Raw genomic sequence first — 288,358 nt, 5'->3', positions numbered from 1 at the left:
CTCCCTACTGCCATCCTTCAATGCTGGGATATATGAGCAGCTTTTCTGCCCATAGACAGGGAATTAGAGGAGAAGAGCTTGTTTCTTTACTCCCTGATACTTTTTCAATGCTCACATTTGGATGTAGAGAGGAAATCTTCCTTCTCTCCTACCTAGCTGCATTAAGAAGTGTAAAATCTTGAAAATTACCAGGAGGTTCTTGATTTCTGTAATGAAAACATAAAAAAACATGTTTAAACTTCACAGTAATTGTCCTAGTGTTGATATTCAGGAAAATATCTGGTTGGATCATTAGACTGCAGCCTGAAATTCTTTCACCATTCAAGAATATCTAAACATATTGCAACTCACCCTACAAGCATTTAAGTTGTTATGTGCTATGTATGTGTAACTACACAGTAGTGAAATATGTTCACTGACTCAGAGACAAAAATTCACAAATATTTTTGACCAATACACTAATCTCCTTTCAGATATAAACAGTATGAGCTGAAGCAAATATAACCAGCTGCTGTGTTTTTCTTAAAATTCTTTAACAAAGATTTCAGATATGTTTCTCTCATTTTCCCCAGGCTGCAAGAAACTGTTTAGTCAATATGGAGCATGTCGTTAAAGTATCTGACTTTGGCATGGCAAGGTACGAGGCCATCAACAAGGGTTTTGTGAGCACCTATTCTCAGAGGGCTGCAGCATAATCTTTAGTTAACCTCTCTGCTTGCTTCACTGGTTTGGGGAATCCCACTGTGGTTAATTTTTGAATTCTGATGAAAATTGTAATGTTGTTTAACCGCTGTACCATGAACGGGATGTCATGTGACATCTCTGTGACATGTGACGTGAGTGCAAGATAGGTAAACAAAGTGCTAGGTAAACTTCAGAGGTGTTTATGGGCAGAGAAGTGCCCAGAGTGCACAGAAGCTTGAAGAAAGAAGTTCCCCAACTTTCCTGAGCAGGATGGAGGACAGAAAGTCACCAGGGACAGAACTGGGAGCTGGTTCTGACCTCTCGAGGCAGCAGTAGCTGAGTAGGTGAGGCAGGATGGAGGGAGGACCGGGAGGGTGGGCAGGAAGTGTGATACATCCTGCCCTGGCAGGGAAGTGGTTTTTCTGCTTAGCAATAGAACCAGCCAAAGTGAGGAAAGAGAGCCCACTCAACTCTGACAAGCACCAGCCTGAGAAACATCGCTCTAGCCTCACGGACTTTCCTCAGAGGACACAGCTGAGCTGACCAAATGACTGAATGCTACCCAAAGGGGATGTCTCCTTCCTTCTTTCCTCTTCCAAGCTCAGCACAAAGCTCTCCACTTTTGTGTTTTACTGGCTGTTTTTTCCGTGGGATTAGCAGACTGAATCAGCTCACTTAGGAGGCAGATGAGATTGAAAGAGTCAGTGGCTCTGAGCAGAAGGTTGTGGTGACATTTACCTTGCAGCTGCAAATCGTTAGATCAGCACGGCTATGCTCCTTTGGTTTTGCCCCATATTTCTAACCTCATGCTTTCAACACCCTAGAAGTTCATAGCTAAGAACTTGTTTTTCAAAGGGCTATCCTGTACCACGGTTGTACTGCTCCCCAAAAGGGTAAGGCCAATATCAGGGCTCTGGACTTATCCAAATGAAACAGGAAACAAGTAAGACCAAGGTGGCTGTCAGCATCTAGCTTAAGAATAATGGATCTGAATGGCTCACTGTGGCCACAAAGTGGAGATTAGTTGTGTGGCTCTAGGACTCACTCTCCTGGGGAGGCTGTGGAAAAGTGATGGGAACACAACCTAATTATTCAGAGCTCACAACTACAACTACAGGTTTATTTTGTACTGCTATTTCATATGTTCCTTATTCAATAAACTCCCATGCTTCTGTGCCTGCACCAAAATGAGAAAGTGAGGCAAAGAGATTATTTATTTCAATGTGACCTCCTTTAAAAGGTGCTTAAAAAAATTAACTTTATGCTTTCCCTGAGAATAAATGTGTACGGCACGTCTGTGATCTGCTCAGGACAGTAGTACTTGGAAAATGTGCCCAGAGTCTCTAAGTATGTAGGGGTCAGCCTAGTAACCATTTAAAGTGTTGCCCTATAAATGCCTGCATTAGGCACATAATTTCATCTTATCTGGGAGGTCAGCTCCTATAAGCTTGGGCAAAAACAATTACTTTAGTGCACCTACAAGAACCGTTGCCTCAAATGTGATGAACATTTCTTTGTGTGTTGCTTTGGTAACAATGTCCCTAATACTGCATCTGTGAAGATGGGCAGCAAGAGTCATATTTTGGTAGAACAAGTGGTTGAAAAGGTGGATCCTTTTAAAAAATGACTTTTTTAGAAAAAGCAATTATTTATTGCCACTGGTTTTCCTGCCCATGGTGGTGTGTCTTATCAATGTACACCCAAGATGACAATAATAACCGTCCTGTCAGTCTTATGATAGTATCAAAATGTTTTATTCTGACATATTTCTGATGAATAGTCCAAATAATTTATTTAAACAGAAATCTCTTTAAGTAAATAGCTTCCAGTATGGGTTTTTTGTTCATTTTATACTAAAATAGTGATATAGTCTTGTTGTTTCCAAATTGACACTATTTTTATGGAATTCTAAACCATTTGTGAAAATGTCACTCATTCAAATACATGTGGTTTCCTCTTATTCTTTAGGTATGTCATTGGTGATGAATATATCAGCTCTTCCGGTGCCAAGTTTCCAGTCAAATGGTCATCTCCTGAAGTCTTTCATTTCAAAAAATATAGCAGCAAATCAGATGTCTGGTCTTTTGGTGAGTTGATTAGGTGAATGTGCAACTACGCTTCCATAAAACTACTGACGTGATTCAGGAAAATGTAACTTTTTACTTGCACTACCTATCTTAAGCTGCAGTCCTTCCCATTTTCCAAATCTTGCTTATATTGGACAAATGGGTTTTTCAGTAGGAAGGTTATGTACCTAAAAAGTAGATTTTGACTGAAATGTGCACTTTTGATAAGTCCTCATTAGCCAAATATATCTTCATCTGAGTTTCGTGGACCACCACCTTAGCCGACTCAAAAGAGAGCAGAATTACATTAGTTGAAAATGGTTTGGGTTGTATCCTTCATTCAGCTCAGGCTGCCCATATTTTCATGTATTTTTCAATACAAAAAAGAATCAGGAGTGTTTTTTATTTTCCTAATATTGTTAAAAGCTTGTGGGTTTGGTGTCTTTTGTTTTGTCCTAAACCTATTTTGGTTCACTTCTAGGTGTACTGATGTGGGAAGTTTTCACAGAAGGCAAAATGCCTTTTGAAACCAAGTCAAATGCTGAAGTTGTCCATGAGATTTCTCAGGGTAACCGACTTTATCGACCACATTTGGCATCGCATCATGTGTACAAAGTCATGTACAGCTGCTGGCATGAGGTTTGTTGCCTTTTCTGTTTCCCTGGGGTATTACTTTATTATTAATTTTTAATGTGGATATAAAAGCAATCTTAAAAGATCAAGACATTAAATCCTTATTTCACATCTATGGCATTCTCAGCATCTTCAACTATGTTTTTCACAAATCACACCTAAGTTTACAAGCTTCTGCTTCTTTTGACTGTTGCAGGTAATAAATATAAAGCACACTATCAGTACAATAGGTCTAGACCATCCCTGGGTTGGAATATGCCACTGTTGTCATGTTTCTCTACTCGGTCCAATGTAGTACGTTTTTCACACCTTTGTATCATGCATAGCTTTCTCTAGATCTGCTCTGAATGATAACTGTAACACATTCGTATACCAAGTGGATATGCCCACTAAATATAGATTTTGAACCCCGTTTTTCAAGTGTATATCAGTATCTCTGTACATCAGTACAGCTCCTAGGCTGTGCCCCTTTCACCCTCCCCAAACTGATTTAGTACTTCATGTTCTTTTGCCATTTGTCCAGCACCTATTACTTCCTAGATTGGTATCAAAACACTGATTTCATCAACTTATCCACCTTATTAATCCCTTGAGCACCCTCCTTCTCTAGTCTCTAGGAAATGAATCTTTTATTTTAGGTTAAAAGTATTTTCAGAAGAGCTTTGTGTGCAATTTTTTCATGTAAATGTGTAGGCGCACACGGTGAGTAGCCAGGGAATCTTGTTGCTCCATTGTCTCCTTTATCTCCCACCTTTTAACTCTGTATGAAATTTTTAAATTCTGAGTAAAAAAAACCCTTAAGATATGGAAATCTAGATTGCATCCAGCTTGCTTGCTTACTGCAAACATCCATTGGAGTGCTAGCCAGCAGAGAGATCATGGGGAAGAAGTTCTCTTTTCTGTCTGCCACCAGACAGGAGTTCGTTCCATACTGAGCTGCAGCACTTCAAATTATACAGCAGTGAAGATTCTTTTTCAACAATCCAGGAAGCATTCCTGAGTATCATGGTTTCCTGACAGGTAGGGCTTTCCATAGACCTACTGCAAGGAGAAATTCCATAGGAATTCTGATCCAGAATTGAAATAAATATAAAGGAATTTCAGGAATTTTTTGACAAGTGCCTGTGCTCATGCTGCTGGTGTCATGAATAGCAGATTATTTTTTTTCTCTCAAATGATAAACTTGATCTTTTCTTCTGTATTAATAAAATAAAATGTAATTTTTAAGTTGTGTCTCATATGTACTTCTATCCAATTTCTGAAGTCTGGTGCTGTAGTTGACCAATCTACTAACATAAGTTTATCCTCTGCTTTTCTTTTCAGAAACCTGAAGGACGTCCTACTTTTGCAGAGTTAATAGTGACCCTCACAGATCTAGCAGAGATGACATAATCACAGATTTTATACCAATATATTTACTGAAAGGTTAGCATTAAGCATGCCACTAATGTAGCTGGTACAGAAAACATCAACCTTTTACAGAAGTCTTTACTTAAATCACAGTACCAGCATTCTGCATACTGAAGTAGCTGTTTGGTCCTGGCCCAGTTTTTACTTATTTGAGAAAGATACTCCAGGAGACTGGTTTGGGACTCTCAAGGCTTTGTTTTCAGGATTAGGGAGGAATATCTTCTGTCTGAAAAGCAGTAACCAAGCCTACTCACCTTATAGACCTTTTTATTCATTCTTTTGTTCAGAGCTACACTAATTCATGCATCGATATTATTAAATTATTTGGTACTTACTATGACTCATGCACTGGGGAATACTGATTAGCAGCAGCAAAAATGATGGAAGAACCTCTGATAAAGCTCTGGCTAGGTCACTTTTAAAGGCAAGTCCTTGTGCACTGCAAAGCATCCAGCCCTGGAGAACCAGAGCACTGTTTCCAAGGGACAGCAAGCCAAGTGAGTGACTGCTGGAGCAGTGCCCACACATGTGCCTGTACCCACTGCTTGGACAAAGGCAGGGAAAGGGAGCAAAGGCAGCAGTCCCCACTTAGCATTTCCCAAGTCACATCTGAGTGACTGGAAAGATTGAGCACCTCTGAAGCCATTTTAAACCTGCATTTCAGGTCAAGGTGTCTTCTATTCCAATTCATTAATAACAGAAAGGGAGCAAGGATTATTTTATTCCAACTTCTCCACAATTTTCCAGTATTTTCTCCCATTCCTCTGCTCTTGCCTACTCAAATGCCCACACGTGCTTTAGTCCTCCCTTGCAAATGCCCAGAATGGTTAAAAGGCGAGTTAAAACTGGAACCTGACAGTAAAGCTCAAATGGATCTCATGATATCTTACATGGACATGTCTGCAACCCTACTTCTTATGTCATTATCCACTTTTAATTTTAAATCTTAACTATGGTCAATATAAATATATTGTAGAGAAGGAAAGGCAGATGGAATTCATAATTATTTAAAACAAAATAGTCGGACCATTACAAATAAATATGTTCTTGAAAATATGTGATTGCATTGTGAATTATAGATAAGTACATCACAATATTTAGTTTTATAGGGATTTGTAGACAAAATATGTAAAACATGCTAGCTAATGAATGACTGAGTTCAGTTTAATTTTTGTCACGAATTGAGTCACAATTTAATTTTTCATTTCCAAATTTAAAAAATAACTGTAACAATAAAATTAAATACAGAAAAACCCACAAAGTTTTGAATTTCCAAAAGATGATGGCATATCTTAGTCAAATATAGTCCTGGCAGTAATCAGTCATCTTTACTGCTGTAGTATTTTGATAGTTACCATCCCTTGGGAAAGGAAATTGTTAGTCCCATTGTTTGAACATTTGGGACTACCTTCAAACACACTTCTATGGCATTTCTGTATCAAATAAAGCTTGATATTCTTATTATTTCAAGTAATTTGCCAGAAGAATTGCCACCAACTGATGTCACTGTTTACTTTCATAATCAATTTATTTATGAGCATTCAGTCCTTTATCAGACCTATGAATGAATGCAGATCCATACAGCTGTTGTGGTTTAACCCCAGCTGGCAACAAAGTACCACGTAGCTGCTCACTCACTGACCTCTGCCCTGGTGGGGTAGAGAATCAGAAAGAAAGTAAAACTTGTGGGTTGAGATAAGAACAGGTTAATAACTGAAACAAAGTAAAATGTAACAATAGCAATAGCAATTAAAAGGAGAAAGAGAGAGGAAAACCCAAGAGAAACAAATGATGCACAGTACCACTGCTCACCACCTGCAGACTGATGCCCAGCCCATCTGCAGGCAGTAATCAGCAGTCCCCCAGCCAACTGCCCCGCAGTTTATACACTGATCACGATGTTCTATGCTATGAAATATCCCCTTGGCCAGGTCAGGTCAGCTGTCCTGGCTCCACTCCCTCTCAGCCAAAATTGAGACAATGAGACAGTACACACGTGGAGCTCACCACAGTTTATGCCCAGGCCACAGAAGTACAAAGCTTTTCACAGATGATGCACTACAAATGTGAAATTCAAACTGTCTCTGCAATAGGAAATACCTGGGGACTTTGAATAATATATAAGGCATCTTTTTTAACAGCTCTTGTAAAACTGGTTTTGCCATATTACTGCAAGTTAGTATGCAATATGCTACAGCACCATGCAGTAAAAATCAGCTCCACTAGGTTTGTGTACTCAAAGCGCCTTGCTCCTGCCTGTCTCACTGAGCTGTCCCATGGTGAATATGCACGCATCCTGGCAACATGCTGGTCTAATACCTGGAGCCAATAATGCTTGCCTACCAGGCCTCCACTTCCCAATATAATCTTTCTATAGGCTGCTTGGGGAAAGATTTGAGGAAGCTGTTATTAACATTCTGACACAGATAAATTTAACAGTTGCTATCATCAAGCTGACAGTAAATAAATGAAAAAGCACTAGAACATGATTCAGAGTCAGTGAAACTGGTGCTTAATTGGCAGCAAGAAATGGTCTACAGTACAAAGGTCAGGTATCTACAGTGTATTTATTTATCAGAACAGCTACACCCTTGAATAAAGACTGAGTAGGCCACCTTAGACCTCATGGTGACTGTGAGCTCAGTTCAAATTCTAACCATATAGGCAAAAATGGGTGAACAGTGAGTGACATCCTTGTCACTGACCATAAAGAGATGTCTGCTGGTTTTTTCAGACTTCCATGTGATAAAAATGAGATCTGGAAAAAGCAATAAAGGAGACACCTCCACACAGGGAACCTCCTGTCAAAGGCTGTAGGAGTGTTCAGCATTTGTAAAAATTTAGCTACTGTTTCCTGATCAAACACCAGAAAACTTGGAACAAGTCTGTATTATGGATAGGAAGAAAAAAGACAGAATTCCAAGCTTTTGTGAGCCAGCCACTTAGGATACATCTCTTTTCTATAAAAAAAGATGCATTGTTGACAAAATGGAATGTAATTTCAGAAAGTGAAATGAATTCACTTGTCAAAAGTACTCCTGAGAAGCAATGCAGACCAATTACTAGTGTGTACAGGGCTAGTAACACTTGTTTCCAGTGCCATTTGGTTTTCGGACCAATTCCCATCCCCTCCTCCCCCCTCCCCCCACAAATTTCACAGATGGGAGGCTCTACAGACACACTAAAGCACACCACCATCAATCCTCCCTCATGCACCACCAGTCTGACTCCTGCTCAGCATCCTAGTCATGTTCTGAACTGTGGCACCATTTAAAAACCTGCCCAAAAGGAGTCAGCTACTGCAGACCTGCCCTGCTGGAAAGATATTTTCTAACACACTTGCCAGTTTTATTTTGCTGGAATTTAAAGAGAGAATGGCGTTTGCTAGAAGGATGCAATTCCCCATATAGCTCCAGGATGCAACCCTAATGAGTAGAGTTTGAAGTTTTGAATATGTACCCTTTGGGATAAAGACTTCTTATAGCATTGTTCTTTCAAGTGTGGATGGAAAACAAAAATGGTAGAACAGATTTCTATAGAAACTAACTGATAGTTAAAAAATCATACAGATTTTTCAACCTACCCAAGTCTTCTTGACCTGCCTACATTTAGTCGGTGCAGCTATGTAATGAACTTAATTGCCCGTTAATTTGTCCTGAGGTATGGCAATAATGAGTAGCTGCCAAGATTTGTTCAGTATCAGCATCTAAAAGCTGTAATTTGGTTACTAATGTATTGCCTCTGAGGTTTGCTTTGTTCTAGTTCTTAACCACTCACCCTACATACCAAAACACATCTAATTACTTTAGAAAAAGCAAAAAAAGAAAACCTGACAACTCACTGAAATACTCTCCATTGAGACTGGCTGTGAGACAGACATGGCTAATACATCAGCTTTTGATTTTCTGCTCTAGTTTAGAAATATGAATGACACTCTTTTTTATCCATTGTTTAAAAAACACAGATCATTTAGTACATAACCGTGAATAATTTATTACAAGAGAAATATTAGCATAATTTCAATTAAAAAATCAGTTATTCCAAACTAGTAACTAAACATTTTTAAAAAATAACATCTCTTACAACAAGTGTTTTTATACAAAAGTTAGCCACTAATTTATTTCTTAACATGATGGGCTTCTTGTGCACCATGAAAATAAGCATTAACTTTGTTTTTTGACATTAACATTCTTTTATTATTAGTTGCTATTTATGTGTAATAGCAGATACACAGGTCCAGTAGAAAATACAGGAATTTTGCTTGGTACAAGTTAATTATTGCCAGCAGTTGGTATGAAAAGAGTCCACACTCTTCTCAGAGAAAGTATTATGACATATCTTTAAAAAAAGACAACACACATCCATCCAAGAATGGGACTGGTTGCTTTTTCTTACAAATAACTCATTTGGTCACACAACAGTGATGACTGTATAAGCAAATAAAGAGGCCACGAACTATGCAAAAGCATTTCTTTCTCCCTTTTTTACAGTCCATATTTTCTTGAGTTATTCTCTGAACTGTGTAATTCAGAGTGAAAAGCAATTCAAGTTTTTGTTAAAAAACAAACTATAAAAGCCCCTCCATCATTAGTCTTTTTATTATTTGTATTACTTGTTTTTAACTATGAAGACTTTGAAGCTTGAATCTGGTCAATAAAACCAAAGTATTCTCCACATTAACTAAGAAGTAATTAAACCCTGTTCTCTGAAGCGTTTTTAACACATGCATTTTAACAGCAAAGAATTGCTGCAAGTCTCATCAGTCAATTGGCTGAAAAATATTCCAAACTGACAATGTATTCAGTGTCATTATATTTTGAAGGCAAGTACATTTTTTGTGAAAATGTTCCTTTTCCTGGGTAACAGTGCTTCCACATAAACATGTGAAATATAAGCAGCAACCCTTTTGTTCTTACAGCTAAATTAGGAGCTTTCTTTGGTGGAACAGTTTTCTATCCAAACTGTCCTCTTCTACTAAACCTTTTGAACATTACAAAACATCTAGCCTGCTCCATGAGGAAGTTCTGCTTGGCATATAAATCTCATCTGATTAAAACCAGTTTTTAACTGCTGAAGTGCTGGCATCCTCTGGAAAACTTTCTGGACTCACACTTAAAAATCCAAAGACTAGAAATACTACTTTCTGGTGAGCTTGTCACCATCCACACATCTGATTGCTGAAGTTACTTACTTACTAACAAAGTGGAAAACAAAGGGGATTGTAATGAGTAAACCATGGACTGTGCAAGCTTTTTTGTGGCATGAAGATCAGTGAGCACAACTGAGGAACATACTGTTGTATAGATACCAATCTTCAAGGCCTCTGGTAGATTAACATATTGTTAAATGTCTAATAGAGGTGAATACTCATTTTTAGAAAAGATGAAAAGGCCAAACTAAAAAAAGAGATGTTTTGATGTTTCTCACTCCTTGCCTACAGCCCATCCTTTACCTAGTATTTTTAGAAGTAGTGCATGGATTGTAAAATGGATTTTGCACTTACAAAAGTATAAAAATTAACAGGACTGCTTTATTATTAATAAAGAACAATACCTTTCCAGAAAATGAGGAAAAAAATTTGAAAAGCTTAAATGGGTTTTAATTAATAGATGGCAGTACTAGGAAGAAGTATAAAAACAAGTAAAGCCCCTTCTTAATCCTCAAAATAATATAGAACAAAATGAAAATTTTTAATTGCATGTTCTGGTTTTCTTCTGCCTTTGAATACTTAATTCTATAAGCTCATGTAACTTTTTAAGCCAGTAGCAGCTTTTTTCAGGCCTCTGGTGAATTTTCTTTTTCTTAAACTTGGTCTTCGTTTTGAAATAAAAAGGTAGACGTACATTCAGAGATTCACAATCCATTTAGGATGCCTTGGGTAGAAAAGATGAGAGTTATTAAGAATTGTATTTGCTAAAATTTTTTTGTGACATTTAATCAATGTTCACTGGCAGGTCATCAAATTGAAAAAGTCTTGCATAAAATTTTATATTAAAAGCTGAGGGTTAAACACTGTTTTCTTCATGTCTCCAATGAATATCCTTCATGTAGAGTATCTACAAGCTTGTTTGGCAATAAATTATAAAAATATAAAGAAAGCCAGAAATATTAAGGCCATCACCAAGATAATAGCGGAGCACCTGTCACTTCAGCAAGGATTGTCTTTTGGCATTAAAAGAAAATTGCATTTTTTAAATGTAGCTTACAAAGACCATTGGTTTTTACTAAAATTTCCCAAGAAGAAATGCTGCATAAAAAACCGACCATGTTTTTCTTTGCCTAACATACAATCACTACCAGGTTTCTGCCTGTCATGCTAATTATTGAACATTTTAATTCATTACGCTAACAACTGGCAAGAGGAGTGGCCCACACTTAACAAAGGCCTCACAGACAAATTTCCAGAGGACTGCAGAAAAGTAGAGCATTCTAGTAGACATGGGTGGGCTGAGTTTGCAATTTGTGATACTTTGATGAGGAACATTCCTTGAGTATTTCATTGACTGAATAAAATGTTGTCCTCCTCATATGCCAAAGCTGGGTCTTCCATGCTTTCCAGCAAAGTGTGACTGGTTTCAAATTCAAGGTGTGGTAGTGATGACTCTTTGGCAACAGTGGACATCAACTGACTCCAGGTGATGTTAGTGTTTTTGAAAGCGTGCAATAGGAAAATACCAATGATGATATTGCAGAATCCACTCAGGGTTCCAATGATATCACCCAGTTCCATACTACTCCACTCCTTGAACAAGATGATGGAGCATATCACCACCGTTGTAGTGAAGCACACGTAATAAATAGGTGTCACCAGGGATGTGTTGAACATGTCCAGTGCTTTGTTGAGATAGTTGATCTGAGTGCTGACTGAGAGCACCAAGATGCCCACTAAAATGTAAACCAATGGATGGCCATAGACTGGCTTCCGCTCCAGCATTTGTTTAATGGCAATGCCCAGGCCTTTCACAGACGAGACAGAGAAGGCACCGATGAGTGAGCAAATTAAAACGTAGATCAATATATTTGTCTGACCTCTCCTTGGAGCCACAACAACAATCAGGACAAGTGCAACCACTGTTAGGAGAACAGCAAATGTAACAAAGGCTGTAAGAAAGAGGAAAGGCAAGAGTAATGCACATGAGATAAAATACCAGACTATGTCCAAGTATATGCTCAGAGTTGTTCAGCGTCCTGAACACTTCCCTATGAACTGTAGCATGTGTTTGGTGCAGTTGCATACAGACCTGGATCTTGCAGTTTTCTTTCCATCTCATCTAGTGAGGTGACCTCCTCCTCCTCTGGGGCATGAATAACCATGACCGTTGACCCCAAAATGCTCAGTATGCAGCCCAGCTTTCCATGAATATTCAGCTTCTCATTTAAAAAATAGGATGACAATATAGCACTGTTCAGGAAAATAGAAATAAAATGTTCAGCTCCACCAGCCACAAAAGACATTCAGAATCTGTGTCGCATGACAGTAATTCAAAACCTCTTTTGAATTTGGATATATGGTAAACCAGCCTGATACAATCAAATTGTAAGGAGTTTTTCCAAGAAAGTTGTTCATGACCAAGAAGGTAAGGTCAGGTTTTAGGGAGTTTAGCAACCCTGCTCACTTTCCTCCAGGTTGTAAAAAAGTCCACTTTGCTAAGGAACTTCTCATTCCTGATTGCCTGGGTCAGGGTATGCACTCTCACTGTACAAGAGCTGCTTTTTCCTTCCAAAAATGGTTCAAAGCACTTCATTTGCCATTATAACCCATGCACATGAGTTTTGGAAACTGTTCCTCATCCCTCCCCAGGCTCTCCCACCCAGGCGCACTGTCTTCCTGGCTTGCCAGGACTCCCCCCAAAAACACAGAGAAGGCATGTCTCCCCCTCCAAAGAGACCAACCCCAGGATCTCCACGGGGTTGATTATTTAACCTAAGGACAATAACACGGCCTGAATGACACCACTCACAGGGCATGATTAGCCTGTTAGAGCACAACCTTGGGCACAGACACAGGCTTAATGGTGTGTGAACATGCTCACAAACAGTTATTCAACCCACTGATCAAAATTCAGACTTTTTTTTCACACAAGGGTAATGAGTTCACTGACATGAAGTTCTAAAAACCTCTCTGTCTCATAAAAATTCGAACAGTTGCTATCCCCATCAAAGGAGAAGGCAATAAAACTCAAGCTGTTTGGCAAAGCAGCAGCCAGTCAGCCAGTTAATCTGCATCTACCCACATGCTGATCCCAGCACAACTGCAGGTGACTGAGTTACAGTAATTTTACTATGACAGAATGGCTGCAGTTTTAGCAGTTAGATTATTGCAAGAAACCTAGGGAGTTTTTTGTTTGTTTGGGGTTTTTTTGGGGAATTTTTGTGTTTGTTTGTTTTTTAATATGTCGCACATGTTGTTTTAAGCACAGCGTTTCATATGGAATACTCAGTTCTTAAAAATCAGAGTTTCACATTTAAAATACAATAATTTCATTTTGCTAAAAAATTATTTCCCGTAACATTTTTGTATGCGTAGTCCATGTCTCTTCTGCTACTATGATAGCCACATTACTGTATGTATTTAAGTACTTGGGAATTATTTGTTTCTTCATACATAGGAAATAATTAGGCTTTAAAGGACATTTATGTTTCAAAAGAACCATAAATTTTAATTGTGGATATTGAAAAAAGCTAGAATTTCCTTTGCCTTCTTTCCAGAAGGATTTCAGAATGACAAAACAAAACCAAAAGGTTTACTAAGTGTGCCTTAATATGAAATTATGCTCCTATAAATAGAAATGTTTTTGAAAACATTTTAGTGAGGGAATACTGTATTCTTATTTAAAGTTTTGTCACATCTGAAGAATAGGATAACAGGTTTTAAAAAAGCTTCAGTTCTCTAGGAAAAGAAAAATTATCTTCCATCAGCAGTGTACCTGGTATATGCTGATAAGAAATACTTTGTAATATAGGTGGAAGGCTACTGGGAAGGCATTCAGTGGCCTTTGGAAGAAGGCTTTGATTCTATCTACCAAGAGAAGTCAGCTCTAAATAAGCAAAATATCTTACCATCAAGCAACAAACAGCATTTTTTGTCCATAAATTGCTTTTCAGTTTTCTTACTTGAAATCTCTACTTCCAACCAAAGACAGTATTTTCCCCTCATGCAGTGAGTGGTTCATTTGCCAAGGCTTGCTCCCAGTTGGTACTGACCTTAAGAGAACACTCAGTGCACCCAAGGGGGTAACTAAGGTTGCAGGTGCAAAGGCATAGGCAGCAAAGTTTGCAGCTTCTCCTAATCCCACTGCAGAAGAAAGAACATTTGGATCAGATTGGAGGGGGATTTAAGAAGGCACACTATTGTAAATATTTTGTATGACAGCTATGATAGCAAATATAAACTGAAATCTTTTTTCCACACTATATATGCACATTTTAATTTCAAAATTAGCTGCACAGCCTCTTCAGGAAATAATAAATGCTGAAGAAAGCTAAATACTTTTCTCCTAAGTACTCCTAGAAGCTGGACAGATGCAATTCCCCTGCATTTGACCAGATAATAAAGGTGGTTATTCTGTAAAGAGCTCTGAAGAGCAAATGCAGTGTTTGAAAGATGGCATATCAGAACAGCTTGTCATGAATGTGACTGCAAGGAAACTTCTTTTAAGTGAAGGGAGTGAAAAATCAGGGAATAAATCTCTTTAAAACCATCTGCTTTTTGTAGATTTACATATAGGCTGAGAGGAAAGAGGTGACTTACTTGATAGCAGTCCAGCCCACCAAAGCCATTCCTTCAAATAAGAATATCCACCATGTCCTGAAAGAGAAAAAGTAACCTCATCTTAGAAGAAACAGATCACCTAATTGTAAGAAACAAAAAGTACAGCTTCACATTTGCACCTCCAAAGAACCAAAAGAGCATGCTATCTGGATGCAACAAGAAGAATATTTAATTTTGACTGACATTTTAATTAACCACTCTACTGCTTTGTGACTTGGACTTCTGAAAAATTCTATTTGACTAAAGGTACACAGAGGGGAAGTTTCAAGCAAAAGTAAAGTATCTATAAAGATTCTTGGTGAGCTTAAGAAATGTCTCAAAATGCTTTTCCAGGCCAGATCCAATATATGCATACAGTCAACTGTAGTTTGACTCTCCTTTTACTTTAGGTTGGAAGAAAATAGAAAGAAAAATGACCTTGTGTACATGAGTTTTTTTTTTAACATAAAACGCAAGTATATGGAATATTCAGTATTGCAGTTTTTTTCAAATAACCAAATTCTCTAGAACAGTATATTGCAATAAACACAACAAACAAAAGAAAAACTGCTAATGCTATGCATTAAATCCACGCAAAGGAAATTATGAGATTAGCTCAATTGTTCTTTTTCTAGCTCTTCATCTGTTGACTTTGATGATAGTTGTACGAACAGTAGAAACTTGTGTAATAAACATCATTTCTACAACTCATTGCACTTACTTTAAAAAAGCAGAGAAAAAACACAAAGCAAAAAGCTAAACCTAGTTACCAGCTTAAGACTTTCTATCTCAGATGAGGGGGAAAAAGATGGAAAAAAGAGAGAGAAAGGCATTTTGAAGGGTAAGATGCATGGAGAATTTTATTTGGTAGTGAATTGCTCTCAGTGAGGAAATAGTACCAACTCACTAGATTTAATACCCACTGCAGCTCCTATAGTCCTATGAGTTCTGAAACCCCAGTCCCTGTAATCACACACAGAGAAATAATACTATGTCTCCATCTCTCACCAAGACAGGACTTGTGATAAGCATTAAAGTACAGTTTTAAACATGTGATCCATGACATGAAGTTTGATTTTGTTGAGTTACAAGAGGTGTTTGTGTCCCCAGCAGGAGCAACGCCATCACCACCACTTACCAGCTCGGGTGACTCCTCTGTCTGCCAGTTTCAAAAGTCCTTTCTTCTTCAGTATGAAACTAGAACCAATAAAGATACTGGAAACTATTGCCAAAGCCAAGCCAATGTAGAGGTGGTATTTGCTTCCAGAAGGCATGGAAATGCTCCAGTTTGTTTCATTGCCAGTCCCCTCCACAGAGGTGATGAAAGCAGAGTGTGATTCAGACACATTGATGATCTGGCACCATGCTTGGCAGGAGTCACAGCAAGAAAAAGAGAGCACAGCACCTGGGAGCAGAAAAAGAAGGACAAATGATTCACAACCCAAGCTCAGCTCTGAAAGAGCCCTGTCCTCATTCTGCTCACTCCTTTTCTTGTCTTTCCAGAGCATTTGTAATTTCTGACTCTGCAAATAACCCACAAAATCTACACAATGTACACAATGCTGCCCTGGGTCATTACCCACCCCTGTAGTTCATGGGTGCATACATTATTTATGTACATATTTTGCAAGCAATAAGGGCAATACCAAGGAATGCAACAAAAATATATTAGCTTCAATGTAAAATTCAACTCAAAATCTTAAAAGCTAACCTGAAACCTCAAGATGAAAGGGCTCTTTTTTGTTGAGCAGAGACCACAAACATATAGCCGAATCCATGATTTTGGACTTCACCTGTTAAAGCAAGCCTGCTGCAATTCAAGGCTTCTGTTTTTACATTGGTAGCTAAGATTGCAAAATCAAATGGAAAAAAAAGGAAGGAAAATCAAACAGGGAGCAAACTCTCACTGCATATGGGCACTAAGACATTTTATTAAAAGTGTTCAGTGAATACTGTGTGAGCCAAGTCTTATTTAACCAATCTTAAAATTTTCAGGTGAAGGTCTCATTACACCTTACAGCAAATTTCACCTAACCTCAGCAAGCCCTGGGTGGAGGTAGAGCACAGGCCACAGGGGACAGTTCCCCCAGCTATCCCTGCAATGCTGCTGGAGAACTGGGTGATCTTGAGTAGAGACCAAAGCTTCACACTCTCAACCAGCCAAGCATTATCAGTATCACTGTGAGGATAGTCTGTGGCAATGACATCATTGTTATCAGCCTAGATGTGTTTTTAAAGGAGAAGAGGGACTGCATTTTTAAAGAGCAAAAGGAGTTGTTATTTTGCATAGGGAAGCATAGGTCAGGCAGCAAAGCTGCAACAGGGTTTAGGCAATCTAGGCTGATGTCTCAGTTTCTCATGGTGGAATGCATCAGGCAATCACTGTGGATCAGAGAATATAGACTGGAATACTTTTAAGAGCAATCTTTTTAGGAAAAAAAAAGTTTTCTTGTGAAGACATGTTAAAATATGAAACAGTTGGTGCAGAAGTACAAAAGCTCAGTCCACTGTGATTCATCTAAATGAGGATGCAACAAATAGTTTTGCTTTCCATGTTTTCCCTGTAATTAAAATAACACATGAACGATTCATCCTGATGAGTGGCAGCATCAGTAATACACTCCCTTTTTTATTTCCCCCCCACCCCCAACTGAAAAACCCCACTTGGGGACTTAGTAGGAAAGGATGTGCCTCTGTGTTCAGATGTAAGCTCTGGAAATAATAATGTTACGTCAAAAGTACTTCACCGAACAATTAACAATAAGCAGGCTTGGATAATTCATTTAATACAGTTTAACAAGGAATAGTTAAAATATGTAAGGTCTTAAAAAACTCATATTTGCAGTTGGAAATGCCGGTATTAACTCTGGGAGACAGCACCCTTTGAAAGTAAGGAACTAGAGTGAGTACCAGCTCCCTGTTTTCCCATTCCATACTGTACAACAAACATACTACAGGAAGTTATAATTTGATTTGCAGGCTGTGCAAACACATTTCCTTGTTTGCCAAGGGTGTTTCCATATTACAGGAATTGTTTTGTATTGCTAAGTCAGACTTAATAAAAATGCTCCCACAAGATGGGTATGTTCATATTCCACAGATGAAGATTAAAATCTTAGAGAACTTAGAACAACATGCAATTACTATTGCATGTATGTGGGATAGATACTATTCTACCCTCTTATCATTACTAGAAATTACTATTGGATAATGTAAACAAATGGAATTTGCATTTGCACCTGAAAGTATTTTAAAATCCTAAACTATTAACATAGCCTTAGAAGAAGAAAAATTTGTATGTACTTGTTTTGACATAATTAGTGAAGAATAAATCACAAAACAAAATTACAGAAAAGTCCTTTAAGCATAAATATATTTTCTCTTAGTAAACACATATCAAAGCAAGACAAAAATGCCCCTGCTCATGGCATGGGGGTTGGTCTAAACCTTTAAAGGTACCTTCCAATCCAAACTATTCTATGATTCTGTGAAAAAAACCAATGCAGAGATGAATGAAATCCCTTCACTCCCAATATCCATACTGATGCTAAACCAGGCTGGTGTGAGAAGCAGTAACATTCCTTGCGTTTAATTGAAAGAAAATATGAAGATAAGTGTACTCTTGATAAGTATAGTCTTTCAGCTACCTGCAATAGTAAGGGCAGCTTCTATCAGTGTGTTGGGTTTTTAAAGTGAAGAAAGTAACACTCTTCTTCCTTTTTTGTGACTGATGTACTTGCATTTAGGTGGAGATGAATGGCAGGCTTATTCCCTTTTACATGACACTACTGCTACTTTTTCTGTGTGTTTTAAAGTTTTTTGTTCCTCAGCATACATTACGACATCGAATAAGGAAAATTTAATCATGCCATTTGTACTAAGTCACCCAGTGACTGCCACAGGTTGTTTCTCTCCTGTCTGAACTACAATCTCTGCTCACATTCACAAAGAAACATTGGATTTGTCACTGAGAAGAGTAATTTTGAATGGTTATGATCTCTGCTTATTGTGCTGAGCAGCTTTTCATAGTTTTAACATGTCATTTGCTCCACTTGCATGAAAAGTGGCATGTCACTGCACTGATCAAAGAACCACCTTAGAGATATGAAGAGGAGGCTGGTCTGGGAATTACTGATATTTTATTACCTCTGTGAACAGTCTGAGGATCACTTCGAAAGGCTGAGGAAGGTTAGAAATTACTCAGGCTGCCTGGCTTGCTCAGCACAGAGTTTCTGTAGCTCAGCTAGTTTCACCTCCCACTTCCAAATGTCAACAAACATGAACCTGTCAGCAGAACACCTCCTTGTAGAAATAATCTCTCCCAGCTCTGACTCAAGGCTGGCAACAACAGGAAACCAGTCTGAGCTAAGGTAGCTGCTGTTGTAACTTCTAAACTTTTTTAATGATTCAGCTAAATCCATTTTTTTTCTCCCCCCTCAAACACCTAAATACTCTCTATCTGAATCGGGTAGATCAGCCAGCCCGTTGCAACACACCTCTTTGTGGCATGTCTAACTTGCTGTCATCCTGCAATCCAGGGCTGACTTGCCCTGGTTAGTGACAGCCAACTTGGCTCTTAACCTGCCACTGAAGATACTGGTCCTAAGTCATCTCGAAAACGAATTGCTTTGATTAGACACATAATGTGACCATTTACATTTGAGCTCACAACTCAGGTCACCCCTGGCAGAAACATGAAACACCTTTCTCGGTCACCCAGGAAATACCAAGCCCACCTTTGCCAAGGCATGGCTCCTGGGACCAAAAGTGGGTGTACTGAGAAGAAGCAAGGAATTCTTCCCTGGCACACCTGGAGTGGAGACTCACACAAAAAAGCACAAAACAAAGGTGAAAAGATGGTTAACCCGAGACAGCCACGGGAGAAGGGCAGGAGCCTCCCAGGCGCCGGCCGCGCGCCACTCGTCGGAAAATGGCTCCGCGACGTCAGGGCCGAGGAAAACCTCACGCGTGCAGGGCTCCGGACACCGCACCCGCGGAGCGGGCGCAGGGGGGCTGCAGGAGCACGCACCTCGCCCTCTTCTCAGCGCACGGCCGCGTCCCGGGCCCCGCGAACCCGCACGCGTCCCGAGCCTCGCGAACCCTTCGCGCAGACCGCGCGCAATCCCCGCGCCCTGCCCCGCCAGCGCCGCGCCCCCGCAGCCCGCCCCGGTGCCCCGGCCCCCGCGGCCGCGCACACTGACCCGCGCGGCAGGACGGGCGGGCGGGCAGCGCCTCTCCGGGACCCATCGCTGCGGGGCTCCGCGGGCTCCGTGCCGGCGGCTCCGCCCGCCCCGGCACCGCCCGGCGCACCTGGGCGCGCCCGCTCTCCGGTGGAGACGGAGGCGGCATCCCCGCCACCCCTCCGGACCCGTCCTAGGGGGGAATGGGCATGCAGGGCTCCAGGTGTGACCCCGAATGGGCTTTCTAGATCCGTATCAAGTCCCAGACCTGGGGAGTTCTGTGGCCCCACCTGAACACTGAATCCAAAGAAAAGACTTCTCTCCTGAACTGCCTTGGCACCATATGCCTCTCCTGGGAGTTTCTGTAGATTTAATTTTCTTCCCCTTTGCACCTGGGAGAAGAGGTGAGCAGTCTTGATGTGCAACCACTTATGTCTGTGACAAGATGCCAGCGCTCGCTTTGGCCAGTGAATCTGCAGGCAGGCAGAGGGATTCCCTGGCCAAACTATGCCAGCGTTGTAGAACAAGGGCAGTGCCTGGTGATGCATACCCTGAGATGACTCCCTGTGGCTTAACAGGCTCCAAATTGTTATAAGAAATAATTATCTTTATTACCCAATCAATAGTTTCAGTACGGAAGTCTAAGGCCTTGGCTTTGGCATGATTAAGTGAAATACATCTACAAAATTTAAGGCTTAATAAAACATTACGTGTTGCCCAGCAAAATTCCTGGGACAATCTGCATATCTTTGACATGCACAAGGATTTCTCAAAGTAGAGGCAACATTGCAAATTTAACACACCTCCACAGAGCACCACAGGGACATGCAGGATTGAGGTTAGAGCTGTAACCATGCTTTGCAGCACAGCACCAAAACTGATCATCACTGGTTTTGAAAAGTTTTACCACTGGGGCATACTGCTGAAATGTGATGACACTATCAGCAAAATAACTTGGTTTTCCTTGTCTTAGGCATTCTTGACTTCGCAGTCCTGTGGTTAAACCAAGAGATCAGTTTCAATGTCTTAGTCTCATATTTTATTTCTGTATTTATTTTTTAGCATAGCCAGCACTCTGTATGTTAGGAGAAAAGGAACATTGCATTTGTTTTTGTGATTCTAATTACCATTCCACTTTACTATGTCTACATTATAACAACTTCTATGGAAGGTGGCTTGGATCCAGTGCAGGCTGCATGATAAAAAGAGTTTGACTTTTCTGCTTTAACATTTCTAAAACAGGTTACTGCTAAAAAACCAGAGCAATAATTTTAAATTGAATTAAATTAAAATTTTAAAGTACAATCTGAAGGTCTGGGAGCAAACCGTGATCTTCTTGTACAACATAAGCATGCCCATAGGATAAAACCACATATACAGAGAGATGCATGTCTGCAGACTGCTCCAAATTAGTATTTTCCTTCTGTGTCTTCTCAGATCTGCCAACTCTGTGTGTTCACACCCCTGTTTCTGCAAAAATGTGTCAATTTTTTGAGCTTGCTGCAATCCTGCAAGTGACTCAGTTGGCAGATCTACTGAGAAGGGAAGTGGTAATATCCACAAGGTCCTGCTGAAACCGCAGAGAAGGTGGGAGAGGGTGACCTGCCAAAGACCACCTCTTCCCCTGGCACAGCTCTTGCTGATCTGCTGCTCAGGGCTTCACTGTGGTGCAGTACCCAGAGCAAGAATACTGAGAAACAATGCAGCTAACACTTCTGTAGATATGCCTCAGTACCAGCCAAGTCCTTTAGCAGACTATGGACATCAAAGTCTAATTAATTAACAAATAAAATATTTTATCTGATTTACACCTTTGTTGACAGCTGGCTGAACATGAAGCAGCAGTGTGCCCAGGTGGCTAAGAAAACCACTGGTATCCTGCCCTGTATCAGGAATAGTGTGCCCAGTAGGATTTTGTCCCACTGAAGTTGGCACTGATGAGGCCGCACTGTGAATCCTGTGTTCAGTTCTGGGCCCCTCACTACAAGAAAGACACTGAGATGCTGGAGCGAGTCCAGAGAAGGGCGATGGAACTGGTGAAGGGTTTGGAGCACAAGTCCCACGAGGAGTGGCTGAAGGAGCTGTGGGTGTTTAGCCTGAAGGAAAGGAGGCTGAGGGTGCACCTTACACCTCTCTACAACTGCATGAAAGGAGGTTGTAGTTAGGAGAGGGTTGGTCTCTTCTCCCAAGTAAAAAGCAACTGGACAAGAAGAGACAGCTTCAAGTTGTTCCAGGGGAGGTTTTTCTTCACCCAAAGAACAGTCCACCTAGGGAAATGGTGGACTTACCATCCCTGGAGGTATTTAAAAGATGTATAGATGCGGTGTTGATGGGTATGGTTTAGTGGTGAACTTAATAGTGTCAGGTTAACTTGTACTCAACGATCTTATTTTCCAACTTAAATGATGCTATATACTTATTGTTTCTTGGCTGAAAATCTTTACATGCTTCATATTTTTATATTATAATAAACTGCAAAAATCACTATGAAACTCTTTTTCTTCTGAGAAAAAATATGAAGTCACAAAAAACTTGTGACTAACAATCCAAGTCAATGGACAGATGCAAAAAACTTGAAATCTATAATAGCGTTACAGAAGAGAGTAGGCATAATTCATTGGTGAATACTTCACTGATGATTAACAGTTTTCATACTCAACTTGTTTTGAAGAACTTCAAGACAATGTCAGGAAGAAACAAATTACATAGAAGTAATTTATCAATATTGATATATTTTTCTTTATTTTGGATGACATGTAAAGGTCAAATGGGAAAGAAAATAAAGTATTGATATACAATCTTAGCAACTGACATAAAGAGGAAAAAGATGCCAGTTTACCATTCAAAATTACACTCTTGACTGATTTAGAGCAATGCCTGGATCATGAGCTAATGCAAATCAGCACAGACCCATTTAATTCCCTGGAGCTACGCCAGACACAGCTAAGCACAGATCAACCTTTTGTGTATGAGGTAAAAATATGCATGTACTAACAGTCAAAGCAATTTTGTGGCAGTTCCCATTTCTCCCAAAGAGGAATAAGTGTCTCGTGAAACCCTGCTATACCTTTCGGTGTTATTGCACTATTTTTCCCCTATTAAATATGTGGAAAATTCAGGAGAAAATTTATGTTAAAGTCCTGCTACTTATGTAGTTACATAACTTCATTAATTATGTAATGTATGAAAGGTTTCATGAAACTTTCCTTATAGTCAGCAAGCACTGACTTTAATTGTTGGTCTTCAATAAAAATGGAAGCACTGACTATCTAGCCAATTTTTATCTTTTACATTTATAAATAAAAAAGGCATTGGAAACCTCATTTTTGTGGCTTAATAAACCCCATCTTTACCTCTGTGTTAGCCATGAATGACTTAATTTCCATAATTTGTGTGACTCCTTGGCGTTGTTATAAATTCTTTAATCTTGTTGAGGATTTTTTTTCTCATATGCATATACATTGACTTCCTTATGCAATATTTAATTATATTATTGTAAATACTGAAGATGATGACAACAAGTTTCACGACAATTAGAAAGCCTGTTCACTGTGCAGCCAGGTACAGACATGAGGCAAGATCTATTTCTTTTAAATTATTATTTAGGAAAATTGCCTGTGGCGTTTTTAAATCCTGTCATTGTTGCTCAGCTGGCCCATTCTACGTTTACTCTGCTGGCAGTTGCTGCTATGTGACAGTGTCAAAACATGAGCTCTGTTCAATACAGAAGCTACAGACAGGTTTCTTACCTGTCCTGGCATGCAGCCACAAAAAAATTACTGAAGTAGATTTGTGAGTGAAGCTCTGACCATAGGAACTCCATCTACCCCACTACTTGGTGAATTAGTGCAGACCTGCAGGAGCAATATGTGAAGAAATTAACTTCAACTGAGAAAAAAAAGTCTCTAGACTGAAGTTCAAAATTATTAGATTGCTGTACTTGCTGTACAGAGATTATTTGTAGACATCCCTTATAAATGCCCAGATAGTGCCACCTTAACTCCTTCTACACTACAAAGAAGGAATAACATGCAAGGTTAGATTTATTAAACCTTTTTTATCTACAGTGCATTTTCTATCACTCTTATCAGTGGCAATATCATATATTGATGATTTTTGTTTAAGCAGAACTAATATCAGTCGAATCACCTTTATATGTGTAAACATTTTACCATCATTATTCTGTGCAACCAACCAAGACTTCCTGTGCTATTTTAACTTGAAATAAAATTCTGCTAAACAGAAATACTGACTGTACAGAGCTTCTGGAACTCCTCTAGGGTCACTACAAGTAGTCATTATCCCAATTATACAACTGAATGAAGATCTAGTGTTTTCCAGAAAGTTTTCTGATAAGCCAGTCTCTCTGTTCCCTGCAGATTTCAGTCTGGGAGTTGAAGAGACATCTCTGGGGAGAGACACCCACCGAACCTGGGAGGCACAAGGATAGTCCTACTGCAGATTCATCTGAGGGCACAGAAAAAACTGCTGGGCATGGCCAGATGCCGCATGGACATTTCAGAAGTGCTAATCCCTGTGCAGAGTAGTCATGCAAAAACTAGGGTCTGGACCTGGAAGATGATGGTGAAAGGCTTTGACACAGCTTCTGAGCACACTGTGTGGTGCTGTGCTCTGTGCCTCAGAGCACTTGCAGTCTGTCCAGTGCTTTGTGATTCCAGCCTCATCTGCACATGGGAATCCAACACATCAACACACATCTTAAATTGCTTCTATTTCACTCTCCATCATGCACCCTAAAGTAAAAATACAGTACCACCTACTGGTGGAGACACTGTTGGCACTGATAGTTTTCCAGTCATCAAGCCTCATTGGGGCCAATCGAGCTTCATGACACTGAATTCTACACAAGAGCGTATTAAATAAGCCAGAAGCCCTGAAGTCTTCTCAGCTACAGCACTTCCAACATAACATTAGTTGCTGAAATTGCATCAGCCCTAGAAAAAGACAGAACAGTACTTGCAGAAAATAAGCCTGCCAAAATTGTGGTCCCAATCCAAACACCCATCTGTTTACACAGCTTCTACACAGTAAGCTGAAAGGCAATGTTGTGCCATTAAAACCCACTTATTTGTAAGTCATACATATATATAACGTATCTAGTGTTTTGGCTGTGGGTGTCTGAAACTACAGGTAGCCTTAATAGGATTGAGAAGAATTACAGATGATGACAATGCAAGATGCAAAAATAGATTATAGTTGGCCTACTAAAACAATAATCCATTAGTGCAGTCATTTTCCCATTAGTCAAGGTTACTTCACTGGAATACAGAATGACAGGAAAAATATGTGTGAAAAAATATTGGTGCGAAACTAACATAATCGTCAGTGAAGTCAATGACAGCTATGTAACTGGCTTTTAGAGGTGGGCAGAATTGACACCGCTGTGTTGAGCTCATCCAGAATTTGTCCTGCAAACATCTTCACAGGTTAGTGAGGCTCTGGCCACTGTCAGACAAGGAACTGGACAGGCCTAGTAGGACTCATCTTCCTCTGCTTGAGGGCTTTGAAATTAAGAAAAAAATAAGTTAGCATTCCTTTCCAGGACTGATTATTTTAAAAGAAAACTGGCAGTTCTATAGCAGAGTAAAAAGGTGTATCAACTCTTTTGTGACACACAACAAAGCACATGTCCCAAACATTTAGTACCACCACATATTCACAAAATCACTGCTCAGCACTGAACATTGACATCTTTCCAACTGAAAGCCGGGCAAAAACCCTTGAGAATGACAGAGGTAAAACTGACCAAGATTCAATACTAGTTGGATGCAGTGACCTTCTGAGATTCCTTTCATATCTATGATTTTAGGATAAGAGTTGCATTTCAGCTCTTCAAAGACAACAGTGAAGCATATGCCAGAATTTAGATTATTCACTTTATCTATTTATTATGTTGCATATCTTACTCAAAACTGGTGTATTTGGCTTCCATTGTGCATAAGATTCTGCATTTCCTTGTTGCCCATTACTGTCTTATTTAAAAATAATTTTTATTCCTTAAACCTCAAATACATATTCTCTTTTCTGGAAAATGGACTGTCTTCAGGGTTGGAAAGTCATAGCAGCAGATGTGTGTAATTTGTTTCTGTTGTCAGGAGGCTGACATGTGATACTCAGATTTGGGTTTGTGATTAAATCTATAAACTCAGTCACCTGGGCTGCAAGATTTAAGTTGGTTCCTATGATTGCTAATGACAATTTTTCCTGCTGCCCTTGGTTATAGAAGCAAATGTGTCATAATCCTGGAGTCCCAGGGGCTGGACTGCTTTCCTGAATTCTGCTTGTTGTGAAGCAAAGTTAAAATGTAATTCAGTAACTTCAGCTATGTCTCAATTGTGACAAAGATATAAATTTAATTTAAATATTTACCTCCTTTTGCTGCTTGAAAGCCTTTTTTTTTTTCTTTTAACCAAACTGGGCCATGTAAAACATTCCAGATTGAAAAATTAATCACTCAAAGTTCAGAGAACATGATTTTCCTCATTCTTACAGTATCCAGCAGTGAAATATGAAAGGTGAGTATGCAAATACCATCTTTTCTTTTGAAGTATATGCTAGGATCCTCATAGGGCCTTTCTTGGCTCTCTGGCCACTACAGATGCACTCTTGCACATTTCTAATGGAGGATGAATGCATCTACTTAAAACCTCTTGTGAAGTCATAATCCATACTGAAGTTAAAGATCTGTTCAGTGTCTTAGAACTTCATCATGGTATTGTCCACTAAAAATGTATCCACAATTCACTTGATTTTTTAAGCATCAAAATATGTTGTGTTATATTATTTAAGAAACTTAAGTAGTTTAAAATATAATTTCATGTTTTTCAGCCATATGGTATACACATTAAAATAAACAGGAAATTTTCATTTATAGTGTTTTATCTATTACAGTGAAAAACTGTTACGACAGTTAAAAAGCATCTGCAATATTAAGAAAACAAATGAGCAGTCAATACCGAATATATAGTTATTTACAATATTTTTTTCTCAGTTTCAAAACAGAGCACACTCCAATATTTGTCACTTCTTGTGCTTGTAGATAGGACTAGTAAGCTTCTGCTCAGGTGAAGGATAATACTGACTGCCACTGTCACTTTCATCTCCCTCTAAATCTCAAAATCCATCACTAGGTTAAGGAAATCCTCCTCTAATAACTATGTCCTTCCTTGGGAATAACACAGAGAACTGCACAGGGGCCTGGCTCTTTGTGAAATCATTCAATAAGGATTTATTTATGAAATGCTGATTATATGGTGGTTCTGCTTATGTAGTAAGGAAATGTGGCTGATTTAAAGGACTGAGATCTCTATTAGAAGGAGCAGATTGCATTCCCAAGGTAAGCATGCACACTGCTTGTTGAACCTGCTTATTGCAGAACTGCTAAAGACTCTTAGCATGTTAGAAAAGACAGACCATGCTGTAGCATGCTGCAGATTTCGATGCTAATGAAGATTTTTTTGCTGCTTTTTGTAAAGAAAAAGATTAGATCTTTATATGATGCCAAAATCTGTTCTAGGGTATCCTTATTTAAAGCATTTTCTACATGAAAATAATGACTAGAGATATGAATGTAGTGGGCCAATAAGAATGGGAGAAATATGTAAAATAAAAAAGCAGGAGAGATAGAAGCTGATCTTCCATTCACCACAATCCTGTTAAAGGTTAATACTGCCTTCATTTTCTTGCAGCCCTAAAAATTTTAATGTATAGTAATTAATATAATTAGTTTTCAGGTCATAATGCTTGAAAACTTGGTTGTTTATCATAGTAGTTACATTTAAAAGAATCCAAAGTAGTAAAAGAAAACTATTTGGGATGATACAGTAAAAACCATATGGTAGAAATCTAAAAAACCTCTAGAGAAAGCATCTATTACCTTTTGAACTTGCTACCTAAATATGATAACGTGAAAATGTGCATCCCAATTTTAAAAAGCAGTGTAACAATTTGTGACAAGTATCAGTTTAAGGAAAAATATGCATGACTACAGAATTGGAAATGTGATGGTGATACAATTTAGTAAAAAAAACCTGAAATGCTTGAAAATGCATTAAGATGAGTCCAGACCCACTGAGTTTAATGCGACGTTTTCTACTGTGCCCAGTATGGGGGTTTTGTTACAGAAATGCTGTAACAAGGTAACAACAGTCCCCAAACTAGTTTTAATTACTGTGTCCGTCCAACTTACACTGGGCACATGCTGCATTAGCACTTCTGTATCTTAGACTTGGGAACTTAAACCCCTCCCAATTTTCTTTGAGACCAGTGGAATTTGAAGATATTCTTGTGCTACACATCCTGACTAATTGACAAGGAAAATAACCTGGTGCAGCATTCACCTAAGCTTGACATTCAAACTAGGTATTTTGAGACTACAGGGTAGTCAATACTTCAATTTCTATGCCATTTAATGTTTCCAGTGCCTCAGTAATATGAAATGTCCAGTCCTGCCTGAAATGGCAGCTCCTCTTTCCCAGCAAATCCTATGCATGGCTGCCATGGCTGCTTCCCCAGAACACACAGTATCCCACTGTGCTTCCACTTAAAATATGCGCAGTCGAGGTGGGTCACAATACGGATATAACACGTTATACTGTTATATATGGAGATTAACAACTCAAGGCAGTGGGAAAAAGCATCTAATTCTACAAAGCCTCTTTTATACAGTTTCTAGGTACTCATGCTGTGTCCCCATCGGCTTCTACGTTAACACCCCACAAAACTACTGGTTACTTGCAACTAACACCCATCTAAAACAATCTAAAGCAAATAACAGCCTCCCTGAACCAGCTGTGCTTTCTACATCTGTTGTTTTGGGTTCTTGCTTCTGTTGATGTTAAAACTTCTCACAGGTACAAACCAAATTCTCAAGGGTACAAAGTGATTGTGTCCAAGTCGAGCCCTGTGAAACTCTCAGAGCAGCTTGCTGGTTTCCACAAAAACAGACACCAGCAGAACCAGAGGAATTTGTTTATTTGAAAAAATAAAATCCAATTAACCTGAAAAACCTGGGAATGTAGAGGATACAGACTTTTTCCACAGCCTTCAGGCTACATACCCTGGATTGGTGTTATTTTTGGACACATTCTGTTTTAACATACTTAACATCATCTTTAACATCCAGTACAAGTGCAAATCAGTATGTCTGGAGAGCACAAAGATTATTTTGTTTTGTTTGGTTTTTGTTCTTCAAATAAAAGAAGACTTAAAGAGCAAATGTAAACATGAAAAATGTGTGCCTATGTAGGAATGCTGGAACTGTGAGTCCTAATACAAACTGACTGGATTAGAGCCCACACTGCTGGAGAAATTTTCTCCCTTGAGATTAATGCATTTGCATTTGTCTGGTGCTGAGTTGGACACAGCTTTATTTTGCACCATTATTTGTGAGGCCCTGTGGAGGATGTAGGTTTAATTAGGATGGAATTTTGTGTGCTAGCATTAGGAGAGCTTTCAAAGCATCTGTAAGCAGATATAAAGCTACTTAATTCAACCTGGTGTAATGTCAATCTTCACACTTTCAAGCAGTAAGTCAGTGGAAGCTCTAGTATAGCTTTTAGTCTCCTGATGAATCTAACCTAAAGTTTGCCGTGTCTTAGAAATTTGTAATATTTTTATATCTATTTATCTTAGACCCGATCCTTGCTGGTAAGCATTTAAAGACTGACCAGCAATATTGGACTACGTTTATAACTATTCATGGAATAGCATATCTTAATCTTCAATTTTTATCTTTCTGTTTTGTAGAATGTTATATCTCAGTTGGTCAGAGCATGGTGCTAATAACACCAAGGTTGTGGGTTTGATCCCTGTATGGGCCATTCACTTAAGAGTTGGATTCAATGATCTTTGTGGGTCCCTTCCAAATTAGAATATTCTGTGATTCTGTGATATTGCTGTATTATATTTTGCACCATGTGTCATTCGTGCCTGATGAGTGCTGGAAACATGTATTTCCTCTCCTATTTCCTGTATAGGTGTATTTTTAGTTTCATTGACAAATAATGGAATTCAAGTAAGTCTGGCAGAAATACGTCAGCTGTATCATTCTGCTTCTCCTTCGTGATGTGCCAGAAGACACTGCTCTAAGACTGATCCATACGGCTTCGACCTCACTTATCAGTGGTACAGACACTCATTTGCCAGTCTCTGGCTTACAGACATCTCTATACTCTGATTTCCCACATGCAGGGAAATTGTTACTGCAGTGGAAAGCATCTGTTTTATAATGCTCTCTAACTGGTCCTGGCAAGACCAGATCACGCTGGTAGACAGAATTCATGCCTAAAGAGTTTGCAATCTCACTGATGCCAAGATATAACTGACAGCGTTGTAGGAGTTAAGTGGTGAAAAAGGAGAGCAGAAGTTAATTACACCAGTGCTAGAAAATTGTGCAGTGGAATGTACTGTCTTAGCTATAAAACATTTTCAGGTGTTTTTTTCCTTTAGATTAACAGACCAGACATAAAGAGATACTAACATTTCTATTTAGGTGTTTATATACTACCTGCTATAGGAATAAGGAAACTACTACAATAGTCTTACCCTCTTTTTTACAGAACCCACTCTTCGGTCTCAACAGAATGTAAGTCTCAGGTATCAGATATATTGAGATTTCTTTGGACCTACAGCCAGGGGATACTTTTTAGTCTGGTTTTCAGGATGTCATCTGTGCACGAATCTGTTTATCCATCTTGATACAGTGTTTCAAGTGTTTGGTTCAAAACCAAAAGAAACAGTGGTAGATGTTTCAAACACAATTGTTTAAATATTTTCAAAGTATGTGTCAAAACTCAGGAGAAAGACCTAAATTAATGCTTCCCTAAAGATGTGTACAACTTTCCCTTTAGCAGCAGTTGCCTGGTCATTTTCTTGTCTGGTGGGAATGTCATGGCAGACAGGAAACTGCAAATATTCTTGTTGATCTCCAGGAAAGTGCAGAGGGATTCTTTGTGGAACAGGGGCATATGATACCCCAGGACAGTCTGGGCAACCCAGGGCTGCTGCAGAAGAACCCCTGAAGGGGCTCTGGCTGCAGATAGGCCAGAAAGACACCTGGCTGCAGGCAGCCTTGAACAGCCTTGGGAAAAGTTACACACTGGTCGGCTCCCTCGCTGCTTAGAGGCTGTCCCATGGGAACAGGGCGTGAAGCTTTGTAAAGTAGATATAAGTGAGTGTAAGTAAACAATGAAGGGGGCACGATGCTCAAAGCGTATCGGTGCTCATATCGTGACTCTGGCCGGTCTCCCCAGCACTCGGAACCGCCCCCCCCCGCTAAAGGAAAGCAAGGATGTAAAGGATTCATTTTTAGGAAAAAAAGACCCCCTACTTCTTCTACTTGCGAAATGACTTGATTTTTTTTTAATTCAGCTTTCTCCAATTATCCAAGTTAAGACAAACTTGACCATGAAGGTAGGAGTGATTGAGACCCATCATTCCCATACAATTGTTCCCAGTGTGGTAGTGCATGACACCAGTAAGGACCCTGGATTGATGCACAAAGGGGAAAACAGGTATGTCAAATATATTTAGCGTCAGTTTGGGGTTTTTTTACGTTTGATAATTTGCATAGGATTATCTAAGCACAGATACTTGCTATCATATAATTTTCTACACTCTTAGTAATAAACTAAGTTTTAAAGATTATAGTATATTGCTTATTGTAAATATTTAGGAGATTTTTTTTTTTAAATTTCAGCTGATATCGTATAACTGTGTTGTTTCATTGTTCCCCAGGCAACAATATCTACCTGGAGTATTTGCATGCTACAATATTAACAATAATAGTAATAAAGATGAGTAAGTATCTTTGCCATTTGATAAAATAACAGTACTACAATTTTGATTGTTAAAGCAGAAATTAGTAATTATAATATATATCTAATAGTTTCTTTAGAAACAGTTATGTCATTCAGGTAAGCCCAAAAGAGACTGCATGTACATTTCAACTTCATGCACATCACTTATGATGATCATCCTCATTACCAAAGTTACTGATATTGTATCTATTAATTTAAAATAAAAGTAGTTCTAGGTGTATACAATAAGCAATAAGAAAAATAGCTTTTTGGAAGGTCGAACACCTAAGTATAATGTTATCTAATACATAGATGTTGAAGAAAGGGGATGTGCATCCCATGAGCCTGTCATATTTTTCTTTTTCTTAGAGAGGAGAAGAAAAGGAAAAAAGAAAAGAAGAGGTAAGATGAAGAGTAATAATACTACTATTTCTAAGATATTTAGGTTTTTTCTAAATATGTTTAACTTGGTCTTTAACAATGGAAATTATTTCTTAGCAAGCCAGAAAAAAAAAAGGATGGAGAAAGACAAAAGAACAAAGAAAAAAAGGAGAAAAATAAAAATAAAGATAAATTGAAGAAGAAAGAAAATATAGAAGTGTAAGTATTTTTCATTTAGGTCCTGTTATGCTGTATAATAAAACTGCTTTAGATGTAAGAACAAATTCATTCACAGATGTCCTGTAAAGATGTTTATACTTTAGTGAACGAGTGTACAGGCTGCTGTTGTTCTCCCTAGAGTAGAGTTGTTTTGACTTAACTTCATATGTGGACAACAGAAACATGCATGCATGGAGGTGATCTGAAAACGTTAATCAAGATGTATCTGCTTTGGATTCTGATTATCTAATATTTCTTGGATAAAACACTGCAGCAAATGATGTGCCAGTATAAAGCAATCTCTTCCACACACAAAGGCACCTACAAGCAAGTAAACTCTTCTATGCTCTAAAAGTTGTCACTTTATATTCTGCTTGGTAAATTCATAATTTTCTGGCTAAGGAAGAGAAATTTAAAACAGTGCAGCAGAAACCTGTGTTGTATGATTTCCTATTCTTTGGTTTCTTTATGTAAACCATGCCAATGTTTTGTCTTCTTCAGGGCTAGACTTTTCCCAGTGAGAAAGGCATGATTCGTCTCATAATTTATAATTATTTAAAAATTAGTAGTCACATAATCTCTTTTTTTTTTAATGACAAAATCAATTATCAGACAAAAGAGTTATTTGTGTAGAAAAATAAACTTTAAAATTACATGTGCCACTATAAAGTGAGACTGCCAAGCTAATTTTGCTCAGCAAAATTTAGATTCTAAAGTTTGTGTCTCAAGTCACCAGCTTCATATTTTCCATGCATTTGAGCAAGGAAGTTTAACTTTGATAAAGACCATTTATTTGACAGTAATAATTACTGGAATGCTTCATTCCTCAAAAATTGATATGTGTATTTCAAGTCTCTCATTAAATCTCTTTTTTTCCCCCTGCTTACCACTTAGGAAGAAGAAAGATATTTTCACCATTGATCCAGCAGGAAATATATATTACAACTGGTTGTTTTGCATCACAATGCCTGTCATGTACAACTGGACCATGATTATTGCTAGGTGATGTACTCTTTAATGTACACTATAATGACTACATAGAACTTCTGGAAAATCATAATATCCCTAAATAGATAAAAAAATTCTATTCACCACTGATTCGTGCAAGTATTTAATTTTTGTTTCATGGTAATTTACTTTTGTTTTTTCATATTTAGAGCCTGTTTTGATGAGCTTCAGCATGATTACTTAATGGCATGGTTTATTATTGATTATGTTTCTGATGCCATTTATGTTGCTGATATGTTTGTACGGACAAGGACAGGTAAATATACTCAATTAATTATTGCTTTTTATATATTTATGCCAGGTTTTTTGCAAATCAATATACTACTACTTCTCTTACCTGAATAGCCTTGATGAGGTGCAATAGTGAAAAAAGACATTGAGAGATTTCAGAAAGACTGCAGCCTCACTTTATAAGTAGGAGAAATTCTGATGTAATTCTGATGTATTACTCAAAGGGCACATAAAGTTTGAGATATGCAGGTACAAGCTGTTCTGCCGGCAGCTGACTCATCAAGACAAAATAAACATGTGGTGCAGCCAGGTGAGGATCGGGGGTTCTGAAAAAGCAACACCTAAATCTGGTATGAAGGGGAGATTCAAGTATTTGCTTGATTTTCAAGACCATTGAGCAAGCAAGACATCCTATTAACTTCGACTGCCACTATTTATTTAAAAATATTATCCTAATGGAGTTATTAAGTAGATACACTCAATATAGAACTGAAATTCCTGTGTTAAAATTCTTTCCCCCATTAACCACCCTTCCTATAGCTTGTGGAGGTTTTTTTGGAGGGGAAGGTGGTTTTTTTCAGATGTTCACAATAGTTGAAAAGTGGAGGAAAAGAATCAGAACTAGAAATTTTTATCTTTCAAAGCTGTATAGTTTAGCTCAAGCTGAACCATGTAGCACTAAGCTATTTGAAAATAAGAGACTGAATATTAAAAAGTAAGAGAAGTTATGTTCCATATAGAATTTGCACCCAAAATATTTTTCAAAGTAGATTTGGACTGACATTAAACACAACACATTTGAACTTGTAGCATTTTTTATTATCTACAATTTTATTTTAGGTTACCTGGAGCAAGGTCTTCTGGTGAAAGAAGAACAAAAGCTACGAGAGAAATACAAGAAATCTTTTCAATTCAAACTAGATTTTCTGTCAATCGTACCAACTGATCTCTTATACTTTAAGTTAGGATTGAATTACCCAGAATTAAGAATAAACAGACTACTCAGAGTAGCTCGGATGTTTGAATTCTTCCAGAGAACAGAAACCAGGACAAACTACCCAAATATCTTCAGGATCTCTAACCTTGTCATGTACATTGTGATTATTATTCACTGGAATGCCTGTGTGTATTACTCGATCTCAAAAGCCATTGGATTTGGGGCTGACACATGGGTCTACCCCAACACCTCAGATCCTGAATTTGCCCGCCTGACTAGAAAATATGTCTACAGTCTCTACTGGTCAACACTGACCCTGACTACTATTGGTGAAACACCCCCTCCTGTAAGAGATTCTGAGTATTTCTTTGTGGTTGTTGACTTCTTGGTTGGAGTGCTGATTTTTGCTACCATTGTTGGTAACGTGGGCTCTATGATCTCCAACATGAATGCTGCCAGGGCAGAGTTTCAAGCAAGGATTGATGCTATCAAGCAGTACATGCACTTTCGGAATGTGAGTAAAGACATGGAAAAAAGAGTTATAAAGTGGTTTGACTACCTGTGGACAAACAAAAAGGCTGTGGATGAAAGGGAAGTCTTGAAGTATCTGCCAGATAAACTAAGAGCAGAGATTGCAATCAATGTTCACCTGGAAACGCTAAAAAAGGTTCGGATTTTTGCAGACTGTGAAGCTGGTCTGCTGGTTGAACTGGTTTTGAAACTCCAGCCCCAGGTATACAGTCCTGGAGATTATATTTGCAGAAAAGGAGATATTGGACGAGAGATGTACATTATCAAAGAAGGCAAGCTGGCAGTAGTTGCTGATGATGGAATCACCCAATTTGTGGTTCTAAGTGATGGCAGCTACTTTGGAGAAATCAGCATTCTCAATATCAAGGGTAGCAAAGCTGGCAATCGAAGAACAGCCAATATTAAAAGTATTGGATACTCGGACTTGTTTTGTCTGTCCAAAGACGATCTCATGGAGGCTTTAACAGAGTATCCAGATGCAAAGGCAATGCTGGAAGAAAAAGGCAAGCAAATCCTAATGAAAGATGGCTTGCTGGACATTGAAATTGCAAATTTAGGAAGTGATCCTAAAGATCTGGAAGAGAAGGTCGCCTACATGGAACGTGCTATGGACAGGTTACAAACAAAGTTTGCCAGGTTGTTGGCTGAGTATGAAGGTGCACAACAGAAACTGAAAAAAAGACTTACACAAATAGAGAAAATATTGAAGCCAGTTATAGAGGAAGAGTTTGCAGACTTAGAAGAAGCAGATCCATCCACAGATAAACCTGGATTGTCAAAAGCAGAATAAAAACAATGGAAGTTGCCAATAAGACTGAGGGTCAAATCCTGACTGGGGCTGAATACATTAATTTCTAATCTTTGTAGTACCTGGCTATTAATTACAAAGAATTATTTGTTGAGACAATGTCACTAATCTCCTACCAGCAGCATGTATTTGGCAGGTTTGGGGCAGAAAAAGAAGAATCAAGAAAGAGAATGGAAGATAACACTTTGCTCTTGCACAAACAGGTGGTATTATCTGCTAATGTGTTATGTACACTGTCATATACTGGCAAATATTGGAAGTTTTGCTGGCTGTTTTAAAATAATTTGTGTCTGCTTATGGAAAGAATGAAAGGTTTGGTAACAATTATATTATTTGAAGTCATTAACCTTTATTTTAATATTAAATTTGTGTATAAATGAGCACATTTTAATATCTATCGATTAACATGAAATTAATTAAGTATGGGATATTAATGCAGATGAGAGTACTGAAGGCTGTAAGATGTGGAAAATACTATTACTTCACTGGGTCCACCTTGGCTGATTGCTTGAAATGTAAGTGGGCAGTTTGAAATGGTCCTTTTTTCAGGATAATACATGCAAAGGCTGGAATATAGAGAGGAGAAAATACAACTTTTTGCAAGCATCAATATGAAAGATATGGATGGCTCACAATCTAATGTTCTTTCCACAATAATAACAAAAAATATACAAATATACAAATAATACACCAATAAAAATATACAGTAAAGATTGTTCTGTTCCATGTAATCATATGGCTGCTAACATGAACTATCAAGCTTTGAAGATTTGTAATTAAAAATGTTTATGTCCCTAATGTAACACTGGTTTATGCTGGCAGGGTGCAAGGGGAAGACATGACAGCAACAGGCTAAATTCTTCCTACTGGGTCTTCTGTAGATGCTGTTAGGGGAAGAATATGACTGAAGAGGCTGTTTTTTCCCACTGATAGAGTATTTCTTTCTTCATAACTACTTCTGGGATAGTAAAATCTACAGATTCATATCCATTTTTCAGCTGCTTTAAGATGTATTATCTCCTTGGATTTTCCCCTAATTTATATCTTTTTTTATTGGCAAAAAAATGGTTTGCTTAGTCGTGGACTCAGCTGGGTGTTTGCAGATGGGTATTTTCAGTAGAAGTTTATCACAGGCACATAACATTGGATAAGTTTAATGAAAGGGAGAGAAGAAAGGGACTGTAGTGAGAGAATGGTAAATACTCTATTTAGGCAAATTTGATTATCCTGAGCAATTGAACTGCCACTCTTAAAAAATACATATGTACACGTTACTGTCAATAATATCTCTACACTTGCATTCTCCCCTTAATGAGATGGAGATAACATAAATTGGGTGACTTATAAAGTGCATTCCTTTCTGGCTGTTGTATTTTTTATAATGCTGATACTTTCCAGGATGCCTGAGATCTATAAACAACTCCTGATATACTGCAAGGATGAAATTTTATTAAGTACTTAATGCATAGGATATATACAGAACAACAAGGGTAAATATAAATACAAAATGGCTGTTCATGCCCTGTTGATCCTGTGTTTTGAATGACAAATGACTTAATTAGTTGATAAGGGGAAAGGGTATGCCATCCTGTCAGTAAAGATTCTATCCTTGTACACAGGAGGAAGGATTATTCTGGCATTTAGCTATATGGTGAGTGTTGAACTTTTCAATCAGCATTCTTCCAGCTCAGGTCTTGAATATAATTTGCAATCTGTATGCCAGCAGCAAACTATCCTATATGGCTAGTAGGCACTTAGGAAGCACTTTTTTCCTTTGTTGAAGTACTTAAGACTTTTTATTAGAGAAATGTATGAGATGATATTTTAATTTAAAAAGGCAGATATCTATTGTTAACAATTTTTTTTTTATTGATCCTTCAGCCTAAGACATGAATTGTATTCACTACCTGCCTCTTTCTTGAGAATAAAATATTCTTTGATTTTAACCACTTCAAAATAAAACAGAAAACCAGAATTGGCCTCCAGTGGTTTGCTTACTATTTTCAGACTATTTATGGCTGGAAATCTTGTATAACTTAACTTTTATGAGAAGGTATTTGCTGAAATGCAAAGTTTCCTCCTGGCACACGACATAATGTAAGTGCTATAAGGAAATGGCGATAAAATTAAAACTATTTCAACTTGCCTTTATTTGTTAGAACTTAGGAGGCACCCAAGTTCCTCAATATATGTTTCTCTGTGCTAAAACTTTCTGGATGTACTTCAGTAAAGTTTCTAAACAGGCTTTGTGGTTTTTTACTCTCAATACTCCAGGAGCTACGAAGTTATAGGAGTTACAGGAGCTATGAAGAAAATGTCTGCAAGAGCCGCATGCTGCTGGAGCGGCTGCCAGGAATTTACTCTAGAGACAAGGAGGCTCGGGGGGACCTTACCGCTCCCTACAAATACCCGAAGGGGGGCGGCAGTGAGCGGGGGCCGGTGTCTTCTCCTAAGAGAGTAAGAGACAGGACGAGAAGAAATGGCCTCAAGTTGCGCCAGGAGAGGTTAGATTTGGGTATTAGGAAAAATTTCAACCGAAACGGTTGTCAAGCACTGGAACAGGCTGCCCAGGGAAGGGGTGGAGACACCATCCCTTGAGGAATTTGAAAGCCGTATAGATGTGGCACTTGGGGACATGGTTCAATGGTGGACGTGGCAGCGCTGGGTTAACGGTTGGACTGGGTGAGCTCACACCTTCTCCAAGCTGGAGCACTCCGTGACCCAGGCACAGAGCCACAGCCCCGGCTCCGAACCCGGCCGCCTGAGGACTGCCCGGCGCCGGCCCGCCCGCCGCGCGGGGAGCGCTGGGAGCTGTAGTCGCGCTGCCGCGGGAGCACCGGCGGCGCCGCCGCTTCCACCGCCGGGCGGAGCGGCCAGGCCGGGCTGGGCCGGCCGGAGCGCTCCCCGCGGGGCGGCTGTGCCAGCGGGGAGGAGGCGGAGGGTCTGGTCCTGCCGCTGTCCTTCGCTCTCTGGCGGGGGACAAATGGAGGCTCCGTGGCGCCAGGGCGGCCGGGGCCGCGGCCGCGCCAGGCCCGGGGACGAGCTCGCCGCCCGCTCTGGGGCGGCCGCCCGGCCCCCGGCCCCGAGGGGCCGCGGCGGTGCCCGCGCTGCGGCAGCAGGGACCATCGGCGAGAGGGCCAGCGGTGAGTGTCGCGTCCTGCCCTCTACCCGTGCTGCCGGGCCCCGGACTGGGGAGCCGGCGGTGGCCCGGAGCCCCTGCAGGTGGCCAGGTCGGGGCTGTCCCAGGCGTCGCGGGCAAGGGAGGCTGGCGGGCCCTGGCCCCGCTCCCGCGCTGCTTGGTGGTGGCGAGCCGGTGTTCGCCATGTGCCGTATCGTGCCTGCAGCTTCCTGCCGGGGAGGGACGCGGAGGCCCCAGGCAGTGGCCAGGAGAGAGGGGCTAAGCAGTCACCAGGGTGCACAGGGTGCACGGTCTTCTTCTTGGAGCAGAAGAGTAAAGTGTGAAGTAATGGATGAAACATCTGTTCCTTAGCACGGTTGGAAACAGCCAGGGGAGTTGCTCGGTAGAAACATCGTTTGGTGCGCTGGTCAGGGACACACTTCCCTCCCGTCTGGGAAAGGTGCGGGCTTTCGGTGCGCGCGGCAGCTGTGACTGCAAGTTCATCCTCGGGAAATATACCAGAGAAGTGCCAAAGACAGAGCTCTTTTAAGTGGCGGTATAGTTTCTTAAGAAGAGCCTTAAAACTAAACTTGACGAAACCCCTGTAAATATATTGGGTCTAGTAGGCTAATATGGAAAGCTAGCGATCTCCTGAAGACCTTTATGTCTCCATCATATTTTGTCTTAAAGGTACTTTAGTTTATTGTGAACTCTGTTTTTTGTTCCTCCGAGTGAGAACCTGTTTCTATTTCACATACAGTAACTTAAAATAAGGTTACATTAAAAACTCACTCACTTTTAATGTTGCTGACTGTGAAATAGCATGAACACACTATTGCAATAAAGAGCTGTTGAATTTGAGGGAGATCAGTGAAAGTCATAATTTAAGAAATAACAAATGCTGGAGAAATACCTGTATGGTATCTGCATATTATAACAACTGTAAATTTTTTATAAACAAACGGCGTGTTTTGGTTTTTTCTTCCTCATGCTATGACAGTTGTGTTTGTGTGGGATGTGTGGGGTTTTTTTTAAGTATCCTTTTCATAAAGCAGCATTATAGTTGCATATATTCTGGTATATTTGGTTGGATTTGTCAGCAGTAATTGACAGATTTTGACAGATAATTCCTGCTGTGAATTTTATGATAATGCACAGTAAAGAAGTAAATACAATTTATCTCTTGTATGGTATTGAAAATGTAGTGATGTAATACTCTTAAAAATATAAAATCAGCAAACTCTGTAAATAAAAGGACAATTGAAAGTATGTAGAACTGAGTGTGGTGTTTACAGTTAACTGCCATGGTATTAATCATCATTGGTATTTTCTCTTAATAGAATTATCTTCACTGAAGAAATTTGATGAAATTAAGAAGGCTAATCAGGCTGCAGCAAAAAAGCTAGTTGAAGACCAATTAAGCTCCTCATCTGAAGATGATGATGAAGATGCTGAAGTAAAACAAGGGAAGATTTTGGACAAAACATTTACCATTTACACCAGTCAAACTGGTAATGGTTTTTCATTTATTGACTTTTATTTTGGTATGAAAGCATAAACAATGCAGTATCACTGTGTATTAGAATTTTTCTGTAATTGGAAGGAAGGCACTCTATCATGATGTCTTGCATTAAAAGTATTTTTTCCCAGCAGCGCATGCTGGCTGTACTTGTCTTTTCATGCAGAAGCAGTGGTATAGTTTTAAACTGTCTTAAGTGTGGCTTTTTAAATAATACATGAATGGCTTTATTCAGAGAAAAAATACTTTTGCAGCAGTCTCAACATGTACAGAATAACAGATCAAACATTACTGATTGCTTTAAAAATCTTTATACATTAAAGATGGAGATGCAAGTGAACTGGAACGTACGAGACAGTACATGAATGAGGCTTTCCAGTCAGGGGCTATGACTTGTCTCATCTGCATCGCTTCAGTTAAAAGGAACCAAGCTGTAAGTACTTTACAGTAACCTTTTAGAACAAAACAAATGTAACTGTCTGAATAACTTGTATTATATTATTGAGGTTATTCTTGGGATTGAAAGCTTTAAAATGGTAAGAGTACTAAATGCAATATTTAGCATCTTTGGATTTTGAAACACTGGAAGACATAAGTGGTTATATGTGTAGCTTGTAATTGGAATATGTCTTTTGTTGTCATATGTTTGTTATAGTGTAAAATAGCTATTTTTAAGTTTAGGATAGTAGTGTGTGGCAAAAGATAAGTGCTTGAATGCCAGTGCTTGCAATTGTGTATTCAATAAGCTATGGAGTAGCAAATCAAAATATTAAATACTAGGAAGTTAAGAGATATTATTGTTAGATTTACAGCAGGGAAGCTAAGATAAACTTTGCTGCCCTCAGTGCTGATCAGGTGGAAGGGAAGTGTGTGTGTCAGAGAAGTTTGTCCTATTTCATATAGGTACATTTTATATGGGAGAGATTTCAGGACAAATATTTTTTCTTTCTGTTAGAGTTACTTGAATCAAAAACATGTTTGCAACTGTATGTTTAACATTAAAAAGAAAAGATGCGTAGAAAATATTTTAATTTCTTATGATAGATATGCACAGACTACAAGTACCTGATGAAACTGTAGTCAGTAACTTCTTTCTAAAAAGAAATGCAATATATTTTTTATGAATTCTTAAGATATTTAATCCAAATTCTTTCAGACCTTAATGAATATTTTTAGCTTGACTTTTGACATTCTATGGCTCTTGATAGAGTTAATCTTATCTCAGCAGAAGTGAGATGATTTGGTAACTTGGAAGTCTTCTTTTATAACTCAGTGGTTTGCTAATTGTCTTGAATCTTTATAATTTCAGCCAAGTCTGTTTGTTTACATAATATCTCCTGCTTGGCTTTAGTTTTGGGAAGTTAGTTACCATAGTTCTAGCAACTTATGTCATTGGCACTGTCCTCTGTAAGTTAATGGGGAAAGTCTCTGTATTTTCACAGTATTGTTTCATAACATTGTCTTAAGTTATTAAAAAAAAATTAAAGTTAAAATTTTCTTCTGCACTTTTCTTACCAAATTGTTATAGGTTTGGGTAAAGCCAAAGTCATCTTTATGGTGCCAGGTGGTGCAATAATGGACAGTGGCACAAACTGGGCCTTGGGAGGTGCAGATTGGATACTAGGAAGGTAGTATGACACCTGGAGTAGCTTGCTCAGGATGGTTGTGGAGTCCCCATCCCTCAGGACTTTCCAGCTTTGCTAGGCAAAGCTGTGTCTGAACGGGGCTAAGCTGGCAATAGTCCTGCTTTGGGGATCAGTTTGTGCTACATGACCTCCAACAGTGTGTTGAAATCAACATTTCTCTGATTATCGGAGTATTTTGGGCTCCATTAGCCTTGGCAAAAACTTCCCATGGGAGTCAGAAAAAAAGATTATAGGTCTGAATCTATAACAGTAAAACTGCCTGTATTGATCTAACAATGGGTATAACCTATCTTTGAAAAACCATTTTTAAAGGGAAAAATAGCAAGCTTATAGTTTTTTAGATATTACGGATGTTCATCAATGGAAACAGAAACCTCATTTAAAGCAATTGACATTTGATGTCTGCTCTTTAGGTCTGGAGCTGTTGTGGATGCTTTTGTATATTTCATCTGGTGTGTATCCAAAAGTGGGCCAAGGACAGCCTTTTTCTTGTATCTTCTCCTTTGACGGATGATGATTTTGGGAAGAAAGATTATCCCTGGCCATGGTGAGCTCCTCATGGTACATTTACAAAGTTACTTCTGTTGGGAAGATCATGCAAATTGGTGTTACTTTAGAAGGAATGGTACTTGTAAATGATGTGCACAACAAAAACAAAGAGTTTAGAAGACTGACTTTTCTATTGATTTTTAAAATTATTTGTAAGTTTTTGTTAATATGATTCAGAAAAATTTCTCAGGGATATTAAAACCTTGCTGCATCAAATTGTTTTAACCTCTGAGAAGGTAACTTACCTGTCATGTGTCTCAGCTTATGACATTTATTTCTGAATGGCTTTACATATTTTTCACTTTCAAAGTTGGCTCCATGAAATAAGTTTAAAAAGGATTGTCAAATGGCAAGATGTAGGGATTTATTATTTATTTTTTTAGTCTCAGTATAATCCAAACATTAAATCAGGTCTTGTAGTTTTACTTGAGGTGGTATAAAGAAGAAGGTAATAATGTGACTGCAAGAATAAAATTTTCTAAGCAGGTTTGCTTAGGAAATAAAGTGTCAGTTGTTGGCTGGCAGCATCGCAAGTTTTAATGCTTCTTCTACTATGAACTCATTTTGTGTTTAAACATATTGTTTATAATGAAAAAAATTCCAGGCAAATGGTACTTTATTTTACATTTGAAGACATGTTAAAGCTATGCTATCACTATTGAGAAATGGTTCACGGTCTGTAATGCATTATATCAAGGCAAATTGATGTTTTATTTGATAAAAGTGAGTGCATAGGACTTTCAAAGTCCCTATTCTTCTGTGAGGGGGACCTTCTTTTCTGTGGTCTTTTCCCAGTGTAGCCAGAAATGCAAACTATTTTGTTTCTCCTTCCTTGTGTTGCCTCCCTTGTCCATGGCTTGCAGGGGGCCTGTTGGGCCTGTGGCACTTTATAAGTTCCAGACCTCTAGTCTCTATACCTTTAGCAATAATGTATGTTTTAACTTCTGTCAACAAGGGTAAAAAATGAAGGTGTACATCTTGAATCTAAAGTCTTTCAGATAAAATTCTAATTATTACGCATAGTTTTAATAGTGTTACTAAACTTTGTTTTATGTGGCTAATAGACTGCTACTAGTAAACCCCTGGTTTTTAATCCCTTTGTTTTTCAATTGGTACTATTTGAGTAGGTTAACTGTTGCATTCTTTTAGATTCTTTTGCTGTGCTGAATTTTTATCTATGTATATTCTTAGAGAAAAGAAATTGCATTGACAAGACAATTCCGTAGATATAATAATGAATGTATTGTAAAATCTGACATATAGAAAGACCTTTATTCTTTGTTGCTGTATATTGTTATTATTTGTTACAGTAGTTGTAAAAATGTTAATTGGTAGCATTGAAACAGTCTTGGGAAGCCAAAATGATAAAAACTGCTTTTTTTTTTTTTTAGTTTAAAAGAATTGCTTTACTTTTCACTCCTTTTTCCCTTGTAGTCCAAAATGTAGGTTTGAATACAAACGCTCTGAAACTCCCAGTAGGTATTACTGTTACTGTGGAAAAGTGGAGAATCCAACAGTGGATCCATGGCTGGTACCTCACTCCTGTGGTCAGATATGTGAGAGGGAATTCAAACCTTCCTGTGGCCACAAATGTTTGCTGCTTTGTCATCCAGGTAAATCCTTTGTGTGTCTTGGTTGTGTCACCTGTATTTAGGTACCTGTTACACAGTTCAACTTAAAATCTGTTAAGTATATTTAAAATTCTCAGAGTAAAAGAGATGTAGTCAAGGCTGCATTTGCTGAATGGTTGTTAGCAAGATATTCTTTTTGCTGTAATTAGGACCCTGTCCACCTTGCCCAAAGATGGTCACAACAACCTGTCACTGTAAGAAAGCCAAACCAGTGCCCCGAAGGTGCAGTGCCAAGGAGTGGTCTTGCCGCCTGCCGTGTGGACGAACATTGCTGTGTGGACAACATGTTTGTGAGAATCCCTGTCATGCAGGTAGACCAGCCTTTTTAACTTCAGAGCAGGTTGTTGCTGTTGTTAAAATACATCATCCTTTTGCGATTCCTACTCTTAATGTCACTTTGCAACTACATACAGGAGATTGTCAGCCTTGTCCACGTGTCAGTACACAACGGTGTACCTGTGGAAGACAGACAGCAGAGAGACTTTGTGCAAGTCCTCAGTGGCAGTGTGATCAGGTATGCTGAAGCTATCCTTTTTAATTTATTTCTCACCTTTATAAAATTTGATTATTTGGTGTATTAAAGATTGGAGAAATGTATCCAGTAAGAAAAAATGATTTTTTAACTTTTGAAAGTGCAACCACAAATATAAACAGCATTGTTTGAGAAGAGATTTAGTTGGTGGCTCAGCTAATTTTTTATAGTAGTTCAAATGTTACTGTTCTGGGGTTAAGCTAGCAGTGCATTTAACTTCATATACACTTTTTCTTGTACTGGAGGTTGAAATTTCAGCTGCTGCCTTCAAAAATAAGACTGAAACCACAGCTTATTAGACAAGAGTTTCTTGCTTATTTTTAGGACCGTAGCAGAATGAAAGCTTTGTGATTAATTCTTTGAAGTATATTTGCAGCCTGTGCTTAAGACCAAGGCTATGGATTGACAGACTGGAAAAAATAAAAATAATTTTAAAAAATTAAGTGGCAGGGGGAAGGCTGCACCAGGAGGTACTTGGTCATTTTGATCCCAGTAAGAAAGGTACTTGGCCTCTGTGAAGTATCAATTAAAATGCAGTTTTTTTCAGCTAACACTATAGAGAAAAGGAGTATAATCTAAAGAATAGTATGTCCCTTTAGATCTCTGGAACCCCAAGCTGTGCAGCATTGAACGGGCTGTGATACATGTGCAGCATACAGTGCAGACCCCATTTTGGTTGTTGAAGGTATTGTAGGATATTCTTACAAGAAAGCATCCTTGATCATAATTTCTACAGTCAAACAGAAAGAGTATTCAGATGAGAACTTCTTGCTGCACTTTTAGATAAAGGCAAGGACATGCAGACAGTCTAATCACTGGTACCAAGTGCGAGCTGCCTCCAATCTCTTCTGCTACAGTAAGTTTATCCTGTAGTCAAAGTGTATGTGCAGTACAATGTGGGCCTGAAGGCTGAGCTGTGTATGCAGCACAGCACAGACCTGGGACCACTCAGGTTTTCTGAAACACTAACTCCTCACTGTACTGTGGTCTTCCAGACAGGATCACTGCAGGGATGATCAGTTTTATTTGGTGAACTCAGCAAATACAAGATTTATTAACAAAAATCAGAAAAAATGAAATTCCATCCAGAAGCATCTCACTCCTGCTTTTTGCTCTTGGCTTGCTTTGGCTTGGTATGTAGTTCCATTACATTGCGTTCACTTGGTTTCTCTGAATTTCTCAGGTGTGTGGGAAGTGTTTGCCATGTGGCAATCACACATGTGAACAAGTTTGTCATGCTGGTCCCTGTGGAGACTGTCCTCGTTCTGGGAAAAGGTCCTGTCCATGTGGAAAAACAAGTAAGCTACTTTTTTTTTTTTAAATGATAAATTGAATAAAAAGTCCTCCAGTCTTTCACAGTCAGTAGTCTAGGCTAATTCTGCAGTGTGGCGTCCATAAAAAGTTCTCATAGTCAACCATGACAGTATATTAACTTTTTTTGCATAGCTTTCAAAGCTTTTTTTAGCACCAGGGGTTTAATTTGTGATGTGAATAACTGAGTAATTCTAAAGAAGCTTTTGAAAAAACAAAAGACAACTGTCATCTGAATTTATTGTACATTGCATTTTTTTCCTAAATATTTTGGCTTTTTTTTCCCTAAATGTTTACTTGTACTTCTCTCTCTTCATCTAGAGTTTACATTGCCTTGTACAGAAGATGTGCCCACCTGTGGTGATAGTTGTGACAAAGTTCTGGAGTGTGGCATCCATAAATGTTCACAGCGCTGTCATCGGGGTCCCTGTGAAATATGCAGACAGGTTAGTCTTCCTGAAGCATGTTCACATTTTTTTTGGGCGCTTAAACTATATGCCTGGAACAGTGCAAGTCACCTGAGGAAAATGAAATAATATCTATCACAAAATCTGTGACTTTGTTTATTAAAAACAACATGTTCTTTCATTATTCCCCTCCCACCCCAACACAGTTCTGAATAAGTAGTTGAGCATTGTGTTGAGTTGAGGCTGTACCTGGATGAGTGTATTGCTTTGGCTTGGTTTTGTTTTGTTTTTTAAAATTTTTATGTCCTAAAAGACACTTAATTTTTTCTCCATCTTTTCTAGCTTCCTTCTGGCTTTGTCTTTCTATGATATTCCTTCATTAGTGAAATTGAAGGTGGTGTGACATAACATTATTTTCTTCTTTGTAAGAAAATTAAGTTTTACTGTACTCTAGATATCTCTGGAGCTCCTGTGGTCTGGCCTACAAAGCCATTGCTCTGTCAGGTCTCAGTTGTCTCTTCCTGAACCAGCTTTGGCTACGAAGTCTAGGTGATAGTAGTTATCACATGACAGCCATGATGAAGGGCAGATAAACCTGCTCATCTACTTCTTAAATTATCTGTATACGCTATGGGTGCAGGAGAGGTACTTTTTTGTATGAATTTGTTTTGCAATTATGCTTGTCATCTTGCACGACACACTTGGCATTGTGTATACAATGTAATGTTACTTTCCCTTGAACTTTCCTTTACAGATAGTAGTAGAATGTTTTATTTTCTTTTTTTTCTCTTGCGTTAAAAATACCCTGCCTTTTTTTCCCTGTCTTGCTGCCCAGGAGGTTGAAAAACAGTGTCGCTGTGGAAAGCACACCAAGCGCATGCCGTGTCATAAGCCATATCTGTGTGAAACAAAGTGTACTAAAATCCGTGATTGTCAAAAGCACCAGTGTCGGAGGAAGGTAAGTGCCCAGATACAATCTTTCTCAAATGCATTCTTTAGCTCACTTCTTAAAAAGTCTAGATAACATAACATCAATTTGTTGCTCCACCTCATGTTATTGTATAGAAAGAGGAGCTTATTTCCATGCCACTGAAACTTAATTTTCAGTGTACCAGAATTCTCTGAAAAGGATGACATCAGGTAAAACTCACTGGCCTTATAAACAGGGAGAGGATTTTGACAACTTTCCAGTTCCAGAAGGCAGTTTTGCTTTCCAATTCTTGAGTAGTCACTGATGCTTTATGCATTCTGCAGTAGTTAAATCAATTTATTTCCCTACTTTGTAGGAAGAGCTGGGAATCACTTATAACTTGGCAGCCCAGCATTCCATACCACCTTCAAATACACACCAGTGCAAGCAGCAGTGGTCTGACAGTTGGGAATTGGAGTTTTGTTTCCCTTCTTCTTTGAAGTCAAAAGGAATGATTGATACTCAGAAGTATCTTTTGAGTTTATTCATTCAAGAGACCCTGAAAGTTGCCTGCTATTTGTGAATTAATACATTGTGAAAGTTGGACTACTTACCACAAATAGGCATGAAAAGATACAGTTTTACTCTTAGGTTTTTTTGAGTATTATTGTTATAGTGAATTTACTTTGTGTGAAAAGATTACAAAACAAGTAAATGCAATGTTGGCAGCTCTGTGATGAAAAATCCAGATTTCTTGTTGGAAGGAGGGTGCCTTTCAAGTTAATAGAAAATATGATGTTCTCTCCTGACATGGCATCCACCGATGTGATGGTTTTGTGGAATGTTCTCATTCTTTCACATTACTGATTTATATAAGAATAAAAAATAGATAACTGGTCTTGAAGTTAACTGACCTTTACTACAAAGGTAAAAATGTATTAAAAAAAAAAGGTTAGTAACATTTTTCTGCCAGGGACAATATAGCATAAAAATGGAAAAAATTGCAGAGTAGTGAGGTAAACTGTCAGATGTCCTATCTTCTGAAATTATTTTGGATTAAAATATTATAATAATTTGAACTTTTAAATGTTCTTATGCTTTTTTGAAGCCCTCTGCCTTTTTAGTGTTTTGAATGATGCATTCGAATGTGCGTTCTCTTGTTATTTTCTAATACAATTTTTTTTTTTAAACCACTTTACAGGTGGCCTTTTTTCTGGAATGAGTTTGAGGAAATTTCACTAAAGTGCACTGACATTTCTTAAAATAAGTATTGAAAAAATGAGATAGTGGAAGAGGGAAAGTATATACCAGAAATTTCTGTTTCCAGTTATTAGACTTTTTGTTATTTTTAATAGTGCTGTTCTGGAAACTGTCCACCTTGTGATCAAGTCTGTGGGCGGACTCTCGGCTGCAGAAATCACAAATGTCCTTCAGGCTGCCACAGAGGTAAGAACAGGTGAAGAATCCTTGTAGTGATGGAATGTTGTTTACTTTTGCCAAATTTCATGCTTGCAGGACTGTGTGTGGTGCTTAATAAATTCTCTCCATTGTTGCATGTGGGCTTTTTGTGGGGGCAGTGTGTTTGAAAGTGCTGGTTAGAACTTAAGGACTTACATAGTGGCAACCTGTGTTTTTACCTGGTGATTTTGCTTAATATTGTTCCTCTGAAAATGCTCTTGTCTCCAGCTGTGTAATTCAAAAGCCATGGCTTTTGAGTAATTTTTCCCAATAATTCTGTTCACTGAATATGCATTACAAAGTCCAAATACATACAGAAATGACTGCTGCTGATTGAGTCTGAATGGTTTTAAAAAATCCTAGAATGCAACATGTGGTGGTACAAGCAGGCTTAAAAAAAAAAAAAAAAAGATGGAATTTGAATGTATATTGGTATCCTACCAGTAAAAGAAAATAAGAACTTGTTACTGACTATAAGAAGGATAACAAAAAAGTTTGCTTCTGAATCCAGTGACCTTGGTTAAAAGGATACTGGAAACACACAAAATTACCTGGCAGATTGCTTTGATATTTGCTTGGTTGGGGGTTAAATTGGAATGACTGAAAAACTGTCTGCCTTCTCAGCAATTTTCCCCACAGAAGCTGCTGCCCTGCTGAAACAGCAGCCAAGTAGCCTCTGTAATTTCCCTTAGTATTCTGAAGTATAAGTTGCAACAGCTCATGAAATAATTTTCAACTTGTTCAGCCAGTCTTGCTTCTGAGGCAGTGACTCTTAGGAGGAGAGGACAGGTAAATGTGGTAGTTGTACCCGTTAACTTGCTATTAAATCTGTCACCACAAACTAGTGGTTTGATTTTTCTCTGTACACTGTGTCCCTTTTTTCTTTTCCTTTCCTTTCTTCGCCATCCCCTGTACCTCTCTAAAATCTTGTAAATACGTAATTTTTTGTGTACTGTCAGAAGAAGACTGATAACATTGTTTTTCCACATTAGTTTGGTTGATAACTAAATCATTGAATAAAATTCTGATTGGAAAACTAAAGAGCTAATGCTGCATTATAGGATAAACTTTTATGTTGAATGATTGTTTTTATTTGATGTTGCTTGCATTTTACAGCCTGGCTCAAAGTGACAAAGATTTCTAATAATTTCTAATATGAAAACAATAAAGCAATGTCTATAAGAAAACAAAAGTGATCTTTGAGAATGTAAATATCAAATATATACACTTTGAAGAGTAATTTATCAAAAGAGTATAATTGTCTATTTACTAACTAAAGCTGCATATAATGAAGGTAATGACTGATGATACCAGATGATAAATCTATTTTCTTTTCTAAATTCTCTGTGCTTTAACAAAATAGTCTAGTACAGTTTGTATCTTCATAAATATATGAAAATATTACTAATAAAGGCAATTATTTTAATGTCAAAATATTTATATTAATGTGTTTCTCCCTAAATACCAATATTTTAATAGCTACTGAAAGTTATGATTAATTATTTTATCTTTAGTATGTAACTAGGTCAGGGTAATTTTCCAATAAGCTGCCAGATTGCAGTGACCACTGATGTTAAAGGAATAGATGCCTCCTAGAAAATAACTTCCTTTAAAAGGACCCCATCTCAGAATGGACCCCATCTCAAAAGGACTTAATCTCAGAATTATTAGAAGTTGCTGATAATAAGCACTTGGCCTTTAGCAGGAGTCTGTGAAAACAGGTAGCTTAGGTTTTTGGTTGTCTACTTTTCTTAAATATTTATCATGCTTGCTGAAATTTGCAATGTGTTGCCAGGGAATAGAAGTGTTTTGCTTCTTACTGTGGTACATTTATAACACTTGATTTGAGAACAGTGTGCTCTCACCTTATCTTCAAGCACTCTGAATCTCTGATCTCTGCCTTTCTGTATTTTTGAGAATGTAGTCAGTTGTCTTTGTTAATGGGATATTTAAAAGAATTCTACACATATTAGCCACTCTGGGCAGTATAGCTTTAGACCTTCAATTTCTTTTGCCAAAGGAGCTGGACAAGCTTGAGAAGTGGGCCCTTGGGAATCTCATGAGGCTTAACAAGCCCAGGTGCAAGTTGCTGCACTGGAGTTGGGGCAACCCTTGGTATCAACACAGGCTGGGGGATGAACAGATCCAGAGCAGCCCTGCCAAGAGGGGCATGGGGATGCCAGTGAGTGAGAGGCTGGACATGACCCAGCCATGTGCACTCACAGCCCAGAAAGCCAAACGTGTCCTGGGCTGCATCCAGAGCACCGTGGGCAGCAGGGCCAGGGAGGGGATTCTGCCCCTCTGCTCTGCTCTGGTGAGACCCCACCTGGAACCCTGCATCCACCTCTGGGGTCCCAGCACGGGAAGGACATGGACCTGCTGGAGCAAGTCCAGAGGAGGACACCAAGATGATGAGAGGGAAGGAGCAGCTCTCTTGTGAGGAAAGGGTGAGAGAATTGGGTTTGTTCGACCCCAGGAGAAGACTCCAGGGTGACCTAATTGCAGCCTTGCAGTCCCTAAAGCAGCCTACAAGAAAGATGGAGGAGGACTTTTTACAAGGGCATGTAGTGACAGGACAAGGGGGCATGGCTTTAAATGAAGAGAGAGTAGGTTTAGATTAGATATTAGGAAGAGATTTTTCCTATGAGGGTGGTGAGGCACTGGAACAGGTTGCCCAGAGAAATTTTGGATGCCCCATCCCTGGCAGTGTTCGAGGCTGGGTTGGATGGGGCTTTGAGCAGTATGGTCTAGTGACAGGTGTTCCTGTCCATGGCAGGGGGGTTGGATCTAGACCATCTTTAAAGTCCCTTCAAACACAAACAATTCTATGTTTCTGTGTGAGCTGATCATTATACTGTTATTCAATTTACTTTGCAATTTAAAGACTGTAGTGCTTCCATCCTTTTGTCTTCAGCAGCCTTTTGCTGGTGAGACATCTGCTTCTTGAAACGCTGCTTTTCATATTCCACTAACAAGTCAGAATTGCTTTAAAATTTCTGTTGTCAATACATTTTTCAGTTGTTCTCTTTAAAATTTCAGAATGCAACATGATTAGTAAGCTAAAATCCCATGTCTAAATTTGCTTTTTTTAGAAGATTCATATTCTTGCTGTTAATTACTCAATAATAAAACTTAGCAGTTGGTGTAGAAATGGTGTGGGAGAGTTATAAATTAAAACATAGATCTTTTACAGATACATTTTTAAAATTATATCAGATTAGTAACATTAGTAACTTTATAGAGGTGGAGGATGTTTTCAAGGAAACATTCGTTATACATAGGCTGAACATTAATATCATACAAAATCTGCAGAACTTTATTGTACCAGTTTTTCAGTGTCCCTTTTTGAATTTAGATGAAAGATGACATTTCTTCATATGTAAGACTGAATACAAATGGAAAATACCTAAGTGTTGTGTGATCCAAATTAAATTGTGAGAGGGGGGTAATTTCTGACTTGCTTGCCATATTGTTAATATGTTTATTTTTAGGTAGTTGTAATCCATGTCCAGAGACTGTAGATGTGAAATGCAATTGTGGAAAAACTGTCATAAAAGTGCCCTGTGGCAGAGAGCGTACCATCAGACCTCCCAAGTGCAAGCAGCTGTGCAGGTCAGTATAGAAAGTGTGTGCATTTCCTCTTCTTAAGTGGAGCTTAAAGTGTCCTTAAAGAAAGCAGTAAAATATACCTTGAAAGGCAAAAATTGTTCCTTATCTGATTACAGCTATTACTTCTCAGTCTTCTGTATCCTTGACTATGCAGATGGAGATTAGCAATAACCCTTCCTATCAGATACCTCTCTGCCACCGAGGTTTCGTGAGCAGGTTGCCTGCTTCATGGGGGAGGTTCTGTCTCACCAAGCTTTTCCAGCTCTGTAGTCCAGCTCATTTCTTCAAGTCATCTCTGGTATGTTTCAAAGTACCTCAGAGAGGCAGTTTATCTAGAAAACTTTGCTAGCAAAAGGAAAAAGAATATTTTCTGCTGGGTTGTAGCAAGATAACATAGTGCAAGAGTAGAATTAGGATGGAAACAGCCGTTTGAATAGCTAAACCAAACTTTGATTTCTAATTTTATTTAGAATTCCTCTTTAATTTTATTGTAATGTTAACCACCTGCTGAAGGTGAGAAGTAAACTAATTTTAGTAAATTAATTTTAGGAAAACACCAATAACTTGTTCATTTCAATTCTTTACATGTTGAACATACTTGCCCAGTGACTGTAACTTCATATTTCTTGCTGTCATATTGATTCATTCTTGGATTTTTCTTCAGTCGGCCACCTACCTGTCACCACTCTACCCAGGAGAAACACTATTGTCACTTTGGGCGGTGTCCTCCGTGTCGTCAGCCCTGCCAGAAAACCTTAACGTGTGGTCATTTGTGCCCTGTTTCCTGCCATGATGAAGCACTTGTAAAGCAAACTGGCTTAGTGAGTAAACAGTGAAAAATGGTGTATTATTTGTGTTCAGAACAATGAGCATCAGTTTGACCTGAATCTTAGTTTTGAGGCTTTTGGAGTTCAGACTAAACACCTAATCAAGCACAGAGCTATGTGTACCGCTCAGCATGATGCTAAGTGGTTCTAGCTCCTTTGTTGCAATCTAAGTAATTTTGTAATACATAATTGAATTGCTCAAAAAATTACAAGATTTTTGTTGGCGTATTAAATGTATTTGTTGGAGTATTAATGTATTAAAAACATTAAATTTCAGCTGTAAGCAATTGCTTTTAACATAAGAACAAAAAAATAAAATTTAAGTCTGATTTTATGAAACCATCAAATTTTGCACAAGCTAGAAGCCAGAAATTGTTTGGCATTTTTTAACATGACACGTATTATGCACTGCATGATGGTAATGGAACTAGCTTAAATAATTGAAATCTTTTTACCTTTATTAACTGGTTAGAATTGTTTTACTGTTCTTTTTCATTTGGCTTGGTGCTTAATTTTTAGCACTAGGAGCCACAGGACTTAATTTTCCTATCCCTAACCAGGCTAAGGATGAAACTGTAATTTTTTGTCTGTAAGGGGTGTGGAGATTTCCATTAGTAAAAAGCTAGTTACTAGAAAGTACATTTGTTAGCACTGGAAACTCTTTACATGATATGCTTATTTATGGCCAAGCAGATAGTTCTATTTGTGTTTTGTATTCAACTAGTGTCTTTTGCTCTCAGCATCAGTCTGCAGGGCCTTGGGAACAGCCATCTGAGCCAGCCTTCATTCAGACTGCGCTACCGTGCCCTCCCTGTGAGGTTCCTATACCAGTGTAAGTATTAAAATAAAAAAAAAACAAATTTAAAAAAGATGTTTTATATGGAGATTTTTTTCTTTTTATATTGTCATAGAGATGGACATGAAATTAACCATATTTGCAGCTGAAAAGCAAATGCCTATGTGAACACCAATCTCATAAAACTAGGAGCACCGTAATAGACATTTTCATAGTGTCTACTCACTGTATGAAAGGATTGATTGTGTTAGTAAAGATCAGTTCTTTCTGATAAGTGTTGTGTGTAATGCTACTTTAAAAGACAAGTATGAAAATTGTGAAGTTTGATAGTCATCAGTGACATGACTTTTTCTGTGTATTTTCTATCTTGTTTGGTTTATGGATCATAATATTCTGCATAATGAGTTGCTATTTTGTTTCTCAGTTCTTCGGTTATTATATGCTAGTGAATGACAGGTGGGCACTTTTATCCCATATGCTTCTTTCCTTTCTGTTTTTGACTTGTCCCGAAGGTTCTCCTTGAGTTGAGCTGAATCAACTCTTTCTATGGTGATGCTGAGGATATAAGGGAAGACATGATGATGACTTTTTTTTGCCTTTTTTCAATTTGTTGAAACCTCTGTTTACATTATGAAATGAGGACCCATAATTCAATATTTATATGAAAAATAAAGTGCTGGTGGTTTTGGTCTGTTTTTGTGTTGTGTTCTCTTACTATTTTTAACTCTGCATACTTCACACGTGTTTGTGTCTTCTTGGTTTTTAAACATCCCTCCTTTGTTTTATGAAGTGAGAACTAGATGGAGGAAGATATTAAAAATATATATTTAACTGTCTATGTAGATAGGTTTAGAACTTAATATAGGATTGTGCTATAATAGGTTTTACTTTTGTTCAAATGTATGACCACTCAGTACTTCTGATACTTGGACTCAAAGCCAGACTCACAAAAGGTGAAAAAGCCAGATTGTTATGAGCAATCTGGTTTCAGTGTTTGGGTAGAAGCCAGCTGTAGAAGCTGTCTCACGTAGATATTCAGCAGAGGTCATTGTTTAACATTGTGCATTATGTAAGGTATATCTCCTCGTTCCTCTGAATTTCAACATCAGAATCAGCTTTGTTAGTCTGAAGACTGCTCCCCAGAGGAGGTAAGTCATCTAAGTGAGAAGGAAACCATACAGAAAAAGTTGTACTTAATTTTGTAACTGGAGGAAGAATTGTTTCATTTCATAGTGCTTTGGGCAAATTAAGGTTCTGTTAGCATTAGGTCACATTAATTCTGGAATATCCCAACTCTTTTGATCAATCTTTGCAATTTTAATGTTATTTTTCTTTTTTTTAATAGTATGAGATAAGGTTCCTGAATTAACAAAATAATAAAAAACCATGTGTCGCTACAAAGCAAATGACCTGACAATTTCTTTGATCATTGCTAGAACAATGGTATTTGCACAAATATGTTGATGGAGAATAGTTTAAATAATACTCTTTTGTATGGATGGATGTTCATGGAGATTCCATCCTTCATTGGTGAGGTTTTGCAGTCCTTTCTGATTTTGTTCCTAATAATTTGGTATCTTTGAGCATAAGCGTGGTATCTTTGAGAGATTTGTTGTGGAATATATTTAGTATCTATTTCTTTAAGTAGTTAAAAGGAAGATTTCTATTTGCTCTGCTAGTTATGCAGAACAATTAAGGCTGGAAGTTACCTTGAAGTCAGGTCATCTAGTGCAGCCTCCTGCTTAAAGCAGATCAACAGTGAATTCAGGGTGTTTTTCTCTAGCTTTGTCCAGATGGACCTTAAAGCCCCTCGAGTACATCAATTCTACTCAAAACCTTCCTTGTTTAAGAGTAGGATTGTTGTCTCTTGCATCCTTGCTGTGAACCTCAGGAAGGAGCCTGGCTTCATCACTTTGGAAACTTCCCTTAGTTGCCACTATTATATCCCTGGCCTGTGGCCTTCCGTATTGCTGGGATTTAGTCAGTCACTAGATGCAGGACTTTGTCTCCTGCATTTCATGAAAATCCTCTCAGGCTGTACCTTTAGCCTGTTTAGATGCTGAATGGTACCCCTGCATTTGAATGTGTTGATTGTACTGTCCGTTAGCATTATCTGCAAAATTGATGCATTTTGTCTCTTCCAAGTTACCAGGGAAAAAATAATTAAACATGATAGGTCCCAAGCTGAAGAATTCCATATGTAACTGCTGTCCAAGCAGTATACAAAAACGAGCTACTAATATTTGAGCCCAGTGATCCTACTAGTTTTTTATGCATCGTAGTTCATCTGACACCCTTACAGCTCAACTTGAATGCAAGTTTGCCATGGAGAATTCCTCATCTACAGATCTAGTTACATGGCAGAAGACAATCTGGCTGCTTGAGCAGTTTACCCTTGCAGTGGAACAGAAGTGTGCTACACTGGAATGCAGAGGTTCTAGAAGCTAAATTAGCTGGATATAGGAAGATTGTTGTGGATTTAGGGTAGTTGAGCTGTGCGAAGAACAGGCTCCTGTGTTGCATTTGCTGGTTCTTACTCTAGGTGGCTAATTGCTCTTGTTAGTAGCCTGCTGTCCTAAACATCGTCTGCAGCTCTTGTTATTTTGTGTCAGAGAAGTTATCAGGGATAATTTTTATTTTTTTTTAATACTCTTCTGGAAATTTTTAGGAACTGATTTACACATATTTTATCTTGAATGTTCATGATTTCATTACTCTCCCTTAAAAGATTTTATTAGAGAGATGAAGGGGATGACAGATACGAAATGAGAGGTAAAAAGAAACAGATACTTTTCAAAATAACTTGAGCAAAAGATTGATTTCAGTGTTTGGATGAGTCACCATTTAATACCTTCACAATTTTGATCCAATTACAGGTTTTCTTACCTAGGAAAACAGTAAACCATTCTAAAAGGGAGAAAACTAAACGTAAGAGTAGACTAGATCTCTGAAATAATTGAAAAATATGTTGTAATGTATTAGCAGAGACAAAGAAGATGATATTTGGAACCAAAGCAGGTTACTTTCTAAAACGTAACTGATTTCATATACAACTACAAATCATTTGCACATGAAACAAATTTTGAGATTTTTATTATAAAACACAGCAATCCAAACAACTGTTGAAAAGGAGGAGGTGTTGAGCTGCATAGATGGGTGATTTTCTCTTAGTTTGCACTTCAAAAAAATAGGTTGCACTAATTTTTATGTGAAAAGCACTGTCACTCTTTTAAGTCCCCTAAACAAATATTTATTTTCTAAATCTCTGATTTTTTTTCTTTAACAGGGAGTGTCTTGGACAGCATGAGGTGAGTCATGGAAACTGCTTTATGAAGGGAAATATGCAAATACCTTATTTTGTCAGGCTGCAAAACAAAAGGCATTAAAAAGAAATAGTAGATTGTTTTAATACTTATTTTAAAATCAGTGAAGTACCTTAACATAAGAGCTTCCATATCAGAAGGTATTTTAGTTCCTTTATGAGCAATGTATAACTATTTGACTTCGTGGAATTCATGGGCAGAAGTTTAAACTCATTTATGTAGCTATTTGTGTTTTCTTGCAGTTGTTTAAATTGTGTTTAAATGTTTTTCGGCGGTCTTATTAAATATTTATGCTTTTTTTCCCCCCCTCATTCTGTAGTTAATATTCTCTCTCTGTCACACGCTCCTGAGTTCTATGAACTGAGGTGTATATTTTAAAAGGATCAGGAACATAATGTCATACAGGAAAATTCTCATGTGACTTGGATCTAAGCACACATGGATGAAATCAGACAGTACAGTGGAAACTTCTTTTGTGTTAGTTACTAACTTGTCTTTTTGGTGTGTAGCCTTCTCTAGTTGTAGATGAAGTCACTGTCTATTTTGGCTTACATGAGAAGAGAATCTAATTAATGCGCAATAGCTTTCATCATTATTCACAATAATTTCTAAAAGTTGTGAAATTTACGGTCAAATATTTTTTCTTGATTTCAAAAGATTGCTAAACTAATTTTGAAAAAGCTATCGCTATTATGGCTTTGTCTACTAATATGTCTGGTATAAATTCACTGTCAAAGCTTGACTAACAATATTGTAAAAAAAACTAGGATCATTTTAAGCAAGTAAAAAATTTTGGAGAACACTAAATACAAAAATATGAAAGGTCTTTTTTTTCTCTGACCTTTATTAGTAATCTCTTGTTGTGTTGTTGTAACGGTGGCTTGATTATGTTGTGGCAACATCTTCAAATGTTGTTATCAACGTTTATGTAGCCACAGTCTGTTTGGGCAGCACGTTCATTAACCCATCCAGGTTGTGAATGCAGCTTTTCCATAGAGCTACTTTGCAGCTTGACAGTTGCTGAAGAAAAATGTGCCCTGAAAGCAGATGAAAAGAACAACCATACATGTCTGTTTGTTGTTGAAACAGATGGGCTTTGTTTTGTCTTTCCTCAGTAAAACTTACATGCGCATTAGCCAATTTTTTATTGAGTCAGTGACATGGTTTTTGATGGGACATACCGAATCTCACCCAAATTTCATGAACTTATGTATAAACAATATACAAGCTGTGGTCTACAGACCCAGTCTGTAACTTGGTCTAGACAATACAGAAGGATTTGGTTCTGTTCAGATGTACATGATTGTGAAATTTGTCCTTCCGCATAGCAGGACAGTATCAGTACTCTATTACTAGAGAAAATAGTAACAATTACTACATATTTATTACTACTTGTTTCAGAATAATTAAAAAAACCTTCACTTTCTGTAGCATACTGGTCTTAGAAAAATCATTCAGTGGCTTTGGGTCATGTCTTCTTCATGGATTTGCATTGAAAATAAGGACAAATGCCTGGGAGTCTATAGCTGACTTAAATTATTTAAATTTTTGATGCTACTCTAGATGAAATGTTACTTCTCTCAGCCAGCAGAGGCCGGTGCTGCCTTCCTGCTTAAGTGTAGCGGTTCCTGGAGTGAAATTGTCTCCTGACCTTTGGTATTTTGATGGAAGTCAAGGAAAAAAATGATTCATTAACGTGTATGGGAAGTGTATTTTTTTTGCAGTGGATTTTGTGTTCATTGTGCATTTTTGTGTTGTCCTGAAATCTCTGGAAATAAAAAAAAAATAACGTAATGTCTGTTCAGTGTTTTACAGCCACATTGATTCTTAACAAATAATCTCAGCTCAAGTTAATTTACTTTTGTTAACAAGAGAAAACATATGAATTTGTGAATGCTTCCCTCCAGTAGAATTTTCCCTGAGGGAATTTTCACTGGGAAATGGGAACTGTTCACAAGTGACAAAAGTAGCAGTTTTCTTAAGCAAAGTTTTGCTGTGAGTAGGTCCTTATTGCTGTACTATGTTGCTGTTACTGCTTATGTTGGACTGTTGTTATACCTCCTATAATGGAAAAGATATAAAAAAGAAAGAAACTAGGAACGAAGCAAGTTATTAAAGTCGTCTTGTATTTTATCAGGATGCCTGCTGACAATGTGTAGAGTAGAGACCTTAGGACTTTTATGACAAGCAAATCAACTGTCTAATTTCTTAATATTTGGACAGTAATTTCAATTTGTGGAGATATTGGAGTTGGTTGTTTGTGGGGGGGGTTGTGTGTGGGTTTGTTGTTCCTTTTTTTATTTCACTTTGGTATTTAGTTTAGGAAGTATTTTTAAGGGATTGGTTTAGTTTGAGCTCTTACATGTTGGCATTTAGAACAAGCAATTTATCACTTGAAACAACAGACTTAAAACTGCTTTTCAGATCATGTAATTGTATAAAATCTGTGCTTAGTGGAAGGATGATTCTACATGATGTTTAAGCTAACAGAAGATTTCTTTTAGCTGAGGTCTGCAGCCTTTTCTTAAATAATTTTACATATATTTAGAAAAATAAATAACTCATCATTCTTCCATTTGTAGGTTCTTAAAAGTAGCTCTCAATTTTGTTTCAGGTTGTGTGTCAGAAAAATCACCTATCAACAGTTGGTGCCATCCCAAAAAAAGAAATCTTGATGTTCTTCCTTTTTTTTAACTGTTATATACATTGAAATTTCATAGCAGCAGTACACATAGGCTCTTTTAAAATCAAGTTATTCTAAATCTCTTTTTATGGGACACATTAATTAAAGCTGATAGAAGGTAAATGAGGACAAAGAAGGAAATCTTTACTGACTATGATACCAATTTATCGGCTGTATATAATTTTCTTGTAGTTGCTTCATTTCATTAAATGTTCTAGAGGAAGGAAAATGCTCTGGTTTTGCTTCCTTGAGGAGTATTGTAAATATCCAGTAATATCAGGCTTTCTGTTCCTGGGCATATCATTGAACTCTCTTTCTTCTTGGGTGGTTTGTTCTTTGTTTTTTTTTTCTTTCTTTTGGGAGGAATTTAATGCTATGTTTTATTATTGTGAGTGGTTTTTAGTTCTGGTTCGTTCATAGGAGGAAGACCATTACTCTGCCTCTATATAAAATTTTATCTAAAGCTTGATGAGATTCATCTTTATGGCTAAACACCATATAAAATTTGCTAAAATTTCCTTGCCCTGCCAATTTTTGTTTTCATATTCTGATTGATGTATCTGTTAATCGCTTTTATGCATTTGGGAGATTTCCTGGAAAGCTTCTGAAAGTTGTCAGGTATTTTTTCCCTTTCCCTCCTTTCCTTGTCCTGTGGAAGACCTGTAGTCTGAAAATGATACCTTCTTATTTTCTTTTTTTTTTCCCATTCAGCTTTCATAAAATACTTAGAGTTCTTATCTGCCTTCTTCCTTCTTCAGCTCATCAGCCTCCTGGACTTTGTGGCTACTTTGATGTTCGTCTGTAGCAAGAGTTCTAGCTGCATTTAGCCATTTCAGAAATGCATTCCAACTGTAGGAAGCAAAACTTTATTTTGTCCTTTGGATTTGCTACTTAGATCCACAACAGAGAAACAGAGAAAAAAAAAGTAATGTAGGTTTAAATTAATTGAAATCTTTCAATTTTTGGCTACAGTATTAGTTGATTCCAGAAGACTGTTGTATCTTATTGAGCTCAAGCTGAAGCTATGCTGGATGCAGCCAGAGGGCTGGCATGTTTCCTCCAGTCAGCCATCTGAAAGCTGCCATTGTTGCCTGACTGACTTGTGTGCTTCACTGCCCCTGCCTTGTTTTACAATGCCTCTCATCTGTGTTCTTGGGGGATGCTACTTCTGCCTAAGTGCTTGGCTCTAACTGGAGCTGGTGGTTGTGTCCTTATCTGGTGGAAGACAACTCCTGATAAAAAAAAGTCTCATCAGGATTATGGAACAGTGCAGCCCTAGAGCTAATTACTACCATTGCCCTGATCTGCTGTCACTACCTGAGCCACAGCAGAACCAGTAGTCATAAAAAACTGAGTGGCAATGGGTGAGCATGAAAAGGTAGAGAAGTGGGTGGATTGTAATGTTTAATACATATTTTCTTTCATTCTTTTACCTTTCAACGTCCTTTGACTACTTAGATTAATACTGAAAGGATTTTGTGCTCTGAGGAGGGAGATGGAGGAGGATGCGAAGGGGTAGGATATTGGGCACATTAAAAGCTTTGGTAATTGGTATGTGCATTCTGGGTATAGTACTATTCTCTGCTTCAGACCTTCTTTTTATTAGGCCTGTTGCTTGCTGGCTTTTCTTCCTTTGGTCACCAGAAACACCCATCAGAGATAGAGTAGGATGTTTGCAAGGGGCAGTAGGAACCAGGAGTTCAGACAATGTGGTTGTTGCATCAGTGCTTTAGCCAGCATTGGCTTCAGCTCTGACACAGGGATGTGAAAGTGGTTGGATGCAGTAGATTCAAGGTTTTCTCCTGTGTATGCCGTGCTTGATGTTCAGCCTGCCATGCAGACTTCTGTTCAGTCTTAGTGAGTCAGGATGATAAGAGGAGTTCAGAAGCCTTGTGAATGAATTGAATTTTGCAGTGATGTGATGTGAAGTTGTATTTTTTGGGTGAAGCCCAGAGAAGTTTCTATAGGCAGGTGGATTTAAACTGTACTTTGTGTGATTGAGGGAGATCAACATGGACAGTGCTGAAGGGAGACTGTCCCTCACTTCCCTGTGGGGCCATCTCTCTTCTCTCTTTTCAGTTCCAGTGTTTACCTGTTTGTATGGCCAAGTCACTGGCAAAAGACAAACTTTTTTCTATTGATTAATTTTCTTCCATTTGATTATTTGAATCATCTTGCTGTAAAGAGAGATGTGTAGGACTTGTTCAGAGTGGTAGAAGTGTGCAGTGAGGACTGTACAGTTAGAAGAGAGAAAAGGAAGGAGTACCCTGCAAGCTGTTCAGGCAACTACGGTTGCAACATAAAATCACACCCTTACTCTAGTCAAAGTGAGTTATGTCACATTAGCCTCTTGTGTAATAACATCACAAATAGTTTGTTTTTCTCTGGGAAGTGGTCATGAAATTAAAAAAAAATCAAATATTTTGACAGCACCACAGAAAACTAATTTTTTTCATATGAGTATTACATAATGGTTGGAAAATGCTAAAAGTGAGTTTCCTCTAATCCTTTTGTGGAAGGGACTTGTACTATTCAACTTCAGGCAAGTAACCTAGTTAGGAGTTTACACTGGTTTTGGTACCAATGAAGAGTAACAGCTTCTGAGTAGATGCTCTGAAGAGTACTATGGAGTTCTGTTAACTGGAGTGTTGACCTCAAATTAGAAAGTAAAAATGTATCATAAGACATAAAATCTTACTCCTGTTATGGAGCCATTTCTACTTCTCCTTACTTGTCCTGGGAGTTATATTTGATGTAGTCAGTATATGCTTTTTAGAATTTCTGGCTTGCAGGTTGTTGTCTGTTTTTCAAACTGTAAAGTATTTTGAGTTTATGATGACCATAACACAATTAGCTTTGTGAAAGCAATCTGTAACTGTCTTCTGCAGTAATGGTAAAGCACCTTAGGAACCTGTAATGGAAGGCATGAGTGTAATTCAGAAAGACTGAACAAACGACACTAAAAGATTTGAGCGTATAATAGCCTTTCAAAAAAAAAGGGAAACGATGCTGCAAAAGTTAGCTTGTTTAAGGAAGTGTGCTTTTTTCCTTTTATCGATGTAAAACAAATTTGTGTGGTTACATTGTTCACGGACAGGAACCCAAATGATACTTAAAAAAAATCAAATAGAATTTCACTGATGTTTTTTCTTTTACAAAGGTACTGGAGAACCACAACTTCTCTAATAATTCTTTGTCTGTGTGTGTGTGTGTGTGTGTAAATATATATATATATATATATCACACACTACATATGTGCAGTGTCTATATATATAACCCATCTGCATATCTATACTTATTTATTTTTAACTTTCAGGTTAGTCCGTTACCATGTCACTCTGCACATCCCTACTCATGTAAGAGATTTTGTGGGCGACTTCTTGATTGTCAGAATCATACCTGTATGAAAGAATGTCATCATGTTACTAAATTGAACAGTAGTGCAGATGGAAAGAAGGTAGGTTAATTTCCTTTTTGCTTTTGTTTTTATGTATTTTATATGGGTATGTTTTGTCTTCAGTTTTACTTGGAAAATAAAGAATTTGCAGCTGGAAGATACAGCTCTATTCCAGATCTCACTGGGAGACTTGCATGTGTGCTGTTCCCATTGATGCTGTGACAGTTGGCTAATCTATAGTCCTTAGACTCTAAATCTGAGACAATATTACATTTTTTGCAAATTCTGTAACTTTTTGGTTTGTGTTGACATTACTTCGATTTCATCAGAACCTTATTTAACAAGTGTCTTATAAAGTTACTTTTTTGTAACTGTCAAGATCAAGGGGAACTACTGATAATCCCTGTATACAAATGCACTTGCAATCTGCTGGGGAAACTATTTACTTAGGAGAGCTTGAATGGGTTGAGGAGGCTGGGAGACCTTTAGGAAAGCACTGGAAAGGTTGCCGAATTGCTGGAGACTTTTCAAAGTACTGGGATGATGTATTCATGTTTATCAGTGTGTACTAGAAACTGTCATTTATGCAGTTAAGAAGTTTTAGGTGTTAACTGCTGAAGATAACATGAAACAAAAGTATAAAGCTTAAAATTGTTCGTTATGAGCAGCCGATGCCACATGTATATGTTTTGGGGTTTGAGAGTCATGATTTGGAGGAAACCAGCTTCTCAAGTTTTTTTAAAGCATTACTTTAGAAAAAGTTGCAACATGGGCAGTCTGGGCATTTAAAAAACACCGAATCATTCAGTTGGGTACAAAGCAGAAATGTTGTATTTTAACTAGCTGTTATATTTAACTTAAATAGCATAATATCCCTGTGAATTCCTGTCCTGGAAGTGGTGGTGTTGTCATCTAATAACTTCGTATTGTAGCTGCCACATTAATCTATTTATGATTGTGGAAATTTTGTCTGAGGAGTATGGGCTGTTAGTGCAACTGGTGGAACGGTAACTTGCAGGAATACAGTGGCTTCAGTAAATAGTGAGAGTGACAGTTGAGCATCCCCAGTTATGACTAAGAGGCTGCCTGCCTGCTGCTTCAGTTAAGCCAATTAAAATGTGAATGAGTCAGGACTATTCCTAGCTCCATTTTGAATGAGACAATACATTCTCAGAAAAATGGGAGTCTATGTACCTGCAAAGTATGGGTAAATCTCATTTCTCAATTTTCTTCAATTCTTACCAACTCAAGTTGGTGCTGACCTTTAGTGCTTTTGTTCCATTGTTTTGGTAGACTAAATGTAGTCAGGGCTGATTAAATTTCTAGCTTATATGTCTGAGTAGTGATTTTTATGTCTGGAATTTCAGTTTGTTCTGTGTGTTGTGTTAGAAAAATGTTGCAGAAAAGGCCAGCTGCTTGCTTTTACCTAAGGTTACATGTTATATGACAGATTTCTAAATGGTTTTAGTTGCTGTTGTTTTTCTTAGATTTGAATTTTTGTGAGTTAAGTTTTGTAAACAATCATTGTACAAAGGTTTCTTTTTAAACTTCAGCAAAAATTGTTCAGCTATAGAAGCAGAAGGAAAGGGGACCGGGGAAAAACTATTAAAAACTTAAAATTCTTATGCTCCAATTTTGAACAGCGTAATGTGAAACATTGGCGTGAATAGTTCTATTGGGGAAGCTTTGTGTAGCTTCATTCTTGGATAAATTGGCTTTACTTTGGCTGACTTCTTGGAAACTGAACATTTGAATGTGATAGTGGGCCTTAAATATTATGCTGTGTAGGTTCAGTTGATAAATCATGTCAATCTACCTGGATGTATTTGATTGCAGACTGGGGTTCTGGAAGTGTGAAGAATAGGAGTAGAAATGAAGCTTTATTTACTGTGCTGAGATGTTCATCGCTTTGTGCCAATGGTCATATCAGCTGGAATGAGAGGGACATCACAGCTCTGATAGACTTGTGTAGCCTGTGGAGTAGAAGCAGCACCTTAGGCAGCTCCTAGGATATACCCAAGTTAATAATCCTTTTTGAAAGAGTATACAGAATATTACTTGTGTATGGAAATGGAATGACTTAAAGTTTGCTTCTTAAAATCAAGCAAACCAATCTTTCCACCTCTGTATTGGAGAGTAGTAAGTACTCAATGACTCAAGCATTACAGTAACACGGTGAGTGGGATAAGTTAGTTTTGAATATAAAATAACTTCTTTTTCTAACAATTTTCCTTGGAGAATTAACAGGGGGTTTGGTCATTTTCCAAAGCACTAATATTAAGGAGGTTCTTTTATGCCCAGGATGGAAAATAGAATTCTCTTTGACTGACCAACACTGGCATTTCTGGTTTTCTCTTAAAAAACGTATTTAATAATTACTCTTGCTTGGGAAATACCTTACTGAATAGCTTGATTCCCATAGTAAAAACTATGTTTGGGAAAAACCCTAACTCTTTCATTTATATAAAAGGTCATTAGTGACGCCTCACAAAACAAATATTTGGCACTTTCTTTAGTACTTTGTTTTTATTTTGTTAGGCAGGTCCAGAATGTTCACAGTGTGAAGAGGAGTGCACCAAGCCCCGGCCAGCTGGTTGTCCTCACCGATGCGTTTTGCCCTGTCATCCTGGCGATTGCCCATCATGTCTCCAGATGCTTAAAATAAAGTGTCACTGCAAACTATCAATGCTGTATATTGAATGCTTGTACGTATCAGAACACAGCCCAGCTTTTCATTTGAATGCTGTTAACTGGAAATAATTTGAAATGTCTGGGGATGGGAGCTGCTCTTATGGCAATTTATAAAATTTCTCTTGATTATAATTTCTAAGATAATGTTTTTTCTATTTAAATTTGCAAGTATTTTATTTGGTATTACTACTAAAATTGCTAAAAATGCATGGGGTCTTATGACCAGAAATTGTTTTTATAATACAGATAATTCTTTGAATTATGCAAATATATAGTCATCTATATAACATTTATTCTGTATGTGCTTCTTTTAGAGTATGTGAAGAAGAAATTTATACAAGTATTAGAATTAATGTAGTTAGTGTAAAAGGTCTTTGTCCTGCAGTTCATGCCCTTCAATTTCTAGCTGTTTTAATTGAAAAACTGCTTAGTAACTGTTTCTACACCTTTTTAATCGTTTGCGTGTGTGTGGATAGAGGGTAAGCTAGACTTTACAAAATGTAAGATGGAACTTGGGGATTGTTCTGAAAATATTCATCATATGCAAGTATGTTTTTCTTTGTTGATTTCCTTTGAAGTACCTCAAGTCCTCCAAGTTTATGTGGGTTTGTCTGTGCAATAGGGCTGTTTGTATTAGTCACTCAGGATGTGGACAAATGAGTCCACTCTTCTTTGTAGTGAAGTATACTGAAAGTACACGCCTAACTGTATTGACTTTTGTTGTTTTTAAATTGGAATTTTTAACACAAATACATCTTTCCTTTTACAGAAAACTAACATGTGCTGATTTAAAAGAAAAGGAGCTTCTTATTTCCTGTAAAAATCAGTGTCCAAAAGAGGTAAGCCATATTAACAAAAGAAATGCTTGAGTTGACGGCTCTGTGGAATTCTCTGAGTATAGGCCAAGCAAACTAGAGAAGCTTAGTCTAAATGAATATGTTAAATGATAGATGTGAAGGTAGTTCATGACCCATACTTGAAGGACATGTATTAATGTATTGCTGTCAACCAGGAGAGTTTTATTAAAGGAACAGAGGTTTGTCTCAAAGGCACTAATGGCTTGAATGTTTAAGCAGGTGAGGTTGAATGTGGAAGAGTATGTCCTCTCACATGGTTTAAAAACTGGTCATCAGTTTATATCTCAGAAATAGTAGGATGTTGTTTGATTAGGAAAAATGCTGGGAATTGTGCTTGCTATTCTCATGTAAGTGCAGGTTTAGAATCTCTAACTGCAACAATTTGGGGGATAAGGGGTTTTATACTTAATAAATGAGATGAGCTAATAATGCCCTGGTGTGTTAGTGAAATATATGTTAAGTAGTGTAAAATAGAAGACAAGCCAGTTAGTCTCTCTGCTGTATCTGGGTACATCTAAAGGGTTGCTGTGAAGAAGAGAAGGATAATATCTTTACTACATGATGCTTAGACTATGAGCCAATAGCATCAGTAAAGAAGATTCCTGTTGAATACTGCATTTGAGTAATAGTTTGTAGAACAGGGCAGGAACTGGTTGGAGAAGCTACCAAATTTTCATCAGCAGCAGCTTGGATGTGTTTCAAGATTTCTCTTACAGCAGTGTTACCCACAACTACACGTGTGGCATGGGCCGAAGGACTTTGTCCTTGTCCTTCCCAATGCTGTGGCTGTGTGCTGCTTGTGTGCTTTCAGAAATCCTTGCATTACTTACTATTTTATGTTTGTTCCTTAGTTGTCATTAACTATGCTGAGAGGGTCATTAACTGTCATTAACTCCATTTCTGGATGGTTAGAAAATGTGGGAAGTGGAAAAGCAGGAATTTCATTATCATCCAGTGTCAGAAACTTCAAATATGAATCCTTGTCTATATTAGAAAACTTTTTTTTTGATTTTGAGTAAATACAAAAATTTACTTACTGCTGCTTTCCCAACAGTGTCTGTTCCTCTGCTTTTCAGACAAGATTGTGTTAACCCCAACAGGAAGACTGTACTCTGTACATACTTGTGTCTTCTGCTTTTTGCCCTTGTAGATGCCTATTGATTAATTTTTTTTTTCTGTAAATGAACATGCCTGTCAGAATTTTCTCATCTGGATGTCTGAAAGCTCTCTTCCTGGTGGGGGAACACTTTGGGATATTGTTTAATTGTCCATTTACCTCTTAATTTTGTCCTTTCATGTCCCTCTCTGTTACTTTGGTTTTATTTGCTCCAAGACTTCCTTCTCTGTATTTTCAAGAGTGCTTTAATCCCTTATCATGAACTGTATGTTCTGTACTTCAGCTTCTCTTCAAATAATTTTTTTCCCCACAGCTCATCTTTGACTTTGATTAATGTAACTGTTACGATTTTTCTGAACATATTCCCCAGACTTAGTCTGGGATTTAAAATCCACCTAGCAGTGGTCCCAAACTCTAGCTTATAGTTCAGAATTGCCCTATTCCACAGATGATGTCTTTTTTACTTAATTTGATGGGATGTGAGGTAAAGAATGTGACAACAGAATTTACATTAGTTTTATAAAGCTTTAACTTAGTTCTAAAACTCTTACTCCTATAAATGGTTTGGAAGATAAGGTTTTTTGCAGCGTCTGCTATCCAGAGAATTAGTATAATTGATGTAAAAATGCATATTCTTCCTTTCCTGTGATGCTAGCTCTAGCTCTTACTGTCGTTCATGAAATATAGAAGTTATTAGTACCTTCTTGCTTCAGGTAGTTCATATCTTTGTGTTACAGTTCCTCCTACTTTTCTTCAGATCCTTCTTTGGTAACTATATGTGTAATGTATGGGGTTTTTACCATTTTTTTGTCCAAAAAATCTGTTCCCATTTCTCTGAATACTGAACAGTTCTAGGGATGCTTTGTCTGTTTCTGTTTTATAAACAAAATATATTTCTGCAGCTTTGAGAAAATTAGCTAGCGATATCATTATACAAATTATACTGATAGCTCTCTTTTAAGGGATTTATTGATAAACACAGTTTGAAGGAACAGCCTTAACAGACACCACCCTGCCACTCCCACCACCACCTCTCCCCAGCAAACATAGGCCAAGCCCATTTTCTTGTTTGTAAGTTTGTCATGAAACAAGAGCTTACAAACAACTTGGCCAGAGATAAGATGGATAAGACTACTTAATTTAGAGCATTTGAAGATTGCAAATCTAAAATGTCTGCCCAAAACTAATTTGGAAGTGGTTTTGTATGTAATTCTGGAAGGCTCAAGTAAATTTCAAATTAGTGTTTTATGAGAATTTTCTTATTCAATGTCAGAAGCTGACCGAGTCATTCACAGAGCTCAACGACGTTGACGATTGCTATAAATCAGTGTGCACTACCACTCCTAGCTTACCATAGTGCAACTTAGGTTCAATGGAATGCAGTATTTTACTGCAGTTGTTGTTTTGAGATGTTTTTGGTTAATGGAAATTGCAGTAGACAGTATGCTACCATATTTCTTTTACAGTTGCCATGGTACATTTGGGGATAAAGAAAACTAGTTATATTGTCTGGGCCTTTGGAAAAATACTACAGAAACTTGAAAAACTTGAGGAGGTTCATGCTTTTCTTTTGGCTATGGCAGTATAAAACTAAAAATGTGACTTCCAGCATTACATAGCACAGCTCATATTTCCTTTCTGCTTTAGGGAGAAGCAGTTTCTTTAATCCTGCCACAGCTGTTATATATGAGATATTTTAATTAAAAAGTTAATTCTCTTGTTTGGTAATAATAACAAGAGATCCTGTTGAAGGAAATTTAACTTCTTTTTTTTTTTTCTTAATCAGGGTGATTAAATTCTTAGGATCATGCTTGCAGATGTTTTGAAACAATTCTTATGTAGAATATTGAAGTCTGTCAGTTTTCATTGTTTATGTTTTCCTGTCAGTGTTCGTGAATCTGTATTTAACACTTTATTCCATGTAGTTAGTATTTTTTAACAAAACAGCCATACTTTGTAGTTTTACTGTGCACTCTGCTTTTGTTTTGATGTGAAATATGGGACCCCATTATGATAAATTTAGTTTAACATGATAGTGCAGTAGGGCAATGTAATTTTTCCCCCAAGCTCGGCACTGGTGAGGACACACCCAGAATCCTGTGTTCAGTTTTGGGCTCCTCACTACGAGAAAGACACTGAGGTGCTGGAGAGTGTCCAGAGAAGGATTGCTGATGAAGGGTCTGGAGCACAAGTCCTGTGAGGAGTGGCTGAGGGAGCTGGGGGTGTTTAGCCTGGAGAAGAGGAGGTTCAGGAGGGACCTGATCCACACTCTCCTGTGTGAAAGGAGTTTGTAGAGAGGTGGGGATTGGTCTCTTTTCACACAAGTGACAGTAGAAGAGGAAATGGCCTCGAGTTGTGCCGGTGGAGGTTTAGATTGGATATCGAGAAAAATGTCTTCACAGGTGGTCAAGCATTGTGCTAGGGTGCCCAGGGAAATGGAAAATGGTAGAGTCACCATCCTTGGAAGTGTTCAAAAAAATGTGTGGATGTGGCACTTGGGGACATAGTTTAGTGGTTAACTTGGTAGCGTCAGGTTAAGGGACCCAGTGATCTTAAAAGTCTTTCACAACCTTAACAATTCTGTGATTCTATAAATTTTAAAAGTATGCATATGTTTTTGGGCTTTTTGATACATTAAATTAATTAAACATTCTGGAAATAATATTTAATTCTGCAAACACACACTGCAAATGTATGTGAATTACAAAAATTTAATTTTGTCTTTGGAAGTGGTAAAATTCTCTTTTGTACTTACCTTTTGGCATCGCTGCTCAAAAGTGCTATTTTCTTTAGTACCAGGGTATTTTCTTTATTATCAGATGTGTATTAACAGGTTGTGTTAATTACCTTCTGTTGGAATTCACTTAAGCCTCCACAAGTGTTGATGGAGTTTATCATCTTCTGGTATAATGTTAAGATTTAAAAGCACTGCATATGGGAAAAGTATTTGTAGGACATTTTCTGTTTTGGTTTTTTTTTCAGAGTTGTGGGTTAAATCCCTTCTTTTAATGGCTTTGCCATCTCAAACATAAAGCATGTTCAGTTCGGGCTTCAGTCCAGAAGCTATTGACAAGAGATCTTGTATGGTAGAAAAGGATCTAAAGGGGGCACACACTTTCTGTTTTAGCACTGAGTAGTTCAGCATGGACACTTAAAAAGAAGCAAAAAAAAAATCCTTTCCCATTACATTCTTTATCCAGCAGAAGCAGCAGAATGATTGCTTTTGTTTTCTGAGATCATGGGGAAATGTTGTTTTGCCACTTACTTCACAGCTTCTCTTGGTATTCTTTTTAGTGTTGGTTTTGCAGTGAAGGGAGTAAGAAGAAACTTCCCTGCACAGAGATATAGGACAAGAAAAAAGCTGTCAGGGAAACATTTGCTTTTCAGTGTTGGATTAAACATACTCCTGTGCTATAAATATTTTGGTCTAATGGTGTCTATGAATTTTATTGCAGTAGCACTTAGAGGTCAAGGTGAGGGTTACTGACTTGAATTTGCAGCTCTGATATGTCAGTTAGTGTTGGGGTCTCCTCCCCTGCCGTGTAGCCCTGGCAGAGGGGCCCTGAGGGCACAGACACGGGGTTTCCCTGTCCCTGCTCAGCCTCGTTCCCATTGGTTGGTTTGTGTTCCCTGCGCGGGCAGAAGGACCCTTGGTCCGGTGACTGGAACAGTTCCGGGGCAGAGCTCCGGCCATGCGGCTGGAGAAATAAACATCTCTGAAACAGCTATCAAGAATCTGTCTGTCCATATATATTTCCTTTCCACGGGACTCCTGGTTTGATATATGCGTGTTGCAGTATCCCCACTGCAACATAATGGTGGAGAATTGTGAGCAGAACGATCCCCGATCCCTAAGCGACTGATTTGTGTGAGTAAACCCTGGAAACTTTGGATTCCTCTTCTTGGTTTTGCTTTGCTATTCCATATCTAAACTATGGAGGAACCGTGGGAAGACTCTTGGCTCTCAGAGTCGCATATGGACATTTATCTTAAACTTAAAATGATTCTTGAACAACGATTTGTAAATTTTAGCTTGATTCAAGCTCAAAAAGAACTGAAACACTTCCTGGCATGGTTGTTTAAGAACTTTTTCTATGTTTCTTGGGATTTAATTCTTACCAAGGGCTTTTGGAAAACCGTTTGGACACAGTTAATATTGGAGTCAAAATATATGCCAATGGAAGAATATTTTCGTGAATATTATTTAGTTACTGAGACTGTTGAGCAGTGTCAGCTGTGTCCTGGCGAAGGGAAGCCTGGCGCAGGGACCGTGCGGCCCAGGCCACGTGCACCGAGCGCTCTCCGAGCAGCAGCGAGGCAGTTCCCGCGTGCGGGCGGAGCCACGCGAGCCACAGTGTCGGTGGCGGAGCGAGGCGCGGCGGGAGCGGCGGGACCCGGCGGTGCCCGCACGGCCCCGCACAGCGCATGGTGGAGCGAGCCCCGGGAACGTCCGACCGAGAGGGGCGGCGCGCGGGCGGTGGCTGGCGGCGGTGGCGGTAGAACAGAGCCACACCCAGCCGAAACGTGCGCTGGAGCAGGGCGCGGGGGAGTCGTCGCTCGGGGGCCTGGCCGAGACGTGGGTGCAGCGCCTGGCAGCGGCAGCGAAGCTGCGACCAGAGGAGGCGACGCACGGAGAACTGAGCGGCGCGGCCCGGCCCGGCCCGCGCAGCCTCGAAAGCGACCCCGGGAAGAGCGCGCAGGCACCAGCAGCCCCGACAATTCCAACACGGGAGCGACCGAAAGAGAGGGCAAAGACGCAGCGAGACAGAAAACAGCAGCCACTCGGAAAAAGGAAAAGATCATAGTACCTAAGATCTTAGGGATAGTAAAATGGTATAATGTTAAGCAAAATTATGGTTTTATAACAAGGTGTGACAACCACCAAGACATATTCGTGCATAGAACTGCTATTAAGAAGAATAACCCTGAAAAATGGATCCCAAGCTTGGGAGATGGAGAGGTAATGGAATTTAAAATTTTACTAGGGAGAAAAGGGTTACAAGCATCGCAGGTCACTGGGCCTGATGGTGTTCCTGTAAAAGGCAGTATATATGCAAAAAATCGTAGTCATGTTAGACAATATCTCCATTGCAAGCCCCCCCTACAGTCTCCCTTTCCTAATCCCACCTTTCCCTTTTACCCTATGTCCTATTACCCCCAGTGTATTCCCAATCCGTTTTTTCATCCATGGTTTCCCTCACAAAACCATGCTTTTGCCAATTGTTTCCCCAAAAATCCCTTTCCAATGCCGAGTGGGGGATGAAAAGGGGGAGGGAAGAAGTTAAACCCTCTCCTGCCTCAGTTTCCCCACAAAGCATGCTCAGAGAGTTCTGTCTCCCTTCTGTCAGCCCTAAGATGTTCCACAGAATCTGGACATTTAAAGACTCAGGAGGGTGGCTTGTTTTGTCTTGAAACTGTTCTTGTTATGTTTATCCAGTTGTTTTCATTTTCCTTTTATTAAAATAAAACGGGTGAGGTGTTGGGGTCCCTCCCCTGCCGTGTAGCCCTGGGAGAGGGGCCCTGAAGGCACAGACACGGGGTTTCCCTGCCCCTGCTCAGCCTCGTTCCCATTGGTTGGTTTGTGTTCCCTGCGCGGGCAGAAGGACCCTTGGTCCCGGGACTGGAGCAGTTCCTGGGCAGAGCTCCGGCCATGCGGCTGGAGAAATAAACATCTCTGAAACAGCTATCAAGAATCTGTCTGTCCGTATATATTTCCTTTCCACGGGACTCCTGGTTTGATATATGCGTGTTGCAGGATCCCCACTGCAACAAGTTAGGACATGACTGTTTGGGCTTTGACTATTAATGAAAATGTGCCTAATTACTATGGAAGAGTAATCTGGAAGTAATAGTTCTAGCCATGGCTTGTTCTGGCCAGCATGAGGTGACTTGCAGGTGAGACTAGATGGAGTTATTGTGTATGATGCTCTTGTGTAGGGAGCCAGGAGACGGGCCCTCCTACTGCGCAGTGTTCATGCAGTAGCAAATTGGTTTTGCAGAGATTGTGGTCACTTATGAGGAGACTCGGCCATTAGACTCTGTGTTCTGGGTGGTAGTCTGACCTTGGTAGCGTACAAGGCTTAGACAAGCTTCTCCCCTCATATTTTCAAAATGAGGCAAAATAATTTTTGTATTTCAAGGAAAATATTTGCTGATGATCAGTTGTGCTTGAAAAAAACTAAGTTCCTTCTTTGATAAGGTGACCAATTTATGTATTTTTCCCTCCAGATAAAATGAATAGATGAGATCTGCTGCATAAGGCATCAGCAGAGTGAGTCAGTCAATGCCACTTAGTGAGTATCTAGTTCAGATACAAGAGAGGGTTAATACAAGCATGAAGGTGGCTAAAGGAAACAACTGTATTTGATTATCTTTTGAAAAACCCACCCAACTCCCTCCCCCAAAACAACAGCAAAACTAAAAAAAAAATTGGAGCAAGAGATACTAACAGTAAGGAAGATTTCCCAAGGACTGAAATGACACTTGACTTTGCATTGTTTTCAGTAATGACCTTGGCACAAAAAACAGTCATTTTCTGATGAAAAGTTGTAGGGTGTTGTCAGTGTATGAAAATTGAGGATGTGCATCTGTAGAACACATGTATTGGGGCCATGTTATTCAATACAGAAGAAAAACCCCCAGTAAGACCATGCATGTGAAGCTAATAATAAGCTCCCAGGAAACAGCAGATATTCTTATTTTTCACAGCATGATTAGCTGGAGAGAAATAAAATGAGAGCTGAAGATGTTTTGGGGAAGGTACTCTACTAAGAATGAGGTGCAATTAAGGCATTGTACAAAGTCCTTCCTGCTGAGATGTCATTTGAAATATTACATGCAATTCTGGCTATGTACTCAAGAAACATTGATTTAACATGGTTGAAATTCATTTAAGGGAATACTATGGTAATAAAGAGCCTTTTAAGAAAAAACAGAAATACTTCAATATGAGGATAAGAAGTGCGGCTTAGACTAGCTAGAACAAATGTAGGAAACTCAAAAAAAGCTCTTGCATCTTGTAGTGAGCTCCTGGAGCACTCTCCTTAGTGAAGCAGTAGAATAGGGTCAGAATGAGGGGACTGTTTTCACAGTAAGCTTTCATCCAGACGTGGAAGGATATAGGAGGTAGGTACTGGCCTGTGGGGGGACTGGATTTCAGGACTGAACATGATGACTTAAAGGTTCCTTCTAGTCCTGTATGAAATGTGCTGAAACAGTAACTAAAAAACTGAGCCAAAACCATGAAGTATCTATAATAGCTTGTGACTGTTGTGGACATGAAGACAGGTATGTGTGTTCCATAATTTTAGTCAGAAAGATTCATGTTCTGTTTAGGTATATGTTTCATGATACTAGCTCCGATGTTGTGCCGGTTCCAATGGACTTCTGAGAATGTAGATTTACTAATCAAAGTGTACCCACCTGGGTTTGATACTTACTATTCTCATTCTTGTGGATTAAGTGATGTAGTATGTATACATTTTGGATTTTTAATAAATGTGGAAAATGAATCTTAAAATTGTATGTTTTAGAGCATTTTCCAGTTTGTGTTAATCCCTTGGTGAGAGTGAAGAGGTGAAATTTCACTTTTAATAAATAACACTGCCTAATGCTATTTTAAGTAGCTGGGGGATTTAAAGCTCTCTGTAAGTAAATTGCTTAGATCTCTTCTGTGAGGTTCCACCTTCAGTTATTATTGGGTTATTGGGCTATGTAGTTGAAAATGAAAAACTGTTATTGTGAAGACTTCTTATGGGCATGTGTGTGAGCAAGGAGTATTTTTAGTCGAGTTCTTAACAAGGAAAAAGATTTGTTTACTTTCTTGACATTTTATTTAATATAATGCTGGGAGCACTGCTACGTTCTTATCAGTCAGCATACTTAAATTACTGACTTAATTCTTACACAGTAAATGAATGATAATATTTTCTCTGTAAGTTAAAAAGTGCACTGGCAGTAAAAAAAAGTCTTTATCTTTCAGATGGCAGAAGTGGGATAATCTGCAAAATGCAGAAATTTTGGATTTTCTGAGATTATTTTGGACATGATAAGAATTTTGGTGACCTTTATTTGACTTTTGCATAGTTCTGATGCTGCTTGCATAAAAGATTTTTTCTGTGGTATTTCTGCTTCTGATTCTTTCCTCTTTCTTTTATTGCTCTGTCTAATCTACAAGTAGCTAATCTACAGTACATTTAATTTCAGTTTTCAGGGGTTTTTTACCTTATCCATTTGTATTCCCCCAGCATAGAGATAGCTAGGGTGATGTATACATTACTGTGGAAATTACTGTTCTTGAAACATGGGAAAGGAGAAAATGTCTTCTAATAAAGCTGTGCCAATAAAAGAGAAATCGTCCTACAGGAATTGAAAATCAGTAAATAAGGAGCAAACATTTCCTGCCCCCCAAAAAGAAAAGAAAAACCAATTATTTCACAAGTGAGAAGAATGATTAATTGAATGTTAAAATGCTAGGTCTGAAATAAAACCGATTCATAGATTCTTGGTAATTTTACAGTGTTTTATTGATGCGGGAGTTTTATTTGTGTTTTGTTCTTTACAGCTGCCCTGTGGTCATCGGTGTAAGGAGATTTGCCATTCGGGTAGCTGTCCTCTTAACTGCAGCCAGAAGGTTAAATTGCGATGTCTCTGTAAGAGACTGAAAAAGGTAAATTTTTAAGTTGCAGTTTTTGAAGGATGTCTATTCTTTCCGTGTTCCTGGGCTTGTATGGATGGATGATGTGGATGCTGCAGATTGGAATAGGGCCAGTTACTATAGTAGAGCTCTAACAATTTACATCAGCTGAAGATCTGGGTTGCTATATCAGAAGATTCACTGGAGAATATAAAATCTTGTTAATTCTAAAATACGTTAGCTGCCTGACTTACAATAGCTTTATCTTCATGCACACTTAAATTTTTGTAGTTTTGTGAGAAGAATACTCAGATGACCTGGAGTGATTTGAGAATAAAAGTTACGTTTTTATGATGATACTGGGAAATTTGCAGAAGTTGGTATTAGCACAGATGTTGTGAAACCTGAACTAATGTAATTAATTAAGGCTCCCTGCAAACCTAAAAGTAAGTACAGGCATCAGCATCCTTAGCTTCTAAAAAAGATAAGGACAAAGTAATGTAACAAGTTTACTTTAGATGTACACTGTTACGAGGGGAACAACAGAAATTGATATGAAGTCTTGACAAAAAATAATGTCTTAATGAAAAAAACCCCATGATCTTTCTTAATTAAAATCTTCTGGCCCCAGTTAACTTCTGAGCCTTCCAGCACGTTGCAGTTCCCCAGAGTCCTCAGCTTCTCCAAAATATGTCTTGTGCTTCCTGAAGTCTTGCAGGTGGGATGCTCCGCAGGAGAAAAGATGACATATACAGAACAAGTGCTTAAAATTGATCAGCCTCTGCTTACAGATATCTACTTTGTTGTTTTTTTAAATTTCTTCAATACTAGGAGGAGGAGAGAAAGCATGAGTGAGAATTACTTACTTCTCCCCCCTCCGCCCATGACCTGACTTTGTCCTGTAATATGAGCTGGTTAAGATAATGTATATGAAATTACTGAGGCTCTTTCTGCCAGAGGTTCAGAAGGTTATCTTACTTGTCTAAGGCAAATAAATGAGTGAAGAAGAGAAAAATTAAACTGGACTATTGATTTATTCTTCCATTCAGCTTAGCTTATTAGAAAGAAGGAAAATAAAAAAGGACAATTTAATACATAATTACAGATTCAAGTAACAATCAGTCATTAGCTTTATTTTATATGTAAAACCAGTGTTTTACTAAATAAAGTTTTATTATTTTCATAAAGAAGTTGACATCTAAAATCTTATATGGGGAAATGATTATAAAAGACAAATTGTATTAACAGGAAGTACAGTGCAGCAAGATACAAGAAGGCAAAGTTTCACTGGAATGCGATGCATTATGCAAGGAAATGAAGCGGAAAGCATATGAGGTAATGTATCCATTGTAGCTATAATTTTTCTCGGAGTTTCAAGAAAAGTAGAAAAAAGAACACATTATTTTTCAAGGCAGTACCTGTAGAAATGCAACGTAAGTGGATGTGCTGTTGAATAGTAGCTATTTTTTCAGACTTGAATTTATGAATGGTGTTAATTAACTCAAATACTATCTTAAAACAGTATTATGTTATTTTCCTTTTTTTTTTCTTTAAATTGATTGGAATGTATTCTTTCCTCTTTCACTGAGAACGAGTGATGATCAGTGATGATAAAATAGTCATTAATGCTGTTAAGATTGGAGTCAGGCTTCTTCACAGAAGAAGATCTGTGTTTCCAATGAAGATTTTGCAGCCATCAGTTGCTCAGATTGTCCAGTGTGGAGTATAATCCTGCCACATGGTATTAGTTATCCTCTACTGGAAGAACTGAGAATTTCCTGCAACTGCAGAATACTACTTAGGCTGCTGTAAACGTGACTTCTCCCTAGCTCAGCTGTTCTATGAAGTAAAGAATTTGCTCTGTGCTGTCACACAGAGAGACAGGATATGATCCTTACTCTTATAAACCTTTTATAGAAACATAAAGAATTGATGCATAACTTGCTTGGGTTTTATCAGGTAAGTATTAGATGTGATAAGCATACAACCCAAGAACTCAGTGGGTAAAGCTGACAAGTCAACTTCTGTTCAGGTTTTCAGGATTGATTGACAAGTTCTGACAAGTATCATACTGACCAAATCTCGCAACTTTGCAAGCAGGTTGAATGCTAAAACTCTTGGGATAGGCCTTTAGAAAATCCCAACCATAACAAACAGTTCCAGTAATGTGGCTGTTGTCAAGGCAGACATAAAACCCACACTAGTCATAATCCATAGTCAAGAAAGGTAGAAAGTTTTTTATTGTCTCTACTGCTATTCTTATACCTCTTCACAGTGGCTGTGGCCTAATTTAAGATTGGCTGTTTAGCAAACAAGGACAAGGCTGTCTAACAAACAATGACCATTCAGGCAGTAAACAATCAACTATACAAACAAAAGTATAGTTGCTGCATATTATCCACAAGTTCTTCCTTGTACACTCTCAATGTTCCTGTAGCGGGTAGAGTTCAAAACTGGGCAGAAACACCAATTAAGTGTAGTGGTTTTGGTTCAAAATATTCATTACTTACTTATTTTCCTTCTGTGAGATAAGAATTAGGAGAAAAGCAAAGCAGGCACAAACCTTAAACAGTTGCAGTAAAATGAAAGAGTTTTATTACTACTAGAATTAAAAGTAAAGAGAAAATAACAAGAAATTAAAGCAAATTCCCCCCTTCCCCCCCCCCCCCTCCCAGCACTTCTCTCCTTTTACCCAGCTCACACAAGGATAACAGAACATGGGATGTTAGTCAGTGTTCCAGTTCTTGAAAAGTCTCTCTCTTATGCTTAAGGAAAAAAGGGTTTTCTTCAGTTGCACGTGGTTCCCAAACTGCTACTAACAGCAGACCCTCCCGGAAACAAACAATCTGCTGTGTGTAGAACATGAAAAATCTCACAGTTCCTTCACACTGCAAAACATGGGCCATCACATGGGGTTATTAATCTTTTTAAGGATAAGTTATTTTGGCCTGCACACAAAGGCTTTCTTCGCCACAAGTCTCTAAAAGCTTCTCTATAGTCTGGCATAGGCACTCTTCACAATCTTCACAGGCCACACGCGGATTCTCCATCCCCCCATGTTCTTCAGATGGATTAAAGAGACAAACAGTTTGTGGTATTACAGTTTCTTACCACGGCATGCAAGAAGGTTTTTTAAGCTGCGCACCAGAATCGCGGCACCGCCCTCTTTTCTCCCGTCGCCATGCTGAGCTCCGTCCCATGTGACTCACTTCTCTTTCTCTCTGACTCTGAAGCTGCCATGTTGAAGAGTGTTCTTGTTCAGGCTTTACGGTAGAGAAAGCTTCGCACCCTCTGTGCTGCTGGCTGTGTAGTGTCCTCTTCAGTTCAGCACGAAGTGTGCTGGCTGCAGACAGGAGGCTCTGCCGGCTCCCGTTGACTCCGCCGGCTCCGCATGGAGAGAAGAGGGACCCGCCTGTCCCCAGAAGCCGCGCTGGATGGGTTTAGCTGTGGCAGTCCATGGCTGGTTTTAGCTGCCTGCGGCTCTGGGACAGTCCCCCCCCAAGCGACCCAGGGTCCGTGCCGCAGCGTTGGGAAAGAGGGGAAAGGGCAGTGGCCCCGGCCCGGCAGGGCCGGGAGGCTCAGAGCCCCCCCACCTTCCAGCAGGCGACCTCCGACAAAAGGGGAAGTCCCGCCTTTCCGTGCGGTTTAAATATGTAAATTGTGAGAAGCGTAATTGGTCTAAAAGACTGTCCATCAACTCAGGTTCAACTCACTACAGTCCCATAACAAGAACATCCTCCCCTTGTGTCCAGAACATCTTCTCTCATTGATATCTTCTTGGCCGCCTCTGTGGGTTTCACTAAAATTGCAAAATTTCACTGTAATATTCTCACGGGTAAATTCTGACTGGTTTCAGGTCTGATTCTGCGAGATTGCCAGTCCAGCTGTCAATCTCCTCAGGTCCCCCCTTTTTTTGTGTTACAAAGGCAGCCTTTTTGACTTTTGCAGGGCCCTTTGCAAAAGACAATAAACACGGCACAATGAGCAGGATGCAAGAAGTAATAGGATTAGGCATCCAATTTTGAGCAGATTTTTGACCTATCCAGCAATTTGCCGATTGCCAAACAAACTATTGAGCCAATCAGATTCTGATTCTTCACGCAATTTTGACACACTTGTTTGTAATTCTTTAATGTGGGCATGAATAGATTTTGAATGATCAGACAAATTCATACAACACATTCTATTGAAATCTTCACATCCATGTCCCTGTGCTAATAACAAAAAATCAATGGCAGCTCTATTTTGCAGTGTAGCATGCTTTACCAAACCAACATCTGTTAATAATCCGGCTCAAGCAAGCGAAGTAGCGTTAGTTTGCCAAGCTAACCAACATCCTAACTTGTTTAACAGTCTCAATGCTTTAGCAGGCGCTATTTGTGAAGAAAGTTAGGAAACAGCCCATTGAGTACTTGATGACCAAAATTTGATGTTGTCATTGCAATCAGGGGCAAATGCTGTGGAACCACAAGTGTATCCACATCTCCAAGTGACAAGGTCCCAGGGGCCTTCCCACTGGCTGGTAAACAAATTTCTTACCCATACTTTAGCTCGAGGCAAATGTTTTTTCACTGGTGGACTGCAAGGAATAAAAATGATTTAAAATTGAGGGATTGTTTTAATGAGTCAAGTGATTTATGGTATATACAGCTTTTAAAAGTCTGGACTGTGGGGTTTCCCCTTGCATTCTCCCTTTTTGTTTTTCTAGAACAGTTTTAAGTGTGTGATGAGCATGTTCAATAACAGCTTAACTAGTGGGAGAATGAGGAATATTAAATTTGTGAGAGATGCCTCAAAAACGTAAAAAATTTTTAATTTTCTGAGAGGTGTAGGCTGGCCTATTGTCAGTTTTCGCACAGGCAGGTATGCCCAAAGCAGCAAAGGCTTGCTGCCAGTGCAAAATGACATCACGGGCTTTTTCTCTAGCATGAGCAGAAGCCCATATAACAGAGGAAAGGGTGTCAATGGATACATGTACAGATTTAAAACTACTAAATTTTGAAATGTGTGTAACATTAGTCTGCTAAAGCTGTAAGGCTAAAAGACTATGGGTATTTACTTTTAAAGGTAAAGGTCTATTAAAGTTATGACAATCTGGGCAGGCACTAACAATAGCACAAGCTTCTGTAGGTGTTAGTGAAAACTGTTTACACAATGTGTGTACATTTTGATGAAAAAAGGGTGTGAGATGTTTTAGCTTGGGCTAGTTTATTTGGCTAAGGAATTGCCCAAATAGGATTAGCTAATGCATTAGCACGAGCATTACTTTTTGCAAGAAATTTTGGTGCGTTCGTATGGCTTTTAATATGCAAAACATAAAAAGGATACATGCGTTGCAAAACAGCTGTTTATAAAGCCTTTAGCAAAAGAAACAAATTAGCATTATTAACTTCTTTTAAAAGGGAACAATTTACTCATTGTACAACATCTGCAACATAAGCTGAGTCAACAATTAGGTTAAAAGGTTCATTAAAATGATGAAAGGCCATAGTAACTGGTTTTAATTCGACTAATTGTGCGGATCTAGTACTGATTCTGGGAGACTGCCAGTCCAGCTGTCAATGAATCTCAGTAAGAATGTGAGGATAAGTGCATAGGATATGGAGTCCTTCCCTAAAGCAGGGTGAACTCACAGTAAGACTGCATGAGCTGAGACCTATCAGCATGTCTCAGTGTGGTGCAGGGTCAGTGCTGTTTGACTCCAGCAGATACTACTACCGGTTTCTCGCCCCAGTGTTGTAATCCACAGGGAGAAATGGTCTAATGCAGTGAGCAAATGGCTACAAGCTTCTCCTGTAAGCAATGCCACAGACATACTGGATGGCATATCCTAGCTATGTGTACCTTCCTCACAGAAGAATGTGTATTTACTTGTTTTGGGGTTTTATATAAGGTAATGAAGTTTTATTTAAATTCTTTCTAGGCACCTTTTGTTGCCTATGTTGACGTACTATGCAAATGACATACTAGAATGGTCTCCTATTATAGGCACTTGATGAAAGTAGTTTATTTATTTCTATTACTGTTTAATGTGTTCAGACTGGAAAAAAAATTGTTGAAAACTGCAGACATTTACGAAGATAAATTAGTTTGCACATTTGCAAAACAGCCATTAATTTCCAAAACCAAAGTGCATTAATTCTTAATAAAACTTTTCATGTCTGGCACCTAGTGAGTAAGGATGTCTTACTCACTAGGTGCCTAGGAATTGAATGTGTCTTTTACTGTACATTTTATTAAAGAAATAGTTCTAGAAATGTTTTCCCATGCTGTGATTATAATGGTTAAGGTTCCCTTTATCTATGTACATTATACCTATGTATCTTACACAAATATGACCACACCGGTGTTAAAAGAAGCTTTTCTGCTGCTCTTTTCCACATTTGAAGGTCACTTTTTCTTTTGTGGCTGAAGTTTTGCCATTAGATGGCAGTGAAAAATGAGGGGGCTCATTGCGCAGTTTTTTGCACACCAGACTTTCAGATTTCAGATAGCCAGGGTGCTTTACACACATTTCTAAAGAGACTCTGCCATTGTATCTAGATTAATGAAATTATCAATAGTGCTTTTATTTGATATGAGGTTTAGTAATTTAAAAATTTGTCTGAAAACCTGCAAATAGGACTGTGCTTTTGACCCTGACCTCAGTGCCAGCTGTTTGAGCTACAGTATGGTAAAACATCCTCCTTAGTCATCAAAAGCTCTTGAATAGGAAATTACTTGTAACCAGCTCTGCCTGTGCAAACAGTATTTAGTAAACTATTTCCATTGTTAGTATGCAAATCATCCAGCTGCTAGGATCAAGATTTTTTTTTCATTTCAAATTATTAATAGGTTTTCACTTCTAACTTTTCTAAGGTAGTGATTCAGTGACTGCAATGCTAAAAGCCAAAAAAATGTATAAAAAGGGGGAGATACATAAACTTCCCCCATATACTCTTTCTGTTACTGCTATTACTTAGTGATTACTGACTGTGGGAACTTAAGAGGGTGAGACGGTGTCTTTCTGTCTAATGGCCTTTGTTGGATTTATCTCCTGTTAACATGCCTGGTTGTTTTTCAGTTGACATAAACTTTTGGCATCTACAAATGTCCTGTAGCACTGAAATTCTAGATTTACCCAAATACTCTGTGGGAGTAGAATACTTTCCTCTGTTGTGAGCCAACCTCCTGGTAAATTCATTTTATGCCTTTGCATTATGAAAAATAATTATTGATGTTTTATCCCAATTTGGCATCTGCACACTCCTCAGGATTTGGTGTCCTGTTATTCACCTGATAAATCCTAGTTATGCATCTCTTCAGATGGAGGCCACTCCATCCTGTTGTCTTTTGTGTATGTTCAGGCTTCATAGTTATTTGTTATTGTAGGACCAAATGGAATGCAGGTGCAAAGATTCAAGTATGTGGCATGTTTACATATTGACAATTTTTTCTGCACCATTTGTTTTCTTAATGCTTTCTAGCATTTAATTTGCTTTCTTGAACACTGCAAAATATTTCTATAGAATTATCAATTGTATCTCCCATGACTTCTTTTCATATGACTTTTGGATGGTGGAGTTCATTTGATGGAAAGCTTGCATACTTTTGCTGAGAACCATTCTATAGGAGTAATTATGACTCTGTAAGAAAGTAGGTTTAGCTGCTGTTTACAACAGTTTATTATAACTTTGTGTGTCTGGACAGATAAAAGAAGCAGAAGCCAAAGCTGCTCTTGAAGAGGAGAAGCGAAGACAACAGGTATTAACCTTTCTTCTTCCTCATCCACATCTTCCTGACCTTGTTCTTCTTAGTAAATAATCTAATTTACATGCAATTAAAGCAGTGTAGTTTTTAATGTGGTATGCACAGTCATTCCTGTCAGCTGGTACCAGATTCTGTGTGATATAAATTATTTACAATGGTTAAGAGGCCACATTTTCCCAAACAATTCCCATAATTTTGTGCAAAATGGTAACCTTGTATTCCTATAACTTCGTATAATGTAATTTATTTTTAAAATACTAAGTACGCTTTTATTTTGATCAAACACTTCATACAGCATAAACACCACAGAATGCTGAATACTGCAAGGTTTAAATATTGGGTGAAGCTCCCCTTCTCCCCCCTCCCATCGTGAAAGAACAAGGACAGCTAGATGAGTCTTTGTCCTTCAAGGTCTCCGGGGTGGGGGGGAAACGTGTATTTAGTGTAATTGCTGTTGGTGGCGAGGTTATGTGGTCGGCATTGTAATCCACAAAGCTGCTGTGCCAGCTGCCTGGAGGTGCTGATACTAATCACATTCAGGCTGACACTGCAAGCTCAGTTGGTGGTGATGGCTAGGTCAGGTTTGTCATCTGGAGTCTGCCCGCTTTCCAGCCAGTTCATGCATGTGTGCCTGTGCCTGAGTGAGCATTTGACACTAAATCATATTCCAAGTCCAGTGTGTGCTTTCTGACTCCTTTTACTCAATTATCACAGCATCTATGTATTTAGCTTACCACTTGTGTTTTCACCTGCATGTCACACTGTTTGTATTAAGGGTCAGTGGCTTACTCCCTGCTTGACAGGGAGGGAGCAAGGGAGGCCTACAGAGCTGATCCACTTGTGCCATTTCCCCAATCTCATTAGGATAGACAGTTTCTCTGTGGATCACAACTTCTGTTATACACACTTTGTAAGTTCTCTAAGCAATTAATGGAAGTGTTACATTTACAGTGCTCTGGCAAGGCCTGTTTTTGTTTGTCAGAGGGGAGCCTTGTCTTCTCATCCTGCAGGAAAAGCATGGTTATGTGTCTATTGTCCAGGGCACCAGGCACTGTTTTGTGATCATCCTGCAATGTTTATTGCAACATTCATATCTCAGCTGTCTACAGTATCGAACACATGTTCCCTCATATAACTCCTAGACAGTTCATCTAATTCTTCTTGCTCTCTAAGCTGACCCTGGAAATGTTACTTCTGGCATATAGGTCAGGAAATGTAACTTGTGTACAGATGTCTGAAACACGTTGGGCAGAGGAAATCTGTAGGTGTTGGTTCTGCAAGCTAAGTACTGAAATGTGCTAGTGGGCATTTAAACATGTAAAGGACACGCTTACAGTTCTAGAGCTAGAAAGCCAGAGTTGCGATGTTTGTCTTGCACTGAGTGTTTTCATGCATTCCAGAAGGCATCCCACCCAATTACTAATGCTTTCTAATCAAAATCACTTAACTTATAGTCCCTCTAATAAAGTATCAGTAAAGGGGCTTCTCTGAAACAGTAGCAGATTCGCTCCACCAACATAGTGTGCTGGATTTTGGCTGGACTCTTCAGCAGTGATTGTTTCTCTCTGCAGTCACACCACCATTGCTTTCTACTTGTACATTCTGTGAACTCTCACAGTTCCAGCCCAACAGTAGTAACTTCATGCGATATATGGCAACTGCTCCTGCATATGTGTTTTGTGATGGATGCAACTTCAGGGATAGAAAACTTCAGCTATACATAATGAACCCTATTAAAAGGTTAATTAAAGAGTTGGTAGTTATATAGTGCATTAGGAAGCAGTAGGACAAAAATAGTAAAAAAAAAAGGTACAGCTGTAACTAATAAATAGGCTCTAGAACTGCACACAAGTACTAACCTCAGCTACTGCAGCCTTTTTATGTAACATTGGTTCCTGTCCAGTTTGAACTCATAATCTGCCATCTGTTGATGGAAATTGGAGGACATCACTATCGTAGGATGTTGAGTATATTTTTGAGTACACTCCCTTCTGACAAAAGTTTGTGTGTTGTACCACCTTCCTCAATGTCATTAGCACATTTTTATAGTGTTCATTAGAACTGTTCATCTATTAGTCACAGTTTCTTAAACCTATTTTGATTAATACTTCATTAAATGTTTTATATACAAATTAGTGCTCTAGTAAGTCTGTGCATTTATATTTTGTTATTTGCTACATATAGTAGCAACTTTTGCTCATACCATTTACAGATGGAATCACTTGTTTCTTAGTGGAAGAGACAGCTTGGCTAGGCTTCTTGTCATGGCCCTTGCAGCCAAACTTTCCTTCTGCTTCTAATTCAGAGGCACCCTATGAGGCCAGGGTTTTCACAATTGCTAGAGGTGGAAAAAAGATCAGTGCTTTGATTATTTAACAACTCAGACCAAGCTCTCTCTGTCCCTCACCATTGTGAAAGATTTGGTTACGTTTTCAAGCTAACTGTTGAGAGTTTCAATACTGAAAGTTAGGGTCTTGAATCTGAAGTGTAATTTATTGAGTTGTATGAAAGATTTCGTTTCCTTTTTTTTTGTACAAAGAAAAAAATGTAAACAGATCCTTAGAAGTTAAAAAGTCAACCTCCCCTATTAATTCCCCTATTCCCCTATTAATAAAAATATGTCCTCACTTTCAGAAAATACACTCTGTGACTGTATAGTCACTGTTACTTGCATTCATTTAGCTACATTTTCCCATGGGAATGCTACTCCTTTCAGTGCAGGAAGAATATAGTGAATAACACATGAAAGAACAAAGTCCAGTGCCTGAGCAACACTAAACTAGAAGTCTTGAGTATACAGTTTAAATAAATAAATTTCATGTTACTTTTAATATGTTTATATACAAAGAAGTTAGGTTCTTATCTAAATAAAAACCCGAGGCTTCTTTAGCTTGAAAAGTTGAGGTTGTTTGAAGACTGGGCACAGCCATTACTTCAGAGGTCATTAAGGTGACACTTCAGGAATGTGACAGTTACCCCAAATCTGTAGGTAGCCTTTCAAGGATAGTGATGGCTTCTGTCTCATATTCTGTGCCTACAAATCTTTTTTCATTCTGTGTTTTGGTTTTTTTTGTTATGTATTTATTTTTAGACAGGTTTTTACAGAGTTCACTAGGAAAGCAATTCAACAGCTATTACATAATTTTGTTTGAGCCCTGTATTTTAATTCAGATTATTGCAATTCATGGAGTTTTCTGCTTTTAAAATGTACAGATCACAAGTGTATTGTAACTGTAGAAGCCCCAAATTTTACTTAGTGTCTGTCTAAAATGAAATACTGCCATGTTGTGTATAAAACCATAAAAACTCTGCCCTTGCCTCCAGATTTTGGATTTTGAAACACTGTTTCATTAAACATTCTTTGCTCTTCTAAGGGAGGATTATCTAGTTGAGAGTAATCTTGTTTCAAGTAGGCTGTGTGACTTTGTCTGAACTCTTCTCCCACATCATCAGAGAGGTGCCCACAATTTCTGCCTTTACTAGGTACAAAGGAATAGACATCAAAATAGGTCCCTTTCTCCTGCTAACAGTGGTAACTGGCACAGGAAGGGAAGAGCTGCTTTGTGACACTCTGACAAATATTTGCTGTCAGTGGAGGAAGATCAGACATCAGGCAACCTTGAGTTCTGAGGGAAGATTTTGTTTACTGAACTACTACTCTGTCCATTTCCCAAAACAGTCTTATTCTCATTTCTTTAATGCACCTACTGTATTGTCTTAGTCCCTCTTCCTGGCAGCACTGCAGCAGTAGTCTGTAGTAGTATGTAGATTTATTTCCTCTCATGGCCAGGCTTTGTCTCTATTCACTGTCCACGATTCCTCTGCTTCAGCTCAGTCTTGCACCTTTTGCTCGGCCAGTCCTGGCTTGCTGCACTCTGCTACTCCCATCAGTTTTCCCTTTCACTCCATCTGGATTTTCTGCTCCCTAGTGCCTTGCACCATGTTTTCTCTAGTAGCTGACAACTTGACCAAAAATCCGGGTAATCGTCAGACCTTTTCTGATTGTAATCTGTCTCAGGTCTTTAGAGCATCTTTTCTAATTTTCCTAGCAATTAGATGGCTTCTCATTGGAGCCTCATCCTAGTCTTCGCTCTTTATTCTAGGCTGCCTAGTTCCAGTTTTATTTCAGCTTTGTACCCTCAAATGAGTTTTGTCTGTATCCTCTTGGTGCCCTTTTAAAAAAAATGTGGAGGGGGATGAGGAACAGGGATCAGAGGATCCTATTATTTATTCCAGACAGGCCCCTGAAACTGCCATTCTTTGTTGGAAGCCTGGCATTCTTACTTTAGTAATTGCTTTGCTCCATTTTTGGGCCTATGAGCATGGGCTTCTTATTGAAGGACATTATATACCTCCGACAGTCATATGAGTGATTAAATGTTAAGTTATGACACTTAACAAATGGAATATTTTTGTGCATATCTAAGATTATAGCAATTAATCTAAAATTTAGTGAGCATGAAAATATAAATAATTGAGGGAAATAGGATAGATTTTTAGTTATTTATGTTTTTATTAATTTATTTTTGGCAGAGTGCATCTTTATTACAAGGGGAGGTCTTTGAAGATTTCAGCCAGTGCTCTTATATAAGTTAGTAAAATAGCTTAAATGCATGCATGTTTTTTAATAGGAAAAAAAATGTATTTTTAACATATTTCATGGAAATAACAATCTTATTTTAGCTTAATATATTCAGCCTGAGTTGAAAAACTGAGCTTGTAAAACTTCAGTTGGCTGCATTTTTGGCAATGTTTTTATAGGAAACTAAACAATGGTTTAATACTTGAAAGCAAAGTGCTTTGTACCTGTGGGATGCAGTGCTACCATCCCATCTCTGAGATGTGCAACTTCCATTGGCTGACAGTTACTTTTACTAAATGTTATTTGGGAATGTTGCTTAAAAACTTCACATTTCCTTGTTTTTAATTCTGACACAAATGTCAACTACTTGTGGTTCTCTTTATTTAGGCTGAACTGGAAGCTTTTGAAAACAGATTAAAAGGGCGAAGAAAGAATAAGAGAAGAAGGGATGAGATAGAAGTTGAACAATCATCATGGCAAAAGTACAAGAACCTCATTATGCTGCCAGTGTTCGGAGTTGCTGTTGTGATGGTTGCATGGCTCATGGTCTACAATGACTGAAAACAACTCAATATTTAATATACCTCAGTTGGACTTTAGGTAGCTATTATCCTAGAATGTTAGTCTGTGTGTAACAGAACTTTATGCATGATATGTATGTATACAATTTGCTAAGAAAAATGCAGAGGGAAGAAATGTCACCTTTTGTGTTATTACATACACAGCACAAAACTGAACTCGGACACTGAAAGTAACAGTAGTTTCTAGTCTACTCTGACGTGCTGATAGTTTGACTGAGATCTGTTAACATCTCTTCTATTAGCAATGTTATTTTTCCTTGTCTCCATTTCATAATAAGAATAGCTTAGTATAAAATGCTTTATTGAATATATGTTTCCTGTAAAATCAGCTTAGTGGTTTATTGAAGGTTAGTGTTCTTATGCTAATCTCTGTGTAGTATCACACAATAATGTCTGTGCTTCATGTCAGTTTTAATATGACAACTAACAGGAAACCTTGGATCACTTAGGCTTGAATATTCTGGGCCTTGTTCAGAGCTTTGTTCAGAGAAAGGAAATGTGAGCCATCTTTCAATTCAGCTGTATCACAGCCAATACAGTGCCCCTCCTTACAAACTGGGGGGTTTGCTTTTTTGTTGTTTCACCCCACCCCTTTTCTCAAAATTGAAGTAACTGAAAAGTTCCTTTAGTGGATAGATTCACATGCTGAACATGGATGTGAAGTAGTTTCAGGGTACAGGGGTGCATTCTTACTGTTGCCCCAATTGCCAGCAGAATAAAAACAATTTGAAATTGAACTTGAGTATCACCTGACTATTTGTATGAATAAATGTCAAAGTTGGATATATACACTATCCAATTATGCAAAAGTGTAATTGGATAGTGTACCAATACAGTTATATGTTGTTCTGAAGCCATCTGGATGGTGCTTGGTAGTCACATTTAAACTATCTAGATAAACTTCTAAATGTTTAAGTATTTTCTTACGCACAGTTTTGAATACCTTGCTTTAGGTTATCAGTATTGGTTGGTAGAACTGGAAGGTTTTCATCTGGCTTCAGAATTATCAGAGAAGCTATGTAGTCTCAGCTGAGAGACTGCAAGTTAAATTCAGGAATGGGGAAATCAGAAAACTGAATTTTTAAACCTCTGCTGGAAATTTTTCGCTCATACTTGAACATTGCAAAGTGATTACGAGCTGCTGCAAAAAATGGGGTGCAAAGCCAAAGGGTATTAGTAGTATGCCCTTGTAATTCAGGCATATAATTTAATCACAAATCCTGCAAAAGCAGTGGGACCATTTGCTTGAGTTAGTAGAAAACATTGTGGTTTGCTTGAAAGCTCTTCTGGTTGATTTTGACTTACTTGTAAAGGGACCCAGTATTAATTTGAACAGATACCAATTGTAATTCTGATTCAGCAGCAGGAAAATAAAACAGAAAAGCTGCAAAAAGGCAGAAGCTTTTGATTGCATAGATTAAGAAAACAGGGAGAAAATCAAGTGTTTTTCAATTTTTCACAGAAGTTTGCTGAATGAGGAGAGAAGTAGGGAAAACCTGACAATATTTAACATGGATTGATGCTATTTTATAGTAGTTTGTTTTTTTTTTTTTTTATTTGACATTTTAGAGATGCATATTAGTTATGTGTCAGACCATTAGTATTTAAAGTAGTAAAATTAATTGAAATTATACTATGCAAAGTTGAATTGAATTTCCTTATTTTCTAGTATAAGAAATAAACAATTTTTCATATTGTTGCTTTAACTTTTTTTCTGTCATATTAATGCCTGGAAGGTAATTCAAGGTAGAAGTGTGTTTTCTTTAACAGAGTGAGGTGATGCTATTGTGTGACTGCATATGCCAGTAACTCTTCTATCACTAAGAGGAAAAGGAGAGGTATTTTTGTTCAGATGAAGTAAAATGTGATGGGTTATCCAAAAGTACAAAAAGATACCTTTCTGGCTGAAATATGAAAATCAACATGAATGAAAACATTGTGGAAACAGCTTTTATCTTGCATGACTGTAACTAAATTTTCTATTTACTGCTAGCTTTTTCTTTAAAACAAGTACAATGGAAAGTTTATCCTTGCTTCTACAGCAAAGAGAAGAAACCTCTCTCTAGAGAGTTATACAAATTAGCTATATTTGTTATATGTTTGAAGGAGTTCTTAGTATTCTTTTCTGCATATTTGTAGTATTTGTGTGAAATACTGGAGAGGAAAAGGCTTCTCATTGACCATCTTCATTAAAGATTGCCATGCTTTCTTATTATAAAAATTCATTCTGTTCACAGAAAGCTATGTGTGAGCGGGCATATTCCCTTTCTTAAACGATTTGTATCTCTTCTGAACCTTGCATAAGCAAGACATACCTAGTTTTGAAATTTTATTCAAAATTGTTCTGTATATCTTATCCAACCATCTGAGTCATTTGCACTCTGTTGGTCTGCCTGCTGAATCAGATATTTATTTCTTGGCATAAAAAAAGTGTGGGGGTTAGAGCAATCTGCAGTTTAATAAATCACTAGATTTTTGTTTGTTTCTCTAGAGTATTTTTATAGTTAATATTTTGCCTTTCTTTGGTTGGAGCTGCATGTTGTCAATGACCTTTGAAATAAAAGGTACAGATAAAATCACCTTTTATTCAATATTAATGAAAGATGGTAATTCTAGGAAAGAAATACTGAACTGAAGGTAGGGTTTGTTAGCAATTTATATGTAATGTACTGTTACATAATATAATGAGCAAATATTTTGAATGTTAACAGCTTACAAAAAAAATGCATATTGATACATTAAATTATATAATGTGACCTGCTGTTGAAGGGAATTTATAGCGATAAAAGCCTGATGATGACTTAACATGAAGAATATTTAGTTATGTGTAAAATGAAAAAAAACTTGGGGCTTTTCTGATTCTGGATGCATTCTGGTGAGAATTCATCCTTCCACTGAGTCAAGGTTCTTACAACTTGTTGGTATGTTTGGAGTTGGAAACTCCTAGGGCAAGTTTGTTCCCTGTAACAATATTAAATCCATTGTGTGTGTTAATTTAATGTAAAAACCAAGTCAGACAATAAATGTATCAGAAACAACTTGAAAAATTGTTTGTTCTCAAGGACTGGTGTAGTGAAGCAGCAAACTTCCCAGGTAATGATGACTGACATACTGCAGCGCAAGTTTTAGGTATACTTTTTGTCTCCTTCTCTGGCAGTGATAGTTCTTACTGCTCACATTAATGCTGGAATTATGTAATTGTGTTCTTTCATGTTACTGCTCTGACAAAATTGTGAGAGTGGGTTGGGGAAGTCGATTAAGATAAAACAAGTGGGAATGGACTTAGTAGCTGATTTTTTTGGCCTCATAGGGAGAAATATAGCTGATTTATTAGACATTCTGACCTTAACTGACCTTAACTACTAGAGAAGGAAATGTTACTAACCAGATAGCGCCAAAATTTGTTCATAAAAGCATCTATGTTTGATTGTGGGTTTAAAGCAGTGAGCTCTGAGTTTATCATCTCAGCAGTAGCTCAGGCTCCAAAACATACCTGCTCTGTGTCAGCTTTCTTTGAGTGATGAGCTTGTGTGTTGTGAGGTTAGAGCACAGAGATGCTTGGTCTGAAGTGTGTTCCAGTGCCAGGCAGTGGAAGCTTGATGTGTGTGGCAGCTGCTTTCTGGTGTGTGCTTTAGGGTGGAGCATTCTTGTTTGGACAGTTCATGCGTGGCCCTGTCCTCATTTTCATTTAGTTTGGATATCTCTCTTCTGCTTTGGTTCCATCCTGTTACCAATGAGCATTTAAATTGCTCCCTTCTCTTGCTTCGTGAATATAAATTTGTATTCCTATCTGCCCTTATTCAAGTAAATTAGTCAGTTGTTCTAGAGAACTAGAAAATGAAGAACCTGTAGTGATTTGTATTTCCTAGGAAGGGAAATGCAAGGTGAAAATTAGGGGAAAAGTCAAATGAAGTCAAATTACTTGTAAGATAATGAGATATGCTTCTTTCTACAAGTGGTTAGATGTTAATGAATTATTTGAACACTGCATTAAAATGTCTATATGCCATGGTACCAGAAAACAAGTCTGTGGTATGGATAGTGTATGAATATGAACTGTGATACATCAAACTCAGTTGTAAGGTAGGCTAAACAGCAGCTGTGTAGAAATAAGTCATAGTCTGAGGGAACTGTGGCTCTATTCGACCAAGTATTATTTAAGCTAGATAATGGTTGTGTATGCAGTGATTTCCATAAAATCACCAACAAACCAGAACTCAGGCTTTCTTTTTGTGCTGCTGAATCTTGTGAAACGCCAGTTTCAGTGGCTCTCCTATTGGAGGAAATTAGTATGAGATTAGGAGTCAAGATTGGCTTGGGTTTGAAATTCACAGTTCTACAGCTGAAGAGAAGCCATCCTCAGCCAAGGCCAAGCTGTTTTCGCAGTCTGAACCATGTACTGCACCTCTTGGATACAAGTTTTCATTTATTGTTATTAGAATTTTTGACAGGGCTACCTAATCTCTGCTATGAATCACAAATTATGGTTTGATTCCTGCATTACAGCACTAAATATTTGTTGTTTTACATTAGCAATATTTTGCATAAATGGTCTTGCTTCTCTCTTTTTCCATGCTTTTCCTATTTTTTGTGCAATTGTTTTAAAGTGACCACTATTTCCCGCCAGATATTGGAGGTTGGGTTTCGAGAGATGTTTGGTTGGTTGGGTAAAAAGTGCAGCCCTGAATTACCATGAGCAGGAGCCTCTTAAGTACATTGGTGCTCCAGAAGCACAGAGAACCCTGTCTGCACCATAAAGTTTGCCCACAAAGTAACAGAGCCTAAATCTGAAGTATGGAAATACAGACATCTGGAAAGGAAACTGGGGGAAAAAAGCTAAGAAATGTTAATCTTATTTATTATTTATATATAAGCATATATAATATAATTTGTTTATATTTACAAAAATAAACACTGTTATGAGGGGTATCACCCTCACTAATTATCAAGAGTGGTGACAGGGCTGGAAGCCGTATCCATGGAGAGGTGGTGGTTCACCTTTTCTTGGGTGTTTTCTGATTCCCATTTTGAATGATAGCATTTCAGAAGTGCTAAATCATGCACAGTAAAAACTGGAAGCCTTTCTAGTTTATAAACGTCATCTCAGAACTCAGCTGCAGTGCCAGTGACATCTTTCTGTGATTCTTGGAAGGGTCCTGAACTGTTTCTATTCTGATAGGACCCACTTCTGCCCCTTTTGTACTCCTTATTTTGCCTTTGTCCTGTTGACTTTATCATTCTTGGATAGTGCTGGTGAGCTCCGTTGGGTGCACAGACGGGGGCTCCAGTCAGACTTGACATCTTTGAATGCAGATACAGGGCAAGGGGACAAATACATCAAATGCAGGTCTCATGGGGATGGAACATTCGCTCTGTCATTTGGAGCTTCAGGCGGCACTTGTCTCTTGGTCTGCGAATTTTGCTTCTACAGATAGGCAAAACTCAGGACATTCCTCCAGCTCCGGATCGTTGGGGCCGGTCAGGGCCGGGACCGGCGCGGGGACAAGGGGTAACGTGATCGGGTCGCTGCTGTCCTCTCTCGCAGCGCTTCCTCGCAGGGGAGGGACGGGGCACGGCAGGCTTGGGGCCAGGGGGCTGGAACCGGAGCCTTCCTGCGGGGAAGGAGCTGGAGAAACCTGTCGTTGGCTCCGGGAGAGCTTCCTGCTGCCGGAGCTCCTTCCCGTCTGCTGCTGCGGTGCCAGCGCCGCTTTCAGCTCTCCTTGGAGCCTTAGAGGCTGGGCTGCGACAGGCCAGCCTGTGTGCTACAGAGGGAAGCGTTGCAGCCCCTGCAGGCGCGAAACTCTCCATCCCTGGGCTGAAAGGGAAAGCCTTTGCCTGAACGTAAAATAAAGCTCATCCAGAAGCCAGGTGCGTCCTCTGGCACCCAGGGAAGTCCACCTGGGAATCGCAGATGAATGAAGGGACCCGGGAGTCTGGCCCGCGCTTGCCTACCTCCGCTCTGAACTCTGCGCCTCGACTCGGCGGGCCGAGCGCGCTTGTGGGTCCATACGCTGGGCTGGCTTCGGATCGCTTCAGCCCCAAGTGCGCGTCCGGGCGGCCCGGGAGCCAGGGCGCGGCGGAGCCCCGGCGAGCCAAGGTAAGGGGTGCGAGGGGCGAGCTCCGCGTGTTCTTGCCCCCTGAGTCTCTGACTCAGGCTTGTCTTGCCACCTGAAGCCCTTCGCGGCGTGACGAGGCGTCCCTTAACCGAGAGATAACGGGGGAAGGAGGGGGACCGCAAAGGCTGTGCCTACTTCATCCGCCCTCCCTCGGGGAGGCTTTAGGGCGAAATTAGCAAGTGGGCTGTCTCTCAGCTTGTCCCCAAGGGGTAGAGCCTTGTGTGCGAAAGGGGTGGGGATGTGGCTCTTTCTCGCGGAGGTTTATTATTATTGGGTGGAGGAGCGGGGAGGGGGAGTCTGCAGAGCAGACAAAATGCGGAGCCCTCCCCGCAAGTGTGTCTGTGCGGGAGGCGGGTGGACGCGGCTCGTCAGAGACCGAGGTAGAGAAGGGTGAGGGGGCGGCCAAAGTGGAGAGGGGTCAGCAGCAGCCAGAGCATGCTCTCCACGCAACAGTTCCCTGCCCTGCCTGCCGAGGAGGAGCGCTACCGGCAGGTTCTCTCCGCCAGCCGGGTAAGGCGAACCTCTGGGCGCTCTCCTCCGCGCCGGGAGCCGCCTGGGGACCGCGGGCCGGGGTATTGGGAGGGCGGCTGGCTCCGCCGCTCGGCGACCCCCGGGCTGCGGGCGGGGGCAGCGCGCTCAGGGGACACCCCCGGCCGCCGCCGGCCCGGCGGGCAGCTCCCGAGCGCGGCGCACAGCCTGCGCTGCCGCCGCGGGGCTGAGCGGCAGGTTGCTCGGGCAAGCGGAGAAGGGGCAACCCCCCTCCCCGAGCCCGCCGAGCTTTTGTAGTGAGAGCGGACCCGTGGCTCGCTGGCAGGGACGGGGCCATGTCTCCCGCAGGCGCGGCCTGGGGGGCGGCCGGGGACAAGTGACCGCCCGCGCCCAACCTGCCGTGATGGGGCCGTCCCGGAGCGCTCCAGTGTCTAAACTTGCGGGGACGCTCCAGGGACGGCTGCGTTCAAGGGGCGCGGGATGCAGGTGAGCCGCAGCCAACAAGCGCTCGTTGTTGGCGTCTCAGGGAGAGCCGAGCATAGCCCTGGCCCCGGTTCTCTCCCCAAGTCAGCGCGGAAGATCAGCGGGGCTGCTATGCCCGTTAAATGCCCTATCGCTGGAAGGAACGGGGAAGAGTTGGCCGAACCCGATGACAACAGGTCCGGCCAGGATTTGCAAGAACAAACTTTGGGCTTAACCTCTGGTAGGACTGTCATGGCAGCTCCATCGGCGGCCGGGCTCCCGGAGAGCCGATGCACCGTGAGCTTGGCGCGGTAGTTGCCCCCCGGCATCAGCTGGAGCTGGCTTTACCCTTGCGTCGGCGCACCTTGGGGTCGGGTGGAGGGACCCCCACCCCCTCCTACGGCTGTCCGGCGGGATGGTACCGCTGGCCGCCACCACCCACGGGAGGATGTTATCCCGTGCAGGGTCACAGAGGGGGCAATTGATCCTTCCAGGCAGAGCCAGCACGCTTGTGTGGTTGCAAGTGTCCGAAGGGGATAGCGCGGGTGTGGGCAGTCTTCCAGCGTACACCTGGGAGGAGGGATGAGGGGGTCTGCCCTTATGGGAGAGGCTGCATAAGAGGGGGCGAGAGGGAACTTGCAGAAGGTGGCTGCCTCGTTTGTGCGAACTTGCAGGGTCGGTCCCCCCAGCCTGCCCTTCCCTCCGGGAGCCGGGGAGCAGGTGTCTCCCCAGTGTCCCCGGTGCGGGTGGCGCCGTCAGGAGGGCAGGCGCAGCGGGGGCCGCAGCTGCACAGCGGGGCCGGTGTGGAGCCCACGGCGAGAGGGAGCGTCCGCAGGGAGGGACCGGCTGCCCTCTCCCTCTCCGCCGCCAGGAGGGACCGGCGGGGGCCGCGCAGGAGTGCTGAGCCTGATGCGTGGCGCTTGCGGAGAGGGCGACGGAGCTTCTCGCGCTGTCACACCGATCGTACGCGACCGAAACAGCACAGCTGCGGATTTCACAAGTTTATAAACATGGCAGTATACTTTAGTAATATCATTGCTCCACTTGATTTAAAATGCAGAATCCTTGGATGCATTTCATGGCAGGCGATTAATTAATTAACTTAAATTACTAACAGTCGGGTTGAGATGGTGAAACTCTGAAGTGAAATCAAATATCAAAAGCTTTTAATGCATTTACGGGATCTCTTGGGAAGTTTTGGCTTTCAGCAGTAAGAGTATGGTAGTGGATTTTTCCACATGGCTACATACACCCTTCCTGTGCTCCTAAAAGATGGGCCAGTCAGCAGGACTAAATTCTTTAGTTTGTTTTTGTAATGGATGCTCTAGTTGGAGACCTCTGTTATAAGCTTGGATACTGTGACACAGGGATGAATTAATGTGTCACTGAGATAATCCAAGCAACTAAAAGGTAGTAATAGAAGAAATTAGAGAACTGAATCCCTATAAAAGCTGGTGACATCCCTAGAGGATCTTGGACATCAAGGTTCTGTAGAAAGATGGGGGCTTCTCCAGGTGAACAAAGGAATCCTAAACAGTGTTCAAAGCTCTTTTAGAAATGAAATGTTCATGAATTTTCTCCCTCCTCCAAAGGCCATTTATGGAGTACCCCAACAGGCAGATGGGTCTTTCTGCCTGGGGACAAGGCTGGCCCTTCAAGTCCACATATAATCCTCACTCAGCATGCATTTTTAAGGAGGCCACCAGCACTCATTTTCCTGAGAAGGCTTTAATGGTGATGAGCCAGGCAGCACAGCATGCTTTCCCATATTAGAGGAGTTTGCTTGTGCTCTTAGTATCTCAGGACAAAATATTGTTTTTCCTGAGTCTTTTGGAGCTGGACCTATAAAATACTGAAGAAAACATTCACTTCCTTTCCGCAAGTCTTAGCTGGCACTTGACTGTGTGTAGATAACTTGAGTGTCTGGTGAATTCAAAGTATTGTATGTAGATGGTTTGATATGTGTCATTATTGGAGGTGTTCTGTAAAATGTGTACAGGGCAATTTAATATATCTTTTTTACTGTTTGGCTGTTAATTATGTATTAGATGACATCTGCAGATACAAGTGAAAGCCAGGACTGTTAACAGTGCCAGTAATTATTTTAAAATGTGGGTTTACTTGAATGTAGGAATTGCCCTTTTTTTCTTTTTTCTTTTCCTGCTAAGCTGATATACATGTTTAGGTCTTAGCACTCAGCTCCTTTGAGAAACATTACTGTCCTGCCATTACATTAAGTCCGTGTATTGCCAGACACACAATTTCTTGTCATTACTCACATAGCCAGACAAGGAGTGTGTGCAGAGGCTGAGGTGGATAAGCACCTAGACAGAAATCTCATTTGTCAGGAGAATGGTCCTTTCAAGAGAAGGTGGAACAGGCAAGGGAATGTTGGGATGGTTATATCTGGCAAAGAAATCCAGCGGCTCCTACTCAACTACTCTAACCAATGAATGCTGAACCACAAACAAATCCTTCGTACACAAGCAGGAAGACAGTGTGGCTAAGTGGCTGTTTGAGCTCTGTGAACTTTTGCCATGCTGAGGGCCAGCAGATTCAGGTCATCCCAGTCCAGGAGACACAACATAAGTGCTACTGGCACTTCCTTAAGAGGTGCTGTGGCTTTGACTCCACCTGGACCAGGAGGCCCTGAGTACCAGGTCATCTGCTTTCAGGCTGAACAGGTCATGCTGTTATACAGTTACATACAATGGCACTATTTCCTAGTGTGGTCAGGTTTTAAAAGATGGTGGCTATAGCTACATTTTGTGGGAAGAGTCTGAATCCTGTCAGCATGTCAGGTATCCTCAGCAAGTGCTTACAAGGCCAGATGAATGTCTTGTTTCTGAAAGCCGGCCAGGGTTTGGCAGGGGCGGATGTCAGGCCACTTGCAGCAGGGCAGTTTCAGACTTGCACATGCAGCTTAGGCCCTTCCAAATGAGCCTGCCAGACACCTCCTGATATTTAAATGCCTTCAGGATGAAGCAGCTAAGCAGCAGGACTTGAGGGGGGCAGTCTGACTACAGTTTGAAATACTGATGCTTGTAGTCTGTCCCAGTTTCTTTCCCTATCAAAAAGAAATGGACCTCATAAGTGGCAGGCTGGGTACATACAGTTCTTCTGTGCCAGGAGAGAAGCGTGGGTGATAACCCACTGTGAAGTGATGGATTGTCATGGCAGGACAAAGAAAGCTTAAATCCTCCTTGTAAAGGTCTTCACACTCAGAACAGTGACTGAAGGCAGTATCCAGATAGCTCCAGCCTGACTACTCTCATTGCCTCTGAATTTTTAATTCTTTTGGCCCTCCACAGTCAGTTGTCTTGTGAGTGTGTGCAGTTTCACCAAGAACTGTCCTGACCCTCAGTCTGGGTGCCAGGGCACAAGAGCCCCCCCCCGCTCCCCCACTTGCTGGGACCTGTAACTGCGGGTGCCAGCACGTACGTGGGGTGCGCCCTCACTCCCCGAGGGGCCGCATGAGTTAAAGTGGAGGAAAAGAGGGAAGGAAGAGCACCTGGCCTTTGTCCCTTTGGCTCTCGTGGCAGCAACCCCCGCGTCCAGCGGGCTGGGGCTCCCCCACCACGGCTGCCTCGCCCGGCTGTGCTGAGGGCGAAGCGGGGGCTGCTCCTGGGTGCCTCTCCCAGCCCGCAGCCCTGCGGCAGAAGAATACGATGCCGATCGCATCCTTTCCCTCAGTCCCCCGCCCTCTATAAATAACTCTGGCTGAGCTGACCTGTCAGATTCCCCCAGCAGAGCGGATCCCCTGACCCGGGGCGCCTGCAGTGGAAAGTCTGAATGCAAAACATACCGTAGTAAAAATAGAGCGGCCGGGGAGCCCCGCCGGCAGGTCCCGGCGGCTCTCGGTGCCGCACCGGGCCCGGCTCTCGCTGTCCCCTGGGCGCTCCCGTCAGCACTGAGAGCTTCCCCCTGCTCCTAAATCTATGTACACTTTAATGCCCCCATGGTGAATGCTTTTCTTGCTGTCAGATGGAAGCATAATTCATTTTTGCTGTGGAACAGATAGTTCCCTTTCCAAGTAGCGTTTTTAATTTCGGCTTGTCTTTCTACTCAGCAAAGATGAAAGAAATACGAATAATGGTTTAATATCCTAAATGTAAAAATAATAATGAGATAACTGTCGAGCAAGAGCTTCTCATTTCAAAAAGAGGTGAGAATGTTGCTACCTCTGCAGTCGGAATTAGATTCCATCCTGTGCCTACCTTATGCAGACAACTGCTCCCCTGAAGGGATAGATGCTCCTTGGCTATGGTTTCAAGCCATTATAATTTAAAGCAAGGCTTGTAACTAAATTGTGCATATGTTACTTCTGGTTGTTTTACCTGCAAAATTTGAATATCTGGAGGTTGAAGCCAGCAATACACACCAGAAAGTACTGTCTGATGCTGTTATGCCTCATCCCTCTGGTGCATCTATGTCACAGTTCTTAGCCCTCAGTGCCTGCCGGAGCACAGCCGACTCTGGGGGTGGTGGTGGCGTGGCCTCAGCCCACAGTCAAGCACAACACGGCCACTTGCTCTCTCCCTACCCCGTCCTGCGGGATGGGGGGAGAAAATAGAAAGAATGAGAAAGCTCATGGGTAAAGATAAAGGCTAGGAGATCACTTCCTGATTACCATCATGGACAAAACAGACTCGAGTGGAGTAAATTAGTTTATTACTGATTAATACATATTGACTGATTCAGATATTGTGAGACAAAAACAAAAACAAAAAAAGAAGCATTAAAACACTTCAGGGAAACACCTCTCGTTCTCACTTCCCAGACTTAGCTTCACTCCAGACTCCTCTCCCTCCCCCTTGTTTTCACCACAGGTGGCACTCAGTCCCTTCATTGAGGCAATGAACAGCGCAGGGAAGGACTGTGGTTCTCTGCTACTTCTTTGATCCTATTCATCCTCTGCTCCGGTGTGGATCCTCTGTGGGCTGCAGTCCTTTTGGGAGTATTTGCTCTGGTATGGAGCGCATACCTCTCTGACCTTGGTGATGGCACTGCTGTTTCTCACTCTTTTTCTAATTCTCTGTCTGTGCGGTGTTTATGCCCTTTCTTAAATACTTTTTCACAGAGGCACCACCAGCTTGGCTGATGGGCTCAGCTGTGTCCTGTGGTGTGGATCTATGTGGAGCTGGACATATCTGGCACACAACAGCTCCTGCTCTCTTCTCAAGGAGGCCAACCTTGCAGTCCTCCCGCTGCCAGCAGCTTGCCACTTATATGGATGTCCGTGTAATTGGGGCAGAAGTGGTGGCCAGAGTACTGACCAGGGCAGCAGTGCTGCCTCTGTGGTTCTCTGCTTCCCTGTCCCTCTTCCCCTATCCCTGAAGCATGAAGGAATGAAAAGAATCCAGCCATCCTTCGGTTCCTTTACATCATCTCTGTCATTAGAGTGGAACTTTTGCAGCATCTGCTTGTTTGAGTGCCACACAGTTTACAGTTCTCTGGTTTTGTTAGAGTTGTTTCCAGCATGCATAAGGTAGTTTTTTAGCATGTTGCCCCCTAGAAAGTGAATAGAGGCTGAAAATCAGATACTGACAGAGCTGCTTTTGAATGGTGAAATTTATGCTGTGATGGTTCAAGCCCTGCCCCCGGGGAACAGCTCCTGTAAGTCTGTGGGAAAAAAGACTCTCAAGTTGCATCACTGCAGGTGCTCCTGTAAGGTATTGCTCTGCCAGAATTCCAAGGCTAACTTTTTCTTGCAAAAGAAGTATTTTTTATATCCGACATTTAATTCATCTTCACCTAGTCCTTTAAGGGAGAAGGTAGAGTTTCCTTTTTTTAGGACTGCATGAGATTTCATCTACTCCAATTCACGTGTCGTAGTTCAGGGAGTTTCCAGTGTTCAGTGGATGGTGCTCTTGCTTTGGGACTGATTGGTGAGTGATTGTCAAAGATTGTCTTTTCTTTCTTCCCTTTCTAAAACCTGTAACACTCAGTTCCGCCATATACAGAACCCGGTGTTTTAAAAACGAGGGTGGTAGAATCTTTCACAACTGATTTGTTTGATGCCAGAGAGAGATTTGACTTAGCGGTGATGTAACAGCAGTAGTAACTGCCCAGAGCAATTCCTATTACTGTTCATCACCTCAAAGAACTCCTAGTTTCAAAATAGCCTATACTGTCACTCCAATGTTATTGAAAGTTACTTGATAACATCACAGACTCAGGAAGCATTTCCTGAGGAAAGAGACTCTCATTTCCCCCCTTTTCTGCCTCTGAGTGAAGCAGTGAGAAATCGCTTATATGCTCCCTGCATTGTTCATCTCATTAGATTTCAGAAAGCAGTCAGGTCATTCTCTCGGAAACAAAACCACTAGTAGATAGCATTGGGGAGTTTTCCATCCCACAGATCTCAGTCCTGCAGCTTTGCATTCATGTAATAGTACAGCATATAGCTGTAATACGCAATTATGTCTTCTCCAGACTTCCATGGGACAGTGGAGCAACATGGAGATGTCTTCCATTGCTGTTGCTTTTGCTGTCAAATTTTTTGCTGGGTGGATTATTTTGCCTGTGCTAAAATTGTCCCGAAACCAGTGTCACCTGGAGATTAGAGAAGCAGCACATGCTACAGTTCTCAGGCTTTTCCCAACCTCCTGCATTTTCACATCTCCACGAAGAAACAGACAGCTGAGCCCACCTTGCCTTAACAACCTGTGCATTTTTGCCACGACACAGTATTGAGGGACAGATGTTGCTGAGAGATACTTTATTGTTTGAAAGATGCTGGTTCTGTGCATCTGCAAATACTATCTAAATGGATAATATATCTGAAAGAATATTAGGAACTGTAGAGTAAGTAGCTATCTTTCTTCTTCTCTTTTTGATATATGGCATCTATGTAACAAAGAAATTAGTAGTAAATGCCTTTTCTAAAGCTTCGTTTTGTCCCTGCTCAGCCATTTTAAGGGTGTTAGTTTAAATAATTTGTAGTGCATGTAGACAAGTCTGGAAAGGAAGTCTGAAATGAAGATTGAATGTGTTTAAAAGTTGTTAACAAATCTTTTCCCCTATAAAGTAAGATATATGGAATAGCATTGATGGTAGTCTGGATGGTTTGAGAATCCAGATGGTTTCCACTTGCTTTTTCCTTATCATAGATAGGATTATTCTATTACTCTTGAAGTTGTACAAAGAAAATATGAATGGAAGGAAACCTGACATCTGCTCTAGGGATGGCAAATTGAATATTCCTAGCCATAAACACAGTAGGGTTTTTCTTATTTAGCAAAATAATGCACCAGATTGTTATTGTTTCAGTGACTTAGATGGATGTTTTTATCCCATAAATCTTTATGTGATCCATAAAACTTCAATATCATATCAAAGTCAAATATATACACCAATATAAGTGCATTGTTAACCCACTTAATCTTGAGTTTTCTGTATCAGCTCATTTTTTTGCAAGTTCAGCATTATTGAATAGGTTTAATCTCTAGTCATCTCTCCAGTTATTTCTGTCACAATGTCCTGGTAGTTTCAAAAAATATCCTTCTCTTTCTTTATTTTCTTTTACTGAAACAAAATGTTCAAAGATTACGTGTTTCTGAACAAAGAGGTATCCTACTGAAAAATGAATGAGTCACCTCTAAATTTTTTAGGTAGTAGGCTATCGACCTTTGAGACATTGTGTAAGTCCATTTGCATCTTTGGGAGGAGGTCAAATAAAAATCCAGCTACGCTGAACAGATAAGGCTTTGCTTTGACACTAAATCATGTCCTTTCCTTTGATTAATATTGCTGTTGGCCTTATCTTTGGTCCAAGGGTTAGTATCTTTTTATTCACAATTCAGAAAAAAGTCAGTAAAGTTAACATTATACATTCAGATCCTAAATTTTAATTTCTTCTAGGCGGATGTTTATAGTTTAAAAAGAATTATGCATTTTAGGGAAAAATTAATAAGAAATGCATGAAGCATAAAGAGACAAATGCTTCTAAGAAGATTCCTGCAATTTTTTATCTTGCGTTCTAGTTTACCGTCCAGTTAATGTAATCGAAAGCTTCTGATTTTAAATGGGTTAAGCAATTGTATAATCTGCAATATGCATGGCACAGACATGATGTACTGGTCACCTTCAAGTTCAGAGGGTTAAGCCTACTGATGAGGCATTAACAGGAAGAAAACGTATGTCCAGTTATGAACTCTAACTGCCTTGTGTGGGATAGGGCTTCTGATGGGATTTCTACTCAGGGGACTGATACACTGAATGGGAGCCAAAGGATAGGCAGGATTTCTTTTTGCCCTTTGTAGTTTTCCAGGCTTGAAAGATTCTTTTAAGAGGAGGTTTTCCTCTAAAACTATCCCTCCACCACCTCAAAATGTTTTTGTTTTTTTTCCAAATCTTTTTATTGTCAGAAGGTAGGCCACTAAGAATTTTTTATGGTTTTTTTAATGGTTTCCAATTTTTCTTTCTGGTGCTAATGGCTCTTCTGCAGTCATCTGCTCATTGAATTCCCAGCAAGGCAGGAACCTGAAGAGGGTGCTGTGTTACTCCCTGCCTGCTGGGTTGTGATTCTCCACAATGTGTAGCCAGAGGCTTGCCATCACTGTGCAGTGTGCTTAGCTCAATGCAATGAACATCTGGGTAGTCAGGAAAGCATTAGAATAGTCTCTCCGTGTGCTCAGAAAAACAGCGTGGCACTGTGGAAACTTTCATGAGTAATTTTTGCGAGCCATAGCAATTTAAAGAAAACTAATAACCCCTAGAGCATGAATTCTGCATTAGTTAAAGAGTAATTTCCCCAAAATAATCTCCCCCTGCTTGCTGAAGTGGGCTGAATGGATGTTCGTGTTCTGGCATTGAGAAATATCGGATAATGCTAACCAGAGTCTAATCATTAAAATTAATGCCTTTCATACACACTTCAGTTTTTAAAAAAATATTTGCTATCTTCCATATGTTTACTGAACCTTGCTCATCTTATGAGGCATGGCAACACCACACATCTTTGCCACCAGCTGTGAGTAATAAAGAAGAGAGAGCTTAGAATTGTAGTAAGTTTGCCATCAGCTGTACTATTTGCTAATCTGAACATTCTTGAAAATTCAGCAAAGTTCCATCGTAAATGTGGGAAGTATCCCCATAGTAGTTGCAAGTTTACATCAGTGAAATTCTAAATAATTGTAAATATGTACAATATGTAAATAAATACATAAACAATTAACATTTATGCCAAAGTGGAATCATTATTCAGCACCACTTCTCTTTAAAAATTAAGGAATTGCAACATATTGGTATTTGAGTGATACTGCTGTTCTCTAGTAATTATAAATATCCTTTTTTCCCTGTCTTCTAATTCAAATTTGGAAGACTGATAGGTATTGATTGTATATGTTGGCTAATGGTGTGTCTAATTCTTACCTATAATGAGATGGAGAACAGTTATTGGTATCACACATGGAATCCAAGAAAATCCTTTCTTTTCCGCTTCCATCTTTTGTGTGAGATGTTAAGGATCTGTAACAGAGAATCAAGATCAATAGTTTGCTTGTCATTAACTTTCTGATTTCTAAATAAAATATTTTCAGGGAGACAAATTATTAAATTATTTATTTCTATTTATTTTGATAACAAATAGATGTTTTTCAAGGTGCCTTTATAATCCACTACATTGCCAGAATAGAACGGTGGATTCTTTCCCTAAGGAACTAGATGAAATGAGAATAAACTCAGTACTCCAAATTGCCTGGCTGCAGTGCCTATGTCTGAATGGCCAACTTGTTTCTACCTCCCTCAAAGCCTTCAGAAAGGGAAGAATGAATTATGAAAGAGAAGTTGCACCAGAAGCAGCCTCTCTCAATTGCGCATCCACTGTAAAGACAATAACTTGGGTGCTGGCAACACCACCAGCAGCACAGCATTCATCTGTCATCCCAGATAAAAGCAGATTTGGAAGTGTGTATTGGTGGCCCTGATAGCTGCTTGTACCTCAGCTAGAAATGCAGAGTGAGGGTGGCTTGTGCAGGAGGTATCTGCGGTCCCACTGGACAGCACAGCAGGCACACGCCAAAGGAGGTCCGGCTTGGCAGGTGGCAGCGAAGGGTCTCCCACATGCAGGTAAGTGGAACACCATAGGTGTGCGTCTGGACTTGGTCTCAGCAAACTTTCCACTGGCTTGCTCAAACCGAAGCTGGAGCTGCGTAAGAACAGTGTTGTCACTGAATGTGGTGAGAGACATACCTGAATGTCACCTTGTCCCTTCTGAGCTTCTCCTGCATATCTGCTCGATTTCTCAGTTCCAAAATTGTTTCAGTGGCTCACAAAACTGCTGAGATTGTCAGGAGTCTAGAACCCCAAATTTGTGCCACAGAAATGAAGGAAAGAGTATCACACAAATATTTGTTAAGTCTTGGTGACTTGAATTGGTGACTGACTTTCTGGTGATGCCCAATTTGGATTTTTGCAACACTGTTTCTCAAAGTGGATTAAAAACAGCTTGAAAAGTCTCCTGAACAGAAGTGGACAGTGGGTCTCTGTGGTAGTCTGAAAAGCAAAAAATCACCTTATTTTATACCTTGCATCTTCTTCAACACAGACGAAACATCACTGACACAGTTACACTGTACTTATTTTAAGTGAAATGTACATCAGGAAGATTAAATGTGTTTCAGGTTTATGCTTCAATCAAAAGTGTCCAGCACCAACCAAATACTTATTTTGGAAAGATATGACCAGCTTTATATGACATCTCCCTTACTGGGTTACTGTGTATTTCAGATTGATTAATTTCATGGCAGGGAAAGGAGATCTGATGATCAAAATGAGCTTCTAACGAATTATGTCAGCAATTTGTAATTTTTCTGAGGATGTGGAATTCCTTGGGAGAAGTTACAAGATTACAGTGAACTTGAACTACCAGGAAAATAGTGCATTTAATTGGAAAATAACAATTATATGATAACAACATGCTTTTCATGTTTGCCGATTTGCTGTGTGAAAAGGGTTGTTTGAGTTTTTTCCTGCCTTGCTATATGAAAAGGTGTTTGGGGTTTTTTTGCTGCTTTGCTGCATGAGAAGTCTTTTTCCTCTAAATGGCACTATTTCCATTTAGAATAACTCTGACACTTCTGTTCTCGTATTTGTGCACACCAGAATTTGGGTACTGCTTGTATTTGCAGACAAAAGCTACTTAGTATCCAGTTTCTTATGCCACTTTAACATTCTTTCTTCAGGGTCCATTTCAGTTTGGGTCTCTAATTCCTCTAACACTGAAAATGAAACATTTTGCAACTTTTTGCCCGTTTGTGTTTTTTAGCATGTGACTTTGTACCTTTGGAGGATTTGTCTTATACTTTCTACGTGTTACAATGACTATTAAAGTATGGTGTAATATTTTTTTGACAAAAAAGTAGTCAAATGGAGGCGCATTGCTGACTCCTAATATTCACGTAAACAGGACAGAACTGATGAAAAATGTAGACCATTTTCAGCTTCTGTTACTCATTTCCAGGCATTTGAATATTATGAGTTGATTTGAAAAGGCTGTAAGAATGAGTATGGTTAAATTTATATTTATATGGTGTTTTGTGCTTAAACATTGACGCTTCACATGTTCAGTTTTTGCTCTGTAGCCATAACAAGTGGGAAGCATCTTCCTTTAATGGCAAAGGGAAAGCTATAATGGCTGGTATGGTCATGTCAGTCCAGTATCTAGAGATTTAAGACCAGCATCATAAGAGAGATGAAATCACAGGAGCTGACAACTGAGCGCTGCTTCAGCATTAGAAGAGGAACAATATCAAGGATATGGGAAGAACTACAGATGGTTTTTGTAATCTTACATGTTTATAGCTTGGCTGGATAGCAGATTCCTCAATGGCATTATGAGGACTTCTACAAGGTCACCTGTTTACTCCTCGCTAATGACATTCTTTCTGCATTTCATAGTAGTACTTCTTTCCACTTCTTTCCAGGAAAAATACTACATAATGCTTTGGTGTATGGCTTGCTCAAGATATATTAATGCTTCTGATCTAAGAGGTGTCTTCTACATTTCTGTGTAGAGACCCATCATGCACAGAAGATACTGACAGTAGGCAATTAGCCCTAATGATACCTCTTTATCGGGAGAACATCTGTTAGTTCTGTGGTGACAACAGCAGGAGATATTTTTGTCGAGTGCTTATACCATGATTCAGGCTGTTTTATGGACTAAGAACTTAGACACTTTTAATATCTAAAAGGAAAATTGCATGCTACCATAGGCTTTTCACCCATAAATCTTAATGTAATCTGTCATTTTTCTGCTTTAATATGACAGGCATGTTATTGAAATGACAGCCATGAGATCAGATTCTTTCCACGTCTTCCAGAAAATAAGCTGTGAATTTTGGTCCAATGAATTTTTAGTCTTTTTGTAGTCAGATGGGACTACACAGTTTTTTCCATCTTACTTTTTTCTGCCTCTGTGGTTCCAGAAAATAAACTGAGCAGTCTGATCCAGCAGTCCTAGATAAGCCTAGAATTTTTCAAAAACCTGTACTGAAATTAGTGCAGAATTTCTTTTTAGTCTATTTCCTTTATCGCAGTCATTACTGAAAGAATGCCACTCAGACAAGCAGTGGTTAATGTAATTTCATTGGGGAAAGAAGTTTGTAGCTGTCAGAAGAAATTATCTGTGTTTTTAGGCATCCTCTCTTCTGACTATATTCTTGTTAAATACAAAACATGTTTGTATTAAAAACAAGTGACTTCTTGCCTTAAAAACCAAACACCCATATTTTCTAACTGTAGTGCACATAGTATTGAATTCAGAAAAATATTCCTTAAATTGAGTTTTCTAACAAGAGTGGTAGGAAGAGAACTTTCACCAGTGTTCTTCAAGTATTGAGAATATGCTTTGGTCCAGTGCTATAGATTTTTGACTAAATCAATTTTATGCAGAAATCTTTAGCATTCAGGGTTGATTTCTTTCAGTGGGCCCTCAAGGATTCCGCTTTTAAATCTTCTTGTCCTTCCCTTGTAAAGGGAGATAAAGACGTATCTACCAGGTACCTCAGTCTTACAGTCTTAGAGAATGAGTCAGAGAAACTATTAACTACACAGATAGTTGAGGGAGACTGGTTTCTTATCTCGGCCACTAACCTAAAAGCTTGAAGTGAGCCAAGGAGTAAGTATTTTTCACCCCTGTTTCCTTCCATAGGCCCTTTTTTATCTCCAGGTTCCATTATTTATGTCTTTAGTCTATTTTTTGTGCCTCTATTCCATTATTTATTAGAACTGAGAGAACAGAGCATGTCTGATGTTTATGCAGATACCATTGTCATACTAGAGCACTTTAAGCTGGTGCATGTATTCTTTGTGTATTGCAACATTTGGTGGCAAGAGGAAAAGAAACACTATCAGGGAATACATAAACAGTAGATGTAATACATTCATGTTTATCTATAGGACACTTTATTAAATTCTCATTGTTGATATAGGAACCAGTAGCCCTGTCTCTAGTTTTAGTTCATATTCATCACAGAAATTGACAGAAAAAAAACTCATGTAGATGTTCAAGTGATGGAAAATGGTAGAATTGGAAAACTGGAAAAATTAAGCTTATGCTTGCATGGTCACTGATGATGATTTAAACAGAAGTAGTGCTCTTCATGAGGTCTTTTCCTGTAGAAAGGAAAAATACAACATGCTGTTTAGTTGCCTATAAATATTTACTTTGAACAAGCAAATCATGGTGCTTAGAGAAGCATGTCTTTAACAAAATAACATTATTTTCTGGAGCAGCCACTGAAAGCAAATTTGGATACAACAGCCCATTTTAAAATCTGTGTCAGCGAGTTGTCAATGTGAAGGTTGAGATTTATTGTTTTCAGGAACGGAGAAGAAAGAGAATGTTTGATGTTCTCATTTAGTATTGAGTATTTATGTAAAGTGAGTAGTATTCACAATGCCAGTAGACTTTAGAAAACATTTCTCACAGAAACAGAGGATCACCAGAAGCTCACTGCTTTAATTGGCACACATTTAATGTTTCTGCTAGGTTAACTCTAAGGCATATGTACAACAGTGGTGGTAACTGCTCTCAGTTAAACACTTGTGCTTGAGATTATTAAGAACTCATGTACCTCCAGAATATTCAATGTCACTCCCTCCTCACAAAAAGAACCAAAAAGTGATGATGAATACTATTTCTGAATGTTTTTTCAATTATTTGAGAATAAAATTTTCTTGGTAAGTTTTTACTCCTAAGACAAACTCTCTGTGGAGTCATGGGTCAGAATTTACTTTGTATTACACTGGGTAGAGTTGGACACTTCTTCTTGGGACTTGCAAGAAGTGCATCTTGGTTGGGAGTAATTTCTTTAGGAAAATGACCTGTATCTAAAATTTGTTTGTCTTGAAGAAACTAAGAATCAGCTCCCAAGTGCCCTGATCACTGGGCTGTGTAGTGGTGGTCCTGCTCCTTACTGTCTGGCCCAGAAGAACTGGGTTCTTTTTAACAGAATATCGTTATTTCAAGGGATGGCTTGCTCTGATCCAAGAGGAGTCTGTGCTCATGTGGTTGTGGAAGTCAACTGAGTTGTAGATTTAATTTTTAACCTCTTCAGGCCAAAGAGGGTATTGAACTCAATTACCCTGTTTCCTGTGGGAGTGCTTCATCTACTGCACTGTTGTCTGTGCTTTCAGAAGTAGTTATGGCAGTGTTTTGGGAGATCTGTGTTCATAGCAGAGTTGTGTCATTCCTCCGTTACCTGTGCTCAGAACTCACAAGGGGGCCTAACACAGGCTGTGCAAACCAAGGTTGTGGAATTCAGGGAAGCCTGCTATGAGTACAGCAGCTAAAGCTGGTGTATTCCAGCATTACCACAGGCAAAATGTCAGGCAGACACTGAAGACTTTAATATAAAAATGTAGACAACTGTGGACTGCAGGAAGTCAAACAGGTATTGTCTAAATGTCACATGCATTAAGGTTCCTAATATTCACCTAAATCCTTAACTTTGTCTGTGCCTGAATGTTTTAGATGTCACTTGTGGATAAGGACAGTAATTAAGCTATCGTGAAATCTTGGTTTGAAACATTTACAACTTCTGAATAAGCTGTTGATTAAGAAAAACTTCTGACAATTAATTAACTCTCTCCAATATTATTTATATTTCCCTTGTTCAAAATGAGGATAAGATTACAGACCTTGTCATCTCACTCAGGCTGTTTCAACAGACAGAGCTACCAATCTTTATTCTCATCCTGAGCTGCTGTTTCGGATTTTCAGATAAATCCAACATCTTTAAGTTTACCATCCTGCTTGCTAGATAAACCTGGTAGTAGGACTGTGTTGAGACTGAATCACTGGAATAGGAGGAGGATTATCAAGTGAGATACTGCTAGCAGCTCACTCTATACCAGTACCATATGCATTTTCAGTATTAATGTCTTTACTTTGAACAGTGGAAGTAGGAAAAGAAGTCGAACGGGACACTGCACAGGATGAGTCTCAAAGCGGTCAGATGACATGATGCTTAGCAGTGTCGGAAGAGATACATCCAACTTCACAAATGCAGCTTTCTTCATTTCTGCTGTCTGTAGAGGGTCTGCAGTGTCCAGTAACCAGGTGTATCAGGAATAGTTGATAATTCTATTATCAGCTAGGAAAATTTCCTTCCACATAGTCTTTGTGCCATGCTGGAGCAAGAAACATTGCAGAATGATGGAAAATTATTCTGCAAATCCTATTTATGCCTACAGGCTTCTCATTCAAGGCAGTAAACGGGCAGTGAGGTTTTGGGATGGTATAAATCCAGTCTCTTTGCAGCAATTCCTTAAGAAATAGTTGTTACAGTCTGGTTTAGACCCAGAAAAGCAAAGCCAGCTAAGTCTCTGAGCACAAACCAGAAAGAATTTAGAAGGTTCAAAATATTCCCAGAAACAAGATTAAAACCAAAAGAGGTTATATGTTGTTGCCAAAAAATTTCTGTATTTTATTTAATAGGAGAGAGGCAAAGAGAAGAGAAGAGAAAAGAAAGAGAGAAAGAAATGGAAAAAAGAAGTGTGTGGGGGGTGGGGGGACAGGGAGAGGTGACAGGGGTTAGGTGGAAGCACATCACCCATCCAAGGGTCCCAACAACAGCTCGTTGCTCCCCTCCATCTGCTCTGCTGGTGGTGAGGGTCCCCCATCGCCGCCGTGGCCACGCTGCCACACCCCGCCGCCACACCCCGCTGCCACACCACGCCACCACATGCCCAAAAGTGCAGAATCCCGTGGATTAATACATGCTGTGGGCCAGGTGGAAATGCCCATGTGTCTTTCTTGCAGGGGCCAGCTTGACACTGTCCCTTGCAACACTGAGGGTCTTTTGCATCATCTCTGGTGCTCTGGTGCAGCGTCTGGGGACCCCTTTGAGCCCTTTCTGCTGTGGATAAGCTTCCCTCCTCCCCAGTGAGGACCCCTCAGCTGGGCTCCTCTGCACAGGGGAGGATTGGCAGTCACTGCCCCTCTGAGCAGAGGCTTTTCCCAGATACCCAAAGCCTCTCCTCCCTCCACCCCTTGGTGCAGGGGGTCTGTGCGAGCCTGGCAGCTGATAGCCCTGGGGCTGTGGTCTCCACCTTGGAGATGTTAAGCCTGTGCTCCGTGAATGTCTCCAGCCCTGAGTTGTTGCTTTATCTTATCTTCATCAGCGAACGGTGTCAGGCCTCAGGGCCCCATTCAGGGTGCGGTAGTCTTCTCTGCAGCTTTTGTAATACAGTTTTAAAAGTCTTTTAAGAAAATGTTTAAGTCATAAAATATAATGTTTCAGTTTCTGACAATAGTTCAGCTTCTGTTTGTGCCAGTCAGTCTGATGATCCGCTCTTTACAGAAAGGCATGTTCAGCAGAGCCAGCCAGAGGGATAAGCCACAGAGACTGGCATTTACAAGACTAATATTATTTATGTTGTAGACTTCAGTCTCTCGAGGTTCTTTGGGGAGAGGCTGTCAGGGTAATGGATGCATATACTCCTGTGTTCTGACACAACCAACTTTGACGTGATTGATCTTCCTGACAAAGAGGATAAACTATTAGTCATCCTTTGGGAAGACACTGTCTGGAATTGATAGACCTATCATCCAATTTCACCTTATCACATGGATAATTTTATTTATTAGTCATTTTCAAATAAAGGAGCTTCATAACAGTTTCAATCTTACTATTAAATATTAATTTGGAATTTTGTTTTTGTTTCTGTTTAAAAAGTATGACATTTCTCCAGTATATGAGATCATAGTCTTGATGGAGTTAGGTTTAAAAAATATAAAATACATGTTTAGGCATTTGAAAGGGTTTGGATATTTGTAGTTTGTGCAGCTCAATTGAATTCAGAAAATAGTTTTTCTCTGTTCTTTTGTATTCCACTCATAGAACAGAAAATGTGATTTGCAAACTCTACAGAATACTGTTAAGTTATAATTTTATATAGTACTTAAAAAAATCAGACAGCATTTTTGTGCATGTCTTCTATTGTCACCCAAAACAAAGATTATAATAGTGCCTTGATTCCTTAATAAAAGAAACAAGAACATGAAGCTCTTGAATAATTAGTAATGCATTATTTTAATTATAAGGTAATTTGTGTTTAGCCTTATTCCTTAAGTTTATTATGTATTTTACACTTTTTAAAAATGATATGCCTATCCAACTTGAGTTCATCAGAAATGTTTAGAAATTTCAATGAAGCTGCAAGTCTGTGGATATTGGGTAAGGTTAACTAAATTATATGGATTGTGCTAGACTGTCCACCAGAAAGAAAATTTACACACAACTTGTCGTTAAGAATCTATAAGCCATTTACAGCATGTATTTAAATCATGTAGCTGTGTAATAAGGAGGGAGGACTGCTATTGAAAACATAGGAGTTACTGATGGACACCAGAAAGATAAAACTGCTTTTTTGTTTTTCAGGTCTTAGGAACAGATGAGGATAATATGGGGGATGGTTGCTCTCAGAAACTGGCTTCTGCCAAGTTCCTTCGACTGCTGCTCCTGATACTGATTCCATGCATCTGTGCCCTTATCCTTTTGCTAGTGATCCTGCTTACCTTTGTAGGTGAGTGCTTTTTTAATTAAAGAGACACTTTTTAAATTAAGGAGACTAAAACTAAGACCACATTCTCAAGTACTAATGTAATTGTGGACATTAGACATACATCTTAGCATACCTACCTAACAAACTAATCTACCTAGTGACTGTTTGTTGCAGAGAAATAAATATGTCATTTAGATTTCCATCTTTAAAACATATTCAAAGTGTCCATGAGGAAACATTTTCTGATTTTCTCAAGGCAGACTTTTGAGGAACACACTACCTTGAACATGTAAAATGTAGGTAGTTTTCAGCAGTCATTTTATAAGCACAAAAGATATTCTTGTTATAACTTTAGACCACTGTCAGTGGAATGGAATATTTATCCATTTTGTTTATATGCAAACCTGATTCTTATTTTCAGGTGAAATTTAATTTATAAATAGCCGCAAATCTTTCTGAACAGCATACAAAATATTACTGTTTAACTAATGAAAACCATGTTCATTTCTTCTACACATGAAATATGTATCAATGCAGAACTCCAAATATGTTTTGTGGAAACTGGTTCAAGGTATCTTAGATTTCATAATGGTTTAGTCTGTTAAATAATTTTGTGTGTGTTTTACATAATTAAAAAGTGCTAACTTATTACCATCAATTTTTTAAAGTCTTCCCTTTGTTACCTTTAGAAAAGCTGACATATCATTAAATTGCTTCAACTACAACATGAAAAAGACAGTAATACTAGCATTTAAAGCAGTAGTAATCCTAGCAATTAAAGCATTTTTTTTTCAGGAAAAAAAAGTAAAAAAAAAATACTTACAGTGCTGAGTGGTTTGGGGATTTTTCCCTTTTTCTTTTTGTTAGTGAGAATATTTTCTAGTTGACCTTCCTTAAGTACTTCAGAAGCACATCTGAAATGAGTGGGGTAATGTATCCAGTATCCAGATATAAGTCTATTTTCCTATTTGAAACACTCCAATATGCATCGAACAGCCAAACAGTTAGCAAGCATAGGAAGAAACTAAACATGTCTCAAAAGCACTGTCAAAATCATGACAATTTAAATCTGTTTTCTCGATTCAGTCTGTAAAGGATATGCAACAAGACATTGTAGGCCTGTTCTTTCCATTTAGTTTAAGTTAAGGAAGTACAAAAACCCCCCAAAGCTAGTGAATGTTATGACTGACAAGTAAGTCTTGGGTTGTATCTCTGAACTAAGAACAGTCTGAAATGGATTAAGATCAAGTAAGTCTTGCAATTAGGAAATATGAAGCTGTTAAATTTGCTTTCCTTATGTCTAGCATTCCATCTGTATATTTCATATCCTCTGTCCTAGATTTTCATACTTTGGTGAGAAAGCAGATAAAAAAGCAGGTGTTTTAACATCAGCTCTACTCAGTCTGCCCCCAAGGCATGTATCGACCTATCATTAAAATGTATGAAATCTTCTGGGAAACAGGGCCTGTTCTGATCCTACTTACATAGCAAAAATCGTGACTATCTCCTCTTAAGTCAATGCAGTTAGTGTAGGGTGAAGAACAAGGCTTGGTGTTATAACCCAAGTCTAAAACTGGCAAAGGTCCCTTCGGAAGCAGCTTTTGAATTAACATATTATAATTTACTATTCTTCTCAGCAGCTTTCATTTCTATGCATTCATAGCCTAGAAGCAAATATATTTGATGACCAGAATTAGATGAAGTAATGCTGTGGACATTTTAAAAATGTGTATAATATAATATAGCCTGTTTTAGTAACAGAATACACTATATCCAGAATAGTACGTCATTTCAGTCAATAATAACTGACTTCTAATATTGGTATGAAGTCTTACAGTATAAGAAATAAGTTGATGGTACTGACCAACTAATAGAAATTATTTAATATATAGGAAATTATGTTTTTACTTTTTTTCACAAAACAGAGGAGTTAAATCCTGTGGTTGTCATCCTAGTATCTTTCACTGTTGCATAAAACAAATAGAAAGCTCCAGTACATAGTTTAGAACCTTATGAACTTTTTTTATTTGACTTTGGCAATTAACTCATTAGGGAACTAGACCTTTTATATTTTGCTAGAATATATTTTGTTTCCTGTGGTAAATTTTTAGGTAATTATTCTTTTCCTTCTGTAATATTTTTTAATTAAGGCATATACACATGAAAGAATGTGTGTGCACCTGAGAACTTTTCTATGCATTTTCCCTACATCTCTTTTGTTGCCTGCACATCACTGCAAGCTCTGATGTTGAAGAAACAGAAAACTTGATGTGGGTGGAAGGAGACAGGAAGAGCAATACAGTTATATTGTAGTAATGGAGAATATCCTACTTGAGATGTCATGGGGCCCTGTTTTCAGAATACAACATTAATCAATCTTCCAAAAATTATTTACTATCTGAGTATTCAAGACCCAAAGCCTTGAAAAAGTAATTTTGTTAGAACTGTGTACAAAGAAAAGACAAACTGTCAGTAGAGATGCACATTATTTTGACTAAAGATACAGGAGACTTTTATGGTGCATAGAAGAAAATATCAGTCTGAGATGTTTTGCTATGATTTCTCTAAGTACTTACATTCTGGCTCTGCATACTTTGCTGTCTCTCACTAGGAGTATGGCGTGCTTGTCAACCTGGAGAAGAAAATTTTGTAAGGAATAAAAGTTCTTTTCCTTACAGAGAGAGAGAGTGTTCTAAGCCACTTTAGAAAGTCCTTCACATGCTAATAAGCATTATACCAAATTAAATTTTTTTTTGATTATAGGATAATTGTGTCCCATTGCAGTTATTTATCTGGGAAAGGAAAATGCTTTATAGTTACAGTTCCACAAAGGGGAAAGACAGAAAGACAGAAAAAAAGAAAGATAAAAAGAAAGTCTATTACTACATCTTAGCTGATGTGCAATTGTTTGATGTACTATAGGACCTTCATAGTATCAGTAATGTGCCCATTTCTCCAGAGTTCAGAGTCATAGGTACAGACCCTGCTGGAGAAATCTCAGTTCATATGTGCTGGCCAGTTGTAGTTGTGAAGCAGTGCTTTATTTCCTTAGCAACTGCCCCATCCATTAGCCATACTTTGGTTGGCTGGTTTGCTCTGTTTCATTAGCTTTTAAACACACTTGGTCTTTTTGAGCTTTCCTGCTCTGAACTGCTAGAAATTTTCCACAGCTTACACTGCCAGAATCTCAATTTACTAGCCTGAACAGTGTGACTATTTCTTAGATATCTTAACTGTCCATTTCTAAGTAAACTGTCCATTTTAAAAAACCTGTCCATATTTAAGAAAAACATTCATTCCCCAACATAAACAGCAACTGGAAAATGATCAATAAAACTGCTGGAAAGTTTTGCTTTGAGCTGAATGAGTCTGGTCCCAGTACCTCTGTTTTGTACCAAGCACAGTGAAGGCCAGCATACTGTATGTTTCTGTCATGTGGACATGCCCAGCTGTAGCTGGAGACACAAATCCAAAAATGGTTACATTGGTTACTATTTCTCAACTAATTAACTATCTGGCTCATGATTTACTATCTACAGCTGTGTATGAACTCAAGTCTGAAGAACAGTTGGATACAGTGTGCCTGTATGTATGAATAAAATGCATGTTCTGTATGTGTTGCATGTCTGTTGGCAAACATTGACAGAGAGTAATTAATTTCTCTTCACTGAAGAGATTAAAAAAGAACTGATTGTTTTAAAGCATGACTCTGTTTTCTTAGGTATCTTGCAATTTAAAAATAGATGCTATAAAAACATATCCAGTAAGCTTAATTTAAGATTTAAGGTATACAATAGTATTTTTAGAGGAAGGGTGGGGGGAAGGATGAAAATCAAAGCATGTGGGAGCCCAGCCCAGAGAGTGGACTCTGCAGCCTGGAATGAGGTGCCTAAATTTGCTGTGGTGCGTTGGCAAAAGGAGAGGATAGGAGGAAAATGTGGGGGAAGAATGAAGTGACTCAGGAAGGTGACCCAAAACTCTTGCAAACTAAGTGGAAAAAGCATTGTCATCTAGAACTAGCAAGTGGGGAATGCTAGAGGCCTATGCCTGCCTCCCTCAAGGGCATATGTGCCTGAGCTAGGCTGATGTTATTTTGGAGGGAAAAAATGTTAAAAAGAATTTTAATACTACTCATTGTCAGCTGAGATGATACAATTAGGAAGTCCTTTTGTGTAGAAGGGGTTCATTGTGTGGTCCCCCTGTTAAGAAGAGGAGTTGTTATCACTAGGAAACTGTAAAAATAGAACAAAACCTGCTGTTGTTGGAAAGATGGGTTGAAGAAGCAAACAAGCATTTGGGGATGTCAGTGAAAGAAGTCAATGACCTTATGGCAGTGATAGACAGAGGTATTATTGTTCCAGAAAAAGAATGAAATAAGTCTGAGTGAGGATAGAATCCAGTGGGTAGCTTCAATATTCTGCTTCACAGTATTTATTTGACCACTGTATTAAACCAAAGGGGGTTTTCAAACATCTTTCAAGAGTTTACCTGTCTTGTAAATTACCTGTCTTATTGCCTCCTATTCTGCTTAGTGATATATAAATAGCTAATCATTTTAACTTTAATTTTAAGTCAGTATTAGTAGCTCTTAGGGACCAATATTTTACAGACTTTTTCTATTTTTATGCTGAGTGGAGGAGAAGAGAGGAGTCTAGGGAGGAGGAGAGAGAATGTGAAAAAATACCTTAAGCTATTCTTGAATTATGGAAAAATACTATGCACTTTCCTAAAGGAGTTAAAAAAGATTATTTTAACTTTCTGAAAACTTAAAAAAAACACTAGTTAAGTTTGAAACTTGAAACAATGTAGGCTTCTGAATTCTAGAGATTCAGCGCTTTACTTGAACACAAATATCTGGCATCCAGATAAAGCTACGTTTAAGTGACCACAATTTCTGAGCACAACCACTCCCTCTTCCTTAGACTCTAGCAAATCATATTAATACTAGTCCCCATTTGTGAAAATGCAACAGATTCATTCTTCCCGTTTGGTTTGACTGGAGGATTCAAACAAAAAGAAATGCTGCCTAAATAATTTGCAGGTGGGAGATTTTTAGTTGCTTCTGTAAAATACACACAGTAAATTCCTCCAAACCCCGATGATATATGAACATCTGCTGGTGGAAAACCAGAAACCTTAACATTTATATATATATAAAGTTCCCCTGGGTTTGTCCAGTAGAATTTAGACATAAAGATTTACTCACAGTTAGTGACACTGGAGCCAAAACAATCTAGGCTGGATAAATGAAGATATGGTAAATCTCAAATGGTAACTCTTTCATTGAAATTCACTATATTTCAGAAATTTCACAAGTTTTTCTTCCTGTTTGTATTTATTATACTTAAAGTTTACTCAGGTAAAAAGAAAATGCTGACATTGCTCCTTCTCAGCTATTCTCTTCTATACCTACCTGTAAAACTTTCCAACCCAAAGTCACTTCAGTTGGATTCTTCTGGCATTTTTAGTTACTTGTAGCTGTGATTAAAAAACATTTCTGCCTGCCCAGTCCTTGAATTTCAGACCAGTTAACTGATTTATTCTAGCAGCAGAGTGCATGAAGAAGTGAGAAGAGGAATTCCGTAATGGGAATGGGCTCAGGGTATCCTTTGGGCCTTGTGTGGTGCTTGGAGTTGGCAGAGGGGTAGGTTTGTCTAGAAAAAGAGCCTGGGGTGGTGGGGGGTGTACAAAGCCTGACTGAGAGGTGATGGTGCGACCAGCCATTTTGGTAAATGCAATAACCAAACTGAAGTCTAGGAGAGATGGTGGTGGGTGTTCTGTAGACTTAGGAGTCATAGAATCATAGAAAGATCATCTAATTCCAACCCCCCTGTCATGTGGGGTTCATCTGTACCAAGCAGCTAATGAAGGATCAAATGAACATGAAGAAAAGTTATTATCAATTGTTGCCAAGGTACTTAGAAACATTTGGGAGACTTCATGTTTTGAGGATTCCTTTAAATTTTTTTTTATAATCAAGTCTAGATGAACTGTGTTTATTATGATTGTTAAGCTCTTTTACATGACCAGCCAGTGGCAAAAATTGCTTTTCCTTTTTACCAAAAATTTCTTATATTGTAATACAGAGTGGTGTTTCTCTTCTAGCATTAAATATGACTCTAATATACTTGGTTAAAAATTTTGAGATAGTATTTGTAGTTTTTATTATAGATAATTAAGTTATATGTTCTACATATGTTTAAGATGTCTTCTTTATTATTTGGATTAATAGGTTAAAGATCAATTCTCTTACTACGTAATTTAAATTCCTGATCCTTTTGGGATACATCTACTTACTGTTATGCAGCTGTTTTGATTTGTGAATTATAATTACTCGCAACTGTTCAACACATGCAACTAAGCAAAATCTGGTTTGTCCATAATGTAATAAATGGTCAAAATGTAAAGCCGGCAAGTGACTGAAATTTTAGATAACAAGTGTATATTTAAAATCCAGTATCAGAGAAGAATGACAAAGAACTCATGGGCCTATATTTAGCAGTGGTTGTTAAATTATATAATCCTATATAGAGAAACAGTACATCTTTCCATTTTACAAATTAGTGAATATGAAATACATTGAAAATGTACTGATTCCCTTAAAGCTTCAGAATTAGATTTCTGATGATGGTGGTACTATGAAAACAAGAGAAGATGCAATTTAAAAGGAGAAAAAAATAGCATTGTCCGTCTTGTTAACACAATGATAGAATGAATCGTGTTGGAGCTCCTTGAAATTGCACTCTGTAGTTTTGAACATGTAAATATTCAGTGACATACTATAAATACGATCAAAACATTTTAAGCTCATGGAAGCATTTGTTTCTCTATTTATCCCACAGCAACCATGTTTTATGTGCTACTGTTATTTTGTTGCTACGTAAAATTCTTAAATTTAGTTGTCTTTAATTCGGATTTTGAAATAAAAGTATTTTTAAAATCTGTGTCATTATATTTATTATAAACTTTCCAAAACAAGCTGGTAACAATTATTCTTCCAGGTGATGGTAATTTTGGTGGATTTTTCACCTTTCTTGCAGGAGTGTTAGAAAAAACATGCTTTTATTCAAATGGAAGCGAGGGCCTCACATTTAATGGTGACTTCGAAACATCTGATGATCTTTCGCCAAACATGGTTGAAAATAGTTCCAAGACTGCTCCCACAGTGGATCTCAGCACACGGCCCTCTTCCTGGACCACCACGTCTTTATCCCACATTGACCAAATGAACAAGAACTCAAATATATTTAGAGAGTCTTCCCAGGAACATTCCTTTGCTCCCCCAACTCAAACCACAGTGCTCAATCATCAGCCTGTCTATGATGCTGCTTTGGCAGAGGGCTCTGATGACAACACCCGGTTGTTTGCCACTGCAGAGGAGGTGACTTTGTGGTCTACAGATGCTTCTTTTAACAACACAGAGAGGATGACCACTCTGCCAGTATTAAGTCCTACCCATCCGTCTGTGTCACAAAAAATGGATCAGAAAAAAAGTAAGTTTATATTTTATTCGGCTCCATAATTCTGACTCAAAAACTACAGAGCATACTGTTGGCATGCTCCCCCATGTGTTTCTGTGAGGTCTAAGGAATGTGTCCGTTTTTGATAATTTATTTTGTTGTGTACATTCCATGTTGCAATCAACAAAGGTTCTTATCAGAACCTTTGTTCAACCGGTTAAGGAAGATGCACTAAATTCTCTCAGTATGAAAACTTAAAATACATCTTCAACTGGTGATAATCAGGCTTAGCAAGGCTGGAAACGAGTCACTGCAGTTGTTAAGTCTGTCGATCGTATACTCTGTGTTTCTTTAAAACTATGTATGTGGCAAGTACATTCCTGATCTTGGGATGTAATTGCAGTTACAACTTTTTCTGTCTTAATGGATAAATTCTGCTCTAATTTGAAGCAGTTTTTCTATATAGCAATAAAGTTCCAGTGGCATTTTTGAGAGAGAGTAACAACAATTAACTGGGATCAGGACTTTTTAAAAAGTTGTTTTACTATGAAGGTAGGTGCATTTTATTAATGTCATAGTAAATGTTATTGATGCATCATGTCAGTGGTAGTGAAGGATTCCCTGATACTGCTTTGCTAACTCATGAAAAGCAAGGGTACCATATTAAAATGAATCAGTTTCTCTGGAACTGCTTATTTCTTTTTTCTTAATCCCACCAAAGCGCAAAGCAAAACTTATTCGTAAGATCATAGAGAAAACTTAAAGTAAATCACTGATTTATCAGTATTTTCTTCTCTCCCCTAGACTGTAGTGACCTCATCGGCCATTTGAATGGTGCAGGCTTTTTGCAGGTTCTGTTTGCTAAATGATTTTCCTTATGTAGATTTCTCTCTTTTTCTCTCCCTGTACCCCAAACTCAGAATAAATGTGTATAAATGTACACTTGAATCCTATTACTGGTTTATTTATTTCATTCTTTTGGCAACTTGGCCAATTATCACTGTGCCAAGGAACAGCAAGAAAGCATAGTGTGCTATGCTACAAATATTTTCATCATCATATTTGAGATACCTGGAATTCCAGGAAATATAGATGAAACAGTATAAAGCCTTTTTGCCTTTTCTTATAATGTTGGAATGAACTCTTTTGAGATGCATATAACATGCACATGTAATATGCAGATGTGTATGTATGGGATGTGGTATTTTTCCCTACTACAGTGTTAATGCAGGGACAGCAATATAGTGACTCAGGATTAGGTCTGGATTTCTAATCTTTCAAATATTTGGGGTTTGGTATTATACAGGGAGGCACTTCTAGGACTTCCAAATATGTGTTCTATTCTGGTAAGTGCAGTTCATTCCAACAGCAGTATGACTGTGTGTATATTCGGAAGGCGTGACTACTTGGAATTCTATTGTAGTATAGTATTTTCTGTGTAAAGAGAAAAGGATAAAAGGTTTTCAAAGACAAATTTGAAATACCACAGGTTTCTTAAATAAAACCCCGCAACAACAAAAAAAATCCCATCCCAAACTGAGATACTTTGCCCATCAGAAACATCCGGAGATAGTATGTTACTAATCAATAACCTTGCAGTCTTTGGTTCCACTTTCAAGTGTTTTGCTTAACTGCATTCATGGGGACATTGTCTTAATTCTGTGTGTAGATTAAAAAAAAAAAAAAAATTAAGAATCCAGAAGAATTTGATCTCATAATAACTGTGTGTTCCCATGGCTCTCCAAGGCATGGAGGACTAGAAAGCAGGGGATTTTGAGTAGCACACAGTGCTACTCACTTCCTTTCCTGTCCTGGCCTTTCCAAATTAACTCCTTATGCTCATCTCTAGTCTCTTTGATCTCTTTTTTTCCACTAACCTTGCTTCATGGAGAGAATCCTAAGGTAAAACAGAACATGGTCTGATGTTCACAGGAAGTTCTTATATATTCTGATGTGGAGACAATGAGATATAACTGGGACATGAGGTATAAATAAGTTTTAGAACAGTGCAACTGGAATATTCTGTTGGAGTAAAACCGATTTTTTTTGGGACAAGTAAAACTTAAAGACCACATTGGATTGGTGGTGGTAGATCAAACTATTTCTCTCTTTGTGTCTGAATTCAACCATCAACATTAGCACATGCCTGAAGAAGAATAAACTAGGGCTGGCATGCTGAGACACTTGAATGCTATGTGGTAGCAGATTCCAGTGATCTGCTGTGAGCGTTCATTCCTCCTCCCATGAATTGATGTAATCACTTTTGAACCCGTGTAAAATAGAGGTTTGAGCTTTTAAAGCATATCTTATCAGGAAATTAACCTCTAAATGAAGTGTGAGGCTGATGTTCCATCATCATCAATGCAAACTAGCAGATCATCCATCAGTACAAGTTTCATCTGGTTCAAATGTGGGGAGGAGAATGCATTTCTGTTGGTTTAGTAAGCATACATAACCTGGACTTTATGCTGACTTTATGCAGTATAATAAAAGATAAATGATATGTCATATAATATAGAGTTCAAAGCCAACTAGACAAAATTCTCTGAACGCATTTGGATTGGCATTTATGTGGCTGTAAGTTCTTGGTCTGGTGCTAGCTAGTATCCTTAGTGATGGATTTGCTTTACTGGCGGACCACAGCTTCAATAAAAGACATTAATAAGAGAAATTATAAATATTGCAACCATATGGTATTCAGTTAAGACATTAAAGTAGCACAAGTAAGACATTGCTGAGACTAACTGGAGAGGAATGAAATTTGGCACACATGACTTCAATTATTTAAGAAGTCCTTGAAGCAGAGGGAAGTTCTTTGGCAGAAATTCTAGCAAAGAATAGATTAGTGTGTAAATGGGAATGAATGATACAATAAAGAAGGGATGAAGAAGTTTATTTCCATTTTACAAGGGGAAGAAATGTCTCACAAATCTATTAGAAAGTTCTTTGAAGGAGACAGTGAAAATGCTGGTTAATACAACATACTTGACTTTTCAAAATGCTGGTTAATACAACATACTTGACTTTTCAAAATGCTGTTAACAAGAGTCTTCACCTGGAAGTGTTACAGACATTCTTCTCATAAACGATGTGTTCATTAAAAGACAGAAGAAAAAATAAGAATGAATGGCTAGGCTCCAGAATGAAGAAGGTTGCCGATGGATGCTGCTTATGTCTTACAGAGAGTGTTTTCTGATCAGGGGAAACAGTAAATAGTCAAGTAATAACATTTCTGCTAATACAGATTTGGCTGCCTAAAGTGAATAGCTGGGAATCACGTACAAGTCTCACAGTGGAGAGAGTGACTGCTAAATGTTTAAATGACTGTGCCAATAGATGCGAAAGAATGCTGGAGAGTGGAAAACAATGCTAAGTCTATCAAATACAATGTTGGACTTTCAGCTAGTGTTGCCTCCAAAAAAAGGACCTGGTGGTTTGCTCCAGTCAGTGTTCTGTCTCCATGAGAGCTCTCATCATGAAGTTGAGAAAGAACAAAATGGAAAATCTTGCTACATCAGTGTATAACTTCAGAAAGATTAGAGTAGGATTGAAAAAGGCAAATAGCAGGGAATCAGACCAGTAAAGACATGGAAAGACTCAGATGTGGGGAGGCACTAAATAGAAGGAAGACCCTGTTTTCCTTCTGGAAAGCAGCTGGCTTATGAGTAAGTGGTTGTGGTAGCTATTAAGACTATTTTGAGTGTCTAGGTGAAATAGAAAAGTTACTCCCTGTTTTTCATTATATGAGGAGTTGACTGTTTTGGGTTTGGTTGGTTTTTTTGTTTTTTTTTTTTTTCGCCTATCAGGCAGTAAGATAAAAAAAAAAGGAGACGTCATGGAACTTATTGCCACAGGATGATGGGAAAACCAGAAAATATGGAAATGCTTGGAGAACTTTGTGAGGGGTTAGTCTATTGGGGCTTGTAGAAACAATAGTCAGCTGGCAACTTCTGAATTATGAAGGTTCAGGATTTTGTGTTGCCAGAGGTTGTTGTTATAGTCCTAGATGGTTGTTCCTTATATTTACCCAATATTATTAGAATTTTTCTTGAATATATAATGATGGCCCCTACCAAATTTCAGTTTCTGAGTTAAATGTATCCTGTGTTACCTCTCTGTTGGAAAGCAAGTGAAGGAATATGTTTTTCCTGTTGAGGGATTTGAGTTTTCTGGAGGCATGGACCATGGTCCTAAGTCATGAGGACGGCTCACTGGAGAGTTTTCTGATAGCAAAAACATCAGGATGGGAGTCTTAGGTGAACCAATAGGTTCAGCAGTGTTTATTCATGGAATTTAGAAATATATGCAGTAATATTCTGTTCATCTGTCAATCAATGCTTAACAGAAAAAGGACCTCATATTAAGTAGTAGACTCCCTGTTCAGTAATACAGATGATTTGGGGAGACAGAAAGAAGGAGAGAGAGCAAGGGCCAGCGTTCTTCCTAGAAAAACATCCTGTAGATGAATGGAATATACACTGGGACAAGAACTATTAGTATCTGATTTTGTTTCTTCCATTCACTGGTGTGTATGCATATGTATATCTAAGATACTTTTTTTTGAGCCAAGTCTCCCATAGATCTCCCCTAGCAGACAGGCTAGTAACGCCTCTGCCATTTCGCAAAAACAGTTTCAGCGGAGAACTATGCCGATGGCCAAATCCTAACGTGAAAAGTCACATGCCCAAGCCTGATCTTCAGCCATGCCCGTCCGTGCGTGGCATTCCCGGCGCCCCGCAGGCTGTGAGGAGCTGGGAGGGCCGGACGCGCCCCAAGCGCTGCCCGGCCCGGCCCGTCCTGCCCCGCGCCGCCGCCAGAGGGCGCGGCCAACGCGGGTCCCAAGCCCCGCGCGGCCGGGGAGCGGCTGGAGAGGGGCAGGAGAGGGGATGGAGAGGGGATGGAGAGGGGATGGAGAGGGGCAGGAGAGGGGCTGGAGAGGGGCTGGAGAGGGGCAGGAGAGGGGCTGGAGAGGGGCTGGAGAGGGGATGGAGAGGGGCAGGAGAGGGGCTGGAGAGGGGCAGGAGAGGGGCAGGAGAGGGGCTGGAGAGGGGCTGGAGAGGGGCTGGAGAGGGGCAGGAGAGGGGCTGGAGAGGGGCTGGAGAGGGGCTGGAGAGGGGCAGGAGAGGGGCTGGAGAGGGGCTGGAGAGGGGATGGAGAGGGGATGGAGAGGGGCAGGAGAGGGGCTGGAGAGGGGATGGAGAGGGGATGGAGAGGCGATGGAGAGGGGCAGGTGAGGGGATGGAGAGGGGCTGGAGAGGGGCTGGAGAGGGGCAGGAGAGGGGCTGGAGAGGGGATGGAGAGGGGATGGAGAGGGGCTGGAGAGGAGATGGAGCGGGGCTGGAGCGGGGCTGGAGAGGAGATGGAGCGGGGCTGGAGCGGGGCTGGAGAGGGGCTGGAGAGGGGATGGAGAGGGGCTGGAGAGGGGCAGGAGAGGGGCTGGAGAGGGGATGGAAAGGGGCAGGAGAGGGGCTGGAAAGGGGCAGGAGAGGGGCTGGAGAGGGGCTGGAGAGGGGCAGGAGCGGGGCAGGAGAGGGGCTGGAGAGGGGCTGGAGAGGGGATGGAGAGGGGATGGAGAGGGGCTGGAGAGGGGCTGGAGAGGGGCCGGAGAGGCGATGGAGAGGGGATGGAGAGGGGATGGAGAGGGGATGGAGAGGGGATGGAGAGGGGCAGGAGAGGGGATGGAGAGGGGATGGAGAGGGGATGGAGAGGGGATGGAGAGGGGCAGGAGAGGGGCTGGAAAGGGGCAGGAGAGGGGCTGGAGAGGGGCAGGAGAGGGGATGGAGAGGGGCTGGAGAGGGGCTGGAGAGGGGATGGAGAGGGGCAGGAGAGGGGCTGGAGAGGGGATGGAGAGGGGATGGAGAGGGGCAGGAGAGGGGCTGGAGAGGGGCAGGAGAGGGGCTGGAGAGGGGATGGAGAGGGGCTGGAGAGAGGCTGGAGAGGGGCTGGAGAGGGGCTGGAGAGGGGCTGGAGAGGGGCTGGAGAGGGGCAGGAGAGGGGATGGAGAGGGGCAGGAGAGGGGCTGGAGAGGGGCAGGAGAGGGGCAGGAGAGGGGCTGGAGAGGGGCTGGAGAGGGGCAGGAGAGGGGCTGGAGAGGGGCTGGAGAGGGGCTGGAGAGGGGCTGGAGAGGGGATGGAGAGGGGATGGAGAGGGGCAGGAGAGGGGCTGGAGCGGAGCTGGAGAGGGGATGGAGAGGCGATGGAGAGGGGCAGGTGAGGGGATGGAGAGGGGATGGAGAGGGGCTGGAGAGGGGCTGGAGAGGGGCAGGAGAGGGGCTGGAGAGGGGATGGAGAGGGGATGGAGAGGGGATGGAGAGGGGCTGGAGAGGAGATGGAGCGGGGCTGGAGCGGGGCTGGAGAGGAGATGGAGCGGGGCTGGAGCGGGGCTGGAGAGGGGCTGGAGAGGGGATGGAGAGGGGCTGGAGAGGGGCAGGAGAGGGGCTGGAGAGGGGATGGAAAGGGGCAGGAGAGGGGCTGGAAAGGGGCAGGAGAGGGGCTGGAGAGGGGCTGGAGAGGGGCAGGAGCGGGGCAGGAGAGGGGCTGGAGAGGGGCTGGAGAGGGGATGGAGAGGGGATGGAGAGGGGCTGGAGAGGGGCTGGAGAGGGGCCGGAGAGGCGATGGAGAGGGGATGGAGAGGGGATGGAGAGGGGATGGAGAGGGGATGGAGAGGGGCTGGAGAGGGGCAGGAGAGGGGATGGAGAGGGGATGGAGAGGGGATGGAGAGGGGATGGAGAGGGGCAGGAGAGGGGCTGGAAAGGGGCAGGAGAGGGGCTGGAGAGGGGCAGGAGAGGGGATGGAGAGGGGCTGGAGAGGGGCTGGAGAGGGGATGGAGAGGGGCAGGAGAGGGGCTGGAGAGGGGCTGGAGAGGGGATGGAGAGGGGCAGGAGAGGGGCTGGAGAGGGGCAGGAGAGGGGCTGGAGAGGGGATGGAGAGGGGCTGGAGAGGGGATGGAGAGGGGCTGGAGAGAGGCTGGAGAGGGGATGGAGAGGGGCTGGAGAGGGGATGGAGAGGGGCTGGAGAGGGGCTGGAGAGGGGCTGGAGAGGGGCAGGAGAGGGGCAGGAGAGGGGCTGGAGAGGGGCAGGAGAGGGGCAGGAGAGGGGCTGGAGCGGGGCTGGAGAGGGGTCGGAGAGGGGCCGGAGAGGGGCAGGAGAGGGGCAGGAGAGGGGCAGGAGAGGGGCAGGAGAGGGGCTGGAGCGGGGCTGGAGCGGTGCTGGATAGGGGCCGGAGAGGGGCCGGAGAGGGGCAGGAGAGGGGCTGGAGCGGAGCTGGAGAGGGGATGGAGCGGGGCGGGAGCGGGGCCGGAGTGGAGTGAAACACGGGCACTTGCACAAGTGTGCGGGAGGGTGAACACCCCCCCGAGCCCTAAACAATTGCTTTAAATAATGACGTGGAAAATTGTTCTTGTTACCTCTAGCTAAACTTGTGATTTCTATTCCCTTTAATAAATTCGTGGCTCACTATTACAGTTCTGTTTGTAGTTCATCTCTTCAAATTCTGTCTGATGAAACATTGTTCTGTGTAAGATATCTAATAGACCTCAAATATTTGTTAGGATTAATATTGCGATAAGTACTGTGAATAACTAACACACCCTCCCTGAAGTTCCATGTATCTTTGCTCTTTGGCCCTTCAGTGGTGTGGTTTCGTTTAGAGTGAGAGATTCCCACTTCTACTCTACTGTGGAACTAAAGTCAGCTTTGTTCTGATGTTTAAATGTGTTTAAATGACACATGTGCTTCTGGAGTTGTCGATGTGTGTTCCTTTAAAACTTTAAAGAATGGAAGTATTTCAGCTTTACACCCGTTATGCATTCACCATGGGTTTTTATATCATAGGTTTGTTGCTTGCATTTTAAACAGATGTTTGTTATCAGATTGAACCATGAATTGACCGAGAGGCTAGGCAAGACATCAAATACTTAGTGAAACTTTCAAGGATGGGAACAATGAAGCAAGGCACATCTGAAGATAATTGTTTGAGTATTGCAGGCATTGACTTTTGTTTCATACCCATTAGCTTGTCTGAAACTATTTAAAAGTATTTGTGTGGTTATTTCAACAGAAAGATGTTGCCAAAACAGATTTTTCTATTCTATATTGTGATTGATCACTTTGTTTCCAAAGGTACACCTTACATCTGGTAGCAGTATGTGATTTAAAGATTGATTAAAGCTTAACTGTTTTGTGCTTCTGCATGGTCTGTTATGGATTGTAACAGATAAAGTGCAGCCAGGTGTGGGTACAGAGCCATCATTAATATAAAATGGTAAGTTCTAAACTCCTCAAAATATTGGAAAGTGAGAGCGTTGATACAACTAAGTGATTTACAGTCACTTTCACAACCATGTGAAATTCAAGAGCAACATAATGAGTACCATGGTTTGAAGTCATTGTAGGGAATTTGAGGAAGTGATAAACAGCCGAATACAGCTAAAGATTAATTTAGCTGTTAATCAGTACACAAAATCTGTCTTTCTCACCTTTGTTATGATAGATAATTAAAAAAAAATTATACTCTCCAGTGAAATAAAATAGCAGAAGTTCATACCAGAAATTAGGAAAATCTTTTTCACTGGATAGATAGTGAAGAACCCATTGCCTAGAGAGGCTGTGGGATCCCTTTCCTTGGGTGTTTCCAAGACTCAGACAAAGTCATGGATGACAACTTGCTGGCAGCAATCTCACTTGGAGCAGCAAGCTGGGTGGAGACCTCCAAAGGACTCCAAAGGCTACCAATAGTTCTGTGATTCTAGGGTATAAAAAAATTGGGAGTAGAACATGAACTTTTTGCATGGTTGAAAAAAGTTTAACATTACAGCTGGTTTAATGGTATTTAAGATAATTTAATCCTAATTTTAATGGGGAAACTTGTCAGTTCTCTCTAACTGACATAGGCAATTAAACAATGAGCTATAAGAGAACATTGAAGCAAGCTATTTGTATTTATCAGTAGATTTATTTAAAAGAACTTTATGAATTTTCCATTCTGCGGAAAGCAGTTAAGTACAAGGGTTTAAAAATCTCATTTCGCACAAGCAACTTGCAGGCACCATGTTCCTAAGGTTTAAATGCAACCTGAACTGACATACAGTTGTAAGAAACTTAATTATGTTAAGCTCTTAAACATTTTCCTTCTACACACTAAAAAATAAGGTGGCTTTTGACCTCTAATTGCTCAGGCTGAGAAAGTTTGTCAGAATTCCTCTTTGTTCACACCACAAAAACACAGTGTAACAGGAACGTTAAAGAATAATTGCATTAATGTAGCCAGCTAGGCTTGTCTGTGAACAGAAGCATTCAGACTCTAGTGGTAGAAAAAGAATTAGGCCATCACTGAATGTTTTAAAAATGCAATGCTTAAAATAAAATTCCAGTGATATAAACAGGAGAGTCAGTAGCAGTTGGACAAAGAAATTGCCAAGGAAGTTGTATCTCATGTCCTGCAACACATATTTTGCCAAATGTGCGACCAGATTCAGAAGATTTAGGTTGCAGTATTTCTGGCTAACACAATTGATCTTTTAGAGACAATGATTGCGCTATAACAAAACAAGCACATACATACCTCTGAAAAAAAAGTTATGGGAATTTCCCATAGGGAAAACTATTAATTCATTAGACTGATCAGCCTTAGTTAACCAGGACTTTGAAGATCAACACCCAGATCCTAAACTTCCCCTGCAAACTTCCAAATGGGAAACTGCAGGTTGCAAAGCATATGTTGTGTGTACTCACAGTGTTCTGCTTTTCAAGTGAGGTGCTGTATTCTGCTCATAGGCTCTAGACAGATTTCACAGGGAGGGGTTTGCTGTGTTAGTTTTATCTGACACTGAGGTGGGTATAGTAATCATTGTGAGATATACCTGGAAAAAAGGAACCTAATTTCTTATTAATTAGATCAGAAGAGTGGCTATTCTAGAAAGGTAATTAACCAAAGAGAACTGGGACAGCTCAGGCACAGTCTATTTCTATGCTGACCTATTTCTAACCTAAACTACCTTAAGTCTTTTACAAAGCACTCTGGGTTTGGGGTTTTTGGGGGGGGGTTGGTTTTTTTTTTGTTTTTCTTTTTTTTTTTTTTTTTGTTTGTTTTGTTTTGTTTTGAACATAACTGTATTGGTACATAATTAAATATTGCCAATTAATTTAATTCATGCATTCATTTTCACTTACTGAAAACATGTTTGTTAGAAAAACCCCTCAAAAAATTAAACCAAAACCATCTGGATGCCTGTCTGGTTCTGGTAGAGGCTACCATTTTTTATCCCCTTTTTTTAAAAAAAGGCCTATCAAGAGTGGTAAAGTCATGCAGATGTTTCAAAACAATAGCAAAATCCCGTCCAATTTAATGTACCATGGGAAGTAGCCTGTCGTTAATGTCAATATGTGCCATTTGTTTAATGGTAGGCTCTTAGAAATGTCTCAAATTTCACTAAAGAATCCTGTAACTAGAAAATGACTAATCAAAATTCCAGATCTGGAATACAGGCCTGCTTGCACCTCATGAGGGGTAAATGTTCAACCTCAGCTTTGGCTCTTGAGCTTACCTGCTCTCAGCTGTGCCTGCCCAAGGGATTAAAGAAGTATGCGCTTCAGCCAAGGAGAGCAGTATCTGGAAGCAACTTGCTGAAAGAAGTGGGGCTCCAAACAATGAGGTGACTTGATGAAGTGTCAGGATTTTGCAATATTCTTTGGTCAGGAGAATAGCTGAGTTAGAATTTATGACTTGCTCTGAGCAAGAAGTGTCTGGGACTAACTGGGTTCCACTCTAAAGCAGCTGGTACAGATTGCCTTAAAAAAATAATTATGATAACACTTCAACTCTGATCTAAAATATGAGTTGTATTTCCCTCAGGGCTAATCCACTTTCTGTGAACTGGGAGATAATGAATTCTTTTTCCCTCTACTGCAGGTGGACAGTAGCCTTACCACCTTTCCCTTTGGTACCTGTGGAGCACAAGGGGGAGTTAACAATCACTCATCCCTTTCAAATTGCGTAATTCATTAGCTGAATGAAATTAAATGCGGAGCAGTTGTTTTCAGCTAGTTCTAGTGCCTGACTTGTGTTTCAGATCCATGGATGGGATTTGCTGTTCAAAAGTTTGTTTTCTTCTTCCCCACAGAAGCTGTTACAAGTCAGTGGTGCTTCACTTAGAGGTTGGTGGTGCTGAGGAGGTGTTCCCATTCCCTTTGCTCTGAAGCATACAGTGCTGCATGCTTTTTATGGCATTTGTTTGCTCAGTGAGCTGACTCAGCTCTAACACTGGCTAAGGTAGCTCTTGGGTGGTTTGGCACAAAAGTTGTTTCAAAGGAAATGGCAAGAACACATGGTTGAGAGGAAGTAGTATTGCACCATGGCATCAGTTCAATTGTCTTTTGAAATGTTTTTCTGACTGTGTTAGTTGACTTAAAAAAAGTCATGACCTTCTGTTAGAAACTGACTCGGAAAGTATATATCTTTAGGCTACCGTCACTGCTATTGAGCCTTCAGTGATGCCATGATGAATTTTTGCCTTTTCTTTTATACCTTTTATATACCTTTTTATAGCTTTTTTATTCTTAGTGTTTTTTAGCCTACATTCTCAGACTTATTTGTCAAACTAGGAGACTTATACATTTTAGAAGCCTCATAGTTAGGGATCAATATGCCCCAGACACCAAGGTCTTCTCCAGAACACATTCTGTAAACTAAGATAGAACCATCCAGGGGAAGGTTCCTTGGGGAGAGGGGCTCACTTGAGCCTCTCACTGGGGATCTTTGATAGATATGCTAATTAGTAAGACCTATAATGATGTACCTGATCTATCCTGTGTGTGCATTGCGGGGTGCATTTCAGCGCATTTCACCTGGACGTGGTGCACCTAAGGATCCTTAAAATAAATATAGAGGTAAAATCCCTTTTTCCCTTTTAACCGTGTTTGATTCTTGATTTTAAGAGGCATCATCAGGAGACACGAGTTTGTCAAATCTCTACCCACATGTAAATGGAACAAACTTACTACTATGTCTCTTCAGTTTGTGTCTTTGTGGTATATTAAAGCTGTATAAATGCATCCTCTTAAGCCTTTCTTTAGGGATCAAGACATTACATTTCATGTGTAAATTGCTTCTGGTAATTTCCTGAAGTCTGCAGGATCATTTATGCCCATTGTCACCTAAAATAAAAGCTATTAGTGCTTTTAGTTAAGTGCTTCTTAATCCATGTTTCCATTTTGCAGTATACTGTAGAGGATCTCTGCTCTAGCAAATGAGAAATGCTTATTTTTCACAGATAGAATACATTTTACATTGTTTTCCATCCCTTCATCATTTTCACATTTTGGTAATGGAGGTATTGCTGTTTGCACACACTTGTGCTTTTGCACTGTCTACAGACACAGTATTTACCAAAAGTTCATTTACTGTGGCAGCCCTCTTGAAAGAGGAATACTGGTCAACTCCTCAAGGATATTTTGATCTTGTCAAGAGAGGCTATTAGAAGTGGAGACCTTGCTGTTGAGAGTTGTTTATTTTTATGATATATATATATATATTGCTTTTACACCAGAGTATGGAGTTGTCTTTTCCTTCACTTTCTCAGTGCTTAATGGATGCTATAGGCATGAGCTCTCTATTTCCATGGTGCAACTAAATAGTTTGTTGATTGCAAAGGAAACGAGATGTGTCATGGAAGTGGTGATTCTGTCACCAGTGGGTTTGTTGTTCTATGTGGATGTTCCAAAATTTGATAGTGATAGAGCAACCCCCTATAGTTTAAGTGTTTTTTTGGTTTTTTTTTTTTAACAGAGAGCAGATATAAATGGGAGACAGCAACAAAGCAAACACTGAACTCGAGATTTCTTTTGGAAAATAATTGTGTGATAGTAGTTGGCATCATTTTAGAGAAAGCTGTAGAATAATTTACTTTTCAGTAAGTCACCATCTTTAAAAAATAGAGATTAATTTTAATCTTGAAACTACATCTTTTTATGCTATTTTTTAAGAAGGTGAATATATAATAAAGGAATGCTTTAGTTCAGTAAGAGGACTTGTGCTTTAGTTGTAAGACAATGAAACGTTGCCTGATGTACATCAGTAAAGAAACCTTAAGAAATAAATGCTTTTGAACCATGCGATTTGTATTCTATAAGCTTCTTACTGACTACAACTTCTTTTTTATTAATGGTATGATTATTGAAATTACTCCTATGCGATTATCATACAATGCTTATTTAATAGAGTTGCAGAAGTGAATTATGTCTATTATTCTAGGAGAAGTTTTGAGCTAATCAGAGGCAGTTGACGTGTATTTTGTACATGATGTTCCTTTTTAAGCATCAGTTTGAGTGGAAGTTTAAAATACTGATTTGATTTTGTGCAAATGTACCTGAATAGATACAGAAGGAATATGTGCAATTGAAGAGAATCCTAGCAGGAACCATGGATGAGTAGATATTCAGCTCTTCTTCGTTCATTGTGTTACTTCAATTTCTTTCACTCCACTTTCCATGTCCTGAAGAATTTGGAACCTTTTTCATTTACAGATGTCTCTTTAGCAAATTTTTTACTTTTCCCAGTATTATGGTGACAATGTGTCTTGGTTCACATTAAATCTCAAGGAGCTGCAGACGTCAAGAGGGTGACATATTTAAAAAGGGAAGGCAATTATTTAGAACAACATTTGAGCATATGCTAACTTCATTCCTATTCAGACAGCACTTCAGCACATGCTTAAAAGATGCTATCAGTAGAGAAGCTGTCTAGCCTCAAGACTGAAATTCAAAATAAGCCAGAGTTACTGCTTTTAAAAAATCATTTGGCATCTACATCCCCTGTTGATTTGAATAGGGTCTGCTGGTGTTCTGAAGTTCTGAAAAAAATTGTCCATGGCTAACTTTTATCCCTAAATGCAAGGATATAATGAGTTTTAAGCAGTTGCTTCTACCAAGATCCTGAGAACAGTGCTAAACTTAAGAATTCCTTTAATTACCCATGGTCTGACAGAGAGGTTCTGCAACTATTCACAAACTTGTGACCTCTGATTTGAGGCATCCAACTAATGCTTACTAGAATAGTGCACCATTAATTAGATAGAACTGGATATCCAGACTTTAGATATCCAGTGAAAGACGTTAAATCTTGGTATGGCAGTTTCAAATATTCAGTTAGTGATTCAAAATATACAGGAAAATAAAGTTAAGAACAGTCTTTGTAATTGTAATGCTTTCATTAACATCTATAATTTTAACTGCATATAAAACAAGTGGGATTCATTTAGATAGACCAAATTTTGGAAGGATGACAAGGTAGTCTGATTTAAGAAAGTGTTTAATTTGTTGTTTAGATAAAGGTACATTTGCAGTATTTGTGTTCTAAGTGTTTCAGCATTCCATGAAGGAAGAAAATGGAACTGAGGGTCAAGTGACATGAAAGTGTAATGGTTCTTGAGAACTAAGATATTAGTCCAAAAAAAGCACACCCAGTCACTATAAATTTTAAAATAGGCTCAAATGATTTGGATCTGAATAGCTTACAAGCTCAAAAGTATTTTTAAAATTCTTGTGTAAATAATTTTCCATAATCTAACATAAACCATAAGCCTTTAAGTGCAGAAAAGTTTGATGAAATCCAAGTAGCAGAAAATAACAAAGAATCACAAGAAAGGTGGGATGTGTTGAAGAGTAAATTGCACTCATGATTGAAAGGTAATATGCACTTGTTATAAGTAATAATTGTTAGATCATGTTTGAGATCTTGGGTAGAAGAGAAAGTATGCAAATAGGGACATGAAAGCTCTATCTGAAAATAAGAGCTGCATTAACAATACAGGATTGTAGAAATGATAGGATGAAGCGATGAAGCTGACATTGCAATACGGAAAGTGAGAAGAAGGTAAAGGTGGAATATGAAAGGAAATATAATGACATGGGAGGTTATGTCATACAAACAGTAATTTCCACTGTGTCCAGAATAAGAGAGACTCTGGGGAGGAGACAGCAAAGGTCTCCAATAGCTGGGAAGAATTATTCAGACTCTGAAGAGCTTGAAATTGTCAAACACATGAAATGCTTTCATTGTCTCACTATTTACAATGGCAAATTCAGGACAGATGTCTAAAAGACAAGCATTTTTAGGAGTCTTGAAGGCAAAATACTAAAGGAAATCAGAAAAAGAAATTTTAAAAAGTTATCTTTAACCATCTGATTTAAAAGCAAAGTGAACTGCATCCAAACTGACAGTATGAAGAAAATTGTGACTTACATTGTCTGGTATATTTTGAGTAGTATGGTCAAGCTGTCTGTGATGTGTTCTTTATTGATTTTGAACCATGACTCAAAATATGTCCTGACACAAATAGCTGCAGATTAACCAACAGAGTGCTTTTGAGAGGAATTGGAAGTTTTAGACTGGGGGAAATAGTACAAATGATACAGAGATGTTGACCAGACCTGAAAAAAATTGAACTCCAGATTTTTTTAAAGCTATTTCCTTCCACAGCTTAATTTTGGTTTTCTGTCCAATATTTTTCTCTGATTTATACTCCTATATAGTCAATGACACAGAGACTCATGAGAATTTTATCCTGTAGTGGGAATTATCCAAATGATCTAAATCTGTTACTGCATCTTTGATGTGTCCCTGTCTTTTCATTGCTTCTGTCTAACTTTCCATACAGGAAGGTGACCTACAGTTTCCCCTTCTCTCAGTCGTCTTCTCCCAACATCACTGAGTTTTTTCCACATGACTCTGAGTCTGATACTTCTATTTAAGTTATGCTTGGTTGGCACGGAGTTTATCTTTCCTGCCATGGCCACCTCCATGCAGTGAGAAACACGTAAAAGTCATCCAAATCTGACATGGCTAAGTGGGATCTAGGCTAGCTAAGTAAAGTGTTTAAAGAGACAGTACAGTAATGCATGAGTTGAAACTAACTTTGTAGAATTGTTTCAGCTCTCAGTTGTGTCTCAAAAAGTGTTCTCAATTATACGTTCATGCTACTTGAATTCGGAAAGAAGGAACATTTTTTATTAGACTGTGGTGGATTGCTCTTTATGGGCTGCCAGATATCCACCCAGCTTCTCTCTCACTCCCTCCACTTCACAGGACAGTGGGAAGCAGGAAACAAGGTGAAAAATCACTTAGGTTGAGTGAAAGGCAGAGAGAACACTTACCAACTGCTGTCAGGTGCACAACAGACCCATGGAAAATTAATTTAATATATTAACAATTAAAACCAGAACTGGATGGTGAGAAACAAATATAAGAACTAAAACACTTTCCCTCATCCTGCCCTTCTTTCACAGGCTCAGTTTCATTCCTTCATTCTCCGCTCCTCTACCTCCTCCCTGCTGTGAGCAGCACAGGAGGATGCGGAATAGGGTTGTGGTCAGTCCGTAAGAGTTCCACTCTGCTGTTTCTTCCTCCTCACAATTCTCCCTGCTTTCAAAGGGCTTTATGTTGCTGGGCAGTAAAGACACTTTGTGAAAAATCACTGCTTTGAACAGCTCTGATCTTACCCTCTGGTTCCTGCCACTGCACTGCCCTTCTCTTGTCCTGGAAAAAATTATTTTTTGCCAAAAAGCTATTCAACCCAATTATCTGTTCCAAGTGAAATAGTTATTTTTTCCTCTCTTTCTCTCCTTTCACCCTGTGCCCACCAAAAAATTACATTGTGGTGTAAGAAGAGAGAAAAGGCAGGCAGGCTAATGTAGAGAGCTACTTCATTGCATGGCCTCATAAATCCAGAAGCAGCAATCACTTCTGGGTGAGGTGTGCCTTATTATGATTAGAGGCATGGCTCAGTTTTTTAAAACTAAAAAGATTGATTAAGTTAGCTGCAGTTCTAGTTGCTTTTCTTTGGGGCTGCCATAAACTTTGTCTTTTGGGAGAGAAGGTAGGTGGTTATTTCCAATCAGCTCAGTCTGCTAGTTCAGTGTACTTTGTGCAGATGCGCTCCATAGGAACAATGTGAAGAGGAGAGTGGGAAAGGGAAAATGTGATATTTAAGTTAGCTTCAGCAGGACTGAATATGAAACTGTAGACTTGCACTGCAACTGTTGCAGTAGAAGAAAGCACTTTTTTATCCATTTGGGAGTTGCTGGTGATTAAACAGAAAACTCTTAATTCAGATGAATGTCAGAAATGACCCATATAATTAGGTATAATTAGGGACCATGCTGTTCTAATCTACAGTGTTTTCACATGGCCATTATCCCCATTCACTGCTCTTCTTACCTGCCCATAGGTATTGCCAAAACTAGTTTTTATTCCCCATAATTGCAGCCTTTCTGTACCTGAAGGGAGCCTATGAGAATGATGGAGAGAGATTATTTACACTCTACTCTGTGTGATCATCCTGTTTGCAAGGACAGGTCCTGGGTTTAGTCTTTTTTTTTGTTTTAGAAATTATTATATAATTGCCACAAAATTCCTTCTTCTTATCCATGAATTTTGAATTCATTGCTCCCATGTCCAGCCACTGAGTACCACAAAAATACCAGATAGCTCCAAGGAACTGTAGCCCTTCTCTGTCAGGACTGTGTGAATTTTAAAAGGTCTGAAGCAGTCTATGCACATGATCTCAGCCAAAATGTCAGTGCTTCTTGCCACATGCTATGGCAGGGACTATCATGCAGTTGTGCCTCAGGAGATACATGATGATCTCCTGAATAATTTTGATGAAATTCCACTTGATGAAATTTCTACTTGGGAAAGTAGAATGGTAGCAAAAAGATAAACTTTATGGGAACACTAAAACCAGAGCAGCTTCAGAACCCATTATTTGTCTGTGTGACTTCCACTCTCAACTTAATCTGAATTTGATTGTATCCAGGCCGTGTCCAAAAGAAATTGGTTTTGTGTTATTTCTAGTCCAGTTTTGTACAAAGTCAGAGGATTGTGAAAATATCTAAAAGCTTATTTGGCTTTCCAAGCTAAGCTTCTCTGGTTTAATTTTTTTCTTATTTTTTGACAGTATTATGATAACATTATGGAATAATCTTACCTGTGAGATACCAGAATTGCTTATATATTGTATATACTGACTGGTTAATTCAATATGTGCATTGAACCAACTTATTCAATGGTGATACTATTGTTCTAAACATATTGTTTTGATTTCACAGGTGCCTGCATAAATATCACCAACAGCCAGTGCCAAGTGCTGCCATATAACTACACCACTGGAACTTCAGTTCTTTCCATTGTCAAAAGTGTTGAAATGGACAAGTTCCTGAAGTTCTTCAGTTATCTCAATCGTCTCAACTGCTATCAACACATCCTGCTGTTTGGCTGTAGTCTCGCTCTTCCTGAATGCATCCATGATGGTGATGACAGGTATTTGGGAGTGAAAATCCAGCAATGACTAGAGCCAATTGTGGTAAAATACTCTCTGTCTAATCAGACAAGAGAAGTTCCAAACTAAGCCTATGACCTTCTCATTGTGAAATTCCTGTCTGTCAAAGCTACTGACAACATTTCTGTCATGATAAGCTAACTGTAATAGAGATATTTTAGAAAAATGTTGCCACCATATAAACAAAAACTGTGATATTACAGCAGTCAGGCTTATTTTCCTAAAGAAGCCTGTCCAGAGTTCTTCTGCCTAATTTCTGCAATCTGGCTATGCCAAAATGGAATGTTTTGAACAACAATAATGCCTTTGATATGTATAATATTGTCATAAATTGGATGGCCTTTAGTTAAACTTCAAATTTCTTTAGTCATTTCCTTCATCAAAGTCAATATTTTAAATATGTTTTTTGGTATTAAATTAGCAAGATACGTTCAGGGTGACATTAACTATTCTAAAAGCTTAAGGAGCATGTATTTTTTCTGCATTTACGTAATTTCACAGTGTTAGTATAATGTGCATGCACTTTTAAATTGAGTTTGATTTGAAAAAGGATCAGTGAGTTTAGCAGAGCTAAAATCAAAACATGACACAAAAGGGGAAAAGGAATATTTTCTTAGTATATGTACACAATCTTTGATGTTTCTGGAGGGGGAAAGAGAGACAATCGATTTCTTTCTCCTTGTTTTCATTTTTCCTTATTTCCAGTTCCTCCACTGTGAAATTCAGTGGAAGAGAGTATGACAATGGAATAAGTGTTTCAAATAACATAACAAGACCAGGAAGACAAAAGTTGTTTAGAAGGAATAGAATACTTATGAAAGAAGTTCTGTGAAAGCTGGTCTAAAATTCAGTTACCAGTGAAAGGTACAGTCTCAGTCCAGGAAATGTATGCCTGCCATTTCCAGTGTATCACAAGGATTCCTGGACTGGCTAATTAAGCTCACTAAACTGACAGAAAATTAACCCAGAATAAACATGTACAGGTGATGTACATGTGATGTATGTACATGTACATGTGATGATATGGATAGGATTAGTGGGGAGGAAAGGCAGCACAGGTAACAGTGGAATGACACTGACCTTTAGACTGGCTGAGTGGTTTAATCCAAATACACCTGTGTACGTGTTTGTTAGCCTATCAAAAGCTGTAATTAACCCTGTTTAACTGAGTGCATTATTAGTTACAGCACCTCTGCTCCAATTCAGTATTACAATTCTTCTACTTAAGGAATCTGATAACAAACAGCCTTACACTACCTGTTTTCTCTAAAAATTATTGAACAAAATAAGAAAAGTGGGTTCAGGTAACAAATTGATGCTTTTAAATGTTCGACAACTGAACAGGCCATTTCTCTGTTGCTTCACTTACTCTGCCTTGTTTGGAATTTGACTTTCACAAACTTTTTGAGAGTGAGTTGTGTGTATCAAAAGTGCAAAGCTCTTAAATAAGTAGATGGTGAAAGGATAAATTTTATACATTTTCTTTTCCATTTCTTTCCTGAAGACATGTTTTTGCTCTGGTTTTCAGTGACAATCAAAATACTTTGAGAGTCAAGAGTCAGGGGTTTTCTTTGTGTGGTGTTGTTTTGGGGTTTTTTTGTTTGTTTGTTTTTGGTTTTGGTTTTGTTTGGGTTTTTTTCCTTCCTCTTTTTGCTTTTCATTTTTTTCCATAGCAGCAGCCTTCTCCCAAAAATTCATAACGTCAAAGCTGGAACTGGATTTCAATGTTCTGTTTTATGTCCTGGAGGTCACAGTGGTTCCTCTATTTGTATTTTAAAATCTTTTTCTTTGGTGGAAAATATTCTGCAGACTGGTGGGGAAGAAAGTCCAATGTGAGACTGCAAATGATATAAGATTACGTTAGAATCTGACTTCAGTTTTAGTAATTATGTCTCCAGAGTGTGCCATGGATGTCACTGAAAATGCAGTGACTGCAGTCAGAGTGGCAACCACAGGAAGAACCATAACAGTGGATTGACAATGTGCTGGTTAGTTAAGTCCAGTTTGCTAAACGTCAGTTGTCCTAATTTAACTTCTGGTTTCTTCTTTAAACGAAAATACCTTTTTTTTCTGTAGGCAACTAAGTGATTTTTGTGATTACTGTCTTTCTTGTAGCATCAAATTATTGCAGGCAAACACACATATTTCAAAGCCAAGAATAATTTATTTTAAGGAGCATCAGATCTGCAAAAAGTAGTTACTTAACACCTTCCCTTCCCTTCTCAACCCAGCCCCTTCTCTGCCTTCCCCCCATAACTCCTGTCAGTGAGATCTAGAGAAAAGCACGTGACATAGTAGGGGGAAGCTACTTTGTGTATGCTGAGTGCAGATACCAAAAATGAAAGAGACAGGCCTGTGTTAGGTCTGTTGAACAGGAGAATCTGGTAAGCAGAAACATACTGAAGCAGAAGAGTCACTGGAAAGCCTCTGGTGATACGGGGATATGTCCATATGCTGTAGTGCTTTTTTTTGGGGGACTATTGTTGTCTTTAACTTACGGTATGACAAAACATCCACCAGTGTTGTGAACAGCTGTTACTGACATCGTCACTGCTTCCTCCCAGCAGTTACAGCTGTTGCATTCTAACATCAGTGTATATGTGGTCATAATTTTTCCTTTGTTGATCTCTCTTTGTTTTGTGAAGCAGTTGTTTCGATTGCTTTGTTAATGTATGTAAAGCTTAATTTGACAAATATTGTTTACAGAGTATGAAAGAGATGAAACTCCTGTGATGCCTAGATGTCTATTCTTAGATATTGTTGAGAGTCTGCTGGCAGCTTGCAGCCATGGGAGCAATAACTATAACAGTGCATTACAAGAAGGAACAAGAGGGAGAGTTACAAGCACTGATCTTTGGCATTCAGTGGGCTGTCATTACACAGCTTTTCTCTGATATTTAAACTGATGTCTGTTTCCCATTTATCTTTCATGTATTTATAAACATTGTTTTCATTAACACTTGAAGGAGATTAAGTTTCTAGGCAGAGAGCATATTCAGTGTTTGTGTAGTTAGGTACAGGGATTTCTGAATACTGCCACAGTACTGTTGCTCTTCAGAAATGTTCTTCTATTTCTTACTGCAGTGAAGTCATGTGTGACAGTAAAAATACATTAATTTAAAAAGCTGTATTTAATTTCAGCAACTGGTTATAAAATCAGCTAGCCCTGCTCTTTTAATAAAATATATAACAGTATCTATATACCAGTTTCCAGTACAGATAAAGTTTGAAAGTACAACTAAAACCTGTGTGAAAATGGAACATGGAAAGTTGAAGTGCAGTAAGGCTTTTTTGCATGCTTTGTGTAGTAAAGGACTGCTTATTTAAAGGTGTTATGCAGCTTCCTCCTTCTTGAGCAGATGGATGAGATCTTTCCAATATGGCTTCAAAATCAGCCTCAAAAACCCCTCTCCTAGCACAGTCCAGCATCACTGCTAAGAAAACATGACTCAGTTCTGAAAAGTAATACCACCACTGGGTGGAAGAACACCTTAAACTACATGTGCCGAGCTAATGACTTCTAAAACATTCCCAGTAGTAACTTTGTTCTTTTGGGTAGTAATAGTCTGTATCCTCTGACCACCACATGCAATACTGGTACCTTATCTGTTGTAAGAAAGACCTGTCCTCAGAGCTGTTGGTTATGATTAATGATTTAATCTAGTGAATTCTCCCTTAGCACAGTAAGACACTAAGAGTGGGCCAAAGGTCAGTTACAACAATATAGCGGATGTTTATTTATAGCAACTCACGTGCACTGGATTCCACAATGCAAGAAGACAATAAAAGTTAGACTGCAATGTCTTCAGATTTCAAAAGGGGGGAAAGAAGGATGTATTTTAAAGCCAAAATTAATGGTAAATTTAAAGATTCAAAATCATTAGAGAAGTTCACAGTGGGTCAGCCTATAACTGCATAATGCAAACAGACTGGTTGACTGATGCTTTCTAATATTTCTTGCACTCTGTGAAATACTCAAATTTCATCCAAAGATTTGGAAAAATAGGCAGGCCATATAAGATCCTGAAGGCCTGTGTACATGGCTTATTTTGACTTTTTATGCTGGGAATAAATTTGAAGCTTATGGATTCTCATAACCCTGTGCGGTCATGATGCCTTTAAAACAGAAATAATAGCTTGAGTACTTACATTAATCCTCTTTTAAAAAGTATATTCCAGAAAGTTGAGGAGATGCCTTCCATTGAGAGGTCCTCAGAGCCTCATATCTTTGGAGATCAAACTTAATTTAGGCTCCACCTAGAAAATAGTATTAGGGCAATGCAAATTAGAAAGTGTGATATGCTCCCAAGCTGAAATTCCAATGAGCCTTGCATTTCTGTATCTTTTTACTCATTATGCTTTTTTTCATGTTGAGTATCTTTGTAAATAGAGTCGTGAAGTGGCTTGTCTTCAGTTAGAGCTCAAAGACTCCATCTGAGATCATGGCTTTTTATGCTGGATGCTGTACAAACATGCACTGAGGGGCCACCTCTTGCCTTTGAAAGTTTATAGCCCACATGAAGAAAACAAGTAAAGGATAGGAAGAGAAAGTTATACTGTCACATTAATGGCTGGGGAAGCCGAGACTGAGAAAGAAATTTTCAGTAGAGCAGAGAACTAATCTGTAACATTTATAGCCTGTATCTTTAGGCACAACATTATTTTTCGTCTTGATTAAAGTCTGAAAATTAATTTCACTTATTTATTCATTTGTGATCTAATGCACAGTGAATGCATAGCAGAACTCTCTGCCATAATTCAACCTTTTTTTTCCCCTCAGATTAATTCTGAAGGGCAAAATAATACAATGAAGGGAAAAGGCTTCTTTGATTTTTGAACTCTTTCCTACAAAGAAGTTTGTCATGTAAAAGTCTATATGTAACAAATATTTTATTGTGATGTAGTATCTATGCTACACACAGCAGTAGCCAGGTAAAAGCTTGTAGAAAGCCAAAGAGGTCAGAATAGGTCAACATGGTATGTTTGGAATGGGAGAAATTAACTAATAAAAATTAGGGTAATACCAAATAGGTTCTAAGAAGCTGTGAATAGTTTGTGTTCAGTCAAATATTTTTGAAGAGCTGCTGTTATGGCTCATAGTGGCAAATTTTATTCTGTGTTTTTTTTCTGGTTGTCTGCATTTTTTTCTATAAATAATAAAAAGGAAAAAACCAAAAAATGTAATTTTCATTGTGGACATAAAATAGGATGAAATATTAGGTCCAAAAAACCAAATCCAGAATGGTGGTGTCTTTTACTAAAAACTGTCAACAGCTTAAAGCAATTTCATTCATGTCCTCTTAGAAAATGGAAGAGAATCAATCTTCAAAGAGAAAGAGATATCTGTCTGTCATGTTTGGTATAATCCATGAATGAGACCAGTGATGTGGTTATTTTCTTTTTCCTGCTTTTGTGAACTTCACTCGAAACTTATCCGTGTTGTTTATCCTGCTGACAGTGGATTAATTATATTTTATCAGAGTTAGAACAGTTAAACTTATTAAAATAATAAGACGTTGTTAAAAAACTCCTTTATGGAGTTAATTGAGGCTTTTGAAGTATTTAGGAGAAGTAGTTGATCACATAGATCTTGTTTACATAGCTAACGAAAATTTTTGTTTTCAGGCTTTGAACAGGAAGCTATCAGCATACATTTGAGTCAATATCTATTATGCAAAGTCCATAATGGATTTAACTGTGTATGAGTGATGTATGGACATGTATGAGTTTGTATAGGCAATCCTCCACTGGCATGCTTCAATTTTGTTTTAATCTACTAAATTTTGACAACAAAAGCAGGTAAATATGCCAAGACAAATAGCAGCTGCTATGACCTCTGAGTGAACAGTCTCATAGGTAGTGTGCGACCCAGCTTTTACACTATCTTTTTATAATGCACCTGCGGGGAGATGTCAAATTATGGTTGCACAGGGAACTTTGCCATTCTGCAGCTTTTAAGAAATGTTTAAATTTTACACATCTGTGAAGTTAGTTTCAGAGCAACTTTTGAAGCAAAGGTATTGAGAAACCCACCTGGAAGGACATCTAGAATCCTCTCTCATAAACCTATCAGAGATGCTTTCGTTGAAATTGGTGGTATTTACTTTTAAAAATTAAACTACTGAAATGGTGACAATCACTTATCAGGTCTCCAAGGAATAAGGTGGGACAATTTTCTCCTACCACCCACTATGTTGTCTCTTTATGTTCTTCTCATGACTCCATCCAGTGTAGTTCTTGCCATGACCCAAGCACATGGAGTGGAGGCTTCTTTCAGATGCTTATAAAGTGGCTACCAGTTGTTTCCTGAGTTCGCAGTCCTGCCTTCCACATCCTGTGGGAGCTGCTTTATCCTCTTAATACACTTGCTTTTTGATGGTGCCCCTTTAGCCTAAGGAATTTAACATGATTCACAAAGGCTATTCCAGATGTAGTTTTGGCAATGGTTGCTTGTCAAGGAGATACAGAAGATTAGAAACTTCAACTCAAAATAAAGAAGACAAGATGTTCAGTGAGTGAAGTGATATATACGTAGAATGTTTGAAATCACATGTCCTTGCGACATGTTTTAAATGTTGCCATGACTTGGCTTGCAGCCCTTCAGAATCCAGCAGACTGATTTTGTAAAATCTGTCTTTGGATATAACTGAGTCATAATCCCATCTTCCATTTTTAAATTTGGGTATTGTTCACTTAAATGCAATTGTGACTTGAATCACACAGCCTTGGAGATCCAGCTAATGAAAAACATGTATAGGAGAAGTGTCTATGAAGGATGTCTGCACTTCAGGAGGCTCTCTTGAAAGCTGTTTATTGCATAGGCAAAATTACAGCAGTCCAGAGACTGGGTATCCAGAGCCAGCCCTACAGCTGCCAGCTCCAGCTGTAGGCATACCTGAAGCCCCTTTCTGTTCAAGTTACAAAGCATTTTATACTTTTCTTTGCAGAGTATCTTAACACATAACAACCAATAAGCACCATACACAACACCTTTACATTTGCCTATAGCCTATCATAGCTACTACCATCACCGTATTATAGTCATTATTATCCAATCACAAGAGTAAGCAAGTTACAATTTAAGCTTACAGTGGAAAATTCTCAGACCTCTCTTCTTGCTACATCAACATTTCTTGTTTGCCTGCCATATCTCTCTTTTTGGTAAAGACATGTTTTCTATTTATTTATGCTCTTCTTGAGACTTATTTACTTGGTGAAAAACATGTCTTTGTTTGTAGTCACATACCTTTGCCCTAATCATAAAAATCTCCTTCCAACTCATCTCCAACCTTCACCTTCTCAGTTATTCAGTGATCACTGGTCCAGCAAAACATCTTTTACTCTATATCAAAACTTGCTTTCATTTCTATCTCATCCTCAGTTTCTACATTCAGAGATCTTTCTGCCAAGCCTACACATCTGTGAAACTTTCTTACCAAACTTTCATCCTTCCCAACAAACATGTATAGTCAAATCCTGTCAAAAAGGAATGCAAAAATTATAGAGAGAGTGGGATAAAGTTGCAAATGCTTGCCCACACAAATACTGTTCTCTATCTGCCAGTTATTTTTGTGTCTTGTCATTGTTGATTTAAAGCATCCTCCTAAGGGAATTGATATATTACTGTTTAGCAGAAAAGCTGAGGAATACACAGGGTCTGTGTTACTTGAAAAAGCCCAGAACAGCAAAACAAATGAATAATTTTTTCTTTCATTTTGCCCTTTCTACCAGTTAATAACCTTCCAATAACTGTAATTTAACCAATAGTAATAATCATAATGATACTATGGTGTAATTTTTTGATAAGTAAAATGTTGAGGATAGAGTTGCTATGGCAGATAGTCAATATGCTGTGAGAAACATTTTGTAAATCTTTCCTGCACAATGTAAATACTCAGTGTCAGCTCCAGTCTACCATCAAATTGATAGCACACTAATTCAAGGTGAAGTACTAATTAGAAGTACTTCTAATTAGAAGAACTAATTTACAGCAGCAAGAAAGTGAAATGGTTGAGAGGTGTAATACATTGGGTAGGGATTCAAACTAGCAAAACCCTCTGTTTAAGGTATCTTTAAAATAGCACTAGACAGTTCCTGTGTACTTTTGAAAGTGTTTATGTGCAGTAACAGATGTCATATGCAAAATCATTAGTGAAAACACATTTCAGTGAGTGTACTGAACAGACATGAATTTCTAAATATAAGGAGACAGTGAATAAAATCAGGGAGACTTGAAATGGAAAACTGAGTAAGTAATAAATAGATACATGGATCAAAGAAAATCTACAATATGCAGATCCAGAAAGTGATGAAATATATGCACAGAGAAAGGAACAAGAAGAAAACAAATCCTCAAGCCCCAATTCCTGCTCTAAGGAAAGATAATTTTTCAAAAACCAGAATTTTATTTCTGCTGTCCTAGGAGTATAACATGTTCTTCATGAGACATGAGTGAGACCTTTAGTTAAGAAACAGCTGGTTTACATCTGACCTCAAAGAAGGGAATGGTCACATTTCTCTGAAGAAATGGAGTGGACCATCTTGCCAAGAAATGAATGAAGAAACAGTGGTTACAAAATTCCATTTCTAGAGATATACCTTTCTTCTCAGTGCAGCCTGTATTATTCATAAATAATTTCATAGTTAATGAGTTATATTATTAGTCTTGTCTAACTGTTATTCACAGGGCAGAAAACAATGTGCTAATGAGAAGATTATAGTTAAGAGTATACTCCGTCAGAACTCAGACCATGAAGTCAATGTGTCATACTCATCACCTTAGGAGCCACTACTACTTGCTTTCAAGCCTAGACCATATATAAATGTGACAAATACAAAGTTTGCTTTTGCAAGGAATGCTAGGGAGAACATCACTAAGGCTGTGGCATGGGCCAAAATGCCTGTATTTAAAGTTGACAAGCATATCTTAGAGAACCCTTTCTCCAGATATGTATAATTGTTGAGGGGAAAAAAAAATTTAAAAGCACCATTTAACTCTCTTTTTGGATGCCTAAATAATACCCTGGGCAAAAACAGAAAGAAAAACATGGGTTGCTTATGAAAAAGCACTCTGTAATCACCAACAGTGCTTAAGTATTTGAGCATTGAAACTTGAAATTTATTTGGGAAGTTGCTCTAATAAGTAGTAAGCTCTTCCTCACAGCTTCTAGAAGAGGGAGATAAGGGAAATAGAAGATAAAATGTCTTTACCTTAGGGGAACTTCTGTTTATAAAGTCTATGTATCTGTGGCTGTGCCTACAGAACTTAATCCCCAATTTCTACCTTACACATCAGAAACATCATGGAGTCTCTGAAAGCATCTCTGTAACTGTCATGGCTCAGCTGCTGTGGGTGGACCTAAAGGGTCCCGATAACTAGGGGCAGCACTGGATCTAGGTACAGGCCGTTACAGGAACAGGGCCTGAAGTTGGCCTCTGTGATGCCAACTCTTTTACACAGGTGCAGTGTCAGGAAGGACAAACCAGGGGCAAAATATAGGGGAAAAGGACAGAGAAATAGGATGCTGGAGAGAATGTGTTTTCCACATTCAGAGAACTGTCCCTTCCCTGCCCACAAACTGTTTAAAATTACTGGTATGTATAATTCGTAAATTATATTAATTTCTTGTGCCTAAGAAATTAATTTAAAAAATTAAAAGTCAGAAAAGTAATATAGAAATATAAGCAATGGGATCCTACATTGGCCAGAATTATGTGTGTGGTCCAATGCACGTGAAGCCAGCATTTGCCATAGCAGGCAGCATCAAACCTTCATGGAGTGTTTCACCCTCTCCACTGATCTAATTACAATGCATGTGTTGGGGGGAATTATGGATGCAGCAGAGTTAAAAGGTTATCAAATAGACAAACATTTTTGAGAACAATCTGGGCATGGGAATATCTGCTTGAAACTGTATTTCACAATGCTGCTCAGAGAAGTTAAGGGAAGGAGGCAGAAAGGAAAATCAGGAGGGCCGGTTATTTTATTAATGAATATGTTATTGACTGATTACCTTCAGTCCTGTTGTTGCAATGATTCGCTCTGTGTATTATCTATTATAAGCTGTGGTTTATGGTTCCTAAGTTGGTATGCTAACTAGAGATCATAAGTCATTCTCCTGCACATGCAATATAATATTTCTTATCATTTTTGCAGCTGAAATAATTGTTTACAACTACTCTTAAAATTAGCATGGCTTTTTGTTAATGTTTGTTTGCTAATTTAATCTATCTTCTAGAAAACATGCTTTTCACAAAATAAAATTTATTTAATTTAACAAATTGCAATAATTGTAGGATAGGAACTTTCGGTAAAACCTTGCATTTTCATAAACCTTTTGGGAGTATTAACACTGATCGTTTCTTGTTGGACTGGTGTACCTGGGCTCACAACCAGAAACATACAGAGGAGGTAACATTTTATCTTAGTTTGGTAGATAGAACTCTTTTACTAGATATGAGTACATCCTCTTGTGCAGCAATTAGTAAACAAAATGGTTTCGTATTGAAGCGTGGTTAAAGAATTCTCCAAGAATTTGTATATATTTTCTGCTCATGTTTAGCTTCTTTTAGTGCCCATCTTATTAACAAATAACTTATAAACCACCTGCACTCAAAACCTAATGAGAATTCAGTAAGTGGGGCATTCTTCCTCTCACAAGTTTGTCTCTTTTGTCAGAAGTTATTGTTGCCCTATTGAAGACCCCAGTGGCAAGCACCAGACTCACAGGCTGAGCAGGGCAGTCAAACTGGAATCACAAGATTATGCAGGTGGGGAGGAAAGAAACTTCTTGAACTCCTCTGGCTGGGATCAGGACCAGCATTAAAGATGAATGAAACGCCTCAGGGACATTCTCAATTGAGATTTGAGTATCTCTAAGGATGGAGGTTTCACAACCCTTCTGGAGAACATGTTCCAGACTACTGTTTCATGATAGATAATGCTATATAAAATGCTAGTGGTGCTGAAAGAATCAGTATTATCCTGTTCTCCTGCTTGTTATTCCCCATCTCACCCATGTCTTTTCCATGTCCTGTCATGAGTATTCTTTCAGCTCCACGACAAATTGGATGTGGAAACTGATCTGAATTAAATTAGGAGTGACCGATGTTATCCATTGTGTAACAGCATGAAGTGCTGTGCTGGCACAAAGAAGTAGGGAAGAGAGGTGGGGAGAGGTTCTGGAGCAAGCTGATGGCGGGTGGGACAGCTTCTTTAAATTGATGACATCTGCTTCTGCCAGATTTAAGTATTTGTGAAACAATTTTAATGTGAACTGGAAGTAGCATGATAATGGATTACAATGATTTTCTACTTGACAGAGAGGATCCTTGAATGTCAATGAGTGAGAGGTGTGTCTGTGATTCTTTAGGATTCCTGACAAGATGCAGCTCAGAAAGTTTTAACTTGGGCTGATTCTTGAGGTCTTCCTTTTGGCAATGCTCTGAAGTGCACAGGGAAACATGAGTTCTGGAAAACTGCATGAAATTAAAGGTACCTCTCACAGTCATCTGTGGAAATGGGAGACAGTTCTTTAGGTACAATATTGTTTTGGGTGCCTTTATTATCCTGATGATACAAATAGTTAGAACAGCTGTGCAGTGTATGATTTACTTCCAGTTAGTCCAGAATTCCTGTAGCAATACTGTGATTGAAATACTGGTGTGTGATATAGAGGACTTCTGTTTCACTGTGACAGCTTCTCTTTCCCAAGTGCGAATTTTGTTTGCTAAAATCAAAAAACCTCGTAACCTGGATTTTCAGGCATTTTAAGAGTTTGTTTCATTTTGGTTTTTTAAAGAAATTTCTATAGAGTAAACTAAATAAACAGTGCGTTCATCATTTGCATAATAAATACTAGGCAAGAATTTTCAGAAATTTGACTTCATTTAGGAGTCATTTTGGCAGACAGTACAAGATTGTAAAAATAGCTCATAATTGTAGCAATATTCTTAATAATACTTATTAAAACTGATTCATGGCTGAAATAAAGCTCTAATGAATTAATTTAGTGCCTCTCTCCCATTTTTACTGTTGTCTTTGAATCAAGTGATGGGATCAGTAAGACAAGTCTGGAAGGGCTGATTGCTTTAGTCAGGACAGATCATCCCAACTGATTATGGTCATTGTACAAAACACACTGAATAATTTTGATAGATTTTTTTTTGTGGCAATAATTTCAATGCTATATTGAAAAATTTATTCTTCTGCTGTACAGTGTATACTTTAGGAGTTTCTGATTGTTATGGTATTATAAGCCCAACTTGTGATATATTGTGCTGTCATGAAAAGTGACTGAGGAGTTAGAGTGGATTTCTGAATTTTTTTCTTGCTGCTTCATAGAACCATACAATATCCCAGACTGGAAGGTACCCACAAGGATCATGAAAGTCCAGCTCCTGGTCCTGCACAGGACCATCCCGAAGAGTCACACCATGTGCCTGGGAGAATTGTCCAAATGCTTCTTGGGTTCTGTCAGGCTGGTGCTGTGACCACTTCCCTGGAGAGCCTGTTCCAGTGCCCAACCACCCTCTGGGGCAAGAACCTTTTCCTGATACCCAACATAAACCTCTCCTGACTCAGCTCCATGCTGTTTCCTCGAGTCCTGTCACTGGTCACAAACCTGAAGAGATCGGTGCCTACCCCTCCAGTTCCTCTCATGAGGAAGTTGCGGACTGTGATGAGGTCTCCTCTCAGTCTCCTCTTCTCCACACTGAACAGACCAAGTGTCCTCAGTCTCTCTTCATATTGTTCCCCTCTAGACCCTTCACCATCTCTATTGCCCTCCTTTGGATGCTCTCTAATAGTTTAATAGCTTACATTTTGGCACCCAAAACTGCCCCCAGGACTCGAGGTGAGGCCGCCCCAGCGCACAGCAGAGCAGGACAATCCCCTGCCTCGCCTGGCTGGCGATGCTGTTCCTGATGTCCCCCAGGACACAGCTGGTCTTCCTGGCTGCCACAGTACACTGCTGACTCAGACGAGACTCCTTATTTTGGTCAAAATAATTTATCTGGGTTTTGTCTACAAAATAAATTATTACACTGACTAAAAATTCTACCTTGCATTGTAGAGACTGCATGTGTCCATTGTTAAGGATATCAACAGGCTTTGGCCACATTGTCTGAAGAGCATTTCTAGGCCTGAAAGAGATGTTAAATGACAGCATTTGATGTAGAAGATGTAAAATTCAACAGCACCTGCTGCTTCCTTTACTCATTTTTGGATGGATAAGAAGAGTCTTTTTAATCTAATGGTATATCTGGATTTGTTCCCAGTTCCACTTTCACTGGAATCAGGAATTTATATTTCCTCCCTCTGTCTGAACAGCCTTCAGACTTCTGTGTGAGCTCTTTGTTAAGTACGGTACTCTTGGATGTCAGATGTGTTCTAAGACTTTTGCAAGTATAACTCTAGCCGTCTCTTTCCTGTTGCCATGAGACATGGCAACTATTAAGGAGTAGTTAATTTGACATGTAATTCTTAGAGAAAAAAATCTATATGGACCCACAGAAGAGAGTCCAGCTTTTTCTTTTAATTTGGTTTTGACTCTTTTCTGTTCTCATAGCCTTTAAACAGATTGTTCTTCCATGCTGCAGGCACTCCATTTAGTATCTCCATATTTTTCTTTCTCATTGTGTAACCCAGGCTTTTTTCAGTCTCTTCGAAAGGGCCTTCCTCTTGTAGCTCATCTGTAATTGCCAGCTTCATGACAGCAAATGGGGCATCCATGAGTGTATGAGTGTATCTGTAAATCCTTATACTGAGTCCCTGTAGGGCAGATGAGTGGGCACCGACCCGCAGTTCAGCCAATTAATGTGAGGCCTTAATCTTGTCCAAACAGCTGCAACCATTATTCAGGCTCTCACCCCAGGGAAACTGAGCTGCTATGCCTTTTGCCAGGTTCACCTCTGAGTCCTTTTTTCTCCTTTAAGATATTAGATGTTTCTCAGACTGTGGTCCTATCCTTTTATAGGTTAGTTTTGCATCTTACACACGGGAACCTGCTTCGAGAAAACACTACATGCACTTGAGCTAAAAACTAGGTGGGAGGTAATGCAGCTAGCTCTGCTTTGAGTGTTACAAAGTGTTACATGGAATTGAGGCGCCATCCTTAAATGTTGCTATATGGATTCACTACAATTTTATCAAGTGAAATAACCACAAAAATCTAAAATAATCTTGCTTTCTTTTCAGATTTTATTTTTTGCAAAGAAGTAAACTTCAGATTTAAGCCCCCATCTAGAGACAAAATAGAAAATTCAAACTCTCAAATGAACTTGCAAGTTAGAGACAAAAACCAAACAATAAAAGATAAAAATGCCTAATTTTCTTGATTGTGGGAAAGTGAAACATTAGCAGCCAATTCATTTATAAATCCATGAATCAAGAAGCAATATTGAGGGGTTTATGAGTTTGTCTCATAAAACTCTGTCAGTGACTGGGCTGCTCTCCATGTTGGAGTACTGTGAGAGGGTACTGAGAAAGATTTCACAAGAATGATTGCTCTAGAAAACTGCCACCCTGAGTGTGTGTGTTTGCTCTGCTGTAGAAACTTATTTTTCTGACATTTATATTCTGTAGAAGTCTTTATTGCTAGAAAACCATGGAAAGGATTAAAGACAATTAGAACTCACAAAGGCTGGTGTGTGAGCTCATCACTTCAACTTGTTTGATTTCAGAGCTGTTGTTTTCTTCTTCCCATAATTACATCATGTTTCATTTTGTCCTTGTACTCATCCTCCCTGCCCCAGAAATCTCTCACAATTGTATTACCAATTCCTTTATTTTGCCTCAGGCCTGAGATCTATCATCATTCTTAGCATGTGTGCCTATGAATGATACAGCAAAATATCCTACAGTTGCTTTTAACTTGGTTCAGTACCTGAATACAGCTTATTGTATGGCCACAGAAAAAGTTATCCTGAACAATTGAAGGGATGAAGCTTGGGAAAGAACAGTAATGAAAACCAGCAATAGCTGAATATGTTCATCAGTCTGCTATTCAGATTTTTATTTCTTTTGGTGCCTTACAGTTCTTAATGTTAGTATTTCTGTGCAGCTGAATTCACTGAAGTGTGGATTTTAAGTGTGGGGAAGCCAACCACAGAAATAAAAATATTTTCTTTCTTTCATCAAAATACATTTTCAGGAGTTTTTCTATTAATATCCTGAAGAGCAGAATCACACCCTAATATGTTATAACCTGCTTCTGTGCCTGCCACTGATGCTGAATCAGTTATGGTAAGATTGCCAAAGACCTGCCAGTTTATTTTTAAAACTATTGGTCTCCAAGTAGCTGTAAATAAGAATAATCAAGATAAAGACTTTAAATAATATTTTCATTCTCCAGCATATTAAGCAATATGTGCATACTAAACTTGATCATTATCCAGAAATATTTAAGTTATGGAGTACACATGACTCAGTATTGAAACTGGGCCAAATATTGCAGCAGTTGCTGGATAATCCCATGTTTTCTGATTTGTTAAAGCTTCTCTAGAGACTGCAAATTCTGCTTGGCTTATTAGATCACCATGCAGTTGTCTTTTAGAAGACTGGTAATTTCCAAATTATTACTGTTCTGTGGTAGGTTGACCCTGGCTGGTCACCAGGTGCCCTCCAAAGCTGCTCTGTTACTCCCCTCCTCAGCTGGACAGGGGAGAGAAAATAGAACAAAAGCCTCATAGATTGAGATACAGACAAGGAGAGATCACTCACCAACTACAGTCATAGGCAAAACAGACTCAGCTTGGGGTAAGAAATTTAATTCACTGCTAATCAAATCAGAGCAGGGTAATGAGAAAAGAAACTCCATATCGTAAAACACATTCCTCACACCCCTCTCTTCTTCCTGCGTTAAACTTTGGTCATGAATTCTCTACGTCCTGCCCCCTCAGAGGTGCAGGGGGTGGGGAGTGTGGGCTGTGGTCAGTTCATCGCACGTTGTCACTGTCACTCCTTCCTTCTCAGGAGAAGGACTCCTCACACTCTTCCTCTGCTCCAGCATGGGGTCCCTCCTAAGTGACACCATCCTCCATGAACTTCTCCAGTGTGAGTCCTTCCCATGGGCTGCAGGTCTTCATGAACTGCTCCAGTGTGGGGTCCCTCCCACAGTGTGCAGTCCTTCAGGCACAGGCTGCTCCCGTGAGGGTTCACCACAGGGTCACAAGAACTGCCAGCAAACCTGCTCCAGTGTGAGCTTCCCACAGCTTCCTTTGGGCATCCACCTGTTCCAGTGTGGGGTCCTCCAGGGGCTGCAGGTGAATATCTTCACCACCATGGACCTCCATGGGCTGCAGGGCACAGCTGCCTCATCGTGGGCTGCACCATGGGCTGCAGGGGAATCTCTGCTCCAGCGCCTGGAGCACCTCCTGCCCCTCCTGCTGCACTGACCTTGGTATCTACAGAATTGCTTCTTTCTCATATTTACACTCTTTTCTCCTGGCTGCAGCTGCCTTTGCACAGTATTTTTTCCCTGCCTCCTCAAATATTACAGAGGTACAACTGCTGTCTCTGATGGGCTCAGCCTTGCCCAGTAGTGGGTCTGTCTTGGATCTGACTGGAATTGGCTCTTTCAGACAAAGGAGAAGCTTCTGGCAGCTTCTCACAGGAGCCACCCCTGTATCCCTTCTGCTATGAGAACCTTGCCATGAAAATCTGATATAGTATCCAAACATTTGCACTGCAGTGTATATTCAAATACTGGACTGCTTAATTTAAATAAATGAGGTGAACTTCTTGTATTTGTGGGTTTTTCTCATATAGATGTAAAGAATTCAATGTGCAGATACATCTTCCGAAAAAAATTACTTCCAACATTTTTGGAAGCTCTTTAACTATTATGCGTAAGTATAACACTGCATAGTTTTATTTTAATATAACTTTTTACTATTATTTTTAAAATTTCGATTGAAATGAATGTTCAGTATGTTGAAAGACCTTTGGAAACAAGGAGCCATATAGATGGAATTTTGCTATAGTTAAATTTTAAGAAATTGACATACACATAATACTATTGCCTGATTGCTAAATGTCAGGTTATAGCTGAAGTGCTTTGAAAGGTAATGATTCAGGTGTGGGTCAGGAAAAAAAGAAATCACTCCAAATACTCCAGACATGTGTGAAACTTCATCTGAGAGCCCTCAAGAACTCTTTATGATTCGTTTATTTGTTTGGGTTTTTTTTCAAATAGCATTCTCATTCGTAGAAATCATGTGCAGATTGGCTAACTGTGGTAAACTCAAGTAGATCTCTGTCACAGACTTGGTAAATTCAAGTAATGTCCCTGCTAACACTTTTTTTGAGAACAAAAACTTACAAACTTAGCCGAATGTACTGTCTTCAAATGACTACTTGTGATCATCAGGTATGCTCCATTGCACCAGTGAATGAGGTAGAATCACTGCTTACAATACTTTTCACTGTAATTCAGTTTTGTAGCATGTTTTGTGTTTTGTAAAAAATGAACAGAAAGTTAAATTAAACATATCAGATTGAATATAATAGAGGCTTACCACTCACCAACAGATCAAATCAATACTCCATTTTAGCTTTGTGACATCTTATTTCTCACAGATATTTAGAAACTCAAGTGCCTTCTGTAGTAAGTACAGCATTTCTTTCAGCATTTTGTGTATTAGGGAACCTCTGTCAAACCAGAAGTGTTATTAGGATATTAGCTAAGTATGAAAAGCTAAAAAATGTCTGGGGACAGTCACTTGCCTTGTCAAATCCCCTTTATTTAAGGAGTTTCTCAAGCTCCAGACAGGAGGCAGTCATGGCTGCTTGACAGCTCTTGTGCCCTTTCTTTCTCTCCGTATCAAACAGTCTCTGTAAAAACCAGAAGGGTTTTTAGCACATCTGAAGAGCCTTTACAATTCAGATTAACTTAGTTTGCCAGTACAATGTGCAGAACTAATAAGTGGCAATTCTTCTGTCCATCAGTGGAACCATTCTTGGTTTTGTACACAGCCAGATAGGTGGTCTTTGGTGCAAAAATTTTCTGTCTCTCAATAGATCACAATAAAAAAACCTGGTGGTGAAAAGTGCTGTTTTAGAACATATATGCTTCTTTCCAGGCAACAAGTAAGCTGCCATCCAGGAAACTGCAAGAGACAACTTTAGAGATAAATTCCTTGACTTGTTTCCAAGACAAGTTCAATACTTCAGCATGTGAAGTGCATTGTGTAAAAGCCCTTAGCATTACCTGGAGAATATATCTCTAAAGATACCTTTTTTTAAAAAGTGGCTCCAACCACTTTTTTCACCACTGTAATGAACTCAGTAACAACACTGGCAGCACAGTGTCTTTTTAGATACTAAGCAGAGAAAGGCAACCATACTGACTTCAGAATAGTTACGCAAGTGAGTATTTTGCTTTACACCAATCTCTTTGTTACCACTGTAGTCAGACAGCTCCAGCAGCTTTTTATTCCTTTCTTGTGGTCGCTGCCATGTCATACAGTTGCTAACAGTACCATGTTATTCTCTGTTACTGTAAAATGAAACACTAAGTTAGTCAAGTTTTGGGTACTGTAGACTTCTTCAGTTCAAGCCACTTACTTGTGATTGAATATGGAATTCTAGCCATGGTTTTGAGACGGACAGGTACAACCTAGAGTCAGACATAAAGAGAAAGATGTATGTGGTGTACTAGGAAAAAGAGCTTTCTGTGGCATTATGAGTGGTTATGAATAAAGTAAAATTGAATTTGCTAAAGCCTAAGATATTCTGCAGTAATTTAGACAAACTGCAAAAGTTGTATTGAAAATTTAAGCACTCTAAGGGTATGGGTGCTGCTGTATAGAATGCAAACTTTGCTGAAAGCTCTTATTATTACTTTTTGCTCTGTTTAAAAAGTTTTCACAACATACTAAAATAATAATAATAATTTTTGATTTTGTTCTCTCTTTTATTCAGTCAAGTACTCTTGCCCTGCAGGACATTTTGTGAGGCAGCAAAAGAAGGCTGTGAACCAGTCCTGGGTATGGTAAATGCTTCTTGGCCAGACTTCTTGAAGTGCTCTCAATTCCAAAACAAAACTGAGAATGACACCACTACAAGGATATGCTTCTCACCACACCAAGGAAATGGAAAGCAGTGTATGTTCCCATTCTTAACCATTACACTGTGATTATGAGTTTTCACTTAATAATGTATTTTTTTCCTGTGTAGAAAAAGCTCTGGGTTGTAACTATTATTTCTTGTTCTGTTATTATGTTCCATCTTATTACTGTGATGGTAATTACAGTTTGCAGTGCTTTAATTATTTAGGCTGATTTTTTTCAGACTTGTGTTGATTCAAAGCCTTTTTATTTTACATCAAAATTTCTGAGCTGTTTCGAGGAAAGAAGGTTGGAGGAAAGTAATACGACCTGTTGACTTTCTATTTGCTAGCTCTAGCAAATACAGGTTTGTTATTTGGAGCAGGAACCTGATACACAGGCCAAATTTCAAGCCTATCTCCTTTTTCCTTGCTGTAAAAATGATCCCAAAACTGATCAAGAGGTAAACTTCTCAAAAAGCATGGCCTTTACACACCCACATGTAAAGTCATAGAATCATTTAGCTTGGAAAAGATACTGAAGGTCATCCAGTCCAACTGTTAATTCAGCACTGCCAAATCCACCACTAAACCCTGTCCCTAAGCATCATGTCTACACATGTTTTAGAAACCTTCAGGGATGGTGACTACACCACTTACCTTGGAAGCCTGTTCTGATGACTGACCAGCCTTCCCATGAAGAAATTTTTCCTACTATCAAATCTAAACCTCCCCTGGTGCTCCTTGAGGCTGTTTCCTCCTGTCATATTGTTTATTACTTGGGAGAAGAGACTGACTGCCACCTTTTTACAACCTCTTTTCAGGCAGTTGAAGAAAGTGATCAGGTCTCCCCTGAGCCTTTTTTTCTCCAGGCTAAACACCCCCAGCTCCCTTATCACTCTGCTGTCCTTCTCTGGACACACTCTAGCACCTCAGTGTCTTTCTTGTACTGAGGGGCCCAAACTAAACACAGGATTTGAGCTGTGGCCTCACCAGTCCCGAGTACAGGGGGACAATCCTGCTGCCTACAGGGCCCTGGCCCTGCTGGCCACACTATTGCTGATACAGGCCAGGGTGCCATTGGCCTTCTTGGTCACCTGGGCACAGCTGGCTCATGTTCAGCCAGCTGTTGACCAGCATTCCCAGGTCATTTTCCACCAGTCAGCTTTCCAGCCAGTCTCTAAAAACAAGGCATTTCCATCTCCTCAGAGGTGCTGCTCTAAGGGCATATTTTTGAGGAGTCATGAAGTAAAGGAGGCTGTTGTCCACACCTAACTTCATCTGTGGGAAATTTTGTAATGGCTGAGGTAGGGAAAAATCCAAAAGATTGTGTCTTGTTAAAGTTGAATATTTCCAGGAAATTTGAACAACGTCCACAAATGTTTATTATTGAGTCCTATGGTATTTTGTGCAAGTTTCTGTAGTGAAAGCCTCTGGGAGCTGTGTCTTAACTGTATGATAATAATATATGCTAAGTATGCTGAAAAAATTAGTCTAATGGATCTCTCCAAATTGGAACAGTAAGCAAGTAATTATAAAATGCATATTTTTTTTCCGTGCCTCAAATTCCCCATGTAAAAAGGGACTAAAAGTGTCCTTTAACTCGCAGGGTTGTTGTAACCATATGTTTGTTGATGCCTTTGGTATCATAGGGGTTAACACAATAGAAATAAGGAGTACCTAATTTTGTCTTCATGGCAGGTTCAAATAATCAAGGTAAGAAGCTGTAGCATAAATAAATACGTAAGTGTGGTAAAGGCTTATACGTTGAATAGTAAGAATAATTAGCCATGAACAATGGGTGACTATCATATCATTAACTGAGCATGATCACAGAATGAGGTATAATTTTGAAAAAGCAACAGAATGTTAAAGACCTGGATTTCAGGCCTCTGTGGTACACAAACTGAATACAAGGCATAATATAAATATACCTGTTAAATTTTGACAAATTATAGCTGATTACAATGTTCAAAAGCTCCACCAAATCTAGATAGCTGAACTTAAATTAAGACAGAGGAGATTTCTCACTTACGAAACTTTCAAGTTTCAGAACATCCCGTGGCTAAAATAATGTATTTAGTACTGCTAGAGAAGAAGCTTTTTAGAATAGTGCCTGCCTGGTTAATTAATGTTCCATAATCTGTAGGGCAGGACTGGTATTGATCTGGTAGTGAACTGCAGGCATTACAGAGAAGTACACAGTAGAAGCTTGCTTTTTCTCACCAGGGGAAGAAATGTAGAGCCAGTCGTGAGATCTGCTGCTCCTACCTGGCAGACTGTGGGGACCCAGGCTATTTATTGTCAGTTCTGACATCCTGTTGTATAAAACAAAAGGGGTTTTTAAAATTAAATTTTTTGTTGTGAACTATTGGGCACAATGCTTGGATGTGAATGGTTTTCATGCAGAATGAGAGACTACAATTGAGCTGTCTTCCAGGACCTGCAGGGAGCCTACAAGAAAGATGGAGACAGGCTATTTACAAGAACACATAGTGATAGGACAAGGGGGAAAGGCTTCAAACTGAGAGTAGGTTTAGATTAGATATTAGGAAGAAAATCTTTGCTGTGAGGGTGCTGAGGCACTGGAACAGGTTGACCAGAGAAGCTGTGGATGCCCCATCCCTGGAAGTGTTCAGGGCCAGGTTGCATGGGGCTCTGAGCAACGTGGTCTAGTGGAAGGTGTCCTTGCCCATGCCAAGGGGGTTGGAATGAGATGATCTTTAAGGTCCCTTCCAAACCAAGCCCTTCTATGATTCTGGGATTTGATGACTATGGAGAATGTTTTTATTTTTATTTAAAAGAACGGTTCTAATGTGATTCCTCTGCAACTGAAAAAGGTAAGAGTTTGGGTTCACTAGGCTGCTTCTCCTACAGAAATATACTGTGCTGTTCTTGAATATTTATTTCTGCAGTTTGTATATTTGAAAGAATTTACTTCTCTGACCACAGTAGAATCAAACAGCTGAGGTTGATTCTCTGCTCTAATCCCTTTTTATCTAGTGCTCAGCACAAACTGCTCTTCACACTCTACTAAGGGTTCAATTCCTGGAAATTTCAAGAGCATGTACTTGGCATATGACTGCTTATTTCTTAACTTTGTGGTTTCTTTTGGGGATTGGTGCCTCCAGATTACATGCAGTGAATCCTTCCCTGCCCACATATGCCTTGCATATAATTTGTTTTGTGTGATGTTGTAATTCTCTTTTACATCTTTAGTTATATCTTGTGTTTCTCAAAATTAAGGTCTGGCTGCTATACCTGTTTGTTCCAGAGATACTTGTACAGTGTCACTCAGACACCCAATCCCAAACAAAACCTTCTCTTGATTTCTCTTGTTTATTTTTGTCTGATTGTGGCTAAAAACTCCGTATCTTTCCCATTTTCTGAATTGAAGATTATCACTCCTCCAAAAAATCCTTGAATGTCATATGGCTTTCCAAGCCCAGTTGGAGAAAATATCCTTGAGTCATGTTCCAGTTAGAATTCAGAGCATTTATCCTGGGGACAATTACCAGTTTTCCTGAAGAATGTTTATCGTTTAGAATACGGATTATCTAGTGGATACATACTGGTTCATGTGTCGTAGCTAATATTTATCTCTTTGTCTAAAAGTTATCTCCACAAGCATTGCAAATTGAGTGCACAATATCACTATGGGGAATCTATTACGAAATACGTTCCTGTTGTGAACACAGATGTACTGATTGTACTGGAAAATCCAAGTCGTGCCATTATAGTAAAAACATCTGAATGCAAAATGACTGAGTCACTCAGTCATTCTCTGCAGGTCTGAAGGCTAATGTCCTTCAGATTGATACTTGTTTACACTACTGACAAGTGAATACTCAGTAGATGAGAAAATCAGCTACTCTAAAAGTAGCTGTAAGAATTTATCTTTTGAGATTTAAGGTAGGTAGTTGAACTAGTTTCACAGGTCTAATGAGTTGTGAGCACGTAAAGGAGTGAGCAGGAGGCATCATCAGTCATTCATTTCACATGAAACCAATAATGCATTCTGGGGGGAAGAAATCACAAAAACCTTCCTGAGGGCTGTTATTCATATCCCTACTCACAGAAACATTTCAGCTCTGTTTTTCACTCTCTCTCTCAACTGACACTGTCTATTATGTTATTTTATTTGCTTTGACCAGCCAACATAACTTTTGCTGTTAAACCCATGGCGGAAAAAACCCAGTAGCTTGAATGAGAAGTTAACTAACACAATAATCTGACTTAAATTAACATGGTAATGCACTGTGCGTGGGTTCGTGAAGGGGTAGCTGCGTTTCCCTGAAACATCCCTGGCTATGGGATCGTTGCGGTGGGTACAGCACTCCAGCAAGCTTGCTCCTTTCACCCGCGCGGCTGTTGGCACGGATCTCACACACACACCCAAGCCGGACTGCTCAGCATTACCAGAGGCAAAGAGTCAGGAGGGCTCTCCTGTATGGCATTTCCACGGACGAGGTTTATCGCACCCTGCCGCCAAAGCAGACCAGAGACTGAAGATGGCGGACACACAGTGTCCAGGGTTTATGTATGGGAGCAGGGCAAGCATCAGGACCAATAGTCTGAGGGCACAGGGGCGGTACACAGGTGGGACTAGGGAATGGGAGCCAATGGGGAAGGTCTGGGGGTGTGCAGCATAGCAAGTCCGCCTGGCACCGCAAAACCTGATGGGAGAGTCTTTTCCTTTCTCACCATGAGGTCAGGGGGTGTTCTTGAATCTCGCAATTGGTCCACCAGCAGGCCTCTGCTATTTCGGGGCTCCTTGGCCCCTCAGTCATCACAATTTTTGGCTCAGTTACCTCAACAACATGGAGCTCTCGAAAGAGCCCTGAAGTTATTCTTCTGTTAATTTGAGTTGTAAAATGCTTTCAGAAGGAGCAGTGAATATGATGCTTCTGCTGTTTATACAACAAAACTATGTAAATTTATGTATAGAATTGACAGACATTGTTCACTTTTGTATTTTTGCTAAAGAGGCATTATGAATGAATGTCTCTTTCTGTTAAAAAAGTGGTGCACAAGTGGCCTGAATTGCACTTCATCGCCATGAGATTTTGGGTTGGAAGGGACCTTAAAAATCATCTTATTCCAACCCCCCTGGCATGGGCAGGCACACCTTCCACTAGACCAGGTCACTCAGGGACCCATCCAATCTGACCTTGAGCACTTCCAGGGATGAGGCATCCGCTTCTCTGGACAACCTGCTCTCATGCCTCACCACCCTCACAGTAAAGATTTTCTTCCTAATATCTAATCTAAATCTACTCTCTCTCAGTTTGAAGCCCTTCCCCTTGTCCTAGCATGTAGCCACATGCTCGTGTAAAAAGTTCCTCTCCATCTTTCTTGTATTGGAAGACTGCAAGTAAGCCACCCCTCCCTTCATTCACACCGGTATTAATTGAGAGAATTATCTTTGAAGAATAACTTTGAGTAGAGAATTCAAATACCTGATTACAACAGGTATTTATTTTTCTATAGGCAATGTAATTATATTCATCCAGTAGACAATTTTTTTGTGAAAAAGCTTTTAAAATCAGGAAGACACTATCTTTCTTGTGTGCCCTTGCATTTACTTAATACAGTGAAATGGATACAGAGATGATTTGTGTATGCGTAACATTGATGCTGAAGGGCTGAAAAACCAGCAATAGTGGAATAATTTTTTGAGGGAAACAAAATGTTATTCAGGATTGTTGTGGTGTTTCATGTGAAGAAACACAGCTGAAAAAGCTATTTCGACTACCGAGTCACTCTTTAATTCTGTTGATCCTGCATTATATTTTGTTGTGTTCTCTGGTTTTTATTTTCCTATTCTGTTTGTATTACTGTTTTTTGCCTGTTTCTTTTCCAGCTTGAAGTTTCTTATGTGGCCTTTTTAGGCTGCATCACTTGAATGAAAGAAAAAGGTCTTTTGTCCTCTTTCTCCCACAGGGTTTTGCATCCTAAGGAAATAGAGAAATGAACAATTACCTGGGGGTAAGGAGTCGCCAGCTTTTCTAATTCCGTGGTTGTGGTCATAGTATCAAAACTTTCTAGAATTGACAGCAACAAGATACATACACTGTATTGCAGGGTACATACATGGTGTAGGGAGCAGGTGATGAAAATTTGGAAGTGAGAGAATACAGGGATTCCTCTGTGTTCCACTGTGCTATTATGACTATATTGGGTAAGAGAAAAAGTCCATCTGTCTTATAATTCGGACTCCAAAATCTGACAAAATCAAATGCCCAGAAAAGGAGAACAGGGCAAGACTATGTGGCAGTACTTTTCCAAATACTACTGCATTTTCCATCTGTTTGAGATTCAAGGATTTTTCTGTAATTTGTGACCTGCCATAGATTTTTATTCTATTAATGTGTCTCTTTGTTACATGGGTCTCTGTATGTTTTAGCATCCACAGTATCATGTTCTAGAATGTTACAGCTTGTCAGTGCATTGCATGAAGAGCACTGCCTTTTGGTTTTAATACCTCTTAGTTCTTCCATAGCATTAGACAGTAAATGTGGTCTCCTCTTCTCTTTGAAAAAAAATTGGCATCACTTTTCATGGTCATTTTCACAGTTACAGAATGCCTTATCTGCTGCTATACCTTGAAATGCAGCCAGATGTCAATCTTGAGGATGGTAAAATAATATGTTTATTTCAGTATGTGCTCTCTGCAGCTTTACAGGGACCTTTCCACATAATCTTCTATAGATGACATTCCAGTAATCTAGCTGGAAAAACAACACATAAATGGTCTTCCCTCCTCAAAGACACTTTTGATAGCACACCAGATAGATAAAATAAAGCACTTTTTGCTGCCAATGTTGTTTAGTCTGGGATTTTGGAAGCTATTCCAGATTATAAACCTTTCTGGGTAAGGACTAAAACAAGCAAGTTTCTCTATCAGCAAGGATTGCTTCTGTTTTATTTGGCTCATTTTACATAGAATTTTTAATTCTTCAGGAGTTTTGGTGTGTGTGTATTTGTATGATTTTAGTAATAAATGTGTGAATTATTTACAGAGGTATCAGTAATTAACATTTCCCAGCATAGTTCTTTAGAATAACACCTTTGCCATTTGTAATGATTTTGAGTGGAATGGTCCATATTTTTCCTATTTCAAATATCTATTTCAGGCATTATTTCTTCTTTTGCTGCTGCTTTGTTTAAAATAGTCCCCACATTTCTGAGTATGCAGCCCGTGTTCAAGAAAGTCTTATGAATGGCTGTGTAACTAAATCCACTGGGTTCCTGATCAAATACCAAAATGTAACATTCAACTGAAGTGTTTGTTTTACAGCATTAGATAAGGCTTTTATAATTTCCATTAAAACCTGACCTTTGGAGGTATGATGGAATGGTCATCCTACTGAAAGCTTCTTGCACAAGCTTGGTAGAAAGCAGAAATTGCATTCATTGGAGGTACTGTTCACAGTGTGTGTGCTCTCCTTGCCCTGAGCACTGCACTGACTGGGTCAAACATATGCAGTCATTACCTATTAGAAGACTGCAAGAGGTGAGATTAAAGTTTCTAAAAATTCCTTCTGATTGCTGCTGGATGCTAAAACTGAGATAAAGAAAACTAATTTCACTCTTCCTCTTGTTTTTTTGTATAACATACAAGATAAACAGGAAAATGCTCCCTTTAGATATGAAGAAATGAAGAAGTGGTTTGGGGTAGTAGCAGATGTAGATGTATTAAGCAGATAAATTTGTATTAAGGAGGCAGAGTCAGGATGACTTACAAGTGCTTCAACACACTTTTGTTCACAGCCCAGAAATGAATATGGGATGCCAGAATCTTTGCTCTTCTGATCTGTAAGAAAAATATTCAGATATTCCTGCTGTTAACTTTTGTTCTCCCAGGCCAAGCTGGCATATTAACACAAAGGATAGGAGTCCATTACTCTTGCTATCTTAGTACCAGTGAAGCTCTTTACTGATGGAGATCTCCATCAAAGAAAATCAAGACAGTTCCTTTTGAGCTGTTTATGCTGTCTTCCTTTTTAAACATGAAGGAAACTGTGTAAAAGCCAAGTTATAAGAATGTAAGATTGCCAATCAGTTAAAGTTGCCTTTCCAAGCTCTAAGAGCCTTTCTTGTATGATGAACTACAAAATTTTGATAATGCTATCATATTCTATTTTTACCTGACATGATCATCTGTGGGATAAACACTAGTCTCCAGGGAACTAGTACTTCCATACCAAGGAAGTCTGTTGTTTCTAGGGGGGCCTGTAGAGCTTAGTGACTGCAGCAATTGGGAAGTGCAGTATATAGGTAAGGGAACTGGAGAAATAAAAAGATTGGCCCATAATAAAGTGTGACGTTATAATATGGAATGAGATTTCTTGCCCTGTCACTGTTGCAATGACCATGTTGAACAAGGTGGTTGAATAAAAACTTTCTCTACTGTTCTTTGAACACTTCCAGCTAACTGGGCTCTTCATTTGTATAGCTGGAGTTTATTTGCAACTGCGACATTTGCAGCTACAAGTAAAGGCAACAAGAGCTATTCTTTGAACATATAAAGTAACATTAGTCTTTACCCTCCAAAAAAAAACCCAACCCAATGACATGCTGGTTTTTGTGTCTTAGATTGGTCAATTGAAGTTATTATTCATTATTTCTTATAACTTTCACTTTAATATCTCATTGCCTCATTTTTCCCCCTGTAAAATGAGACTGTGAATGTTATCTAATCTCATGTTTGTCTTAAGACTATTGTATTTTGCAGTTTGTAATATGCTTCTGAAACTGGTGGAATACAGGTGAGGCTGTAACTCTTCAGTTAGAGGTTAGGAAATGTGTCCAATCACACTGTGTGAGGGAACCTACTGAGGAGCACATCATAAGGGTGTGCAAAAGGATGATGCTGGTGGTTTCACCCTTGTTTCTGATGAAGAGTCACAAACATTAAATGGCACAAACTAGTTTAAAATTTTTGGTTTAAAGTCTCTTAGTATTTTGGGCACCTTTCTGCAAAATTAGAGACCTCCTTTAAAATACATTGCATAAGCAGCTTTCACTGCAATAACCATGTTCCCAACTAGAAAATGATGTATGTATTGCAAAATCAAAATTATTTGCTGTCCAAGTGCACATTACACCTGGGAGTGTAATAGAAAAGATTTTGAAATTATTCCTAAGTTTTCATTACAACCAAATTTTCCATAAAGAGTGTGTGTTTCAGTTAAGAAAGTTTAAGATTTCCCTGTTACTTGGGGATGATAAAATAATATTTGAGGATGAGAAAAGAATGTAAATATGTTGAAAAAAATAATCTCTTGCTGAAAAAATTTAAAACTAATAATGAGGGTGCTGAAACTGTGTGTGTTTGTGTGTATATCCATTTCCATAGTGTGATAGAAAAGACTGCTATTCTAGGACCACAAATAAAATTAAAAATCTAGATAAATAGTTGAACTTGCAGCCAATGCAAGCTGGAGCTGTTTGTCATTTTTGAAAAGCATTGAGCATGGCCGATGCTAAGCGGTACCTCACAGCATCCACTGTATACCTATTGGTTTGGCAAATTGTGAAGAATACCAAAGGGATATACAATAAAGCCAGTCTTAAGCAGAAATTATTATATTTTTTGCTGGCATATTACAGGCTCCTTCCTTAGTCCCAGGGGCAGATTTAACGGGTGTAATAGTCTTTTCATGACTGCCTGTTGAGGTCTTTTGAAATGGGTCTTTCACTGCTAGCAGTTTTAAATGGCTTTGTTCTATCTCAAAAATGGAGATTTTTTTCTTTCAGGTTTTCCTCTCGACCTTCTTGCATTCAGTGATGTTCCCCTGAGAGCTATCTTGATGTTTTCCAAATTGGAAATATGTTTCAATACCTGCGGGGAATCTTAAGTATCAGTTTAACATGTGTAAGACTCCAGTAACATTAACTTGGCGATGTTGATGCTAACAATTTTTCTCCTTATTCTGTCCTTTTTCTCTCTTGCAGCACTGTGTGGAGGAGAGGAGAGTTTCTTGTGTGCCAGTGGGATCTGCATCCCAGGGAAACTGCAGTGTAATGGCTACAACGACTGTGATGATTGGAGTGATGAGGTCCATTGTAGTAAGTTTCTTAAACCTTGAAGCGTTCTGCTGAAGTACTGAATCCAGTCAGGGAAACCTGGAAACCGAAGCAGGAAGAATAGGAGCTTTGCATAGTGTTTGCATATATTGACATTTGGACTCTGTAAGTTGCTGTGGACTATGTGTAGCTTTGCTCACTCAGGCCACAGCATGTGCTTTTGATATGTCAAATTTTATGCCTTGAGGCAGATATTCTGCAAGGAGCTATGTGGAAATTAGAAGTATTTGGTTTTTTGGTTTTTTTTAATAGGTCAATAGTGTGCGTCAGAATGTGCACTTCTGATAATCAGCTGAATACTGTTGTAGTTTTATCCTGGTTCTTGGCGTTGATTTTAGAGTAGATGCAAGACCATCTGTTTGAAAATTGTCTTGGTCTCAATCCTGGATGTGATTTATTTAAATTAATCCCAGTATGTGCTGCAGTATAATGTACATATGTGATAGCCTCATTTTTTATTTATTTGTCTGTGGTAGTGCATATCTTTAGAGCTCCTATGTGTTTTTCTGTGTTAACAAAACACCTTGGACTACAAACACCTTTAGAAAAGCTGAGCAAATGTACTGTAAGATAACAATGAGAAGGGGAAAAGAAAAAGAACAAAGGAAAATGTGGAAAAAATAGGGGCTATGGCGGGACATTATGCCACAAAACAGGATTTCTCATTCAGACTTTGAAAAATGTCAGACTGTGCAGTTTACACTCAACTCAAAAGATTTGTTCTTACTAGTGATTTAAGAGCCTGGGCATTCCAAGGCTCACAAAGCTGCTTTTAAGGAAGTTGTTGTTAGATTTTATCTGGGATACTCCAAGGAATAAATGAGGACAGCAATTTCCTCCTGGTCTCAATATGAATGACGTTAGAGCTTGCTTTTCCTTTGATAGCCTACAATTCATTTAATGGAGATTGAGATAATGTCTGTTTATGTAAAAAGTATTGTATGTTTTTATTTTCCAATTTTTCCTGTCAGCGCTAGCTTTAGATTTAAAGTGAGCTCAAAAATTTAAAAATGCCTATGAGACTATGGTTCTCAAGTTCCATTAGAAATGGGAAAAGAATAAATTAGTAATAAAATGTGGAGAATGTGAATAAATATATTGTGTGTCTTGAAAAAACAAACATAAGTTTCATGAGGTGAGATTACCTTTGAAAGGATGCCTGTCTGTTTAATGATACAGGGTTTACATGCAGAGGATGTCTTTCATTAGGATGATTGGTAAGAGCTAAGGAGAGGGTGTGGAGGTCAAATAAGGCTTTCTTGAATTGCATAGCAGAAAGAGCAAAACTGAAGGAAGACCTATTTGCCTGACAGCTTGTCTGATAAAAAATGCTGTGTTTCTTGCAGTCCTTGCCCCTCTCAAAGTCTTAAGTCACCTCATTAAATTATAGGATAGGTTGCTCAGAGTCCTATCCAACCTGACCTTGAATATTTCCAGGAATGGAATGTCTACCATTTCTCTGGGTAACCTGTCCAGTGTTTCACCATCCTCATTGTAAAAAATTTATTCCTTATGTCTAATCTAAATGTACCCTCTTTTAAAATTATTGTCCTATAACAACAGCTCCAGCTAAAAAGTCGGTCCCCATCTTTCTTATAAACTCCCTTAAAGTGCTGAAAGGCCACTCTTCTCCAGGAGAAACAACCCCAACTCTCTCAGCCTTTCCTCAAAGGAGAGCTGTTCCATCCTTATGATCATTTTTGTAGCCTCGTCTGGACCTCTTCCAACAGGTCATAAGATTTTCCTGTGCTGTGGGACTTAGAGCTGGATGCAGCACTGCAGGTGGGCTTTCACAAGAGCAGAGCAGAGGGACAGAATCACCTTCCTCAGCCTTCTGGCCATGCTGCTTCTAATGCAGTCCAGGATACAATTGGCTTTCTGGGCTGCAAGTGCACATTGCTGAGTCATGTCCAGCTGTTCATCTACTGGTTCCCCCAAGTTTTTCTTGGCAGGGCTGCTTTAAATCCATTCATTCCCCAGCCTGTGTTGATACCAGGGTTTGCTCTGACCCAGGTGCAGCACCTTGTACTTGGTCTTGTTAGACCACGAGATTCCCAGGTGCCCACTTGAGCTTGTCCGTCTGTATGGCCATCTGTATGGCATCCTGTCCTTCAGGTATGGCAACCACACCACTCAGCTTGACCTCCACACCATCTCCCCATCTCATCTGCAATTTTGCTGAGGGTGCACTTGATCCCTTCATCTATGTTATTAATAAAGATGTTAAATAACACTGGTTCCAGTACAGAGCCCTGAGGGACAGCACTGGTCAGTGATGTCCTTTGGGGTTCTGAGCTGTTGACCCTTGGGATGCGATCGTCCAACCAATTCCTTATCCACCAAACAGTCCACCCATGAAATCCATCTCTCTCCAATTTAGAGAGTAGGATGTTTTGGGGGTTTGTCCAGACCCACATGCAGCAGATCCTTCTGGACCCTTACAGGGATCAAACCTGTCACCTTGGCTTTATCAGCACCATGCTTTAACCAGCCAAGCTTATCTTAGGGTCAAGTTGTTGAATGTAAAAGATTCACCAGGCTTCATTTGTGTTTAGTGGAGTATAGAATAGGAATTTGTATTTAATTTTATGAAAATGGGGATTTTCCCATCATTTATAAAATTTAAGTTGAGCCTTTTACAAGTGGCAGCTGCCAAGTGCCCATCTTACTTAACAGAGTAACCAACTACCCTATACTATACATTATTGCTAATATCTTGAAGAAAATGTATATTAAGGCTGTTAGATTTTCATCAAGTGAATCTTATTTCCCTGCAAGGAAGTTTGTGTACTTTTTGTTTACCCTGTCTATGTGGGCCTGTGAATTGTCTACCCTAAAGGGCACTGCAGCAGCTTCAGCAGTATTAATGTAAATGGGTATGAATGGAAATGAAACAGTAAATTAATCCAGAGGAAATAACATAGAAAAAGACAGTTTTGTTTCATTTGCAGGAGGAGCAGTGGAAGAAGCATAGAAACTGTCGGAGTTACAAATTGACCAGTAAAATTAAAGGTTGCCAGATGACTTCACGCTGTTGCATATTCAAAACAAGAAATGTCTAGAATTTACTCTCAGCTGGGTATCAGTCTGCTTACGGAAAGCAAGAACTTAAATGTTTTCATTTCATTTTCATTTTCATTTGTTATTCCCTGTTTTAGGAATAATAGTTCTTTTTGAAGCCAAAGTAACTATTGAGTACATAGCTCATGGCTCAGCTGTATTATTTTACTTCATATCCTGAAGCATTTCCTTCACACTATGCTATTTATTCAGTTTGGACTATCTAAGATAATATGAAACTTGTAGAAAGCATTAACACTTCTGTGGGGGAAGGGGAGGAAGTGACTCATGTTCAAGTTCCGGAGTTTTTTTTCACATAGGAGGTGAAACACTTGGTTGACATTGATCTGAAGGGGTAGAAACCCCACAGCACCTTCTAGAAGAGTTCTGCACCTTTCAGCGTGTAATATCCTTAGAAGGACACCCTGCTTTCAAAGTGGAACCACTGTGCAATCATGAACACAGGAATCACATGCCAAGAGGAGTGAAGGAAGTGGTAGCATGATTCTGTTTTTCAGTTGTTGATCATCTCAGAAGAAAGGAGGCACTTTTGTTCTACTCCCTGCCTTTTGAGCTCTCTTTCTGTTTTCCAGGGAAGAACTCATTTAGAATGCCCACATATGCCAGTAAAAATGAGCGCAAAGGACTTCCTTGGTTAAAATGGCATAGCTTCAACAGGAAGGAAGGATTGTCCCCCCCAGCTGTTCTCTATCTTGGTATTCCCCCTGAAAAGCTAGAGGTCAAGGAAAAGCCTAGAAGAAGGCAGTGAAACTTACCCACTTCCTAATTGTGTGCTTGAAATCAAAAGTTGTTACTGATGGGGACCAGACACCACAAACCCTAATTTCTCTTCAACCCACTTAACTACAACATAGATTCCATGTTTTTATTGAACCTGATATTATTCAAGTATTATGGTTATTCTCAGGGAATATCTGGCAGATTCTACTGATGCCTCCCATCATGAAAAAATGGTTAAACCCACTTAGGGCTGACAGTGATAAGAATTCCTTGATGAGAAGGCCAAATCTGAGCTCCAAACTGTGTTAAGCATAAAGCTCATTTGAAACCATTGTAAGATCAAAGGCAGGCTCAAAAGCAGGGTCTAAGGATCTTGATTTTGCTGTTAGAATCTTTAACTCCATTTAATAGCCACATCAGGTGCTGAGGATTGTCCTAGTAATCTACAATGGTGAAGCCTACAATCTTTCTTGAGAACTTTATGTGTGTAAGTTAATTAAACATTTAGGTCCCTATGTGCAACCAGAGCACTATCTCCTTATGGTATTGATCAAAAACCAGCTGGTAGGGAGAGAGTAAAAATTTCTAAAAACGGTTTTTGATTTTTCATATTCTTCCAGATTAGATTCTCATAAACTGGTACCCACCAGTATTAATGCAGACCTGTATGCTGTAAGGTATCTTTAGCTAATTTTGTGTGTAGTCAGCACATTCCAGTGTTCACAGTTTATATGAATGTTCCAATGTAACTTTAACATTTTGCATACATTTGTTTTGTAGACTGCAGTAATGATGTATTTCGTTGCGACACGGGAAAGTGCCTCAATTATACCTTTGTTTGTGATGGATACGATGACTGTGGAGACCTTAGTGATGAACAAAATTGTGGTAAATGAAAGTTATGTGCTTTTCTAAAGTCTTTTAAGATATCAGGATTGCCTAAGCCAGTAATCTCTTCCCTTAAACTACTGAAAGAGTAATATACCCTGCTGTTACTCTATTTGAACAAAGTGGAAATAGCTCACAGATTCTATATGCAGTTTGAAAAGGTTTAAAGGAAAGTTCTGGGTCAATCCAAATCTTGAAGGGTTTGGTATTTATAAGAAATACTCCTATTTTCAATTTGCTTTAAACTAATTCCAAAGGATGTTATGGCTGCTGCCTCGCTAGGTTGACTGAATTTAACTGAGAGTGAAGCAAACTATGAGAGGGTACACACTGGTGGTGCCAACTGTTTTATAGATGAACTGTTTTTACATAAGATTCGTAGTGAAGTTGTATGTTTTGATTATCAAATTCTGTTTCTTTCAAATTCTGTTGTCAATCAGCTCTGCATGTTCTGACTCATGATACTTATCTACCCATGTGTCTACCTACGCTTGACTTCCATAGGAGAAACAATGAAGTTTTGCCAGTAAAAAAGAATAATCTAAACATGTAAATATTGGAAAACTTAGAAAGTCTTAATTTTACTAACTTTTGGTCTTGTTACTACACCTGAGAAAAACTAAGTTTTCCAAAATAATTCTTTAACAGTTAAAATATTATTTCTCACTTTCTTCCTTTTGCTTTTCTAAGGAAAAACACAAAGAACATGAAAACTGAAAATCAAGGCACATTTTTTTTTCTGATATTTGTTTTATATTTCTTCTCCAAAATCAGCACACTCCAAGACCTTTCAATATTTTCTTCTCAGTTTTGGTTATTTAGTGTTTTTTTTTTCATAAATAATCTTTGTTTGAAGATGATTTATATTTTCTAAACATTAATCTGTCTTCTATCTTTCCTACCTTGATGTAGGTTTATTCTATACAATTTTTAAAATCTAAGATCTTGTACATGCTAAAATTGGTTTTCATAGCAGATTTGGAGGACTGGACTGTGTCTATTGTCTCTATTTATTTTCCTGTAAAGTCAGCCTGCTCAACAGAATGCTCTTCTTTATTTGTGCATTCAGGTAGAAAGAGTAAGACGAAGATTGGAATAATTTCTTTGTAGATAATTCTTATGGAAAATTCCAAGTACATGCAAAAATATAGTTTCTGAAGTTGAGAAACATTTTTTTAAATGTCTTAGTAAAAAGATAAATGTAGGAAATTATTTTCTCTGGTGGTTACTGAAAATGTTAGTTAACTGAAAATCATTCTGTGAGATGGTAAGCCAGATCTTCTAATGTGCTTAGCGAATCTTAGAAACTTGTTCATTTACAAATGGTCACAGCTGTGCACCTGAGAGAAGGAATTATCCATCACTATGCAGGCAATACAATTAAGAATATATGTAACTACCATCTGCAAAAAAATCTGCAGATACAGAAAATCTCTTCATATAATTTATTAATGCAAAATGACTCATTAATAAGAAGATTATCTATAGGCATAGAACAATTGGTCAATAATATAAAATATACAAATGGTAATTTAGCATACTTTTTTTTTCTTCGAATTTGCATTTTATGTAGATTGTAATCCAGTGACACATCATCAGTGTGGAGATGGGAGATGTATTACAGCTGATTGGGTATGTGATGGTGACCATGACTGTATAGACAAATCAGATGAGATCAATTGCTGTAAGTTCCCTTAATCTCTAATTATTTTTTCTTTCTTTAAAAACAAAAAAACCCCAAAACCCAACCAACCAAGCAATCAAAAAAAACCCTCCTAGTGTACTCACCTGTAAAACAAAACTATAAACTTATTTAATTTCAGAAGTTCACACTTTACAAATGTCCGTTCTTGGTAGACAGCTGCAGCAAATTAAACATTTGTTGCCTTTGTTGAGAAGTAAAGCATTGCTTTGTGTTTCAGCTTCTTGCTAATTACAGAATAAGCTTTTTGTTAATTGTAATGTTCCACTATATGAGTAAAAACTATGTGAGTTTTTTTACCTTGGAAAAGCTAAGACTTCATCTCAACCTGCTGGTAATACCTGGCATTCATGTTTTCAGTCTCAGTAGTTAAAGATCAGCGCAACTGTGGCTATTGAAAAATTAGCTGACACCTAATGAGAAATGCCTCGTGATCTTCAGTGCTAAGCAGTGTTGTCAGCTCCTCCTAAAATAACTTCAGTATGATGTTCAAATATAAGGCAGAGCTTCATTAAGCTAAATTGATCAGAATATTGTCTTTTTTAATATTGTTTTTTTCTCTCTAGCATGTCACAGTCAGGGTCTGGTGGAGTGCCGAAATGGGCAGTGCATTCCTAGTGCATTCCAGTGTGATGGAGATAATGACTGTAAAGATGGAAGTGATGAAGAAAACTGCAGTGAAAGTAATTATATGCCTCATTTTACTCTTCTTACTAAACCTACCATTGACTTCTATGTTCTGCAGTACCTTTAGCTAAAGCTGTCTGATAAATAACTTTCTTTGCCTTTCAAGTAACACTTGCTAAGGCTGGTTGGTGTGTGGTTTCACACAGGCATTTGTAAGCAGACTTCTTTTAGTACTTAAAAATATAAAAAAAGATGAAGAAGTGGTGATATTTAGCATAGTATTTATTTTTCTTATGCAATCAGCTGTTACTGGAAATACATTATTTGGAGCAATGAGAATCTACTATTACAGGAATTGGTGTCTTCTGAGGAGGAATTTTCTCATTTAAATCCTTTTTTTTAAAATCAGAACCTGGGAATCAAAGAAAGAATGTTTTTGTAAGTAAACTAATGATTTAGTGTGACTAAGGGAAAATATATGATGATGTAAGTTTTCACAGCTACTTGATAGCTGTCTTATGATGGACTCTATGAGAGAAGAGGAAACTGTGCAATGTCTTGAGCCCCAAAACATGGTTTCCCTAATACACTTAGAAAGCAATGTCATCGTGTTATGATGATTTCAACATCTGAAGGTATTTTTCCCATGTAATTCTCTTATTTCTGGTAAGGTATAAGTTCAGATTGCAGCCTTTCCTTCAATGCAAGAATTATTAATGTATTTCTTTTATGAATCTTATTTTAAAGATATTAAAATAGTTAACTTTATGTAGAAAGCTAGTGCTGGCAGATGTAATGGTAATAGGACAGGCTATTTAATTCTTATTAGAGTAGAAAAGACCTGTTATCATAAGATAAATACACAGTGTGATTATATGAGCCTCATTTCTTTAGGAAACCAGTCTAAAAGAAATCCTTTCATAAGCATGGTACTCAGTCCCTTCTGTTCATAGAAAATTCTTGGGATCTTCCTACTCCAATTTAAATACCTCCATTCCAAAAATAACTGAGAAGCTGAAACACAGAAATAATCAATATTTTTCTTCACTATTAATGTTGACATTATAAAAAGGTCTTCCATGGAATATCTTCTAGTTCTGACTGTGGCAATCTAAAAACCCAGAAACAAGTTTTTGTCCTCAGTTCTGACTGTACACTTGCACAAAATGTTCAGTTTTTATTCTTCTTTATTGATGTCCAAGCTCAGTCTTATTCTATGAATTCTTTTATCCTCCATTTCTCTTGCATTATGTGGGCTAAAAGTCAGTGATGTGTTTTGTTTTCACTGCTTTTTTTCCCTTTTGATGTTGAAGCAATGGTTAAAAATATTTTTTTGTATGATGAACAGGTTTAGGTTAAAACAGTCAAGCAGTAGTATGGGGTGATAATTATGTAGTCAGTGATCTCACTACATGCTAAAAGATCTTTCTGCTTGGCATTAAACTGCAGAGGTTTTAAATACAGACATTTTCCTTGTTTGTATTATTAATTCTTCAATGTGCAAAAATTCTATCCAGTATTTTGCAGTATTGTTTAGAGCAAAATTCTTTCTTTATGCAACCATATGCCATCCATCCTAATTTGCATGGGAATATGTTGGCAGAATTTGGACTTCATTCATCTTTAGTTCCTTGCAAAGTCCATGTAAAAGCAAGGCAGAATTCTTGTTGTAACTTACTATTGTATTTCTTATATATTTTGTTGCTTCCAGCAAGTGCAAAAAATGCGGTAGGACATTCACTTATTACAAAGACTTCTCTGCTCTACAAAAAAAATAAAAAAATTTGGATATGTCTATCAGAGTCAGTGAAGTTAGGGCTAACACGGTCAGGAATATTAGTTTTGTTACTAACACGGTAAATATGTGATATCAGCATAGAAATTTGAGGTCAAGGTGTAGTGACTTCCCCTTGCCTGTATAAGGATACAGGGACCTTGTGTGCTAGCACAAGTATATTCATTCAGAGATTACAAATGACTTGCTTCATCTTTGTCTGGATGAGAAAAGTGGTCTCCTTCACTACATACCTTAAGGAAATTTAAGGTATAGTATCTATCTATGAGTACTGCTCTTATTAATTTTGTGGCAATAGAAATCTAATATAGATGTACTCATGGCTGCTTCTCTTCAAAAGACAGGGTAGAGTGTTTGTAGAAATTCATCATTATTTGTGCTAGGATCAAAAGAATCTACATTGTAGCACAGGGATTTTTAAAGTGTTGATAAACTGTTCCATTGTGGGATAGGAAGGAGTTGGAGAAAACTTTAAAAATAATTTTAATGTAAATATTTGGGATAGCTTTAGAAGTCAAAAGGCTTTCCCTACCTTTCAAGTTCCGTTTTGCAATCAGATGCAACTGTAAAATAAGATGGTCAATTGCTATAGCAAAGAAATTACCTCTATTGCTTCCATATATAAAATGTATGAAAGGAACTAAATCCACATAATTATGATATGATATGAAAAAATCATCAGTTCCTTTAGACAAGATTGTTGTCAAGGTTGTTGAAATTAGATCTTTCTTCAACACCTTCTGTATGCCCAATGGAGGGAAGAATGATTAATGTTCGTGGGCAGTAGTGCAATACAAACACTAAGTAATCAGGGTAATAAGCTGTTTTAAATAGGATAAGATGATAAACACCATCTATTTGGTCTGTCTGTACAGAATAGTAAACTAAATGACTGATTTTACACATGGAAGAGAGAATTTAATGGTTTGGAAAGGAGTCATCACAACTATGAGAAAGAGAGAAGGCCAGGGATTTGTCAGATAAAGTAACTACCCAGGTAGTGTGCTCAGAAACTTGTGATGAAGTGCTGGTTTTATTTATTCTGAAGTCCATCATTAGGACCATAGCATTTTTGGATTTCTTTCTGATGTTTGTTTTTTAACCAGTCAAAGGAGGACAATACAGTTCTGGCGACCTTTCTTCAGGATGTCTTATTGTCAACCAAAAACACCATAAAATGAGAAGCAGATCAACTGAATGGCATTGAATAATAATTCACAGAGGGTATTCTCTTTCAGCTAGGACCTATTGTTCTTTCTGAAATGTGATTTACATGACTTTTCGTAGTCTGCTTGAGTGTCATGGTAAATGTCTTTCAGAGATCCATACCTCTCATTCAAAAACTGGGATGTAAGTTTTTTATATTGAACAGAGGGGTAAAAAAAATGAGATCTGGACAGTGTTGCACACTCTTCTTCCTTACGCCACATCGTTACTGCACTTGAAATGCTGTTGGGTACTTACTGAACTATGTAAAGGAAATACTTAATTTTTATGTAAACACTGTACTTTCTCATCACACTCCAGTCATTTTTATTAGTCTGGTAAATAATTTGAAAAGTACATTTCTATTTCCCTCAGATCAAACCCTCTGTCAGGAGGGAGACCAGAGGTGCTCTTCCTGCCCTGATCCCTGTGGAGCTTCTCCCTGTGAGATAAGAAACAGCCAGGCAAACTGCAGTAAGTAGGTCATGTGTTTCACACTGTCACTCTTTTAGGGTGTTTTAGATTATAATGAGGATGCAGGCTAGGACAAGGTAAATAATAATTTAATCTTCTAGCTAATGCACATGTCTAATGATTAAGCTTTGAAAAGGGCAATGTTGAAACAAATGTGTCATCAAAACTCTTGGTTATTGATGTACTAGGATTTATAACATTTGACATTGAGGTATTTTAACTTTCTCTTCTATGAATTTTTTATATTTTCTTCATGGCTGTTTACTGTTGCACTTTTTCTTAACATTTAGTGACATTCAGTCTCTATGTAAAGTAAACAGAATAATGTAAGTGTAAAGCAGAAGATACTGATTTATTTTCAAAATATAAAAAACCCCATGTCACTGTATTTAGTAGTCAGGAGAACTTCTGGACTTTATGAAGGAATTAATTTGGTATTAAAACTGGAAAAAATAATTATTCTTCTGACTAATATATATTGTAGAGGATCAGGGTTTTCAACTCTCTGTACCCTCATATCTGTGCACTCTACTATACCACTCCATGCAAGGTTCCTGTACTAATTGTGCGCTTGCTTCTGAATAGCTGTTTTTGCTCAATTGTGCATTGCAGCAACGTGAACAGGTAATCAATAGAAAGATATTTGTCTATGTTTTGAAAGTGGAGCAAAACTGTATTAAAAATTACTGAAAATTAATTAAAACTTAGTGCTGTGTTAATACAATCACATCAATTCAGGTCACCTTGACACATGGGCAGACTTGGCTTCACTTACAGACTATTTCTACACAATTCATATGTAATTGTTTTGTGTTGCAGTTATCTCTGCAAGGTATGCTTTGATACTGTATGGTAGCTTGTGTGGATAATGTTATTCCATTTAGAATGGGATGGACATAGGAAGGTCAACTAGTCCAAACTCCATATTCCCTCTAGAGTTGTGACTATCACCTTCAACTGTTTGAGACACCACTCATTCTGGGGCCTTTAGATGCTGCTAAAGTAAAGCTGTAATATACTTTATAAAGCATAAATGCTTTACATGTGCTTCTATCAATGCTTTGTGTTTGTGTTGTGTATCAATGCTATGTTTTTGTGAAGGAATAATCTTATGTACCATGTTTAGCATTAGAAGGAAGTTAGGTAACACCTTTGGTCAACAAGCCCAAACTCCTGATCAAATCAGTGCCAATTAAGTTGTGTTGCCCATAAACTTGTGCAGCTGAGCAGCTCTGTCCTTAAGGACAGAGATTCCACAGTCATTCTGAGAGGTCTGTTTTACTGTTAGGGCACTTCCATCGTAAAAACCTATTTTCCATGCAGAAAATTGGAATTCTCTCGTGTCTTTTGCCTCTCATCCTATCCCTGCATGCTTCAAAGGGTCTGGTTCCATCTGATTTACACCTTCCCACTAACTGCTACAAGCACTAAGATCTCCCCTTAAAGATGATCTTTAAGGCTTCTTCCAACCCAAGCCACTCTATGGTTTTATGATTTTTGACATGTAATATTTGAATTCTAAAGCAATGTTCCTATGCCGTATTATGAGAAATCCAGCAGCTTTTTGGTGAAGATGTTTCCTCAAAATATTATGGGCAACTCTCTGTAGTTCTTAGCAGGAGTAACACATAACCTGAACTAGTCTTCTGGATCATCTCTCTTTCTCCTTTTCTGGTCCAGTGAATATTTAATTTTTCATACACAATGGATCAACAAGACAATTTGGGAGAGATTTTTCTTGCGTAACATCTGGAATTACTATTGTCTTTTATTCATATTGTTTTCGCTCTTCGTATTTTGACCAGAGTTCTTTCGTCTTTGGTAAGAAATGAGAATTCTCATGGAAAATTTCAGTTTTGACAAATCAGTGCTTTTTGGCCCGGATAACTATTTGGTTGAAAAGCTCCAAAGCATAGGCCACATTTCCCAGTATTGAATATGATGGATGTTTTCCGTATGTGATAATATCTGATTGGTTTAGGCTGGCATTGTAATGTATTTACAACATTTTTAGGATAACAGAATGAATATCTGAAGGGACAGTGTAAAGAAGACAGGGCTCAGTGACAGGATCAGAGGCAATTGGCACAAAATGAAACACAGGAGCCTAATGAAGCTCTGACCATGAGCACTTTTTTTACTGCAAGTAAAGATTGTCCAGAATGGTTGTAGAGACTCCAATGGATAGAGCAAGTTAGCAATAAACACAGGAAGATATTAAATCCAGGCATAGTCTATGTGGTAATGTCTTGGTTTGTGGGTTTTTTTGTTGGCTTGATTTTTTATTTAGTTGTTTTGTTTGTTTGCTTGCTTTTCTAAAATTTAGGATAAAAGATGCAATGAATTTTATTCCTTGTTCCCCACTCATCAGGTTGCACCCCTATGTATTACAAGAAAGGGAGTAGCAGGACCTCTTAAACTGTAGGACAAACTCAGAAGGAAAGACTAACCTTTGGGTTACTTGAAATGATTCAGATGTTCCCCTGGAGCATATGTTCTGTATATTACCCTGTGGATTGTTGGGAATTGTCTGTGACAGTCAACAATATTATTTTCAAAGCTACAATGACACTTCTGTGCATAACATAGTAGAAGCTTTCTAAACGCAGAGTGAAAATGATAATCATATTGAAAACATGTAAAGAGCAAGCCTCCAGTGGCATTTCAGTGGACTAGAATTTCTTCCAGAATTCACTGAAACCCCTATGAATACGAGGCATAATAAAAGAGAATGGTATATGTGCATTTCAACTCTTTAATCTTGAATAATGTTACATTATACAAACACTTAGAATATTGCATATACTTTTGTGTTCATCCTGAAATATTGATGAACATGTAAAGTTCTGTACACATCAAAGAAAGATGTTTCCTAGCCAAAATCAAAAGATGAGCCCAAACTGATCTGGGCATCTCAGGCAAAAGTGTGGAAGGACAAGGGTGGTTCATCATGAAGAGAAGGAAATAGCAGTAATGTGAGGAGAATTGTTAAAGTCATTGAACCTCATATACCCCAAAGATGTGACTAAGTGGTTTTAGGCAACAGAAATAGTTCAGTGCTGGTAGTATGGCAGGATTTAGCAGTGAGGAAAAGCTGGATATAAAATGAGCTTTTCATGATCATCAGATTAGAGGTAAATAGTAAAAGAAGTTATAACATCAAATGCCACACCATGAGAGTGCCCAGTTCTGCTGACCAGCTGAATAATTGACTGTTGGATCTTCTTTCAGCTTCCTCTCAAAGATACAGCTATGGGATGACACAGTTGCCACACTGTACTAGCAACTGATGCTGGCAACTGGCTAGAAGAGAATATTAATCATATTAAGCTATTTTTGCTCCCAGAATAGGGAAATGTATGCATTTTTTTTTACTTTTGAATAGTATACTTTTTTGTAGAAAACTTTCTCATATATCCAGAGTAAATAAGTTTAAATAATTCCACAATCACCTCATTGCCAAAAAAAAGTTGAATTTCAGTCTGAATTGAAGTGAAATTCTCTCTGTAGTTTTCTGTTATGGTGGAAAATTGAAAAATAAGTATTTCTGAATACCAATTTGAGGAGAAATACAAAAGCTATACAAGTTTTAAAAATCCAAAATACTTGGCTAGTTCACAATTTGTTGTGATAAACCCCAAAAAGTTGGAAGATTTTTGAACATATCTATAATATCTATAATCATATGGACTTGTAGCTGTTGCATCTGTTTTGTCTCCGCTTATCATTCTCTTTTGTTATTAGCTATGTCTTACCTGAATTAAATTATTAACATGTAGACTGTCTCTTGCTCAATGCTTGTGCAATACATAACCTAATTACATAACCTAATTGTCCCCATTCTTCCTTCAGATCTTGGTATTTAAAAAGCAAAAGAAAAAAAAAAGCAAAAAAAAAAAAAAAGCAGCAAATCCTGGCTTCTGTTTTCTGTACAGAGAATTTGTGAAGTCTCTGTCACTAGAGATTTTTTAAGACCTGACTGTATAAAGCCTTGAGAAAGCTGGTCAGTCCTCAGAGCTGACCAAGCTTTGATCAGGGCATTGGAGTAGAGACCTCTTGAGATCCTTTCCAACCCAAGGTATCCAATGGTTCCTGTCTTCTTAATTTTGGCAATTGCCCTGTCAGTGGTAGCATAGTAGGTACACCAGTGGGAAGCGTGTTGCTGTACAGTACAGGAGTTCTTGAAAATCATCAGAATCTTGACTTGAAAAGAAGAAATCTATTTTTAGAGGGTGGTTTATTGTACCACCTTGAAGTTAAGATTTGGCTCAGAAAGTTAATGAATATTAATAAGGAAATAAAAGTATCTTAATGGGTTATGAGGTAGGCAGAATTCAGACCCACCTTTACTGTTATGAATAGGCTCGTAAGGGATCTCTAACTCTGGAACTTGTAGTTTCTGAAGCCTGAGACATATCCCTGACTGATAAATTTGTTAAATATGTATGTAATTACTTCTTCTGTATTTAATTTAATCTCACATCGTTTGTGGTTCTGTTTGTTTTCTTTCTGTGAAAGGTCAGTGTGAACCAATTACTCTGGAACTTTGTATGAACTTGCCTTACAACTATACTTATTACCCAAACTACCTGGGCCACAGGACACAGAAGGAAGCCTCTATCAGCTGGGAGTCTTCTCTTTTCCCAGCTTTGGTTCAGACCAACTGCTACAAGTACCTGATGTTTTTTGCCTGTACAATCTTAGTACCAAAATGTGACCCCCATACAAATCAGCGGATCCCCCCTTGCAGGTACTATACTAAACCATATTTCATTTAATTCTTGACTTTGTCTGTCATAGTACTTTTCCCCAATTTTATGCTTTCTTTGAAAATGCCAAAAATTTTGCTTTGGAATTGCACAGGAAAAGGCTGCTTCTGACCAGCATGTCCAGGTCCCTCTCTGCAGGGCTGCTCTCCAGTTTGTGCCTGGTGCTACTCCATCCTAGGTGCAGATTCAGGCATTTGTTCTTGTTAAATTTCATGCCCTTGATGGTTGCCTAATTGAAAGAACTGTTGTCCCTTGAGACTCAATACCATCTCTTGGTTTTGTATAATCAGCAAACTTGCTAATGATGCACTAAAGTGCTGCATCGAGACCATTGATAAATTTGCTGAACAGGACAGGCCCTGCAATTGAGCCCAGAGGAGCAGCACAGCTGACCAGTCACCAGCCAGATGTAGCCCTGTTTGCCAGGATCCTTCAGCCAGTTTTTCACCCAGTGCTCTGTGAACCTGCTCACTCCACTGTTGAGCAAGGTGACAAGAAGGATGCTGTTAGCTTTATATGAAGTACTTTCCATTTCTGTGTGTTTGATTAGAATTGTGCCACTATAAAGATTGCTTAAACATAGAATCAGTTAATTTAATTTGGAACATTAACATTTTGTAATAGTTCCTTGCATTAGTACATTACTTGGTGCAAAGACCTATCCAAATGCTCAAAAAGCCCTGAGATTTTAATGAATGTTTACTTTTCTAAATTAGGAGTGCCACATTATTCTGAATTCCAGGCTAACTTACATTTTCATCTTGTCAGATTAACTATTTCACCATCCTCACTGAGTAAAATCACTGTGCTTTGTTCGAAAGAGACTGTGTTCTGTAGATGTCATGGCTTTGTTATCAGCAGTTGTTGCAGGTTAGGAGATCTAATAGACCTGAACAACAGGCAGAGCTCTTTCAGCTACTAGCTGCTAGAGCCTTCTCATTCTGTATTTCTGCCTTTTTTGTTGGGCCTACCTTGACAGTATTGATCAATTAACATCTTCTGTATTGAAAGAAAAGTGCATTGAAAATTGCAGTACACATCCTAAAATTTCTTACCACGTGATATTGTTGGCAAATAGGTAATGGTTCTTTGTCTAGTGATGTGCTTTTTAGTGCAAGGCAAGAACCTTGGCAACCACAAGGAAGTTTATGAATATACTGTTAAATTCTCACATAGGAACCTAATGGGAAAGAAAATACTGCATATAGGATAGCTGCAAAGTTACAGTTTGCTAGTTTGAAAATCAAAGTGTTTTCTTTTAAGAAAGCAGTATAACAAGTAAAAATTGGACTAACTTATTCTAATGTAGAGGGACGTTAAGTTAAATTATCAGCTCTTTACTGTCATACCAAGCTAAAAAATTTTAGGGAGTATCATGATACAGTTGAATAATCTTGAAATTTAAAGTATTAAACAGATGAAGAGGAACTTACAGAACATGTAGAACAATTTAACTTGATAGGAACCTCTGAAAGTCATCTGGTCCAGCTTCCTGCTCGAAACAGGGTAACATCAAATTTAGATGAAATTGAATATATGACATAAAACTTCAAATCGTAGGATTCAAAACTCTACTTGTACAATAGTTTTTAGGTTTCGCTTTTATGTTAGATCACAAATAGTGCTTTTATTAGGAAGGGAGACCTTTGAAGGTCCCACTAGATAGTACTATTATCTGCTTAACAATAAGATTTTAGGAAGAATTCCAGGTAAACATATAATGTAAAAGCTACAAAAGTTTTAGAAATTAAAACAAAAATAACCTCATACCAATAAAAATTAAATTAATTTGATATGTCAATATAATTATAAACCTACTTTACAATTCGAAGGTCCGAGATGACAAAATGTTACGTTTTCAGCACAGAAATGATATTCTGAGAATCTGCTGCTGACTTTCAAAACAACTGCCCTCTTGTTCAAATATATCAGTTGTTTGTTGAGCTTAACAGGACATATGTATTGTTTTACCTGTCTTTTCCTGTAAATATGAATGAGTTCAGCTAATGCAGTTTTTCAGTGGTGTGCTTTTTAAGTCAAAGTGTGCTTTCCAACCATGAATTGCACATTAATGTTATAATTCTAGGTCTATTATAATACAAACTTATTGGAGATGCATTCGATTTTTTTTTTTGGTACAGGCACATGGATCTGTTTTTTTCATTCCAGGAGGTTTATAACTAAATTATTTTAACTCTACTGCTCCTGTATAAAACAGCTGTCCCCGCTTTGCAAGGCTTTTTGTTGCCTTTGTGTTAGTTTGGCTGTCATGCATTGTTTTTTAGCTGTAACAGTCTTCATACACTTTTATTCAAAGTAAAGAAGACAGGTAAAGAGATTTTTTGGAAAGAACTGTATTTATTTATAACATTCATTGGTATGTATGTTTTCAATTTACATATCAATTTTCATTGATATGTATGTTTTCAGTTTCTGAACAATATTCTTCAGCTCTGATAAGGCATTGATAATATTACTCCAGGCCTACTTTGAGGATTAAATAGATTCTAATTCTTTCACCACAGACAGATGACTAAATGACTTATAATGCATTAGAAAAGGTCAGCTTTGACCAAAGATCTAAATGTGCAGAAAACATAGGGCGGAAGCAGCTTAGATGTCTCTGCTATATTATCATATTTTTGTTGTGGGTTTTGTTTTATGTCATTGCAAAATAAAAATTCTGGCATTCAGAAATCTGAGGTTATAAAGTAGTGCCAGTCAACCTTTTTGATATTGAGGAGGATCTAAAAGGGAAGAGAGAGTCTGTAACATGGTTGGCTAACATCATTCCATTTCTTCTGGTTGCGCAACTCTCTGGTGAATTGTTTGGTGCAGAAAAACATTGACTCTTCTTAATCTAATTCCTCAAAACAAAATTAAATTTGGGAGGATTAATACTGTATAATTTTCCCAAAAACGCATAAAAGAATTAATCCCATATGAATTTTTTTTGTTTGTTTTGGTCACAGAATTTTCCAAAGCTAATTGCAGGAAAATAAAAAAGTTCCATTAGTCAAAAGGTCAAAGGAAAATGAGTGGAATAAAAGGCCTTTCATGAAAGGAGTATCTCTTCCATGAAAGGAGCGTATCTAGAAAAAGGATATGTAAATATGAATCAAATTAAGGCAAGCTAAAAGTGACATGAAAGGAAAAAAAAAAGGGTGGGATCCTTTGGTTGAATATTTTTCAACCTACAGCTAGGACCCAAGGCAAAAGTAGTGGCTAAATGTTTAAAACATTAGGGGACTTTTCCTTTATGCATTTTCTCTTTGTAATTTTGAAGCATTTGACAGTGCATATTTTGAGAGACATGATGGATGATTTTCAATCTCAGTGGATTGAATGAATTTTGCATAGTGAGTCCCATCTTCTATATGGTTAAAAAAAAAGCTGCTGAAGGACTGTATTCATGCCTTTTCCTGATGCGATAAAAGCTTCTGTTGGTCTAAGTGACAACAGCCTTAAGACTGGGTTAGTCTGTGCTTTGCTTTTCTGTAAGTTTTAATTTTATTGAACTCCTTGGGGAGTTATTCACTCTTTTGTTTGCCGGTTTAAATATTTTGTCCTTCTGAAACCACATGGTTTCTGTGGTAACATAATCAGAAGAGGTAGCATTTCACTAGTACAAAATGTGTTTGGTTTTTTTTCCCTGAAGGAGAGCAGTTAGTGCTTCTTAAAAAACATTCACTGCCATCTCTTACAGAGGAGAGCATGTTTGTAAACAGTTATATTAGTTATTATTAGCCTATTTATAACATAACTGCATAACAGTAACTTAAAATAACATTTCAACAGTACCATTCTTTGATGTATGTATTTTTTTCATATTAAAACATCTGTTTAACTGATCTTTTTCTTGATCTTCATCTTTAACTTTGGCTAGGATTATTAACTTCTAGTATCTGGGAATTTTGAAGACATTCACTCAGTTACTTGGTGCAATTCTGCTTTGTCTCCTCAGGACATTATGTGTACAATCTAAGGAGCGCTGTGAGGCTGTGCTTGGGATTGTAGGTTTGCAGTGGCCAGAAGATACAGACTGCACTCAGTTTCCGGATGAGAACTCAGACAACCAAACTTGTCTAACACCAGATGAAGATGTAGAAGGTATCTCCTATACGTATAAGCAAATTAAAGATTTAAATGGATTCCCAACGTCGCTGGTGTTTGGTTTTTTCATACTTCCTCTTTAAATTATAATATTTGAGCTGTGAAAATTATTCCAAACTGAGTTGCCCTACTCAGCCATGCTGGTCTCTTGGCTTCTTTGCTGGGTTTCTTGCTCCTGGGGATTGCTACCTTTTGCGCTCAATGAGAGTTCCTTAAAGATCTGCCAGCTCTGTTCCACTCCTTTGTCCCAAAATGGTACTGTGAGATGAGGCAGAAACAATGAAAGGGCTAATTAGTGGAAATTTATACTTGGTTTTATTAGTTCAAATAGACGCATAATTCTCAATCTCTTCTTTGTCTGGTATTTATTTATTTATTTATTTATTTATTTTAATCCTGGGGATTTCTCATACTTATTTCAATGCATAACACAACACCACAATGGTGAGGAGAGTAGCTAGGAAATTCATACCCATGGTCTAGACAGTGTATGCCAGTGATTTGGCAAAGCAATGACATTTGACAGAGGGCAACATGTGAGGGAGAGCTCTGGAAAATATTGCTGGACCACATTCCCAGTGCAATTGTTAAGAGTCTCGCCTGATACATAGTTCCAGTCTCACGAGCTTTCTACCTGTGTCATTTAGCCTTCTGAAATAGCCCCTGTGATAAGTAGGTGCCCATGTCATGATTAAGCTTTTATCTTATGGAGTCCTGTTTCTCCCTGCTTGTTGTCATTGACAGAATGCTCACCCAGTCACTTCAAGTGCCGTTCTGGGAGGTGCGTCCTGGCTTCCAGAAGATGTGATGGTCAAGCTGACTGTGAGGATGATAGTGATGAGGACGGCTGTGGTAAATAAATTCAATGAGTTGGAATGGAGAGTAGCTGCAGCATTAGAAAATTAGCTTTGTCTTTCATTCAGTTACTTGAATTGTAGCATGACAGTTCAGAGAATAAGCCCCTTTTTTTGTATTTTTTTGTAAAAATATTTTTAAAAGTATTGGAATTTTTTAAGACAGTATCAGTAAAAATACTATAGCAAGAATGCTTCTTAATCAACGTGAATATAGTTTATTGATCATTTAAATTCTGATAACCATACTCTGGCATGTTTGAGTATTCATTAAATAATCAAGCTAAGAAAAATTCTGCAGATTTAGTTCTTTTCATATTGCTGAAGGTTTTACTGCGCTAAAATGTAACTCCCTGGCAGATTAAATCTTGAATCTGTAAATGTAGTTTTAAATTTATACATGATAGTGTTCTTGTTATGATGTATAGACAAAAGATATCATTATAATGTATTGTGTTGCTGAAGTGGATTCTGCATGTTTTTTCAGATTGGTCAACCTCATGTTACAAGTACAAGCATAAACCCTCAAAGTTATTCTCCAATATGAGAGTTTCTGAGTTTTTGTATAGATGCTTTTGGCTTTTAACTTAAGGGGATATATTGAGCTTGAGAATAATCAAGAAATCTCTTGGTCACTATGTATCCTTGTACATGCTGGCAGGAGGGTTTTCGGGAGAAGGGAGTTCTAAATATTTCTTGATTGACAGAGGTGTAGCCTTCAGGGAGATCTGCATGCAGGCCTGGCATCCCTAGGGGCAATGAGAATAATTATACATCACTAAGGATTTAGAGAAGAGGTGTGCATATGAGCAAAGGATTGGAAAACATTCCAGCACCGTAGGGCTGAGGTGCACAACCCATTTATTTTTTTTAAACTGAGGACAGGTTAAGAGGGAAGCAGAGTTTATGTGAGCAAAAAAACTGTGGCAATAAGAGAACTTCTACTCAGAGACAATAAAATAAAATCCAACACCAGAAAGCTAAAGCTAGGCTAAAATTTAAGCTTGGCAGCCGTATAAAATACTTCTTTTAAAAAGCAGATTGTTTTAATGTTTTCAGTAACCAAAGGGTTATTTATCACCAATGCGTGTGATGTATTCTCAGTCTCTGAGAGTTTCCAGATCATGTTTATATTCTCTCTCCTCTTTCTTTCTTTCTCTTCCCCCACCCATGTAAAAATGAAATAAAGGAATAAAAGGATATGCTCTCTGAAATACAATTTATTACTAGGTCATTCTCTTGTTTGGATTATAAAGGAAAGTCAGAGCTGATGATCACAGTGACTCTTTCAGAGTTTGACAGGTCTTTACTTTTGAATCAATTGTCTCAATTGTCCTCCCTGCCAAATATTATTTGTTGCCACCAATTTTGAACTCCTTAGAAAACTAATTGTTATGTGTCTTTTAGGATAATTTTGTTCTCCTAGACATTAACATATGAAATATTGTTCTAATATGTAACATTCATTTCTCGAGTGGAACTCTTTCTCTAAAGTCTAGACAGAATGTCACACGCAATCAGCAGCATTCTTATCAGTTTCTATAAATATGGAAGACTGTATCAGCTAGGAAATTACCTCTGTCAGAATGACATTACTTTGACCAGGGCTAATACTGTTACTGAAGAACAAAAAGTCCTTGTAGAGCTCCAGAAGTAACTCTGACTTATTCATATTCCATGTATGCAGGACAAAATCAAAACTTGATGATCTTTCCATGTGTGAATGGCTAGCTCAAATTTTATTAGCTTTATCCTTTGTAATTGGTTTTATAACATTAAAAACCACTGAATGTTTAATTTGAAACCCTTGTATCTGAAGTGCTTTAAATGACAGACTTGTAACAACTTTACAGTGCAAGGTGAAGGAGGCTGAAAAAAGACTAGTTACAGCTTTCTTGTGCTTGAACTACTCTGGCCAAAAAATGTAAGTTAGAAGCACCCAAAGGGACCAAGGTATACTCTAGCCATGCAGAGTAGAGCTGTATTCAGCACCCATTGTCTCTTTCTGTTAGCAATCCCTGTCATACTTTCACATGGTCTTTGTGAAAGGAAATCTCAGCCATGCAATTGCAGTGAAATCCTAAGACTTTAGTCCCATTTAGACTGGGATTTGGGGAGAAAATTTGACTGAGATTACTAGAAGTGAGACTTCTGAGTGCAGTGAAGTGTAGGGAAGGTAATTTCCAAAAAATATTATTATGAACAATGTCATGTGAGTTTATGGTATTAAATATACTTGGTTGTAATTGATTGTATTAAATTGCTGGCTGCTGAACAATGCCTTTGGCAGGGAACAGAAGAGGGTCCTACACCTACTAAAGAAATTGAGGACATAACTTTCAAAACCTATACTCTCTTCCACTGTTTTCTGGAATCTGAGTTCTGATCTGTAGTACTTTAGGTGAGAGAAAAATGGTGATGGTCTTAACGTTAATGATTTAATGATAATTGCATGGAAAATGTATATGTGAATAACAATTGGTAACTTCCTTCCTATTATGAAGATCCTATATGAAACCATAGCTCTTGTCAAACTGTATTTTTGGGCTGGGGGTAATGTGCATATAGACAAGTTTTCCTACTTCCACTTTCACTTCCCTTTCATTGAATTAAAAGTGCATGTCACAAAAATAATTAGAGATGAAATATAAATACTCCAAATGGTACATGGTCTCTACCAACAAAACAGTGTATTTGAACACTGAATTCAGAAAGTAGTGAATTTTTGATAGGGAATTGTCTCTGTATTTCTGTAAGTGATTAGTTTTGGAGAGTTGTGGTACACTTCACAGTGTAACACTGTAATGTGTGATGAAGAGTAAAGACAAACGTATTTAATGAATTGTAAAGAATCTGCTAAAAAATTGCAAGGTTCATCGATTATGGGGGATTTAAGCTTTTTTATTTTATATTCATATCAAACTCCTAACATGACATTCCTTGTTCTATATAAGAGTAGAGATTTTCTTTGGTTTCAATTAATTTTTCATTAATAGTTATCACAAATATTGTCAAGAAGGAGACCTGGAAAGTGGTGATACCCAAGAAAGTTCTTTGATCATGAGGAATTAGTTTCAAGGGTTAAGGCTCTTTATTTCTCTATGCTTTAACATTTATTTACATGGATTTTCAAGTCTAAACAAAATCAAGCACCCCACACAGTTAGGTACAGTTAAAACCTGAATAGACTTTTCCAATAATCCAGTAGAGATTCTCTGGTTCATATTTGTCAAATATGTACTTCTGAATTAAAACTTATTGGAAACAATAGATTTGCTTGGTAACTTACTGCTGATTTGCTGTCATAGTTCCAGGTCCAGGCAAAGAGAGGTGCTGCTTTAAGTGCTGTTTGTAAATTTATACCTGAACTATTTGCATTTATGAGCATCAGGGCTATCACTTGAATTTGCACTGAGATTAAAATGAAAAGTATCTTCTGCAGAAGAGGCCAAACAAGGCAATCAAATAATCTGGTTTAATCAGGACAGCACGTCATTTTTACAGCTTCTTTTAAAATCAGTGTCAGACATGCAGGACATTAATATGTCAAAGTATTTAAACAGGTATCACAATGAAATATTTTATTAGTTGATGGAAATAAAAAGTGGAATAAAACCAGAGAAAACTCCTTTCTAAAATGTAGCTTGGGCTATTCTTAATTTCCTCTAGCTGACCAACAGGAATTTTACTGTCAAAACACTTTGACATAATTTTGTAAAGATTTCTTCTCTTTCTATGTTTCATTGTGATTCTGTGTTAGATTCTGTCTCAGCATTGCCAGAAAAAAAAGTATGTATTTCTACACTGTTTCATGGAGATTCCATGATTTTATAGGATTTGCTTTTGAACGACCAAGGAATTTCTACAGACTTCAGGATTAGAAAAGTTCTTATATTACTAGTAAATGTATTTCAAGAATAGTGGTGTATGGGTTTTGAGCTAATTGAGCTAATGCCTAAACCATTAGTTATAGGTATGTGTAGCATAATACAATTATTATTTAAAATCACTGAAGTATTATGAAGTGTTATAATATTTAGACCCATTTATCAAGTGTGCACTGTGCCAATCTTATTTCCATTTCTTCATTAGTAATTATTCTTGGTATATTTTAAGTGAAAATATTATGTGAGTTTCAGGACTTTTAAGGAAGAAAACAGTTGATTCGATATTGCATGCAAGTGTTTCAGAAGTGTGCTTCTCTGCCTCCAGGTTGTAGAGAAAGGGGTCTTTGGGAATGTCCTTTGAAGAAGCTGTGCATCAAACACACTATGATCTGTGATGGTTTCCCAGACTGCCCCGACATGATGGATGAAAAGAATTGCTGTAAGTACTCATGTGATTTTTTACTCCCTTAAAGGGCTGATCACATTTTTGGGATGTTGGGGGGCAAAATAAATGAAAGTAAAATATTTTATGTTTTATGTAGGCAGAAAGATTTAGTGATTCCCTCAGTTTCCTTTTCAGTTTTTCTATGGCACCAATTTCTCTCTTTCCTCATCTTGTGTCCTTTGTTGTTCACATCCTTGGACCCTTAATCTCTGTTTGGTCACTCTTGTCCTCTCTTGTTCTTTTCTTCTCTTTCTCCCTCCTTGTTCTTGTGCCTTTGTACTTCTTTTCTTTATTCCTTGTAGATTTTTTAACTTCTTTTCCCAAGTTTCCTCAGCTTCATTTTATACAGGCATAGCTGCTCACTGCTCTTTTTTTTCTTGATTTCTCCTTGATTTTCCTTCTGATCTGTTTTTTGGTAAATTTCATATGTCTCTCATCTTTATTTAGTTTCTTTTTGATTGACATTTCTTAGATTCTGTTTCCTTTCTTGGCTCCACAGATTTCTTCTATAATCCAAACTGTGGTAACAATTAAGATACAAAACTTATGGTACGCTGATGGCATGGGCATACTGTCCATGTGCACAGTGTAAGTCTGCTCAAAGTGCTGGCAGAAAGATCAGAGATAGGCAGCACTGCCTGCTCTATCTGTATGGTTTTCACTGTAGAGTACGCTTTTTGTACTCGTGTTGCAAATAAATGCTTGGATTGTATGGCAGTACAAATGCTGTACATCAGCCAAACATGGGCACAACTGAATGCAGCTGCCTTCCATGCATTTGCTCCCTCTCTGCCCTCCCTCAGGTCTCAGAATTCCCTAATGATGGGGTTTATAGAAGCTGGAAGTGTGTTAGCGAGGAAGGTCCTGTACTGCTACACACCTGCCTTTTGGAAGGGAGAGCTAAAAGTCATTTGCAAATGGAAGCTCTTGTGCTTCCCATACTGAAGACTCTGGAAATCCGTATGTGAGGATGCCAGCCAGCAACCAACTGTGAACTGGAACATGTCTATCAGTACAGCAGTTCTGCACCTCTAAATAAAAATAATTATATAATTTTGAATAGCAAAGTTGAATTCAAAAATCAATATATAATTGCTGTGGATGAGAGGAAATAGGTATTCATTGTAGCAAAACCATGAAGAATCCAACAAATTTGGATCAGCTAAAAAGCATGGAACAGTATTTTCACTTACAGCTTCTGAGGGGCTTAGACAGGTTACATATAACAAGACCACAAATGATACTAAGTAATCACAGATCTTGCATTTCCGGACACTCTTCCTTCCCTCTGAGTTGCAATGCCCTCTGCCACTGCATGAAAGCAACCACCTTCTGCCCCAGTGGTATCCATGCTGAATTTTGTTGCAAATCTCTTTCAGTTACTTGTTCCATAAATCTGATCTGCGCCTACCTTCACCCTCCTTCTCAATTTTTCATCTCAGTGTGAATTACACTTTGATTGTGTCTTTCTCAGGAGGGAGCATGTTTTTGTTTTTGCAGCATTTTGTAAAGAGAGTGAACTTGAATGTGCCAACCATGAATGTGTGCCACGTGAACTCTGGTGTGATGGGCAGGCAGATTGCAGTGACAGCTCAGATGAATGGGACTGTGGTAAGTTTCTGCTGTGGGGTGCCTCAAAGTGATGTTTGGGTGATGGTAGTAATCACTGGTGATTTAATTTAGAATACAGTGGTGGAGAGGCACTCCTTCTATTAGCAAAGAGAAGACTGGGGTGAGGCTGGGAAAGTATGCAAGGAAGTGGCAAAAAAGAAGGCCAAAAGCTCACTGTGAAGTGTCACAGTGCAAAGATATAAGAAAAGTGATATGGCAAGAAAATGTGTAGATGATGTGTGAAATCTGAAAAGTACTGTGGATAGAGGAGAGATTAAGAAGATGTTGAGAGTTGGAGGGACCTTTTGAGAATCTTTTTTGCATGTAATAAAAGCAGTTCTTGAACTTTTATACACAGATTAAGAGAGAAGAAATGGTGATGATCTTTCTATCTAGATTCTCTAAATAAATTAAGGCTATAAAAACTAAGGCTATCAGCAGCCTATGTGAATCTGTGCTGGTGAATTAGAAGTGTTCAGGTTTATTCCTACCCTCAAGATATCTTTGCTGTTCAGTGTCTCATGCTGTTCAGTCTTAGCAAGGTTCTGATAGCCACACTTGCCTTGGTTTTAAATTGCATGGCTGTTCAGCCTGTAAAACTAGGAAAAGTGCCAGCAACTTGGAAAACTCTTGAATGTAGTTGTGTGTTTTCTGTTTGCCATTTATAAAACTACTTGAAATAATATTGAAGTTTTCCTCCTTTTTTTCTTTCCAGTTACACTGGCTAAAAACACCAATTCCTTGATGTTCCTGACTGTTCACAGGTCAGCTGCTGATAATCATGTTTGTGCTGATGAGTGGCAAGAGAACTTAAGCCAGCTGGCCTGCAATCAGATGGGTTTAGGGTAAGGTCAGTAGTTTGTAGCTTTGATGAATTTCTTAGGACAATTGGAGTGCTGGAGTTATATGTGAATGATCATTGTTCACTGCAATGTTAGACCTAGTGTGGAAATGGTTCACAGAGAAAAGAGGTAGTGAAATTTTGGGAACTATGGCAGGAATAGAATTTCACTAAAATCGAGTCACTTTCACCACTTTATAAACATTGCATGATTGTTACTAAAAGAGTGTTTTGAAACAATAATGGTGTTTTGCCAAGTCTCAATATTTGAACTTGCAATTATTGCTGAGACTCAGAATTGTTTGGCAATACAATACTCCGTTCCTTCCTAAAGAATTAAAGCAGACTGAGGAAACACAGGAAAAATTATCTCCATTTATTTGCATTTTGCAGTAAATAATGTGAGTTAGACAAGTGAATGTATTTAACTTGGGCATCTCTGAACAACAAATTGTTAAAGAGAGAGCTTTCTGTGTGGAACTCGGAAAAAGAAATAGCCTCTATGTGTCTTTCTTATTGCATGCACACTAAATTGTGGAATATTTGATTCAAAATATAACTGTTGGATAAAAAACAAGTTAATCTGCTCTGATATTCACAGCTGTGTCCTACTAGGAAGAGGCAAATCTGATGGTATATAAGGATACCTTTTGTCAGAGTCTGACCCCCAAACTGAATGACCAAGTGTCTTTTCTGTTTGCCTTTCAGCACTACACATATTGACATGCATGTTCTTTGTACCTTTCTCAAAGTACACAGGAGGATAAAGACCCTGGGTTAGGGAGTCTGCACTTAATTTATTGTCTTGCACTGCAGGGACACTTGACATCAGTTCTAACAGATGTCCCGAATTCAAGACCATCTGTAAATGGACTGCTGGCCATTCCAACATACAACAATTTTATACTCCTCTATCTAGTTTATTGTATCTAAATAATATTTGCATTATCTTTATGCTTTGGCTTTATTTAGCATCCTAATAAAGCTTAAACTCCTTTGATACTTTCAGAAATAGTTATTGATTTTACAACTACTTTGTTGTCTAAGAACAAAGCAATGGTCTTAACATTAAGAATGTTTTTCTTCTTCATAATTCAGTTTTTTAGAAGCATAGAATATACTGAGTTGGAAAGGACCCATCAGTATCTTTGAGTCCAACTCCTACAAGGACACCCCAACAATCACAACATGTGCCAGAGAACGTTGTCCAAATGCTTCTTGAACTCAGACAGGCTTGGTGCTGTAACCACTGCCCTGGGGAGCCTGTTCCAGTGCTGAACCCTCCTTTGGGTGAAAAACCTTTCCCTGTTACCTAACCTAAACCTCCCCTGACACAGCTTCATACCATTCCCTTGAGTCCTGTCACTGGTCACAAGAGTGAAGAGATCAGTGTCTGCCCCGCTGCTTCCCCTCACAAGGAAGTTGTAGCAGACTCTCTGCAGTGAGGTCTCCCCTCAGTCTCCTCTGGACTGAACAAACCAAGTGACCTCAGACACTCCTCATATGGCTTCCCTTCCAGTCCCTTCACTATCCTCATGGCCCTCCTTTGGATGCTCTCTAATAGTTTAATATCTTTCTTATACTGTGGCACCCAGAACTTCCCCCAGCACTCGAGGTGAGGCCACCCCAGTGCAGAGCAGAGCGGGACAATCCCCTCCCTTACCCGGCTGGCGATGCTGTGCCTGATGACCCCCAGGACATGGTTGGCCCTCCTGGGTGGCAGGGCTCTGCTGACTCACATTCACCTTGCCGTTGGTCCTGACATAAAATTTGTTTCTCTTTCCTATGATGCTTGCTGCTAGGAAAATGAAAAGGTATTAAACTATCACAAGACCTCTGATTCCCTCCTTTTTTCAGAGGTGTGCCTAGGCTGAAATCAGCATGAGTAGAAACTGATACCTTCCTGCTTCTTCACTGATGCTTGCTAACAGATTTTACAAATCCTGCACTTTTAAGAAATGTAAGAGACAAAAATGATTCTTAAATCTCACAAATCCATTTTCTAACAGGGTGACATATTCTACAAATCAGTTTTTCTACAAGATCTTTTTAGTAGTGACAGGTAATTTTGTGAAGGGCAGTGGGAAATTCCACTTCAAATCTGAAGTCTACAACTTCAGTTTGACTCCGATAATAATTTCTAATTCTTTCTTGCAGTGCTTCAGAAAACCAGACTAGCGTTTGTTTTTCCTTTCTTAGTGCCTGATTTTGTCAATCACCTGAAGCTTGATTTACTTAGCTATTCTCCAAGTTTTTGTGAAGTGGCACTGCCAAAAATACAGTAAATTAGCTTTGAAGAGCTGTAAGAAAAACAAAGATTAAAATGCATTACCAGAACTGATTTCCAAAAGGACTAATATGAGTAATACAGTTATTTAATTATTTTGTTAACATTGCAATGGGATTCAGTGAAAATGTCACAGAGAGTAACGTTTTCCATATGGTGGAATGGAAGACTGGATAACTGGAGTTTCATGCCACTGTGAAATCTGATCTGAAGCCATGAACTTCAAGTCATCTGTTGGCATTTATGTCCCGCATACATTATTTATTTGACTTATAACAAGAATGGCTGAATGTGAGGTTGATGACATTGGTGTTTTTAATAAGCTCTTTCTAGTCACCATTGAGGGTACTGGTAAATTAGGCTGTATATTGCACAGAACTCAAATAATGATAAAACTCCTCCTTTTTGCCTTTTAAAAAAAGTAATAAATAAATATAACGTATTTCACACAGTGCTTTTTTGCAAGTATTCCCGATGTGAGCAACTTCATTTTACTCCTTCAGAAAATAAAAGCTGTGAATATACAAATCCTGTCCACATTAGAGCACACTACAGAACCACTCAGTTTTTTGGCTGTGCAGATTTCTTCAATAATAACTTATAGCAGCACTTGATTTTGATTTAACAATTCTCTTGTTTATTCTTAGAGAAAAATAATGCATGTGAGATATCAAAGTGAAGATTTACTAATGCCTTAGACCAGGAATTACAATGAATGGGAGCATATGGCATTTTTATTTTCTGTAAAGCTCTGCAAACTATTTTTCATAACTGTCTGGTGCTTTGCCAAATAAAAATTCCCAATTGCTATATAATGTGATAATGTTTAAAATATAAAGACAATGTTTCTAACAGCTTTTGGATATTTTAGTTATTTAAAAACAACAGATATTTTAATACTTTAGGCTAAATTAATCTCAAAAAACCAAATGAAAATAATTAAATAACAGTGGGTAAAATTAGGTTAATTTAACTGATAGTGGTAACATATTTTACAGAATATCAGTCTGTCTGGAATATATAAGCCTTGAGTCTGAAGCAACATAAAAGTTTATTCTATTCTGCCCATTTCACAAAAATGCAAGCAATTTTCCTGGCTTTTTGCCAATTCTAATTCCACAGACGATGTGGTTTTCCAGTTTTTCACAACACAACTCATGGAATGTGTTGTGTGGTCACATGAAACTGCAAGTTTCAAGCGTTGTCTGAAAGACTTTGGGCTGATGATGGCTGTTGCTCAAGTTATGCAGTGTGTATTCCTAGCAGTTCTTACATTTTCCTCTAGTACAAAAAAATGTTAAATATGAAGTAAGCCTTTGTTTGTAATGCTAAGAACTTAATGGGAATGCTCAAGCCTTAAGGTTCACAGTTTAAAACTGGATGGGACTATCACCTAATCTCAGTGCCTCTTCATGTCAGGACATATAAGTTTATTCAGAGACTTCTGACTGAGTCCCAGATTTCAATACAGTGAATTTAAATGCAGTCTCTGGCAATTAATTTTTCTGTTAACCCAGGTAGACAACAGAACAGCAGTCAGTCTCACATCTGTCCTGGTGTGTGCTAGAGGCTTTGCTGCTGAAGATGGGCATACTGTGGAGGTTCAGAACATTATGTTGGAAGAATGTATTTTGTCGTGATGTTCAGTTGAAGAAACCCGCTTTCATATACTTGGAAGTCCACGTTCTTTGTTGATGAAATGGTGATCATAAAAGCATGGTCTGGTCAGCTCTAAAATTTGATAAAGGCAGTAGTGGAGTTCTGTCATTCTGTGAAAATACAGTGGAATGACTTGTCTTTCTTAGCTGCACTAGGGTGATATAGCAAATATAATAAACTTCAGGAGCTTGTACCCAGCAGAGTAAAGGGAATTTTAGTTCACCTACTTGTTCTAGTCTAGCAATATCAGCATAAAATCACAGCAGTCTACCAAGTTACTTGTTTTTAAAAATCTACCATTATCTCTTCTTGTGACTGCTGCTCCCTTTCTTGGAGGCTGTGTCACTGGTGATCCACTGAAACAGGTAGCTCCTTTTCCTTTTTTCCTCTGCTGTAGCATCTGCTGTGAGTGTATTTGTGAAAGGGAAGGGCAAGTCTCTCATTGCTGCCTGGCCTTTTGTCTTTCCTGCTACTTTTTCACTCTGTGTCTTTGGTATAAAGATCTTTAATATTTGACAACTGAGCAGCCAAGCTGCTGGATGAACAATCTCTCATTTTTACATGATCTAATTTGGTGTTTTTATTACTCTGTAACTATTTCTGCAACAGGAATAATGGAAGCTCAGCTTGATGACTTATTTTCTTAAAAAACGTAACAGAAACAAAACCCAGAATCCTTCTGTCATACCCGCATAATAAATTTGAACTTCTGAATGAAAAATTTTCTCCAAGAATAAACATGACATTTAGGGAAACAAATTCCATGCCAAAGAGGAAGTATTTGAACTCATTAATTCAATCTAGATTTCTAGACCCATTCAACAGAATGTTACATACTCTTAACTTACCTTGAATCTGTTCATGTTGTCCATGGCCACAGTGTTCTCTTAATCCTGTAGATGATGTAGAAAGATAGCAAATTTTTCACATTTCATTTAATTTTTCAAGAACGGCAACTAATAACTTATTACTGAAATTTACTGAAAATAAAGCTATGGTACATGTGGAAGGCTGTTCTAGTAAATTTGAGCAATAATAAGCCAATGTTAAAATATGTAGACTTTATTCACTGTTTTAGAGTTGTGTTAGATTTAAATCTGATATGTCTCATCTTTCATGTACATACATAGTTTAAAATATAATAATTTGGATAAGGGTTTTTCCAGAGAAATTTCAAACTTATAATTCCTGACAAATTGTGACAATTTCTTCAAATAGTCATTAAGCATGTGGTCAGTCCCCTCATCTAACACTTTCTAGCTCCATGATTGGCTATTTTGTTTTCTTTTAAAGTAAAATGATAATACTTATTCATAACTTTAGTATCTCAAACAGCCTTGGAGCTGTCGGAATGTGCTTCTGGGTAATTGGCCATAGGTGGCCCTATTTGACTTCCACAGGTCCCTTTCAAGCCCAACCATTCTGTGACCGACTAAAAGAAAGACTCATGAATGCTGCCAAACAAGAAAATGTTCTTATTCTAATGATTGATTGCAAATCCTTTTAAAAACTATTTTTATATCATGTACATTATAAGCCGACTGCTCCTTTTTTCTTTCTTTTTTTTTTTCCTAGGGGCTCCCAGATTCAAATTTACTCTGTTTAGCACTAAACAGATGTTAAATCTCTCTGCATTGAAAATTTATTCTGAAATATGCACCTTGAAGTGTTTCGTGTTTTTGTTTTTGTTTTTTTTTTGACTTACATATTTAAACTAAAAGAGGGTACATTTAGATTAGACATAAGGAATAAATTTTTTACAATGAGGATGGTGAAACACTGGACAGGTTACCCAGAGAAATGGTAGACATTCCATTCCTGGAAATATTTGAGGTCAGGTTGGATGGGACTGAGCAACCTATCCTATAATTTAATGAGGTGACTTAAGACTTTGAGAGGGGCAAGGACTGCAAGAAACACAGCATCTTTTATCAGACAAGCTGTCAGGCAAATAGGTCTTCCTTCAGTTTTGCTCTTTTGCTCTGTAATCCACACCCCTCCACACCCTCTCCTCAACTCTTACCAAGCATCCTAATGAAAGACATCCTCTGCATGTAAATCCTGTGTCAGTTAACAGACAGAGGCTCTTTCAAAGGTAATCTTAGCTCATGAAATGATGTCAGCATTAGCTTTAGCTATAAAGTAAGCTCAAAAATTTAAAAATGCCTCTGAAACTATGTCTCTCAAGTTCTGTTAGGAATGAGAGAAGAATTTAGTAATAAAAGAATAAATATGTTACATGTCTTGAAAAAACAAGCATAAATTCTGCTATGGGAAGATTTCTTAGTGAATAATAATTGTGTAAAGGATGATGTTGAATAAAGAAACAAGTGAATTTTGTTCAAATTAATTGCATATTTTCACTACGGGGAAAAAAGGTTAAAAAATCAAGTTAGTTGTTTCAAATTTTTGAAATTAAACAACTAAAATTTTAAAAACAACATTTTTCTCTGAATTGCAGCCTTCATATTTTTAAAATGAAAAGCTAATTGACTTTAAATGAAGGACTTTACATTTAATTTGAAGTTTAATTAATACTTCCAGCTAAGAAAATCTAGGTTTTTTTTGAAGCTCTAACTTTAGATGCTCCCAAATGGTCTTTTTGTAAGTTTAGCCACAAAATGATACTTCATGAAACCTATAATTTACAGACTGAGGGAACAGAGTGTTGTGGTTTAATGCCAGACAGCAGCTCAGCCCTGCCCAGCCGCTTGCTCACTCCTCCCAGTGGGATGGGGGAGACAATGCAGAAGAGTAAAAGTAAGAAGGCTCATGGGTTGAGGTAAAGAGAGTTTAATAGATAAAGCAGAAGCCATGCACACAAGCACAGCAAAACAAGGAACTCATTCACCACTTCCCATGGGCAGGCAGCTGTTGAGCCATCTCCAGGATGTCCTTCATCTGTAATGATGACTGGGAAAGACAAATGCCATCACTCCAAATATCCCCCCCGCCCCCCAACTTCCTTCTCCTTCCTCCCACTTTACATACTGCACATGAAGCCATGTGATGTGGAATGTCCCTTTGGAGAGGTGGGGTCAGCTGTCCTGGCTGCAGCCCCTACTGAGTCCTTGTGCACCCCCAGCCCCATCAGTGCTTGAGTGGGGTGAGAAGCAGAAAAGGCTTTGACTCTGTGTAAGCCCTGCTCAGCAAGAACAAAGTCAGCCCTCTATTATCAACACTGTTTTCAGCACCAATCTGAGACACAACCCCAGACTAGCTGTGAAGAAAATTGACTCTATCCCAGCTAAAACCAGCACATGGAGATAAAGCAAGCAAGCAAATATTTTCAGTATAATTAGGAGTTAACTCATTCTTCATAGGCTTGACTAGTTTATCAGCTAGGACATAGGACTGAGGGATTTTGAAATCTGAAATTATTATCACAGATAATCTTTCTACCAGAAAATTTTAAGAATTATTTACTCATACATGTCTTATTTTTCTATCAATGCATTGAATCCTTTTAATTCTATTTTCTATGTTTCAATATGTTTGCACATTAAATTTTCAGATATTTCTGATCTTAATGCTGTTAAAATCAAAGTTTTGATCTTTTACTCCATATTCTATGGCACAGCTGTGGCTTTAGAGAATTCTGCTCAAGACCAAGAAACATCTTAACCAATACAAACAGACAGGAAACAGATGCTGTTCCATCTCTGAAATAGGCCTAATTTGTTTTAAATTAGTGCCCGTATGTGTGTAATCCATTGCCTGCTGGCATAACTCAAGGCTTCCTTTCTCAAACCTGCTGTCACATGAGGCTTGCAAGGATGGAATTATAGAAACTAAACTGATACGTGTCACTGGGAAGCAAGAAGTAATCCAGTTTATGGATTATACTTTATTCTAAACTTGCAATTTAATACATTTGAAGGAGTTTTTCTGAACGGAATAGGGACAATAAGGTATTGAAAACATTGCTGTACAGAAGTATCCCAAATGTGCTATGAACAGAATGATGAACTTCATAACCTAAAATTAGTCCCTCCTTCTATTTCCTTTTCTTTATTTTTCATTATAATTTAGTACGCAAGACATAATGCTTGTTTTTCACTGTAAACTTTGACTGTTGTGCACAGTGATCAGCAGACTAGAACGCTCTGAAGAGTATTTATTAAATATTTCTGTTGTACAGCTTATCTAATGAAATGAATCTATCTAATGAACTTTTCCCCACTGAGACCACATTTACAACGTAGAACACAGACTGGGTTCTGTTTTTCTTTCCTAATTCTAAAAATTCCTCTGTTAAACACACATAAGGGAATGTATAGCTTGAAATTAAATTTATTAAAGGAATATTCTAATTTTTAAGATGAAATTTAAAATTTAGTAAAATTTAAGTTAGAAATTCCTAGTTGGGTTACGTAAGTGCTACTGCAAATTGAAACATTTTGTGATTTTACAATTAACTGATTTTATAGGTTATTAAATTCTTTTATTAATTGATTTAGATTAAAGGAAAGTTTTAGATTAAAGGAATTAGATCTGTTAGAATTTTATGTGCCCTGTGATTTTCATTAGATCTAGCAGAAATCTTTCTGTGAAGCAGGCAAGACTAACTTGGCTAAGGCATAAGCTGTACAGTGACCTGAAAAGGGAAGTAAAATTTTAGAGAGAGTGAACATGTAGTTCAAACCTACAAGAACCGGTGTAGAACCATAAGCATCTGTAGAAAGAATGAGAAAAGCGAGGAGTATTATACAGGGAAAGAAAAAAAAAGCAAAGCAAGAAAAACCCCAAAACAAAACCACAAAGAAATCTTAGAAAATCATATTATATTACTAAGATAACAAAGATTTAAGAAGGAGGGCTAGAGTAAGCAATTAATAGGTAATACACTGCTCCTCAAAGTAGCTAGTTTTGTTGAAATAATTTAAGAGCATTTAATAGTTATGGCTCAGGCGGGTCTCCATTATGGCTGACAATAGTGGTAGCCATAGGTTTGAGAAGCTGTAGAGAAGGGAGGAAACTGTTTGGTATGCCATCTTTCATTAAAAAGGATAAAAGAAGGAGATACGGAGATTTACAAACTACTTACCTAGCTTGAATTACCAACAAATTACAGAAGTATAAGGTCTTAATGACAGACAGGATGTATTTATCAGTAACAAATCATGTCAGAGTCCCTTAATTTATTCCTTGAAATACCAGAGACACTGTGGATGGGGAAGAAACTGTAGATGTGATTGTCATGGTTTGACGACAAAATGACGTTCCAAACTGCCACAGTGATATACTTTTAACTTTCACACTATGTGAAATGACTTTTGAAATAAGTAAGGAGCTATGAACAGAGATGAAATGATATGGGAATGTTGATGATTCATTGTCAAACCATAAAGATGTATTGGTGGGGGGCTAGACGCATGCCAGTGTGTCTGGGAGGATACAGTGGTATTGTGAGTCATTCAGATGATAGAGACGAGAGCAGGCTTGACAATTTCTCATTCAGCATCAAGCTGGGAGGATCTGAAAGCATTTTGGAGAACAGGATAAGAATTAAAAATTTTTTACAGGCTGGCAAAATGGCCTGAATTAACCAAGAATGTTTATGTGTAATCACTTTGTGGTATTCAGTTTGTGTTAGACTTTGACTAAATGAGAATTGGTCAGCAGAAATGATCAGCGACTTAGAAAGCATGATCTGTGAAGAAAGGTTGGAAACTGCTTGGTCATTCAGGGGAAGGAGGTATAGGAGCCTTGAAATATGTAGATTAGGAAGAAACTCTTTCCATTTCCGATGAAAAAAAGACAGAATAATGAGCTTAAATGACAAGTAGGAAGATTTAGAATACACATTATAAGAAAAATTGCTTGAATATATTGACTGGAAATGCTTCATCATTAAAGTTATGTACAAACAGGGCAGAGAAAAATCTGCTAGAGAGAATTTAAATATGGTTGATCTTATTTTGAATTAGGGGAATGGATCAGATGGCCTCATTCAATTTCTTTTGGCTGAATTTCCGATAGTTCACTTTTTAGTGAAAGAAAGTCTCATGGAAGAATTTTTTCATAGGTTCTAATCCCATTTCATTCTTGAAAGCAGTGCAGAGGACCAAATGAAAATTTATGTGAAAGTCACACTTGTCTTTTACCACTAAACTTGGTATTTCTATCACCTCAAATGTAGAGGAGAAAAAAAGTCATAAAACATTGCTGTTTGTCATACATCTATTGTAAACTTACTTTATTACGGAACTTTCCACGGTCTTGGAGAAGCCCATAGGCTGAGACTACAGGAACCCAAAAACGTATTCATTGAGTGTTATGTTCGAGCAGTTTGGGCTCAGAAGGTCTAGTGTAGCTCTTCTGGCTATAAAGATTTTCTGCAGATATTAGACACATGAGAAAATTAAATTTTATGGTCTGTTCAGATTTTTAGAGCCCCATGGGTTTTAAAATAATACTTCAGTACGCAAATAATTTCATCCAACTAGCACTATGAGTTGTTATAAAGTCATGTGGTGCAGATAGGTTTTATATGTTATTTTGAAAGTCTGGTGAGGGATCTGGTAAAAAAATCACCACTCAAAAGGTGTGAATTATTGTTACCATGGTATGAATGTCTTAAGTTTGCAGATACCATTAATAAACTTCCTAAAGTAATGTAGGTGTTTCATATATGTATGTGTAGCTATTGGTTGGACTTGATGATCTCGGAGCTCTTTTTTATCCTAATTATTTCTGTGATTCTGTGATTCAGTGACTGTTCTGTAATGTTAAAATATGCTCTGGTGTATGAAAAAATCTGTTCTAGTAACTGTTGGCCTTCTTTAAACTTCAGCTCTTCATCATAGGCACTGGTCACCATGGTGCGTTTGTGCTGTGCAAAAGAATCATAAAATCATCACAGGCATCTGGAGAACATCTAGTCCATCTCCCACTTGAAGCAGAACTACTGCCAAATGGGATCAGTTCAACCTCTGCTTTGTTTAGCCAAGTCTTGAAAACCTTGATGGATAGAGCTCTCTGTTCCAGGGCTGCTTCACCTTCCTAGTGAAAAAGTATTTCCTTTTCATGTGCTATGAATTTTCAAAGCTGTCGGTCTAGGCCATTTATCCATGTTTTACCATGCAGCACTATTGAGAAAAATTTGTTTCCATTATGTTTTAACTCCTCTTCAAGTAATTGCAAGTTGCTATTGAATTGTCCCTTAGCTTCTTCTTCACAAGGGTAAGCAAGGTCAGTACCCTCAACCCCTCGTTGCATGTCAGTGGCAGAGGCCCCTAGAATATTTGAAAGCCATTTGTGTGATCCTTTCCGGTTTCTGAATATTGTCTTAAACTGATGTATCTCAAAACTGCACACTGCCTTCCAGTATGTGTGGTTTCAGTCAACAAGCACTGTTTCAACTTTGCTTTTTTGCTCCAGTACAGGTAATAATTAAAAGCACTAATTTAAAATCCACACCAAGTTTCTGAGCAAAGCTGTTATGGTATATGCAAACCAAAGGGGAAAACAGGAAACTCCAGAGAAGTGAAAGAGCCTTCTGAAAGTGTTTCATAAAAAAAAGTCTTTATTTGTTTGGCCTGAAATCTTGAAAGATACTGCAACTTCAGCAGGCCACCAAACTATAAAACTGGCAGGAGAGCTTTTTTTTGAAGATGTAGCTTGATGTCAAGAAGTAATTAGCAATATAACCTTGTTGTCTTAGATACTCAGTAAAGCCAAATATCCTTGTGAATTGTGAGTTGATGTGGATCTGTCCATTGAAAGATTCTTTTTTAGCTTTTCTTTAGTATGTGTCTACTCTAAGAAGAAAATGTGTGCTACAGCTCCAAGAGGGACCCAGTAGAACCTGCTCCCTGCTGTGTTTCTGGAGCACAGGATGGGGCTGGCTGAAATGAATACCCATTGCTCCACTTCTCTCCTTTGCTCTGAGTGATTTACAGCCCCTGGTGTAACGTGCACTGCGGGTCCAGCAGCCTCTCTGAAAGTCTCACACTCAGAAGCTCTCACCAGCCTGAATCTTTACTCCTAAGATTTTTAGCTCATGTTCTCTCGTTCTCTAGAAATTCCGAGCATGCTCTGGTCTCTACACAAATGCTAACCATTGTCACCAGCTTTCTTCATCTAAAAATGAGGCTCTTTGGTCCCCTTCATTTTGGTTATTTCTCATTAAATAGATGAAAGGAGGCAAGCGGTGGCTCTTGCCTATCTAAAAGAAAATCTTTTATAAACAGCATCAAGAGGGGAACATAAATGTTTATAGAAGGTATTCTAAAGATATAAATTAAGGTATCCTAAATATATATTCTGAAGATATAAATTAAGGTTTCAAGTGTTTTATATCAAGCTGTAACCACCAAGGAAAAAAGGCCTAGCCATGACCTGACTTTTGCTAAGTAAAATAATTATAAAATTTCATGCAGGTGTAAGTGTTTTGTAGGTTGTTACCTTGATTTAGAAGTACATATCTCCTTAATTATGATTGTAGCATCACTGTAATCTGTAATTCAGAGCTGCAGGTTTCATCAAAACAATCTTGTATTTGGTATAATATAGATTTGGATTCATCAAATGGCATGATATTTGCATCCTTTTGCACATATTTGAGTTGCATATTTTATGGATCTGTTTACAAGTTCATAACTGTACACATTTATGAAATGGTGAACATCATTGTTCAGAGAAGATCATAAGACAGAATGTCATTGTAAGAAAATGGTTTGCATATGTTTGGTAGGAAAAAGAGTGGGAAATGAAGAGAGGAGATCTTTATGTTTATGCTAAAAGCAGGCACTGAGAAAGAAAACTTTTTGCAGCAAACTTGTTAGTATATGCCTGCACATTCTGGTTAGTAGATCATGAAATGATATTTCTTAATATGCCCAGAGAAGGTTCTGAAAAATAAGTCATGTAACAGACAGGATCCAGGGCCGTGACTTCAAAGCTTGGTTTATTCTGCCAGCTGTGTTGAAAATATTTCCATATGGTTACACTGCCAGCTTCACCATAAAACACAATTCTTTGATCTTGGCTAGTTTATGTAATGAAGTGGGTAAAGAGTGCTGGTGTTTTGTAAAGATTTTAAAAAAAAGGAATACAGCCAGTACTGAGAATTGGACTTAAACTAATATCCTGGTTGGCATTACCAGGTACTATCCTGAGAGATTGGGTTCAGAGACCAATTTAAGGACACATCACAGTTTTTCTGAACTTCTCTCATTCTCTTTTCCATGAATTAGTATTTAGAATTTGGCCTTTGACCAGTGTTTGGGAGAGCACTGCTTGAAAGTCCTTGTCATTGACAGGGATTGATGGCTAATTATGAATAGTTCTGTGCTGGAAAGCTGCATGACAAGTAAAGTAATTTAGAATAGCTCTATTTTTTTTTCCATTTGGCAATTAGGATTTAATAAAATAGCAATTGCTTCAGTGGCTTGAGTCTATCAGGCAATAACTAGACTGAGGAAGTGGATATATGAAAATATCTCCTGGTGGATCATTCTAACCCCCACACACTTGTTAGGTTGCTGCAGAAGAATGGGTTTGACATCCTCACCAGCGATTTGTTCTGTTTCGCAAAGCAGGGAGCTTGGATTTAGAGATACTCTCAAGTCTTACTAACAAGACCTAGACTGCTCTTTACTGTTAAATTTTCATGGATTTCCAGCGGTAGGAATGTAAGAAAATATTTTTTGTTACCTGTTTTACATATGAAGAGCTATTTTTTTTGGCATTTTGGAAGGCCAATAAACTGTTGAAACAGTATCAATGTGTGCATTACAGTAAATGCCACCAGAAGGTTCTTGCTGTTCCCGATTCCAATTCTGCTTCTTGTCAGGAAATACAAGTGACAGTCATATGGTGGCTGGCCTAGCTTCTCGGGGTGATTGCATTCTCCTAACTATGGATCTGCCACTCATGGCTTTGCCATACCATTCAGATGTGTATCTTTGGAGTAAACAGAAAGGTTAGGGCCTCTTCACCTTCGTAACTGTAATGTAGAAACCTACCAGAAGTTCTATCGATGTCTTTCATTTGTTTCAGAGGACCATCCAAAACAGAAATTGTAATAGAGAATGAGCAAATGCAGGACCAAAAATGGCTGAATCTGCACTCAGACTGGAAGAATAAAAATGCATCCACTTTACACGCACTTCTAGTGAATGGGTAAGTAACAGGTAAATAAGACCTATTTCACTGCTGTGGGTAGTCACTTACCCATGCAGGATGACAAACTCTTTGGTAAGCTCTTTTTTTTCCAAGGTATCTGCATATAAATCCCAGCACATACTCATGTAAGTTGTTAAGATACAGTCTACAGTGATTTTAGTGTCTACAACCATTGTGCTCTCTTTTGAGACCATCTTGTGAATCCTCAGGGGCCTTTTCTGGCAGAATAAGAGCATTTGAGTGATACAGAGGTGATGCCCTTGAAGCACCTGAACCAGACAGCTTCATTAAATCTCTGCTGAGCAAGAAAGTCCAGCAAGTACTATATAGCAAAATCTGCAGCAACATCTTACCATCCTCTGCAGCCTGTGTAGTCTTCATTCATTAATTTGGAGCAACCACAGCTTCTTCAGTAAAGGCTATATCCGCTTACAGTAGGTTTCTTTAGCTCTGGTTTCAGGTGATGGTATATTCCTTTTACTAAACAGGTAGTTACTAATCAGAAGCCAGGATGTCATGGTTGAGACATTCAAAGTGTGACTTTGAAGAGCCAATGAATTTAGAAATCCAGGGCAAAACTGTGAGTGCCACCTAATCCCCATTGGCAACTGCATTCTTCAAAAAGCAGATACATGGTTTCCCTATTCTCTTTAAAATGCCCAGGAGCTTTCAGGACACCCTTCTTCCATAGAAAATCCTTCTGTTTCACAAGAAAAGATTGTCTTGGGTAGCTGCAGAGACACAATATATGTGAAGACACAAAATCTGAGGAAGAAATCTACTTTTCTTTTTCTTCATTGTTTTCTGTACTCAAAGTTTTCCCTAGTGATGGAATAGTAAAAAGGTTGTGCCTGCAAGGACCTAATTTTGCTTTCTTACATCTCAGTTTCGTACCGTTTTTGTTTTGCATTAGTATTTCATCATTCCTTTTAAGTTAATTTCTATTTCTTCATCTTGAAGGGCCATTACTGAACAGTGCCTGATACTTGAAATTTGTCTTTTTAACTCTTTGATTTTCCTTTCTCACTGTCTTTTTCCTCTAGCCTAACAGTATCTAAATGCTTTTCTCCAGACTAATACAAGAATAAACACCTTGGGTTGTGACCAGATGCAAAGGCAGATGCACAATCATATTCTGTTCAGTCACTAAAGTGCAAAGCAGAAATTTCAAGGTACTTTTTGACATTTTTGAAAGAGGTCTGCTAGGAAACGTATGAAGTAATGGATCTGGAGCCTCTGAGTTACAAATTCTAGTAGCAAAAGATTCAGTTTTGCCCAAAGTACAAGTTAAAGGAGGGAAAACATCAGTAATGAGGATTATTGTTAAATCTATTGCATAAATGAAAGCAAAACGTAGGAAATAGATGTTCCAGTCCTCCTGAATTCAGAAATATGGATAACAAGAAGTGAGAAGCTAAGGGGGAAGGGTGCATGAAGGGTGCAGCTATTTTTGTTTTGGCTGCATCAGGCATCCAGTCCAGATGACTGGGGAGTGCTCCTGAGCCCTGCAGTCTAGGTGTATTCATCTGGACCAACTGCAGCATGTAAAAGGTTTGTGCTGTGGAGTATGTTGTATGTTTAAAGGAGTTGCCAGGCTTCTGAACTAATGGGAACTTGGCCAAGAACTAAAAAATACACCACTAATTCATAAAGTTTTGATAGGAGGGAATGGCACAGCACAGGCAACACACACATAAAAGCTTAAAGTTTTCTCTTTAGAGCTGGCTGTATGGTAAGTCAAAGGAACAAGTGTAAAACATAAGCATGGCTGGTCTCAGTTATATTCTGTATATTTTCTTTGCCTCTCAAAATGGTGCACAAAATTTTATTTCCTGAAATTGGTTGTCTGTCTCTACTATCTCTAGAAAAGTAATTTTATGGTGTATTTTCAGGAAGAGAAATAGACTGATTTGCACAGTATATGAATGAGGTATATGCATTGTAAGGGAAAAAGGTCTGGTTAAATTCCAGATTCAAGGTAACCTGGCGGGCTGGCTGACACTGTTGTTTTGCCCACATTAGTATCTATGACTTAATATGAAATGCAGCCTCTTTTTAGATGGTTGCAGTTTGAAAACTACTACCTACCTGCTGGGATTAAAGTCTGCAAAGGATTACCTGGTGAAGAAATGAGCTGTGTATCCAGTCCAATGTAGCTCTGCACCTGCCTAAGAAAAGCGTGTACACCGTAGGAATGAAAAAGCTGTGGAATTAAAAAGGCAGTCAGCTAGTTGCGCAACAGTGCTTGCTGATTTAATTGTGATTTCTCCTCCCTTGACAAAAAAAAATCAATTCTTCCCTCTCTTATCTGAAGATTTTCAACAGAAATTATAATTTTTTTTGTTTCAATACATACTTATGCAGACTTCCTGGAATCTTTCAAAATAGCCGAACTCTTAGGGAATGAAAGACCATCTGTTATCAAAGGCATTTCAAAGAAAATCCTGTCCTTTGATTGTAAGGAAGGGGAGACTGGCAATCTGTGCTTTCAGGTGCCATAAATAAGAACTTGACAGACTGTGCACCCAGCTGACCTCAGAGCTGTATCCATGCCCAGGGAGCAAGGTAGTCTGCAAAATATGCAGCACCTACTCATGAAATGTATTGTAAAGCTGAACTAATATTTTGAATTATTTTCAGGAAGATGCTGGAAACCATGGAATCTGGCATAAAAAGCTCCTTGAGTTTCTTTTTACAGTTTGGGGGAATTTTTAACAGCTGGATCACAGCAATGAATATAATACCTGTGCTGATTTTCAAATTACCAAAATTAATCAATTAATGAGATTTCCACCATGTTTTGTTTCAATATTTAGACAGATGTGTCAAAGCAGAAGCAAAGTGGCTCTCTTTTGCACTAAAGAAGGTAAGAGAGAAGTGCATATAAAATAGATATTTTTCAAAATGTGTTAAATCTCTTTAACAAATGCAGATATTTAGTGTGGATTCATTCTGAAATTTTTACTAGACCTCTGCAACATCCAGTTTGGCACTGGGTTTATTTTTCCCTACTCTACTCAGTTTCATCAGCTTTTCTTATATTTTGACTAGGATGCTGTGTGTTGAGGTGGCCCATTCATGATACCACAAAAGGAATTTTATCAGCAGTCAGGTTCCAAAAAGTAATTTGATAAAACTTCCTGCTGAAAATATCCTTAACCACCAGAGTGGTTAGCAGACTGTCTGCCTGGGAGTTGAAGCTGCGATCTGTTTGTTAAATTCAAGGGGACAGAAGAACCTGAAGTAGAAAGTTATGGACCAAGTCTGTTGGCACAGCAGGTTGTGCAATTTTAAGTAGTTTGAAAATGCAGAAATTCTTCATCTGTGATGAAACCATGTTCTACAGACAAGGAGAGCTTTGCTGAAGAACACTTGGAGTATGAATTAGCTTGACTCAGGGAAAAGTAATTACAAGACAGGACCTAAATTTGGGAAACTAATCAAAATATTTGCTACTCGTCAGAGAAAGGAAAAAGCTCAAAAGAGCTTACTGAAGGTATTTTGTTCTGACTTATGTTGCTTACTCTATGAAGATAAGTGAACACAGTAAGAATTGTAAGTTACAAATAACCATTGCTCCAATTTATTTCTTCACCACTAAATTCCCAGATACATGCAGTAGCAGCATATACTCCCTTGGGACGCTGATTGCAGAAACTGGTGGTGTTCTTTTGTTCTCTAAATCAGACTGAGTATAAACAGGATAAATAAGAAGCCTGGAATCCTTTAAATCTAGAATATAAAGTGAAAGAGAAGTGAAGGATTATTTTAGAATAGTAACTGGCAGGTGGGAATCTGGTGTAATTTCTAGTGAGATGGCTTGTAAAGTGTAATGGACTAAGTACTAGAATGTCTTCAGATCTTTAAATATTCTCCCTTAGTAATTTCTACAGGCAAAGTGAGTTTGCTGCTGTGTACCTGAGTAAATGGCATGGCATTAAACTCACACTTGATTTAAGAAAAACCTTATTATTGCTGAGCAGATTTTCCAGAAGCAATTTTTCTGGATAGTACAAAGTAGGCCAGACATGTTGCTAGCTGACAGAAGGACAAAGACATAAACCCAGGAAACCTCCTGAGCAAAAGGAAGTCAGGATCCCAAACTTAGCTTGGTTAATATTTCAGGCTGATCCAGGCAAAATTAGTAACCAGAGAGCAAATCCTTTGATAGAAAGGAAGGGTAAAAATGGCTCAGTGTTTGATAGGGCAGTGTGGTCGGCGATTGCTTCATTTACTGTATTGTTCCGTGTGATTTCATGGCTGTTAACACCATTCTGTGCCCAGTGTTCCCGCAGAAGGTGCTGTTTGCGCTGCCCCTGTGGTGCCGATTAACGCGCTCTGTTCCTCGCAGACTGCGGCCGCCGCCCCGCTGCTCGCATGAGCAAGAGGATCCTCGGGGGCAGGACCAGCCGCCCGGGCCGATGGCCGTGGCAGTGCTCCCTGCAGAGCGAGCCCAGCGGACACATCTGCGGCTGCGTTCTGATCGCCAAGAGATGGGTCCTAACAGTAGCACACTGCTTTGAAGGGTGAGGGGGCTCAAACATTCTACTGCTCATTTAAGCTTGCACGTGTGAATTACCAGGTCCTTCCCCCTCTACCAAACACACGGGGCGTAGGTGAAGACCTTTGCAGAACGGCCAATCACAGGGACCTGGTTTTAGGAGACTAAAAAAGAAAGTAAAAAGGTACAAACCAGCATAAGCTTAGGTTTTCACATGGTTTATTATTCATTGCTGGCATCGCTACTGATGAAAGCTAAATGAAGATGCCCTGACTCTCAGCAGGAAACAGGGAAAGGAAGAAGACCAAAACACTAATTTACAGCTGTCATACGACTGCCATGGGTTTAAAAAAATCACCCTCTATAGCAGCGTAGAAAAGACCTTGAAAAAATGCTGTGGCCATTGGTAAAAAGAAAAACTGAGGATTTACTCACCTTAAAGAAGTAAGGTATTCTGGTCTAATAATTGATTGAGAAGTTATATGAACTTTTTTCTCTTCTGCCTTTCTGAATAGATTTGGGGAGATGTGCCCAGAAGCCTGAAATCTTGAAATTCTTCATTTGTAAGAAGCCTTTTGTAAGCTTAATACATCATCAACAATATTCCTGATGTCACAAAGTTTTTTTCATATGAAGTATTTAAAAAATTTCCCAAACCAACCAGATAAGACAACAATATAGAGATTTTAAAGTGCTCTGGTCCTTGATATAAAATGCTCCATTTTGTGAAACTCATGTGAAGTTTGGAATACAAAACATGAGGACCATATAACAATAATACAAATAGCCAGGAAAATTTGTAGAGGGCATAAATAGAAAGAGCTGCATTAAACATCATGTAGTTTGTGAGTTTTCTTATTATAGTCAACAGAGCTTTGTCAAGATCATTTTGAAATGCATTACATTAAAGCATCCAAGACATTAAAATTTATTTTTTTTTACCTGTAGGACAATGCATTTTGGCTGTGACTGCTTATTTCTCTAGGCAATGCTATTTCACAATGGTCACAAACACGATAGTGTATGAATACTCTCAGCACTTAATTTCTGTAACTTTATGGAACAGCTCACAAATTGATCATGATACTAAAATGATCATGATAGTCTGAAATGCCAGAATTTTCATCCAACTCTTCAGATAAAAGTAGCCTTGATTTAGAAAACAGTTCTCTTTACAAATTATAGGAATTAAAATCCTGTTGATTACTATGAAAAAGCTGAAATTTTGCATGCTTTTATTTACATTGCTTTGAATAAGCTTCAGTCCTGTTAAAGGTGCTTAGTTACATGGAGTTGTCTTTCAGCAGTTGTGAAAAATGGTGACTTTTTTGAGAGCTTTTAGAATCACAGACTAATTAGAAACCCATGAAGAACCCACAATTTATCCTGAGGCCAGTTAGGATCAAGAGATTATGCCCTTGAAACCTTCCATAAAATCTAGGTTTTTCTGATGTGTCTCAACAGACAATAGTTCAGTGTTCCCCCTTGTATCCTATGTATCATTGCTTTGTGCTCTTGTATGGTTACTAAGAGTCTTAAGCAACTGTAAGGGTCAACTTTGAGCTTACGCATAGAAAGTATGCTTGGCACAGACTGAATGCTGAATAAATAAGGGACTTCTCCCATGGCTATCATAAAATATTTAATTCACACAATAGAATCGCTTCTTTGAGACCCCTTAGGGATTTCAGTGAGACTTACTGCTGTCAGCAGCAGACTACAGTGAAATCTGTATATGCCCACCACTGAGCATGTGGGCAACTAATGTTGGGCAGGACCCAAGGGATGACTTTGACACCCTTTAATACAGCAACTTATACATGGCTACAGATCTTCTGATGGAGTGAGCTTTCATGTGTTTGACTACAAGCAGGAGGGAAATGGAAAGCATGGACTTCTGTTGCTCAGATCTTTGGTGTAAGGAATAATGTGTAAATATTTGTTTTCTTTTTGTAGTATTTGTATGCTTTGCAAAGTGCAGTGTGCAAAAAGGGAGAAAAAATCTTGGGTATTTTAGCTTAAAAGAAAGACTTTGACTAAAATTTCACTTCTTTTTTTCTTTTTTACAAAGGAGAGAAAATGCAGCTGTCTGGAAAGTAGTGTTTGGGATTAGCAATCTTGATCATCCATCAGGTTTCATGCAGACCCGACTAGTGAGGACCATCATCCTCCACCCACGCTACAACAGAGCAGTTGTAGACTATGATATCAGCATTGTGGAACTAGATGAGGATATCAACGAGACAAGCTATGTAAGACCTGTCTGCCTGCCCAGCAAGGATCAGTTGGTTCAGCCAGACACCTACTGCTACATCACAGGCTGGGGACACATGGGCAACAAAAGTAAGATGAGTATTTCTGGGACTTTTGAAAAACATGTGAAGCTTCTACTGAGTTAATCAAATAAGTGATCCCGTTTCAAACTTTTATCCATTCATACTATTACTGGATCTTAGTAAATACTAGGGAAATGTAACTACTCTTGAAAGGGTCAAGCTGTGATTATAGCCTAGCTTTTTCAAAGCAGCACCCTCAGTTTATGCTCCTTAATACTTACTTTGGCTCTGTGGCTTGATTTTTAAAAATGTTGAGGATCTGGAAACTTCTATCAAGAAAGTCACCTGAATTAGTTATGATTTTACCCATCTAAGTTGCACTCAGAACAGTATTGCAAAGGTATCACATCATCAGTGTGGAGGAAACACTCTTAGCTCAGTGAAAGCTGGAGGCTGGCAGCACTGGCCTACAGGCTGAAGGAACAGGGTCGTGAATCAGCAGTCTGTGCCACACTTTGTACTTGTGACACAATTTATTCCATAATCACAAGTGTTGTCTTTGTATCTCTGAACAGAACGTTAGTGTGTTTTCTTGTTTTGGAGCTGCCACAATCCTTGACAAGAACTGTTGTGTTATGTCAATCTTTGTTCAGGCAAAATGATTCTGCATGAATAGTATGCAAATTAGCCTGGCCCCAACACTTTTAATGCACTAGCCATTGTGTTTCTCCCTTTCTCCCTTTGCTTTTATTATGGTAATTACTAGAGATGGCTTTTCTGTACGCTGGATAAGGAAATCTTCCTTTCTGTATTGCTTCAGTGGAACTTCAGTTGTAATGGCCAGGTTAGATGTGGTAAAAATTAAATTGCACACATGAAGGGTAAGTGGTTTAGTAGCATCTCTACACATCTAAAAATTTCTCTATATGATGTCAGGAAAAAAACTCTGACAGATGCTTTTGCAGCACGGGTAAATGGAAAATGGTTCTTTGTCCTTTAATGTGGTCAGTGTTGATTTTAAAGGTTTTACGCTAGGAAGCATCAAACCCCACTGTGGCTACATAGCATTTAGTACTGCATACCCTAGGTTGAACAACTTTGATTAGAATTCGAGCTCAGTCAGTTGTTTAGACTAGGAAGAAGTCTTCTATTGTCTCTTGAACATATTAAAATAATTTCATAAGGTTTGAATTCTGATTTCCTGGTACATTCTGTAAGTCAAATTTACCCAAGCACAACCAAAATGGCAGTGATTATTACCAAGTTTTACCATGACAGATACCAAGAAACAGGAAGACTCTTCCCTGGAACAGTGAATCAAACCTGTCCACCTCTCCCACATTGCTGCTTTCCAGCCACTACTGCCCCCATCTTAAAAGTTGCACACTGTATCATGTCAAGGTGTGAATGCTGAGTAAACAGCAAATGTCACACCAGTCCCCATGTGCTTAGTACTTCTCCAGAATGCAACACATAGTGCTCCCTACATCTAATACATATATAGAGAGCAATATTTATAATTTATCCCAATGGAAATATTTGTCATATCTCATGGAGTCATAATAGGTAAGTATTTGTGAATTTGTGTATAGTTAACACTTTATTCTGTTTTTCAGTGCCTTTCAAGCTTCAAGAAGGAGAGGTTCGCATAATTTCCTTAGAACAATGCCAGTCATATTTTGACATGAAAATCATCACCAGCAGAATGCTGTGTGCTGGCTACGAATCTGGCACCGTGGACTCTTGCATGGTAGGCTTCTCTCTAAGGAGAAATAGCCAAAATTACTTTTAGAAATCAAAGTACTGTGATGTTAATTAGGTGTAGCATACTTTATCTATTCTAGGAATGACAACTGTCTATTTACATTCTTTAACCCAACTTTTAATATTACTATTATTGTTAATATTGCTGTAAACAACTTATCTTTGTGATAATGAAATGCTGCTTGAAGACTCTAGGGTTTATCTGTATTAGTTAACTTTTTAATTTGCATGAGCCTTTTGTAGGTAATTTTTTTTACAAATGTAACGGGTAATAAATACTGGCAATGCTGTGTGTGGCTACACAGTTCAGCAGAGCAGCTGGTTTGTACAGCTGAGTTATTTACTAAAGGCAAATGGCTGTAGGAACTGTGACACAGCTTTAACCATGAGTGCTGGCCACGTGTATAATAGACTGTTTTTAACTTTCCTGTTGCAGGGTGACAGTGGAGGACCGCTTGTGTGCGAGTATACTGCAGGGCGCTGGACTTTGTTTGGTTTAACATCTTGGGGCTCTGTCTGCTTTTCCAAGGTTTTGGGACCTGGAGTTTACAGTAATGTGTCACATTTTATTGAGTGGATTGAAAGACAAATATACATCCACACCTTTCTGCTAAACTAACTCCAGATGGTAAGAATCGTGCTGACAGACAAAAGAAAAAAGGAATCAGCACTACAACACTGAAGGTTTTGCAGTCCACAAACTCTATGAAAAGGAGTTTCAAGCTCTACCTATTCTTGTTGTGGAGCTATGGAATATGCAGTGTATGTTACTGGTAAACTCTCTGCTCATGAATACACTTTGGGGTAGAATTAATAATCCTTTTGACTTTTCTTTTAACTGAGTTGTGGTGCTATTCCAAACACTGCAAAAAGCTTAAAAGAAAAGAATCAACCACTTTCTGCCTTTCAGCTATTAAAACTAAGCAGTAGCACAGACTAGAAAAACTTTTAAAAATAACCTATTTTAATACTATTTAGTTAGCAGCACATGCATTTTCATTCACTTCTTGTGATGAGGAAGGAACTTTGTGCATTCATGTGGCACTGCAGGACATACATTCACAAGGACAACTCTTGACAGGGCCATACCACACACTGGAGGGTGTGGAAGAGATTGATGAGTTTGTACACCCACGTGGCACAGGACACATCAAAGAACACGTGCAGGTCTCCAAAGGTGTATAGCCATATGCCCCTGGTGTGCCTGAGCTAATGCATTTTGTCCCTCAGGGTGGCTAATTTACATGGGCATAATCCTGTAGTGTTCTGACTCCACAGCTTCTGTTCCCAGAGCCAGCTTGGGCATCTCTGTGGGGTGGAAGAACCAGTAGGCCAACAGACCACTGGAGGCACTGGAGGCACCAGAGACCACAACTTCATTGTTCAGACTCTTTGGACAGCTTCTATCTTCTGATTTTCTGAAGCTTCCAGTGTCCTAATGTGTCTAGGAAACACCCATGTCTCAGCAGCACTACACTGATCAGTGCATTAGTCAAACCTGTGCCCCACTGGCTTTCCTCCCCACTTTGCGTAGTGTGTTCAGCATACAAAGCATGCACTGACCATCTCCAGCCCTCTAAAAACATAAGAGGGTTGGCAATACCATTGCAGTGGTTTCCCCTCCTAGAGTCAGCTAGTTTGGACATCTTGTGAGAGATGGAAAATGCAGATCTAAAATGCAAAAGATGCAGTGTGGGGACTGTCCCAAATATCAGGGAACTGGATAATTTTTATAGGTCTCTTCTTGTACCTTACATTTAAAGTTTAATTTTGACTAGCAAGATAAAACATTTGGGAAAAAGAAAAAAGCAGAAAGAAAATCTGAGTGATAGAAGGCTTGGAATTCCAGCTTCTGTCCAAATGAGTATTAGAAATACAAGAAGCAAAGTACAACAGCTTCACCAGCAAAGGCTCAAAGAGCCCAGATCAGGTGCTTGGTAGCCAGATGTGGAGTGCTCTGTGCAGTAGCAAAAGATTAAGTCTTAACTCCAAGAGAGTCTGGTTGAAAAAGATTATGATGGAGCTTGGCACCATTTTATGATGCTAGAGGAAAGTGTCTTATCAACTGCTTTAGGTAATGTCCTGCACAGCTATCAGCTTTTGGGAGGCCAGACTAGGATGAGCTAGGAATCTGAGGATTACAGGATAAATTCCACTGGAGAACAATGCATTTAAAATTTGTATTTTCAGTGCTGTGCCTAGTCCCCCATGAATGCAGCCTAAGGCACATAATTACCTTTTCTGCTACCTCTGGCATGGCCCCATGACAACATGGCAGGGCCTTGTCAATAGCATGACTGCCGTATATGGAAACATGCATTAAAAGACCTAAAACATGGACATTTCAGGTACTATTAATCATGTTACAACTTATCTACATAGATCTATTGCTTTAATGAAGGTTTATCTCTTATCTCTGTATTTTCTTCTTTAACACTGCTAACATTGGAACATTAGTCACACTAGACTGCATTATAGACGTGAATATTAATAAATACTCAATATTTATGTTATGGATTCTGAAACTATTTAAGTGATTATTGAATCACTGTTTCATGCTCAGCAAGAAGACTCTTCGAGGCTTTGCTAGGTTTGATTGTTGGGTTGTTTTTTTTTTTTAAATTATCTTAAGGATTTTTTGTTTTATTGTAACAGTTAAATACTCTTCCCCCAGCGATAAATGAGAGAAAGCAGCTGTGACCATGTTTTTATAGTGGAAGTACATTACAGCTGGAAGAGGTTATTGATGCCCTTGCCTCAAGGATATGAAGGCTGGAGCTCTCAGTCCTCACTTCAGCTTTCCTCTGGGGCTGGGATCTCTGTGGCTGTAGGCCAGAACAGCTCTGAGTCCTGGAACTGGTTATCAAGAGTTCCCTGAGGAGAAGGTGGCCCAGTGGCTGTAAGAGCCAGCTGGCTGGTGTCAGACAGGTTCTGGCCAGGTCTGTTTTCCAAAGAGGTGCTGTTGCAGAATGAACAACTCAGCCTGGCTTCTCTCCACCAGATATAGTGGTTAGCAGCTTTGTATTTTGTAAAGCACGGGAGTACGTGTAATCATTCACGTAGATATTAGCATTACCAAATGATAACATGTAATTACACATTTTAATTAACTGGCTTTGGCCTACCACCAGTTTCCAAGCAGTCCCTCCCAGGAAATGAGGGAGAGTCCTGTTTAAATATATGGTCCAGTCCTGTCCTATATGGGATCAGTCTGAAGAAATTACATGCTGAACCAGATCCCAAATGGCTTTAGGAGGGAGCACTTGGGTCCTATCCTTTCCCATGACTGTGTCCAACACAACATTCCATGTAAAGAGGAATTTGTAATTTTATAAATGTATTTTTATACTGCTTTTTTTATGTGTGCGCATGAAATTGGCAAACATGCTCCTCCTTCCAAGGTATCAAGCCTTTCCTGGTGTGCTGACATAATGGCTATGATCACAGTTATGCTGTTAGTCTCACAGGTGCAGCCTCATTGTAAGGTAACATTTGTTGGTTTTGATTCTACCACAGCTGTATTTCCAAATGGAAGCAATGCCACTCAGTTAAGCCAATGTGTTTCTTTCTAGTTGTACTAATAAAAATTTACAATCATTTTCCAAATAACTTCTCTGTTGAAAATGTGTTTTAATCTTTAGATAGACTAAATGATAACATGGAGGTATTGAGTTATAACTTTAGCAATAATGCCTAAAAGTAGCCTTCAAAAGGCATTTGTGTACCCTTAGCTGTTTTTTTTTTTAGCATCCCTGTTAGCACTGCAATACTTGTGGAGATTCTGGCATTACTACCACTGTACAACTTTTAGTTTCTTCCGTGTGTATGCTTCCAATACAGAATATTAGCATGAATACTGCTGCCAACAACTACTCTGGCCTTAGAAACCTTAAAAACTAAATTGCAATCAAATCTGCAATCTGAACACATTTTGTTCTATAGCTTTGTTCTGGAATACAATTAGTTTTAAATAAAAAATCCTCTTTTTAACTTGTACACAGAATTTCACTAACATGTACACATGCTGAAATCAAAATAACAAGCACACAGAAGCTTAAAACAGGTAAAATTTACCTTTCCACTGCAGTAAGGAAGCCAGGACCATGAGGGCAAGAGTAATATAACCAGAATAAAACAGGAACAAATAATACAAAACTCACACTGAAATTCAGATATGTGAATGTCGTTAACACAGTCACATTTGGAACTTGCCCATTAGCCTTGGCCAACAGCCAGGGCTGGTGGGATCAGTGGGTTCTCTGCGTTAGCCAGTCCTCAGCCTTGTGTTGCGACCAGTGGGGCTGTGGAAAAAACACAGCTTGGGCTTAACATCAACTCAGACTGTGTCCCAGGTACAGACCAAAGCTCACTGTGCTGCCAAAACACTCACTCAGTAAAGGCTGTGGCTGACTGCCACCTGCAAATGTTTAGCAGAGGTGTGGCTGCTATGAAAGAAAAGTTTTTAAAACATGTATTTTCTTCTGTAAATCAAATATTGCACATCAAAATCAGAGTTAAGGCTGTTCTAGGTGTAGCTACAAAGTTTGGGGCAGTTGAAGGTGGTTGTTTTGGTTTGTTCTAAAATGAAAGAAGGATAAATGCTGTGCTTCCCTTCATGACATGTGGAAGGCACCTGTGAGATGCTCTTAAAAAGCTTATTTTCAAAATGGAAAAGTCAGATCATGCTGTGCCTAAGTGCAGGAGTATAGAAGCAAGCAGGCGATTGTGACATTTTCAGGCTAAAAAAAATAATAAAGGGAACATTGAACTATTGAGAAACACAGGGAAAGCAATTTATTTCCACCCTTCATTTGCCACTACTTTAGTTATGGCCAATTAACATTCTGAAGCTTTTATTAAAGACTCACTACCCTCATCTCCCCTTCAGTAAAAGATCGTAAGTAATCACAGTAAACGCCTTCAGGTATTTCTGCAGTTTGTCCACCACAAAAAACCCCCCAAACCCAAAACCACCACACCAAAAAAAACTAACAATCAACAAAAAAACAAAACAACCCTCAAAGCAAGTATTATCCAACACATAATTTAGATTATTTATCACCCAGACCGCTTGTTGAAGTCCTCTAATAAAACAGAGCCTACAGAGGACAATTTTAAGCAATATGCAGCACCAGTATGCAATACACACACACACAAACAAAAGTGTTATTTTGCACCACTTCAAGTGGTACAAAAGCACTTAAAATCTCAGCAGAGATGAGGCCTGAAAGCCTCACCGCACTCAGTTTTGTGTAATGGAGTGACCAGGCTTGTAAAGAGTCACATAATAGCAATTTAAATGTCCCAGAGGCATCATGCAGCTGATCTCGGTCTAACAGATGACTCCCACTCACGTTTCTTCATGCAGTTATTTTGATGCCATGGTTTAGTCAGAAGGTTTTGGAAGATCTTACTCTGAATACTTACAGCTTTTTTTATGAAAAAAATGCAAACTCGTGATGCTAAATGATCACTTACCTGTCGACTCTGCTGGTAGGTTCTGCTTCTGCAGCAGAGGCAACAAGAGGGCAGGTCACAGGCTGGTGTTGTCCCCAAACTCTTTTTCACAGAGACAGGAGGGGACAGAGCTGAGCCCTGCACTCTCTCAGGTCACTGGAAGTGCTGGAGCTCCCCCATGGAAGTTCAACATACTTCAGTCATAGAGTTACAGACTTGTAAAACACGGACCAATCTCCTCTCGGTGGCCACAAGTGCAGAGAGGCCGTAGATTTGAAGTGCAGAAGAAACACTCGGGTCAGACAATAAAAACAGAAACAGTATTTGACTTTGAGGGCAGGAAAGCACTTCCTGTTGCTCTGTAGCTCTTTATAGCAGGACAACATCCACTAGGAACGACAAGGGTAGAGCTGAGCCTGCCTTGGGGCTATGGAGCAGAGCAGATGTTTTCACTGCATTCCAGTAACTCTCTTCCTGTATGATTCTGCCCTGGTACCAGCTTGTCTCCCTGCACAACATGTTTTCCATCTTCTTGGACACCTTGCAGCTCCCCTTTCTTGTTGAGAAAGCTGAGATGTTTCATTTGGGAAAACCTGGAGTCCACTCATGGCAAGGTGCCCCCCACAGCAAGAAGGATGTTACAGACAAACATCTGAAAATGTAACTCAAACGAACATGCTTGACATGATCTCTTAGAATTTGAATGTCTGCCATCACTTCAAATATCCCCACTAACTTTATGTTAGAACTTACCAAAAACATTTTGTCATATGTTGAACTGAATTAAAAAAAAAATCAGAAAATTCAGAAATGGCTGTCATCACTTTCTCCTTCCACTACTTTCCTTCTACAGGCTAAACAAAAAGTATATTTTCTCTTTTTTTCCTCACTAACACTGGGGATAGAGCCAGCCCTAGTTACATCCTACCTTTTGAACACAGAGCTGTTTTAAACATTTGGTAACATGTGGTGACCGGCATTTGAATGAACTCAGCAAGCCCTCAGTATCTGCCCTGTGTAGCAGCAGCTGTCCAGACCTCACAGAGTTTGTTTAAATTCTTCCAGAGATCTTAAAAGATGTGGAATATGTAATGTTGGTCATTGATGTGGAAAGCTCATGGTTCAATTAAAAAGCAGACCCAAACATGGTGCTAAAAAGAAACACACAAATCTTGGCAATTTGAAAGCAGAAACTTTTAGAAAGTAACAGAACCAAAAAATGGGCTCAGTACTAATAACTCATTAGCAGCTATAGTTTGAGGAACTGTTTATTTCAACAGGTGCTAGTGAATACAAACAGATTTCCTAAGTTCCTCTCTAAATTTTCCACGTAACTTTCCAGGAAGTAAAAAGGGGGCAATGTTTTAGAGAGTCTGGAATCTAGAAGTTGCCACATGCACCTCAGCCACTTTTTGTACAGTTTGCAAGCAGTGGGAAACTGGCAGAGGGCAGAACTCATCTAGGAGACAGATGAGCAACAGCACTCAAATGTGAGACATGCAATGCACTATGCCTTCTTTTGAGCAGCCTTTAGAGACACTTAAGCTGATTATTATAAAAGTCTAGAGGAATGTAAAAACACCCGAGAGTGAAGAAGAGTGATATTATCAGCTAGAAGCTGCTGTTTGTAAGAGAAGACCTGAAGACAGGCTGGAGCTCCTCACTGCTGCTGGCGGACAATTTTGCAGTACAGGCATGAGGAAGTTTAGAGAAAAGACAGCCAGCCAACATCTGAATTGGGTGAGGTGGGAAAGAAGTCCACTTGGTGGCAGATAACATGAAATGGCACATGGAGTCAAAATGGAGTGATACAACAGGAGGATGAACTGTCATGGAAAACAAAAGGTTACACTAGGACTTGCTCTTTTTGTGGAGAGGAAGGCGAGGGAGACATGTTACATGTGTCTCATTTGGGCTTCTCTCCTAATGGTTAAAATGGTGTTTGTCCATCAGTGAGATGGACCATGCAATAGCCTGGTGAACAAACTGGACCACAGTGGTTATACAAAGTACTGTCTACACACACTACAACATGTAATAAAAAGTCTTGAAACAAGCCAACCAGTAACACTACATCCCAGCCCTGTTCATACTTCAGCAAGTGGTGAATCCCAGGGCACACTAGGGTTCTAGGGCAGCAGTGTAAGGGAGCAGGCTGACTTACCTGAACTGGATTCGGCAAATCCACATTCGTGCAATGTCCTGTTCATAACACCACAAGGTGTTATGCAATGTTGCATACAAGAAATAAGCAGTAATCAAAGTTTACTGTGTGAAGAAATATAAAAAACAATCCAGACATTTAGACCTTGAACATCTTAATAAATTATTGGAAAGTTTTATAAACAAAAAAGCTTTGAAGGAAATGTGTTAATCATCTACCTTGGCTGAAGAAAACAAAACCACAGCATGGCATAAATCAGCAGTTATTACACTTGTGTTTAACCAGTTAGCATTCCAACTTTGTAACATACAGTAAAGCATCTTCACACAAAAAGAACTCTAAACTGCTTTGTGTGCTAGAGATATAGCACTGCTGCCCTTTTCAGAAGCGCACATAGAGACTTTGGCACATGAACTATTACCACCAAATGTAACTGTATTAGTTTACTTTGATAAACTCTGTCTTTTCTTGCGAGTTCAAGCCACTTGTACTCCCAGACTCATCCTGAATGTCTGGTAAGAAGGAGGTGTTCTTTACTAACCCATCTCTTGAACAGGTCTGAAAAGGTATTTTAGATGCTGACAAAACACTCTCAGTGCTTTCTTCGTCTGATACAGCACCTGCAGCTGAGCTGGAAGGCAGAGAAGTAGGTTGGAGCTGCACTCCATCATTCACATTGCACTCATCTTTCCATCTTGTAACTGCTTTCTTCTGCTTGGAGGCCAGTCTGACAAGGTACTTGGCTCTCAGCATTGGAGATGGAAACAATGTTCCTTGGAGAACTCTTATCAAATATCTACAAAATAAACACAGTTACAAATAGGTTTAAAAGAAAACTCAAAACTGTTTCCAGTGACTAAAGGAAACCAAACACCATTCAAGTAACCCTGAAGCTGCAGCCTAGTTCCAGCACTAGATGATCTTTAAGGTCTCTTCCAACCCAGACCATTCCACGATCACCTGTGGTATTAGAACTGACTTAACTGGCAACTTAGGTTGGATTTTATCATAGATTTTTGCAGTGAATTTTCAGTCAACAGGGCATCCAACGTCTGTCCCTCTGTAAGAGAACTTCTCAAAACCTCCAGTCTCACTCCCTCACGCTAGAAGCTGCACAGGACCCCCTGGCTTCACAATGCCTCTGAGTGGGGGCTTTTCAGCACCATAAAAAGGATCATATCAGAAATAAGCATGGAAAAAAACGTACGTGTGACAGCACTAGTCCCATAATAGGCACTTCTGCTTCAAATCACTGAAGTAGAAAAGTTGCAATTAGCCACAACGGCTATAAATCTTCTGAGGTGTTGACACAAGGAGAGTACATATTCTAAAGGAATGTATTCTATAGGAATTTCTAAATACTTTAATTCACTATGAAAACCACTGTCTTCTTCAAAATTGAACAGCCCCACATCAGAAGTAGTCACCAAGCTGAAACCTTTATCCTACCTTGGCTCTCTACAGCCCTACCAGAAGGTCCCAGAACAGCCTTTATCTATTAATTTGTCATGTAAGGGAGATTTACTGTGTGTGAAAGAAAAGGCTCTACTGTCACCACCTGAACCAAGCTGAGAGCAGGGATGGAAAGGGAAGAGCCCACGTGTTTCTTGCACCTCACGGAAAGATCAGATCAGCCATGATCACCAGTGAGTGCAGCAAAACTCTTGGTGACATGCTTAAGACACAGATCAGAAATATTCAAAGGGGACTCAATTCTTGGTGGCCATTGTGGGCATCTACATCCATGGCTCTGCCAGCTTTCCTGCTGGTGGGACTGGTAACTTATGCAGCCTGTACTACAGCACTTGATCAGAAAGTGCGCTCAGATTGTGTCTAATGATATAAAATTACGTCAGGCGAGCAGGAAACAGCACTTTTTCTCCTCAACTCTTCTCAGTATCTGTCTCTGCAACTCAATTTCAAGTCTCATTCTTTCTGAAATGATATAAGAGGGAAAGAAAGAGACATAACACAATGTCTTGGGGTGACTTTATGATGTGTATCCCGTATCGCTGCCCTATGCCCAGAAATTAACTTTGTGCCTTTCTATGCCTCTAAATTGAGTCTGAGAGGGGGAAGGAAAAACTGAGCAAAACTTTTTCAAAGCAGTTTGCAGCTTGTTCAAGGTCACACAGAGACAGCAACTTTTGCCCAGCTGCGACAGGGGAGGGAGGAAGCACCCGGCTTGCTGTTTCCCGAGTCAGTTTTTGGCCAGTTGTTCAGCTTCCTTTTCTCCGGAGAGAGACTGAGAGTTGAATTTTTTTTTTCCCTTCCCTGGAATTTCAGATTTTCTCCCTTTTCCACTGGACTGCTCAATATTAGAACACATCAGGAGGACTTTCCACTGAGCGCAGAGGGCCTGGCCCTGGGCCAAGCCCCAGCTCTGAGGAGACCAAAGGGAGGACTCTAACAGTTTCCCACGTTTTTCCTCCACAGCGAAAGATTTTATTATCTAGCATTATTTTCCTTTCCCCGTGTGTTTGTTAAATAAATAGTTTTTCTCCCTTTCACTTTCCTTTGAGGAAAATTTAATTTCCCCGAACCTGGTGGGGGAGGGGCGGTGACCTGCCTTCTCTCAGAGGATATATTTCTAAATGTGGCAAAATTTAGAAACAGAAGAATGAATAATTAGCAGAACACACAGAAGAATGAATAATTAGCACTGGAAGCACTTCACTACTAGGCTGCAGACTTGAGTTCATGCTCAGCCAGTGAAATGAAGATAGCTGTGTCTACTGAAGAAAGCTAAACAGAGGGTTTGATGAAAACCACTGGTTTTCACATGGTTTGTTTTGCTCTGTTGGCTCACTCAGGTGTCTTCCTGCTCAGCATGCTGGAGTCTGCCACCTCCATCCAACGCTACTGCCCTTCCAGAGTAAATGAATTATTGAACTTGAACATCTTCAGTGAGACAAAAAAATATCAAGACGCCTTGTGAATCTAGTCAGCATGTTTCCACCCACAAAGAACGCTGTACATTCTGAAAACTCTTGTATATATTCATGACATAGATTTCAAACAGAAAATTGTTTCACAAATAAACACAGACTAAGCACAGTATTTCTTTGTCTATATTTAGTATATGTCCAACTTTGGTCACTAATTTAACTGATTTGTATATAAATTATGAACTCTGTGGTTACAAAAATTACTGTTTCTTTACCCTTCAAAGACAATATTTAATATATAAATCACAAAAGAAATTTTTTATTACTGAAATTTACCTGGAGAACTAAATGGCACTAAAATGTTGTCCTCACATAGCTTGGTCTGGTAGAATCATGAAATTTTCATTTTTATTGGGGGATGATAGGGGGAAAGACCTCCAGCCAGAGATTCATAACATCACTGACTCACAGAAAACTAATTTAGGTAACAGCAGCAATCTACAATTATAAAACAGAAACACACCTGGGTAGCAGAGCAATGCAAGTAGTCAGGAGACAAACTAAGTAAAATACTGGGTCTGTCATGTGCTTTTCCATGATCCAGTAAAAATCTGATCGTAGGCTGTGGGTTTTGCAGGTTGCTCCAAAAGCCAGAGTGAACATAAAGTAAAACAGGATGCTGCCAATTATAACTACTGTATGTATCCATGTCTGCAATTCAGAAAGGGAAAGAAGTAAGACTTAAGCTGTGAAAACAGAAAGACCTGTTACATCTGTATGTGCACGAACATGCACACTTTTCCTCCAAGGGCAGCTGTTGAATATAAGAGAGGCTACAATTGTTCAGATAATACTCCTAATTTCATACAAAACAGTCCAGAAAGAATGGAGCCTTCTTTCTATAGTACATAGGTATTCCAGACATTTAATTGTTTTAGTTCTTATAAATTCACAGCTTTTCCTTCTTTTGTGAAAGACATTTGCCTCAGATTACCACCTCATCCACTGGCAGCACAGAAAGCTTTCTCAAGCAAATGGAGGTGAGGTCGTCACATGACACCACCCTTATATATCTTGCTTGAGATATATAAGGTTGGTTACCTTTCTAAACTGGAGCTTTCTGCAATTTTACATCTAAATGGCTACTAAGATAGATAAATAACAGCTACTAAGAAAACAACACTATCACTGGTCTAATGGCTTGCCAACATTAAAAATTGCCAAACAAAACACATTTAAGTAAAGTTCTCTATTCAGAGCGTGAATATACTCATGCTATACAAACTCTCAATAAAGACATTTTAATTATGGCTGTCATACTCTCAAAAGAACAATGAAAGACTGAATCACAACTTGACATTTCATCCATTATAAAACAATGCTAATAAGTATTTTTAAAAAGTCAAAGAAAAAACAAAACCCATTAATAAGTGCCCTTCTACTGTAAACTGTTGCAGTGGGGATCCTGCAACACGCATATATCAAACCAGGAGTCCCGTGGAAAGGAAATATATATGGACAGACAGATTCTTGATAGCTGTTTCAGAGATGTTTATTTCTCCAGCCGCATGGCCGGGGCTCTGCCGAGGAACTGTTCCAGTCACGGGACCAAGGGTCCTTCTGCCCGCGCAGGGAACACAAACCAACCAATGGGAACGAGGCTGAGCAGGGACAGGGAAGCCCCGTGTCTGTGCCCTCAGGGCCCCTCTCCCAGGGCTACATGGCAGGGGAGGGACCCCAACAGTAAACATTATTGTATCTCCTTTAAAATTAAGCTAAAACCCCAAGTATTACCCTTGTAAGGGTCCTAAATTGATCCAAGCTAATGCAGATGCTTTAGCTTGTGCAGACTTAAAAACTGAAATAATGTTTCTGTAGCACATCGGTTTTCCAGTTCTGGCATCAAAATACACCTCTGAATTGTTTATCCTGGCCACAGAACAGATCATCAATTCCAGGCATTCAAAAATCAACAATTTGCACTGTTGTCTTTGAGATGCAAACTTTGCAAACTAAGGAAGTTTCAGCAGATCACTGGTGGATCTTATCATTTGCAGAACTGAACCAACATCCCCCAAACCACCCCACCTCAATACAGCAGGATCCTTTCACTATATACAAATAATTCTCAGGCTAAATTTTGTTAATTTTAGTCGTATTTCTATTGGTTCCAATGACAGGTGTGTTAGGAGAGCTCACATGGTCACATAAATACAGTATTTAGGGTTTGACCCTTTTATTCTTATTCTTTTTGGTATATGAAGACCTTTCTTCCATTTAATTTTACTGAAAGCTGTATGCACATACTCTGTTAGAAATATAGTCTTTGGGAAACAAAGTACTCACCACAGACTTGCACTCAATGAGAAGGTGAAACAGCATTATGAAAAGTGCTGCTGTGTTTATGGGGTTTCCAAAAGAAAAGATGTCTATGTCTGAGCCACAGTAAGTCTGCAAAGGAAGAGAGTGGTCAGCGTCAAATATTCTTTACGTTTAGCTCTAATACAAAGTGGCATGAATAATTTCAATACCATACATATTTGCACACACACAGAGTTCAGCTCTGTTCCAATAACGATATTCTTAGTATACATTCATATACAAGGAAGTAAAAATCAAATACTTCATTCTATTCTCTAATTTGCTTAGCTTTTAAGTATGTCAAAACGTATAAATGTATTTTGTAGCCAGCACTTACAAAGTAAGGCACAAAAAAGCAAACGAGACTTTGGTAAAAAGCATCCAGCAAGGTTATCCAGAAAGTTGAAGGCAAGTAAGCCTGTAAAAAAAACCATAACGGCATTGAAACAAATTGAACAAATTGCTGCATCCTTAATTAGCATTAATTTGGATCTGGGGAAAGATTATCTGTGGAAGTACTTCCAGTTAGTTTGCAAGTGAAAAAGGCATCTTTTGTGTTACAGTTATTAGAACAAAGATTTCCTTCCACACATATAACTAACTGTTAGTATTTAAATCAGCAGCCAGCTCTGGGAACTCTGATCTTGCTGTTCCTGTCAGAATGGATGTACCAGAGCCTTAGCTAACTGAATCCTAAGGAAGGGAGGGGGCTGGTGGACAGGGCAGTACCCTGCAGCTTACCATCACTGAATGCCAAGTCCCACTTTCTTCTATCTCCATCCCTTTTTGTTATGTGTGCTGTTTGACTCCTCTGGGCAGATGGGACTCCTCTGTGACCTAACTTAACTCATTAGATGTGAGAAATCACCTCACTTTTCTGCTGGAATAACACCTTGCTGTTTTAGTGAGTTAAATCAGCTCCTGGGATAACTGAGCCGGCACAAGGAAGACTGTTTGTGGATGAAGAGGGAACAGGAAGAAAAGAAGGGAGAAGAGAATAAGCCTTCCTCCCTCAGTAGCAGCAAACTGCTATGACAGATCAACCACCTACGAAACCATAGTTGCCTATGCTCTGGCTCAGTATATCCCATTCCTTCAGGCACTAAACTGAGACACATAGGTGAGAAGTCCAATCATCCAGGATGTTCCCTACGATTGAAGAGATGGGTTTTTCCAAAGAGCCATTCAGCCCTTTCAAGAAAGTACTTTGAACTACTGAAGATGAATCCCATTTACTGTTCCACTACTTTTTACAGTGTACACAAAGCTGTACACTTGTGATGTCACGGTGCAGTATTGTGATATTGCATCTTATTGCAACTTTCAAAGCATTTCTTTCTTCTATACTGTATTTAATTCCAAGCGATTATTTCCCTGTGCTTCCATGCAAGAAAGCAAATGATAACAACTCCAGTTACAGAGCAAGGAATGATGGGATGGACCAAAGAGAAAAAACACTAACAGAAGATAAGGGAATAAAAAGAGAAAGAAAAAAAAATATATTATGTAATGCAGTAATTCTGATTATGTTGCTTCAAAACCTTGATCTCAGCTCAGATCACTGTATTGTACATATCCTGAAGATCAAAACAAACCAAGAGGCCTTGCAACATTTACTTAATCAAAATTCTCTATGACTGACAAAGCACAGACCTGCTCAAGCCAATCTGTGGAGGTTCAAAATGGTACCAAAAGAGCACTTTGTTTTTCAAAAATACTGAAAACCAAGCAACGTAAAATACATAAGGGTATATAAAAAGAAATGTAGAAGTCCACAAACAAGCAAAATGATGGGGTTTTAAGAGTTCTCCTAGTTTTTTTCTGTTAAAGGAATTTTTCCCCCATACTGTTGCTAGGGAAACAAATGGCCAGGTGCTTAAGAAGAACAAAAGACCTAGCTGCTCATTTTGTTTCACCTGGGTGTGTGGTCAGTCGGTCTCCGGCGTTCGGGGGAGAGAGGGAGGCTGCTTGTTTCTTCGGCCGTTTTTCTTTCTGCCGGAGCAGCCCCGGGATCCCAAGCCCGCCTTCCCCACCCCGCTGGAGGCTGGGCTGCGGCCGCCCTGCCCCCGCCGCTGCTTTGAGCCTTCGCTAAGTTGTAGCCGTGCTCATCCTGCCTGCCCAGACCTCCCGGGGGGGTTCTCTGTTTGGATACATCTTGTCTGCCACCCGGGATTTGTGCTCGTCCCTGCCATTCCAACCTGCTGTTCCAGCCTGCTGTTCCCGAGGGTCCGGCCGGACACCGGGGTCAGCTGCCCAGGGGTTTGTGAAGCCTTTGTTCCATCCCTCCCCGGGATCCCAGGCTGCCAGCACCGCGTGCTCCCCGAGCTCGCTCCGGAGTGCCCCCTGCAGCCGCGGGGGAACCATCGCACCTGCCCTGCTCACCGGGAGCCGCCAGCGCCCCTGCCGGCTGCGAGCGGAACTGCACCCGAGGGGAAAGGGCCCGACAGCCGAGAAGGTTGGCACTGGGTTTGTGATTGTTTGCTGTTACTGCCGTAGTTATTGCTGTTTGTTTGACTGGTTATACACATTATAGATATATAATAGTAAATTATAAGTTATTCCTATTTCCCACATCTTTGCCCAAAAGCCCCCTTGATTTCAAAATTATAATAACTCGGAGGGAAGGGGGTTGCATCTGCCATTCCAAGGAAGGCTTCTGCCTTCCTTAGCAGACACCTGTCTTTCAAACCAAGACACAAAACAAATTGACCTTCTTTCCCTTCTAGACCAGACCTAAACTTCTGCCAGGTTATAATAAATCAGACAACACTAGTACACAACATGTTGCAGCTCTTTTTTTTCAGTAGTGTTTGTTAGACTAGAGTAGAATAGAACAGAATAAAATATTTCAGTTGGAAGAGATTATCTGGTCTGCCTGACCACTTCAGGTCTGACCAAAAGTTCAAGCATGTTATTAAGGGCATTGTCCAAATGCCTCCTTAACACTGACAGACTTGGGGCATTGACCTCACCTCTAAGAAGTCTGTTGCAGTGTATGACCATCCTTTCAGTAAAGAAATGCCTTCTAAGGTCCCGTCTGATATTGTAAGGATCTGATCATACAGAAAATGTTGAGTTTTAGGTGACTCATATAGTCAATGTTTCCAGACTATTAGTATCTATTCTGTTTCAGGCTCAGTATGTCACTGCCTTCAATTGTTGTAATAAAAATATTATTTTCATTATTAAATTTTTAAAAGTATGAAGTTAAAATTATGCTAGAATTCATGCTAAGCAAAGCAGAAACCAGGAAAACCCCCATTGGTTTATATAATTTTGATTTAGAACCTACTCTCCTACTCCCTGCAGTTTTCTGTGCTGAATGTTTGGACAGAATTTACTGACAGACCAGGTACGATATACAGCGTTTTCAGGTGGGAAAGCAAATTTCAGAACATACTTGTAAGGTGAAAAGTACCCTGAGCGACAGAACTTCTTTGAGGATTATTTGAAATTAATCTGCTCTGGTTCTTTGGCAGTTGAGACCCTTATATGACAAAGGAAAAGCATAGATTATATAGAGTGCCCTTACCTTGCTCAAACAAACCCCAGTTTGAGCAAGCATGTTGACAGCTGACACAATGAATGAAATAAAACATGCTGGTAACAATGTCTAGTACATTGCTTTACCTGAAGTCCTTAATTTCTTTTATCATCCAAATGTCTGATAAGATTGGATCTATGACTGAAAAGAGCCTACAAAATCTTTTGAAAAACAGGTTGTTATTTGTGCACATACTGCACAGGCCTAGACACTTTTCTAATAGAGAAAGCAATTTAAAACAATGTTTGCCTGAGGTGAAACATGAAAGAAAGAAAGAAAGAAATGGCTCAAATGCTGACCATTTCAATTTGCTTCAGACAAAGCACTTTGTAACCTACCAGAGATTTCTGGCTCATTTTGTACAGCTGTGGGAATTCCATGAGTATCTCTGCAGACACATCTTTGTCCAAGACACCATAAATGATGGGTGGCACTGATGTAAAAAGGAGGTTGAAAAGAATCAAGATCCAGTAGTCAGTCATTGAAGTGCCTGAAAACCCGCAGAAAAACTGGTACCAAAACAGGAGGTTCACGTAGGCCTGAAAAGCCAAAGATGACATGATGAAATTTTAGCCATTGACAAAGGCTTTAAAAACAAGAGAAAAGCCAGTAGGTCTTAGGTATGGTTAAAGTAATCTGTGGAAACATTTCAAAATCAGACACGACTTGCTTAAATAGTCATGCTGTCACCATATTAGTAATGCCTGTTACCCACTGTTTAACCAAATCAAACAATGGCTTTGAGTGGGAAATTTAGTCCAACAAACAGTCCATTTGCTCTGGTCTCTGCAGGCACGTGGGAAACTGAATTGTTTGACGCATGCTTTTTGAAACCATTCACAATAGGAAGATAAAAAAGAAAATAAAGCTACACTAAACCCTTCAGTGCTCAAAAATACATATACTCTGATTTCCCTGGAATGGGACAGCTACATACCACATTCTTGTAGAAATAGTAAAGCACCATGTTAGTAAGTCTGGTATAACACCAGTGACCATGGACAAGCAGCAGCTTCCTGAGGTGTCTAAACTGAGATATTGCAAAGTCACTTGCCATCACAGCCTGCAACACACACAAAGAAAAGGATATGCTATAACCAAACCATTAAAGACAAGCTTCCAATACTGCCAATCAAGCAACTTACCCACTGCTGGAAATTCTTACCTTATGATTTTTTATACATAATGCTTGCCAGGTTATCCTCACTCAGATATCCTCTTCCATACAAGACTTTACAACTAACACCCAGAGTTCAGTCCAACACAACACAAGCAGGAATAGGGCTATCATCATTACTACCACACAAATGCACAGAAATCTCTGACACTGACACTTAGGCTGCTCATTTCCCTGCAGGACATGAGTAATATGGAGCTAACTGACAGGCAGCAGACTATGTTGTTTGGAGCTTGAGCTGCAGCACTCAGCTTCTGATTGCTCCTGGAGGAATGCTGAGGCCTGAGTGTGAACTCAGGCTGCAAAGTCTTGCCCATGTAAGGGAATGGACTGTGGAGCTATGGGGTCTCCAGAGTACACTCTGAACTGATTTAAAATGGAACCTGATGTCATTTGCAGCTGTCTTTGGATACACTACCTGCATGCCTTCTTGGCCTGCTATTCCCACACCAGCGTCAGCCACCTGGATCATACTGACATCATTGGCACCATCACCTACAGAGGAAAGAGGAAAAATCAAAACTAGTTTTTCTGGCTATCACATTGCTATGGAGGTGGCAGGAAAAGACAAATATCAAACAGCAGAGAATTCAGAGAAATACATTTTTATGGCCAACATTGGAGCCTGTGGAAAACCCTAAGGAAAACAGGATTAATAAGTGGAAGGCCCAACCACACTGAGCATTGTTCTCCAAATAGATAATAGCTGTTCCTTCTGTCAGAATTTAGCTGGCATGCTGCACCAGAAAATATGGGTGCTTTAAATCACAGCCACTCATCTCCCCTCTGCCTCCTTACTTTGGGGGCTTGTGATGGAAAGAAAAATGCTTTTACTTGCTGCTTTGCACGTTATATAACACAGTATGACTGATGTTGCTCTTATTGCTTTATATTGACGCAAGTTTATGGGCTAAATTTGCTACTTCAGAAGACAAACATCATCTTAAGTCAGAGACAACTACAATTCAAAGGATTATCTTGCTCATACAATAAATTTTGTGACAGACTTTAACAAAATACACATGAGAAGAAACTGGCTTCTACTTTTCAGAGAAAGGAGGATAACCATAGGACTCACCTACAGCTAACGTCATTGCCTTCAGCTTACTGCGCACCAGTTTGACCAGGACACTCTTCTGCAGTGGTGTGGCTTGGCAACAGACTACAGCCCGACATTTTTCTGTGAGTTCCAAGAAAATATTCTGTAGGCTGTCATGAAGGACATGTTCTAAATTCCTTCCATCAATAACCAGGCCCGCATTGAAACCTTGAGCTTGGGTGGAGGGACTTGCAGAGACATTTCCAAGTTTCTCACTGTTTATTTTTTTGACAGGAGCATTCTTCTGGATCTCCTCTAAAATTTTGCTCATTACCAAGGCACAGGCATCCTAATTAAAGACAAGAGAAAGACATCTTATGCAATACTGTTTGTATTCTGGCTTCCCTTTCAATTCATTAAATATTTATGGGAAAAACATCAAATGCTGTCCTTTTATTTTGACAGGCTCAGACATGAGGCTGAATACCCCTTTAAAATCACAAAGGATGAAGTCTGTTGTTAAAAAAAGTGTTTGTGATAAACTTTGCTTAAGCAGATTTGCTTGGGTATTGCATTAGGAGAAGGGAGAAAAACCTATGCAATCAGAAAACCTTCACAGACTAGTGGGAAAAGCAACCATTAAGCATTCTGTAATATAAATACAGCTTTGACAGAAAACCTTTGCTCTCTATGTTTCTTTTGTCTGGCATGCAAAGCCAAAAGTGCACTTCATATCACATTACAGGTGAGCTGTAATGAACTACTGAAGAACTGGCCTTGTGGAATGTTTTACCTTATCAGAATCAATATAAGATGCTCAAAAAATTTGCGGTATATATATATATATATATATAAAATATATATATATATATATATATATATATAAAGCACGTGGAACATAGAAGAAACTACATCTTCTTAAATCTTCTCATCATTTTACTTTGAAATGCAACAGTATCAAATCCTAGTTTTTATTTCTAAGCCCAGTTAGAGGGAGGAAGAGCACAAAGGGGCAAAAGGGGCTTTGTTCTCATTGTCAAGCAAGACACTAATTTCCCAGCAGAATAAAAGGAAAAGTGTTGGCACAAATCAAACTCCAAGCTTTCCTCAAACACAACTGGACTAAAAATCCTTTCTTTTTTGACTTTATTTTCCCCACAGTTACTTCTTGCCACACTATCTTTTATGGCATATACAAATACAAGAAGTGTATTATATGTTCTTAAGATACATGTATAATATGTTAAGATGATGTATAAGATAATGATAATGTATAATATGTTCTTAAGATAAGCAGAAGAAAAAATAAAAATGAAAGGTCTTAGAACAATCATCTAATCCTTTAGAGAGTCTCAGATTTCACGTCTGCTCTGAGAAGAGACATGTCATACATTGGCTTTACCAGTAACTTCGCTCGTAAGCAATCCAAAATTGATAAAAAACAATTGAAAAACAGCTGGTTTTAAGCATTCGCAACAGGACACAGAGATCAAGTAGGATTAAACTTGCCATCCAAACCAGCATTTTTAATGACTTTTTATCACATGACTCAACTGGGTTGTGGGGAGAATAAAATTATTGAGAGGTTACTTTTTCAAATTGTGTGCAATCTACTTCAAGGAGACAATTCCTTGTATATTTATACAAGACAATGAGGGTTGAAGGAATATATTACAAAAAGCAACCTAAAGCTTAATTCAATAGAATTTGCATGACAATAATTCATACATTAATTACATGCTGTAACTCACAGCTGTTGGAAATCCCAGAATCATACAATTGCTTGGGTTGAAAAAGACTTTTAAGATCCTCCAGTCCAACCATAAACCTAACACTGCCAAGTCTGCCACCAAACCATGTTCCTCAGCAGCACATCTACATATCTTTTGAACACATCCAGGGATGGTGACTCAATCACTTCCCTGGGAAGCCTGTTCCAATAATTGACAACACTTTTGGTGAAGAAACTTTTCCTAATATCCAATCTAAACCTTCCCTGGCCCAACCTGAAGCCCTGTCAACTCCTTAACTTACACAGAGAGAAATTAAGAAGTCTGTTCAATTAAAATAATTAATCATAATGTAGGGACTGAATATAAAGAAACAGACTTTACTTACATAGAAAGGATTTCATATTTTACCCCCAAGGAAGGAAAATACAGAAATGTTCTTTGGCTTCCCAACCAAACAACATTTGCTTTTCTGTATTGTCCTGTGGAATAGCCTTACTGAATTTTTCAGCAAAGAAGAAAATCTACTTTTCTACTCACCCTACTCCGTGATTTAAGAGCGAAGATTTTGTCCTCCGGTTCCAGCAGTTTACAAGCATAGGCAATGTTGACAGCTGTCTCTCTCTTGTCACCTGTCAACATCCATATTTTTATTCCAGCTTTCCGTAATGCTTGTATTGTGTCTGGAACACCCTCCTGCAGGCGATCTTCAATGCCAGTGGCACCTTAATTTAGACAAGCAGAAGGATTAGTGCTGCTGTATTTCCAAAAACAAAATGCTCCAAGAGTGACAGGACGAGTTGGTTTTCTATCTGTACCCACATCCCAAAACAGACATGCCACCATGGCATGCTTGGAAAGCAGTCACCTTGGTAGTATGAAGCCATTTAACCTCCTGATTTTCACTTCCATTTAATATTAGGGCCAAGCCATATTGCTTATTGCCACACCAGCCTGCAGGACAGCAGGTCTCCAAAGCAGCTTGACTTGTCTCTGTTGGCTTTAGTGGCAAAGGGTACCTGTATATCCTTAAAACAGCATCAGTTTGCAGCACTGCTCTGGCTTCTCTCCAGAAACTGAAGCCAGTAATCTCAGAATTCCTTTAGTACCAAGGTTTATGGCATTTGCACTAAGCAGATATGACACAAAATGAAGGAAGTAGCACCCTTCTACACAATTGGATCTGTCTCTCTTTAGCTTCTAGCATGAGCTGCCTTTACCACCATAGCTAGATCTTTGCACTTCGTTTTCCAAATGTTATTCGCTGGGCAGTTCCCTAAAGTGATTATCCCAGCCTGCCTGCAGTTTACCTTTCACACACCTACACCAAACATTTTTTGTTTCATTTCTGCACAGCTGAATTACCTTCAGAGGAATAGCTCCTTCAGAAGCATACCTAACTTCTTATCTCCACGTTATTGCAGGAGAACACAGCACAAGTACACTGGCTGTGCCATGAATGCAACAGTGATGGAAAACATGCCCAGAAATAGGGTATCTCTGAATATTTGCACAGGCAGGCCTCAGACTTGTTACTATCATTTCATGTGCTTGTGATAATGACATTTAAAAACTCTAGTGAAGACAGAAAAATACCCAATAATAACAATAAAAAAAAAACCAAACTAGCAGATTTTTACAAACAACAGAAGAGCACCATCTGTCTTCAGTGTGCTTTACAACTAGTACAAACTTAGCAGTGAGATTTATGAAAATTCAGGAGTGACAATAAATCAATAAATTCTAAGTCTGTACAAAGCTATGTGTTATACATAATGAGATTAGCACAGCTCTCTGCAAGCAAATTCCAATTATGAACATCACAGGCAGTTTCCTGGGAGTTACAGTATCTTCTACCTACCAAGCAAAGTTAGTTCGGTCTCAAGCCTCATGGCAGATTCAAGCAGCAGGTCCTCCCTATTGTCAATGCTGGTTTCTGCTAAAAAACGATGATTTAACCACTCTGCATATTCTGCATCACTCATCACCTACACAGAGAGAGAAAACATACAGCATGTATCTATACTGGCTTTTCAACAGTGCACCAGAAGTGTCCTCACAGTTACTTCTGCTGAACATCCTGAACCCAGATCCACATCCACATCCTGAACCCAGAAGTGCAGCCCCTGGCAGTGCATTACTTACCCGCTCCAGGATGTCCATGGATTTAGTACAATGGTCAAAGTGTTAGATTACTTTGCCAGGCTACTCATTGGCACCCTGCAGGTTGCTGGGGCTGCTTGACAGATTTAGACAGAAGGCAGGCAGGGCAGTGGGCACAGTGCACTCTCCCTACTGCTCCTCACCTGCAGCACTGACACTGCTGGGGAACCACTGCACAGCTGGGTACAGCTCGATGGCTGTCCAGCTACACAGCTCTTTGCTCATATCAATCCCTATGGAATTTAACTTCTGAGCAGCTTTGAATTTAAAACAGAATCTCAAAACATCACTTCACTTGTGCATCCACAGCTCGTAACACTGCAAACTGTATGTGAAACCAAATAAAACAGGTGTGACTTAATTTGTTTTCTGTGTCTGGAATTCCACCCAGGGTAAGATTCATGCAAGGAGACCTGCTTATGACTCCTAAAGAAAAATCTGGCTATTTGACAATCCCTATTTTAGAATTAGGATGTTAAGATGCTTGGCATCCTAAACTGACAACAATGACAATCTAACAGATGTCAGGAATTGATCTGGGTTTTCTTACAAATTCCTCCTAAAAGAACATCAGGATAAACAAAATGTGGCAATAGAAGAATCTGTTTAGAAGACATAATGTTTGCTCCATTGGTGATGCCACTGAGGCTGGTCACAGACTGCAAATATGCTTCAAAATACGTATTAAAAGGAATACCTTCTTAGCAATACACAGAGTGCGCAGTCCTTTTCTGGCATAGTCATCCAAGTGCTGCTGAGTTCTCTCTTTAATCTTCTCTTCAATCTCAGAATTATTAGTATGTACTATCACACAAAAAGAAGAGAAAGCAAATCAAACATGCATGTTTAGGCTAAATTCAGTGGAAAATTTTGAAGGTCTATATAAATTCTTAAAATAGCAAAATCTTAAAACTTTTTATTGTTAAAGAATGACAAGGGCAAGCAAAGAATTACAAGCTCTTTCGATACCTTTAGATGCAGTTCTCAACAAATCCATCATGACTGAGTCTGCACCTTTCGTGTACACCACCACTTTGTTGGAGACTGGATGCCGAACCACCACTGACATCCTTTTCCGCAGTGAATCAAAAGGCAGGATATGCAAAAGCTGAAACGTTAAAGACCCCAGACCTGCAAAGTCCACAGTTACTTGATCTGGAGTCCTAGACTGTAAAACACATTTATAAGCCCTAGCAGCATGAACCAAGGCAGCTTCATCTGGACTCTCAGCTTCATAACATAGTTTTGGTAAGGGAGATAATTCAATAGAGGACACAGCACTGTTGGGTTCACCACCAGCAGCTACATTCACTAGATGTAGTTCTTGAGGCACTTGAGAATTTTCTGGGCTGTCAGTATTGCGAGGTTCAGAAACCCTTTGAGCAGCTCCATCCAAAGTAGGTGAAGCCAGTTTCATTCTGAAAATAGACAGTTTTCTCACAAAACTATTGGGGCTTTCAGATGATGACTCCTTTACACTTGGAAGTCGGGAAGAACTTAGTCTCCAGACTGAAAACCTCTGGAACATTTGCCTGATTTCCTCAAGTGATTTAATAGGCATCCTACCCAGCGAAGAGAGTCTCATCTGGAACAGAATAGTTAGAGAAAGTATTGATGTTAAATTGTTCCTATTTTATTATATTAAGGAAGGATACAAAGTAGGTATGTTTTGTAATGAAAGTAGTATTTTAGAATTTACCATGGGTTTGACTGCTTGCATTAAAGATGGCCAGCTTAAGTAAACATGTAATCATATAAGTACAGTAAACAGACTCTATAAGCTGTAAAAGTACTTCAGATCTGAAAATGGGATGTGTTCCAAGTTTGATACATAACTCCATGCAATACTTCTTTTCAGAACTTTCAGTAATGAACAGAGTTAGTATGACATTGTAACTTTTAGAAGTTGTGGCAAATTGAACTAAATACTTTAATCCTTGTTCTGAATTAGCAAAATCCTTGTGAAGAATAAACCAATCCCCCCACACTAACTAGCTACAAGAACTGCTAAACATACAGTACCTGATCAATAGTTTTTAGTGTTTTAAATTAAAAGACAGTTCCCCTGTGATCAAAGTTATAAAATAATTGGCTTCCTGTTACTCCGAACAGCTAGGGAGGTAACAGCTTAAAAAGTAAGGCATACAAGGCTGACATTCCTTTCTCACTGCTGGCGAGGAGCTAAGAATGAGTTACCAGGAAGCATGTTCTCTTTTGCCACTGAAAAGCAAAAAGTAGGGACAAACTCTGGTTCAGTTCTTCCACAGTTCCAGAAAGCTGCAATGTGTCTCCATTCAACATCATGGAAACAGAGACTAGGAACATCCTTTCATTGCCTCTTCCTATGGCAACACTGAAATCTCCTGTTGCCTTGTGTTCTTTCCTGTCATTCCCTAATCATGAACTCAGAAACCTCATTCCTAGTGACCTGGAGGGTAGAAGTACCCTGCTGGCAAGTTATTCACAAATATTATTCTCAAAAAACCAAGACTCTCACCTGTATATTTTTCTCCATCACATTTAATGAATAGGTAACTATTGACTATGACCTCATCTGCCTCATCCACATATGGACCTCTAGGCTGCCTACTACACTTCCTGGGAATGCTTGGAAGCACACTAAAATACCAGGCTTATTTATACATAGGAGGTACTTCATACCCCACAGAATATGTTTTGTGAATGTCTCCAGCTATGGTTGTAGGTTTACTACCTAGACAGACACCAAAATCTAGTTCTGCACATGCCACCATTTTTTTTTCCAAAAAAAAGTCAACAAATGGAAATCACCAGGTAATGAGGGAAAGAAATCAAAGCTGAACTTGGGAATAATCCTGGAACACAGTCAAAACTGGCAAAAAATGGGGTTATGAAAATCCTACACTGAAAAAACCAAAGGATTTGAAAAAAAAGTAGTATTTTTTAAAAAAGTTAGTTGTGCACTGAAAACAGCTACTAAACCAGGGCAGCCTAGAAAATGCACTGTTAATTCATGGTGAGACAACTTTATGTCATACTGCAAAGCAATTTTTCTTCAGATTAATACACAAGTAAGACTTTATCTTCCATACTTTTGCCGAATCCTATTTGAATAGTCAGGGAACATGCAAGAGCATTCTCAGTTTCAATATTCTGGGAATCTTCAGCGATTATTCTTATTTTTCAGCCAACAATAACCTATGTGTAAAGGTAACCTGAGTGTTAATGTATTCTTATAGGAAGTTATACCCATATCTAAAAAAACCCCCATAACTAGAATATGGAAAAAAATTACAACTGCAATTTGATCTCAAAATTTCTCTTGTAAAAGTTACAAATGGTCAGAGAAACAAAAATATTGAAGCCAATTTATCAGCATTATTTTATTCATTAACTCATTGCACTCCATGTTTTACAGTAATTCCCTTCTTTCTAATAGGACAAACCAGCAGAGGTGAAAAGGATAATTTTTAAAATGTCAGTTAACTGTATTTTTCTTTCTGTAATTGAACCACAAGGAGATTGGTTATTTGCAAATATGGCCAAATAGCCAAAAGCAAGATCTTACCTTCTGACGTGGCTGATTGGGACCTGAAACTACAACGGTATTACAGATTGCCAGAGCAAGAAAGAAGTCAGTGATATACGTTGTCTCCAAAGATAACTTGCTGCTAGCTTCTTCTGATTGATGACAGGAATGAAAAGAAATTTGACTGAACTTCTCCAGCAGCTGTGTGTCTGGTACAACATCTGTTTCCTATTATGAAATGAACAAAACTGTCCATCAGGTTATAAATTTAGTCTCTGGAGGTTAAATCATTTACAGATGACCGAAGTGTAGAAGCTCATACAACTTCCCTCCTGTGCTGAGTTGGTTATACCAGGAAACTGAGGAACACTCTGGAATCTTCACTGCCTTGTGTTAGTCCATTGAAAATGGCAAACTTCCTGCCCAAACAGGTAAACACCTAAAGGCTTCGTTCACAGACACTTCAACAGATATTTAGACACCTTCAGGTACAGAAGCAGAGTTTTTTCCTCTCATAACTTCAAATAAATATTGACCATCTAGATACTTCCTATTAAAACCAAAAGAAGATGCTAGAAACCTCTTAAAACAAAGAACAAACTGTTAGTAAGATGAAGTTGGTCATTTCATTTGAAGTGATCATGGATGCAGAGCAGCAAGAGCCGAAGTATACACTACATGAAACAACAGGCATCTCCAATGTCAATTGCAAATGGGATGCAACCAAGCCATCATGAGACCTCTGATTTTGGTGGAAGAGAGAAAGGATTTCTTAAAATGACAAGCAATCTGATCAAATGAGGGTAAAAAGAGATATCCTCATGAGTCACTTCAGAAATTTAGCATCAAATCCAACAGCTTCTACTCACAATGGGACTGCTGAAAGCCATGTGTCCTGAGTGGGGAATGCCACCTGCTTCATCTTGCCTTTTGACTGCAGAGTAACTACCAGACAACTGATTCAAAGACTTTCTGTTCAAAGGTTCACACACAGCTCTGCAGTTGTGCCCCTGACATTTTGATGTACAGGTTGAAGAGCCACACTGACATTCAGCTGAATCCTCATCATCTGAATCCATCTCTTGATAGGATTCCAACCTCTTTGCTAAGGAGAGAGAAACAAAATTATTGTTCCATGAGCAAAAAGAAACATGTCCAAAACACTGCCTAAAGTAAGGAATTTGTTATATAGTTAAGAATAATCCACCATTTATTAAACCTGTAACAAGCCACCACACTGTCTTCTTGTTTGAGCAGCATTCTACTGGACTGAATCCAGAAGAGGGAGCAAGAATGATCAGAGCTCTAGATAACATGAGTCACATGGATACAGTAATATAAGCTGGAGTTACACAGCCTCCAGAAGGGCACATTGATGGGAGTCAAATGCATGTTCAAGTGAAGGGAAATCGCATAGAGATAGGAAATAGCCTGTTTTCTGTGCATACTATGGCTATCAGAAGACACAATGGCCCCATATTATGGCAAGATGGACTCAGTCTAGGTATCAACAAAAACTTGTCAGAGACGATGTGACATATTAGAATGGAATGCCTGAGAAAGCAGTGAATTGGACTTTACTGGAGGTCCTGAAGAAATGAAACAAAAAATTTCATAAAGAATAATAGCAACAATTCTGCTTCTGGTGAGAAAAATGGGACCAGACTTCTTGATGTGTTTTCTAGCCTAATTATGTTATGATGGATCAGAATTGTATGTCAGGGGATTAACAAATACAGCTGCTAGCAGGAACTCATTCAAACTGTGTTTATTGTTTTGGTATTGGACACCCTCTCACAAACAGATACACATTTTGTGAGTTTTTAATTGAAAAGCAGCTTTCAATAATAAAACTTTGTCTGGACATGTGTAACACCTCTGCACCACAGATATAAACGTAGTTCTGTTCCTACCCAAAAATCAGGGGTGTAAAGAACCTCTGTAGCAAATGGAAACACCCCTATGCTACCATGGTCTTGATTAAGAACATATTCAAGTGTTTGCACTGGAGTTCTGAGAGTGTTTGACCATATGCCAGAAGTTGAAATCTTAATCTGGAAAGAACTGGAACTATGTACACTATTCAGCTTTCAAGTTTTACTTCTCACTGTGAAAACGGCATTCCATGAGCATATCCTAGCACTTCAGTGCCTAAAATCCACAGACAGCATGGAAAAACTGTTCTGAGAGCTGTGCATTGCCTATTTATTTCATTAAAGTGTGAATACAAACACTGGCATCCTAGCAAAAAACCAATGTTAATATACAGACACGTCCAGCAACACCATTAATTCCCTATTTCTTTCTTATTTCAGGTGGTACCTACGGTACAGGAAAGAAGTGAAAAGAGGGATATCATTCTGTTTTATGCAAACAGAAAACCTATCCACAGGTCAGACCCCAGCTCTGCCACTCAAAATGAGAGGGAAATATGTTTATTATGTCACTACTGAGTCCCGTATTTTCTGCTGTCTTCTCTTTCTGTCCCCCATCCTGCCATTTTGATGAGTCCAAGGAAACAGAGAGACCAGAGCTTACACCTTCCTTGGCAGGCCATCTTCCTGATATCAACATGATATTAGCAACATAGCTCCTTTAAAAAACAGGTAAGTGGGAACATAACAGATTGTGGCTCTCCACAACTACCAACTACAAAATCCCATGAGGCATTGATACCTTTTACTGGAAAGCAGCACCAGTGACTTAGTATGTGTTTGTAGAGGCAGGTTTGGACAACACATGTCCATTCTGCTCTGCTTCCAGGCTGCTGAGAAGCTGCATGCTCTGTCTGAAGTAACATGGGGCACCTCTTACACCACCACACTACTCTACTGCCATGGTTCAAGAGGCACACATTACTTTAGACAGAACACTGCATGGGAGCATCTATGGAGGATTATACTGAATCACAGGCATCCCTTTACCCTGGGCAATAAAGATATAAACACAGAAATATATGTTCAGATTAGGCAGCTTCTATGTAAAAGACTGTACTGTGTTGCACTGCAACTCTTACCCTATGTAGCATGTCTGTGCATCTGAACAAATATAAACCAGGGCTAAAAACCAGGACCTCTGAAGTTTTTCAAACTAATTTGGTAGGAAGAAACACATGTTTACTCTCCAGGGGAAAGACAGGGCACAGGAGGAAGTAATTATGTACATAATTAACACACTAATAATTTTGGAAGATAACTTTATGTGAACTACTAGCAGAAGCATGTGTAGACATACTTTCCCTGGCACACTGAGACCTGAATCAGCCGCAGCTGCATCACTCACACTACTCTTTGGTTTCTTTTCTGAAAGTTTTCTTTGCTTTAGGAAATGCTCTGAAAATATAATCTGCTTTTTATTTAAGTTGTTCATTCACCTAGTTCAAAACTTATAAACTTTTTTTCTCACTTTGCTGTTGTCATCCTTCCCAGTACAATTATGCAAATCCAAAGAAGCATCTGGAAACCCGCACCATAACACTTCCAAAACATGTGCAGAAATTGCTGTAAAATTGGTCTGTAAAATCTGGTCCTGTGACACAACAAAAGAAGGGCTGAACTGATTCATTGCTGTAGCCAGCAGGGTGTGCCTTTCGCTTGCAGTTGTCAGCAATTCTATCTGGCAGCAAACCCATCAAAACCATGGAAGGTTTACTACACATCTGTGCCTCACATGCCCACCCATCACCTTTGATCTCATGGAATATTTGCATTGCTCACCAGCAAAAGAACAAATGTCTGCAGGCACTAGTACATACACATGGTAACTGTAATAAATACTTTGTGGTTTTACATAATTAATAAAATAGCTAATTAAATCATTCATGTCACTCTGCCCAATTTTCTCTTGTGTCTGAAGCTGTATCTTCTCCTGTCTCCCAGAAGACTTCAAGCTGGCTCTCATGAATTATATACTGAAAGATCCTACACTTTTAGACAGTAACACAGTAACTATTCATTAACACTGCTTGTTGACTTTTTGGCTAATAATGAACAGCTGTGTAAGATCTACGTAAGACTACAACAGTCATTTTCGATGAAGGTACTTACCCTTGCAGTATTAACACACACATGGACACACATCTGATTACCTGTACCTTAAAATTACTGTTAAGTAATGTATTAATACTGTTAAGCATGGACTTAATTTGGGTTACTATAGTCTCAAGAGCAAAAGTATGTTGAAGTGGAGTCTTAACATATACTACATAAAGGTGGTACACTGCTAGGACAGTCAACAGGATGTTTAAACCTTAGAATGCTAGGTAAGCATTGGCACTCTAGTTGGAGAAAAAAAAATAGAGGAAAGAGTAGATGGGCAATTTTTCAGTGTTCTGGGTTCTGAATATTCCACAGAGAGAAACAAAACAGAGTAGGCATGACTTCTCCCACAATGAGTAAAGAATATTTAGTTCATGGTATCAAATATGTTGGAAAAATGATCCAGGTGAACAAAGGTTTGTGTCTTACCATTTTCCTCATGGCAATACTCCTGTCCTGCAATGCTGCACCTCCGAAAAACCATCTTATTTTCAGTGAGGGTTCCAGTCTTGTCCGAGAAAATGTACTGAATCTGGCCAAGGTCTTCAGCAATATTTAGTGCTCGACACTGAATAGTTGAGTCTGTTTTCTCATGGTAAAAATCAATGTCATTCTGTATTAAATAAATTTGTCCCAATTTGACAATTTCAATCGAAACATAGAGAGAAATTGGGATCAAGACCTACCAAAATAAAACACAGGGATTAAATAAAACTGAAGTCTTTGGCCAGTTACAAACATGAAGTAGCTCTACTGAAGCCGAAGAGTTACTTCAAGGGTACAAATGAGATCAGAATGTGACCCATGTTCAAAGCAGACCAGTTACCTGTAATAAAATTATCATCGTCCAGAACATATAGAAGCCTGCTAACACTGGATGACTCGATTTCCCATCTGGCTTGGGGATGTTAAAAAACGGTATTTCCGAATACCTACTTAACCAAATTGCATGACCTTGAAAACAAGATAAAGTCAGTCAGTTTTATGTAAAATGTATCACAGCTCAGGGTTATTGTGTTAGTTGTTATAGTCTGCAGTTCTTTCTAAGCTTTTAAACTACAATTTTATCTCTTGGGGCTTTTTCCCAACAGGAGTCCCAAGTGTCAATACACACATGAATAAACACCTTACATGCATTCTATCAACAGCATCCATACAGCATATCTCAGAAATAAAGAAATATTAACTACACTTCACAAACAGTTTTTTCCCTCCAAAAAAAACAAACCCTCTGGCAATTAATTGTGTTATCCTTGCCTCTCCAGGTTTTAGTCTATCTGCAAACACATCATCTTGTCATCATTTTTAAGTGTAGTCTGAAGAAGTTTTATTAAACATATTTTAAACACCTTTATGATGTTGGAAAAGTTAGTTTGTTTAGATTTACTCGAGCTAATCACTTAATCAACCCCTAAAACAATCAAGTCGGTACAACTCTAGTCACACTAGGTCTCTTACCTCGATGTGCACATGCATCTCATGTTACCTGAAAAATCCTAAGAGAAAGTAGGAGTTTTGCAGAACAGATAGTGAGAAAAAAGAGAAATCAAATGAAGAAACAGGCTCCAGACGCAAAAACTTGCATCAGGAACACACTTTTTAACCGCACCCCAGATCAAACATGACAACTACAACCTTACAGCACTCCCAACTTTCAGGGAATTACACGTGGATAAAGATTGACAAAATGAATTAGCCCCAAAATAAAATACTTCCCATTGTAGGCTGAGAGAGGAAAATAGCAGGAATTTGAGCGATTCTCACCTACCTATTGCACCAGTTAAACACATCAAAAGCAGAAGCAGAACACACCAAAGAATATCAGTGTTCACTTTCCTTTCCAATTTACTGCGCTTGTAATGAGGACCGCTGTTATTCAGCATGGCTTTGGTTTCATGACCTGCAACCAAAAAAGAGGTTAAATTCTTAAATAACAGGTATCAGAACTGACAAGTGCTTTATATTTCTAAAGCTTTGGGAAACAGAATATTTCTATTAACTAATATTTGAACAGCCATTATAAATATGAGGAAATTAGATTCTCCTACAATACATGTATTCTGTCCTAAAGAAAACTGAACAAGTTACATCAAAATCTGCCATGCATACATTAACTTTTATTAATTTACATTAACTGTCACTAATATTCTTTCCTATAGAAACAACATAATTCTTGACTCTTCTATATTATTTCTAATATTTTCTACAAAATCCTACACCTGTGTTACAACTATCTGTCTGGATACATCATATTGATTAGTGTAAAAACTTCTGCCCTTTCTACAAACTGTAGAACGGAACTAGAAGAACAGCACTAGCTTCAGTTTTGAATAAGAAAAAAGTCCTAAGCAACTCATGCATTTCCACGTCCATTTCAAAATCTCGGTTTACCATTGCAACAAGTTGAGGACAAGGACCTGCTCCCACACAACAGATCTGTCCTTCCAGGAATAATCAGGGGTATCAGTTTTTTACTGTTAAAACAGAAACAAACCTAACTCAGATGTGCATTCTTAACATTTCTAGCTACGGCGGCCTTTTGCCAGATTCAAGCTTTTACTCTCCCAATTCCCCTTTGTATAATACTGTTTCTTAGGGCACATAACTATCTTGTTTGCAAGGCAATCTGTGAAAACCAGGGTGGTTCACTAACCTGCATATACCACTATGCCTACCACAGCTTCTGTGTTTCTTACTGTGCATCCTCGGAGCAGTAAGTTTTCCTTGCTGAGACCCACGCGATCCATGTTTGAATGCTCACTGCAAAAGAAAACCACATCAGCTTGTAGGACTCTAGCAATTACCAATCAGGCTTCGCAAAAACATTAGGAACAGATTTCCCAAAGAAGCTGCAAGTCACTGACTGCCATCCTGACATCTCTGATCAGACTTTTCAAATGAATGGAGTAACATGAAAGCAGATCACCCTTGAAAATCCAAGCATGTAGGCACTGCATTACAATTTTTTTTGCATTTACCAGCCTAGCATTTGCCATCTGGCATATGTGAAGGAGGCAACACTACTGAAAAGAGATCCAAGACAACTACTGGAAATCTGAAACCCTATCCCTATTTGTATTATCAGCATCAGAAAATATTTGAAAAAAATATAAAATCTCATTTTAAATATACTGTGAGCACTGTCACTCCTGTGGTATACTTTCAGTGCAGGTATGCCCACCCACTCTTTGTCAAGGTGCTTCCTCAGAGACTAAGATTCATACATATTTATTTTTATTCTCAAATATCTAATGTGTCAGTGTGCAAAGGGAAGAATAAAGACATTCTAACTCTCAAAACCTGAAAATAAGTCACCCCATTAAACAGTATTTTGTTTTCCTATTATCTATATAAAATCATAAACTTGTAAGAATCACAGAATCATAGAATGGCTGGGGTTGGAAGGGACCATAAAGATCATCTAGTCCCTTAAGGTCCCTTCCAACCCTAACCATGAAGGAAACCCCTAACATAAATGCAGCCTAAAGAAAAGACACAGATAGGCACACTGGTCAAAAGGAGTTTGATCAACTGACTGAAGGTTACACAAAACAAATCAGAGTAGGAAAGGAAGCCAGTCCTTTCGATTTCCAATTCTAAGCAATGCAGCTTGCCCAGTCAGGCCTTGGTCGAGACCAAATACTGTAGATCCCATATGTTATGAAGAGCAGATTTAAAACAGGTATTTCAAGTATGAAATACACAATCGCAAAACAGCCTGACCTAAGATGTTGAAAATATTTAATACAAAATAAAAAGCATCAGTGCCCAATTTGCTGCTCAGAAAACCCTTCTAGAGCTCTGTCTGTTGGGCTGCACTTAGGAACGTAATGGTGCAAACCGACCTCTATCCATATTGTTATTTCTTAAAGCAAACATTAAGAGATCTCTGAAAATTATGTGAAAGCAAATGACAGTAGTTTAAAGAGCCACCAAACCTACTTACACAAAGCCTCGGAAATGACTGAGGTCATTGTTAGGATTCTCACACTCTATTCTACTGGAAAATTCTTCAGGATCAATTTCAGAGACCTAAAGCCGTGGGAAGCAAAAAAACCCCAGAGAACTCAGACAAAATGTGATAGAAATTAAAAACATCATAAATTCAGAGGTTCAGATATTACTATCTAAAATTTAGCTTCTAAACTGTAGGTTGCTGGTGGTGTTGATGGTCTCCTACCCAGCATAAATCAGACTTACACATCATAGGACTTCCTAGTAAATATTAAACACTGGCAAGTATGAGTTGAATTGCTGATATTTTGAGAACACTGGAGAGGACAAAAATGGGTGGAAGGATGAGGAGGAAGAAGGAAAACCAAAAGCAGTAAGAACATCTGAAAGGCAGAGATTTCCATAGATGTTTTCATTATACGAAAAAAAATAAGACGAGGCACTATCTTCTCTTCAAGCAGAATTTCTTGCAAACAGACTTTTTTTTCCAATACCATGACCACGATGGTTTCTGTGCTAACACAAAGAAAGCAGGTAGAGCTTTGCAATGATGTTTGAGACTTACAAGTACCAAAGAAAGGGCTGTTACAAAAGACCAGAAGTACATGTTGCAAACGAAGAGGAGGTGAGCTCTTCAGTGAAAAGTCAAGTGAAACGAGTATCCCGTATTAGTAAGAACGAAACACGAGGAGAAGTAAGAGAAAAGCCAAAAGGCCTTATCTTTGGAATTACCTGCTATTGCGATTTAATTTCAATTAATGGCGTATGAGTATGCTTCTAGTCTCTAGAATAACACAGACTTGCCTCTGGCATAACTGAGTCATTTCCAAGCTGAGTACCTGCCACTAACTCTTTGGAAAGTCATTTGTTCTACTCTTTAAAAAAAACCCCAATGACCAATTTAAGGTTTCACACTCCCAAGCATAATTCTCTAACTCACAGGTATTACTGAATATATCTTCTACATAATTACAGGTCTCTGAGAAGGCTGTACTCCCTCAACTGGATGACTTCACACGAGCAGAATAGCAACTGTGAGCTTTTGAAACTCAGAAGACATCATTTCTTAACACGTACTTTGAAAGCTTGATTAAAAGACTTTTTTTGCTATGTTTTGCTGTATTGATGTGTTGCACTGTATTAACCTGAAGTCAATATGAATGCAGCCTTTGACGTACAGACTACGTTCAGTCTCTTCGCAAATTTAGTTAACTGTAAAAGACCTGTCTCTCCACTGACCTTTAGCATGTTGAGTTGCACAGGAGGTACAACATTTCTGTAAAATGTTAGACAGAATACTTGATTGATGCTTTTCAAGAATTTTGCACTGTACAATGATTACCCAAATAAGAACTACCCTCAAAGTGAAATAGCCAAAGCAGTCGATTCTTTTCTTCTACTGTCTAGAAACCTCTAGATCTATATTGCTAGTAGACCCTCTTGTAATATACCTTGAAACAGAAAGCATTGAAACTCTGGGTGTAATCTACAGTGGACACAGCTGTCTACGTTCTGACAGCATAAAACAGAGGTTATAAAAACTATGTCCAAAAGTTGGTATCTTGATACGGACACTCAGATCTTCCTGGACTATAAGTTTATTTTTTCATTATAATCGTAATTTCGGCAAAGCAAGTATTGAAAGTAGAAGCTTTTGAACCTTATTTCTTGAGAAGTGTTCCTACGTTTCCTGGCATAAAAGAGAAGATTTAAATTTTAGCAGAATTAGAATTACTCAGATTTTGTGTAAAGGTCCCTAAAGGAGGGAGACAATAAAGATGGAAACCACTGGAATTTTGCTCTGTGTAAAAATATGTATATACAGAAGGATCAAACAGACCTTCCTGCCTTGCTGTTCTAAGACTAAATCAAGAAATAAAAATAAAAACAGAAGTAAAAGTAAGCATGTGACTGTAAAGGGATAAGCACATCATGCCTTTGGTATTACCATACCCATTAAGTAACGGCACTTAGAGACAACCTCTCCTCACTTCCTTACCACTGCTGTAAATTCAGAACCGGCTCAGGTAATTTTATCCCAGAGGACTAAACAGTCTGTTGTTATGGACAACACTGAAGCTCCCTGCTGCTGTTTCCAGCATGGTGTTTCAGCAGCAGAACTGAAGACTACAGAAATGTCAGGATTCTTTCATCTTTTAATATTGTCTTTTTTGTGTCAGCCTCCAGCATTTTGGCTGCTGGGTATAATATTAAAATATTGTATGGGAGTAACAATGCGTTTGCAATATGAAGAAACAGTGAAAAAGACAATACATGCTCTTCTCTCTAGGTCTTTATATAGAACAGGAGTCCCTTCTAAAAAACTCCAATTTCTCACCCATGACATGTTATCCACCATAAGTAACTACTTGAGGTTTACCTGAATTGTTAATTTCACTGGTTTCCATTACTTGAAATAGATCTGTCTTTCTCTGCATTATGTGAACAGGCAAAGATTTGCTCCAAAACAACTCAAGCAACAAATTATAACTGTGTTACCTAGTACCTTGTTCAGATGGGGATTGCTGAGCTACCATGAATTAGGCAGTCTAGAGGGCTGAGTTGTTTGGGATTTTTTAGTTCACCATTTGTCATGTCAGCTTTCTTACACCCCTAGAAAAGCACAATTCTCACCTGCTCTGAATATCCTCTCACCACCTGTCTCTGCTTTAAATTGGTTTCTCCATCAAGGCCTGCAGTTTCAATATAACAGATCCCATCCAGGTCACTAGAATATATCAGCACCATGTCAGCAGGAATGATTTCATTACGTGAAAGCTGGACGAAGTCCCCAACATTGATATTTTTCCAGCACTCATCTATGTATTTCTTCTCCTTCCTGAAATACACAGAAGAAAAGTGATTTTTTACAAATGCATAAACTGAAACTGAGAAAAACCTACAAATGCTATTTGTCATGGCTACTACAACACATCAAAAGTGACATTTTCCAAAATACTTGTTTCCCCACATAGAAACAGAGCATGCAATAAGGAAAAAACATTCACTATACTTCCTTAATCTTTGTATTTTTCATGCTTGGAATATCCTTTTATGGTAGGTATAAAAGAAAAATAATCAAGTGTGCAGCACTGATACATACTCAAGGAAGTTTTCTGATGGTTAATTTAGAATACGGTAAGTTTGCATTCCTATCTTTTTATTATCCATGATAATAACTGCCTAGCAGACTTGCCACTAGCAGACTCCATGTCTGACTTGCACTCACAGTCTGTAATATTGCAGTCCTGCACTGTGGAACACAGATGCCAACATTTGTATCAAACTGTGTGATGCACTCAAATAGAATACTATCTTGCTCTGTTTGGGGAAATGGTATCACATTATGAGTACAACATGATGCCATTAATGAGCGATGAACTAGCAGCCTTTCAATTTCCACGAAGCCATTTTAGAGGAATTAAAAATACACCTCTCAAAACAAATGCTATGTACAACAATGCTTAACTAGTCAAAGTACCTTGGTTAATACAGTACAAACACATGCATGAACTCACTTGCCTCAAAGCAAATTTTTTTTGGCAGATTTTACACTAATTTGATAACCATTTAACAAAACTGGTGATCAAGTCTCAACTAGTCCCTGATCTAAGCAGCCCTGCTTCGAGAAGGGGGTTAAGACTAGATGACTTTCAGAGACCTGTTCCAAATTACATTATTTTATGATTCCGTAAGTATCCAGAAAGTAACCAAAAGAATTATCACCAACTTTTTCACATAATAGTCATAATCAAATAACAATAAACCACAAAGACTGTTGTCCCTTACCTGCTATATACTTTGGTTACTAAGTTGTTTATCTGTTTATCCATTTTGTACCTTGAGTAATCTTCCAGACCATCCTTCACTGCAATAATTGTCAGAACCCCTATCAGAGGTAGCATTGTAATTTCTTTTTGGAAAGCTTCCACCAAAGGAACCCAATTTAGGACAACTAGAAATAGGAAATACAAATTGGCAACTCTGAAACAAAGAGAAAACACAGGATTTAGCTGTGCTAGCGGACAATGATCCTTATTTCCCCACTCCATGCTCTACAGACATTTAAGTTATCGGCAATTTATCTTTTCTTCACCTGCAATTTAAGAATTATCCAGAACTCTGCTTTCACTCTCCAGTCAATAGATTACTTAGCAACACAGTTGCTTAACAGACATGATCAGGTAATGCAGAAACCAAGAGTTTTCCTCTATTTTCAAAACTGTCCTCCAGGCACATGTCTTCCAGAGTGAGGCACTGCTGAATTTGCACTCTCAAATTTCCAGGTCCTTTAAAATTAATTTCATAATCTCTTAGGGAACATGACATGTTTTAAAAAGGAAGCCATCCTGTAACCTCCCTGCATGGCTTGACAAACCAGCAGTTCTCCAAGCAGAAGGAAGATGAAAGACATAAGAGAAGGGGAAAAAAACATACGCAGGAAATAAGCTGAAAATCCCACTGCAGACTGGTGTGTGGGAGTGCTCCAAGAGCAAGGAATAATTCAATAGTCCAAAGAACAGAATAAGCGGAAAGTACACAAGCTAAGGAGAAAAGGACTAGCTCAACAATGATGATACTCAAGAAACTTTGGCCAGATCACATGTATCTTTTCAGAAGTGATAGGTCAGGAGAAGGAATAATTTTTTAATATATAGTAACACACACAAACAATTCAATAGAAGGATTCAGCTTCAGAAGAATCACCACAATCAAAAACGAGTTCCTTACCTGTGAAATTGTTCGAATAAATTCCGTGGTAAAAAATTCCATAAAGTATACCTAGTAGTCCGTATTTTGTTGTTCATGTACAGTTTTGATACTTTTTCATACTCTTCTTTAAAATGACCCAAACAGGGAATCACTATCCTATGTTTGCCAGTAGTTCTTGATGACTGATAGCACTTGCTACTTGAATTGTTGCTGCTGCATTCTCTGCCTTCTGCTGATATAAGTCGCTGCCAGCGGTATCGGGCCCAGCGGATGGGATCTGCCATTGCACCTGAAACACTTAATAACCCAAGGAGTGTCATCTCTCTAGAAACATTTGAAAATACAGCAAGTTACACAACAATTGTGTGAACGCTTTTCAACAAAAAGTCACAATTACAGTTTGGCATAAGCCTAGGAAAAAAAAGTAATTTTCATAATGAACACAACCCAGACTGTTAGTAAGTTATGTAAAGTCAGGAACTTCTGCTTCAAAGATTGAATTTATTGGAATTTCATCAACCCTTTCAGGAGTGAATTTGATATAATTTGATTTCAGGGGGTTATATTTGATACAACCCTTTCAAGGGTTAATTTCAGGGTACAATTTTTTTACTCTGTTTAAAATACACAGTATTTTTGTAATAGCAGTCCACCCACCAGTTTCTCATGCTGTAGTATGGTAAAAGAAGCAGACAAGCTGCTAATTCTGCAGAGAATAGCATTTTGAAAGGAATCCTCATCTCAGACAATGCAGTCCATGCTGATGGTTAACACACCTTATTAAACTCAGAAGTCAACAATCTAGCAATATGCATCTGAATACAGCCTTAGACACGAAGCGAGGAATTGCCAGTGAAAGACACTAAGCAGCTATCATGAACAAAAAACTTCTTCCAGTGAATTAGAAAGAGGTTTGAGAATTTTTAAAAGCAGATAGAGGACGAATAAATTTCATGCCAATGCTTCTCCTCTATCCACCTAGCTAAGCTCTAGCATTCTACCCAGGAATTTTTTTCCTAAAGAAAGCCGAAGTTCATAGCTATAGGTGATACTCACATAAAGCTATATGTGATGGTCACTTCATCGAATCACCCAATGCAGTCAGAAAATGCCTCTTGCACAAAACATGCTTTAGTAGAAGCTTTAAAGTGCTGGTTTTCATAACGAAGTTTTTTACAATTTGCAAGTTTTAACTAATGGTTGCTACATTTCTTGTATTACTTATTCCATAGAACAGCATATCGTATATTTGTTTAAAACTAGAAACTGCATGAGCCCAAAACCATCAGTACTTCTTACTGCAGATTACTTTCCTTGCATCTGGTATCTTACTACCTGCATAGACCCTAGGAAAATTTTTGACTAAATCCTTGTCCTAAATTCCCACACAATAGCTGCTTCTAAAACTTGCTGGATCTTCCTAAATGAAATCTCATTACAACAGACTCTCCTGTGCAGTTATCAAACTATTCCTGATTTTGGTCAATCAATTCAAGCTTCTATTCATGTGGTATCTTCCTCTGCTATTGACAAATCCCACTCTATCCTGCTCAGATTCCTCCAAGATGTTGCTCTAAATAGTAATTTTTCAAACTATCAACTTGACTATTTTATCCAACTATCTTCTCTTACGTATCTTCCTTGATTCTTCTATTACAATTGCAGAATTCTTGACACATGAGCACAATGTCCTCACCAGGTCCTCTAAAAATTGGGTAGTACTCATATCTCTACATCAACCCATTCTGTTCTGAAAAAGAAGATTCTCCAAACTTCCTAAAAAGCCTAGAAGTCTGTGTCACTACCCTACAGCTAGAAAGCTTTTCTCTAATGTTTATCTGGCCTCTTCATCTCACCAAATTAAGATGAGACATTTTTGTCCTATCACCATTGGATGTGGATAGCTATTGACTGTCACAATGTCTTGGAAGACTGTTACAATGTACATGAAAATCATGTTCTTCTTTAGAAACCATGATCTGCACATGAAAGAGAAAAAAAATTAAAACCGTCTATATAGTATTTCCTCTCAGCATCCCCTGGAAGTACCCTACTGTTCTTCCAAGGCCCTTCTGCAGTGTTCCCCCAGACAACATAAGGGACTGGTCTGAGGAAAAGGCTTTCCTTTTTTTCTCACTCCTAAACCTTGTGGTCCCAGTAATCATCAGACTACCAAAGGTCGCATGCATATGCAGCTATGTCTGGGACTTCTTAGAGAAGCAAGAAAGAAGTTGTGAAGATTTTCTAAAATACATGGCACCCTCTTATTTTCACAGAATGTGGCATCTTCTATCTTTGCTTCCTCTAACCCTACTGCTTGGGAGATGGTTCTCAGAGGGACTGCCCTCTGCGGAGAGGTTACTACCCCATTTTAGTCAGGGTCAGCCTTTCCTCCAGAAATGGGAACTGACATTTTGAAGCAGCTACTTCACACAAATTAACTACTTTTAATGTAACAGTCATACATATGAACATTGATCTGTACACACACATGAAAAAAAAGCTTCCGTTAATTTACACTCAGCCTGAGAACAAGTCTAAAGCTTAAAAGGTCTTCAAAACTGTTCAGGGACTGCAGAACATGCTGCTAGTGGAGTCTATACATGACTATAAAGATTTCAATACACCTAGAGCTCCCAAACCCCCAAATTAACATGGACCCACCTACAAAAGTCAGGACTGAATTAAAGAACAAAGTACTGAAAATTAAAGAATTTTAAAATATGACCAGCTGAGAAGAGGTAGGTTTGTTTTTTTTTTTCCCTGTGATCACAAATTTCGGCAGTTCAACTATTAAAAATACCCCAAACTTCTGGATTTTGGACGGCATCCTTAAGGCTTGGCCATTTTGAGAAAACAACAATTCTCCTTAACTGTCTTTGCTGTGACAAATCAGTAATTGTACAAACAGATTTTATGCAATGAGGGGCCTTTTCAGATAAAGGTTTGCTTTAATTAAAAATGTGCTGGATTATCAGGGAGACTTTTAACATGATTTCTTCTGTTAAATTTATCAGACTCTTTCAAGCTTTCATCTTTAGCATGAATCATACAGGGTGTGTCAATTAGCCACACTTTTGCCCAATAATCTGACATATCTCTACACACTGTTACAGTGTACAGTGACCTAGTAGCAAACTTAAGTAAGTAAACGACAAGAAATTTCTCAAGATGCCACCAGCCAGCTATTTGAGCGCAGGTTACATTTGTAGTGAAAATCATGTTTGTTTTCATAAGACCGTCAAACAAATATCTGATACTGATGAAGAAGCGGTAAGAGGAAGGAACTGTTTCTCAATCTCCCAGGGCTAATGGGAATGCAAAAAGCTTTAAATAGCAGATCCTGTTCATACAGTGAAAAATATACAGGCAAAATAACCTATACAGCTAAAATATACCTCACAAATTTCAAAACTTCCTAAATTCTAAGTCTTTTTGGTTTATATAACCTATTCTCTTTTGTAGCATTTGATAGCCAGTGACCACTATTTATTAAAAATAAAGCCATTGGAGGAAGAAGGGAGGAAGAGTACTGGACATTTTAACATGACAGCATGTTAAGGTGGAATTCCTCACCACTGGATGAGGAGCTAATAGTTTCAACTGCATATGCAACGCTGCTGAAGAGCAGTCACCCCTCACCACATACATATTCTCCCTGACTCTTGACACAGCTCCAAAACCTCTGCCCACCCTTCCTCATCCTTCCTCAGAGAAACAGAGCTTAAAAAGGAACAGGAAACATCAGATTCAGTTCTGTGCACCGCATATCTTTGTCAGTATCTCCAGTATTCTAATGTACCTACTTTTAAGAAAACTGAAGATTGTAGGAATGAGAAATAACTAACACAAACCCACCACATTGGAAACACTGTATGAGAAATAACAAGTAATCTCCTATGATCAGAGAGGTGAATCAGACAATTAACAGACATCTTGGGAAAAAAGTATCTGGATCTCATACTCTGCCATAATGCTCTCTGACTTACCTGGCATTTGACTGAGCTACTATTTTGCAAATGATTTTTTTTTTTTAATTATTTGCATCACCATTTTAAAATAGCACTTTTGAGGTTTAAAACTTCAAAAACCTCTTTTGCATTTTTTAACTCTTTTGAGTAATTTCATTCTTTTTCCTCATTAAATTTGGTTCATAAAGTATTGAACATATTTTCTTCATTCAGAAGGAGTTTCATCAACTTCAAGTTAGATATTTTAAAGGATTAAGTCACCAAAGATCAAATAAAAGCTATTTTAAACAATTTTTATAAGAAATCCCTTCCCTTAAAACATTATTTGACCCTCTTGTCACGTTATTTTTCACAGTCAAGTCTTGAGTTCCTCAGCTAATGTGAATTTAAAGTAGTAACACAAAACAGCAGATATTTCTTTAAACACTGGCAAATGATCCACAAAATGAGTTACTTTGAAGCACTGTTTTTATAAGTTTATTTCTTAAAAAAAAAAAGGTTATGTTTAAAAACCCCAAGAATAATGTTCATGTATTTGAAAACAGGAAGCCTAAACGATCACATAAGTTTTGAGGACAGCCTCACACAAGCTAGCCTGTCCTCATTTTCACACTGTACGCTATTCAACTGAACACTGCTCAATCTTGCTAAATGGAAATAGTTGATATAGAGGCAACTCAGGTACGTCTTACACTCAAAAAGGGAAGCTCTTGTAGTAAGCTTACTAATGTCACATGATGATGAAATGTGGAAGGGAATTATATGACACTGAATTTATTTGCTTTCTTGCTTTTTTTCTACACCAGTTTCTTCATGTACTCAGATTCTTTCCTCTTCTTATAGAGCACTTGGAGATATGAAAAACTGGAAGGACTAGATATAGTTAACAGGAAATAGCTGGCTATCATACCTTTGTTAAAGCAAGGTTAAAGCACAGCAGCATCATTTTTACCACAGGACAGATCAACACAATATACTCTCCATGTTTGACCATCCCATATCACAATAAAAACCAGCTTTAAGAACTCTCTGCTAGTGGTAATGCTCAGAAAACCCCTATTTTTAAATGGTCTGTACCCTGGAAGAAGTGCCTTTCATCATAAAGTCCCATGCAGGCATTCTCTTGTATGTGTTTTTCATGTCTATAAATTGTTTTCTTTTCCCATCACTTCCCTTCCATTGTCTCTTGTAAATTCTGTCAGCTTCCAGTTCTGTGAAGTATCACCCACATATCTGCATGCAAGCCTTTGCTCCTAGCTTTCCTGCTGGGGGATGGAGCTGACACTAAAAATTCCTTAGTTCCAGTTATATTATTGGTAGCCTTTGGCAAATCACTTAGCAATCACTGATTCTCCCATATTAGATAATTTCTTAAGATCATCAGCAAAACAGATGTGTAGATAATTTAGCCTGCGTTTATGCTGCTCTGGAACTGCACCTTACTATTATGCTGTGGTCATTTCCTCACATGTCATGTGAAGTGCCCTACCATTCACCCTGGCTTGTCCTAACCACTTCCTCCCTTCTGACAACATCCTTCTCTTCTGCTGTGATCTCCAAATAATTAGTCCTCATTCTTCTTTCAGAAAATTTTTTGTTAAATGCACTTGGTAAATGACATATTTGACAAGAATGTTCCCCAGACCTTTGGCACATGCATGCTTATGGTGTGTGTCTCTGTCCTGTTCCTTCTCAGCCAGTGTGCAGTAGGCTTTCATCTGGGCTAGTTTCCAGTAGGAAGTAATAAATCGATTCTTGGCAAACAGAAATGCAGTCAATAAAACTGCATTATCTTACCTGAAAAATTTCTACAGCACCTAAAAGGTAAACAACTCAGACAATGAATCTCCCAATAACATCCCTTTTTCTTTCTCTCCACATGAATGTATCAGGATGTTCTGCAGGTCTGAGGTTCTGGGTGACCAGGGAATATAAAAAATGCTAACCTAGATGGTGGTCACACTACACAATGCTATGGAAGAGTGGATCATCCCCAGTCTGCACAAAAGTCCCATTTAAATCTCTTAGCAAGTGTTACCGCACAGGTTCACTAGCACTTTTGTCATTACACTGATAGAACCCTACAAGCTAAATGTTAAAAACTCCTCCTAATCATCTTTTAAAACTCAGAAGCTAGCAGAAAATGAAGATGCTTCAGGGAACCAGGGCCTGAAGATTAAGTTACACTCTGAAGAACAAATAACTTCTTTTCTCCTAAGGTTTGCTACTTTCTCTGTAACACGCAATTTCACATCTTTGCAAGCCAATATGAAATATGCTGAGGCATTCTAATAGGCCAAATAGATCTGGGTAAGAAACTTGGGCTGTCAGTTTATGGGACTAACAGCCAAAAACCTGCAGGAATCAAAACTTCAACTTCAGAAAATGATGTGGTTATTTGCAACCATATATTCTGAGATATATTTATAAAAGAGATGTAAGAACTCTTGAATTAAGAGTGGAAGGCAGATGTTAGTATGAAAAGTCAATTGCTGTGGCACTATTTCTCCATGCACTCCTACCTACAAAGTCTAATCTAGCATGGGCAACACTGGAAACTTGCAAGCCTTGAAAAGCCTTGGATCTTAGAAAGGAAATTTCTTGGTTGTGAGTACGTTAAGCCAGCCCTCAACAGCTCTCCACAACTGAAAAACAACCAGCAGGATGCATTAAAACCCAGGAAGTGCCAAGGCCCTGACACAAGGATGTATGCAAGATAATTTAATACTAAACCATGCAATCATACTAGTTAACATACCGTAGTGTGGGAGCAGTATATAAAAGCACAAAATCTGCTTCACCTTGGGTAAAGTTGTTTAGGATGCCAATCAGATCTTGTACCTACAGACTCAACCAAACCATACACTAGGAAATTTTAGGTTTAAATTTCAGAAGAAATAGTTTCAAAATAGAACTGAAGACTGCTGGAGAGCGATCATCTGTGAAAATATTTCACATACTTTTCTCCATTCATCAGAAAAGTTCTGCTTTATGCCCTGTTCTCATGTGCCACATTGGTCTCAAAACTGTAGACCAAAACCTTACAGGTTAAGCCTCACTCTTTTACGACTGTCTTTTCATACAGGTATATCTTTAGCTTACGGCAAGACAGCATTTAATCACTACAGATGCTTTGCTATGTGTGAAATTCACATGAATTTCACAGTAAGACTAAGGTGTGGACCTTATTAAAAATTTATACTGGTGTTCACGTGATGCAGAAGGGTGTGATTTTTTTTTTGGTAGCTGTGTAACTCCCTATGCTACTGTAAATACTTCTAAAAGAATGGATCCATATTGGCAGTATCGCTGTTTTTTAAAGGGCCAAAACTCCATTGTGTAGATAAGGTCTAGTGTACTCACTGAAATTTCTACTGAAAGTACCTGTTACAGCAAGAAACTGTACTTAAGTTCCTAAAATCCTAGATTAGGTGTCTGGGGTTTTTTTTATTCTTCTGGTTTTCTAAGACACCTACATTATCAGCTACTCAAGAATTCCCTAATTTCCCAAGGCATCCACTGAGGTTTTCAAGTCTAATGCTCTAGGGTTAGTGAATTTTTGACAAAACCAACTCTTGTACAACCTCAGGAAGACAATCAGATTTTCCACAGAGCAATAAAACCTGCCTACTGCTTGGGGATATATTGACAGGAATAACCTGTGAATCCACTTTAACCACTAGAGAGTTCCTGTAAGACTATAAAACATGACTCTTGAGATGGTATTTCAGACCTGAAAGTGAGAATTAACCTACAGCAATTGAGGGTTCAACTACAAATGTGTATCTTTAAAAGTTTTATTAATAAAAATGAAGCCAAAATATACAGACGCCTAAAAAAAATATGAAAGGAGTTAAGAATGCTGAAATTCTGACCCTAGAAACCCCAAAACTATTTAAGACACTGGAGAATCAGTGCTGAGAGTAGTTGAACTGATTTAAAAGTTAACACTGAACAGAATTTTTCTCACTTCTACCTTCCACTCCTAGCTTTGTCAACTCCTTCATAATCAGTCTGGTACTTACTGAACCTGGTTCTCACTGCTGTGCAAGACCTTTTACTAACTCAAAGACAATAACATTACTGAATTTCCCAATCCATCATTACAGCTGTGAAAGTACTCATGTTGGCACAAGCAAGGTGGGACAGTAATGTCTGATTAGAGAGTATCTTTGAGTACTTATGTAGAGAACCCAATTTCAGACTAGTTTTCACTAAAAACATGTATCAGCTCTGGTTATTGCCTTTGAAATTCAGATCATCCAGGGTAGTGGCAATTAATAAAAGAATGTGATCCTCACCTGTCAGTCCTACCTCTTCCTCCTGTGAACAGTAAGTGCCCATGCACTAACTGTAAAAATTCAGTCAGAAACAATGGCTTCAGACCAGCTTTGGAGTCACACAGAAGAGCTAAGTGAACTAAATTCCATTCCGATCTTAGGTAAACCACTGAGTGCCCTCTCTGCTGGAAACCACCATTAATGAAAAGAAGAATAATGACAATTCTGTTACCTCTTGGTGATGATATGAAGACAAATATGGTTTTAAATAAGAGGCTTCTCAAAACTATGGTCATTGATGAGATGTGAATACCCTAAAAGTATTGCTTTGTAAGTATTAAAATAATAGTAATGTTGATATTATTTTTTCAGTAGCTGTATTTCTGACAAGAACTTGGACTTTTCTTTCCCATCTTTGTGAATACCTTTCATAACGAAATCCAATAACTATTGTTGTGATCCAACCATGTGAGTGACCGTGTGTGCTCTGCACCCCTCCGTACTTTCTTGAAGTTTCAGGAATTTCCCTGTGACTTATATGGACTTAAGTCTACTTCCTTGCCATGAATCTGTAAAGCAGTAAAAAGCTGACACCTCAGTCACCACCGTGAACTATTAAAACAAAGGCCTTTGTTTCTGGACTCAAAGTCGAGGAGATTCACATACGCAATGCCGGGGGGGGGGGGGGAGGCGAGGGGGTCTCGTGGCCCAGGGAACATTTGAAAACATAAACCCACAAATCGTCCTTTTCCACCGCCCACGACGTTCCAGCCACCGCCGGGTTTCGCAGAGGCCGTTCCGGTCCCGGCAGCACTTCCCGGGCCGGCTGCCGGTGCGGGTAAAACACCACCCGTGGGCGGGCTGAGGGGAACTCCCCCGCGGCCGCGGCTTCCGCGTTTCCCCCGCCACGTCTCGGTCCCGGAGCCCGGCACCGCTGTCCTCCCGCGCCACCATCCACGCACCCGACCACGCGGGCGAGCTGCCCTGCTGAATCTGCTCTGGACTTACCGATGGATCCGCGCACATCCCCGGGGAATGGCCGCGCTCCGGCCCCGCCCCGCCGGTGCTGCCCGGCTCCCTGGCCGCCTCCGCCCCACCGCCCCTCACCTGCCCTCACCGGCCTTTGGCCGCTCGTTCCTTTCGCTCTGATCCTTCTCCCCCGAGGCGTGACTGAGGCGGGACCCGCCGGGCCGAGCTGCGGCCGGGGACCCTTCCAAAAGCGGCTCCCCCGGACGCCCCACGGCTCTGGGCGAGGGAGCTTTGCTCGCTGCAGTAGAGTCCATGACGCTTAGTTAGTTATTGTTTAAGGTTAGTTTTTTCTTTACCTTAAGGCCTCAGCAGATGGAGGTTGTGGTAGGAGTATGATTGTCACAGAACCTGACGCCCTTGACAGCTCGTCAGGGAAACAGATGTTCTTACTCTTTTACAGTCATTTACAGAACTGAAGGCAGCTTGGCCCATCTAAACATCAACTTTTCTAGACACTGGGCTAATCAAGACTAGCAAACACTTCCTCTTGTTTTCTAGGAAGTAAGCCTCTGGCTATTGAGAAACTGCCCAAATAGTCTTAAACAAATCACTGCCATCAGGATCTCTTGGTCCCTATTGAAATAGCCCGCGGTTACCAGTACTTGTCCAGTGTCAACAATGAATTCCTAACAGAGAGCTGGGAGGGCTGTGCTGTGCAGCAGTACTTGGTTGTGCTCTCCTTCCCATTTATGTGCATGGTGTTGTTTTCCTCTGTTGTCCTGCATTCTAGCATGCCCTGCACCCCATACCACACACTGAAAACATTTTGGTTATGTTCAGTGAACACCTGCTGATGGTCTGTTGTGGTGACCGGTGATCATACATTACAAGGGACAGAGAGTTCTCAGCAAGCCCCTACTACCACGGATGCTTGTTCTGTTGTGTTAATCTATCCCAATTTGGATTCCCCGGTTGGCTGTCAGCCTCTACCCCTCATCACTCTCCCAGAGCTTCCCCATTGGCCCCCGTTGCCTGGTCCTGCCTTTTCCCCGCCCCCGGATAAAACTGAGTTTTGGGATCACGTTCGTATTTGCTTCCGCAACCTTTGACAGTGTAGCGGCAATAAATGCTCCTGCCGGAACGCACGCAAATGCCCTTCTCGACTCTTTGCTACCGACTATAATACTGAACCCACCCGTGCGGCTGTGGGTGCACGCGGGACCCCACAGAGCTGGGCAGGGACAGTATTAGTCTGTTCTTTGGAGTGCCCATGTGGCTAGTAGAAATTTCAAAACATACTGGCATGTCAGATGGAATAAAAATTCTACATGAAGGAAGTCTGCAACTACTGCCTTGAAATTATGTAGGTTTTTCTTCTTGGCAGGAAAAGATGTGGAGTTCTGTTTCCTTGCAGGATCTACCACCTTTGCTGGCTCACGTGCTATAGGAAAGAGGAGTCAACTCTGGGAAGGGCAGAGCAAGCTGCTGCAAGACACAAGGTGGTAGTAGGCTTTGCCAAAACCCAGTTACTTTAAAGTGATTTAAGGTTAACATTGATTTATTGGAACATTCAACTTGGCAGGGATGTTTGACGAAGAGAACATCACAGAGCTTATAACCAACCACAGCTATTGTTATCACATTGCAGCTGTAAATAATTCATATCCACGTGCTTACATTTTCCATTCATATTTTTTTGTGCATGACAGTCCATTCTGTAAGCCTACAACTACGAAAGGCATTATTTTGTTTCCCTTGTTTACGCAGCAATAACAATTGCCTCAATTAGGCCTGTACATCAGTGCACACAAAAATATCTGACCAACCCATGAATGAGCCACCCTGGCTGCCAGAAAGAGCACAGCTGCCTTAGTGCAGCACTCTGTGCAGTTTAATTAGATGTGTTGAAGCAGAGCATATGAGCTGCTTGGAGAGGTCAGGCTGATCAGGTGAGTGGGAGACACTGCTGACTCCTGACTTGGCCATTACATACAGGTTTTCACTTTTATACTTCTGTAAAATTGTCCAGTAGTGTGAATGGTCTTGATCCCAAGCACGCAAAGCAACCATACAGCATGTCTGAAGTGTAATTAAACCGTCTTCTCCCAGGTATCCTATGGAAGAGTAACTACAAAGAGCAGAATCACCAGAGATGATGCTTGATTGAGAAATCTCACTGATTGCTTTTCTGCATGGAGGTAATAACACTGAATGTCCTCCACACAGATATATCCCTTTTATTTTCACAGAGACATCTGCAAGTGTCTTTTATACATTTCCTGAACTGCCACATGAAAAAAGAAAACTTTGAAGTTCAAGTCATCCAGGGTAGTGGCAATTAATAAAAGAATGTGATCCTCACCTGTCAGTCCTACCTCTTCCTCCTGTGAACAGTAAGTGCCCACGCATTAACTGTAAAAATTCAGTCAGAAACAATGGCTTCAGACCAGCTTTGGAGTCACACAGAAGAGCTAAGTGAACTAAATTCCATTCCGATCTTAGGTAAACCACTGAGTGCCCTCTCTGCTGGAAACCACCATTAATGAAAAGAAGAATAATGACAATTCTGTTACCTCTTGGTGATGATATGAAGACAAATATGGTTTTAAATAAGAGGCTTCTCAAAACTATGGTCATTGATGAGATGTGAATACCCTAAAAGTATTGCTTTGTAAGTATTAAAATAATAGTAATGTTGATATTATTTTTTCAGTAGCTGTATTTCTGACAAGAACTTGGACTTTTCTTTCCCATCTTTGTGAATACCTTTCATAACGAAATCCAATAACTATTGTTGTGATCCAACCATGTGAGTGACCGTGTGTGCTCTGCACCCCTCCGTACTTTCTTGAAGTTTCAGGAATTTCCCTGTGACTTATATGGACTTAAGTCCGACGACCCAAGAGCTGTTGATGACTCCAAAACAGTCACAGAGCTCTTTGTGTAGTTCAAACCCTCTATCTGTTCATGGCTGCAATAACTCTGCAAGTACCAGCATGAACAACTCAGCCAGCTGTGCTCATACTGGCACTGTTTGGGACACATGAAAGAGAGAAACTCATGTGAACTGCCAACTAAACGTTGGCAGACTGAAAACTTTCCCATGAAGACCTGAAAGGAAGAGGGAGATTTGCCACAACATGCTAATCAAACATTTCCCAGAGCACCTCAAGTCAATGGAATGTGAAAACCTTGGTCTGATTCTTCTCTGGGAGAATCTCTTCCCCAGGGGAGAATCATACCCAGTGATGATTCCAGTGCCAAATCCACATAAATAGAAGTGCCAGTGGGGATTTGGGGTTGTAGACATAGATGGTTATCATTACTGCAGTGTGGATGCTCCCAGATCAGCTTAGTGCATTCATATGAGGTCAGTGGATGTATTAGAGAGATCCAGTGTGTATTCAACGTGTAGATAGTGACATATTATGGTATCCACTCTAGTTCAAATATATTTGAAGATGTGGTGGCATATTAATAATAACTTATAGCCAGAAAGGGAATTGGTTGTTACCCAGTAATTTCATCATGCTTTACTTTCTTCGCTCTGCAGTAAACACAAATCATTTAACTGGAGCAGAGATTTCACAAAACCCCCCTTGAATTTTAAATGACATTGAATTACTGTTTACCACATCATTGGCTGGTAAATGTGTGTTTAGAGTCCTAAGAAATGTTGCCAGTGCAAATTAAGGCAGTCTGTTGTGCTTATCACTAAGGTAATTTCTTACTGCAAGATCCTCAGATATATTTCCTGGCAGGACCCCTGGAGGACAGATACACAGTGAACAAAACAGATGTTTATCTGCTCTAGTCTGTGTGTGCCCATAGCCTTTATTTACCATACACTGTCTAGATCTGTACTGGTTTATTGATTTCCTTGTGAGGAGATTGTTTTTATCACTGGAGTGAGCATTTTATAAATAGTTATGAATTTTCCTTCACTGCTCCCTGTGAGACAAGACGGTATTACTACTTTCAGGTTACAAATAAAAAATGGAAACAAGGGAGAATAAACACCACAACATGAAAGTGTTTGTTAGTGAATCTGAGCTTACATGCTCAGTTTGAAAGACTGAGCATTTGTTTTAATATTTTTATAGTGCAAGATATATTCTATGTAAATTATGTACATTTTGCAAATCTTGAGAGAGGTAGAGAGTATGTAAATATGATCATGGGAACTTTCCTGAAAGGCACTTTCAGGGTCATTAAAACCTTGTTATTGCAAGCATGCTGTACAATCTGGTTCTTAAGCTGACTGAACTTTATCTAAAACTAGTTAGGTATTTTGCTCATACTACTGTACTAAAAAACTGCCCCAGAGTATGGTTGCTGTGAGGGTTAAGAATTATCTTCTAGCTTCTAAACTCAATTTCATACCCATTTGCTCTCATACTAGCGGTGACCACTGCTTCCATTAAAAAATTCTTTCTGTTCCTGGTGTTTATAAATCCACCTTTGTTTTGCTAAAGTAAACCAGATAAGAATGAATCATATCAAACTGACTGAAGGCTAACTAAATTTTGAATAAAAGTGTCCAGCCAAAGGTGTAATGCAGTTCAACAATCCATTCAGACCTTAGTTAATGTTGGATAAATTCCTGTGACATAGCTTGTGTAGACAAGTTTTAAGGGAATAATTGACTAATACTCACTCGTAATCCTCATGCTTTGCCTGTGATTTATACCATCATGTTTAGGCAACTGCAGAACAGAAGGAATCAGGAAGCTGGCATTAGATGCCAGTTCTGGAGAGCAGTTACTAGCAGTCAGTAGCAGTTACTATTATTGGCATAAGACTTACTGATTGTTACTCACTGTGGTTTGGTATTGTGTGTATTAAGAACTGATTTTGTTCTAGAGATTTTCATTCCGCAGAAAGTAATTATCAGCTGGAATTTAACAAGGAATTTGAAAGTCTTTCACTTCTAAGAGGCTCTGAATTAACAAGACAAGCAGAAAATAATTTTAAATTAGATACTGTCAACTTACTGCAGCTCGTAATGCAGCAGGAATTTACCTCTTATCATGGCATTTTCACTTTATCCAATAGAGAAGCTGAGTTGGTAATCTATGGGGAGACTTCAGCTTCTAACAATCCATGTTCACGCCCCATGAACTAACATGGGCCCATTTAAAGACACAAATCTAACCCTAAAAAAAGGGAACACCATCTAATGCTGCTACTTGTGGACTGATGGAAAGGTGTGTATGATTGGAAAGTAGTTCTAGCTAAGTGGAATTGTACATAGGCAGATGGATGCACTTGGAAACTTGCTTTATTCCTTCTTTTTCTGTTTACTCTGATGTTGCAATTTCCCATGGCTAATCTTCAACCTTATCTACAGGTGTAAACTTGTCATTAGCTGGTTTACACTGTTACAGTTTCATTGTGTGTCAAAACACTTTTGATATGCACTTATGATATGTACTTATGTGCCTTCCTTTTCCTGGTATATAGAAGCAAGTTGAGTTGTTGAAATTATCTGGTCCAGGAATAACCTTAATTCTACACTTTCTTTTTATCAAACCACTTTATCAGCTAACAAAAGGACCTGAGTCAGTGATATCAAATGAAATATTTAGTAACTGTTGCTTTTTTCTCCATCTTTGCTTGTATAAAGTTATTGTCTGGGTTATAATATTTTTCAAGGGTTTTTTTCCTATTAAATTTTTCTACAATTTTTCTAACACAATTTCTGCTGGACAGTGACTCCAACCTGCCAAGCAAATTTTGTAAATATTCTAATTTAGGTACCTATGCCACAATTACTATATCCATTTCTTGAACAAATAAAAATAATCCAGCAGATGGGTATGAAGATACCACTTGGACTTTTTGATTCTCTCAGGTATTTTCCACAAAGGAAAATCCAAGGCTGGTTTCCCATTAAAAAGTTAATTTAAGGTTAGGAAACCAAGTATCAGATTAAAAGTGTCCACAAGACACCACAATGAAAAAAATCTATTTTTATGGTTCATGTATATTGAAACATTTTTGAAGGTGAAACTTTGTCCCAGCAGACATTATATCTGATCACCTTCTAGAGCCAGTGTAAACCAAGATAAAGTATAAACAAAGATAAACCAAGACTGAGACAAAGCACAAGTACAGCTTTAGCTAACTTGGAAGAAATGTTACCACGTGGGTGTTTCTGATTCACTCAGCCCAGTGCATCACAGATCCAAGATAAATTAATGAAAAGCCATACCCATGGTAAAGACAAGAGAGATTTATACTTCCACAGGTATTGTAGGTCAAGTTCAAACTCAGAAGAAAGCCTAGGGTTTAAATGTAACCTGCACTGTGCAAAAATATTAAACCAACTGCTCTTTGCTAGAACTTTATGTCAGATATTCCATTGTAAATAACATACAGAAAAAGCACGTCCCATTTTCAAGTGAACAATTTACATGTTCTCCTCATTTTGCTCCTATAAGTAGAACTATTTAAGGAAAACTAGGAAAATTAACATAATTGTACATTTTCTATTTTAAGTCACTGAGTATTTCTCCGGAAATATTCTCCAAAGTGTGAAATGAAAATTTCTTACCACATTCTTTATTGTGTCAACTGGAAGAACAAGGAGGTCAGGTATTCACAAGGCAAACAAATTTTCTAGAGAGCTCTTCTCTAGAATTTGCTCCAGAGTAACTCTAAAAAAAAAAAAAAATCACAAATGTCAGCTACTTCGTTGAAAATTAAAAATACCTCTTCTGATGTAATAACATCAAACCACTGAAAACTTGGTGTGAGCAAAATACTAATCAAAATACTATTGTCACCCACATCATGAGATTCATTATTTTATTCATTATTCCTGTAGCAATTTTTACCAATCATTACTACAATAGCAAACCCTATTTGTATGTACCATTTTCCTGTGTACAAAACTCTTGCAATTGTGCATGAACTAGAGGGCTTCCAGACTTCTTCAGTTGGCTGGTAATGTTTTTAGGAAAATTAGAACATATTTCTTTTGTACCGAGAGAGATTACACATAGACAAGCTGAGATGTGTGTATTGGCATAGTGTCTTATTCATCAGCAACTAAGCTATGAGAAAATTTCCAATGCAATACAGTGCCTCTCTTCTTTTTGTGTCCTTGCTAATTTGAGACACTCTCAAACTTAAAAAAAAAAAAAAAGGGAATTACAGTAATATGATTCAAAGCACAATTTGTCCCAGGAGTCATGGAGGTCATGGGTCATGGTGGTTACACAAGTGCATCAAGAGTTAGCAAGGTTTGAAAAGCTGGTAAATATGCAGAAGCTGTCCAGGACTCTAACAACTGCTTCTGAAAATCTTGTTTTCAAATTAATATTTGAATAGTCAGTTAGCTTTGTGAGAAGTTGTCACTTCCATATTATTTGTTTTGATTTGTTTTGAAGAAGTCTATTCAATTGTTATTTCCCATGAAAAAGATAAGCAGAGGTAGGAAATAGCAGTGAAAATCTGCTCCATAGTGTATTATTTGGAGACTACAAAGAAGTCCAGACAATCTGGCTAATGCAATGTGCTGCCAAGCTGGACACAGTCTGAGAAAGACTTAAAAATCACAAGGCCATTTGCCCTGGGAGGAAGTTGGCTGTATTTACCCTGGAAGGGATTTAGTAAAAAAACACTGCTGTGCCTTACTCTGGATGTATCTGTATAAACAAACTGCTTTTTCTTAGTCTGTCAAAATTACCTTCTCTTTATGTGTCCTTGGTTGAAACCACCTCTGTCAGCAGAAACAGAGTATTGCCAGTGTAACTTTCACCAACTGCTGTTTTCATTTCATTTCAAAATATGGTGGGATAAAAATAAAATCTATAGTAGCTGTAATAGTAGCTCTCAATTCAGAGTTATATAAGAAATACAGTCCATGAAGTCCCTGTGTAGATGGGATGTATGTAGTGGGCTGTTTATTATTTTAGGAATACTTTCTCCCCACTGCTATTATGACACATTGGTACAACTTGCTATGCAGCATATTCCAGCATCTACTAATTGTTGTTTACTACTAGGGTTAAGAGTCACCATAATCTACCTACTGGGCATTTTCTTTTCTGTTTTATGATGTCCAAAGATTTTTGAAAAGCACCAACATACTCTTACCATTCATTATTAATACTGAAATCTTAAGGTTAGATTTGGAGAAGGAAGGGAATATTTGGCTTAAAGTTTTACTACATCTGCCCTAAAAGGGATGACCAATTTTCTGTTGTTGTCATTTTGAATTCCAGACATTACAATCATTAGACCGGAACATTGTGAGTAAAATTCCAGTCCTGATGTGTACCTGGTGTTCAGTTCACCTAGAATTTTTAAGCATGAAGAAAGGGACAGAGAAGGATAGAAATGCTGACAATAGATTTTTCCTTATAAGATGGTATCAATAGAGCAGATAAAAATAAACTTTCTGCATGTTCCCTGAGCATGGGATAAGAAAACAGGGTCTGAATTGTAGAAAGGAGAGTTAGGACAATATTCATAGATACTCTTGTAGGATGGCAGATGAAGACTCCTCCAATCAAAGAAGCTTATGCAAAGCGGGACAGGAGAGGAAAGGCCGGCTAAGTCTCTGAGTGCCCAGCTGTTTACAAAAGATGGTGACCAGTGGTACTCATGAGCAGAGTCCCAGCTACTGACTCCAGTTTATCTTTTGAGCTGTTGTTTTAGTGGGTACAGGGCTCAAGTTCCTTGGGGTATGTAGTATGTCACTCTTCTGGTCTAAGCTATTCCTCTGCCTCTATCCTGCAGAATACTGAGTGTGACACCAGCTCCTGGCTCTTCTGCTACCTCAGCCAGGCAGGTGTTGAGATGTACATAGTACAGATATTTTACAAGGCTATGATATTAACTGATTTCAGGCAATATGTACAATGTTTTTTCCATCTGGTACTTCCAAGTATTCTTGGAGTGTTTCCAACAGTAGCAGTTCCTCTCTGAAGATCTTACAGTGTAGCAGAGCTCTTTTGAATGATCTCTTCAGTATGTTTTTGTCCGTGGAAGGTAGTACAGAGTTCAGGATATAAACTGTGTGACTCTAAGGTGGTGTTGAACCACAGGAATGTCCCTCAGAGCTATTGCTAGTTCTTTCCATGCAGTCTGTAGGAAGGACAGAACTGCTACAGAAACCAACAAGAAGATTTTGAAATATCAATGAGAAGTGAATTCAAGAACATTTAAGAAAGTTCTTCTTGTTACACCTCTTACAGGAAAAAGGAGACAAGATAGAGACAAGTGTAAAGCGGTGGACATAGACTGTATCCACTGTACATGACACACTGTACTCCTCATGTCTCAAAGAGTGAATACATGAGTATTATATTTACAGAACAGGGATGGGGGAAAGAACCAAAACTTCTCATATTTTTGTATATTCAAAATTTACAAGTAAAATTATTTGAGAAATTTGAGATTTGGCATTTGGGAGGAATTATGATTATAGATTATGAAGAGCAAATAGGTAATAAAGTATGTTATGCACATCAGTGTCATGTTCATTCAGTCTCACTTCTGAACTTCACTGGCTCATCAGAGTGTAAAAATTGAGATACATTATTTTCAATCTCCTTCAGCTGCAGCATATCACTATGACCATAATTATACGTAAGCTTCTACAAAAACTTTCAAGATTCCTGGTTCAATAATTAAAGTGGTTCACTGATTGATATTCATGTGTCAACCAATTCATCTAAGTATGGGCTGCCATTTTGTCTTCCCCCTCAGTCCTAACTGCAAATATCACTTCTGTCAGAAGTGGTGCTGTTTGTGGTGGAAATCTAACCCATGAAAAAAAAAAAAAAGAGTGCAAAAATAAAATTACTTTTCATCCACATCAGCTGCAGTTTCATCCTGCAGCCCCAGGCACCCTAGTGCTGGCATGAGGATCAGGGAGAGGAAGCAGAGCTGGCAACAGGGACTAGGGGGACCTCCCTTTTCCACGGCAACCCACATTTAGCTCAGCATAATCTAAACTGCAGTCTCAATGTTTCCACTGCATTATAAAAATGCATTTACTGTCCCCTTTGTGTTGGTAAAATACACAGTTACCTATTTATTTCTATTGACATACCTGTTTGATAGTTCCTTGTGGGACACTTATACTGGTGCTTGGATATTCTCCCCAACTGGATATACTTAGAGCAATGTAAAATGCTAGTGTATTATATACACATTATATATAACAGTTATTATATATTACCATGAATAATTACTACTATGTTGTTATGATAAAATGTATGCTAATATCATATTAATGACCTGTGGTTATTAAGTTATTTCCCAATGTTTTAATTATTGCCATTCTTCCAAAAACAAGGGCAACAAATGGATTGATCTTAAAATGGGTTTAATTACTGTAGTTTAGCTTGTGGGTTATGTTTATAAGCAAGTAAACCCCTCTACAAGTCATCAGCAATGTGGATAAAATAATATGAAGTTCACTCTACACTTTTCTCTCATAAAATTGCTTATTTCCTTGCTGCTCTGGAATCTCTTGCCTATGTACTTACTGTTCTACAAGTTTTCCTCCCTGATTCTATGGTTATTTGAGAGCTTAACTTCAAGGGGTGGGGTGGGTTGTTACTGCTGTGGTACAGAAGCATGAAAAGCAGGTATTTTTAAAGGTTAAGACTTGATGGCAGATCCAAATAATGCAGGTCCAAACAAAGTCCAAACTGCCAAAGGCCAGCTTTTTATCCCCTACTTCACTGCAGTTGAACATGGGCTCCGAAACATGGATTTAGTTAACCCAGCTGTGGTTTCCTTGAGCAGTCTGACTTTGCTCCTCATAGACCAATAGGCTTAATCAAAAATATTACTTTTAAAATACATATATGTGAAAAATGAAAAGTGAAATTCTTTACTCTTCGGACCTGCAAAAAATTAGCTGCTTTGAAAATGTTCACTGGGATAGTGTCACACGGGATGGCAGTTTCCCATCCTCTTCTCTCTGTTCTTGTCTTCATGCATTACATCTTTCATTTTTCACTTTTTTGATCCCTTTCAACTGAGTGGAACACTCACTACCTTTCTCTTTACTTCGTAAATTACTTCATTCCGAGTCTGGATCACCTTCGTGTTTTCTCCTGTTGTCTCTGGGTCTATTTTGTTTGGAGCAGACGCTCCCCCTTGTGCTCTGTTTTGTAGTGTGCAACATAGTACAGTCAAAGTGGATAGGTTTCCAATTAGCTAACAAAGAAGATTCTAGGGGAATAAATGAAATTATTATTGAAAATTATTTTTTTAATTCGAAATTTAAACTACTTCTCATTTTAACAGCAGCTTTGAGTAATTTCTCCATAATAAAATTGAATAAATTTCCAAGAAACCTTTCTTAAAAGTCTAATCTACTAGCAAACCCTGAGGAAAATGGGCAGAATTTGAAAGCTTTCAGTCAGCAGAACATGAAGTCGGTTCTTCTCCATGTGTTTCTTCTCCAAAACTCCCATGCACCACCACATCATTCCTACAAGGCCACATGCCTGTCTGTGAAGAAGCTGTGCTGCAGGCTGACTTAAGCAGCCTGGGTTTTTTACAAAGACCTTCTAACCACCAGTACGGACTTGTAGCTGCTGTGGTATTCTTACGGCCCACTGTTATACCTACACATGCATGACTGACTGTAAATTAGCCCAGTGATTTCAGCGAAATAAAGTCTGCCTACAGGTTAAGAGTCTCTGTGCAGTTTTGTGCCTTGCTGGGACTTGAATTCTTACAGGTTTTCTCATAAAAGCAATCAGGGCAATTTTGCTTCTTTGCATTCACATTCACATTCACATTCAATCAGTTCAACACATGGAAAGATCTCTGCTAATGCCAAAAACTTGTTCCATAAACCTCCTCCACTGTCTGGCTAGGATTGACTTCAGACTTTGACAATGCATTAAAAAGACGAGCTTTTCACGGTAAACACTGTACAAGCAGCACGGACTTCTGCAGTTAGTGTTCCTTCTAACTTCCTCAATTTGATTTAATGTCATAGAAGATGTGGTGCCTGTTGTAAGCCTTGAGCTTCCTCTTCTGACACCAGTTGCAAATTTAACCTGTTAAGAGTCAAAAAGCAAAGCTGCAAGACAGGCGGAATGCAAAAATAGCTCAAGCGTTATTGCATATAAAAGCTTGTCAAATCTGGGGCGTTCTGGCTTCACTGACCGTCTGACCGAAGGTCACACAGAGCACCCACGGGCCCCTAAGCGCACCCGACACTCGCGGCGCCGGGGCTGGGACTCGAACATGTGACATTGGGCAGAGGAGGGCGGGTGTTTGCCTGTGCGCATGCGCACCGCTGCCGGAGCGGTCACGTGGCGGGCGGGCCGGGCCGGGCCGGGCCGGAGATGGCGCGGCTGCTGGAGAAGCTCCCGCCGGGACGGGCGCTCGAGGTGGGCTCCCCGCGGCCCCGGGCAGGGCGGGGCGGGCGGTGTTCGCCGCGGGCGGTGTTCGCCGCGGGCGGGCTGGGGTGCTGCCCTCCGGTACCTGGGACGGAGGCAGGGCCTGCCGGCGGCGCGGGACTGCGGAGCGGGGCCGCCCTCCCGCCAGGCCGCAGTGCCAGGGAACAGTGCTTTGGGAGACTAGAGAGGCCCGCGGGCTTAGAAATCAGCAGTCTGGGTTGTGCTGTGCAGCCTGGCAATCCCAGAGCACAGGTGACTGAAGCGCCCTTTGACGCGTCATCTCAGCACGACTCTAATTGCGCACACAATTATTCAGTCCCCTTGTAAGTCCCCGTATAAGGTGAATCTGCATCACGTTATGATTTCTATGGCCAGACCTCGTGAACTGCCTTTAAGGGGAGAAGGGAGGACAGTTCATATTCAGGGAGTACCCATTCGTGGCTTTTTTGCCTGGGCTGCAGTCTGGAAGCATCGAAGCAGTTCCCAGTGAAGGGAGGGGTGATAACTGAATTGCTTGATCAGTCTCATATCAGGTGTAGATTCACCGTGAGAGAATTATACTCATAAGTTGTGTATCCCATCGTTTCAGTTCCTTCATAACATAGTTGATGGCATCTGTGGCCGTGCGTATCCTCGATACCAGGATTATAGCAATGTTTGGAGCTTGTCAGAGTGGATGGAGGTTTTAGAAAAAACGAAGACATATTTCAAAACGGCAGTTGGCAAAAATATATCTGATGAAGAGGTAAGGGCTCATCACTGGTTAGCCTTGGCTTTGAGAGATCATGGCTGGAGAGATTAGTCTTGTAGTTTGTTTAATCCTGAGATATTTTTATAGGACAGCATTTTAATAGTAGTGGATTAAGCCTAAAGAGGTAAGCAGCATTTAGAGATACACTGCCAAGACTTCTGCAACAAAAAGTGAAATTGATGCTGATTTTTGAATATTTTTTTAGTATCCAGGATACTTGTTAAAATACTGGTTTAATCACTCAAATTGGTATGTTGAGTACCACCAGATTAAATTTGTTTACATAGTCTGTAAATAGTAGTGCTCGTTAGCAATAAAACCAATTCACCTTCTTGTTTGGTTTTCTTTATTCATTAGTACTGCATTGAAGTGGTAAAATGTTGACTGTATGTAAATAAATTTTGTAAAAAATCCGACTGTGAATGGAGGATCATGTGGTACAGGGACTGTAATTCAGGACATTCCAGTACATATGAATTTTGCAAAATCTTGCTCCATTATTATTATACATTGCTTGTATTTTGACCACCTGCTAGCAGCTGGGTCAAAGAAAGACATCTGTGTAGCCTTGAGGACCTTGAGGAGTATTTGTACTTCAGTTGAGCTGATGTATTTAGCCTCTGCCCTGATACTGAGAAACTTACAGACCTAAAACTGAGTTGTTTGGGTGTGTGATGTTCTTTGGATTTTAGGGTTGCATGTAAGAAGGCTGACAAAGCCTCCATTCTCTGGTATCTTTTAATTTAAATGACGATTTTTTTCTGTCTGTGTTGCTGTGGTAAACACTGACTCTTAACTATCAGAGGGCAGCCACAAAGGGCAGTATAAGAATCAAGTCCAATATAACAGCTATCAGCTTAGATATATACAGAGCACAGCTATTGCACGTGGTATATGTTACTTCTGTGGTTCATAGTTCAAGTAATCATGGTTTTCATTTTTATTTTTGTAGGCTGCTAGGCAGATAATTGAGTTAAATTCAGACTGTCAAGAAGCAATCACAAAATGTCTGAAAGGTAGAAAGGAAGAAATCAGGAATGCCCTAGTAGAAGGAGTAAATGCAATCTCTTCTGCCCAGCTGCAGGATTTTGACTGGCAGTTAAAGGTGAGAGTGTTGCCTTAATGTTGTTTAAAAGCAGTGTTCTACAACAGAGAAATAACTATTGATACAGTCCCATTAGGCCTGCTCCCTCTGCAGAATGGTTCAATTTTTATACGTATTGGAAAAGCACATTAATGATAACACATAAAGACTTGCCAGAAATGTGTATAAACTGCAAAAGTAAATTCTAGTAATTTGTTTTATTTTGTTTTTCCTCTCTTTTCTTTTAAAGCTTCTCAGGGAGACTTAGTGCTATTCAGGAACACCTGAAGGTTTTGTATGCTGTTATGATTTTGAGGCCTGAATAAACGGTATTTTTTCTCAAAGGAAGAGGAATTATATACTTAATTTTAAGATTAGTTGACTGATCCAGGATAAGTTTTGTTGACATTTTCAAATGCTTATATTTTTGCAATAAAGATTTAATAATTAGTTTGAAGTCATTTGTCATTAGACTTCCTGTTTTGGTAAAAAGTCAATGATAATGGTGTTCCCTAAAGTAGGATGGTGGTTTGAGGTTATGAGGACATCTGGTCTAAATTAAACACTATCAAAGACTTAAAAACATTACTTACACTGTTTGTATTTTTGGTTAGACCATGAGAGCTGTTAAACAGATTTGTAGAGCTGTTAAGTAGTTTTCCATGTTAGCAAGAGTGCTAAATAATTTCTGCAGCAAACAGCTTTGGAAATCAAAGAGCAATGCCGAAAACAGACAAGTTTTTGTAAGAGCACATATGGCATCATAATGTTCTTTAGATGAACTGTTACTGGGCTTGATCTCTTGCTAACTGTGTTTACTGCTAACAAAAATACAGACTTATGTGAACTCTTGTTTTATGTTTGTGGCTTCTTTTAATTTTTTCTTCTAGAGAATTTATTGAGTTTCTTTCTGTTAGGTGATACAAATTTCTGGTACATGCCTGAACTATTATTTTTCTTAAAACCACTTTTTTTCCCATTTGAGCTGGTTATGATTTTTTTTGCTTGCCATGGGTGAACCCTACCACATTCTATTCTCTAAATAAATAGGTCTGTACCATACTAACTTGTAGTATTATCAACTGATCTTTGATTGTAATACATTTTAAAAGCATTATTTATGCTAGAGTGAGTATAGTAGTCAACAAAAAAGAAGGCACAATTGGCATATAATCTTCATCAGTGTTTGTCTATTAGGATATCTGACAAAGTGTTTGATCAGCTGCAGGGTGTTGAAAAATGCATAAAGGTCTCTTTCTCCTAACAACCCCATTCTGTAAGACCCTTCTTGTTGATTAGAAGACCTATTTGAATATGGTGATTTCAGAGTTCATATACTTCATTAAAGAGCCATGATCAAATGTATCCTTTCTTTTCACCTAGAATACCAAGGTGTTGATCCCAGTAATTTTAACAAATTGGTTTTGACAAGTGTATTGCTGTGAAGAGGGGGTCTTTATTCGATATATTGTTGGTATTAACAAACAAAAATCCCAATAAGAGAGGAAAAAACCCTGGAAGCTGCAGAGATGACTTGTGTGAAGTTAGTTTTGTCACGCTGGTATTTGTTCTGGTATTAGAAGTTCAGTATAAAGTACAGATGTGAGATTATGAAAGACTAAAAATTTAATGGCTCCATCTTCCACTTTATTGATGTTTTGTCAATCTGTGTAGCTCGCTCTCTCCAGTGATAAGATCTCCATGCTGCAAATGCCACTCCTCAATCTTGATTTGGATGTGAGAGAAAATGGTGAAATTAAGCCGATTTCTATAGAGATGAATAAGGAAGAGTTGCAAAACCTAATAAATGCACTGGAAGCTGCTAATAAGGTAACTTTTACTGATTTAATCTTTTGTTACTGACTTGTCATGTACTGATTTATTTTAAGCAAAATTCATAGAATCATAGAATAGTTTGGGTTGAAAAGGACCTGTAAAGGTTGTCTAGTCTAAGCTCCCTGCAATGAGCAGGGACATTGTTGACTAGGTTGGGCTGCTCAGAGCCCTGTCCAACCTGGCCTTGAATGTTTCCAGGGATGGGGCATCCGTGTCCAGTGTTTCACCACGCTTACAGTAAAAAATTTCTTCCTAATATCTAGACTAAATGTATTTTCTTTAATTTAATACAATTACCCCTTTCCTGTGCTGAAAGATTGGTGAGAACTCCCATGTTCCCTCAGCTTCACAAAGCGTCAGTGTTTGGGAGAGTTATTTGGTTCATATTAAGTCCTTTAATTTCCATGGCATAGTAAATCAGGAAGAAAGTTACAAAGATTTCAATATAGTAACCCAGAAGAGAATTTCAAGTGAAAGAATAAGGTTGCTGAGACACTGAAGGGTCACAGATTTCTGAATAGAAAAGGCTAAGGAAAATGAGGATTTGAAGAAAATGGTGTTCTCATGAAATTACAGCCCTTAAGAGCTTTCACAGCTTGCTTGCTTATGGATTTTCTTCCCTGCAAAACTAAATAAAAATAGTATGTGAGCAAGGATTCTTCTGGGACAGACTTCAGTGTTCACATGGCCTTTGTTCTGCCTGAGGGTGTGTATGGAAGCTGTGGGATGTGGTCATGTACTTAGTTCTGTGGGCACACAAGGAGGAGTTCACTTCAGGGGAGTTGGTCCTTTGGCTCTGCCTTGTGCAGAGGGAATCTCACTGAACCTGGACTTGCTATTCTGCTTTTTCGTTAGAGGCAGCTGAAGAATGGTTTGAGTGCAGTAAAGGGTAAAAAAAGTTACTGAAAGTGATGGTTGTGTGAGGTTGTAAAAGAACTGAGAGAGGAATGGTGTGCTTTCTGGAGGAAAGAAATGCTTATTCAGTTGCATCTTATACTGAAACAGAAAGCAAAAGGCTTCTCATAGGCTGCTTAAGTTTTGGTCTTAACCAACTTTAATCTCATTCCTTTTCTCCTTTTTGAAGGTTGTCTTACAGCTGAAATGATGGAATTCAGATCATCAACAGTATCTGCTGGTGATGGCTCCCCAAATAATTTGGGGAAAAAATGTGTTTACTGCAAAGCAAAAAGTTTTGGTGCTGTAAAATACTGAAGTGAGAAGACTGTTCTGACTTGTGACCAAATGAACTACTAATCTTTCAATAAAAATAATAAAATCTTGTATCTATTTGACCAAAAATATGAAAATCTAATGTACAGTTGCTTTTAGTACTAAAGATTTACAGGTGTTTGGAAGAGAATTACTTACAACATGTGCCATACTTGTTTTGGTAAAACTTTGGCAGTTACTACACAGGTGCCTGGTAAAACTAAGGCATCTGACTTGCATTGTATGTTACCTTATCTAAAGTGCCACGCTAATAAAGAACGTGAGAGTATTTGTAGCATTAATGTATTTATACTTGTAAATATGGCAAATAAACACCTGACTTTGTGTGTGAATAATTGTAGTAAGTTATTTTTTGATTTATGAATCACTAAACTCAATCTTTTTAGATGCTGGGGGAAATCAGCTTTACAAACAAAACCAGTGTAGAACCACAGAATAGTTGAGGTTGGATGTGAGCTCTGGAGGTTATCTTGTCCAACTTCACTGCTCAAACAGGGTAACCTAGAGCCAGCTGCACAGGGCTGTCTCCAGATATCTTGAGTATTTGCCAATGATTGAGGCAATTGAGTATTTGCCAATGATTGAACCTCTCTAGGCACCCTGTTCAGTCCTCAGAAGTTGTAGAAAGAGCACTGGAGCTTTATTCAGAGTAAAGTTGGAGTTTTTAGCTTAGTTTTTGTATCTTAGTTGATAGCTTTTCAGTTAAAAGTATTAATGTTTTCAGAAGGGGGTGCAGTGCTGGAGAGGAGCTGACCTATGTAGACTGTGAGAAAAGTTATTCCCAGCTCACTTGATACAGGAGATAATTGGTAAATTCTACTGGAAACTTTTCAGAAACCAGATGGAGTTTTGATTGTAGTATGTAACAAAAGTTAAAAGCCATAACACTAGAGAAGGGTACACCAGCAATCTTACGGTTTCTACTATTTATTAAACCATTTTTTCCACTCCAAAGAGCAAGTTATCTGTAATGCTTACATAAATACTAATGCATAATTCTCAGTGTGTGTATACTAGGCAAGTTTTGTATAAATAAAAAGGCAAATTCTTGATGACTTAACTTTCTTCATAGTTTCAAAATCAGGGTCTTGATTTCTTCCACTCTATTTTGTTGTGCCATAGCTTTTTGTATATGCAAAGTTTAATACATCAACATAAAATAATGGACTTCAGAGTACTGGTCACAGAAGAGGAGGACAAGAAGCTATTGTAGAAAGGCTTCTATGAAAAGGATTTTATTGGGTTCATGGATAGGAAACCTAAATATAACAACTAGCACAGATGTTTTGTAGGTCAGAAAATGTTTTTAAAAATATGTATGCATGTCAAAGGTATTGTTTCTCTTTTATTTGGTACTGGTACATTAATCAGGTATGCATGTTCGGTGTCAGCAACTGAAGAAAGAAAAAGTGTGGAGAAGTGGGTAAAGAGTTGTAAAGATGAAAGACTAGAAGATATATCTTACAGTGAAAGGACTGCAACCTCTAACAGATACCGCTTGATCATAGTTTTGGATTTCCATAAGCAACAAATTTCATAATGGATCAAATAACAAATAAAGGCCTTGTATAAATGGTACAAAATTCAAGCTAAAAATCAGATTGGAATTGATAATTGTTTAGTTTTATTAAAAACCTGGGAAGAGTTACTGCAGGTTGTCCATTAGCATGTTTAGGAGGATGCTGTTTTTTAATTGTGAGTGTAAGGAATAAATTTACCAAGTCTATTTATTTTATTTATAGGTATATTTGTGTTGACTATGCTTTTTCCTTTCCTCTAGATCTAGTTGCTTTATAGGAGGATATGGCCATATGTGTTTAAATGCTCCATATTGTCTGATGCGTGTTTGAAGGTATAAATCTTGCCCATATGATGGGCATGTATTGCTAAAAGGCTTTTGTTGAGAAAAGAAGCTTTATTTTTTATTGTTGCCATGCTCTTTTTATCATATAGGACAAAAGGACTGGAGACTACTTTTATTTATAGTAGCAGATTTAATAACAGCAATTTATTTAATTAAAGTGTGCTCTGTCAAGTTTGGGATGTCGTTTGGATAGAAGAAGTTTGTGTGCTGATGTATTTATACAATTTATAGATATACTGTGTAAACTAAGAAAACAGATACCTAGAAAGTCTGTACTTCAATGAAAGGTGGATATTTAATTTTTAGTGTATTGCTGAAATGAACTTCTGTGTTGCTACTTAGTTTTCAAGATCAACTGTTCAAAAAATACAAAACAGTTTTATTTTCTCAACCGTAAAAGGCCACAAATAATAACTTCAATTTTTATGTACAAGCAGTGAAACTTCTATTGCAGAATCTGCCATGTCTGATAGCAATTTTTTAAAATGTAGATGCTATTTTCAGTATTTCTGACTTTTTCTTAGTACTAGACTTAAAGAGTATACATATTTCCATTTTAAATTCTACAGCAAATTATATAATAATGGATTTCTAGTTAAGGGTATGTGGTGGTGTTTATTCTCTAGTATTATTCTATATTTCCATATCCTTTACTGCGACACTGAACAGAAAAGGCTGAAAAATCTTTTTTCAATTATTTTTTCCTTTACGAAGACAGGTTTCTGATACTGCTGTTGTTGACAGAAATAAATGTGCAATGAGATGCTTTTTTTAATAGGTGTTAGACTTTGTTGAAAATCTGAGTATTTTTTAATATAACCATCAAAATTATGTTTCTGATAGAGGCTTAACAACACTGTGTGAATGGCTAGAGGAGGACAGGAGCACCAGCTGACGAGCAGTTGAGAACTAGCAGCTGAAATATGGCACTGTGTTTGAAACGTGCATCCTGATCTTACATTTACTGAGAAACGTAAGGCATGTAATGGCCTCCAGCAGATGGCAAGGAAAAGGACCAAAAAGAATGGAGAAAAGAGCTTGCTCTTTGTACCATCTGTCAGAAAATGTTTTTTTCTGTCGTTGCTCAGAAAATTAGGTATTTCTGGAACAAGCCAGGTCTCCTGTTATGACAGATAAGGCATTTGTGGAGACTACCAGACCAAATTAATGCAAAAAGCTAGAGCTTTCACAAGACCCATTACACTGGTGTCACCTTCAGCTACACTTTGCTGAATGCAGGTGGACATGAGCAGGTAGCAAATAGGACAAACCTACACAGGACAGAAGCATGTGAAACAAGCTCATGGCCAGGAGCATGTCTGTCAAGTGTGCCCAGCCGTGCTCCCTCCTGGCTGAGGAACAGGAGGATGGGTAAAGATGCTGGCATTGCATTTCCAGACAGAGGTTTTCATAAAGTGTGAAGCTCTGCCATGCATGTCACAGCCCCTGGAGGAACTGTATGCTGGGACCAGAGTTAAATAAAACTGCACCAGTGACAAAAGCTGAGGACAGTTTGTGTGTGAGGAGCCCCACTCACAAAGAAACTTGTGTCTGTGACTAAGAATTAGGCCAAAGGTGTGGGAGTTTAAAGAGACCCCATTAGCATTAAATAACTCAATTTTGTCCTTGCTTATCTGCTCCATTTGCCTATATCTGTATTTTCCTATGTCGATCCATGTGTGAGCTCATTCTAATTAACTGGCTTCAGCATGTGGAATACCTTTGAGTTTGCACATCCCACCACACTTACTGGTAAATACTGTTCCCAGGAGGTGCTTCCCCTTTGGCCCAGTTCAAAAACATGGGTTCACATTCTCCCAGTCTTCACCCTGCAGAGCAGCTCACTTCTGGGTCCTGCATACATGGCATGGGCAAAAACCCCCCAACCAACCATCATAAATATGTTTAAGGAATCTCTCTGGTTTTGCAGGTACTAAGGAGAGACCTCTTGAGTATGTGATTTACACCAGAAACAGAACTTTGCACAGAAGGCTTTTTGAACCAAAAGCTAAATAAAATAGTACCTA

General features: G+C 38.9%; 7 protein-coding genes and 1 long non-coding RNA gene across 19 annotated transcripts in view; 6 read left to right on the top strand and 2 right to left on the bottom strand.

The window, feature by feature from the left end:
• Nucleotides 1-6,263, top strand: part of LOC116443977 (tyrosine-protein kinase TXK-like) — a 22,808-nt gene extending 16,545 nt beyond the window's left edge. Inside the window, exons 12-15 of the mRNA XM_032108959.1 lie at nt 573-637; nt 2,653-2,771; nt 3,232-3,389; nt 4,707-6,263. Of these exons, the coding sequence (XP_031964850.1) occupies nt 573-637; nt 2,653-2,771; nt 3,232-3,389; nt 4,707-4,775 (411 nt within the window). The 3' untranslated portion in view covers nt 4,776-6,263. The remainder of the gene's footprint in view (nt 1-572; nt 638-2,652; nt 2,772-3,231; nt 3,390-4,706) is intronic.
• A 4,040-nt stretch (nt 6,264-10,303) lies between these two features.
• On the bottom strand, nt 10,304-19,908 carry NIPAL1 (NIPA like domain containing 1). Of its 2 annotated transcripts, none has more exons than XM_032108960.1 (6): nt 19,746-19,908; nt 15,683-15,949; nt 14,545-14,601; nt 13,998-14,088; nt 12,035-12,195; nt 10,304-11,894 (listed from the first exon to the last, which is right to left on the bottom strand). In XM_032108960.1, exons 1-6 carry the CDS (start codon nt 19,891-19,893, stop codon nt 11,290-11,292), a joined length of 1,329 nt encoding a protein of 442 aa, XP_031964851.1. In that variant the 5' UTR covers nt 19,894-19,908; the 3' UTR covers nt 10,304-11,289. The 2 variants fall into 2 exon arrangements, with proteins under 2 accessions (XP_031964851.1, XP_031964852.1); XM_032108961.1 differs by having other exon boundaries at nt 10,304-11,864.
• A 6,977-nt stretch (nt 19,909-26,885) lies between these two features.
• On the top strand, nt 26,886-31,926 carry LOC116444610. Of its 2 annotated transcripts, none has more exons than XR_004240403.1 (4): nt 26,886-27,081; nt 31,116-31,258; nt 31,482-31,544; nt 31,913-31,926. It is a non-coding gene; the product is annotated as an uncharacterized LOC116444610 (long non-coding RNA). The 2 variants fall into 2 exon arrangements; XR_004240404.1 differs by lacking the exon at nt 31,913-31,926 and adding an exon at nt 31,856-31,874.
• A 122-nt stretch (nt 31,927-32,048) lies between these two features.
• CNGA1 (cyclic nucleotide gated channel subunit alpha 1) lies at nt 32,049-37,638 on the top strand (the record flags this gene model as incomplete). Its single annotated transcript, XM_032110158.1, has 4 exons — nt 32,049-32,143; nt 33,038-33,145; nt 33,301-33,407; nt 34,223-37,638. Coding segments are annotated over 4 exons (1,728 nt in total), but the record flags the coding sequence as incomplete, so codon positions are not given.
• An 878-nt stretch (nt 37,639-38,516) lies between these two features.
• NFXL1 (nuclear transcription factor, X-box binding like 1) lies at nt 38,517-92,634 on the top strand. 2 transcript variants are annotated; one of them, XM_032110139.1, is made up of 22 exons: nt 38,517-38,801; nt 40,117-40,287; nt 40,619-40,728; nt 42,355-42,488; nt 43,925-44,103; nt 44,271-44,432; nt 44,535-44,635; nt 45,837-45,951; nt 46,286-46,410; nt 47,207-47,329; nt 48,637-48,727; nt 52,231-52,351; nt 53,013-53,169; nt 53,916-54,007; nt 57,258-57,279; nt 63,294-63,434; nt 65,913-66,079; nt 66,835-66,904; nt 76,603-76,707; nt 77,923-78,009; nt 84,364-84,417; nt 89,393-92,634. In XM_032110139.1, exons 1-22 carry the CDS (start codon nt 38,642-38,644, stop codon nt 89,564-89,566), a joined length of 2,661 nt encoding a protein of 886 aa, XP_031966030.1. In that variant the 5' UTR covers nt 38,517-38,641; the 3' UTR covers nt 89,567-92,634. The 2 variants fall into 2 exon arrangements, with proteins under 2 accessions (XP_031966030.1, XP_031966031.1); XM_032110140.1 differs by lacking the exon at nt 84,364-84,417.
• A 2,583-nt stretch (nt 92,635-95,217) lies between these two features.
• Nucleotides 95,218-222,834, top strand: CORIN (corin, serine peptidase). 5 transcript variants are annotated; one of them, XM_032110135.1, is made up of 22 exons: nt 95,218-95,683; nt 114,545-114,689; nt 121,709-122,161; nt 140,230-140,440; nt 159,403-159,563; nt 169,466-169,579; nt 174,179-174,286; nt 175,860-175,970; nt 176,555-176,671; nt 179,992-180,090; nt 184,609-184,840; nt 188,824-188,969; nt 189,717-189,824; nt 194,039-194,152; nt 195,659-195,769; nt 196,485-196,614; nt 210,562-210,684; nt 213,504-213,553; nt 215,039-215,213; nt 217,260-217,531; nt 219,081-219,214; nt 219,665-222,834. In XM_032110135.1, exons 1-22 carry the CDS (start codon nt 95,498-95,500, stop codon nt 219,845-219,847), a joined length of 3,483 nt encoding a protein of 1,160 aa, XP_031966026.1. In that variant the 5' UTR covers nt 95,218-95,497; the 3' UTR covers nt 219,848-222,834. The 5 variants fall into 5 exon arrangements, with proteins under 5 accessions (XP_031966026.1, XP_031966025.1, XP_031966029.1 ...); XM_032110134.1 differs by having other exon boundaries at nt 95,219-95,683; nt 159,382-159,563; XM_032110136.1 differs by lacking the exon at nt 95,218-95,683 and adding an exon at nt 96,014-96,212 and having other exon boundaries at nt 159,382-159,563.
• Nucleotides 222,687-267,656, bottom strand: ATP10D (ATPase phospholipid transporting 10D (putative)). Of its 5 annotated transcripts, none has more exons than XR_004240396.1 (23): nt 257,982-258,287; nt 257,040-257,234; nt 255,885-256,089; nt 253,243-253,328; nt 251,950-252,056; nt 251,065-251,196; nt 250,123-250,250; nt 249,726-249,978; nt 246,129-246,364; nt 245,299-245,487; nt 242,721-243,336; nt 242,449-242,555; nt 241,450-241,576; nt 240,129-240,313; nt 237,898-238,207; nt 237,238-237,314; nt 236,580-236,705; nt 235,981-236,181; nt 232,436-232,516; nt 232,084-232,188; nt 230,261-230,448; nt 224,707-227,645; nt 222,687-223,529 (listed from the first exon to the last, which is right to left on the bottom strand). XR_004240396.1 is itself a non-coding variant. In XM_032110131.1 (23 exons), exons 2-23 carry the CDS (start codon nt 258,245-258,247, stop codon nt 227,288-227,290), a joined length of 4,278 nt encoding a protein of 1,425 aa, XP_031966022.1. In that variant the 5' UTR covers nt 258,248-258,260; nt 267,540-267,656; the 3' UTR covers nt 224,000-227,287. The 5 variants fall into 5 exon arrangements, 4 of the variants coding, with proteins under 4 accessions (XP_031966022.1, XP_031966021.1, XP_031966020.1 ...); XM_032110131.1 differs by lacking the exon at nt 222,687-223,529 and adding an exon at nt 267,540-267,656 and having other exon boundaries at nt 224,000-227,645; nt 257,982-258,260; XM_032110130.1 differs by lacking the exon at nt 222,687-223,529 and adding an exon at nt 267,223-267,320 and having other exon boundaries at nt 224,000-227,645; nt 257,982-258,260.
• Nucleotides 267,657-279,447: 11,791 nt separating this feature from the next.
• Nucleotides 279,448-284,802, top strand: COMMD8 (COMM domain containing 8). Its single transcript, XM_032108842.1, has 5 exons — nt 279,448-279,557; nt 280,156-280,311; nt 281,270-281,422; nt 283,076-283,231; nt 284,322-284,802. The coding sequence occupies exons 1-5, from the start codon at nt 279,513-279,515 to the stop codon at nt 284,340-284,342; spliced, it is 531 nt and encodes a 176-aa protein (XP_031964733.1). The 5' UTR covers nt 279,448-279,512; the 3' UTR covers nt 284,343-284,802.
• The last annotated feature ends 3,556 nt before the right edge of the window (nt 284,803-288,358 follow it).

This window comes from Corvus moneduloides, chromosome 5 (assembly GCF_009650955.1).
Source record: "Corvus moneduloides isolate bCorMon1 chromosome 5, bCorMon1.pri, whole genome shotgun sequence".
In the NCBI taxonomy this organism is placed as follows: Eukaryota; Metazoa; Chordata; class Aves; order Passeriformes; family Corvidae; genus Corvus; species Corvus moneduloides.
The sequence above is the reverse complement of the archived record's forward strand: the minus strand, read 5'-3'. Positions and strand labels throughout refer to the sequence as shown.

Bases quoted from the DNA above. Each gene is read 5' to 3' on its own strand.
- NFXL1 (XM_032110139.1), top strand. From the start codon at position 38,642: ATGGAGGCTCCGTGGCGCCAGGGCGGCCGGGGCCGCGGCCGCGCCAGG. The intron at 47,330-48,636 runs GTAAGTGCCCAG...TATTTTTAATAG, and splicing joins AGCACCAGTGTCGGAGGAAG to TGCTGTTCTGGAAACTGTCC. The intron at 63,435-65,912 runs GTAGGTTAATTT...TTATTTTGTTAG, and splicing joins GTAGTGCAGATGGAAAGAAG to GCAGGTCCAGAATGTTCACA.
- NIPAL1 (XM_032108960.1), bottom strand. From the start codon at position 19,893: ATGCCGCCTCCGTCTCCACCGGAGAGCGGGCGCGCCCAGGTGCGCCGG. The intron at 12,196-13,997 runs GTCAGTACCAAC...TTTCCTGAACAG, and splicing joins GCACTGAGTGTTCTCTTAAG to TGCTATATTGTCATCCTATT. The intron at 11,895-12,034 runs GTCTGTATGCAA...TCTTTCTTACAG, and splicing joins AAGAAAACTGCAAGATCCAG to CCTTTGTTACATTTGCTGTT.
- CORIN (XM_032110134.1), top strand. From the start codon at position 95,498: ATGAATGAAGGGACCCGGGAGTCTGGCCCGCGCTTGCCTACCTCCGCT. The intron at 180,091-184,608 runs GTAAGTAGGTCA...TTTCTGTGAAAG, and splicing joins AAACAGCCAGGCAAACTGCA to GTCAGTGTGAACCAATTACT. The intron at 195,770-196,484 runs GTAAGTTTCTGC...TTTTCTTTCCAG, and splicing joins CTCAGATGAATGGGACTGTG to TTACACTGGCTAAAAACACC.
- ATP10D (XM_032110129.1), bottom strand. From the start codon at position 258,283: ATGACACTCCTTGGGTTATTAAGTGTTTCAGGTGCAATGGCAGATCCC. The intron at 246,365-249,725 runs GTAAGACACAAA...CTCTCTCCTTAG, and splicing joins GTATTGCCATGAGGAAAATG to CAAAGAGGTTGGAATCCTAT. The intron at 238,208-240,128 runs GTGAGTAGAAAA...GTCTTTAATTAG, and splicing joins CTCTTAAATCACGGAGTAGG to GATGCCTGTGCCTTGGTAAT.
- COMMD8 (XM_032108842.1), top strand. From the start codon at position 279,513: ATGGCGCGGCTGCTGGAGAAGCTCCCGCCGGGACGGGCGCTCGAG. The intron at 279,558-280,155 runs GTGGGCTCCCCG...CCATCGTTTCAG, and splicing joins CGCCGGGACGGGCGCTCGAG to TTCCTTCATAACATAGTTGA. The intron at 283,232-284,321 runs GTAACTTTTACT...TCCTTTTTGAAG, and splicing joins CACTGGAAGCTGCTAATAAG to GTTGTCTTACAGCTGAAATG.